This window comes from Mustela erminea, chromosome 8, assembly GCF_009829155.1.
Source record: "Mustela erminea isolate mMusErm1 chromosome 8, mMusErm1.Pri, whole genome shotgun sequence".
Taxonomy (NCBI): domain Eukaryota; kingdom Metazoa; phylum Chordata; class Mammalia; order Carnivora; family Mustelidae; genus Mustela; species Mustela erminea.
Window position 1 is genome coordinate 36,229,153 of NC_045621.1, and position 288,358 is coordinate 36,517,510.

General features: G+C 37.4%; 1 protein-coding gene across 5 annotated transcripts; it reads right to left on the reverse strand.

The window, feature by feature from the left end:
* Positions 1-18,884: 18,884 nt before the first annotated feature.
* Positions 18,885-189,947, reverse strand: SPHKAP (SPHK1 interactor, AKAP domain containing). Of its 5 annotated transcripts, XM_032355058.1 has the most exons (14): positions 189,367-189,947; positions 166,678-166,756; positions 154,162-154,267; positions 132,550-132,657; positions 65,970-66,029; positions 64,210-64,344; positions 55,410-55,665; positions 50,312-54,089; positions 33,135-33,320; positions 32,777-32,803; positions 31,208-31,294; positions 29,034-29,086; positions 28,759-28,943; positions 18,885-20,748 (listed from the first exon to the last, which is right to left on the reverse strand). In XM_032355058.1, the coding sequence occupies exons 1-14, from the start codon at positions 189,392-189,394 to the stop codon at positions 20,605-20,607; spliced, it is 5,232 nt and encodes a 1,743-aa protein (XP_032210949.1). In that variant the 5' UTR covers positions 189,395-189,947; the 3' UTR covers positions 18,885-20,604. The 5 variants fall into 5 exon arrangements, with proteins under 5 accessions (XP_032210949.1, XP_032210951.1, XP_032210950.1 ...); XM_032355060.1 differs by lacking the exon at positions 166,678-166,756; XM_032355059.1 differs by lacking the exon at positions 32,777-32,803.
* Positions 189,948-288,358: the final 98,411 nt, after the last annotated feature.

Below are 288,358 nucleotides of genomic sequence, written 5' to 3' on the forward strand. Positions count from 1 at the left end.
GACAGATGAATAACAGAAGAGATTCAAATACAGTCTGGTCTGACCAATGAGCCATCACAGAGCTCTAGAAAATTGTTCTTTTGTGCTTGGATCTTCTGATGAAAGTCTCCAGTTTGAAGCAATAAATTCATGGACTATTGTTTATGCTTCTGTCATAATTCTGCGTGACACTTTTGTATCAAGAACTAGCATTTATTCACAGGAAATATCCAACTTGTACACACATACACACACTTTGGGTAATTATAAAATTGCACATGATAAAAGAGAGAGAAAGCTATCATTGACCACAATAAAAGAGAAGAAAAGAAGGTAAAAAGAGCTAGTCTTTGTGTATTGTAGTTGTTGGCACACAAGACTGCTTCTCTGGGGATGCTGTGCTTAGCTTTGGTGTTCCCAGAATGTCTGAGTACAGTGATGCCCGGGTGTTTATTTAACAATGAAAGTGGCATTCAAATTAAATCTGTCAGGCAGCCAAGTCCATTGTCAAAAGTTAAACATTCTTACAGGGCCCTTGGAGGATATTTTATGTGGGATTGTGAAAATTAATGCTTCTATACTCCTTTTGTGGGAGCCTGGCAGTCTTCAGATTTTCTCTCTTGGTGTTCATACTGAGATCTGAACCAAGACATACATTAAAACCAATCACAAGTCTGTTTATTACCAGAAAAGGCCACTCAAATGGCAGACTTCAACTCTAACATATTTTTCTTTTCTGTAGGAATAATTGAGGAGAGTTGAAACATCTACAGGGCAGATCTTGTAAGGACCACCTGTTGTTTTCCATGAAAGAAAATACATTTGTAGGGGTGCCTGAGTGGCTCAGTTGTTTAAACACCTGACTCTTGATTTTGGCTCAGGTCATGATCTGTTTTGTAGAATCAAACCGCATGTAGGGCTCTGAGTTCACCAGTAAGTCTGCTTGAGATTCTTTCCCTCTGCCCCTCCCCCTGCTCATGCTGGGTCTCTTGCTCTTTCTCTCTCTCTCTAAATAAATAAATAAATAAACAAATAAATAAATATTTTAAAAAGAAGGATATATATATATTTGCAAACCAGGAATGACAAGGGGTTCATTGAGGGGCTGGAACATCCCCACCATGTTCAAAAGCTCTTTTAATGAAACACAACTGATCTGTAAAGCCAGTGTGTTTTTACTATATGATAAGTTTTTTCCTACTAAACTCTACTTCCTATATGAAAATTCTGAAGCAGTCAATGTTTGCATGCTTAACTGAGTATCTGTTATAAAATATGTTTTGTCCTAAGCCCAGCTGAGAATCTGTCATAAAATATATTTTTTCATAAGCTCACATGAGCAATTTCCAATATAAAAAAGTATTCTTTGAGTTCAGAGTTTTGTTAATGGAGAACATTTTGGGAGAGGTTAATTTGTAAGCGAACTTTTCAGTATTTAAATTAGTTTCTTTCTGACTTTAAACTTACCATATTGCTGTTGAATAATTATTTCTAGGAATGCTGAATGAGCATCAGCATGTGATACTGTTGAGATAAGTAAATGCACTATTGTTCTAGGAAAATCTGCTTTATGAATTATGTTTGCACAAGTGATTATTAATAAATATGTCTGAACTGGTCAGAGTAAGAATATAGGGAAAAATTATATTCATATTTTGGCATTTCTGTCTTCTCTCAATAATAAAACTTTTGATCAACTGTGCTTACCATATTTCTATGAGAAGACTCAAAGAATGACCTACTTTGAGGATATGGAAGATCCATCTTTTCCCTTGGTTATTAAATAAGAATAAAATTTATTAGCTAATTATCCTAAGTCTGTTTCCTTTAACTTTGGAGTGGTGTGATCAAATAAATCATTGCTCCCAGCCTGGTGCATTAGTGTTCGGAAAAAAGAGTGAGGAGAAGAGGACTTACATTTCTATGGTTTTGGATTCTTATGCAATAGCGATGTTGATTTTTTAGAGCATCTCTTGTCCAAATATTCCAGATCTTCTTTCATCAAAATCCTAAGTGGATAAAGTGGTGGCTGGGGATTTAGATGTATTTTTTAAGTTGTTGCTGAGGGAAGGAGAAAGGAAGGATATTTACATTTATCATTAGAGACTTAATATGTGTCAAGTAATTTATAATTGTTTTCACTTTTAAGCTTCACAAACTTCCTGGAATTTAAGATGCTAAGAAACTAACCCGAAGTGACCCCATGACAGAGCATGGATTTGAAGCCTAAGTCTTTTTAAGCAGCCTAAGTCTGCTTAATAATCTTGCACACTTTTCTATACACGGTACTACTTCCATGTACACAGAATTACCCTTTATTTGGTTATTTGATGTATATGGGTCTCTAGATACTAAAATGTGCTTATATATATATTATATATATATACATATATATATGTGTGTGTATATATATATATATATATATATATATATACAGATACATACATATCCTAGAAGTGTCTCATGACAGCTAAATTTACTTGAGGTATATTGTTCTGTACTGCCTTGAACATGTCCTTGAAATTGAGGGGGACTATCCATTCTACAAATCTGCCTACTTGGTATCGGTTACTGAGGAGAGGTCACATGTTTTTTTCTCAGAGCTTCCAAAGCTGCAAGTCCTGATGATGATAAATAGCCACCTACTTCTATCCTTATTTCTTGCATAGTTTCCCAAGAAAATGGTTCCTCAGCTTTCACCTGCAGACCCATCCTGCATGGACTTTGACAGCTGATCAAGGGATGTAGTGTGGGAGGCAGATATCACACTATCTTCTGTCATCATTCTCCGTCTAACTCATGAACCTCTTACTCCTTGCAAATCATCTCTGTTGAAATCAAAGTAGCAAAAAAAAAAAAAAAAAAAAAAATCAAAGTAACACTGGGAGTACCATCGTGTCAGGTACCTTCAAACATACCTCAGTCTCTCTGGTTGCTCAGTGTTGAATATATTATCAAGGAAATGTTTAAATGTGTTTGATTAGGAGTAGCATATTATTTAGATATTACACTTGGAATGTCTTCTATCATGAGTTTTCATCTTCCCAACTGCCACTCAATATTCCTATTCAGTTTTATACATGTGACTCAAAAGTTGAGCATATCACATGGGAGCTTGTTAAAATGCAGAATTCTGGTCCTTACCCTAGACCAACTGAATGAGAATCTGTATTCCTGTTGACAATCCCACCATTTAACAAGATACCAGCTCATGTGTATGCGTTGTAAAGTTTGAGAAGCTCTGATCTCTATTAGTTTACCATTTCCTGAATTTATGTTTTAGGTAATAGTGAGGTATGCAGTTTGGATCAAACTTTCAATGAAACAACCAAAAAAGCTGAGTAAAATACAAAATGAGCTTAAAGCAATCTAGACTGAAAGACTGCTAGCCGAAGCAAGCAAAAATCCTCCCTAGAAGAATGTTTCAATATCATTGGCCTACAATTATTTATACAAAGAGTTTTTCAAATAGAATATTGAGCATGTTATCAAAGACATCAGGTGCACAAAGAATCAAAATGACATGAGTGAGATTCAGCAGAACGATAGTCAATAACAATAGATCCAATGTGACTTCAGATTTTGGAATTACCAGAACACAAATGATAAGACAAATATACTTATTATGTATAAAGGATATTTGTTTTTTAAATAGAACTGTGAAATATATGTAGGGAACAGGAAATTATAAAAAGTGACATAACAGATTTTAAAAACCCCAGAACTTCTACAACTAAAAAACAGAAACTGAAATTTAAACACAATGAATGGGTTTAACAGAAGACTTAGCTGAAAAGAGAATCTTTAAACTGGAATATAGTTCAGAAGAAATTATCTAGCATAAATAGGCACCAAAAGAGTGGGTGAGAAACAGGAGACCCAGGGTAAAGGTCTAACATGTTTGATGAGATAAGGATATGGAGAATGAATGATTGAATGGTACAGAAACAGTAATGACTGAGAATTTTCCAGAACTTTTAAGAGAGCAATCACAGATTCAAGAAGTTTATTAAACCCTAAATATAACAAAAAGAATGCTATATTTAGACACACACAAGCTAAAACTCATCAAATAAAAATCTTAGGTTTATTCTTGAAGGAATAAAGACAAATTTTCGTATTATTATGCTGTATAAAAAATCACTCAGTGGCATTGCACATAGTAATTTTATTATGTTAAAAGAGTTCTGTAGGTTAAGAATTTAGATAATATACAGCAGGGTTGGTTTGTCTCTACTTCATGATGTGTGGTGCCTGGGCTGGATGACTTGAAACCCAGACTCACTGAGATGGCCAGCAGGAATATCTACATTTGTTCTCTCCAGCAAGGTAATTTCAGGCTAGTCTGATTTTTTTTTATATGGCAACTGGATTCCCTCATAGTGAGTGGTCAATAGCAGAAACTGAATGGCATTTAATTATCTAGCCTTAGAAATCACATAGTATCACTCCTACCAAGCACTATTGTAAGAAAATGATAGAACCCCACCCAGATTTAAGTGCAGGGAACACAGACACTGCTCAGTTGGAGGAGTATCAGATAACTTGTGTTCATTTAAAAAATATCACCCTCCAAAACTATAAAAAGCTGGATATAAACTAAGGCTGACTCTTCTTAGAGAAATGAATTATTGCAATAACTTAATCAAGGCTGTTTGATATTATTTTCATGGTGCAGTTTTGGGCATCAATTATAAGAGATTTTATAGGTCTCCCAGTTTCTAGAGGAGAGATGCCAGGCTTAAGCCCATTTCATTCCAAAGAAAGATGCCAAGAGAACTCTTTGAAGAGATATTTAATTAATTTCTTTTATGCTTAACTCCATTATTAATCAAAGTCTTTTAAAAGATGGTAAGAATTACCTTTCCAATATTTAGAAGAATAAATTTTAGTTTCAAGAAACCTCAATTATGTTATTGAAGAAACCATATGTAATATCACAAATACCTAGTGAAAAGTTAGAAAAATGAAAAAAAAAAATGTAAAAATAAGCCTGTTTTCCCTAACAGATCTATTTCATTAGTTCACAGTAGTCTATAAACTCTTGCTTCACTCTCTAGACTCAGTCATACATCCAACCCTAAATCAACCACTGTGGCCAAGGAAATAGAGAGTAATGAATGGTTTAGCATAGGTTGTGTGCAAACTTCTAAAGACTGGGAAGATATTAGTTTCCCTTTAAGCAAGCAGATACAAAGATGGAAATTGGGAATCATTGGGATGGGACAAAGAGATAATGGAAGAGACACTACCAAGTCCATCATAGATGAATATATATTCCAAGCAGAGAAAAGAGCTTCTGTAAAGTTCTTCAAGGTCATGGATTATTTGTAAGGAAATGACAAGAAACTGTTACGGGCTGGAGTAAATAGCATCTAAAGGCTCTGTCCACTAAACCAAATGGGACAGACTCTACTTATGTAACACTAAGAGGTGATTACATAATTGTTTCACTATCAACACTCATTTCAAAATGCAGAGACCTGTATTCTTATGGAGCTGAGATATAGGACTAGGAAGATATAGAGAATCAGGGAGTATAAATGCAGAAGTATTAAATAAAATTCTCCTTTAAAGAATCTTATACTCTCCAAGATCCTAGCAATGCTACTTCAAGCTGTGTTGACTACCCCCAGGCTCTATTCATGGGTCCATGAACTTGACACTTGAGAACTTCCCTTGAGAATTACAATAAAATAAGCTTTGACCAGATGAGAACCAGATTTATAAATACTCCAGCCTGTTTTAATTCTACCTCTGTGGGTTTATGTGTCATTTTTCAAGCAGGCATCAATTGGGGTGACCTTTCCAAAATACAGTCAAGGATTTGGGAGTCACATTGACACTATACCTCGGATAACAGCTTGCTGCCTACAAGGCATGTTCACAGATGTTTTCAAATCAAATACTTACAATAACCCTGAATAGAAGGCATATTGATCTCATTTTACAGATGGATAAACTGAGACTCAGAAAGGTTAATGATCTCCCCAGAAGATACTCAGATTCTCAGTGGCAAATGCACCACAAGGCTGTATTCCCTTATCTCAAATTCTGCATTCCTTTGGCTCCTCATCATGAATAAAGCAGACATTATCAGAAGTCTCTCACTTATTAAACTATGACTTAAATCACAGAGTCTACATTGTATTTTAAGCTACACTGTGAATCTGGAATGATAGCGATAGCTTGTCTAGAGTCAAAATACTAGAATAATATAAAACACAAGTAACCTACTTTCAGAACAAATGTGCATAAAACACGTTGCTTGAATAGACTCTATATCTTCTTTCAATGACTTCTATATTTTGGCTCCAACCACTTTTAAATCATAAGTCCTCCCATTTTCCATACTCTTTGTCCTATACTGCCTTTGTTTTAAGACTCACTTTCTTTTGCTTAGAATTATTTTTCCAACACCTCTTCCATTTCTTCTTTTCCAAATTTGATCTGGGCTTTAAGGCACAGGTCATGTAGAACCTCAAAGTCATTATTCTCCAGCAGACCCCTCAAGCTTTCTCACTGTAACCATATTCCTGTCCAGTCCTATCTTTCTGTCTCAGAATGTGTGTGTGGTATAAAAAGACAGAAGGGGGCACTGAGGTTCTTTGGAGTTGCCTTAGTTCTGGCTTATATAACAGAATACCATGACTAGGGACTTAAACAACAAGCCTTTTATTCCTACAGTTCTGGAGGCTGGAAAGCCCAATATATCAAGGCACCAGCAGATCTGGTGTCTGCTGAGAGCATTTTTCCTGGTGTGCCAATGGCAATCTTCTTGTTATATACTCACATGGTAGAGAACAGAGAGACAGAATCTTTCTCGAGTCAGTTCTTACAATGGTACTGAGGGATCCACACTCATGACCTAATTAGCTCACAAAGATCCTGCCTCCAAATACCATCACACTGGGGAATGCAGTGTCCCCCCCTTTGAAGGGGACCCAAATATTCAGTACATAATTCTGCACCTAGCTCCCCCTCAAACTAAGTCCTTCTCAAATAAAAAATATATTCATTCCATCTCAACAGCCACCAAATTCTTAACGCATTTCAGTATCAACTCTTAAGTCGGAAGTCCAATGTCTCAACTAAATATGATCTAAATCAGATATGGGTGAGACTTGAGGAAAGATTCATTTTGATGCGAAGTCTTCCACAGCTGTGAACCTGCAAAACCAGAGGAGCTGTGTGTTTCCAAAATACAGCATAAAATAGACATTCCCTTTCCAAAAAGGAGAGATAAAAAGGAAGGAAGAGGTGATGGTTTCCTGGCACATCCACGACTAAACAAGGTAAACTTCATGAGGGATTAAGGCTCAAGAACAGTCCTCTTTGGCTTGATGCTCTGCCTTCTGTATCCATTGGGTCATGTAACCTGGCCATATACATGGCCTTCCACTGAGAAAGGCTTTGTGATTGACTTCTTGCTCTGCTGTCATTCTCTTGAAATTCTTAACACTTTTTTGAACAAAGGGTGCTGCATTTGGATTGAGGCCAACAAATTGTGTAGCTGGTGCTGCTTTTTTGGTTTCAAGCTCCAACAGGTTGGTATAGAAAGGAGGGAAAAGGAAAGAAACACAGATCTCCCACTTATCTGGCCAGTTTTAAGACCCTCTCTTGGTTGTCATTATTTCTCTGGCTGAAACTGGCCTCTAGAAATGGGAAAATATAGCTTCAGATCTGTACTTCTTAAGCCATTTCAGCCATCATCCCAGCTGCATGACTAATGTGTCATCAGCCTCTGCCTTATTCCTTCTCCTGGGATGGAGAGTATTTTTTCCTTCTCTTCTTGAAATCAAAGGAGGGAATACCAAGATCATCCCTTAAGAAAGGGATTCTGGTTTGTTTACTTTTTTTGTTGGCTGTTCGTTTAGACAGCAGACTTGATTATTTTACTTTAAGCACATCTAAGCAGAGAAGAAAATTCCAGAGAGAAAGCATAGCTGAGGTGAAGGTGGGAAGAGGGAAGAGTTTGGTGCAGATAAGGCTGTCACTGTATGGCATGGTACGTTTGCCTTAATTTACTGGGATATTGTGGTAGGTAACTGCGCCTGAGCTATTTTGCTGGTAGTCTGTTTAAGAGGGTGGTCTGTTGCATAGCAAGAACCAGGAGTAAGAAGCTTGGATGGGGGAGGAGGAAAGAGAAAGGAAGGATAGCGATTGGGGGTGGGTCATTGAGCTGCAGGAAGAAGACACAGACCCTGAGTTGGAGTTGTGTCTCCCTCTTCAGAGAAATGAATATTTCCATGGGGCCTTCCAAAACACGCACAAACGTATCCCATGGGGAGAGCGGATGTTTGGGTTTCTGCTCCAAGGGGGGTGTTGCCAAGGGGGGTGGTATTAAAAAGAGAAGCAATAACGGTCAATTGAAAATTGTAGTTGTGCTTCCAGATAGAAAAAGAAGCATTTGCTCTGCTTCCCTTCCTGCTTCCCCGTGCCCAGCACTGAGAGAGAGAGAACCAGAAGAGAAAAAAGGACAAAAATAGCAGGCACTGTCCCTCTTCCCATTTCAAGCACGTTAGGCCACAGCCTGGCTGGTGCTCAGCAGAAGGGAACAAGGGCTTTACATCGCATGTAAGAACTAGCCTGTAAATTGGATTAGACTGACTGGAGATTTTAGTTATGAAAACAACCGGAAACTATGGGGTCTGCCCCAGATGCATAATTGATGGCAAAAAGAAATTTGACAAAACCCAGTTGGCCTAATAGTTAAATTTAACGATGCATCATGTTTTTGTTTGCCTCATGCAATTCAGATTGTTTATTAAAGCATTTACATTTTCAAATCGACTGCTAAAAGCAGCTGTGGAAATGCTTTCCTGTTTAATTTTTGTTGAGGGTTGTAGAGAGAGAGAAAGAGAGAGAACCTACTGTATAATTCTTTCCCTTCCTTTTGGGCACATCAGGTCCATGTCCACCCTTGAATTCATCATTATTCCAATAATGGAAGTCTGGGCTCTGTCCGATGGGCTTTGTCCAGCCTGCATTGGTCCCTGAGATGGAATCAACTTCTGCATCACACGGGTTAGGTGGAGGAAGGTGGGCTTCTAAATAAAATCAGTTAAGGAGGAGAGGGACACAGGTTGCTGCTGAGGAGGCCACCAAAACTCTATTGCATGGGGCCACACCATGTGATAATCATTTGCTTCCACCTTAGTAATGACCCATGTGGCTTTGGGTGGTGTTGGCCAATTTCATTTGGGCTTCTCCATGACAAGGATCTCCTTCATTCCCTTGTCAGTGGGAGTCACTCATGCCCAGACAGGAAAAGGACTGGTGACAACGTGTAATTGAAAACCAACAGCCCTGTGTGCTGTGGTCACTTCATCATCCCTACCCTTTCCCCACTACCTTCTAGACCCATCATGAGTCAATGTTGGCAATTTCTTACTTTGAAATGCCCTCTTTTCAGAGCCCGTGGGTGGCTTAGTCAGTTATGCATCTGCCTTCAGCTTGGGTCATGATCCCAGGGTCCTGGGATTGAGCACTGTGTCCAGCTCCCTCTGTGGTGGGGAGCCCACTTCTTCCTCTGCCCCTCTCCTTCTCCCTGTTTTGTTTTTTTTTTTTTTTTTGCTGCCTCTCTTTCACTCACTCTCTCCAATAAATAACTAAAATCTTTTTCTAAAAAAGAAAATACCCTCCTTTTAATCCTTTCTATTTTTTTTCTTTCTTCCTCCTAGAGTCAAGCTCTAAAAACAGAATTTAAAATCACCTCCCAGTGTGTCTGAGATGTTTATTCTTTCCATTCTGAACACTTGGTTGGCGTGTACTTCCTCTGTCTTCTATTGAATGATTCTGCCCTATAGCTGGCTGTTTAACTTTCATTTCAAGCAGAGAAATGGTGCAGTGCTCATTATTGGTTAAGAATGTTTAATGTATTATAACATTTTAAAAGGTTAGGTCTGATCCATTTGAAAAATGCTTCTAAAAGCATTATGAGAGAAGCAAAATACATTTTTTTTTCTTGGTGAAGAGAATTTTATTGTGATTTTAAAGCTTTGGAAAACATCTTATAACCTGGTGTTCATTCATATTGAAGGTAACTTAACATTTTGCATTTACATGAAGTATTTACTTGGAGTCAGCTATTGTGAATGATCTAGAAGTATCCCTGCATGGGGGTATTCTCAAACAGTTCTCTCAGCCTTATAAATAGTCATCAATTCCACTTCCTCAGCCTGATTTGCTGTCAAAGTAACAGAGTTTTGTTTATTGCTCACTCTCTATTTTGGGAGAGTGATGGTTGGTAGCTGAGAAAATATATGATTGAACTGATACAGAATGATTTGTGTTTTGTGATTCTGCTTCCTTTTCCCTCTATGTTGTTTATCCTTTGAACTCTCTCACTTCTCATGCCTCTAATTTATGCCAATTTAAAATGAATCCTGCTCTGCCTGTCTCTAGCTCTGTGACCTTAAGGAAGCTATTTACTCTTGTTGGGTTCCAGATTCTTCAGTAATGAAATCATAACAGTAATATCCATCTCCTAGGGCTGTTGTGGAAATTAAATGAGTTAATACATGTAGAAAACTTAAAATAGAGCAAGTGGTCAATAAATGTCATTGGTGGTGGTTGTTATTTTTCTTCTTATTCTTGATACCTTTATGAGGTCCTCTTACCTTTTTAAATCTCAATTTCCTTATCTACAAAATTAGGTCCATAATTTTTTTCCACTCAAATGATTTATAGGGACTTGATCAAGATGCACAGAAGGAGGAATCATTAGTAAAATGTTGGCTAATTAACAGTGGGGAGCTTCTTGACCAAGCTGTCCTCTATTTTCAGGATCATTAGAAGCTGGCCTTGCTTGGACTTATGTCAGATGCTCATTAGCAGATGTCACTATCTTTCAGCTCAAGGGCTTGCCAAAACCTTCATGCCGAGCTGAGAGGATTCATTTTCTTCCAGGAATAAATTCCTTTATTTTTGTATGTTATTTATTCATCAATCAGAGGAGTTCTGATGACGACAGGATTGCCCTTGACATTCAAAAAGATAGGACTCCATGACCCAGGCAAGAGTGTGCTCATGTGTCACCAACCCTGTGCTCAGGCAGGGCAAGAAAATGCCACATACAGGGACATTGAGGGTTGACGATAGTCCAGAAAATGCCCTAAGGGAACATTTTGGGATTTTAGTTGAGAGTGGAAAAATATATAGCCTGAGAGACATGGAAGTGAGAGGAAAAACTGCCAAAGAACTGGAGTACATTGGCTTCCTGCACAGTCTGCTCTTTGGAATAGTTAACTCTTCAACTCTATTCCCACCATTGCTCGCTGGAGGAACGTGTCAATGTTGCCATGGTAACAAGCCAGTGCCGCTCTCTCAGTTTTGGATGTGTAGACAGTAGCTGGCATTGCAGATGCCTTCTACCTTAGGACCCCAAATCACATGTTTATATTGACTAATAAGTGGTCGGGGCCATTTCAAGTGACAAATTTTTGACTTCCTCAAAAACTGTCAGATTTACCTAGAGAGGAACTTGGAACTACTGGGGTTAACCATGATCCAAATGAACACTGCCCTGCCCTCTTTCACCTCACCCTGCTTTCCCCCACCCCCAGTACTATTCACTACTGCTCTATGCTCAATTAAACTTATTTCCTATATTGTGCTTTTGTTATGGTTTATCGTCTGTATCCCTCACTAGAATGGAAATTCTAAAATGCCAAGCACATGGTCTGTTCTCTATCACATTTTCCTGGGTCATCTTAAACAGTGCTTGTCATGCCTGGCCTCATAAACATTCAGGAAATGAAAAGGCTAAATAAGAATGACTATCAGAATGCCAGGGATTCTACTGAACTCCTTTTCTTGACTTTCTTTTCTATAAATTGGTTACTGAACTGTCAAGAAATGCTTACCCGGACAGTCACACATTGTTAAGGGCATAAGAACCTATAGCTTCCTATTTCTTCAGAGGTCTCTATGGCAACTCTGATGTAATTGGTGCCTTTTTGAATGGCTTTTTTATGGTAAAAAGAAATAATATGAAATTTACTACTTAACCATTGTTGTTATTTTTAATAACAACATACACTTTTATTGTTGTTTATTATACTTACAATTAATAACTTACTACAAAAGTCATTTGCTGTCTCCACTATTTTTTAGCTAATTACATTATGCAAATTATTAGTAAAGCTATGTAAGTGCAATTTCTTTTCAAGTGTTCATGCCTAGACAAGGTATTTATGTAGAAACAATTATTCGGTTAATTATATATAATTCTTATTCTTCCTCATTAAGGTATATCTCTAGAGATTTCTTCTTTTCCATTATATTATTCTTAACCATTGTTATTGGTGCATTTCTTTCAGTGATCTCTGCCCTCTTCCCCAATTTTATTAAGTGATGGTTGACTAACAACAGTATAAGCTTAAGGTGTAAAACATGATGATTCAAATTACATATATTGTGAAATGATTATCACATAAGCTTAGTTATCATCCATCGTCTTAGATACAAAAAAGGGGGGGGATGTTTTTCCTTTTGATGCAAACTCTTGGCATCTACTTTCTCAACAACCTTCCTGGATATCCTACAGCAGCATTAGCTATGGTTGTCATGCTGGAGATTCCTTCTCTAGTACTTATTTATCTCATAACTGGAATTATGCACCTTTTGGCCCCCTTCCTCCAGTAACCCCCTCCTTTCAACCTCCCTATCTGGTAACCACAAATCTGATCTTTTTTTCCCCCTGTTATATTATTATTTTTTTAAAGGTCTATATGAGAGAAAAAGAGAGAACAGGGAAGGGGTAGAAGGAAAGGGGGAGAGAGAATCTCAAGCAGATTCCATACTGAGTGCAGAGCCCGACTTGGGTCTCAATCCCAGGACCCTGAGTCATGACCTGAGCTGAAATCAAGTTGGATGCTTAACCGACTGAGCAACCCAGACACCTATTAGCTTTTTTTTTTTTTTTTTAGGAGTCCAAATACAAGTGAGATCATACAGTATTTGTCTTTCCCTTATCTATTTCACTTAATACAAGGCCCTCAAGTTTCTACCATGTTGTTGCATATGGTAAGATTTCCTTCTTTTTGTGGCTGAATGATGTTCCTTTTCTGGGTACATTTTAAATTAAAAATAATACATTTAATCTGCTTGGACTGGCAGATGGTTTGAATGGTTATCTTTGTTTTCAGCAAATTTTGACAAAGGAAAAAATGCATGTGGTTTGATTGGGGGACGGACATCAGAACCTTATCCCCTGGCCATTGAAAAGGAACTAGAAGAAGGTCTTGTTGTTGCATGGAAACCTGTTTCGTGTTTATAAAGAATTGGGTCAGACTTGTACTAAAAAAAAAAAAAAAAGAAATAACCAGTGTTTACAAGTATGTGGAGAAAAAGAAAGCCTCATACACTCTTGGTGGGATGTAAATCAGTGCAGTCGCGATAGAAAATAGTCTGGAGAGTTCTCAGAAATTAAGGAGTCATGAAGGGGACCCAAGACTTCGAATGAAGCATAAAGCAGCAAATGTGGACATTTATCTTGTCATGCATTAGCCATGACATATGTTATATAAACTCAACTCCATACTTCTGCTAGAGTTAGAATTTTCTTACTTTAAAAGTATTACATAGTCCTTGAAGAGTGACAAGGGGGGGGGCACCTGGGTGGTTTAGTCATTAAGCGTCGCGTTTGGTTCAGGTCATGATCCCAGGGTCTTGGGATCAAGCCCCACATCGGGCTCCCTGTTCAGCGAGAAGCCTGCTTCTCTCTCTCCCACTCCCTCTGCCTGTTTTCCCTCTCTCACTGTGTCTCTCTCTGTCAAATAAATAAATAAAATCTTAAAATAAAAAGAAGAGTTACATAGGTTTCTTTCCTCCTTCTCTTTCTCTCCCCCCTCCCTTCATTCATTTGCCTCTCCTTCCTTCCTCCCTTCCTTCCTTTCCTCCTTTCTTCCTTCTTCTCCTTCCTTCCTTGACTAGGACATATTCCACACACAAAAATACCTTTAAAATAGTATTCTTTTGTATGGAGGGAGTGGTTGAGTTATGGACATTGGGGAGGGATGTGCTATGGTGAGTGCTGTGCAATGTGCAAGCTGGTGATTCACAGACCTGTACCCCTGGGGCAAATAATACATTATATGTTAATAAAAATAATTAATAAAAATAGTATTCTTTTTAGTTAGAATCTGACTGTTTTGACATGGTTTCCTCACAAATCCTTGAGCTCCCAGAGGGGGTTTTCTTTAAACAAATGGATACTGTACTACAATAGATCAGATTCTAGAGGAAGGATCTGGAAGGTGATAGCGTATGTGTTTTAGAGTTTTAGAGACTGTAGAGTCTAGAGCAGGATTCTGAAAATGGCATAGATAATCCTCCTGAAACCATACAGGTAATCCCAGAATTTTACATACGTGGAGTTTTCCTTAGATTTTCGAAATAGCCTATACCAATGCTCAGAATTGTAACTACATTTTCCTTTGTCTTTCTGAGTACTCTCACCTCTTTATCCAAAATTGCTGAAATCTGATTTCTCTGCATCTTGCCCCAAACATCGAGGAAACCAAGGGACAACCTGCTGCTTGATGTTTAATAAGAGGCCTGTTCAAATCTTTATTTTCTTGAGACACAGAATCCATAGAAGAACCCCTTTGCTCCTCCTGGGAATACCACCTTTTCCATTCTCTCTGTGAAACAGCAATGTGTAGAAGGTTGCAGCTGGAAGTGATTTTGTATATCATATTATCTGCATACCTTTTTTTTAAAAGATTTTATTTATTTGACAGAGAGAGATCACAAGTAGGCAGAGAGGCAGGCAGAGAGAGAGAGAGGAGGAAGCAGGCTCCCTGCCAAGCAGAGAGCCAGATGCAGGATTCGATCCCAGGACCCTGAGATCGTGACCTGAGCCGAAGACAGAGGCTTAACCCACTGAGCCACCCAGCCACCCCTATCTGCATACTTTTATCTGTTACATTAATAACAAATCAAAATGTTTCAGAATAAAGAAAATGTTTAGGGGCTGGGGGGCACACGTACCTGAGCCTGGAAATGACTGCTTTGTCTATAGATCCTTGTACTTACATTTTAAAAGATGATCCAGATGTTGAATGAAGGAAGAAGGAGACACTGATCTAATTGAAGAAGTCTTTACTAGAGATTTCTAAGGCTTTGGTAAAAGGCTGACATGAGGCCTACTGCCTTTATCACTATAAATCATATTGCTAACCTTAAGATAATTGGCTTGTTGCTTGAAAGAGTAGGTCAGAGGACCCTTCACACATGGCAAACACGGCCCTGAAGAATCCAGTACACTCCAAACTAGAAACTGTTCTGGTTTTAACCACTATCATTTGATTTCAACAAATGGCAATTCATTGTTTTCCTAAGAAGCAAAACTCTCCTACCTTATCTGTGTTGCATGCTGTTGTTTGTGATGTGGCAAAAGAGGGGTGTGTTTTGTGTTTATAAAGATTTGGGTCAGACTAATAGAAAACAACAACAACAACAACAAGAAATAACTGGTGTTGACAAGGATGTAGAGAAAAGGGAAACCTCACCCACTGTTGGTGGGAATGTAAATTGGCACAGTCACTATAGAAAAGTCTGGACAGTCCTCAAAAAATTAACAATAGCAATACCATATGATACAGGAATTCCACTCTTGGGCATTTATATAAAGAAAATGAAATCACTAATTCTAGAAGATAATGCACCTCTGTGTTTATTGCAGGAGCATTACTTCTAATAGCCAAGATATGGAAAAGCCATCTAAGTATTCATTGATAGACGAATGGGTAAAGAGATAATGGTGCATTGGTGGAAGAGATTGTGATAATGGAATATTACTCAGTCATTGAAAAGAACGTGATTGTGCCATTTGTGGCAGCATGGATGGACCAAGAGGGAACCATGCTGAGTGAATTAAGACAGCCTGAGAAGGACAAATACCATATGAGTTCACTTATATGTGTGGAACCAAAACCAAACAAAACAAAAAGCCCTAAGCAGAAACAGGTTCATAAATACAGAAAACAAACTGGTGGTTGCCAAAGAGAGGAATGGGCAGAATAGGTGAAGGGAATTATGAGGTACATACTGCAAGTTCTAAACTAACTAAATCATGAGGATGAGAACTACAGAATAGGGAGTAGTCAGAAATAGTGTAATAACACTGTAGAATGACCGATGGAAGCTGTACTCATTGTAGGGGGCTTTGAGTAATGGACAGAGTTGTCAAATCGCTATGTAGTGCACCCAAAACTAATACAACCTTGTATGTCAACTCCACTTCTATAAAAAGAATTAAAAAAAAAATGTCTTGGGCCAGGTGTTCAGCCCTGGGACCACACAATCTGCCAGAAAACCATCTCTGCACTTGGGTTCTGTGGTGCTTCAAGTATCGTGGTAGAATCTGGAGTCCCTGCCACATCCTGGCCAGAAACAGGCACAGCAGAGACTGAAGCAGTAAATGGGACAGAGTTCAACAAAGCAGTGAGAACCTTCCAAAGGCAAATAAATGACTGTTGATAAGAATTTAGCAAAAGGCCATCTCTGAAGGACAGATGGGGAGGAAACAGGAAGGAGATGTAAAAACTGAAAAGAAGTATATGAAACTGGATATGGGGCTTTAATGAGGGGGAGCATTTTAAGGGAACTATTACAGGAAATGAAAAGTTTAGATGGTTGAAGGATTTTTGCAGCAACAGCAGTGGACTGCATTTTGTTGGCTTTTCTCGAGCACAGTTATTGCTGATGGAAGGGAAACTCAGATGCTTTTTGCCCTGTCCACTGTATTCAAAGGTGTCTATATTCAACTGGCCTCAAAGTCCTGCTGATAATGTCCTGAATATAATTTAAATGTATCCCAATGCCATGAATACATTCTCAATTCGATCAAATGTTCTTATGCAACTAAAATAAAAGGTGGTTTTTAATAGAAAGTTTCACTTGCTTACATCCAAAAGCAATTTCATAAAAAAAAAAAAATCTCAAGAAGTTCATTAGAGCAGGTAGCAGTCTCTGGTAAGCTAAGAAGAAGATTTTGGTAGAATTGTGTTTCTGGAAGTAGTGTAAATATCGTTAGTTGGAAGCCGAAGTTACAGCCTACTAGCTTTCCCAGTGGGCGAGGCTTTGTGTGGGGACTAGGGTGGGAGCCATGGAGTCAATGGTGGCTCTGCCCTCAAGGAGCTTACAGTGGTCACTATTATCAATGCCCAGAGATGCAGGAATTCCACTTACTACCCTAGAAGCCAGGGGTGGGAAGGGTGTCAGGAAGCCTGGTTTGCTCAAACCCTGTAGGTCCCGAAAAGAGGCTCGTTTTCGGATCTTGCCTCTGGATGGTTCCTAAGAGCTAAGCTCTGAAACTTGGACACCTGGATGTCCCCCTTATTTGCCTCAGATAGGGACCCCCCAAATTCCCCTTCTTTGCCTCATAGATGATTAGCTGAATGGCTCACACCCACGGATCAACGGGAGCAAGGGGCTTGTTCACAAATTCAGTTCACCCCAATTCGGGTGCTTCTGTCCTTTCTCCAGGCCCCTGAATGTTGACCTGTCCTCAGCCTGCTCCAGCCTACAACCCTGTTTAAGCAGCCCCTCCTGGGGGGGTGCATGGGTGGCTCAGTTGGTTAAGCGACCAAATACTGGTTTCAGCTGAGGTCATGATTTCAGGGTCATGATTTCAGGGTTATGAGATCGAGCTCTCGTCAGATTCACACTCAGCACAAAGTCTGCTGAAGACTCTCTCTGCTTCTACCTCCACCCATCCCTCTCAATCTCTCTTTCTATCAAACCAATCAATAAAAAAAAAAAAAGGAAGAAGCCCCTCCTAAAAACAGATTGAGCTCAGGATGCAAGGGGCTATCCCCTACTGTTCCTCCCTGCAACCCCGCTGCTTCCACCAGCTCTGCTGGTCCATCCCACTGTCCAAACCTGGCTCTTTTTTGTTTATTCTCACAGTAAAATAAAACCCTCTTTGCTTGGCCCTGAGATGCTGGCAGGTCTCCCAGTGGGAGCACTCTGTGACCATTACCTCTGTGACCATTGCAACAACCCCTTTCTCCTTCTTATTATAATCCTGTCAAATAAAATCCCTCTTTGCCAATGTCCGGGGCTTATTTCATTCGACATTACCCTGTGGTTGACTGGACAATCCTTTACATGGCAGATTTATGCCTTCTTATTAGTGAATAATAAAAAGTGCTCAGAAGTCTCAGAGCTTTATTTGCACAAATTCTACCAATCTATTTCCTGAATTCAAAGAACACTGATCCATTTACCTCTAAGTCTGAAAATTTTACCTCTAGTCTACTGGAGTCTAGGTCAGTTTTTGTCCAAGCCCTGTTTGCCTTGTGCTTCTTTCTCCCATTCCCCAGACTTGCTGTAAAAGCCACAGCTCATGGGCCATGGGAAGGCGAGAGCAGAATGCCTGGTTGTCAGGTTCCTACTGGGATTCCCTAGACTAGAGACTACAGACTCCCCTTCCTTTAACCTAACACCTTCTGGAGCCTCAGACTCTGCTCCTTCCGTGCATGTATGCATACGAGCAGCCCCTAACTGGTGGTGAATCTGTCACCCACGGGATGTTTGGCAATGTTGGGAGACCCATCTTTTGTTGTGACGACAGGAGGAAGTGGTTACTGGCATCTACTGGATAAGGGCTAGGGGTGCCGCTAACATTGTAGAAGTCGCAGTACAACCCCCTGCAACAGAGAATTATTTAGTCCCAATGTCAATTGTGCCAAGGTTGAGAAATGCTAATTACATGAATATCACTGACGCCAACTAATTTAGTCAAAGAACATTGGCTTATTTGAAAGTTGAAAGTGTAACAGTAAACCTTGTCTAAAAGATAATCTTCCTTCATCCGATCGTACTGTGGCTCTTGTGTTCTATGAGGCACTTACGACTTTGGGAGAAAAAAAAAAAAGGATCGACAATGCGGGAACAAAAATTTATTGATTAGTTTGCAACATTAGGTACAACATGTTATAACTTTATCACACGGTTACAATCCAGTATTTGTGCTTTTTAGGATAGGTAAACATTCATTTGAGCACAATAAACGTCTACACACAGTATTCTGGGATTGTTTAAAAATAAATAGATCCTTTTCCATTTAGTAGCACAAAGAACTTTCAGCTTGAGATAATGGATATGTTTTAAAATTTGACATCTTGTTAATGTGACAAATTAAACACATATCCTAAATTTGGACTAGTAACATAATAAGTGTCTAGTGAGTACTGAGGAGGATTCCTCAGTATGTGGTGAAGAGGGAAGTAAGGCTTACAAGGAAGCTTTCTTGACAGTTCAAGATGTGGATGACACATAAGGCCAGCATTGACGGCATGGGGCCTTTTTCACATTTAAAATTACTTCACAATTTTAAAAAAATAGAATAAAAGCATGGTATTTCAGGGAATCTTAGTAAATACCTTCTTTGGTCAAGAAAATAAAAGCCAGGGTATCTCATTTAGTTGAAGGGAGAAGAGAAGTTAGATACTTTTTATTTTTCAGAAGAGTAAATCCCTGTTATTTAAACAAATTAAATATGATAAGGTTTTCTTCTTCCCTAATTAAATGTCAATATCTTTGAATCAGGAAGAGTGTATCATCCTAACGGGTTATGTCAAATCCTGTGTCTGTCATCAAAAATATCATCCAGGTAAGGTCTACCATACTAGAACCAACACATTTATAATAAAAGTACTGATCTTGCATGTCAAGATATGACACTTAAGACTATAATCCCCTCATATTTTATGAACCTCTAAGATAACTCAATATATTATTTAAGATAATCTCTTCATAATTTACAATAAAAATAAAATGAAAGTTTATATCTTATATAATTTAACACACAAGCAGATTTTATCTCAAAAGACTTTTTTTTTTTTTGGTAAGGAAGTTTTTTCTTATGGTGAGAATTCTGCGAACATGTTATGCAAGTAATACAGAGATGGAAACAAGACAACCTTCAGTCTTTCTCTCTCTCGACTGAAAACCAAGAGTTTTCTGGTTAGCTGGAAACACAGATATTGCTGGGGAGGTGCTGAGCATTTATCAGTGAGTTGCAGTGAAAAAATGAAATCACCTCAGTAGAGGATGTCAATAATACTCTTGCATTTCTGTTAATATCCACTGATACTGGTCTGATGGTGAAAATCCCTTGTGTCAAAACTCTGGAAATTTCTCACCCATATTTTAAGTGTTGATCTGGGCTGAGAGCCCCATTATCAGCTTGAAAAAGTAAAATAAAGGTTACATCATAGTTTACAAAATTATATTGACTAGTGACTTGACTTCCAGTTGAATCACATAGCTGGAGACATTACACACCATTTTATATTATTAAAAATATTTAAGAACAGCTTTCCTGGATTTTGGGCCTAGTTGTAAGCTTTTAGTTTAGGGCCCATTAAAATTTTTGTTTTTCCAGCCATTCTAATACAAGCTCTTTTGAACTCGTTCATAGGTTGTATTGATTTGTACAGACCTATTGCTTTTCCTCAGATTTATTCTATGTGCCATAGACTTGAATAGCAGATTTTTTATAGCTCTGCCAATGTGATGGATGTTTTGAGAAAGTTTAGAGCATTTAGAGCAAACCACTGTAATCTAAGCTGGAATAAAGGAAAGGGATACTCTAAGGGCATAGCTGTCTTATCCCAGTTCCAAGAGCCAGTCAAAGAGACTTGGGGTCCCTTCCTTCTGCTCTTCATGCACTTTGCAATACTGAACAACTGCGTGAAAGATATCTCCCACTTTCCAGGACTTCTGCTGAACCAGCCGCACGACATCTAAAAACTAAAATAAAGCACAGAATTAGGACTCAGGTATCACAAATGAGCTTCAAAGTCATCTCATTCAATCATTCTTCCAAAGCCAAAAGCTCTCAAGGCTTTATTTTTAATCTCTAGTGACAGGGAACTATTTTCCAGGACAGTCTATTTTCTTTTTAGACAATTCAGATTGTTAGAAAGTTCTTTCAAGTGAGCTGGAATTTTCTCCTTCAGAGCAGTTGTCATCCATTGATTGCCAGAGATTAGATAGAATTCTTCTTTCAAGAGTCTGTCTTTAGATATTTCAAGAGTTTCCTCAGGTCTGCTTTTCTCTGGGTTGGACTCTCTCTGACAGGACTGTACAGCATAGCTCCCAGGACTTTCTACCTGTCTCAAATGATCTCTCATTGGATGTATACGTTTAGGGTAAATAAATCAAATGATAAACTTTAGAGTGCAGTCACTTACTGGCTCCTTCCTCTATCTTGAAAAATCTCTTTCCCCGTCACATTTCAAGAGACATTGACTTTCCATTATAAAAGGAAAAGGAAAGATTGAAGAAACACCCTAGATTTGTCCCAGGTATTGGTACCAGCTTCAACTGGTACCACAATTTAGAGATAATGTTTTTGGCTGAAGGTGAATTGTGAGCTGAAGTGTTGGAAGATGGGAAATTACTGTAGATTGTTTGTTTCATGACACTGTGAGATGAAGCCCAAAGTGAAGACCTCTCCATACTTCTTAGGCAGACACTTTTAAAGAAAAGTGACAATTACTAAGGGCCAAAACCTGTAGGAAGTACATTTGTGCATATAATCTCATTTAATTCTGTCAACAACACTGTGAAGCAGGCATTGACAGATGAAAAATTGAGGTCTTGAGAGATGAAGTCATGGGCGTGAGCCCATGGGGTGATGTAAAAAAAGAAACAGATAGGAGGTCAATAGCAACTAGGTTATAGACAATAATTCCCCAGGGGAATTATAATGTCCCCTTAGGACAATACCTAAGCCCTATCTTACTATCTTGTGCCTGTACCTGACAGGTGTTCAATAAAATTGGCCAAATGAGAGAAGGAACAAATGATCAAATGTGACTCAAATACATTTAAAATGAGCAAGAAGACTATTTGAAATATGGGATGGCATCCAGAACCATTGAGGATTAACCTCATCTAAGTATTCATTCTTAAGTTTTAATTTACACATATGTAACTTAAATATGCATATCTTGAGGCTGTTTAGTCAGTCATTTTCTACTGATAGTCTGCTCCACAAAAGTGGTTGTAGGCTGAAGCTGAACAGAGCCTAGACTGGGAAAATGGCTGTGGGCAACAAACACAGTAAAAGCTGGTCATGGGGCATCTGTCTTATTGCATTGTGACTGACAGTGTCATGTATAGCCAGGACCTCTCTTCACTATTTACTAGAACAGCAATGGAATGTTAGCTTCATTCAGCTTCCTTGCTTTCAGTGATAGACTTTCAGACTATTAGTTGTGTGGGACTTTGCAACTTTTGCGTAGCTTCTTGTCTACCAGATTCTTGAAATTTTAGAGAGCTTAATGTTTTGTGTTAAGGCTTTGCAAAAAAGACAAATACCTGCAGATAGGGGAAATTTCCTAGCAACTATTAGTAATTTATGGAGATGCATAAAAATAACTTTGTGAGCTATTACTTATATCTTGTCATGTATGAATGATCTGAGGCAGGTTTTCTGTCAGACACATGATAAAAACATGAAGCATCAGAGAAAAAAGAGAGAAAGTCTAGGATGTCTTTGCATGATTTGACAAATCAGACTTTTCTAGCTCTTTTGGAAGTCTAGAAAGTAGGTGTTACCAGTGGACAAGGCTTGAACATCAAGTTTCTGAGGTCTCATTGTGAGAGTTTCATAGGTTGGTGACCTCTCTTCACGATTTCAGGGTCATAAATAACCTTAGGCCAGACCCATCCCTGGAGGTTGTCTCTTCTTCCTTAACATGTCTTACAAAGATGCAGTCAACATAAAATACACAGAAATATAAAATTAGCCTCAGTTCCTTTTTTTTTTTTTTTTTTCCTGTAAACTCTGGCTTTCTGGGCTATCATTTTGTTCCCAACTTTTATCTCTGAGTCATTTCTCTAAAAGACAATAAAAACTCTGGGGCAGATGTCAATATTTGCTAAGCGTTTCCCAGAGGCTCTCAGTCTAGACCTCTTTAGAAGCTCAATTACAAGCATCTTTCCATTTATTTAGGACTTGCTGAAAGAGGATCTCCCACTGTGGGGATGACCTCAGGATGATGTTGACTGACCAAAAGTTGTCAAAATGCCCCACCAGGTAGCCATCTTCCAGTAGTTTGTGAAATGGTAACAGGTTAGGATCTGTCTCATGATTTCTAAATTCAGTCTGATATCCCGATAAAGCAGCTTTTAAAAATGATCCAGCCCCACTAAATATAGTCTACTCCGAGGCTGTGATGACTTAATCTCAGACATTAAGACCTTGAAACATCTGTGGGTCTGATGAGCAAGAAGGTCTTACACTTTCTTTTCTTCCTTGACTACAACAAATTTCTAAATAAAAATTGAGGCTAAGGTTGTGAAGAAGCCAAGAAAGACACTCCCAGCTTGTTACTATAGGCTTCCAAACCATATTCAATTTAGCAGCTGGCCCTAGATCTTTCATTTTGCCTGACCATGTGTTTGCTCTGGTAATTTTAGAATCAGCTTCAGTATGTCAAGGATCTGAGGTTTCTTATTCCAACGCATTGAAAATTAAAAATCAAATATTTTCACTTCCTGCCATTTCATAGTCAATAATAATTAGGTTCCCTTTCTATAGATAATAATTGGCATTTCCTTGAGCAAATATTTTGTCTTAGGAAGCCAGAAGATTTACATCCTGTGATGGTACATCATTGACAGACTCATTTGAAGAGGAGTGTCACATGGTAGAGGATTTTTATATTCACAGACACATTTACTAAATTAGATAAATTGTTTACAAAAGTCCTATGTTAGAATCTATGGGAGTTGTTTGCAAGCTATGAGAGTTTTAAAAAACAGCTTGGATTTCTCAAAGTAACTATCTTCTTTTGCTCCAGGGCAGATCCATTTTATTAAGCACAAGTGAGTTGGTTTTATACTGCTCCTGCAATTATAGCCTGTAGAGCTGTGATTATCAGTGTTGGCTGTACCCTGGAACCACCAGAGACCTTTAGTAAATTCCAATGCCTGGGCTTCATACCAAGAGGAGATTCTGATTTAATTGGCCAGAGCATCTGGGCCTATAAATCTTCCCAGGTGATTCTGGTGCACACTGAATTTGAGAACCTTGACTAAAGGGTTCAATTCAAGACAATTTCTTATGTTTATAAATGAGGAGATTTACTATCTATTATGCACTTAATGTCAGTGTTCTCCACCAAATTCATGTATTGAAACTCCAAACCCCAATGTGATGGTATTGCAAGGTGGGGCCTTTGGGTGATAATTAAGTTTAGATGAGGTCATGAGGATGGGGCTCCTGTGATAAGATTTATGACCTTATAAGAAAAAGAAGAGATACCAGAGCTCTGTCTTTCTTTCTACCGTATGACGACAGAGGGAAGGAGAGGGCCCTCACCAGGAACGGAATCTGCTTGTACCTTGATCTTGTAATTCACAGCTTGCAGAACTGTGAGCAGTAAATGTCTTGTATGAGCAACTCAGTCTATGGTATTTTGTTAAGGTTGTCTAAGTTAAGACAGTGTATTTTTCCTTCCTTTTTTTTCTTATTGTCCTTCCACCACTTTTCATGTAGAATGGAATGAGAAATTAGCAGTGAGGTCACATCTCTTCGGATCCTTACTTTCTTGGAGACGTATGCATACAACTGTTTCCTCTCTTTCTTCTGCTCTTTGTATTGCCTCCTAGAAAAGGAAGTAATTCTCAAATGCATAAAGATGAGAAAGGCCTGATTTACAGTGAAGCCAGTCATCAGGCCATTCCAGCTCACAGAAGCTCATTAGATTTAGAAAGGGAGCTAAAGGGCAATGATACCTTGTATCCAAAAGACAGAATAATTGGCCAATTTATGTTACTTAAAAAAAAATATTTTCATGATTTTGTTCACTTGAAGTAGACCAAATTTTTTAAAAAAATTCTTAATTTAAATTCAATTTAGTTAACATACACGACATTATTAGTTTCAGGGGTAGAATTTAGTGTGATTCATCAGTTGCATCTACTGTCAGCCATTGTGAATGATATTTACAAACTGTTTTAGATCATCAGGCATTAGGATTCTCAGCAATTTTTGCCCTGGAATTTAGAATATTAAATACTATATACTTAAATACTAATACTAAATGTTACATATAATACTAAATACTAATACTAAATACTAAATACTTTAATTGTACATCAAATTCTGCCACTCTTTCAGGATATTTCTTATGGGAGGAGGTCTCAAACTTTAGTACTCATCAAAATGACTTCACTTGAGGGAAGTTGTTAAAAAATGTGTATTTCTGGGCCCCACTGGAAGTGATCAGGGCCAAGGAAGGGTCTAGGCATATGAATTGTAAACAATTGTCCCAGGTAATTCTGTGCATTTGGCTCATAGTGGAGGTGTGATAAATCCCATTTTCCATGTGTTTATCATCTCCCATTTCTAAAATAAGTTTCCATCACATTTCAAGATTTCTCCTTAGAATCTGAGTTTCTCCTAGTTTATATTCACCCTACTCTGGGTCCCTCCTGAAGTAGAATGAAACTCCATGGGTCGGAAGTTTGTCTCTTTTGTTTCCTATATTCCTGGGACCTAGAAGAGTGCCTGGTGTGTTGTACATGCTTGAGAAACACTTGATGAGTGTTCTGAGTGTATGACTTTCAAGTGAACATAACATTTTAATGAGTAAAAAAAAAACAAAAAAAAACACCACTAAAGAGAAAGCTTTAAAATGAAAGTCATTTTACCAGAAAAGAGTGACACTACATTAGGCACTAAAACTGTTTGGAATTTGCCTTTTGAGTTGAAATTCATTATAAGCTGACTTTAATTAAGTGCCCTTCAACTCCTAGGTCAGTGGTGGGAAAGATAAACTGCTTCACTATTTACTCATGATACCCTCTCCCCTTTAGATCATGCTTCTATTGTCAGAAGGCAGGTGGGTTGATGAGCATGGAACCCCTAGTGTGAAAATTAACAAAATTGATATATCTTAAAAATCCAGAATTCACACAAACGGGGACTCAGGGCATAGATCTGTGAGTGATGTTTAATACTTGAGTGGTGGTGGGAAAATGACATTTCCAAACTTAAAAGAGATGCTTCTTTAATCCTTTCCAAACTGAGAAGGAGCACGTGAAACATTGCTTTCTTTACATATGACACAGCCTCATGGGAGGCCACAATCTCTCTTCCACACTTGAATAACTACTTAATTAATTAAGAAAAGACAATCAGAAAGAGATTTCCAGATACAGCATTGATAAAAGTAAGGATGTCAGCATGTTGCTTATGGGTTTGCTTTATTTGACCAGTTTCGTCTCAGATAACAAATAATGCCCATTTATGGAGAAGACACCCTATGTAGAGAACTTTAACTGACTCTGAAAAATATTAGAATATTTAGTCCTTAATGTTACAGTACTTAGAAATATGCTCCTTGACCTGATGACACATTGAATGAGTAAAACATTACTTCGTGTTTTTCTTGATAACACCAGTGGAGCATTTATTCTCTCAGAAAAACTGCTATGAGCAAAAGGCAGGTATCCCTCTGAGAACTGAAAAGTAGTGAGGATAAATAAATATCAAGTCAGGGCCGAATTTACATAATCAAGTTAGTAATCAAGTTAGTGACACACCATTTGTCTTTTCACCTGATAAGGATTTATGAGACACATATTCATAGAGACTATACATAGTTTCTTTGAAATGGTGGATCCTATAAAAATCTACATCATTAAAAGACCATCCAAAAATGTACCAAATAATGCTCTGGAGATAAAATTGGAAACAAGCCTGTCTATCATTTTTCCAGGAATTTGAGGATGCACTTTGCCTGAGAATGTTCTTGTTCTCCTCCCCATGGCTGAGAGCCATCAGGATTGTGTATGATGAGAAGGAGGAGTCCAATGTAGAGTGTTCCTTCACTCCACTCTTTGCAGTGGGCAGGCTGGGTGGTGAGGTGAAAGGAGAATTTATCAGATAGTGAACCTCTCATTGCCTTGCCAACAAAGCTATGACAAGTGTAGGATAGTATCGAGTTTCAGGTGGTACAGAATGGTAGGAAGTCTTAGACACGAAGAGAAATATAAGTTACTGGTTGGAGAGAGAGGCTGGTGTGGGAGAGGGCAGTATACATTAGGTCTCCTTCTGAGTTTTTCCAGTAGCTAATGCCATTGGCTGGTGATGCAGAAATGGGGAAGCTGTTCTAATTTCTATGTGCATGAGCAACAGAGTAAAGGATTTTTCATTTCAGGCCAGTAGATTTTGACAATGAGAATTATAACAGAATTACATATTAAAAAAAATCCAGATCATAACTCCAAGACAATTTAATCTGAGAGAGACACTACTGAGAAGTTTCTAGTATCAGGCTCAGCCATCACTACCTGAGGACTCTCTCATGGGTGGCTAAGTCCTGACCTGCTAATTAAAAAAGGATGATAATATCCTATGACTATTGATGAGTGGGGGTTATTGATGAGTTACTGAGGAAGAAGTATAATGTATATGTGGGTGTACTTTGTGACAATAAGACATTACAAAATGCACTGTGGCAGTGATAGGTAGAATCCTAAAACAGCTCCCAAAATTTCTGCCCTAATCCTCGTTATCATGACTAGGATGAGAAAATTGTGCCCTTATTAAGTACATGGTAAAAGGGATTCTTTAATTAATAATGTGTTAATCAAAAGGGAGACTATTTGGTGAACCTAATCTCATTGCATAAACCTTTTAAAAACCGTTTTCTCTGATTGGTGGCAGAAGAAGTAAGAGAGATTGACTGCATGAGAACATGGAGGGGCCCATATGACAAGGAATGCTGGAAGTTTCTAGAAGGGGCACAGCAAAGAAATGGATCATCAGTCCTACAACCACAAGGTACTGAATTAAGACAACAACTTGAACAAGCTTGGAAGCTTGTTTTTCCCCACAGTTTTCAGACAAGTTCCCAGCCAGGCTGCCATCTTGATTTCTGCCTTGTGAATCCCTAAGCAGAGAGCAAATTAGATAGAGTTCACCCAGCTTCTGGCAACATAGCTAGTTGGTCTTGTTTTAACCTAGAAAATTCGTGGCAGTTTGTTACAAAGCAATAGAAAACTCACACAGCAACATTACTATTGATTTAAACATCTTTAGAAGGAGCACACTTTTAAATTATGGGAAGTTGAGCTTGAAGACATTGGCAGGTGGATTTGTGCTTAAATATTAATCATTAACTTTCTAGAACAGTTAGTGGCCAGTTTTAGAGATTGGGAGTTAGAGCGATAGTTGTTGTTAATTTAGAGGTTGGCAAGGGATCTATTCCCCGACTTTATGTTTCTGGTAAGTGGTGAGTGACAATGAGGAAGTCTGTCTAATGCAAACCTAGTTAGTAGGGGATTACACACGCCTCCCACTGACACTATGCCACAGTCTGTTTTAAATATCAGTATGGCCTTACTTTAGTTTCTCATATCTAGCAAGCCTTTCCCATCTATCTATTTAAATGAGTGGGATGAGGAGGTTGGTTGCAGAGCAAGGAAACATCAAAACAAAAACAAACACAGAAATAAAACACCAGACTCTGAGAAAGTTCCCATCTCCTCACTTCACTTTCTCATTGTCACCAATGAGCTGAGACCAAATGAGAGTCAAAGAAACAGTTATCATGGTTATATTGATACAGGTGGAAGGTTTCAAAGTTCTAGTCACAGTTTTTCTAGTTCTAGTTCAATTTTTAGGTGAAAAGGACAAACAGTTTAAATTTAAATGAATTGACTGGGAATTTCATAAGTAATAAAAGCACAACTTATTCACATCCCAACACATCCCAACACCCCGAAAGGATGGGGTACCTTTTCGATTCTGTTTTCCTGAGATTTCTTAAAGTAGATGGTGGGGATCCCAAGTTCAGATGCAGCTATCCACTGCAGCGTGGCTCGAAGTTCAGCATCAGGACACTCTGGCTCCAGGTCAAAGTTGATCACCAGCAGGCTCCCCTGGGGGCTGGCCGCTCCCACCGGCACTCTAGAGGCACCTTCTGAGCACAGACACAAGCCCAGACTTACTACGTTTTCCATGGGGAGATCACAGGCAAATTGTGTGTCAAAATTATGGGAATGTGGCTTACCCTCTATGTTTTCTGACTGTCCTTTAAGAGTCTCCTTTTCTTCTACTAATTCACTTTGGGAGAAAACAACAGTATATAGTTGGTATGTTTAGGAAGAGTAAGCTGCAAATGGACGATGAGGCAATGGATCTTATTGACCTAAAAACTTCTAAAGTTCATTCTAGATTTATCATTTTCATAGAGGGAAGTACCACTGGGGAAATATCAATGTGGGTATTACACAGAATCATTGGGTCTGCAATAAACAGAGGACCTTAAAAAGGGCCAGATAAACTATGTAGTTTTAGTTGGGATAATTGCTGTGGGAGATGAAGAACTGCATCTTTCTCTTCTCCTCAACTTCTCTTCCATAAACCTTCACTGGTTTGAACAATCAAGGAAATATCTTGTAGACAACTAGATCTTATTTGGGGACTTATCCTTCTTCTGTATTTTACTTGTCATTTGAAGGACCATATATTGTCATCCCGACACAATGATTTGCATTTAGTCTATTTTTCTAATATTTTTTCTAATGTGTAATAAGGGAATCTGGAATAAGGGGGAAAAAAATCTTGATCTGGAATAAGGGAAAAAAACATCCAATGAGCTGCAGAAACTAAATTGTACAACAAAATATCTCAATTAAAATTGGAATTTTTCTTTTTTAATCCGGAGGATGAGTAGGTTGGAGGTGATAAAGAACTATAGAGACATAACTGAAGTATTTCACTAGATACATTCATGTTCGATTTTTGAGGTGTTTTCATACAGTGAATACTTGTAAGGAAGCCTCGATGATGTAACGGCAGGACTCAGTAACTGCTTCCAAAAGGAGAGCATATGTCCCAACAGCTGAAAGGAGTTGACCATCTTGGGAAGCTTGTGGTTGTCCTATATTTTTGTACGGGCTGGAAATTAGGACACAGAGCTCTTAAAAATGTGTATTTTTATGAAAGAGTATTCTCTCTTATATTTTCTATTACTGCTAAGATTTACTGGCTGAAAATTCCATTGCATTCCTGATGTTGAGAGAGAGTTTAGCTGTTCTGCCATGCATACAGAATTATTTTTAGAAGAATTGTCAATTTCCCAAGAGTCCTTGCAAGTGATATAAGTGAAATGACATATGGTAGGAACAGTTTCTGCCATTGTTGAACTTCAGGACGCTGATATGTGTAGTGGCTGTTTTTGTTTTCCCTGAATGCATCTACCTGTATAGGGTCCTATGCTCTAACCCTGGAGAAAGATGGAAAAAGTAGCTAAGCAAATGTTTCCTGAAGGATAAAAATAAATGTACCCCCATTATTTTGTATGAAACAAAACAAACCCAAGGTCATATGTACATTCATCTCTACTTGTGAATAATGGCAGTAAGGAAAAACGAAGGACTGATTCCTTCACTCCCTGAGGAATACTCTCACAGGCAAGATACCTAATTACAAAAATGACTGAGGTAGAGAGAGTAACTGAGAAAGTAGATCAGGGAGCAGCTTTCGTCTTATCTTTCATTTTTATCTTTCTGAGATTTCAGAGAACTCCAAATAGTAATAAGCCAAGTCATAATGGTCAAAAATAGATTTCAATCCATTTACTTTTCCAGAATAATCACAAATTCTGGATGTAGCCCTGACTTCCTGTTGTCCTCTTTTCCTGAACTGTATTTTGTGTTATTTATTATGTTGCACTTCTCTAACTGCTATTTATTTCCCCTCGGTCTTTTGGAAGGACCAAGGTCTTGGGAAGCAGAGTCACTATGTGGCAATGACATATCTGCTTTGTGGCACCATTTGGTATTAGACACATTTAGTAGTGATTACCCCAGGTGTCTACAAGTAGAGGAAAACCATTCACATTATATTCTATTGAAAAATAGTCTTTGTTGGTTGACATGGTATGATTTCAAAGGATTTTTGCTTCTCTGTGTCTAATTAAGTAAAATGACATATAATTTCTGATTATATGGATCAACTTTTTCTGGGATGATTCTATCAGAGGGGTTAGATTTGAAATCCAGAAAACAGTGGTGCTAGCTAGGACTATTCTAAGCCCCAGTTTTTGCTCCAGTGACATGGACCCCCGGCAGCATAGACATGATGATTCAGTGGTTGGGTGCAATCTGAATGATCAAAATGTATTTCCAGATGAAATTAGAGTAGTGGTCTCACAATCACTGCATCTCAGTGGCTACTTACTTAATCATGGGAGAAGATGGCATGCTTTCCTGATAAATGTCCAGGTCCATAGTGCCAAGACTGCTAGTGGCACTACTGTTGCCATTGCTGACAAAGCAAAAGTTTACATATTAATGCCTGTCTCCACCACCTGACCACACGGCCAACATTGACGTTCCATCTTTCTTTCTAAGAAGTCCTTCTTTTGGTCCCCAGAAGAATATTGTTGGGGGACTCCTAAGTTAATATTTATTTCTGGAAAAATTAGGGGAAGACGTAACAAAAGACAGTTTTGGCTCCAGCCAATCATAATTGTCATCATCATCATAATCATCATCATCATCACTGTTTTTGAATTTTTGCACTGGTCTCAGACCTAGTGAGCCACACCTAGTGGGTGACAATCAGCATGACTTTTGTCTTCCTCATTCTAGTCACAGTGAGGATGTTTATCTGTCAGCAAGAGACTCTTTGGCATACCCATGGAGACTGACATTCTTCTGAGAATGCTGGCTGGGGAGATATCAGAATGCTCACTTGTCTGCTTTTTGACTTCTGACAGAAACCAGTAGACACATGTTCTCCTTTTTCCATTCAAGGGATTTTTCTGAGGGACATTCCATAGAATATGCACCTGGCTGATTATTTTCCTGTGGGACTGCAGAATTTACAAATATGAAGTTGTGCAATGTCAAAGTTTTATTATCTCCTTTATCGTAAAATCTATGAGAAGCAGCACCTGATACCTTGTGTATCATGGAGAAGGAGGGTTGCTGAATCATTTTCATAGGTTACACAATCAACATATGGTCTAGTTACTAGCTTGGAACTTAGTTGCTGAAACATAGTAGACTTGAGCCAATTTTTAGGCTCTGTCTGTACTTGCAGAATGGAACGCCTCCAATTTCAGTAAACCCATTGAGTTTCCTCATATTCCCACTATCTCCCAGTGATGTCTCTTCCAAGTCAGGTTTCCAAAGGGTGAGTGCTGGTGTGTTGTGTAGCGGGACAGTCTTCCCTGGGGACTACCATGAGTAACAAACTGGACTCCTTCAACTGCTTTGGGTTTCATGTGGGGCATTGAATATATTCACCGATTGAAATCTGATGATTCAAACATTGTGCTGAAGGCAATTAACTGTATAAACTTCTGCTAAGTCTAGAGATTTAAATTCTTTGTTTTTTATCTCTATATTGTAATATTTCCCACTAATTTGGGGGGATTTTAGACCAATTATGTAACACTGTGAATTTTTTCTAAGTCTAAGCACAATGAACTGCCAGAAATAAGACCATGAAGGAGCCATTACACCCAGATGCATTTGAATCTCATTTCCCCACTGGCCTTTCTGGAAAATCTGCAGATTTTGTCCACTATCAAATAAGGTAGAAATGTGGAGATTGTTTTCATTTCCACCTCACAGAGGGACAGTGTTTAGTTTATGTCTCTTGAGGGCTTGGGTCCTTCCAAATCTGATCTTTCATTAACTTCTCTCTTGCTTTCTCAGAGTCAACAATACACAGGGGCAGGGGAGAGAAAGGGGAGAAACAATTAGGCCAAACAACACAACACAATGTGGAAACACTTGCCTCATGTAAACCCAGCCTGGGTTGCATCTGAAATACAAATGAACCAGAGAGAAAGTATCAAACACACCAGGTGCAACAGCAGCTCTCATTTAAAATTTCCCAGTTGTTACTGAATGCACTAGCTGGGGCTTGCAGAGAGAAGAATACAGCTGACTCCTAACTTTGGCCAAGGTAATTAAACGCATAACTGGATATTAGGAAACCTCTCAGCATAAATCATGACAGGCAAGTACCCTGAATTAGCGGGAGCTCTCCTTCTTGCTCTATTAGGGACCCTTTGTAGAGACCCATTTATTAAGTATTTTTGAATCTGTGTTGAGACCTATTTCCCTGGGAAAGTCAAGTAAAGAGCAGGTACCTCATGGATCGCTCACTGAGCTGCAGGAAGCTACTGGTGTCATCTGGATTGTCCTCCTCATTGGCAAGCTGGGACCAGCTGTCCGTGCTCTCCCCACTGCTGCCGGAAAGGTTGGGGAACTCATCTGGGGCTCTGCCTTCTGCTGAGACTTCAGCCCCTGTTACCTCTCTGGCATCAAGACTGTCACTGTAGATGGCAAGATATCATTACCAAGAGTGGAGACATAAGACAGAACTTTTCATGGAGACCTTGCTGGCTGCTCTGTTGAGCATGAGTCTCTGCCACAGGGAGCATGATATCCTTGGAGATGGATGGCGTCTTTCTTCCAGGTTATTCCTTCTCCTGATCCCTAGGTCCCATTTTGCCTTTTCAAGATTGCTGTCCATTAGTTTCCCCAACCTTCATTTTATGTAATTCTACTGAATCCCACCATTCATTTCAAAAACACATTGAAGCACCCTTGGCTGCACACATAAGCATAAATATGTGGCAGTAGTGTTTTTAATGAAGAGACCCAGAGCCTCCTCTCCACAGATTATGAATCTTTGGTTTCGCAGGAGACCAAGAAACCTGCATTCTGAACAACCATCCCAGGTAGTTTTAATGCAAGTGGCATGTGGACCATGTTGGAAGAAAAACACTCACCAGGTTCTGGAGGTTTACAGAGTCAAATTGCTTGCAAATGCCTCTGAACACATTTTGCATTTGTAGCTACTGTTTTAAACCATCCTCTCCCTCTGAAACCTCTGATGTATATCAGCACCGCCTTTCTAGATGAGTGCTTTTTAAGGTTAAGTTGCTCTCCAAAACATTTAACCCTTGATCTGACAGGCTTTTCTCGTTGCAAGCCTTTGTTTTAGTCCCTAGCCTCCCAGGACTTTCTGGCTCTCTGGTCACACTTTGCGAAGAAACTGCTTGCCTCTCAGGGCTGTTATGTCCATCCTTGCCCTTTTCCAGTCTGTCCCTAACAATTTCATCTACTCTCCTGTCTATGGAAATAGCTTCTAAATCTGAACTCCAGCCAGGGCCTCTCTTCCTGCTTCTGCGGCTCTCTTTTCAGTTGGTCTTCTGAACATATTCAATCTGTCTCATTAACATTTTGAAATCAACATATCTTAAACGAATTCTGATTGCCCTCCCATCCTCTTCCTGTGTTTTTTATTTCCATTGACCTTTCTGTCTCTCTGCTCATGAAATTATCTTAATTTAGATCCTTCTAAATTGCTTGAACTTAGATTTGGAAGGAACCTCAGAGATTTCCTGTAGATCAGGATGCAGAAGCCTGGTGAGGTTATATGATTTGTCCAAGGTGCAACAAGAGTTAGTACCAGACATTAGACCTCAAGTTTTGAGACCTATGGCCATTGCATCATTACTCCTTGGCTGGACTATATTTTATTGGCCTTCTAACAGTTGAGCCCCAACTATTTCTCCTCTTTCATATGATCCAGAAATTCCTTTTTTTTTAGGAACTTATCTCCTCCAACCAAAAACACTAATTTGAAAGGACATACACATGCCGATTTATTTCAGCTCTATTAACAATAACCAAAATATGGAAAGAACCTAAATGTCCATCAGTAGATGAGTGGATAAAGAACATACAATAAAAAAGGGCACCTGGGTGGCTCAGTGGGTTAAACCTTTGCCTTCAGCTCAGGTTATGATCTCAGGATCCTGGGATCGAGCCCCACATTGGGCTCTCTGCTCAGCAGAGGGCCTGCTTCCCCCCTCTCTCTCTGCCTACCCCTCTGTCTACTTGTGATCTCTCTTTCTCTCAAATAAATTTAAAAAACTTAAAAAAATAAAATATTTAAAAAAAGAATATATAATAAATATATATAATGGAATACTACTTAGTCATAAAAAAAACTACAATCTTGCCATTTGCGACAGCATGGATGGAACTAGGCAGTATACTGTTAAGTGAAATAAGCCAAACAGAGAAAGACAAATACTACAACGGACGAATGGATAAGGAAAGTGTGGTCCATATACACTATGGAGTATTATGCCTCCATCAGAAAGGATGAATACCCAACTTTTGCAGCAACATGGATGGGACTGGAAGAGATTAAACTGAGTGAAATAAGTCAAGCAGAGAGAGTCAATTATCATATGGTTTCACTTATTTGTGGAGCATAACAAATAGCATGGAGGACATGGGGAGTTAGAGAGGAGAAGGGAGTTGGGGGAAATTGGAAGGGAGAGGTGAACCATGAGAGACTATGGACTCTGAAAAAAGATCTGAGGGGTTTGAAGTGGCGGGGGAGGGGTGGGAGGTTAGGGAACCAGGTGGTGGGTATTATAGAGGGCACGGATTGCATGGAGCACTGGGGGTGGTGAAAAAATATTGAATACTGTTATGCTGAAAATAAAAAAAAAATGATTTTAAATTTTATCTCTTCACCAGTGAGGGAGAGAAAGGAGAGAGAAAGAGAGAGACAGACTCAGGGAGAGAAAGGAGAGAGAAAGAGAGAGACAGACTGACAGAAAGTGAAAGAGAGTGAGAGAGGTCACTTATAAACAAATCCAAATGCTCCCTGAAGAGAGAAGGAAATGGTCTCTACTATACCACCCTAGATGATAAACAAATAGCTTCAGGAACATAAATCTGTATCTCTCTAAAAGTCTCTGTCTTTAGGGCTAGTATTCAATCGTCCTTTGATCCAGGTGCCAACAGTTTTTGTTCAGAAAGCCAGATCTACAGAAATATGAACATATTCATGCAACCTTTCTCCTCACACTGACAGTCATCAAAATTAATAGTATAGGAGAGAAGCACCTTAATAACGCAAGCAAAAAGTAAGAGTGTATCTCTGAAGCGACAACAAAAAATGTGACAGCCTGGTGTAGGGGATACTAGAATGCTTTTCTGGGCCATTGCACACTGTCTGCAGAGAATATTGGCTGTTGACAGTGCACACTGGGAATAACCAGCAGGCCTAAACTTGTCTGGCCAAGGTCATACCCTCTCTCAGTGAACATCCCATCAACCAGGTGATACAAAGACACAAAAGGCTAGTTCTTGTCTCACTTGGCACTAAACCTGACAGACCATTTCCTCTCCAGGGGTTCCTGTAGGATGTGCTGAAGCCTCAGTTGCAAACATATTTAGGGGAACCTTCTCTCCCTACAATCCTGCCTTTTCTACCTATTTACGGATGTATCTCTGGAAAGCACATCCTACCAGATCATCAACCTGAAACTCTCCCTCTTAAGGTCTGTTCCGAGGGGATGCAATCCAAGGCACTCAATCTCCTTCATTGAAAATAATATATTGGCTGCAGAAAATTCTATGTAATTCTCTTCAGTCTTAGGATTAGTACCATTATCCTTTCTCCAAAAATGGCTATACTTGAAAATTTTTTAAATGAGTTCTAATATAGAGAGTAGAGTTTCGAATGTATAAATTTTGGGGTTTGATGAAAATTTTCCTTTTTGATATGTGAACTGGTTACCTAGAAAATTTCACAAAAGCTTTGGGGCCTGGCTTCTAAGAATCCTTCCCACAGCATTCTGGATAGATACAGTATTAAGGTGTGGCTGTTTCTAGCATTCTGTGCGACTAACACTTGATGAAAAAAAAAAAAGTCCTTAATAAGCTTGATTTTCCTTTCTAAAATGTTGAGATATTTCCAAATTGAGTAGGGAGAAAGTGAGAGAGCGACTTCAACTGAAAAGACATTGGGTGAATTTAGTTTAATTCAAATGAAAGAAAAGTTTATTGAAAACACAAATAATCCCCCTGAAGAGGTAAATAAGCCAAGAACTGAGCACAAAGGAGAGGCTTCTACAACCATCTGTTTGCTTAGGTAGAAAGAAATTTCCCAGACTAATTCTTTACTAAACTAAAACCTTACATTATGAGAAAAACTAATCCCAGGGTATTTCTCACTAAAGCAGAAGTTAAATCTCAGTGATTGACATTGGATATTCAGGTTAAAAATGAGTCTGTCGGCATATTTTATTTTATCTAATTTCATGGTCTATTTACAGTAAATCTCATATTCTATGTCACATAACCGGGAATTCAAAATGAATAATGATGATCTAAAACACTGGTTTTCATTTTCTTTTGAGATAAATGGATAGCTTTGCTCATTTATTTATGAATAATGCACAGATGTGTTATGCAAATATATGTAGATGGTCTTTTTCCACTTCTGATTTCATAGTTCACATACAGAGCTTCAGAGGACTGTTTTCTCATATGATATTAAAATCAACTGTAGAATTTTTGAGTTAGCCAGGACCTCAGAAATGATCTAGCCTAACATTCCCCCAACTTAATTTACCAGCAAACCACTGTCATGATTTTTGCCATACCTGAATTCCCCCTGTATTTGGTAAATATTGTAAAAACTGGTTTAGGTAACCTAAATGTTTATTTTAATAAAGAAATTTTGAATCATCACTGTAAATGGAAAATAGAAATATCTTTCCATAGGTAGGAGGTAACAATAAAAAAATATAGAACTACAGTAAAAACCCTCTTTCCAATGGGTCATCTACTTGTTCAGTTATAAAAAGCTCATTGAAGAGGGAAATCATAACAAACATACACACACACATTTTTTTTTAAATTTAAATTTTAGTTAGTTAACTTACAGGGCAATATTGGTTTCTGGAGTAGAATTCAGTGATTCATCATTTACATACAACACCCAGTACTCATCACAACAACTGCCCTTCTTCATACCCATCACCTATCTAACCCATCCCTGCCCACTTCCCTCAATCAACCCTCACTTTGTTCTCTGTCTTAAAAGTCCCTCATAGTTTTTTCCTTTTTTTTTCCTTTCCCTCTCCTTCCCATATATCCACCTGTCTTCTTTCTTTCTTTCTTTCTTTTTTTAAGATTTTATTTATTTATTTGATAGAGATCACAAGTAAGAGAGGCAGGCAGAGAGAGAGGAAGGGAAGCAGGCTCCCTGCTGAGCAGAAAGCCTGATGCGGGACTTGATCCCAGGACCATGAGATCATGACCTGAGCCGAAGGCAGCGGTTTAACTCACTGAGCCACCCAGGCGCCCATCACCTGTCTTGTTTCTTAAATTCCACATATGAGCAAAATCGTATGGTATTTTTCTTTCTCTGACTTATTTAGTTCAGCATAATACCACCTCATTCCATCCATTTCAGTGCAAGTGACAAGATTTCATTCTTTCTGATGGTTGAGCAATATTCCATTGTCTATATATATATATATATTTTATATATATATATATATATATATATATATATATGCCACATCTTCTTTATCCATTCATCAGTTGATGGATATGAACTCTCTCCATAGTTTGGCTATTGTTGATAATGCTATTATAAACATCAAGGTGCGTGTACCCTTGGAATATGTATTTTTGTATCCTTTGGGTAAATACCTAGTGGTTCAGTTGCTGGATTGTAGGCTAGTTCTATTTTAATGTTTCGAAGAACCTCCATACATTCTTTAGAGTGGCTGTGCCAGCTTGCATTCCCACCAACAGTACAAGAGCGTTCCCCTTTCTCTGCATTCCAAAGAAAACTGTTGTTTCTTGTTTTGCTTATTTTAGCCATTCTGACAGGTGTGAGATAGTATCTCATCATGGTTTGGATTTCTATTTCCATGATGATGATTGATGTTGAGTATCTTTTCATGTGTGTTAGTCATCTGGGTATCTTCTTTGGAAAAGTGTCTATGTCTTCTGCTCATTTCTTAGCTGAATTATTTGTTTCTTGAGTGTTGGATTTGTTAAGTTCTTTATAGATTTTGGATACTAACCTTTTATCAGGTATGTTGTTTGTAAATATCTTCTCCCATTCCATAGGCTGCCTTTTAACTTTGTTGATTGTTTCCTTCACTGTGTAGAAGCTCTTTGATAAAGTCCCAATAGTTCATTTTTACTTTTTTTTTTCACATTGTCTCTGGAGACATATTTATAGGAGGTTGTTACTGCTGAGGTCCAAGAGGTTTCTGCCTGTGTTCTCTAGGATTTTGATGGTTTCTGTCTCACATTTAGGTCTTTCATTCATTTTAACTTGTTTTTGTTAAACATACACATTTTAAATATTTTATTTTAACTTTAAATGCATAAACATGTCTTTATTCACTAATATTTCAACTAAAAAAAACCTTTGTTTCTTTGATTTTTTCTCTATTCTTTTCTATTTCTGTTAATTGTTGATCTTTGCTCTTATTTTTATTACTTCTTTCCTTATATTACCTTGGATTTAATTTGACCATCTTTTCTTAGTTTCTTAAGGTGGAAGTTCAGATTGTTGATGTTAGACAATTCTTCTTTAAAAAAAAAAATCTCTGCAAATTTTGATATATTGTGTTTTTGTTTTCATTCACTTAAAAAAAAAAAGGAAGATTTTATTTATTTATTTATTTGAGAGAAAGAGTGATCCAGAGAAAGAGCATGAGCAGGAGGAGAGAGAAAGGGAGAAACAGGCTACCCACAGAACAGGGAGTCAGATGTGGGGTTCCATCCCAAGGACCCTGGGATCATGACCTACGTGAGAGGCAGATGCTTAACTGACTGAGCTACCCAGGCATCCCCATTTTCATTAACTTTAAAGTTTATCTTAATTTTCCTTATGATTTTTTATTTGACCAATGGGTACTTTAGAAGTGTGTTGCTAATTTCCAAATATTTGGGAAGATTTCCTAGATGTTTTGATTGTGTTTAATTTCACTGTGATCAGAGAAAATGCTCCATGATATTCTAGGTTATTTTTTCAATTTATTAAGACTTATTTTATGGTCTCATGGCCTACCCTGGTTAATGTTTCAAGTACACTTGAAAAAATGTATTTACTGCTACTGTTGGTGGAAGGTTTAATAAATGTTAATTAGGTCAACTTGACTGAAAACATTCAAATGTTAAATATCATTATCCAGTTTCTCTCTACTATTCTGCTAGTTACTGAGAGAAGGGTGCAAAACTTTCCAACTCTGATTGTGGATTTGTCTATTTTGCCTTCCAGTCTTCCAGCTCTGGCTCTATCAGATTTTGTTTCATGTAGTTTGAATTTTTGTTATTTAGGTGATTACATATTTACAATTACTGTTTTATTACTGAACCAGGTCCTCTATCATTATAAAATATCCCTCTTTAAATCTGATAAAATTCCATGTTTTGAAATCTACTCAGTCTGATATTAATATAGCTACTCCATATTTCTTTTTATCCTATCTTATTTCACATTGGATATTTCTTTTTCCATTCTTTTATTTTTTACCTGTATATGTCTTTATATTTGAAGCACATTTCTTATAGAGTGTTAGAGCAGAGGTGTGCTTTTATACTCAGTCTGACAATCTGTCTTTTAACTGAAATGTTTATTTTTTTTATTTTAATTTTTTTTCTAACTGAAGTGTTTAGATCATTAAGAATTAGTGCAGTTATCAATAGGATTGTGTTTAAATATCACCTTGGTAATTATTTACTATTAGTGTCATCTGTCCTTTGTTTCTATTCTCCTCTTTTCCTGCATTTCTCCAGATTAACTGAAGTATTTTTAGCATTCCACTTTATCTCCCCTATTAGTTTATTGCTATAGGTCTTTGTCTTATATTTTTAGTAGTCATTCCAGGGTTTATAGTATGCATCCAATTTCTTAGTCCACCTTAGATTACATAACCAAGTCACATAGAATGGAAGATTTTTACAACAGTGTACTTCCATTTCTCCTTCCCATCCTTTGCATCATAACCAACATATATTTTAGTTCTACACATATCATAAAACATCTTTTTCTTTTAAATAATTATATTTTAAAGAAAATTTAAACATAGAGAAAGTGTTTTGTATTTACCCACATACTTAGTATTTGTGGAAATCTCGGTTCCTTTAGGTAGTAGTATCATGTTCCTTCAGCCTAATGACTTCCATTAGCACTTCCTTTTGTGCAGATCTCCTAGTGACATGTTCTCTCAGAGGTTTTGTTTGTTTATGAAGTTACTGTGTTGCTCTTATTTAAAAAACTTTCAATAGGCTTTATTTGTTTATTTACTTTTTAGGCTACTTTAGGTTCTAAAACTGAGTGGAGAGAACAAAGAGTTCCTATGTGCCGCTGGCCTCACACATGCACAGCCTCCACTATCAACATCTTGCACTAAAGTGATGTATTTTTTACAATCAATGTAACACCCCAAATCCATAGCTTACAGTAGGGTTCACTTTGGTGCTGTGCATTTTATGGATTTGGACTAATTTATAATGACATGCATTCACCAGTTTAGTATCACACAGAATGGTTTTATTGTTCTAAAAACCTTCTGGGTTCCATCTGGTCACCCTTCCTTCCCTCCTAACCTCTGGCAACCACTGATCTTTTTACTACCTTTCCCCTGAAGATCATACACTCGGAATCATACAGTATGTAACATTTTGGATTGTTTTTTTTTCCCTTAATAATATGCATTTGAGTTTCCTCCATGTTTTTTCATGGCTTAATAGCTCGCTTATTTTAGGTGCTGAATAACTTTCTGTTGCCTGGATGTAGCAGTGTTTATTTCTTCATTAACCTACTAGAGGAAATCTTGGTTGTTTCCAAGTACGTCAATTATGAGTAAAGCTGCCATAAAATCCTGTGGGCTGATGTTTCATGTAGACATAGATTTTCCACTCATTTTGATAAATACCTAAGGGGATGACTTTTGGATCATATGATAAGTGCATGCTTATTTTTGTAAGAAGCTGCCAAACTGTCTTTCAAAGTGGTTTGCCATCCCTGCATTCCTACCAGCAATAAATATGAATTCCTATTGTTCCACATTTTTCTCAGCATTTTGTGTTGCCGATATAAATATTTTTTAATTATTTTGGCCATTCTAGTAGGTGTGTAGTGGCATCTCTTGGTTGTTTCAATTTGAAATTGCCTAAAAACATATGATATTGAGCATCTTTTCATATGCTTATTTGTCTTCTGTATATCTTCTTTGATGAGGTGTCTGTTGAAGTCTTTTGCCCACTTTTAAAGTCAGGTTGGTTGTTTTCTTATTATGGAGTTTTTTATAAGAGTTCTTTATATATTTTGGAAAATAGTCCTATATCAGATATGTTTTGGGGAGTATTTTATCCCAGTCTTCAGCTTGTCTTCTGGTCTGGTTAACAAATGTCTCTCAGGGAGCAACAGTTTTTAATTTTAATAAAGTCCAGTTTATCAATTATGTTTCTCATGAATCATGTCTTTGATATTTTATCTAAAAGGTCATTGCCAAACCCAAGCTCACCTGAATGCTCTCATATGTCATCTCCTAGGGTTTTATAGTTTTATCAAATTTTACACTTAGATATGGAATCCATTTTGAGTTAAGTTTTTGAAAACTGTTTTGTTTCTAGACTTATTTTTTGGCTTGTGAGTATCAAGCTGTTTCACCAGTATTTCTTGAAAAGACTATCCTTTTTCCATTGTATTGCCTTCGATTCTTTACCAAAAATCAATTAACTATATTTGTGTGGATCTAGTTCTGGGATTTCTATTCTGTTCCATTGATCCATTCGTCATTCTTTTGCCAATGTCACACTGTCTTGATTACTGTAGCTTTATAGTAACTCTTGAAGACAAACAGTGGCAGTCTGACTTTTTCTTCTTTAATATGGTCCTGGCTATTCTCCTTTAATACAGTCTTTCATAAACTTTGGGATGATTTTATTCATAGCCACAAAACCCACAAGCTGGAGTTTTGATGGGATTGCACTAAATTTATAAATCAAGTTAGGAAAAACTGACATCTTGACAATATTGAGTCTTATCCTTTGATAGCCTTTTTTTTTTTTTTTTTTTTTGTAAGTGAAGACTACTGAGTTGGCAGCTTTTTCCTTCTGCACAGGAAAGATGTCATTCTTCATCCTTTAACTATCATTTTTTTCTGATGAGAAACCTGAAATCTTCATTATGTTCCTCAATGTGTAAGTTGTAAGTTGTTTTTTCCTCTGAGCTGCTTTTAGGACTATTTCTTTGTCTTTGGTTTATAATAATTTGATTATGATGTGCCTTGATGTGGTTTTCTTTTTGTTTATCTTGCTTAGGATTCACTGTACTTCATGATTTGTGAGTTTATAATTTTCACCAAATTATATATTCATGTGTACCTTCAAATATTGGAGCACATTTGTAATACCTATTTAAAGTCTTTGCTAATTTCATCATCTTTCTACTTCCTGAATATATTTATATTGACTGATTATCCTATTGGTTATGAGTGACATTTTTCTGCTTTTTTTATTTCAATTTTTTAACACTTTTTAAAATTAGTTTTAGAAGTAGAATTTAGCGATTCATCAGTTGCATATAACACCCAGTGCTCATTATATCAGGTGCCCTCCTTAATGCCCATCACCCAGTTATCTCTTCCCCTCACCCTCGCTTTTAGCAACCCTCAGTTTGTTTCCTAGAGTTCAGGATCTTTTATGGTATATGTGAAACATTCTTAAATTGGATCTTATGTTGTAAATTTATGCTGGATTTTGCTGTATTTCTTTAAAGTGTGTTAGACTCCCTCTAGGTTAAACTAGAGTTTCAGTTCAGTTTGATCTTTTCAATGTTTATTTTCAAGTTTTTTAGAGCAAGTTTAGATTAGCTTTTATTTTTAAGGGTAATTTAGCCTTACATCTACAATGTGATGCTTTTAGGGTCTCTGAGAAATGTTACAAGTGTTTCATATGGATTCTCTACTCTGGTTGGAAATAAAATTCTCCAGGTCCCCTGTGAACCTGTGGAATTCTTCAGCTTACAGCTCTTTGGCTTCATGGGGTTTCACCTATATATGCACAGTTTAACATTCAGCAACTGAATGGTCTTCCATCTTTTTGTGTCTTTTTCAATTTCTTTCATGAGTGTTCTGTAGTTCCTCGAGTACAGATCCTTTACCTCTTTGGTTAGGTTTATTCCCAGGTATCTTATGGTTCTTGGTGCTATAGTAAATGGAATCGATTCTCTAATTTCCCTTATTAGTATTTTCATTATTAGTGTATAAGAAAGCCACTGATTTCTGTACATTGACTTTGTATCCTGCCACGTTGCTGAATTGTTGTATGAGTTCTAGTAGTTTGGGGGTGGAGTCTTTTGGGTTTTCCATATAAAGAATCATGTCATCTGCAAAGAGAGAGAGTGTGACTTTTTCATTACCAATTTGGAAACCTTTTATTTCTCTTTGTTGTCTGATTGCTGTTGCTAGGACTTCTAATACTATGTTGAACAAGAGTGGTGAGAGTGCGCATCCTTGTGTTCCTGATCTCAACGGGAAGGATGCAAGCTTTTTCCTATTGAGGATGATATTTGCTGTAGGTCTTCCATAGATAGATTTTATGAAGTTCAGGAATGTTCCCTCTATCCCTATACTTTGAAGTGTTTTAATCAGGAACAGATGCTGGATTTTGTCAAATGCTTTTTCTGCATCAATTGAGAGGACCATGTGGTTCTTCTCTCTTCTCTTAATAATTTGTTCTAAAGTTGGTGCAGCCTCTTTGGAGAACAGTGTGGAGATTCCTCAAGAAATTAAAAATAAAACTTCCCTATGGCCCTGCCATTGCACTCCTGGGTATTTACCCCAAAGATACAGATGTAGTGAAAAGAAGGGCCATCTGTACCCCAATGTTTATAGCAGCAATGGCCACGGTCGCCAAACTGTGGAAAGAACCAAGATGCCCTTCAACGGACAAATGGATAAGGAAGATGTGGTCCATATACACTATGGAGTATTATGCCTCTATCAGAAAGGACGAATACCCAACTTTTGTAGCAACATGGACGGGACTGGAAGAGATTATGCTGAGTGAAATAAATCAAGCAGAGAGAGTCAATTATCATATGGTTTCACGTATTTGTGGAGCATAACAAATAGCATGGAGGACATGGGGACTTAGAGAGGAGAAGGAGTTGGGGTAAATTGGAAGGGGAGGTGAACCATGAAAGACTATGGACTCTGAAAAAAGATCTGAGGGGTTTGAAGTGGCGGGGGAGGGGTGGGAGGTCGGGTACCAGGTGGTGGGTATTATAGAGGGCACGGATTGCATGGAGCACTGGGTGTGGTGCAAAAAATAATGAATACTGTTATGCTGAAAATAAAAAATAAATTAAAACAAAAAACATTCAGCAGCTGGCTCAGGTGGCTCTGTAGGCTCCTGGAGTTCTTTCTCTGTGTAGTACCCCTTAATCTCTGACTTCTTAACTGAAAGTGCCTGCTGAACTCTGCTTAGGTTGTTCACTTTGCACTGTTGCCTGAACAGAATGTAGGCAGAGTTTTTGGGCAATTATCAGGGTCACCATGTTTGTTTCCTTCTTTCAAAGGGCTTCTTGTTGTTCAAAGTCTGATAACAATTGTTTCATATATACTGCACATTTTTCTGGTTGTTTACAGAAGCAGAGTAAACTTAGCTTTAGTTATTCCATCATGAATGGAAACAAAGTTCCTTACACATTTATCTTTTTCTATAGTTCTCTCTGCAAGTATGCCATTAAAGCCTTATTTCAATGGTTTTATCTCTTAGTAATTATTTTTTATAATAGACATTTTAATTTCAGTGATTATATTTGCCATCTCTTGTAGTATTTAACTAATTTTTAAGCCTGCCTCATTCTATTTTAATTATAGTTTATTCTTCGTTCCTAGTTTATATATCTTATTTTAAAAAATATTTTAAAAATATTTATTTTATATTCTGTATCTAATAATTCCTATATCTGAAATCCTTATTAGGGCTAATCCTAGTATTTGGTATTTGTACTGAGTCTTGCTCACAGTGCTTTGATTCCTTGTGTATCTTGTGATTTGAGGTTCTGACCGCTTATTTGATGGGGCTTTATCTATTGAAAGCTTTTGAGACTTGGGCTTAAATATTCAGAGATTTATTGTTGTCTCTGCCAAGATCTCACAGTGTTGTTAACCTGAAATTGCTTTATTAATTTACCAACTTGGGGTTTTCTGGACCACACAGATGGTGTAAATTAAAACCTCACATATACATTAGGGAAGCCGTGGTATAAATCTTGGAGGACTTTTCCCCTTCTATCTAGAGCCCTAACCCCAAAAGATAACTGTTATTATCAACTCCTTTTCTGGTGATTGACCCTTTTTACTGTTTGTACTTTTTCTGAGGGCATAACACTTCAAGATATGGAGGTTGGTGTCATTCCTAAGTCTTCACCATTCATGGACCCACAGTCTTATTTCCTACTTTTCACTAGCTTTTAGAAAGTGAACTTGTAGGTTAGGGAGACTGGAAAGTCCTCAAGAGCAAGCGCAGAATTACTACTTTTGTTTACTACTTTCATTTCTATATCCTTCATTTTCTGCCTCCAAGATTTCATTATCATTATTTATTTAATACTGTTAAGGGCAGCTCTGTATTCAAAAGGGATATTTACAATATTTAATGTGGGATTTCTAGGTGATCTGTGGTGGGAGGATTTTTTAGGCTAGATAGAACACTAGTACTGTTTGAAACACAAATGTACATCTTTTACTTCAATTCTTTACATGGTTGGCACACTCTCTTGTCCCAGGTCTCATCCAAATGCCCACACTCTATCTTAAGTAACCGCATTCCCCAACCAGTTGTTCTCCATCACATTATTCCTTTTATTTCCCTCTCCTAACACACTGTAATAATCTCTTCCCAAAGGGTCTTCCCATAGCATATTGTCTTGTCTCCCACTGGGTGTGTAGGAGCTATGACAGCAGGTACTAAATCCCTATTCTCTACTGTTTATTTAGCCCCAAGGGCAGTGTGTATCACAGGATGGACGTGCAAATATTTGTTGGATGAATAATTGTTTTCTTGAAGCAATAGAAATCAAAACACAACATAAAATACACTTTCAAAAACCAGATTATGCCAATGAGGACAATATACGAATGCTCAGAATTCTCAGCTTGTTGTTTATAACTTGTGATATCAAATTGTCAAAAAGTTGTATAATTGCTCTTCAATAATCTCAGAGAAGGCAGCTGAGTTAAGAACATTATTGCCGGGGCGCCTGGGTGGCTCAGTGGGTTAAGCCGCTGCCTTCGGCTCAGGTCATGATCTCAGGGTCCTGGGATCGAGTCCCGTATCGGGCTCTCTGCTCAGCAGGGAGCCTGCTTCCTTCTCTCTTTCTCTCTGCCTGCCTCTCAGTGTACTTGTAATTTCTCTCTGTCAAATAAATAAATAAAATCTTTAAAAAAAAAAAAGAACATATTATTGCCTACCAATAGAACACTCTTTTTTCCAGAAATCAAGAATTGGGCTATCCTAAATCATTTACCTTCTTTATAATTGAGGGGTTATTCAGGTATCTGGACAAATGTGGCAGCTTCAAATACAAAAGCTATTTCCATTTGAACATGACTTCCATAATGAATTTTGAAAGTGTTATTCTTTTTTCAAATAAAAGAAAATTAAGAAAGTGATTTTATTTCAGTATGTTGGGTTTTTATGAAGTTTTTGGCAGAATTGTGAAAATGTCCTTCAAAGAGTAGCCTAGAAATATCTTCAGGACATCACATCTCCCTATGGCCAAACAGAATCAAGAGTGTCTGTGTAACTTCCTTCCATGTGTTAAGTAGTCAGGAACTATTTCACAGAGTACTGAGTTTTATATTTTGACATATCAAATCCCCAATAACAACCTTGAGCTTAGAAAACATGATCTAAATATAACTAATTCCCTCCTTGTAAATCTTAGTACTTTTGTTTTAATAAAAATTTCACACTGTTCATAACAGGTTTCTCTGGGGAAAAAACATTTCTTAAAACAAAGGCAATCATATACCCTAACTCTGAACAACAACAACGACAACCATAAAGTAAACATTTATTGAATACTTCTAATGGACGAGGCACTGAGTTAAGAGCTTTATCCCTATCGGTGAGTAAACTGACATAGGGAGATTAGGGAACTTCCTTAAAATTAGTTAGTGGCATTCAATAATTCCGTATACTGCTTCACAAAGAAAAATATATAATTCAATGTTATGTTTTCTTCACAAAGAAAAATATAATTCAATGTTATGTTTTGGAAACAGAGTCAACTCTTGCTGACAATTTCTAAGACTGATGATTCTATATTCTTTTTTCTTTGGTTGTTGGAAACCAAATCAGAAGTCTATATTATGAGTAGAAAGAATATGTGCTTGGGTCCTTATATGGAATATGAATCTAAATCAGTGGGAGGCTTTATTTATGCACATTTCCTCAATTTTTTGGAAGTCTCTAGGTTGTATACATTTTAATAATATATAGTGACATATATATATATATATATATATATATATATATAATATTAGTGACATTCCACTCAAAATTGTATAATGAATATTATTTCACTTCAGAGGCAATCAGTATTTGATTTGCGCCTGTAGCCATGAATCTTGTTGAACTACATGTCCAAAATGCTCCCTAACTTTCTTTGGCTAAATATCTTGGCTCGTTTATGATGACATTGAAGAAGATGCTATGTCAGACACCTGGAATCTAAAATAAAACTTTTCCGGGGTGCCTGGGTGGCTCAGTGGGTTAAAGCCTCTGCTTTCAGCTCAGGTCATGGCCCCGGGGTCCTGGGATCAAGCCCCACATCAGGCTTTCTGTTCAGCAGGGAGCCTGCTCCCCCCCCTCCCCCCGACGCCTGCCTCTCTGCCTACTTGTGATCTCTCTCTGTCAAATAAATAAATAAAATCTTTAAAATAAAACTTTTCCATTTTCATATATCTCACACTTGGTTATTTTGTTTCTTCAACTCTGATCACTTTAAAAAAGTTTGTTTCTGGAGTTTCTCTACTTCCTGGAGGTCACCACCTCACTACTAAAGTGAGGTATGGTACTTCTGTAAGACTTTGATAAATATTGTCTAAAGCTGGAGAATTACTGAACTTGTTTTGGTCAGCTTGGCCTATATTTCATTTTTTAAACTTTATGTTCTTTTGCTTGTAAGTTTTCTAGTCCCCTCCCCCTAGAATTCTTCCAAGATTTAAGTCAATTGGAAAGTTCTCAGTACCAAGTGGCTAAGAAAGAAATACTCACGTGCACCTAGACCACCACCACCATCCATACCTTATAATGATGCCCTATAGCAATAGGGAGCACCGATCTGCTTCCCTGGTAGGGTGGGAAAGTATTAAGGATTTTCTAGAGCAGTTGAAATTTGATAAAGACTGTTTCAACTTGTTTATTGCACCTAACTAATGGGTTCTTTGTACAATAGACATATGTCCCTGAAAAGACAACATAGGTTATTTCTCTAACTTATGTTTTCCAATGGTAGTAGCTTAATTTCTGGGTTTTTTTTTCTGTCTTATGTAGCTAGAGACAAAAAAAAGTATAAAACAAATAAGCATGGAGATGAAAAGTACAGCATAGAGATTATAGTCAGTAATACTATAACAATGTATGGTGACCGATGGTGACTACATTAGTGAGAACTGAGTAACATAGAGTAGAACTGTTCAATCACTGTGCTGTACACTTGAAACTAATATAATATGTCAACTAAACTTCAATAATAAATTTTTAAATGGTACAATGGTCTCATATTCAAGAATATTATGAATTTCTACAGAAAAGGGGAGATGTGGAAGGATGGACTCTTCCTTAAGCACCTGGAATGAAATAATTTCTTTGTCTCCGATTCAGAATACATCATCACCTACACTATGATTTTCTGGAAAGGAACTATTGAAATAGCAAAATTCTAATTTTACTTTGTAACACTACCATGATTGGACCAAGCGCGTAAAGGTCCAGCATTTGTGGGGCATGGTGTCCTTGCAAAGATTTTTAGAACAAAACAAAACAGAAAATCTTAACAGATGATAGAGAAAAATGATACCAAAGTATTTAATGTCACATTCCAATATTAAAATTTAAATTTAGGTTTTTTTCAAATAAGTTGATGTAATTTTCCTTTTTGCTTGAAAATTTTCGAGACTTAATTTTAAGAGGTAACATAGTATGAGATATTAATTTTCATGGGGAAAATAAAACTCTATTTCCTCCATTATAGAGATGAACACAATTTGTTTAAGAAATTTTAAAAAATTACTTCTAACTTTCTATTGTAAATGTATATTAACCCACGAAGGTCATTTATTGTCTCAGGATTTCAGTTCTGGCATCAGTGAAGTCCCTAGGATTTAGAATAAATACTAATTAAGAGGAAAACTCCAGTCCCAAACACCCTCTCTAGTCTAAGGGGTCATTCACTTACCTGGGGTTCTGGCAGGCACTCCCAGCAGTGTCTCTACCCTTCACCACATCTGGGACATTTTCATCTTTCAAATGCTCCTCTGCTTCTTGTAGGGGCCTGGTTTCAGAGGGGGAATGTTCAGGTTCTCCAACACACTCTTCTCTCTGATCCGTTTCGATGTGAATTAAAGGCACTTCTCTTGAGCAAAGTGACCTCCTGGTGCGGTTTACAGGCATAGTCCCATTACACGAAGAAGTTTCCTTTTTAAAAGAATCTAAACTGTTGTGGTTTGTAAGAGGAGCAGCTTTGCTCTGAGACAACACCGAGGGCTGTTTGCTTTCGGTAACGGAGCCTTTCCTTGGGTTATCAATGGGCTCCTGAAGAAAAAGACTTGGCCCACTTTGCACTCTGCTTGAAGCTGGTCTGTTTGCACATTTCTCCACTTGCATGGGAGAGCCACCAGAGGCAGGATCAACCTCAGCTGCCTCGGCATCATCCACTATAATTTTGTTCTTCTGCATGAGGGCTTTGATTGAGTTTGCCCACGTCTCGTGAATTAACATGTTGGTGATCTGGTCAGTTCCACCTCTCCAGTACAAGCAAGAGTCAGATTTGCAGAGACCCGAGGAGGAAGCGCTACTGACTGGATGTACACTTAGGAAATCTTGCTGGCTGTTTTGAGCGAAGCCATCTAAAGAGTTGGCTTTGATGGGTGCATTCACTGTCAGCCTGGCCCCCAGGGATCTGCTATCTGGCATGGACGACTGTCTGTAACACAATGGGGATCGCAGAGAAGGTGACAATAAACCAACGGTCCAATCCTGGCTGCTTCGTCTGGAGGAGGTGCTGTCCCTGCTTTCTCTTTCAATGTCCCTCAGCATGTACCTATAAAACTCCTCGGTTATGCTCTCGGTGCTGGACTGCTTAGAGGGACAGCTTGGCCTCACACTGAGATGGTCATTTTTACGACATGCCTGTTGCATGGCCGAGTTCAGGATGCTGCTGGCGTTCTTGCCCGCATAGTAATCCAGCAGTAACTCAAACCCTCTTCCTTCATTTTCCATCTGGTTCACCATGAACCTGGAAAACTCCTCAGTGATGCTTTCACAGCTGGACTGCTTGGAGACAGAGCTGGCCCTGCTAACTGGCTGACTTAGGGTACTCATTAAACCCAGGCTGTTTACATAAGCCTGGGCGTTCGAGTCTTCCTCTGGGATGCTTTCACAGCTGGAGGCCTTCGGCCGGTTCCACCTGTCTCCACTGAGTAACCGGTTCCGGGGATGGCTCTGGGCTTGCCAGCCGCCGTCCACCGTGGAGAACTCTGTTAGGTTCATGATCTTGGCTGCCACTTCGTTTGCAAAAATACTGACAGAATCCGGGACATCCTCAAGGTTCATCGACTCATCCATGACCCTGTTCATCAGCTTCTCCTTAAGCTCCGGGTGCTCATCGGTTTTCCTCTTGATCTCGCTGAGTCTTGGTGGTTTGTGCTTCCTCACTGCGGCCCCACCGGTCTGGCTTTCCTTCTTCCTCTTCAAGGACCGGCAGGATACGTTCGGGGAAACCGGAAACTCATTCCCTCTCTTCCACGCACAGAACCAGGGTTGTTTTCCATTTGAGTTGTCAAGGCAAATTGCTGCGATTTCAGTTGCCATGGAGACAATCATCTCTGCTAATTCTTCCGCGAAGTCCGTAATGCAGTATATATCTGCCTGTTTTGCCTGTAGCTCAGGTTGAGCAGGAAGCAGCGAGTCATTCCCTAACAATGACAGGTTCACTTGAACTTCATTGTTTAGAGGGGAGGCACGGTTATACTTCTCCTGGGCGTTTGCACTGGCGCCATCCTCTGCGTCCTGGGAACCTCTGCTGCCCTTGCGCACTGCCAGTGTGCACTCTCCCTCCGAAGTGGCTCCGTACTCATTCTCACTGTGCCTGCGCATTGGATGAGGGTCGTTTAGGTCTTCTCCTGCCGTTGCTTTTTGATCTATTTCTCTGGGGGGTGTTTTAGCAGTTGAAGAATGAGGCTCTCTGGGTCTACGGGGCCACTGAGATTGCAGCATGGGGTTCTGGAAGAGGCCTGGCTTCGCTGGGCCCTTGCTATTTTGCTTCGGACACACATCATCTACAAGATCATTGATCACAAGACTAGCGCAGCGTGGATTGCTGAGTGGATAGCTGCTGGAATACTCAATGGCTTTGGTCCATGCTAGACTGCCAGCCTGGTCAGGTGGCCGGCAGCCCAATTCCGTTTCCGTCCAGCTTAGGGTTTCATTAGCGAGGACAGCGGGGCCTTCCCCAAGTTGTACAAAATGACTCATCTTCTTGAACGTAAAGCATATCACTCGGAAGAGCAGCTGACTGGCACTTTCCATCAAGGTGTCGAGGGTTTCAGGTGAATGCCTGCTGTCGTTGCGATCAAGTATTTTGTTTTTCTGGTGAGCTTCATCAATGGAATGCTTCAGGATAACATTGGACAGGGTCTGTGCCAGATCATTCCTGAGGACATTTTCTGAGCTGACATTTTCAAAGACCTGAGGCCTTGAAGCAGTTTCTATGATTCTCTTGCTCATGGATTCCATGAGGTCTCCAATGCTGCTGCAGGGACTAGGCCTTGTTAAAACCAGAGCAGCCTCCTTGAGCAATGCCCAAGCAATGGCCTCATTTCCAAGCTCCAGGCTCCCCGCTGTCGCCAGACTGCAGAGCGGGGGGACAGCTGCACAGGCCTCAGCTGCACAGGAGAGGCCACTCGGAGCCTTCGCCTCTCCTGTTTCACCCAGGCCACACACAGCAACAGCACTCGCCACCTGAGTCATGCCACACAGAGCAGATGGAAAGGAGTATTCACTGATGGAAGGCTCCTTGAGTACTTGGGATATTTGAGTTTGCAGTGGTTCAGGGCCTCCCATTGGAGGCGCTGAAACCAAAGATTCTTGCTCCATTTTGAGCCTTTCTGTGGCCTGAGGGCTGGAAATGGTTCCAATCACAGTGGCCGCGCAAGCCAGTGCAACTTCTAGAGCACTCTGAGGGTGTCTGCTGGAGTTCTTTCCAGAGAGGACACCTGAGGTTTCAACGGAGACCTCCACCTCAGACCAAGAGGGGATGCCCGCCTCAGGGGCAGCATCACTGCCATCTGGACTCTGAACAATGACAATTTTGGGGAGCTTGTTCCATGACTGAGGGACCACCATACCTTTAGTGGAACAGCCACTGGGTAGCAGAGCATTTCCGACAGAAACACTGACTGCGGAATCTTGGGGCCATGTAGGCTGAGACTGGGACAACCGAATAAATGCATCTTGCAGCACGGATTCTGCTAAATTTGTAGCATACTCGCCAGTAGTGGCTTCTCCATCCTGTTTGGGAGGAAAGGAGTTTGTGCCATCTTCATGGTCCCCTGGATCCAAGCTGTTGTCATGCTTAGCGAGGGCACTATATATGGGAGGCCCACCGTTCTTAACCATCCTGGAGAAGTAAGCATCCCCAGGAATATATGGTGCCTGTGATTTTTCCACGTGACCTTTAACATTTTCTAAATAATAATAATTTGTGGCTGGCCTCTTATTCTGCACAGCTTCACCTTTCCATTCCAATGGCTCGGGTGATGCACTGAGGCTCTTCAAAGGGGTGTCTTCTACTTTTTTCACCGATCCTTCTGCCTTCGTCATTGGATGGTATTTGCCAATATATTTGTCTTCCAGAGCATAAAGCATCTTTTCCTTGTTGTTCCATTCCTCCTGAGTGGCTTCCTTTGGTCCTTTACTTTCCAAAACATTAGCTGAGACATTTATATTCTCATAACCTATTGAAGACAAAATGAGGGCCCGCCATTACTTTTTGGATAGCAAGATCTCATGAGATTACTTTTTAAAAATGCCTTATTAAAAAAAAAAAAAGTAACAATTACTTTTTAAAAATGCCTTATAGCACCAGGGGTGGTTCTCTCCCCCCCGCCCAAATAAACAGCATTTAGAAAGACAAATGAATCCGAAAATGTTTTTGAGTTTCATTATAGAACCACACTCAACAAAATGTCTTTCGATGTGGGCTATAAATGTCTGCACCAGAGTGGGAGAAGATGGCAGTGGGAGCTGAGTGCGGATCCTTACTTTCTTTCTTTAAAGATTTTTATTTATTTATTTGAGAGAGAGAGAGAGAGAGAGGGGAGAGGGAGAAAGAGCACGAGGGGGGTGAAGGAGGGGCAGAGGGAAAGGGACAAGCCGACTGATTCGGGGGCTTGATTCCAGGACCCTGAGATCATCACCTGAGCTGGAGGCAGATGCAAAACTGATTGAGCCACCTGGATGCCCTTGGCTCCATGGGGAAAGTAACCCAGACAGTTGCATCTCAGAGCTTCCCAGTGCACATGGAAGGAGGAGGGAGAATGTTTACAGCAACCTCCATAGTAAGCTTTGCTGCAAAAGCTTTGCTGCCAAAATTTGCTCTGAAGTTTGGGTGGGACTTGTCCCAGGGACTGAAAACAGCAGGGTCCCTTCTTCTGTGGCTAAGAGTGGGGGAAGAAGAACACATTGTTCACTGAGCTCTTTGAATCTGTCATTCAAAACTGAATAAAGGCTAAGGGCTAAGTACTCTCCTGCCTTATTTCCTTATGTCCTTACCGTAAATAACAGGTAAATGTTATAAATACATAGAGCTGAATATAGTAAGTGTTAAGCAGTGCTAAGAGGCACTATTACACTCCCAAATACTGGATAAAGAAACTGGGGCTCAGAAGGACTAGGTAACCAAACCAGGCTTCCCAGCCTCTAAGAGGCAGTGCAAGAATTAGGCCAGTTTAAGTTGGCATCAGCTAATGGTGGCTTTATGGAAGTCTCAGGGAAGATAACTTTCATCCCTGTGATAGTCTTAGTCTCTTGGCAGGCAGCAGGATGTCCTTCAGCATCCCCAAGGCATCTTTAGGGAAACGGAGCCATCCAACCATTGTGTCAAAGTGCTTGAGTCGGCAGCTCACTCATGGTCTGTTATCCTTCTGTCCTCCCTAAACTCTGTAAGTGAAGATTATGGTGTGTCAGCCAAACCGACATGGCCTGAAACTTTCCTGAAATCCCAGTCATTTTTAGAGGGTGACTAATGCGCGTTTGTTTCATGGGGCCGTTCTCACCGCTCCTATAGTCTTCCACCTCATTTTCCTCCTCCAAGTGCTCAGAGGCGGTGAGAAAGTCCTCCTCGATTGAAGACAGGGAGCAGTTGGTGTCATCCTCCACTTTTAAGATACTTGTTTCCAGATGGAGCTGCCGCTCCTGCACCAGTTCAAGACCGATCAAAAATTTGTTGATTTCAAAGATGATGCAGTTGGTACTGTTTGCCCTATTCCCTCTTGCACACTGGACCAAGCAGATATCTGGCAGCCAAGGGCACTGAAAGTAGAGAGGAATAAACATATTTATTGAAAGAGAGAATAAAAAACCATCACTTCTGACCTTTCTTCTTCTACCAGTCTTTCTTGTTACAAGGAATGGGGGACATTTAAAATACTTGGAATATCTTCTGGGCTTCGATGGATGCATTGCTTGAAAAAAAATTCGAGTGCTATTCAAAAATAAATAGCATAAATAAATAGGAAAATAAAGCACACAAGGTACCCAGGAGAAAGTCTGACTTTGGGGAAACTACACCAGTTGCATCACATATTTTTGTTGTCTCCTGCTAAAGCAAAAGTGGCACCGGGCAAAGTTAAACAGGTTAAGGAAGATTTTCTTCAAAGCTCTTAAATTAGAAAAAAGGACCAGAACGGAGCTGGATCACAACTCCATTGAAACAAAAGGGCCGTGGGCTTTTTAAGAGCTGTTATCATGTATGGGGAGATGGAAAGGAGAAGGGAGTTGAGGGAAATTGGAAGGGGAGGTGAACCATGAGAGACTATGGACTCTGAAAAACAACTTAAGGGTTTTGAAGGGGCGGGGGATGGGAGGTTGGGGGAGCCAGGTGGTGGGTATTATGGAGGGCACCGATTGCATGGAGCACTGGGTGTGGTACATAAACAATGAAATCTGTTACAATGTTTATGTGGTACATAAACAATGAAATCTGTTACACTGAAAAGAAATTAAAAAAAATAATGGATACAAGATGTTGATGTTACAGAACTTCAAGAAAACAGAATTTCTTAGAAATTACATAAAAATTTTTCTAGTTGCCTTCGTTAATACAAATCTTTCTTTATGTCAGAATGTTGGAACAAAAACCTCAAAAAGTTATCGAATCCCAACCTAGTAAAGTCCGTACTTTTGTAAAATGGTTTTGTGGTCTCTCTCTACCACTACATTGGAAACCTTAAAAAGCACAAGTGTTTGTTTTTGCCCTGACCTATTCTGTGACTTTCATTCTGTATATTAGATTTTTTTTTTAATGTCTTTGTTTCCTCAACTACACAATAAAAGTTAACCTGTCAAAAAAAAAAAAAAAAAAAAAAGAAAGAAAAAAGAAAGAGCTGGTGTCAGACAGCTGCAGGCCATCTGGACTTGCTGACTGGCTTATGTGCATGGGAGGAAGTGGTTTTGGAACTTGGAGTCAGGCTCCTGCTGACCTTAGGCTCCCATCCTTCCACAGAGAAAGGGACACTATCTTCTTTGATGATCTTACTTCAGAGATGGTTCTCAGGTCTTTGAAAAAGACACTCCTAGGGCACCTGGGTGGCTCTGTGGGTTGAGCCTCTGCTTTGGGCTCAGGTCATGATCCCAGGGTCCTGGGATCGAGCTCCCCATCAGGGGTCTCTGCTCAGCAGGGAGCATATTTCCCCACTTCTCTCTGCCTGCCTTTCTGCCTACTTGTGATCTCTGTCAAATAAATAAATAAAATCTTAAAAAAAAAAAAAAAACAAACCTTAAAAAAAAAAAAAAAAAGAAAGAAAGAAAAGAAAAAAGAAAAAGACACTCCTGGCTTATAAACCTGGGAAGAGGCTTTTCAAATGGTTTTCATCTTAAAGGGGCAGAGATTCCTAACCATGTTTTCTAGGGTAAATATTCTGAGAAAAAGGGGCTTCAGTGCTTCTAGTCTGGGAGAAGACAGCTGGAAGTCTAGTCGAGCTGAGGGGAATGTTAAGGCTGTCTTGGTCACCATGATCCTTTTCTGCTTTGGTGATGTTCAGTAAAGCCTGTGTCAGTATTTCAGTGTTTCTATTAACTACAGTTAGAATTTATAATGTGTGTTGCTCATCTGAAGAAGCAGACACAATGAGGTATAAAGAAATTCACTGGAAGAGCACTGATTATCTTGAAAAGGCCAGCATATGAAGAAAGCAGTGATGAGGAGGCTTAAATCATTGGGTGGTGTCCCTGTGAGACCTATTAATTTTCTTCTGTTCTAGGGCGACAGACTATATCCCCTTTTTTTTTTTAAGATTTTATTTATTTATTTGACGGACAGAGATCACAAGTAGGCAGAGAAGCAGGCAGAGAGCCTGATGCGGGGCTCAATTCTAGGACCCTGGGATTTTGACCTGAGCCGAAGGCAGAAGCTTTAACTCACTAAGCCACTCAGGCACCCCAACAGACCATATCCTTATTCTCCACTACACACATTTTGCTATCCATATCGTTGTTCATTAGAATAGCAAAAAATTTCAATTGCTCCTGCACAGAAGACTAGTAAATTACAAACATATCTGTGCATTGGGATTTTTATTTTTATGAAGGGAATAATAATATGCTGATTCACAGTAATTTTTAACAGAAAATTTTTTGAATGGAAATGGGAGTTAGTGGTGAGAAACCTAAATAAATTTATATTAAGGTGGAATTTGAAATGTTTGGAGGAAGTAGTTTATGTATAAATGTGTGTCTTATAAAAAGGAAGGGGTTCAAAGAAGGGGTTCATAACCTTACTTTTCAAAGTCTAGTTGTAGACTAGCAGCCTTGGCATCACTTGGCAGCTGGTTAGAAATCTATAATCCTGGGAGCCACCTCAGATCCAGTAAATCAGAATTTGCATTTTCAAGAAAAATCTTTTGGTGATTCCTGCATGTATTAATATTTGAGAACCACTGGTCTGTAGCTTTTATGAAATTCACAAAGGGTCTGAGATTCCCCCACAATGACAAGGAACTACTGCTGTAGAGTAACAGTAGCTGGCTTGATTAATTTTACTTCTACTGAATTCAGATATACTAAACTAACCTGAAATTTAAAAGATGCTTTTTGGGTGTCTATTAAATGCAAGGTGTGCTGGGAGATACAAACATAAATTGATGGGGGATGGGGACCGGAAGGTGGGGCACAAAATACTGTCAGTGGACAGGCATGAATACCAATAATTATAAAGTTGAACCAAATGAAATTACCATATTTATAGGTAAAATGGTTCCGTATTGACCATTTCATACCATTTAGGTTAAATATATATAACATAAAGTTTTATATATTGTGGCAGGAATCAAAAGAGGTATTAGTACATCAGCATGAACTGTTAAGTAATACCTCAAAATAAACTTAGAGAAAGGATTGTAGTGTATGTGCAATGTTCCATGGCTATTGCATTCATAGACAGAAAATTTATTTTCTTAACTCTCTTCTTGAAAGTAAATAAACATCCTAGGAGTCTTAGGTAAATGAGGGTCAAATGATATGCATCCTATAAAATAATGGCAGGTATAATTATATAATGTTTATTGTCATCTATTAGGTGCTTTGACAATCCTATTACCTTTAATATAAACATTATTTCTGTGAGGTTGGTGGTGCCATTACTCTTTTACAGAGGAGACATCAGGCACAAAAAGGCTAACTGATCCTTTCAGAAATATAAAGTGGAAGAGCCAGCATTGCAATCCAGGCCTGTTGGACTCCAATTCCTGTGTCCCTTCCAATTCACCCCGTGGCTTCCTGGTCTAATCAACGTGCAATTTAGAAAGGAGGGTGGTTTGCACCTGGACCTCCTTGAACTCATGCATGCCTGCAAGTATATCTTATTATTATACATAATATGCATCTCAGAAAAAATATGCATCTCAGAAAAGTAATTGATCTTATTTGCATTTTCCATTTAATATTTTACTTGACTATTGGCTGTTGTCATGATTTTTCTTAAGATATTTTAGAGACTTATCCTAAGGCTCTATAAAGGATGGTTGGAGGAAGGAAAATGTCATGCCAACTTCTCATTCAATGCTCACTGGTATATATTCATTAGTCGAGAGAGAGAGAGAGAGAGAGAGAGCGAGCATGGCAGGAGACGAACAGAGGGAGAGAAAAAGAGAGAATCCTAAGCAGGCTTCATACTCAGCACAGAGCTGGATGCAGGGCTTGATCTCACAACCCTGAGACATCATGACCTGAGCTGAAATCAAGTGTGGGACTCTTAACCAACTGAGTCACCCAGGCACCCCTCTATTCATTAGTCTTTTGCAACACATAAGTATGGATAGTTGTGCATGAGTTTATATAAATTTAATAATATTCATAATAAATAAGGTCAAAGAGAATGTCAGACTATGTAAGCTGCTCCCTAAAAGCAAGATGTCCAGCTTATTTACCACTGTATCCTCAACACCTAGAAAAGTGATGAACACTTATAATATACAATATATTCATTCATTCAACCAATATTTACTGTGTTTTTAATATTTACATATGAATGAATAAGGTATATTATAAATATTTTCTTACATTTTTTCAGTTGTACAATTTAATTGTCAAGTAATGTGGGAATATAAAAAAGCAATAGGGTCATTTGTGAACTGGAAAGATGAAGGCATGAATAAATAAAGAGAAAAGTATTCATAAATAAAGAAATTCCTCTGGAGTCACATTATCCTTGTGACAGTATTCTATTTCTCTTCCCCAAAGGAGCCTGGTCAGATTGTAAATGGATGATAATTCTTACTGTGCATAGTAGTCCACCCTGGTATCTTATTTTGATTGACTGACTGATTGACTGATTGATTTGGGATAGAAGGGGGGAAGAGCAGAGAGAGAGGGAGAGAAAGAATCTTAAGCTGGCTCCATGCCCAGCACAAAGGCCCATGTGACACTTAATCTCATGAAGGTGAGATCATGACCTGAGCTGAAATCGAGAGTCAGATGCTTCACAGACTGAGCCACACAGGTGGCTTTTATTTTGCTTTAAATAATGTTTTCTTTCTACTTCACCTTTCTTCAATTTTTTGGACATGGAAAGAAAACACTGCATTTGAATAGACCTCGAGGTGTCTTCTTATTATTTTATTAAATCACTATGTTTAGTCTCTGAGAATGGAGAAAAGGTATTTTTTTTAAATCTCTGTTTTATAGAATAGGAAATTATAGTTGAGAGAAGCAAGGTAACTTGCTATCCAGACTACCGAAAATCTTTGGGATTGCAATTTTCTGCCTCAAAGGTGCCAAGTGGCTTGTTGATTCCCTTCTTCACAGGGTCACTGGGAACAATAGCTATGCCCTGGGAACTGATTTAGACTCCCCCTACTTAACCCAGCTCAAGTTGCCTGTGCCAATATCTCCATGACTACTTGTGGATTAACAGGTAACTAATTCTCCTAGCAGGATAGCCAAACTGAGACTATCCCTAAACTGGCTGTGGTTGGCTAACATGGGATCCCATATTGATATGCTGCTCAACATTGCTGATCTATTAAAATGCATGGACTGTGATACCTAGAAAATGAGGTAGGTCTTTGGAAGACAGAGGAAGAGTGAAATGGTGTGCAGGAAGCGAGGGGGACTCGGATGAAGAAGAATAAAATGCGCCCATCAAAAAAAAAAAAAAAGGAAAGAAAAAAGAAATCTTGCCATTTGCAATAACATGGATGGGAACTAGAGGGTATTATGCTAAATGAAATAAGTCAATCAGAGAAAGACAATTATCATATGATCTCTCTGATATGAGGAATTTGAGAGGCAAGGCGGGGGATTGTGGGGGGTAGGGAGGGAAAAAGTAAAACAAAATGGGATCGGGAGGGAGACAAACCATAAGAGACTCTTAATCTCCGGAAACAAACTGAGGTTTGCTGGAGTGGGTAGGAGGGATGTGGTGGCTGGGTGATGGACATTGGGGAGGATATGTGTTATGGTGAGTGCTGTGAAATGTGTAAGACTGATGAATCACAGACCAGTACCCCTGAAGCAAATAATACATTATACATTTAAAAAAAAGAGAGAAAGAGAGTGTGTGTACAGCTCACAGGCAATTCTGGACAGCTCTTAGGAAAATTTTGCAAAATTAAGTATGTTTTTAATGGATGATATTAAATGAGTCCTGGGAATTTTGACTTTCCCTGACCCCAATTAACATCTGTGCTGCTTTTGTGACACAACATCATTCAACATTCTTCCAATTTACATCCTCTGTGTGGCACCATTTTCTGGTTTACTCACATCCTCAGTGGTTTACACGGAGTTAATTGACCTCAAACTCTGAGGTGATCATGTGAGCCAGCCTGGCCAGCTGGAACACTGCAATCCTCAGGCCATAGTGATTGGTTCAGAAATGGGCACATGACACATGAGAGTCAATAAAACACAGTTAGACCTTTGCTGTAAGCCACCTGGAGGAGACATTCACTGAACCCAAAGGGACAGTGCTACTTCCAGGAAAGAGACTGTCTGATAGTGGATAAAGAGAGAGAAAGCTGGAAGAGGTCCCAAGGGGATCCATGTCCTGAATACACTGTTCATGTCCCGGTAATAATCTACCCACTATACTGTTTAGTTACATGAGATGGTATAATTCTTTTATACATAATCTAGTTTTCTGTCATGTTTAATTACAAATCCTAATAGGCCTGGTGCAAAAATACTGCTCAAAATAAGATTCGAAAATTACTTTTGGTCATCATAGTTTTGCCCAATATAAAGAGAGGGCACTTAGAACCACTTCTGTTTCCTCTTTTCAGGTGACTAATTTTCTCACTAAGAAAATGTGTTATTAGATTGACCAGGAGAAATGTTCCAGTCTTTTTTTTTTTTTTTTTAAGATTTATTTATTTATTTTAGAGAGAGAAAGAGAGCATGAGCAGGACAGGATGGGCAGAGTGAGAGGGAGAGAAAATCCTAAGCAGACTCTGCACTGAGTATGGACAGACACTGGACTTATCTTATGACACCAAGATCACCACAAGGAGATCACGGCCTGAGCTGAAACCAAGAGTTGGAAGTGTAACTGACTGCACCACCCAGGTGCCCCTTTTCTATTATAATAAGTTGTGTGCAGATTTTTACAAAGCATCTGGACTAGATGCAAGAAATTGTGGGTGGATTTCTGAGTTTTTTGAAATTTTGAAGGACTAAAGACTAAGAGAATATTTTAAAATTTTACAGTAAAACTAAAACCTAAAAAAGAACAACTGAAGAGAAACAAACATTCATCATTTTAATCTGTAGCTATGTTATCTGTCCCTGTCAGCATGTCTTATTTGGGGATATCCACGATCTTTGATACAGTGTGCCTTTAGAAATCATGTTTGTTTCTGTAAGTTGACTAAATTTATAGTTGTAAAACCTTATCTTCAAATAAAGAATGCTATAATGATTTATCTAACAACAACGAACATCAGTGCACTGAATGAGAATAACAGTATCTGATTTCCTGCTTTATTTTTAGTAATGTTCATTTCTTCTAAGAGTTTTGCTTTTCAAGGAAAACTAACTCTTTAAGAACTCACTCAATCACCTGACTCTTTCTAGGAAACTCACTTAACAGCCATAAAGTTGCTATCCTATATTTTTTTGCCTGGCTCATTTGGTATATCCTAAGAAATAAATATAAGAAGAATGAAGAAATGCTAGGATTCTGGGAACTTATAGTATGAATTAGAATTTTGATATTGTTATGAAACAGAAGACAAGTCTGTTTTTTTTTAATTTTTTTAAATATATTTTTTATTTATTTTCAGCATAACAGTATTCATTATTTTTGCACCACACCCAGTGCTCCATGCAATCCGTGCCCTCTCTAATACCCACCACCTGGTACCCCAACCTCCCACCCCCCACCCCTTCAAAACCCTCAGATTGTTTTTCAGAGTCCATAGTCTTTCATGGTTTGAGTCTGTTTTTGATTCTCTAATTGATTTGAAGAAAACCAAGCTAACCAGTCAATGCCTACTCTGTTGGTTCTAGTTTAGAACCAACAGTCTAGTTTAGTGCAAGTTAGCATCATGTACTTGAGAAGATAATAAATGTTAGCAGTTGAGGTAAGGGAAGACATTCATTCTTCTGTCTGTCAAACTCTGAGTACATATTTAGAAGAAACACATATGAAGACTGTTCTTGCCTGCAAAGAGATTTTGGAGTCCTATGCTATGGGAGCATATGTGTAGGAGTATGACGTTCATACTGACTTGTGTCAAGAGCTGACCATAAATAATTTATTACTAATTAATATTTTATTAAGAGCTGTGGGAGGCCGCAATAAGGCTTGAGACGAGGACCAAAGCAGGCCCTGACTTGTGCCTCCTTTAAAGTCCAAATAACCTAACAAAAGGTTTAGGACGGGAAAAGTTGAGTAGCACTGAGAAAGGGTCTGTGCTATGTGTTGTGCGCTCACCTACGTGACTTCCCACATGCTTGCTAAATAAATGAGAACAATTTGGTTGGGGTCATAAGTTCATGGCTGGTCCTTGCTGCCCTAGTGTAGCCCATAAATTACTTTCAGGGTTGCTGTATCAATACAGAACAATTGTATTGGCATCAGCCGTTTGGCGTCACGAGGTCTGTTTATAGTTTCTTGTGAAACTTATTATGGGAACTCGTGGTTGTTTAACTAGACACAGGTGTATTGCTTCTCCTATTGTAATATCACTATATAGATGGTCTTAACGCTTTGAATAAATTTAGCACTGTGGGACATCCTCCTCAGTGCTCTTCCTGCCCTAATCTCTTTGCTTCTTGAGTTCTTTTCTTCATCCTCTTACCCTCACATTCCTGGTCGATTTGTTGCGCCGGCCACGACAAAGAGCTTACATCTCTTACCTGTGAAACTTCAAAATCTGCCTGGAGATTTCCAGATGTTAACCCACTTAGAAGGACGATTTCATTTTCTTTTGGCTGTTGGACGTTCATGGAGCTGATGAGTTTTGGAAGATCTGGCGAAACATTGACCAATTTCTGTAGTGGAGAAAATAAGTTAGTTTAGATTTCTTTTCACCTCAAAAACACTACTCCAAAACTATTTACTTGCAAAACTAATACATAACTTATGCAAACAATAGATTACTTAATCTACTAAGATTATTACTAGAAGAGACTGTGTGAAATTGAAGCATAAAAGTTTAGATTGGAATAGAAAATTACTTAAACATAAAGCTTTAAAAATTCTTTTAGTTCTAAATTTTCCAAAGTAGGTATTTAATAATTAATGTCATAAAACAGGTATATATTGTAGGGTTTTTTTAAAAATTTTTTTCTTTTAACTCTTGTAATAAGAGATTTGTTGATTAATAATCATCTGTTCTAACAGTCAATAATAATATCAATAACAAAATAATTTCCAATATTGATTTTACTCTGTGCACTAGGTGCTATGCTAAAGATTGTATTCATTTTACATCTTAGTACACTTAATCTCCACAACACCCCCACATGCATTAGATACCATTATTACTTTCTTTTTATACGTAAGTAGCCTGAGGTCCAGAGATTAGTTTACACAAGCTCATACAGCTAAATCAGTGCCAAGTTTCTACTCTTAACCATAGCAGAAGATTGTCTCAAATCCCTCATATAAATCTTCAAACACAGAGTCCTCAAGATTCCAACTTGCTCTAGTCTCTCTTGCTGTCTCTTTGACAGACTCTGTCTGTACCATAAGTCCATTAAATGAAATCGTATGTATAAATTTTTTTTCCCCAAAATTCCTCCAGGACTACACCAATGAATGACACTTGAAGCTCTGTGGAAATCTATAATGGATAATCTGTATGGGCAAGTGGGTTTGAGAAGCTTCAAACCCAGGTGCAGCATTGTTAAGAAAAAACATCACAGGGATAACTGAGTAATCACGGGCCTACTGTTCTGATTGTCAAGCTGCAAATGGTGTCTGTTACACCACTATATTATACCAAATAGTGAAGTCAAACCATCTTCAGCTTTGGGTATGGATGGATCACCATATAATGCAAATTAATTCTTTCTATTGACCCCCAATTGGCTCTAGCTCAGAGGTCTGAGGGGCCTTTTAAGTTCTTGTGTGTTATCAAGGGTTTACAACAGGATCTTCCCAAACTTGGATACGGTTGGAATATGTAGCTGCTGCAGAATGCAAGGAGTCCAAGTCCCAGTTGAATGTAGGACTGTAGTTAAGAGTGTAGAAACCAAAGCTGGAGACACAAATTTGATCAAAGCAGCAGGAAGGAGCAGACCTGAGAGCCTCAGAGAAGGGCTGGCTGATATCAAGAGGGTTTGGGAAACTTTGGAAACATCATCTCAGGCAGGGTGTTTGAAAACAGAGGTAGGGGCAGAGAAAGCCACTATCAGGCCCTGTAGGCAGGGGGAAGCATCTCTTTGGAGAGCAGCCCTGTTATCTTGGGGAAGCAAGTTTCACAAGTATAAGGAAGGCAACCTGCGTGGGAGGTGGCAGGGGAAGGGTCAGAAAATGGGTTTTGAAGAAACTATCCTATTAAAGACTCTCCAGCTGAATGAGTGCCATTTATAGATGAAGTCCTGTCGGCTCTCTAGTCGGTTCAGCCAGTCTTTGTCCCGTGCTCCCAGAGAGCTTGTGCTCCCAGTGTTACCTGCTGCAGGTGCTCTGTGCTGCAAGCATCCTTGTTCACATCCAGGTTCACGAAGCAAACCTGGGAAAAAGCCCAAAAACAACGAAGTAAGTGAAAAACCTGGTAGTTCTTTTCCAGAAAAAAAGCATGGAATCCATTTCGGGCAAATGATTTGAGAATGCTGCACATTTTGTATAGTTGGTCTGGCACAAAAACAGTCACTGTACCTTTTGGCTTCTGTGCAAACCTCTAACACCCTACGCACAATTCACCTGATCCCATCTTCCATTCATGGTCCAACAAACAAAACTGTCTCTATGTATTCAACTCAATGCAAGTCACAAGTCTTCACACTTACAAAGGGTTATCGAATCTCATGAAATGGAGAGAAGACCTACAATATTCTAAACTTCTGTTTTTAATTGCAATGAACATTTTAATTTATCTTTTTTTCTCCTTCCCCTAGTTTCTCCTTTCATTTTTAGTCCAGTACATGATAAAAAGCTTTCTCTTTGTTTCATAGTTTTCATTCGTTGAGTTAAACCTGTTGTATAGTTTGCCTCTTTTTAGCCATCCTAAATAAATGTCTGAATAAGTTGGACTGTGAAACCGGTAGCAACAATCTTAAAAAATAACACAGAACAAGAAGAGAATTGTTGTAGTTTAAATCTCACAGAGCAGCGAAAAAAATATGCTAAGGACATTTGCATGGAGATGGGGAGAAGACAACTTAAAACATAAAGAAGTGAGATATATTCTTTTTCTTTTCCCTTAAATAAATAAATCAATTTAATTGGAATCTTATTTATGTATTTATTTATTTATTGAGTGGGGTTGGCACACGATGTTACATCAGTTTCAGGTATACATAGTGGTTTAAGTTTTTTACTCTCAACAATTTAATTTGCCCATATAAAACTGATAGCATTAATTATCTGAATATTTAGTCAGATGTTTGGACTTACGTAGATGCTTGGAAGCATATGGGGCCTTCTGATTTCAGTTGTCTGAGTTATGGTTTCTCAGAATCTATCCTTTCTCTTTTTTACATAATTGAAAAAAAATAATTGAAAGATTTGGGGTAAGTCTTTAAGAACTACAATATTTGTACAGTGCTATAGTGTAAAGCTCATTACTGTCTTATTCCCCCCAATGGAAGGTTTTCTGGATTTCTGAACTCACAATATCCTTGCAGCATCTCTAGGGTACAGTATCTGCTTGTTAAGAATAACCTGATGGGCATTTGGGAGAAGAAGGGGCACAAACTGCCATCCACACTCTTAACTCCTCCATTGGGTTAACAGGATGACTAAACTGGAACCAGGCATGAGCTCCTTCAGGGACAGTACAAAGAGAGGCATGAATAGGAGATGGTGCTTGGAAGGAGTTCATGGTTTAGAGCAGTTTGTGAATATTCATATAATAACTGGAACTTTGCCCTTGGAAAACTGGTTCAATATCTGTTCATACTCAGGGGCTTTGAATAACATGCAGTTGGGACTGCTTTTACTGAACTGATTCGACAGTTTTCCGTTCATCTTAAAGAAAGGTGTATTACCTTGACCTGGCACTGCAAGACTTTTATCTTCTATCACAGTGGGAGAAAATAACACAGAGACCAAGGAAAGGCATCTGTAGTAACTACTTCCCTGCCCTCTGATACTATCTTTTGTTCTCTGAAAATGAACTTTCTCTTTTTTCATCCTGGGCTGCGATGTGAAATTCTGCCTAGGTTTGGAAGAAACCCTCCACACTTGCTAGCTGGGCCAAGACTAGACAACGTCAGACATAAACCAATAACTTACTTATACTTGACACATGTATCTTTCCATACCTTGGTTATAGAGGATGATCCAGTTTTTAAGGGCTATTAGGTTATGTGTAAAATACCTGAAGGGGCAAATCCAAATATAACAAATGATCCAGGGAAATTTTTTTAAGTATCTGCATTTATTTAATAATCTCTTAAACATAATTTATTTCCCGTTAGCCTTTACTAGATTGTTTATTCATGAAGGCAGGTCCTGATAGCTTAGTGTTTAGCAAAGCCTGGTACTTGGTAGGTGCTCAATAAATGTTGATAAATGCATATGCATACATGGAGTGGAAGCACTGTCTCGGTTATTGTGGACATCACCCCGTAATAATTATTTTCCTTATTTATGTTGTCAGTTCCGACGCTGCCAATAAAATGTTTCTTCCAATAAGGATATAAGGGAGTAGATAGAGAAGTTATAGAATTAACAGAGCTAATGTTACTCCATCAGTTGGTACTGTGTAAAGTTCTTAGATAGGCTTTTTAGTTCTGTGAATAAGGATTTATTAAAAAAACAGATAAAAGCGAAGTTGAGAACCGTAATTGGTGATAAATACACATAAAAAGGTATAAACACTTTTCTTGCAGTGGAGGTTCCTTTCTCTTCACATAAACTACATTTCATGTTGTATCCGCACGTGTCTTTGTTTAGACCATCTGCAGACACACAGAGCTGAGGCAGATGGAAACACATCTCATCGCTGCGAGAACACAGACACCTCTTTTCTTGCCTACTTAACAAAGCCAATTTTGTGGCTGTATGTACCTTTCAAATACAAACGCCTCTCTTTTGTCATTATTACAGTTTTAAAATAAAATGTTGGAGGAACAAGTATCACTGAGAAAATGATGCCACTTTATGATTTTTGCTTTCAAGCAATCTAATACATCACTCCTGACTGAGATGAAGAGTCAACACAGAGAAGTTACATCTTATTCCCAACTGGCTGGTATCTCCGACATACAGCCTCAGCCTCCCCACTCGAGGAGTTAGTTCTCTCCAGACCCTGAAGGACCTGTTTTGACACACATAGAACCATAATGCAAAATCTTCCAGACTTTAATATTTTAGTCACATAGAACACTCACCCTAACTAAGCCCGCAGAGGATTATTTTCCACTTCTGTTAGCGAAAGTTTCCTTACAACTGGCTGCAATAACACAGGGAGTAGCCTCACTTGTTGGGAGGGAAATTCTAACCCTCAGGTCTTTCTCAACTTTCATGGCACAGGGAGCATAGCATAAAATGATGATGTCTTCTTTACTCCAACTTTTTAAAAAAGTCTGCTGAATTTGGACCAGAATCTCCACAGTATAGAAAGAAACCCATGAGATCAAGACCTGAGCCAAAATCAAGAGTTGGAGGCTTAACTGACCAAGCCATCCAGGTGTCCCTTGCTGTTTCTTTTCTTTTTTTCTTTTTTCTTTTTTTTTAAATAATTTTATTTATTTATTGGACAGAGAGAGATCGCAAGTAGGCAGAGAGGCAGACAGAGAGAGAGGAAGGGGGGAAGCAGGCTCCACACCAACCAGAGAACCCAATGCAAGGTTTGATCCCAGGACCCTGAGATCACCACCTGAACCAAAGGCAGAGGCTTAACCCACTGAGCCACCCAGGTGCCCCTGCAAGGTTGGCTCGGCATCTGACTCTTGATTTCAGCTCAGGTCGTGATCTCAGAGTACTGAGGTCAAGTCTGCCTCAGTCTCCCTGCTCAGCATGGAGTCTGCTTGAGATTCTCTCCTTCTCCTTTTGCCGCTGCCCCCAAGTGCTCACTCTTTCTTTGTCTCAAACAAATAAATCTTAAAAAAGGGATATATTTTGGTGCAAGCCACTATAAGGAAAAGGTTAACCTTAAAATGGAGTAAGAAAAATAAGAAAAATAAGTAAGAAAAAGGAAGTAAAATAGTAATAAGTAAAAAATAAGTAAAAAAATAAATAATTAAGTTAAATAAGAAAAATAATTTAAAGTGGGTTGTAATTTGTAGCATCTTTTGTGAGTTAATTACACTTAAAAATGGTTTTAGATATTATGTATTTATTGTAGAAATCAGACAAAAGCCTTTTTAAGTCAGACAAAAAAGTGTCTGACAGAAGCAATACTCTATGTCATGTATAAAATGTAGGGCTGACATTTTGAATTGAAATCACAAAGAACCGATGATGATTGCCAAGGGCATAATGGGGCAAAACTCCCATTATGCTGGGCAGTTTTATTTTTTCATGGACTCTTTAGACAATTAATGAGATAGTCCAGAAATGCTGTTGCATTATGGGTCAAGGAGGGGCACATCTCGGTGCCAGAGGTTGTATGTCAGCAGGCTGTTAGCCCAGAGTGTGGGGCCTCTGACTTTTGCTGCGTACTTTCTCATCTCTCCTGAAATCAGCTAACACCCATGAAGATAATCATCCTATATGGAGATCCTGTTTAGGAAATGAAATAAATCCAGCAGAAAGAGTGTATTATCATATGGTTTCACTTACTTGTGGAGCATAAGGGAAAACATGGAGGGCATTAGGAGAAGGAAAGAAGAGTGAATTAGGGGAAATCGGAGGGGGTGACGAACCATGAGAGACTGTGGACTCTGAGAAACAAAATGAGGGTTTTGGAGGGGAGAGGGGTGGGGGGTTGGGTGAGCCTGGTGGTGGATACTAAGGAGGGCACGTATTGCATGGAGCGCTGGATGTGGTGCATAAACAATGAATCTTGGAACACGGAAAAAATAAAATTAAGTAAATAGAAAGAAAGAAGAAAGAAAGAGTAAAAGAAAGAAAGGAGAAACTGTTAACAAAAAGCATGATGTCGAATTGCCTTTCAAATTGGGGCATTTGAATGTTTACTATTACCAGATACATACTTAAGTTTTATCTTAGAAGAAAACCAATCCTTTCCTCCGGCAGCTTCTAACAATGCAGCCATCTGGCCATGCGGAGAGAATGAGATCTCTTCATTTGGTGGTATTAAAATGCTGATCCACAAATCTCCTGGAGAAAAAATTGCCTCTTTTCTTACCCCAATCCACAGGCTCCTACTAGGTTCAGGACCCTGGACCAAAATTATCTTTGAAAGGATATGACATTTTCCCTGATTAGTATTTTAGACTAATGACAACTAAAATGGCAGTTTATGCATCTGTGTTGCTATGCCATAGCGCTGTCAGGCATTCTTGGAACCCACTTGACGTTTGGAAGGATAACCGCGTTTGTGTTCAGTTATTACTGCTTTAACATGATTGCAGTAATCACACAAAATGAAATGCAAAGTTTTACCCACACTGGAGACTGTCAAATCTCTCTGCTTTTTAAACTGTCAATATTTTTAAAAATATCTTCAAATTGCTGTTTTGAGGGTAGCTGTTCGAGCAGTTTGTGATAAGAGACTCTGTAAAAGGTATCAAAATTTCTGAACAATGCCAGATATTTTAACTAAGCCATACATCTAGCCAATTTTATCGCTAACCTAAAAAAATAAAGGAGAAGTATGCTACTCAGGGAAATTATTTTCCCCTACTTTTGTTGTTCCTAAAGACATTTCTTTTGGAACAAAAAAGTATATTTATATATAAAATCTGATATACATTTACCAGTTAAAGAACACACTGTATTTATTTTAAATTGCCATTTTATAGATGTGTTTTCTGAGAGATAATTCACATGCCATGTGACTTACTCATTTAAAGTATACTTTAATGGTTTTTAATATATGCACAGGGTTGTGCAACCACTGCTACAATCAATGTTAGAATATTTCTTCACCCACAAAAGAAAATGTATTTATAAGCATTCTTCCATTTCTCTCCAAAAACCCTCACCCTAGCCCTAGGCACTCACTCATCTTTCTGTCTCTACACATTGGCCTCTTTTGGACATTTCAGATAATCAGAGTCGCTCAATATGTGTTTTTTGGTGACTGATGTAATTTTTTACAACACCTTGATTTGATAATTCTGCGCAGGATTCTATGCTCATCATGCTAAGTGCAGTCACCATCTGTCGTCACCCTCCAACTTATTGCAAAATTATTGACCATATCTCTTATGTTGTGATTTTCACCTCTGTGACTTACTTTATATCTAGAAGTTTGTACATTTTAATCCCCTTCACCTATTTCACCCATCCCCCCACTCACCTCCCCACTGGCCCTTGTTTGAACGTGCACACACACACACAAAATCTTTTTGACTATAATTTTGTCATCTTTCGTCTCCTTAGTGGTGAGAGTTTTCTCCTGTCATCTTCTCTCACTGAAAAGGATAGTATTATGGAAAAATGATGCCCAAGGATGGTAGGGGCAGAGATGAGTCAAATTTCCCTTGGAAGACAATTTATCTGGGAGTTCTACCTTGTTTTTTATCTTAAATTGAAGGGAAAAGGAATACATATGATAGACTTGGTTCCACTTTGCTTACTTTTTCTCTCACTGAAGTTATTTAGATTTCTAATACATAAAGAGCTGAGATATGTTTCTGAACTCTCAGGAGTCATGCTCTGGGATAGTGCAGACAAAGAAAAGTCAAATGTGGATCAAATATCAAGTAGCGGAATTATTTCAGATGTCATGGATGATGGCGAGGGGCCTTTTATTCATCAGCTGACCTTTGTTTCTTTTTGAATCAAGATGACTTTTCAACTCTTCATTTTGACTACAGCAAGTAAGCCAAATTTTGGGAAGCCACAGCAATCCACTAACAAGTATAATAGGGAAAATCTTTTTCTGGAGCATGTACTGAGCAGGGAGAAGTAGGCAGAGGATTCATGTCTTCCAATAGATGAGCTGGACCTCAGGAGGTGGTAGTCGAGATGATTTGTTTGCTGATCCTAAATCACTCATGACTAAAACTGAAATGCTTTCCCATTATGAAGTCAAAAATGATAATCCTATACATATCATCCTTCAAAATTCATTGTAGTCACACTTTTTTTTTTTTTTTTTTTAAAGTAAGCTCTTACCGCTCTCTTGGATTGTTTCAATCCAAACCTTTAACTCTGCTTAATCTGGGTAAGTATGCTCAAATGAAAGCATGACAGAGAAAACGGGCTATTCCTGAACCATAGAACCTGTGAATAACCCAAACCCTCAAAGAATGAATGATGAGGATAAAAGAACTAACAGCAAAGAAGTAGAGAAGCAAGAAAGCTATGTGGCCAAAACCACCTACTTTTCGAATATTTTAAAATAATCCTATTTTTCCATGGACAGAACACATCATTGTTCAGAGTGTTAAAGTTCTGTAAGTTTCACCCTAGAACAATGGAGTAAATTCCAGACACAATAAATGACTTACCCATATGGACTTCAGCTGGCTCTTGGGAGAATGTGCTCCCCTTACATGCCTGGAACATTCTCTCATCTTTGAGCTACGACAGTGTGCAAGAAGCAGGAAGCTGTGCTTTGCCTAGAGTCAAACTGAGCTTCAAAGCCTGGATCTGTGCTTGCTAGATCCTAGTCTAAAAGGCTATCATAAAATACTGTGCAGAATTTCTATGAAGACTAAGTGAAAGACAAAGTAAAGAATATCAGGGAAAGTTGGATGCCATTTTATTGATTTCTGGGTTATTGTCTAAAGAGTGAATTATTTGAAGTTATTGCTCTTTGTTCAGAGAAAAATGGCAATTTCATAAGGCCCAGTCTAAATAATTTGACATGGAATATATATGAAGTGCAGCTATTTCTGAGAATGTAAAGCAATTAAAATTTGGGTCCTTACATGTAACTACCCCCACATCTACCCAGATCTTACTTACTTGGTATAAATCTTAGCTCCCATTTAATTATGTAAACATTATTCATTGACTAAAAACATTAAGTTATGTTTTCTAAATTTTTATTATTTATGTTTTGGATATATATAAGTATAGAGTGACACCTTGCTTTTTAGGGCTATCAAATATTTAATTAAGAAATACCTTCCCTCTTGTTCCCAGAAGTAGTTATGATGTATTTCATCTAAATGTACTCCATGGGTATGGGCGTTGCCTGGTATCACACCCATAAAACCAGTGGATGATTCCAATAGACATGAAAGAGGGAGGCAAGTGCATATATAGAAGTAAAAAGTAATTTAAAGCAGAACTGTAGGCAAGTTAAAAACATCAACCACTGTCTTATCATTATCATATAAATTACTAAGTATGAATAGTGCTATTTGTGAGAACTTATAGACCTAAACAGAGCAGAGACTCTCATTATAAAGAAAGATCTTGAGTCAGAACGAGTAAATACTTTTATGTGTACAAATCAACCACTAGGATCCAATGCATGATTTCAATTTCTTAATATAGTATATAAAAGGATATATGGATTAGTTTTACTTTAAACATTTAAAAATATCAGCCAGGAATGCACTTTTTAAGCAGTCTGGAAAAGCTTATCAATTAAATTGACAAAAATCCTCCTCCACATATGATGAAGCAACTCATCTTTGACTATGGCATAAGAACCATCCCCCACACCAAAAAAAAGAACCAAATGCTACTGTAGATTTGATAAATTGACTGTAAATATTGCATGATTTTAAATTTTGTAGAAACTGTTTTTAAAGATTTTGTTTATTTATTTGACACAGAGAGAGAGAGTGCACAAGCAAGTGAACTGGCAGGCAGAGGGAGAGGGAGAAACAGACTCTCTGCTGAGCAGGGAGCTTGATGGGTGACTCAATCTCAGGATCCTGGGATCATGGGATCATGACCTGTGCCAAAAGCATACACTACAACTGAATGAGCCACCCAGGTGCCTCAAAATTTTTTAGAAATTTTGTGTATGGTACAAGAAAGTGGTCAAGTTTCATTCTTCTGCATATTGCTGTTCAGTTTTCCCAACATCGTTTTTGAAGAGAATGTCTTTTTTTTCCCCACTGGATATTCTTTTCTGTTTTGTCAAATATTAGTTGACCATATGGTTGTGGGTCCATATGGGTGTTTTCTATTCTATTCTGTTGATCTATGTGTCTGTTTTTATGCCATTACCATACCGTCTTGATGACTACAGCTTTGTAATAGAGCTTCAAGTCTGGAATTGTGAAACCTCCATCCTTTCTTTTCTTTTTCAGGATTGCTTTGGCTATTTGGGGTCTTTTGTGGTTCCAAACAAATTTTAAGATTGCTTGGGTTCTGGTTCTGCGAGAAGTGCTAGTGGTATTTTGATAGGGATTGAATTAAATGTGTAGATTGTTTTGGGTAGTATAGACATTTTCACAATGTTTGTTCTTCCAGTCCATCAACATGGAATGTTTTTCCATTTTTTTTGTGTTCTCTTTGGTTTCTTTCATAAGTGTTTTATACTTTCCAGAGTAAAGATCTTTTACTTCTTTGGTTAGGTTTATTCCTAGGTATCTTACTGGTTTTGGTGCAATTATAAATGGGATTGACTTCTTGATTTCTTTTTCTGGTGCTTCATTATTGGCGTATAGAAATGCAACAGATTTCTGTTTGTTGATTTTATATCCTATGACTTTGCTTATTTCATATAATAGTTCTAATAATTTTTTGGTTGAGTCTTTGGGGTTTTCTATATAGAATATCATATCTGTAAAGAGTGAAAGTTTGACTTATTTCTTGTCAATTTAGATGCATTTTATTTCTTTTTGTTTTCCTATTGCTGAGGTTAAGACTTCCAACACTATGTTAAATAACAATGGTGAGAGTGGATATCCCTGACCTCTTCCTGACCATAGAGGTAAAGCTCTCAGTTTTTCCCCAATTAGGATGATATTAGCTGTGGATCTTTCATATATGGCCTTTATGATGTTGAGATACATCTCATCTATTCCTACTTGTTGAGGATTTTTTTTTTTTTAAATCAAGAATGGATGCTTTATGGGCATCTGGATGATCAGTTGGTTGAGTCCCAATTCTTAGTTTCAATGCTCAGCAAGGAGTCTGTTTGAGCATTTTCTCTTCCTCCCCTTTTGCCCCTCCCTCTGCTCACATGCAGTTTCTCCCACTCTTCCAACTAAATAAATAATTTTGTTTTAAATTCTAAATATTTTATTTTTATTTTTTAACTTAATTTTATTTTTTCCATGTTCCAAGATTCATTGTTTATGCACCACACCCAGTGCTCCATGCAATATGTGCTCTCCTTAGTACCTACCACCAGGCTCACCTAACCCCCCACTCCCCTCCCCTCCAAAACCCTCAGTTTATAGATGCTGTATTTCATCAAATGCTTTTTTTTTTTTTGCATCAGTTGAGAGTATCATATGGTTCTTATCCTTTCTTCTATTAATGTGGTGTATCATGTTGATTGATTTGTCAATATTGAACCACTCTTGCAGCCCAGGAAACATTCCACTTGATCATGGTGAACAGTTCTTTTAATGTACTGTTAGATTTGGTTTGCTAGTATCTTTTTTTTTTTTAAGAATTTTTTAAAAGATTTTATTTATTTATTTGACAGACAGAGATCACAAGTAGGCAGAGAGGCAGGCAGAGAGAGACGGAGAAACAGGCTCCCCATTGAGCAGAGAGCCCGATGTGCGACTCGATCCCAGGAGCCTGGGATCATGACCTGAGCCTAAGGCAGAGGCTCTAACCCACTAAGCCACCCAGGCACCCAGTTTGCTAGTATCTTTTGAGAGTTTTGCATCCATGTTCATCAGAGATATTGGTTTATAATTTTCTTTTTTAGTGAGTCTCTGTTTTGGTTTTGGAATCAATAATGCTGGGAATGAGTCTAGGAGTTTTCCTTCCATTTCTATTTTTTGGAACAATTTGAGAAGAATTGGTATTAACTCTTCTTTAAATGTCTGGTAGAATTCTCCTGGGAATCCAGCTGGTTCTTTTTTGGGGAGATTTAAAAAAATATTTTATTGATTTATTTGACAAATGGAGAGAAAGACCAAAGCAGGGGGAGCAGCAGGCAGAGGGAGAGGAAGAAGCGGGCTCCCCACTGAGTAGGGAGCCTGATAATGAGAGGCTTGATCCCAGAATCTTGGGATCATCACCTGAGGCAAAAGTAGCCACTTAACTGAGCCACCAAGGAGCCCCTGTTGGGAGAGTTTTGATTACTGATTGAATTTATTTGCTGGTTATGAGTATGCTAAATTTTCTATTTCTTCCTGTTTTGGTTTTGGTTATTTGTATGTTTCTAGGAATTTATCATTTTCTTCCAGAGTGCCCAGTTTGCTGGCATAGAATTTTTCATAAAAATAAATTTTTTTTTCATAAAAATAAATTAAAAATGGATGAGAGACCTAAATATGAGACAGAAAACCATCAAAATCCTAGAGCTAAACACAGGCAGTAACCTCCTTGACACTGGCCATAGCAACTCTTACTTGATCCATCTCCAGAGGCAAGGGAAACAAAAGCAAAAATGAATCTACTGGGACCTCATAAAAACAAACAAACAAACAAAACTTCTGCACAATGAAGGAAACCATCAACAAAACTAAAAGGCAACCTACAAAATCAGAGAAGATATTTACAAATGACATATCTGATAAAAGGTTAGTATCCAAAGTGTATAAATAACTTATCAGGGGCACCTGTGCAGCATAGTTGGTTAAGCATCCAGCTCTTGGTTTTGGCTCAGGTCATGGTCTTAGGGTTGTGAGACTGAGCCCCATGTTCAGCTCTGTGCTCTGTATGGAACCTGCTTGAGATTCTCTGTCTCTCTCCCTACCCCTCCTGCTGGTGCTCTTGGTGCTCAACCATTCATAATCAGGGAACTACAAGTTAAAACCATGATGAGATACCACCTCACACCTGTCAAAATGGCTAAAATGAAAAACACAGGAAACAACAGATGTTCAAGGGTGCAGAGAAAGGGGAATGCTTTTGCACTGCTGGTGAGAATGCAAATGTGTACAGCCACTCTGGGAAATGTCGGTGCCTGAGCGGCTTGTAGCACATGCGCGGTGATGCTTTTGGGCTCCGCCACGCCCACTCGTTGCCTCGGCCACCACTGCCTCAAGCCGTTGCCGCCGCCAGGTGGCGACGATGCGGAGCTGCTCTGGCTGGGCCCGTGGGGGCCTCGGGCGCCGCATGACTTTTTCGTTGCCCGAAAGTAAACACGCCATTAAGATGGCGGCTGGATGCGAGCCAGTAGGCGGAACTTAAGATTTTGTATCTATGTGGCTGCGAGTGATTGGTTGTGCAACCTTGGTATATATAGACATGCGCGGGCGGGGGAGAGAGAGATCCCAACAGCTACCCAGAAATAAAGCTTGCTTCGCTGAGGTCTCCTGGTCGTTCTTGCTGGCGAGAGCGACAGGGAAACAGTATGGAGGTTCCTCAAAAGGTTAAAAATAAGGGCACCTGGATGGCTCAGCGGGTTAAACCTCTGCCTTCGGCTCAGGTCATGATCTCAGGGTCCTGGGATCGAGCCCTGCACTGGGCTCTCTGCTTAGTGGGGAGCCTGCTTCCTCCTCTCTCTCTCTCTCTGCCTGCCTCTCCACCTACTTGAGATTGAAATAAATAATATCTTTAAAAATAAAGGTTAAAAATAGAACCATTGTATGACCCAGCAACTGCACTACTGAGTATATACCCAAAGGATACAAAAATACAGATTTGAAGTTTACATCATCCTGATGTTTATAGCAGCATTATCAACAATAGTTAAGCTATGGAGAGAGCCCAAATGTCCCCCAACTGAAGAATGGATAAAGCAGATGTGGTATACATACACAATGGAATATTACTAAGTCCGTCAAAAGAATGAAATCTTGCCATTTGCAATGATGTCGATGGAGTTAGAGCATATTATGCTAAGTGAAGTAAGTCAGCAGAGAAAAATAAATACCATATGATTTCACTCATATGTGAAATATAAGAAACAAAACAGATAAACATAATGGAAAGAGGAAAAAAAAAAGAGAGAGAGAGAGAGAGAGGGCTGGGACACCTGGGTGGCTCAGTTGGTTAAGCAAATGCCTTTGGCTCAGGTCATGATCTGAGAGTCCCAGGATGGAGTCCAACATCAGAGGGATGGGGGCTGGGGGGTGGTCAATGCTCAGCAGGGAGTCTGCTTATCCCTCTGACCACTCCCTTCTCATGCTCTCTCTCTTTCTCTCTCTCTCTCAAATAAAGAAATAAAAATCTTTAAAGATATATAGAGAGAAACAAATCATAGGAGACTTAATAGAGAACAAACTGAGGGTTGATGGAGGTAGGTGGGCAGGGATGGGCTAAATAGGTGATGGGTTTTAGGAGGGTGCTTGTGATCAGCACTGGGTGTTGCATAAGAGCAAAGAATCACTAAATACTCCTGAAACCAATATTACACTATATGTTAGTGAACTAGATTTAAATAAAATTGGAAAGCAAAAAATTTGTAGAAATTTATGTTTTAACATTTCAATTAAGCTTTCGTTAAAGGTTATTTCTGATTTTTCACCTTTAAAATAATAAAATCAAATAAACTTCCAGTTATCACCTTTCTCCACTTCTTAAAGTCATATACATTTACACAAAAAAATGTGAAAGTGTAGATACGCATGTTTGTGGTCTGAGTAGCTCAATTATTTTAGAGTAGATGAAAAACAATTTAAGTGATTAAAATTACTAGGAATAAATGGTAGTGAATCTAATTTTAAAATGCAAATAACTGATCTAAACTAGACATTTAACTAGCACATCTCATATTTTTGACAGCCAAACCCATCAATAACTTCAAACTTTATCTCTCCAGTATGCCTGAGGTATACTTGAACAAACACTTTATGTATCCCCAATAATTCATGCTGTAGTCTACCAGTATAGATAAAAATGGTGGAAAGATAACATTCAAAAGCAACTTCTAAGCACACATAATGGGTGATGTAATGCAGGGAAGTGGAGCAACTCCCTAAAGAAGTTAGTCCTGCAGTCCAGCTGGTAAGGCAGGAAAGGAACTTTTGTTCCTTTGAACAGATCTAGACTGACTGTCTACATTGATGAATGGCACCAGAAAACAGTTGTTCCTTCCATGTCACTGGGCTCATTCTTTTTGGCCTGCTCTAGGTCTACATATGAAGCCATTAGCTCAAGGCCTGTGTCCCGATTACTGTCCCCATAGCTTGGATCCCGAGGGCCCTTAAGAGGCTCAACTTACAATATCCTAGTGGATTGGCAAGTCCTCAGAAGTAACTTGCTTTTCCATGGATTGCATGGAGCACTGGATATTATATGCAAACAGTGAATCATGGAACACTACATCAAAACCTAATGATGTGCTGTATGGTGACTAACAACATAATAAAAAAATCCACAGGAAAAAATTGTTGGAATTGAAAAAAAAACTTGCTTTTCAATTAAATGACTATTAAAACTTATGCCTTTGAAAATTGGAATTTAGAAGACTATAGTTTGCACACCATGAATTAATAATTAGATAGCTCAAATAATGAAAGAGAAACAGAAAATATGAGAACATCTATCATAGTAAAAAGATAAAGACTAGTCTTTCATATTTGTTTCCTTTGACAATGATTCTGAGTAATTACTAAAATATCCATGTTTCAAAGGACTTTCTGCATAATGAATACAGCGAGTGTGCGTGTGTGTGTGTGCGTGTGTGCGCATGCCTGTGTGTCTTCATAAAACTATATATATCCTGATTTAAGGCTTCTTTATCCAGTTTGCTTCCTTAAACTTTATTTGTTTTAGGTAATGACTTCTGGAGAAAGGGCTAATTCAAGTTAACTCAAGCTGGTAAGTAAAATGGCAAATAAACCTTCAATTCTGATTATGAGATCAAGTATTCAAAAGAGATAGGTGACTCAGGAACTTGGCAAACACTTCATACTCTAACCACTCCAAAAAACATGGACATGAATAAGGAAGGGAGCTGTTGTTTTGTTTTTCTTTTTTATGCTTCATGTTTCAATGTTTCTGACTTCAATCATGAAAATGCCCATTAATCTGATCTCATCATTTACAGAAAAAAAGGGAAAATTAAAAAATAAATATCATTACAGTTTCCCGTATGAGGTTGACAATTCCAGCTTTCAACTGAAGAATACTGTGAATTGCATATTTGTAGCTTTGGAAAGCCTCCAAAAGACCTCTTTTTGTGCAAAGAGAGACAGCACTGTCCAGACAGGGCCAGCTTGGGCCATGAGGCCATGAAAACCATTCCTTTGTAACGTCCAAATCTTATCACAGCATGTCTGTAGCCAGCTAATATTTACCACATGAAAGGGAAGCAGAGTAATACAAAAGAAACATTCTTGGGTTTCAAATAGCTCTGTCAAATTTTATTTCACTAGGAGTAAATAATAAGAGAACAATCAAAACAAATAACTTCTAAAATATAAGTGCAAGTACATATAAGAAAATGTGTTTGGGGGCACCTGGATGGCTCAGTGGGTTAAGCCACTGCCTTCAGCTCAGGTCACGATCTCAGGGTCATGTGGGCCCCAGCCCCACATCAGGTTCCACACTCAGCACAGAGTCTGTTCGGTATTCTCTCTCTCCCTCTCCCTCTGCCTCTTTCTGATCACTCTCTCTTTCAAAATAAATAAATAAATCTTTGAAAAAATAACCCGATTCAACTCTTTCATTTCATCTGAAAGGGAACTGAATCCCAGGTAAACAAAGCATGCAAAATTCCAAAGCTAGCCTGTCTGCCTTCCTTCCTTCCTTCCTCTCTCTCCCTCCCTCTCTCCCTTCCTGCATGTACTTTACCCATTCTATTCATTCATTTATTCATTTAAAGAAAACTTAGTGGGCAGCTCTTCTATGCTTGTTGGAATAAGTATAGATATACAATAGTAAGAGGGTTGAGATCCTTCACTTCCTTATGTTCCGGTAAGTAAATATTAAAGTGTTTATTTACCAGAAATCAGACCATTGTAAATGAAGACAGAGAGGAATGGATGGTACAACAGAGGTACAAGTTAAAATGATAATGAAATCTAGACAAGAAAAGAGGGTGGGCTTTGAGACATGGAGGTTTAGAGAGGCCAGATAAAGAGCTCTGAATAAATTAATCTAGGAAACAAAGTGGAAAGGTAGATACACTGGAAGAGAAAGCTGGAAAAATGGTAGATAAAGGTTCCACTGTCTTGATAGGATTCTGTGCTTTCTTTCCATTTTAAGCACTGGGAAACAACAGGAAGATAATTAAAGCTGTATCTTATTTTTGCCTCATTGTCAGCTGAGGATAGGTGTCCCTTAAATCTCCTTCAATTACCTTTAATGCCTCAATGCACTGGCAAAAAAGTGGAGCATCCTCTATAGATTTCTACAGGGTTGGCCAGTTTACTAGAGATCAAGTCCGGTGTGAACTCAGTCATTTCTTTGGTTTTCACAGAAAAAAAAAAATTATTCACACCAGCCCTTTGAGTTTAGTAGAATATGTAAATACCTTTTGGTGAAGATGGTGTGTGTGTGTGTGTGTGTGTGTGTGTGTGTGTGTGTGTGTGTGTGCAGGGAGTATTTACCCCTTTGCCATCACCCTGTACTTTTCATTCCTTTTCTTCCATCTCATCTCCTCATCTACTCCCTCCTTATTATTCCTGAACTTCAAATTCTTTATCATGTACTACTGTTTCCTTGCTGAAGTCTTGACACAGCAGAAGCCAGGAATGGGAGTGTAGGACTGTAGTTCAGATCTGGACTCAAATCACAGCTCTTGTCCACCTGAGCAATCTCTTAAAAGGCTCCATATCTTCATCCACGAGACAAGGAGACCACAGTACCCATCTTGTCAGATTTTTGGAAGGGTTTAAGACACAAGCTTCTAAAGCCTAGCACAGGAAATCTTCAATGAATATTTTTACTTTATGGTTATTATTACTTCTCCATATGCTTACCAATATATATTTAAACAATTTTAACTCTTTAAAATACATACACAGTTTAGTAGTCTTTTACTGAAAAATATCTGTCATATACCCTGCCCCCCCTTAAATTGTGACCATTTCCCAAACTCCTCCTTCAATTTCTTCAAGGATAGTGATATACTGATTTCAAATATTAGACACTGTATCCTTAAGTAGATGAGGTTTTAGCACTCTTAGACTGTTAATTCCCACTCCACTCTCTCTCCACTCTCTCTTCTCCATATTTTTATATCACAATTTTTGACAAATCAATATTTCAAGTTTGCCATATTGTAATCGAGTAATTATTGATCAGTAGGGGCCACGTTGTTTACTGTGATTTTCCTTTTTCAATAAAACTTACTCTTACTGGACTCAATTCTTGCCTTACATAGAAGATTGAATCACTGTTCCACAAATATTCATCTTTTACCAACTCCATAGAAAGAATCTATTTCTCTGCCCATTAACTTTGAATATGGCTGTGTGACTTGCTTTGGCCAATGAGATCTTAGCAGATGTAACTCAAGCCAGACTCAGCCAAGCCCAAATTGGGAACCCCATGACAACCTGGAGACCCAGGTGAAGTATATTTTTGGATACCACTGAAACATTGTGGTTGACTCTCATACAACAAAATCTAGTTCCTACAGCTATTTTTTCCTATTGGTTTACTCTTTTACAGTTAGTAATCTTCTGAAAAATTCTAATAGATTTACAAAATTGCTTTTCATATAATTAAAAACAATGGGACTTTTACTTACTTGTTTCCCCCTTTAACCTAGAGAGCTTTTATTGAGTCCCTTACCCTCTAGCCTCATACAGGTTCGTTGTCCTTCAGGTTTCATCCACAGCTGTCTTCCTAGGACTTTCCAGCCTCACCTATTTGGATCTTCTGCTTTCAGTATCCAATGTCTTATTTCCTGATTTACTCTCTTGTTTTGAATGTGCACACTTGTCAAGTAGATTTCTTAGGGTTCATGGAAGACAGCTTTAGGCATCGCTCCTTTTGAGAAAGCCTTATTTTAATCCTCACTTTTGATTGAGAGGTTGACTGGGTATAGAATTTTAGGTTGAAAATCCTTCCACTGAAAAATTTAAAGACATTACTCTGATTTCTTTCAGCTTCCAGCAATGCTGTCAAACAGTGATATGCTGTTCTGATTCTTTTCCTTGTGTTAATGGATAATTTTTCTTATTAAAAGCTTTTATAATCCTCTTTATCCCTGGCATTCTAAAATTTCATGATGTTAAGATTTACTGTGGATTTCCCCTACTTGTTTTGGCCTATTTTCTGAGTTTTATTAAGCAAAACACTCTTTCAAATCTGAAAAATTTTATTATGTTTTTGATCATTTTGTCTCCTCCATTTTCTGTTTTCATTCTACCATTTATATTAGTTAGATACTGGATTTCTTGAATTGGTCCTCAGATTTTCTTTTCTTTTCTTTTTTTTTTTTTTTTTTTACTATTTCCTCTTTGCTTTCATTTTCTTGTTATACTTTCTGAAAGATGCTCTTGAATTTATATGCCAATATGTCTATGGAACTTAAAAATTTTAGCACTCACAATTTTAAACTCCATTTCCTTTTATAATCGCTTAAAAGAATAAGTCCTATTCTTATTTTATGGAGGCATTGTCTTACTTATTTCTCTGATAGTAAACATTCTAGATATTTATTTGTGGAGGAATTACTTTTGTTGCCTGTATCTTTATTTCTTTTGAGTCCTTTTTGTTTTGTTTTTATCTTTTATGTTAGAGGCTTTTTTCAAGTTTTTGTCTTTAATTACATATTTATATTTAGGAATGATGAACTAAAAGTCAGATTGGAAGCCACTGAGTGTTTGTTAACTAATGGATTTCTTTATTGGTTGATTGAATGGAGGCTCAGCCATATCCTTGGAAGAATCCCTTGTTATCAGTATGTAAAGGTTCCCCTTCTTGCAATCAATCTGTTTATCCAAAGTGGAATTCTTCAACTTATTGCTTGGAGCATTGGAGTTAAAAGTCTGACTTCAGCATTTTGGGATCTTGGTGGTATAGGAGTTGGGAGGAGTGTCTTATCACTTAGCACTTGGACTTTCACTTATACCTAGTTTTTAATACTGTGATTTGCCCTTACCTTTCTCTGGAGACTGGCTTAGTGTCACTACAGGATAAACCTTCAAAGCCATTGGCTTATTGAAGAATCATTGGCTGAGTATTCTATGCTCCACCTAATGTGCTAAGAGTGAAATGAAAAAACTTCTGGCTGAAAAGGAAGGGATGATGGCCTCCTATGTCTGATTAGGGAGAGTTTAGATGTCCAGCTCTTCTTGACACAAAGTTTCAATGAATAACTGAAAGGCCCTGCTATATTTTTAAGGCCCTGCTATAGCAAATTCTTTCTAGATAGGTCTCCTGAAGCAAAGGGAATCAAAAGCAAAAATGAACTATTGGGACTTCATTAAGATAAAAAGCTTCTGCACAGTGAAAGAAACAATCAACAAAACTAAAAGGCAATCTACTGAATGGAAAAGAGATATTTGCAAATGATATATCTGATAAAGCATTGGTGTCCAAAATCTATAAAGAACTTAAAAAAACTCAACACCCCAAACCCAAATAACCCAGTTAAGAAATGGGCAGAAGACATGAATCAACATTTCTCCAAAGAAGACATACAGGTGCCCAACAGACACATGAAAAGATGTTTGACATCACGTATCATCAAGGAAATACAAATCAAAACTATAATGAAATATCACCTCACATCTGTCAGAATGGCTAAAATTAATAACACAGAAAACAATAGTTGTTGGTGAGGATGCAGAAAAAGGCAACACTTTTATATTGTTGGTGGGAATGCAAACTGGTGCAACTACTCTGGAAAACAGTATAGAGGTTTCTCAAAACATTAAAAATAGAACTACCCTATGATACAGCAATGGCACTACAAAGTATTTACCCAAAGGATAAAAAATACTGATCTGAAGGGCTACATGTACCCTAATGTTCACAGCAGTATTATCAACAATAGCCAAATTATGGAAACAGCCTAAATGTCCACTGACTGATTAATGGTTAAAGAAGATATGGTATACATACACAATAGAATATTAATCAGCCATCAAAAAGAAAGAAAACTTGCCATTTGCAAGATTTGCAATGATATGGATGGAGCTAGTGTGTATTAGTAAGCAAAATAAGTCAGTCAAAGAAAGACAAATACCATATGATTTCACTCGTTTGTGGAATTTAAGAAACAAAACAAATAAACACGGAAGGGAAAAACCAAGAGACAGACTCCTAAGTACAGAGAACAAACTGAGGGTTACTAGAGGGAAGGTGGGTAGGCGAATGTGTTCAATAAATATTAAGAAGGGCACTGTTGTGATGAACACTGGATGTTGCATGTAAGTGATGAATCACTAAATACTTCACCTGAAACTAAAAACAAAAAGTAACAGAAAACAACAACTGAATGGAAAAAAGGTAATAGTATGACTAAGAAAGTTCAAGCAGTTAATAGCACCATCTACCAGCTCCTGGGATTTCTTCCCCCTGACCGGGTAAGATTCATTGCTATGGCATTTGTTCTCTTACACCTGGAGGATAGAGAGGATTAATAGTGGTGACAGCAGAATCTCAGCCAACTCAGAGGCTGATAAGAGCTGGGGAGCCTTTCCTCAGGGAGAGCTATGTGCACTCTGATGACAGCTGATGGCATTCAGGGATGGAGATGAGTCTGCTGTCTTAAATCCATTACTCTCTTGAAAGCTGTGCTTTATGGCAAACCTCTGTCTCTTGAAAATGCCAACAGTAATATTTAAGGACTTAAGCACAGTTCTTAGAGACCCCAAGATTCCAAATTGCTACACTAGTTCCTTTTGGCACATTGTTGCCAGGATCTTCAACAGCCTAGAGTCCCCAGATGTGAGAAACAGGCAATGTGAGTTTGATGGGATACTTCTGATACTGTCCACAGGATGGATTTTTGTTTTTTGCACACCTGAGCTCCACATTCAGTCTTGAAGGATTGGATGGGATGAGGGTCAGGCATGGGAGTGCATTTTTTTCCTCTCCTTACTCAGACTTCTTAAAAGCTACCTCCTCAAAATGATCTTATACAATCATCCTGCTACCATCTCTTATGGCACCAAGCACTTCTTCATGGCAGTTATCACACTCTGCATAGGTTTTGCTGAATTATTTCCTTTTATTCCCCCAGTTAGAAGGTAGATTCATGTAAAGTAGGAATGCTGTCTATCAGTGTGTACCCAACATCTATCAAAGTGCCTGGCACCACAAATGTTCAGTAAATAGCGCTAAATTAATGAATGACCAGGTCATAGATGAAGATAGAGAGTTCTTGAATTGGCTATATCAAATGCTCTATTTTGGCCCAAATCTGTATTGTTTTGAACTACTGCTTCCTGCCAGATTTGATTGGAAGCAATGTTGTAATTAATTTTAGCATGGTCGGGCAGGACCTGCTTTCCCTAGGCACTAAGCTAGCAATTCTCGTTCCTTCAGACTTGGGAGCATCTTAAAGTATTTTTTTTTTATTTTAAATATGAACAAGGAGCTAAAGTAAAGAATAAAAAAAATAATATCTTTGCTCTTTAGGAAGTATTACATATGGGCATGAGACAGAGGGCATCTTATTTCCAGTGAGTAAATGCAGTAAATGAAAGTCTGCTCATGAAGTATTGACAAGTGTGCTTGTAAGCCAATTATCTGATGTAGCTTCTGATGTAGGAATGGGCAGAATCCCCTTCACCCTTTTTGAGGCTGGTATGGAAGGGGATTTTTTCCTTTGATTGGCTGCATATGTGTGTATTCAAGGGTATTTTAAGGTGGATTGCTGTAGCAGTATTTATGAGAACAACAGCTGTGCAATCACCACTATAAGGGAGAGCCCAGGGCCTCCAGAGGACACTGAACTGGTAAAGGAGCAGAAGAAGCCTTCCTGAGGAGGTGGAGTTTGAAAGGAGTTTTGGGAGTGTTAGAGGTGACATGGGGGCATGGATGGAAAATGGGTGGGAAATCAGCAAGGTAGAGAAGGGCTCTGGGTAGGGGATAAACAGGGCATTTAGGAAACTGATAGGAAGGTGGTTGGAAGGTAGGGAATTAACAGATGGATGGTGGATAATGAAGCCAGAAGGATGAGAATGCTTCAGATTATAGCAGACTTTGGAGGGGGGTTTATGGATGTTCTCTTTATCTTGACTGCAGTGGAAAACCAGGGAAGAGAAAGACCCCTAGGTGAGGGGAAGATGACAGCATCGTGTGTCTTAGTAGCTTGGGCAGCCATAACAAAGCCATGTACTGGGTGGATCATAACAGAAATTTCTTTCTTATAGCTCTGGAGGTTGGAGGTCTGAGCTAAGTGGGCCAGTGTGGTTGGGTTCCAGCAGCAGACTGCCCAGTTCTCACTGTGCTCTTGTGTGGTGGAGAGCAGAGTAGAGAAGCAAGCTGCCTGGTGACTCATAAGAGTGCTGATCCCATTCATGAGGGCCCACATCTAATTCTAATTACCCACCAGTGAGGCTACTTCCTAATACCATCACTCCGCGTGGTAGGGTTTTAACATGTGCATTCTGCAGAGACACAAATATGTAATCCATAGCTTCATGCGTCTATCTTGGAAAGACCCTATGTGGACAGTTTCTTTTCCCTGAAGTCTGCCGTTCCCGAGTTCTAAATCAGATTAACATTAGTCTCAGATCCTTGTTAACGTACAGAGCTGAAGAGATAGGCTTACATTTTTTCATTCCTGCTGCAGCTGCCTGATTCAGGACCTCGTTCTCTGTGACTGGAAGCAAAAGCCTTCAAGTGACATCCCCAACTCCAACTATCTCCATTCTAGCGCAATCTGTATCCTGCTTCTCCCCAGCCTAAAAAGCTTCCATTTTCCTTTAACGTCAGGAGAACCCTAGCAAGACAGGTGAGTCACTCCATGTGCTAACGGCTTATACATACATTATATCATTCTACATGCATTATGTTACACTTTGTACACTTTAATCCTCCTGTGCATTCTACCATTATGCACGCCTTATACTGCATAATGTCATTTAATCCTCACCGCCCCCAGGTAAGGTAGGCATTCCCACCTTGATGCACTTCACTTGTAATTCTGTTCCTTAAATTCCAGCCAAATGGGACTGGTGAAATTGCCTGAACATGCCCAGGACTTGTTTTCTTCCACACCTCTGCTCACACTTTTAGTACTGGGGGGAGGGGCCTTGTGCTCCCCACCCCACCTCTGTGCATCCATTCAGACCTCAACTAATACACTGTCTTCTTCAATGCCTTCATTTGCAGGTTTTCTGAAGTCCTGTGTTCCCCTAAACATTTGTTCTTAACTGCTGGTACATAGCATTGTACTAGTTATGTTAATAGCTAAAAGGGTCTTTTTTTTAGTAGTTCATGAACTCCTTATTACAAATGTTTACTTATTCACTTTCATTTTAAAAATTGTATATAGTAAAATTTAAATACAATAAAGTCCAGTTTTGGGGGTGTACAGTCCTACAGGGTTTTATACATGCAGAGATTCTGCTAAGCCCCACAGGAAACAGAACAATTTCAACACCATAAAGAATTACCTTTTGCTGCTCCCTTTATAGGCAGAAACTCTCCCCCCTGTAATCCCTGTAATTACCCACCTGTTATCTGCCCCTATAGTTTTGCCTTCTCCTAAATGTCATATATGTGGAATTTGTATAGTGTGTAACTGTTTCAGACTGAATTCTTCCACTTGGCAAAATGCCTCTGAGGTTTTTCCATGTTGTTTGCATCTGTTGTTTGCTCCTTCTCCTCGGTATGCAGGGTTCTATTGTTTGTATGTCCATTAACCTGTTGTTGGGTTTTTTTTTTTTTTGAAGATTTTATTTATTTAGAGAGAGAGAAAGAGAAATATGTGAATAGGGGGAGGGGCAGAGGCAGACGGGGAGAATCTCAAGCAGACTCCCCATGGAGCAAGGAGCATCTCAAGACCCTGAGATCACGACCTGAGCTGAAACCAAGGGTCAGATGCTGAACCAAGCCACCCTGGGGACTCTCCATTCACCTGCTTACTGAGTCACCACTGACGGGTTTCATTCCACTCGGGCACTATGAAGCTGCCGAAGTGTCTTCCAGAGTGGCTGTAACATTTTTCATTCTCTGATTATTCACTTTGTAATGGTTTCATGTGCCTGTGAAAAATGGTCTCCACAACATTTTCCAAATGGATTTCTGCAAGTGGTAAGGCTGAACTGCAGTTGTGGTCTTGCAGAAGAAAGGGGAAACTGCATGTGTTGGGTAAATATTCCAGCCAGTGGCTACAAAGACTGTTATAACATGGGAAAGAGAGAGACAGAGAAACAGAAAAGAAATTTCTCTTCCTGAAAAATAGAATCTGAAAGGTCGATTTCAAGATGTGATTTCAGAATTTGGTACCTTATTCTCCAATTCTAGTTTTCAAGTGATGTGAAACTTAAAATACAGCAAAAAGCATCTGTTCAGATGCTAATATATGGACTTGGTGATGAATTTTATCTTATCAGTATAGACTAATAGGTAGCACACTCCATAGTTAAGGCTCCCTACTAAGTGTTATGCAGGATAAGCAAATAAAGAACTAAGGATTCCTTCCTTCAGTGAGTGTGGTTTACTTATTTTAGTGCTATCTATGCTGATTATTATAGTAAGAGCGATAATAGTCTTCAAAATTTATTGAGGTCAATGTTAAGTGCTTATACATAATTTAGCTCACCTCATAACAACCATATAAATGTGGCACTAATTCTACACTTATTTATAGATGAAAATATTCAGGGGCAGAGAATTAATTTCCCATGGTCACACAGTTAATAGGTAGTAAAAAAAAAAAAATTTGAAGACAGCTGTGATGTTACAGTTTGTTGTTTGAACCACTAAATCACCATGCCTGACCTATGAGAGAAGAGTCTGAAGAGTAAATGAACAGATTTAACAGTATCAAAAAGATGTGTCTAAAATCTCCATTAAGTTCAAGTGATTTAAAGAAAATGAGCACACTCATTTGTGTGGAAATCACTGAATACATTTTTTAAGATCCTATTCAACACAGAATTCATGGTCTCTATCTGGTAAAATTCTATAACAGGGAATTATTTAACATGAATTAAAGTTTAAAAAAAAAGGCAGCAGAAAATCTCACCACATTTATTTTCACTCCACCAGGGATGACAATTCATTGCTGGTCTTCTAAAATTGTGACTCAGTGACAAAATTTACTTTAATATTTAAAAGAAATCCCCCTGTGGAGGCCCAAAACCAAGGATGGCTGCATAGAAAGTTGTCAGGAACATTTTACCTGCTTCTCCCATACCCCAAGTTGGCTTATTGAAAGGGAAAAAACCCCCCAAAAACAAAAAACATGATCATCTCAACAGACACACAAAAAGTTATTTGACAAAGTTTTACATCCATTCATGATTAAAACTCTCCACAGAAGAGGTAGAAGAGAAAGATATCTCAACACAATAAAGAGCATACACAAAAGCCCAGAGTTAATACCATAATCAATGGGGAAAACCTGAAATATTTCCTTTTATAATCCAGTACAAGGCAACAATGCCCACCCTCAACACTTATATTTAACATAGTACTAGAAGTCCTTATTAGCACAATGAGATAAGAAAATAAAATAAAAGGCATTCAAATTGTAGAAAGAAGTAAAATGATCTGTTTTCAACTGACATAGTCATATATGGAGAACTTCCTAAAGGTTCAACAGCAAAACTGTCAGAACTAGTAAGTGAATTCAATAAACTTGTAGGATACAAAATCAATACACAAAATCAGTTATGTTTCTCTATACAAATAACAAAATATTTTAAAAAGAATTTTTAAAAATCCCATTTGCTGTAGTAGGAGAAATAACAAAATACACATAACCAATCATGTGAAAAACTTGTACACTAAAAGCTATAAAACACTGATGAAGAAAATTAAAGATACAGATAAATAGAAAGATATCTTATTTTCAAGGATTTAAGGTTTAGGAATTAATAATATTAAAGTGTTTATACTACCCTAAGTGATCTACAGATTCAATGTAATCTCTATCAAATTCCCAGTGGCATTCTTCACATAAATAGAAAAAAAATCTTAAATTCACATGGAACCACAAAAGACCCTGAGTAGCAAAAGCAATACTAGAAGAGCAAAGCCGGTGGCTTCCCATTTCCTGATTTCAAAATATATTACAAAGCTAAAGGAATCAAAACATATGGCACTGCCATCAAAACAGACATATAGACCAATGGAAGAAAACAGAGAGCACGAAATAAGTCCATGCATCTAAAGTTAACTGACATTTGATGACGGTGCCAAGAAGACACAACGGGGAAAGGATAGTGTCTTTGATAGTGTTCGGAAAACTGTATATCCACATGCAGAAGAATATAACCGGACTGTTACCTCAGACTATAGATGAAAATCAACTAAAAAACCTAAATAGATCTAGATTTGTATAGACATACAAATGGCCAAAGCAATACAGGTTTTTGCTGAACTTCATTGATTATCAGAGAAACACAAATCAAAGTAACAATGAAATATTACCTCATACATGCTAGAACTGCTCTTATCAAAAAGAAAAAAGATGACTATTGGTAAGGATATAGAAAAGGGAGCCTTATTACACTGTTGGTGGGAATGTAAATTGGCATAGCCATTATGAAGGCAATATGGAGTGTTCTCAAAAGCTAAAAAGAGAGCTCCCTTATGATACAGTGATCCCAATTCTGGATACATATCTAAAGGAAATAAAAATCTCAAAGAATATCTGCACTTCTATGTTCACAGCATCATCATGATTATTCACAATTGCAAACTACAAAAACAACCTAAATGTCCATTTATGGGTGAATTGTAAAGAAATGTGGCATTTCAGCCATAAAAAGGAAGGGGATCTTGCCATTTGCAATAATGTGGATGAAATTTTAGGACATCGTGATAAGCAAAATAAGAGATACAAAGACAAATACTGCATAATCTCAGTTATATGAAGTATCTAAAATAGTCAAACTCATAGAACCAGATTATAGAATGGTGGTTTATAGGGACTGTGGGGAGAAGGACCTGGAGGAGATATTAAGTTATAAGACTTCAGTTATGAAGGTTGAAAAAGTTCTGCAGATCTACTGTACAATAATGTGAATATAGTTAACAGTATTCTATTATATACTTGAAATTTGCTAAGAAGGTACACGTTAAATGTTCTCACCACAGATGGGTGCATGCACGCACATACACACAAACTGATTGTATTGTTAAAACCAGAACTAATGCCCATTAGTATTGGATTAGAAAAAAAATATTTCTGGACTAAAAATATTTTTTTAACTATAAAATATTGTAAAAATGAAATTGAAATCACTTATAATTCTATGTAAAAAATTAGATTTGAAATTACTGTCCATCAACAGAAGACTGGTTCAATAAAATCATGTTATTTTCAAATGGAATGCTATGCAATGTTAGCATTGCAAAGAAATGAGGTAGTTCAGTAGGTACCAATATTGAAGGGACTCCATGTTATAGTAAGTGTAGAAAGCAAGAAACAAGACATTGTATACAAAATGCTGTGATTTGTGTAGAGAAAAATAAATAAAGGCATGCATATATATATATATATACACATATATATGCATATATATATATGGGAGGAAAAAAGAGATCTCTTTACATTGTGTGTGGGCATAGCAAGAAGTCTGCAAATCAGGGAGAGAGTTCTCACCAGAACCGAAACCCTGTTGGAACTTAATGTTCAACTTTCTAGCCTCCCGAACTGTGGAAAACTAAATTTCTGTTGTTTAAGCCATAAACATGTACAAATAAAATAAAAAGAATAATCTTGAATATTTTTTGCCTAATTACATCAAACTAAACAGGGATCATTATTTAGACACGGGTAAATGAAAGTGAACCAAAAAACAAAAACAAAAAAATGGGAGTGTTATTTTGGCAGGCAGAAATCTGCACATACTAGGCAAGAAATAAGCAGATCTGAGACAAATTTATTTCAGATAAAGTAAACCAAATGAGAAGAAAAGAATAAAATAGTATTAACATAAGTATCCATTCTTTGGATTTGGCATGCAGAACTTTTCTTTCTTGAATTACCTTAAAAACACATCTTTCTTTAGAAAATTCCTCCCAAATCATTTGGTAGCTGTACTTCCATTGGGTAGGAAATGTTCTGATGTCGTGTGTAGATTTACATATGTCTTTCTCACATCTTGTCAGATTGTGTCATGTTAAAATTTCCAAGTTATGATTAAAATATAGAGTTTTAATTTAATCACACAATTCACTGCTCACTGCCTCCATGGCTTTTGTAACCAGTAATGAGATATTCAGGTATACAGCCTAAAAAATTAAATAGCTAACCAGCTTTTAGCTGAGGTGCCTAAGCAACTTTTTAGCCACTCAGATGAGTAGAGTACAAAACCTTGTCTTGAATGTGATCTTTGTGGACTTATTTTCAGTTAGCAATGGCAACTTGCTTTCTCTACCTGGGCCAATCAGTTGTAGAAGATGTGAGCCAGTATTATGTTCAGATTCTTTCTCCCCTCCTCCACCATTTTTCACAGGAATAACACCAAAAATATATATAATCTATTTTTCTCCATATTCTGGCTTTACAAATGAGTCTTCACCACAGAGGAGTTAGAGTTTCATGAGAGGGGAAAGATTAATGAAAGCAGGAGGAAGCTGCTGCAGATAAATTATTAAAATTAATGAGTTTGCATTCAAAGATGACTACTGAGTGAGAATGAAGACAGTAACTAACATTTATTGAGTCAAACACCATTCAAAACACTTTATGTCATTATTTTACTTACTCTTCATAGCAATCTTGTGCAGCAATTACTCTAATTATTGCCAGGAAACCAAGACACAGGAAAGGTAACCACAGTGTATAAAACTCTATGCTAAATGTCATCAAGAGAAAAAAAAATAATAAGTAAAATAAAATAAAAGTCACCAAGGGACATAAAAATATCAACCCAAAGACCCAAGGTCTAGAAGGGATGGTAGAGGTTGTAATAACATGTACTGGTTGTGTTAGTGAGTGTTAGGCACTGTGCTATGCATTACTTAATTTGTCCTCTGGACACCCGAAGATGTGGTTATTGTGATTTCTGTTTTCTAGCTGAAGAATTGGGACTTAAATAGGTTAAGTAAATCCTGCAAAGTCAGGCAAATGCCGTGTATAAGAGTGAAGATTAAATACCAGTATGCTTGTCTATTTTGATGGATCCAGTGTGTCCTCATTGAAATAAGGACCCCATACTTTGGAACCAAGGTCAATCACATTTGAAGGAATCTGCTGTGGTTTGGTTCAGAGCCCATTTCTAATCTGGACTCCAAATCTTTTCGTTTATAGCTTACTGGTTATAATAAAAGCTGGACACTAGGGACTTTAGTGTGGAACCAGAGCCTTTGTCATGATTTCAGAGTACAAGGAGAGCTTGGAAGTTGTCTTACCAAAAAGAAATGTTAGTCCACATGTATCAAGATGATCACAGGCATTCTGGGGCTTCCAAGTTAAGTGGGTTAAAAAATAGGACCTAAAACTGTTTTTCAGGTTTGCTATCGAATTCAGAATTTTAATAATGTTTGAAAGATAGTTATCCCTGGTACAATTTCCAATATTTATATGTTTCTTCTAATCTACATTCAATGGAGATGGACCTGGACATGTCCAATCTATTTCTATAGGGATGTTTCACATTCCAGGATATTCCTTGGAATGTTTCTTCCTGCAGGATGCATTTTTGGGGGCATGGAGTGGGATGAAGGGAAATGCTAATATTTGCCATAGCTTAAGATGGTATAGATCTATCAGTGATGGACTGCTTTGAACTAATGATTTTGTTTATTTTTATTTTTTTATTGTGGTGAGAACACTTACCATGAGATCCACATTCTTAAGAAAATTTTAAGTGCACAATACAGCACTGTTAATTACAGGCACTATGTTCTTCAGCAGATCTCTAGAACTTACTTATCTTGCAGAACCAGAACTTCAGACCTTGTTATCAGGGGCTGGAGAAACCTTAACTAATGGTTTTCATTGCAAAATGACTTATTCTAAACACTACTCTGTGTGATATTTACTTCCAGGGCTTTAATATATTTGTTGCTGAAGCCATGAAGGTTGTTGAGGATTTTTCTCCTCAAGAGGTATCTAATGTCAGGTTCAGTTAGTGGTTGGATAAATCCACAAAGTACGTGAAGTAGGTGCCAAGATGGGTGGCCCAGGATCGAAGAGGTGTCCCCAGGGAAAAGGGTGAGAGAACTCAGATACTCTGAGTTGGGTGACTGAGAAAGTACCAGGAGAAGAAGAGGCATTACCAAAAGCAGCCCATGAGAGGGCAATGTCCTGGCGTCATCTCTAGGAGCAGAGCACATGTTGAAGTTGGTGACAAAAGTTCCATGAATCACACTGGATTTGGGGCCAACCTTGGACAATTCTTGAAGATTTTGTATGTAATGATGAATCACTAAATCCTACACCTGAAACTAATAATACACAATATGGTAACTAAATTAAATTTAAATAAAAATTAAAAAATAAATAATTGGATGATTTCACACATAAAAATCTGGATTTCTTTATAAAAGAAATTACCTGAATTTTCTTTATAAAAGCTCTGAGATAATAAGCCTTCATTTCCATATGGCAACAAATCTTCAGACCCTTTCAAGTGGCTTACTCCCCTGTTCTCCAGTCTTTACCTAGGAAGTGGTGATGGACTTCTAGTGTATGGTGAATACTGAGGTCTAATGGCAAGTGTCATCTGTCATTGTGTTTTGCATAGTATTTTTTTTTTAACAGTAGAAAAATAGGTCTCTGAACCCATCTCTTCGTGATCTGTAAAAAGGGACTGAAATTTTAAAAGCATTTGTTTTGGATTCGAGTGAAATATGTGATGCTTTTGCAGAATTAGTTATGCATTAGGGAAAATAACTTGTCTGAACAATTGCTTTTTACAGATGGCATATTTATTAAATAATGTCTACTGAGTGCTGCAGGAATCATGTGCTCTGAACAGAAACAAGCTTTTACAAATAAAATTCTAGTTGGAAATAATGTTGTTTGGCATGTTGAAGCTACTGCTGAAATTTTACCGTATAATTTACATGGAAAATTATTTGCGCCATCTGTCAAAAGCACAGATTGATTTCCATCTATTTATCCATCCATCTATCCACAATCTATCATTGTTCTATGTAGTACCATCCCGTTAATTTTATTTGTGCCTGGTGTTGATGATAATTCTGCTTTAACTCATAACTTTTGGATATGGCGCTCCTGATGGCATAATGTCAGGAAATGCCTTACCTTGTTTCTTGAGAGAGGTCAAATAGTTTATTGTCAACTCATTAAAATTAATAAGAGGTAGTAAAGCTGCTCTGGTTGGTGTTAAAGTCAGATTCATTATGCGACTCACATATACAGTGGCAACATTTTTCAAGAATGTATAATTTTAGTGCGTGTGGTTCATTATAACTGGTTTTGCCTGTTTAGGTTAAAAAGTTAAAACTAGACAATGTTATGGACATGCCAATAACTACACGAACGTAACATGCTCCTATGAACGCAATATTCCTGAGTCAAGGTAAAACTGCAGGATGCATGGACATGAAATACTGCACAGTGCTGGTGCTTTCAGTATCACAAAATGCTGAAAAGGATTTCAACTATTGAAAAACATCAACTTATTCATTGCATTAAAGATCTGGCCACTTCAGTTACCAGTTCAACTCATCTAACCGCTGAACAGCTATCAAAATGCATGCCTTCATGGGTCCAATAACCCTAAAATTATGCATTTGGAGATGCCATCTGGGAAGAAATAACCTACTCCACTTTTGTATGCTAAATTCAGCTTTCCAAATAAGACTGAACCATATTACCCACACTGTAGCTTTGAAGGTTGAGGTTTAAGAAGCTTTCTCTGGTCTCTGGTTAAACTACAAGTAAAATTAATTAACATTGCTTAATTTTTCTCTCAACATTTTTCTCTCTTAATATTTTTCTTTCGATATTAAAATTGTGAAGAAAGAGCTACCAGTGGAGATTACTGAAATAGAGAACCATAACTAATCTAAAAATGATAATATCAGGATACAATAATTCTCTCTCTCCCACATAAACTACCTTAAATATAAGAAGCATGAATCTATTCAGCCTTGGTAGTACCTGCATTTAAGACTAGTTGCTTTCTATTACCGAAAGTAACAAAAGGAAGTATCACACTCAACCAGAGGACTCATGGCTGAACTTTGTGTTACACATTGCAGATTAAAATATAAAACCTGCCTTTGACATCTTATGTAGAAGAAAAGCTTTCAGATTTTTAGTTTCAGATCGAGTTCTAATGAGTTACCATATAAAACTACAATAATAGGATGTTTCTATTTTTACAATATATAGTTAAAATTATTTTCAGTGTCAATCATGTTTGTATTACTTAAGGTATTTTTGCCTCTGTTTAGTAAAAGTGAATGACAGATGATCTTATTTCTGGCAGATGCTGGCTTTATTCCTGTGCGTCACTCATTACGTTACTGGCCTTACCCCTTGAGCATTTGGGTCTGTGTTCCCTGATACAGATATTAATTAAGAATGAGATCATGAAGGGAAAGAGAATGTCGGAGAAGAAGAAAGGAGGAAACAGAACTCTTCAGATTCTGACATGCGGGAAGAGTAAGAGAACTGACAAAGGACATGGATAGCCAGAGAAGTACATGGAATCCCCGAAAATATGGTGCTGTGAAACTTGAGAGAAGATAGCACTCACGGAGGCAATACACCAGTATCCCTGAGCATCCTTGTACATTCCTGCTGGGTATGCCAAAAACACAAGGCCCTGACTAATCTTTAGCAGGGTCATTTCCTATCCCTGAGTTTGCAAAAAGGATAAGGACGAGGTGTTTTTTCTCAAGATGGCTTTGGCTATTCAGGATCTTTGTGGTTCTGCCCTTCCTGATTTCCAGCTATACTCTAAGGCATAGTGATAAAAGCAGTATGGCACTGGCACAAGAATAGACACATAAACCAATAGAACAGAACAGAACAGAGAGCCCAAAATTAAATCCTGGTATTTTAGCCAACTATTATTCGACGAGAGTCAAGAATACCCAATAAGGTTAGGACAGTCTCTTCAACAAATGGCTCTGGGAAAACTGGAGAAGCACATGCAGAACACGGAAATCGACCTCTATCTCATATCACTCATAAAAATTAACACTAATGCATCAAAGACTTGACACACAATACTTTGTACCATAAAAAAATTCTAGAAAAAAATACAGGGAAGAAACTCAATACTGGTCTTAGCAATGATTTTTGTGGACACAAACAACAAGAGCAAAAGTCAACAAATGGGACTATGTCAAACTCAAAAGCTTTTTCATGGTAAGGCAATGTTTCCCCTCCTTACCGACAAAAGAATAGGCTCATTTATGGCTCACTATAAAAGCAGTGGTTTTTCCAAGCTCATCATCTTTGGTTTTGCTGCAAATGCACACGGTGCATAACCTATACCTGGGATCCACTAGTGTTGGCCCTGTGGTTCTTGGAAGGCAAGAGAATATGATAGAAGCATAATGACTCTGACCACTGGTGGGTTTGAGGAGTAAAGTCCTTTTGCTCTGACCCAGCAGTGTCATGTCTTTTCTCCGCATTGGCCTAAGAGTAATAGGCTAGATTATTAGCTTGAACCCACGGCAAAATCTCCGCTCCTTCACAGTCCTTGACAGACACTTAATTCAGCGAAGGAAGCATCAGCGTTGATTAGAGGTCAAGAGAGATAAGGATGGGAGAAGGCTCTCAATGGTCCTCCATACTCTTGGTAAGAGTAGTTTCCATGGAGTTCTGAGGGCTGAAAAGACAAGCCTAATTGCTGTCAAAAGTCTGTTTATAGGGGCACCTGGGTGGCTCAGTGGGTTAAAGCCTCTGCCTTCGGCTCAGGTCATGATTCCAGGGTCCTGGGATCAAGCCCCGCATCGGGCTCTCTGCTCAGCAGGGAGCCTACTTCCTCCTCTCTCTCTGCCTGCTTGTGATCTCTGTCTGTCAAATTAAAAAAAAATTTTAAAAAAAGTTTGTTTATAAATGAAAGTACAGAGGAGAGTAACAGCTGAAGAAGCAATGGCGTCAAAGGAAAATTCTGTTCAGTTATTTCATTCTGTCTCCCTCCCTCCCTGTTTTTGCCCCAGGCTTTGGTTTCCCACTCAACTTAAGACTGCTTCCTTTGATTGCACAAGTGTGTGCCATTCTAAATCTAGGGAGTGCCATTTACTTTCTAGTCAAGGTAGAATTGCAGGGTTATTGTATCAGTTTTCTGAAGGGAGGTAGTATCTTGATTTGAAGAAGCTGTGCTCTTTGTGACCGAGAGAACAGAAGGCAAGCTGAGGACAAAGCAGAAGCTGACACCTCACAATGCTCCCCTGCCCCCTTGGGATATATAAGACATTCCTCAGGCACTCCTGGCTGCCCTAAATCTAAGGAAGGGAAAAACAATTAGTTAACTTGTAGAGATCACAATCCTGCAGGACCTGAGCCTCCCGAAGTTTACAAACAAATGCCTTAGCAATCTACAAGAACAAAGCATTTCTGCCAATAACCTAGTTTCCAGAAGGAAATGTAGATACAATTAAATGTCATTATAGTCTGCAGTCCATTGACAGATATTTGAAGCAGGTAGAGTGTAATGTTCCTCCAGGAAGCTCCCAACTATCTTCATGTTGATGCCTTGCTAGAGGGAAAACAAACTTACCTTGATGATGGAAAGGCCTCCAGGATCCTGTGAATCTTTTTTAACATGAAGACCTCCATATTTCCTTACCTTCCCCAGCCCCATAGTATATAATCAGCCACCCCTCACAACCTCAGGACAGCAACTCTTTCTGCCCAATGGTCCTGTCCCTGTGCTTTAATAAACTACCATTTTGCACCAAAGATGTCTCAAGAATTCTTTCTTGGTCCTTGGCTCTGGACTCCACCCCACCAAACCTCTCCTATATTCCAAAAACCACATCATTTGGACGTATAGCAAAGCTGCTTCAGGAGACACTCAGACAAATCTGCCACTGAGCAAACCAACCTCAGGCTGTAGAAATGGCTTCCCTGCCTGCATTCAACGAAGCCTTTATCATGAGTCAACTAAGTGTCAGGATACCTGGGTGTCCAAGACACAGTTCCAGCCCTCAAGTTTCCAGAAACATTTCAGGGAGAAATAGACACTGACCACTGAGGCATGAACAACGAATAGCCGTCAGCCACCAATGTGGGGAGCAGGGAGGTTGGAGGAGCGAGAATCGTTTGTGCAGAGTTGAGTTGGAATGATTCACACTGGAGGTGTTAATGAAGAGTGGAGTGAAGCTTCAGATGGCGTGGATCCCATGGGGCCCCTGTGGTTCAGGCTGGAAGGTCATCATTCACAGTGGAACTTAAATACGCCTTCAGAGGGCAAGAGCATAACTGAAACCGTAGAAGTTCCAGAAAGAAGGAAAGAGGTATGTTTCACTTTTTCTAATGATTAGATAATCAAATAAGAGCCAGAGAAGCTCCAAGTGGCTCTTGTTTATTTTTCCTCATGTTTTCCCTTGGATTTGCCTCTATTTCATTTCCCAGTAAAATGTGATCTACACTACAGCTGAAATATGTCTGTGTTCAGAAACTTCAAAGGTTGGCGATGCCAGGGTCCACGTCTGACCTCGTCAGCCACAGCTACACCCTTCCTGCACCTCCCCTTCTTGTCTCTCTCTTCGGGTCTCATAGTGACACAAAGTAATTCATTTTCTATAAAATGGTAATTTGTGCCTCTTTGAAGTTTATCCTCTTTTCAAAAGGTTATCCAATTACCTTCTGTCTCCTTTCAAGTTAGAGTCAAGCTGTTTGAATCCGAAGATGCAAAGCTCCCCTTCACCTTCCGGAGAGAAGAGAGAGCAAAAGAGTTGGCAGGGCCCTGCAGCCCTGCTGTGTGGGGGCAGTGGAGCCAGAGCCCAGGGCTGGGATGAGCACACAGTTTCAGGTTGCAAATTGCTCAGATGGTGACAAATCACACTCATTTCAGTGTCCACAAGAGAGGGAACACATTGCTCAGCTAGTCGAGCTGTTTGCTGCAACAGGAGCATTCGCTCTTCTATAATAAATTCTCATAGCACAAACTTACTGGAGCAGAAAATCTCTTAAAATTCACCCATTGTTTTTAGCACCCCTTTAAACAAAGCCAGTAGACCGAAGCGGTTAATACTTCAAGGGCTGTAAATGTGTTTTTGATGTACTATCCTATTAGGCTTCCTTTCACTTCTTTATTCATCTGTCCTGCTTCATTGTGTTTACTCCTTATTGCAAAACATATTCAGGATCGTCCTTTACCTGACGTGAAAATTCAGCACCATGGACATGACTTGAAAAGCACAAACCACTGAATGAATATGTGCTGAAAGACCAAACAATCTTGGCTTTTTTCATTGAGGATACTGGCTCTTTTGCCTCTCTCTTTCAGTCTAACATAAAAGAATTGAATGGCAGGAGTATTTGCCTTTTTTATTTGACACTATTGACGCCAAGTAATTTAAATCAAGAGACTCACTGATACCGTTGGAAATACTAGTGGGTGCTTCCAATCAGAGTCAAAAATGATTTTTTCTTAAAATCATACAATGAAATAAAATTGATAAAGATCAATATCGAGCTTGCAATTTACAAAGCATTAAACTACGAACTACACATGTGGAGCTAGAAATCTGGGAAAGCTGAGGTTTCATATGCTCTAGCACAATAACTTGACTCTGTGATTGACAGGCCCTCTTGAGGGCTGAGTCAGCCAGATATCAGACAGACAGACAGATGGTTAGAGAGACACACTGTGATTTGGTCAGGTTTTCAAGGTTCTCTAGTTCAGAGCTGTGAGTGAGTTTGATTCCAATCAGGGTCCTAGGACTTCAAATAAGCATTTCGACATTTCTATTTTCTTTTTATATACTGGGGGACAGGTGAGACCTCATTTGAAAAAGACTTTTGCGCTTAAAAAAACAAGAGACCACTGGGGCGCCTGGGTGGCTCAGTGGGTTAAAGCCTCTGCCTTTAGTTCAGGTCATGATCCCAGGGTCCTAGGATTGAGCTCCCCATTGTGCTCTCTGCTCAGCAGGGAGCCTGCTTCCTCCTCTCTCTGCCTGCCTCTCTGCCCACTTGTGATCTCTGTCTGTCAAATAAATAAATAAAATCTTAAACAAAACAAAACAAAACAGGAGACCATGATGCTAGGGATATTCAGGGGATTCATATGAATTTCTTACAAATACACATGTATAGTCAACAATTTTGGCTTCAGTTGTTAAATATATAAGGAGATAGAAATTTGCATTTGTCTTTGGGACCAAACACACTTTGAAAATGTTAACTAAAGGAGGTTAAAGTAGATCAGCACTGGTTCTTCAGTTATCCTTAAAACATCTTTGTTATTATTTAGTTTCAAGCATTTACTTTCACTTCAGGTATTTTGTGTTTTTATTCCTTTGGATTTTAATATTACGGAGTTTCATTTTTGATGAAAATTAATCACCAAACAGCTATGAAGTGGTGATTCTGGTCTTAAAACATGGAACTCAAATAGTCCTTTCCTTCAACGATGCATTAGGATTTTCCTTAAATGTAAGTATCAAACCTAGTGACCATATTATCTGTAAAAAATTTAAAACATTTTTAGAACAAATTAAATAAAGCTAGGTAAGTCCTGTCTACAAGGCACTCTGGAGATGGGGAAAGGTTGATATTCTCTCAGCTCCCCTTCAGGGTGATATATTAGCAGCCAAGGTACGAATGAAGGGAGGTGGGATCACAGGGGAGGCAAGGGTTATTTCAGGTCAGAGAAGGTGATGGGAAAAAGCTAAACCTGAAAAGTAGTTTCCAGCAGAGATGTGATTATGTTTTTAAATTGTAGCATGAAAAGTAGGAGAACATTATTTAGATGGAAAAAAAATAGGGAAGAGAATTCTAGGCAGGGGCAGAAGCATGACCAAAGGCAAATAAGTGAAACAAAAAATAAGTAAAGACAAAATGGATCTCCAGTGAAGTAATAAATGTTAACAGTGTAAGGTATGTCCTTCCATATCTCTCTCCAACCCATCTATATCTATCTAGATATATAACTCTATCAACATATACACGCATGTACACATAAGTGCAAGGATTTTATTTGTGAGAATAGAATTTTACTATGTGTGTTACAACATGCCTTTCACATGGACACCCATATATCTCTATATATTTGTTCTAATTTTGCATACACGGACTGTAGTTTTCAACAAATGGGATTATAATATAATACATGATGGGCTTTTCATCCACAGGATGTGAGAATATATTTCAGAGGATTACTGAGGGATAGTGCGATTTCTTTTATTCTTTTCCTTTTTATTTAATTTGCCCTACTCCTTTATTTGTTATTTCCATGTGAAATCTCTATTCCTTCCACACCCAGATCTATGGTAAAGAATCTGGTATACGTATTCATGTGTGTACATGTGTTTATGTGTGTACATACATATATGGGGGATGTGGACATTGTTTTATAAAAATGAGATCATATTATATATCTTGCTTTATATTTGACTTCTCCCGTTCATTGGTGTATTTTGGTAATCCCTCCAAGTGCAGCGACACAGTTCCAGGGCCTTCTTTATACTAACTGCATTCTGTCCTCTGGGCCAACAGAGTGTAATTCATCCAACCGTTGCTCTCTTATTAAAGGGAGTCGCTTTGCTTCCAGGTTTGTTGGTTTATTTCTGTTGTTGTCACTATGAAGAATGCCATATATAGATTCTCATTTTCAGTAACTTTAACAGATTCATACCAAAAGTGGGATTTCTGTGTTGAAGGGCACACATGTCATTTAAATTTTAACAAATGTTTCAGTTTCTTATCTAAACACGTTGGAATAATTTAGATGTCCTCAGAAGTACGGGAGAACATTTTTTTCCTGCATCCATGTCAGTAATATAGGTGTTATCTTATTACTAAGAAGCCTAAAATTGGAACGTGTTTTCTTGATGAAGCTCATGGATCACCTCTGTTCTTCTTCTTTTTTTTTCCCCCTTTTCTTTTCGTTCTCTTTTTTTAATGGAAGAATTCAGTCCCCATGCCCTTACTTTGCTATTTCAATTTTCATTAATCTTTCCAGCTACTTGGTGAACCATTTCAGTCTGCAGACTCAAGTCTTTTTTTTTTTTTAAGTTCAAGTAATCATTTTCTTTTAAATTATTTAGCATTTTCCTTTCATTTCCTTAACATTCCTTTTTCTTCTTCAGAAGCTTGTCTTTCTCCTGTTCACTTTCCTACATCTATCTTGCTATTGAATGTTTTTGTTTTCCAAAATTAGCGGTTTGGGATATTTCTTCTGCTTTTCCTCCCGGCCTTGAAATTTGAATCTCTATAGCAATTGTCTTCCATTCAACCTATCTCTTGAAATCTTCAGTTTTAAAAAAATGGTTTTCAATGTTAAGAATTCATTTCTGTCTTATGAGTAGGTTTCCTTAAGTGCTCTGTACTGTCCAAGCCTCGTCAGTCTAGGAAACCCAGAGTCTCCCTTTCAAGAGAAGTAGCTGGATGGAAGAGAGAGCTGGGTGCAAAAATGATGTGGGACCCATGAAACCACCTCGTTCTGGGAATATTCTGATCTGTATTCACCATTAGATTGGCAGCTCCTTGCGTTGTACTTGGTATATAGAAAGTGCTCCATTGACATTTATTAAATTTATAAATAATTTAATGTTTCATTACTATAATGAACGGAATTCTTGTTTATAAGCAACTGAAGTGGATTTTGGCAGACGCAAACGGAACAGAAATCCACTGCATGGATATTGAGTAATTCACAGAACCAGAGGGAAGCAGTTCAAACGAGTCAAGCTTGGAAAACATACAGAAGCCGCAAGAAACTAAGCGGCTAGATCCACTCCAGATCAGACCACTGGAAGATTGATTAGGTGCTACTGCCACTGTTACAGGAGTCAGCTGTGACTTGCACTGTTGCCACTTAATATGGAGTGCCACCAGCAGGGCACGAGTTCTGAACTGTCCCCACTTCCTGTCCCAGTTGGGAACAAGAGCAGATTATTGGCCAAGCTTAAGTCACACACCCATGTGCTAGCTGGAGAGTGAGTACCTATCTGTCTTTTTCAGTTTCTAAAAGAATTAAAACATTAATAAATTCCCTAAATATAAGAAGGGATTTCATATGCTAAGCAGCCAAAGAAACTTCAACAGCAGTGTGATGGTTAATTTTATGGTCAACTCAACTGGGCCATGATAGCAAGTTAAACATTATTTCTGGATGTGTCTGTGAGGGTGTTTCCAGAAGAGATTAGCAACTTCCAATTATATAATACAGTGCTGTATTATTATATAATACTGTTTTATTATATAATATGATATTATTATATAATACAGTATTGTTATATAAAACAGTATTTTTGCCCTTTTACAGTATTGTTAACTATATTCACCATGCTGTACATTAGATCCTGAGAAAATAAAGTTTGTATTATTTGACTACCTTAATATATTTCCTATACCTACTCACCTCTGACAACTACCAATGTATTCTGTTTCTATATTTTGTTGTTGATCCTACCTATAAATGAGATCATACAGTTTTTGTCTTTCTCTGACATTTTTCACTTAGTATAAAGCCTTCAAGTTTCATCTATGTTATTGCAAATGAAAAAATTTACTTTTTTTGGCTGAAAAATAGTCTATCGTGTGTGTGTGTGTATACACGTGTATATTCATATATGTGGTATATATATGCCACATGTGTGTATATATATACATATGTATATATGCATGTTATATATTGTATATATTACATATAATATATATATATTTTTCTTTATCCATTCATCTGTAAATGGATGTGCAGATTGTTTCCATGTCTTGACTATTATATATAATGCTGCAGTGAACGTGAGATGCAGGTATCTCTTCAAGGCACTGATTTCATTTCCTTTGAATATACACGCAGAGTGGGATTATTGGGGCATATGGTAGTTCTGTGTTTAAGTTTTTGAGGAACCTCATACTGTTTTATATAGTGACTGACAATTCACATTCCTACCAACAGAATACATAGATTCCCTTTTCTCCCACCCTCACCAACACTTGCAATATTTTGTGTTTTCAATTATAGACATTCTGACAGGTGTATGTTAAGTTCTCATCACTGTTTTGATTTCCCCTGATGAGGAATGATAGTGAGCACCCTTTCATATATTTGATATCTATTTGTATGTATTCTTTTGATAAATATCTCTTTAGGTCCTTTGCCCATTTTTCTAACCAGATTATTTGCTTTTCTTGCTATTGAGTTGTATGAGTTCCTGATATATTTTGGTTATTAACCTCTTAACAGATGTGATTTGAAAATATTTCCTCCTAGTTTTTAGGTTGCCTTTTCATTTTGTTGATCATTTATTTTGCTGTGAGAAGCTTTTTAGTTTGATGTAGTCCCATTTATTCATTTTTGCTTTTTTTGCTTGTGCTTTAGGTATCATATCAAAAAAATCATTTCCAAGATCAATGTCCAGAAGGCTTTTCTGTTTTCTTCTATGAGTTTTATATTTGAGGTCTTATGTTTAAGTTTTTAATCCACTTCAAATTAATTTTTGTGAAGATAAGACAGGGGTGCAATTTCATCCTTTTGGATGTGGATATGCTGTTTTCCAACACCATTTACTGAAGAGGCTTTGTTTTCCCCATCATATATTCTTGGCTCCTTAGTCAACTATTGGTTTACCACTTATGTGTGGGTTTATTTCTGGGCTATCTATCCTGTTGCATTTGTCTTGGTTTTTGTTTTTGTGCCAATACCATACTCTTGATTACTACAGTTTTTTTAAATATAGTTTAAAAACAGGATGTGTGATACCTCTAGCTTTATTCTTCATTTTCATATTTGCATTGGTTATTAGGGGCTTTTTGTGGTTCTCCTTGCATTTTAGGATAGTTCTTTCTATTTCTATGAAAATGCCTTTGGAATTTTGATAGGAATTGCACTGAATCCAGAGATGGCATTGGGCAGTATGGCTATTTTAACAATATCAATTCTTCTAATCAATGAACATATCTTTCCATTTATTTGTGTCTTCTTCAATTTCTTTCATCAATGCCTTATAGTTTTCAGTATAGACCTTTCACCTCCTTGATTAAATTTATTGCAATGTATTGTGTTATTTTTGATGCTACTGTGAATGGGATTGTTTCCTTTATTTCTTTTTCTGATAGTTCATTGCTAGTATAGAAAAATGCAACTGCTTTTTGTATGTTGTTTTTGAATTCCACAAATTTACTGGTTTTGTTTATTAGTTCTAACAATTTTTGGTAAAGACTTTAAGGTTTTCTATATATAATATCATGTCATCTGCAAACAGACACATTTACTTTTTTTTTTTTCTAATTTGAAATTCTTTTACATCTTTTTCTCATCTGATTACTCTGGCTAGGACTTGCAGTACTATGTTGAGTAGGAGTGGTGTAAGTAGGCACCCTTGACTTATTCTTGATCTTAGAGGAAAAGTTTTCAAACTTTCAGCATTGAGTATGATGTTAGCTGGGAGCTTGCAGTTATATGGCTTTAATTACATACAAATACATTCCTTCAATGCCCAATTTCTTGAGAGTTTTTATCATGAAAGAATGTTGAATTTTTTCAAATGCATTTTCTACATCTATTTAGTTAATCATATGATATTTATCTTTCATTCTTTTTTTTTTTCTCCTCCTTTACACATTTTAATTTAGTAAAATACCAAAGCCTCTTTCTTTCATGTTTTTATGGGATTTCAGGACATGACAGAATAATGAAAGACATTTCAAAAAATGATATTAGATATTGTCTCTAGTATTTGAATGCCATGTGTGTCCCCCAAGGTTTATCTTTCATTCTATTAATGTTATCTATCACAATCATTAGTTTGGTTGTGTTGGACCATCTTGGATCTCAGGGATGAATCCCACTTGATCATGATGTATGAACTTTTCGGTGTGCTGCTCAATTTTGTTTTCTGGTATTTTTTGGACAACTTTTGCATCCATATTCATCAAGGAATTTGTCTGTAATTTTCTTTTCATATAGCATCTTTATTTGGCTTTTGTATCAGTTGAATCCTAGCCTCAGAAATTGAATTTGAGAGTGTTCCCTCCTTTTCAATTTTTTGGTAAAGTTTGAGAGGGGTTGACATCAAGTCTTTAAATGCTTAGAACTCACCAGGGAAACCATTTGTTCCTGGGCTGTTCTGTGTAGGAAGATTTTTTGGTAAAAGGCGAAAGATTTCGTGTTGGAAGATTTTTGATTTCTGATTCAATCTCCTTACTCATTACTGATCTGTTCACATTTTCTATTTTTTCATAATTCATTCTTGGTAGGTGATATGTTTCTAGGAATTTATCCATTTCTTCAAGTTTATCCAATTTGTTGGTATAAAATTACTCATAGTAGTGTCTTCTGATCCTTCATATTTCTGTGATTTCAATTGTAATGTCTTTTCTTTCACTTCTAATTTTATTTATTTGGCTCCTTTCTTGTTTTTTCCTCTGGTTACCTCTACCTAAATATTTGTAAATTTTTTTATCTTTATTTCAAATAATCAACCCTCAGTTTTGTTTATCTTTTTTCTTGCTTTCCTATTTTCCTTATCATTTATTTCTGCTCTAATCTTTATTATTTCTTCTTTCTTTAACTTCGGGCTTAGTTTGTTCTTTTTCTAGTTGCTTGAGAGGTAAAGTTAGGCTGCTTAATTGAAATCTTTCTTTGCTCCCGATACAATTATTTATAATTATAAACTTTCCTTTCAGAATTTTTTTTTTTTTTGCTGTATACCACAAGTTTTGTTTTTCCATTTTTGTTTGTCCCAAATACTTTTTTTATTTCTCTCTTGATTTCTTCTTTGATCCATTAGTTGTTCAGATTTATGTTATTTAATTTACTTGTATTTGTGATTTTTACAGCTTTCCTGTTTTAACTGATTTCTAGTTTCATACCATTGTACTCAGGAAAGATAATTCATATAATTGCTATCTTCTTGAACTTGCTACAACTTGTTTTGTGGCCTAACATATGTATCTATCCTAGAAAGTGTTGCATGTGCACTTGAGAAATATGTGTTCTGCTGCTGTTGGATGGGATGTTCTGTATATGTTTGTTAGACCCATTTGGTCTATGGTGTTTTACAAATCGGTTGTTTCCTTTTATTTTTTTTTCCCACTTGAAAATAATTTTTATTGAGATTCTACCAGCTGCACAATTTGTTGTGGGCATTAAACTCCTTTTTCCTTTTTTGCTTTTGTTTTTGTTTTTGTTTTTTTTGCAATCCATTCTTTCTTAAGTGGTCCTATGAACACTTTCTTTTCCTCCATGGCCTGGAATTGGCCATGCCAAGCTTGGAGGTGGTATCAAAGAACTTAAGGTCAATCTTCTCCAGGGCCTGCTGAGAACTTGCAGAGAGCAAGCATTCACTTCTTGGTTCCCAGCACACAGCCTTACAGCATGACAGTCATTGGTCACTTCATCATGGTGGACGAAGCCACCCAAAGGGTTAATATTCTTGTCAGAGAGATGTAATCAGTGGAAGCATTGTTCTTGATCAGTTTGCCATCCTTGAGGAGATAGCCCTGCACAATCTTGAAGATCTTGTTGCTCTCAGTGTGGTGATGTAGCACTTCAAATCTGTTTTCTTACTGATCCTCTGTCTGGATGATCTATCCATTGTTGAGGGTCAAGTATTAAATTCCCACCTATTACTGTATTGTTGTTTATTTCTACTTTTAGTTCAACAGGTATTAGCTTTATATATTTAGGTTCTTTAATGTTGGGTGCATAAATATTTAGACTTGTTGTATCTCCTTGATGAATTAATTTCTTTATCATTTATATAATGACCTTCTTTGACTCTTGTGACTAATTTTAACTTAAATTCTCTCTTAAAAAATATTTAAGTATAGCTACCCCTTTTTCCCTTTGTTTACCATTTACTTGGAATATATTTTTCCATCCCTTCACTCTTAGTCTTTTGTGTGTCCTTAAGGCTGAAGTGAGTCACTTATAGGCAGCATAATATGAGAATTCAAGAAAGTGGAAACTACGGCATATTACTTCTATCTATACTAGATTAAACATACTAAAAAGTTAGTTTTGCATGACATGATACTGTAATTTCCAGAGGTAGTTACACCAATATATATCACTTTACATCCTCTTTTTTACAACAGAACACAAACATTCCTCCAGTCAATGGTGAGGTCATTTCTTCCTTTTTTACCTTTTTTCTTTTTTTAATCTTTTATTATTTTTTAGCCCATGTGTACAGTAGAAGTGACCCTGGTGATACATGAAGAAAGGCCAAAAAAGATATTACAGCTTCCATCTGGCTCCTGGGATGTATGATGGGAACCCTGAGCCACCATGTAACAAGTCTGGCTACTCTGAAAACCTCATCCTGGAAAAGTCACTTGGAGAAACAGAGAGATAAAACAAAACAAAACAAAACAAAAACACTGAAATAAAGAAATATGTACAGCAAGGCCCAACTATTTGAGATCACAGTTGTTTGAATCTTCCAGCCCAGATGTTAGACATGTGAATAAGTGAACTTTTGGATGATTCTAGTCTGCAGGCTTCTGGCCAACTTATTTGATGTCTAGTGGAACCAGACTTCTAGTCTTCCTGCTGAGTCCTGGCTCAGACAGTATAGGGTAGAAACAGTGCCCTGTATGAATTCTTGACCCACAGGATTTATGAGCATATTGAAAATTTGTTTAATGGTACTAAGTTTTGGGACGGTTGGCTATGCATCCATATTAACTGGAACAGATAACTGGAGAATCATGGACTGTTAGAGATGTAAAAGAATTTTGAGAAAATCTAGTAAAAGTTTATTTTATATGTAATAAAACTAGCTCAGAGGGGCAGAAAAATTAACTTATCATCTAACACCTTATTTGTGGCAAACAATCGTCTTTCCTTCCTTGTGATGAAAAGAGTCCTGGTCTGGTAGGGAATGCCCTACTTGAGTTAGTGAATTGGGATAAGGTTTTCTCTTTAAATGATTGTTCATATAGCTCCAGATACTCAGGGTGATAAAGCAAGACCAATGGCACTGAGGTTCCCAAAAGTTACTGTGTGCCTTCAAATATACTAGGCAACCAGTCTACAAAAATTGTTTACTGTATGCATATGTGTGAATATATAGGTGCTACATAGGGGTTAAGGGGATGTGGGAATTTTTCCAACTCTGATTCATTTGACTCAGAAGTATGACTACCAAGGGAGCATGCCTAGAATTATTAGATGGGTGGTCTTGAAAAAAAATGCATTATTAATGTACTGTTTAATATGCCAAAATAACTAAAACATGGTCACATAAACAAAAGCCTGACCCTTCTGAAATCTTCACATGTGAGTGTGTTGCCCATATTTTCAGCTGTACCACAGTTCTCTCCAAACTGAAGCAGCACATCAGCAATCACATACTTTCTGGTGCACTGTGAACTCTTTAACAACTAGCCATCTGGTCACTCCACTTTATCTCCTAAGGGACAAAACTACTGCCCTCAGGACATTGTGGACTGAAGATTTACATGTTTCAGCCCCTCTGTAAATAACTTTGCTCAAAGTTACTTTAGCAGCTATTTCTGTTATCATTTAATATCTTTTTTTTTTTTTAGAGCTTATAATCAAAGACATTGAATCAGAAATTACCAGAGCTATGATGCTGTGAGGAAGACCAAAGAATCATTCCCAATGACTTATGGTTATGTAGGATAGGACCACTCTGTGAAATATGAGACAAAATTTTTTAAAAAAGCCATTTCAATGTTCAGTTTGCAAAAATTCCCATACAGGAAAACAAAGATAAGCTTCTGGAAATTAACCTCAAGGTCGAAGTTTCTATCATGTGTCCTTATGACCTTAAGCCAAGCAAGGTAGGTTGCATTTTTTGATAATTTGAAAAAAGGTGTAAGCAATTCAAAAGTTACTATAAATATATACCATAATTAAAAAGTGTTTTCTAAAGATAAAACTATTCTGTAATGGGATTTAACTGATATAATCTAACCATTATGTGTACTTTATATTAAACCCATGGAAAAATTAATTTTGAATTATTGAAGTCATCAGAAGTATTCCCTTGATTGTATATGACTCTTTTTTTCAGCCTACCTGCTTTCTTTTTCTTCCTTACTTTTCTTTCTTCTTTCCTTCTTTCTTTCCTTCCTTCTCCTTACATCTCTCTCTCTCAGTCTCTTTCAACATGCGTTCCTGCCATTCAATTTTCTGTTCAGCATGAGATAACCAATGTTATCACAGAAAAAATGAGGTCATCTTATTTCAAAGCCAAGAAAATTTTGGGTCCAAAAGTAGAGACTGTGTCCAGTCACCATTGTAGTTTCAGGGAGTAGCACAAGGCCTATTGAGGAAGGAAGACCATAATTATGGTAGTAAATTAAAATTACAGAATATTATAAAAAAATGGATTTCAAAAATGAAAGGATTTTTATAATAGCTATGTTTTTCTCTTGTGTCATGCATGTAATAACTTTTTAGCACATTGTTTTCTGGTATACACAGATGTGTCTGTTTTTCAAAATTAATAATGACTTAGTTTGAGCTCAGGTGTATAGCCCTGTTAACTTCCTGAAATGTGAGGCCCATAAAGGAAGAAACATATCCTCTGATCCAAACCCCCTTTGAATTATCAAGGACTTACTTTCCTTTTCTAAAGAGCTGACCAGTGTTTGATTCTCTCTCTGAATTGCAAATCACACATCAAAGATTTTTCAGTGACTGCAAGCATGGCTTTTGCAATTTTTGGTAGGTTGTGATTAACAAGCTACAGTAAAATGGGATGGCAAATTAAGGCTTACAGGACTAAAAATACTGTTAGTAATTACAGCTTTGAGAAAAACAAAGTCAAGGTTTATGCAGGAAGCAATATTGTTCTCCCCAAAGATGCCCAATTACTCTTCACTAAAAAAATAAAAAACAAAAAACCTCAGTGTATCTCTGTGTAATTCTCAGATGTAAGTCAGGGAAAATGCTATGGAACGTGTAATTTCTTAGGACACTTTGAGTAGTTAAGTTAGAAGAAGCTAAGGAAGGGAGGCAAAAAAAGGAGAAGCTAGAGGTAAAACAAAAAGACGTTACTAACATGAAACAAGAATAAAAAAATCTGTTGGGGGGCGCCTGGGTGGCTCAGTGGGTTAAAGCCTCTGCCACGGCTCAGGTCATGATCCCAGGGTCTTGGGATCGAGTCCCATGGGGCTCTCTGCTCAGCAGGGAGCCTGTTTCCTCCTCTCTCTGCCTGCCTCTCTGCCTGCAAGTGATTTGTCAAATAAATAAAATATTTTAAAAAAATCTGTGGGAAATTATTAGGAAAAGTCATGTTGATAAAGATTCCAAATCATATCATGGCTTTATGCAATGAGAAGCAAGAGATTAGGCAATTAAAGTCTTGATGGTGGAAAATAAATTCCTTCAAACACTTGATGCAAAAAAGACCTGGGAGTTTCTTTAAATAGAACAGACATAGTCTACTTTTTATCCATACTAAACAATAAGGCAGAGAAATAGTATTTATCTTTCAAAGAGTTAGTTCTTTGTTCTAGCATACAGGTTGGCAAACTTTTTCTATAATGGGACACATAGTAAATATTTAAGGTGTGCAGGCCATAAGGTTTTTGTTTGCATTTAGTCAACCCTACTGTGGTGGTGAACAGCCATAGACTATACCTAAGTGCATGGGTGTGATTGTGACCCCATAAAACCTTATTTACAAAACAGGAAGTGAACCAGACTGTATTTTGCCAACTACTGCTCTAGAAAATCAAACTTTTGAAATCGTAAGAGTTTACTTTCCCAATTAATCCTTTAGTTGGCAAAAGACATGGCCAGGAAGAGGCTGGTGGGCAAATGTAATTAGAAAATCTGGTTTGAGGCACCAACTCCATCACTTCATGATCCTGGACTAGCATTAAACTTTTTAAAACCCATATGCATCTCTTCCATAACAATACCTATTCTGGATACTTCATAAAGTGTCTGTAAAAACTCAGGGAAATAGTATTACTAGTGGAAAAACTCTTTAAACTAAAGTATTATAAATTTCTCATTACTAACCAGGGATAAGTGAGCAGAAAAATTGTTAGATAGGAACCTAAGATAGTAGGAATAAAGCAGATGCAAATTTATGGAATCACTAAATATTCACTTTCAGAAGCCCTCCGTTTTTGTATAAAATGCAACAGACAGATTGTTCAGTTGCCATGAAATTAGAGGGCTAGAAATGGCTTAAAACAGTATGGAGACTATGCAGAAAGTGCTGGAAGAAAACACTCTTGATTTGATTGCCTGTGTCTTATTCCTGGCTCTACCTTTTACCGGCTGTGTGACTCAGATATACCACCCACGTCAGCCTCGCCTGGAGAAAATAATACTCCCTACTCTGTAGAAATGTTATACGAATTAATGAATCCACGTAATGTTCTTAGCAGAGCTGCCTGGCAGACCAGAAGTATTTGATAAACATCAGTCCTTTATTTTTTTATTATTTTTTTATTATTTTTTTAAAGATTTTATTTATTTATTTGACAGACAGAGATCACAAGTAGGCAGAGAGGCAGGCAAAGAGAGAGAGAGAGAGAGAGGGAAGCAGGCTCCCTGCGGAGCAGAGAGCCCGATGCGGGGCTCGATCCCAGGACCCTGAGATCATGACCCGAGCTGAAGGCAGCAGCCCAAACCACTGAGCCACGCAGGCGCCCCAACATCAGTCCTTTTTTTATTGAAAAGTTTCACCAAGTCATGTAAGTCTAGAATGGAAGAGCCTGTAGAGGTCATTTACCAGATGCCTGAATCACCTTTATGTGTTCATCCCATCTCTGAACACTTATGAAAAAGCTCCTTACTTTGCCCAGAACTCAGTAGAGGTAGCAAATTTAATTCTATCATTATTATAGGAAATTTATTTCTTCACAGGAAAAAGAAAGCAGTGTTTAGATCTACTGCCTTTTTTCATTTCTCCTACACACGTCTAAGCCCTATAACAATACACAGGGTCTTTCCACCTTAATATATGGTTGCCGCCAGATGTAGACTATAGAATGCAACACTGGCTAGGAAACCTTCCTTCACCTGCCTCTCAAAGGACTGGCTGACAAAACCCTGCTCATTTCATCTTGTAAGGGCAGGGTGTGTTATTAATTGACCTTGATAATTAGTATTACTTTTTAAAAAAAATTTAGTTATTTTTTGAGTGGATGGTGGGGGGAGAGAGAAAGAGAGCAAGTGAGCACACATGAGTAGGAGGAAGGGGTAGAGGGAGAGGAAGAAGCAGACTCACCCTGAGCACTGAGTGGGACACGAGGTTTGATCCCAGGACCCTGAGATCATGACCTGAGCCAAAAGCAGACGCTTAACTGACTGAGTCATCCACACACCCCCAATATAATTTTTTAAAAACTTTAAACAAAACATGATATTCATAACAGAGTAGCCCTACAAATAGGAAGGTAAATAAATGACTACACAGATTTAAGTAGCTTAACACCTGCATGAATTTTTCCCATCATTATCAATACACTAAGAAAACATCAAGTCCATTCATTTCACATTTTTTATATATTCCTACATAAATATTATTTAATGTATGTAAGCCAAGTTTTTGGTTGGTCTTATTTTCAAACGAATGAGCTGACATAAATTTTCATGCACCATAGGAATCCATTACTTCTGTACCATCTTAAATGTGAAGCTTTGTTTTAGGCAATCTCTAAAATGTTCACCCTTGATTAATTTTGAAAAGTGCTTTCAAAACTATAACCCAAGTAGACTTTGCTTAAACAAATTAATTCCTCCTTCAGTTTCCAGGCACATGAACAGGGCTTGAGTCCAATTCTGTGCTTTTCTTCTTTCAAATCACTTCTCTTTAGACCAAAGGGATCACTCCCTGGAAGACGAGTCAGAAGGAGTTATGATGGACAGAGGAAAAAGAGTATCTTCGCCGACAAGCTTACTAAAGGAAGAAAAATAGTCAATAAAATGGAGTTGTCATAAGAATAGCTTGAAGTCTGTGGCTTTGATTGATGAATTCCTTTTGCAGTTACTAAGGTAAACCAAAAATAAATCCCTATATCTTTTGCCTCTTAGGTCATTCAGACAGAATGTGTTTTCAGAGATGAAGCATCATAGCAACAGCAAATCTGCTAAGTTAACAGAATACCATCATGGTGAAGTCAGTGTAAAATAAAAAAAGTAAGATAAAATAAAGGCAGAAACATTATGCTGCTCTCACTAATTGAGCAACATATCCCTTTCTTCCAATACTTCCTTGTCAAGAACAATGAATAAGCATTTGAAAGAGTCTTAAAACTGAAAGAAACTTTTTTGAGCTCACATCCACCAGGTGACTTGGGAATTTGGCGTGATAAATGAAGTCTAAGCCTTAATTTTTTGATCAGCCTTTTAGCCTGCATCTACCTCATATTATTATCAATGTTCTTAGATCAAAAAAAATGCAGTGACAGAGAATTACCTTTGCTATAGATAAATCTATCCATGAATTTCTGGTCGGAAAAAAAAAATTCTAGTGTCTTTCAAGAATACATGACTAAAGTCTTGTGGGTTGGTAAAACAATTATATAGGAACAAATGGTGGCATAAATAGACAACTGGGCTTTCTGTGCAATTAGTACTACAGAGAATGACTCAGTTTTAGCTATTTGACATTTATCATCATTTGCCAGATCTCATTTAATGTTTAATCACCTTCCCGCCAACAACTAGATGGCAAATCAAGTCATGTAATATCTAGGGGAACATTTTAACAATGTTTATTTTGTAGGTTCACTTTGAAATTATATTCCTTAAAATTAAAAAAAAAATCAATGCTATTTAACAAGTTTTTAATGGCTGCTTTGGACATCAAGTGACCCCTGTTAAATGTTTTCAGAATAAAATAAACAAAAGTGTCTTCTGAAGTTGGACTCCATGTATTACAGGAAACTCCCATTCTCACCGCCCACCCTGCCCACCCCAGGGAAAATCTTCCTCTCTCTTGACTAACACTCACTTGTTAACTTTACACAAAAATAAAATGCTCTCAGATGGCACCTCCACCTGTGGCAGACTTGTATACAGTTGTTGCATCACTAAGCTGTACATCTGAAGCTAACATCACATTGTGTGTTGACTATGCTTCACTAACGAAATAATAAAATACAAATAAATAAATTTTTAAAAATGAGATGCTCTTCTTCAGGGACAATATCAACTCTACCTTCAATAAGTCTGATTGTGAAAGGATATTAAGCTACCTTTAACTGGAGACCGGAAGCTCCTGACTCTAGAGTTAAGAGACCCTGCTTGGGTTACCAGCCTTCATGGTATAGAGTAACATGGGCTAGAAAAGAAGCCACAGTGAGTTTCAGGTCAGGGATGACAGCATGGGGAACTCCAGGGACCAACTCCCCAGTGAAACAGATGCCAAAACCCATAAAAGCAAACATCTTAATTCTCAAGAAATTGTCCTCAGGACATACAGAAAATAAATATTTTTTAAGAAGATCTAACACTCAGAACAGGGAAAGTCTGTAGCATTTAACCCATTTAAACCACAGCTCACTTTCTTCTTTCCTTACCTCCCCTTCACCCAGTTCAAACTGACAGGGCCATTTAGGTTCCCCTTCCCCTCCCAAACAAGGGTTACTGTCTCTTACCGAGAGTCAGAGATGGCCAGCATTTCTCAACCCGCCTAACTCTGAATTGAAGAGGTTAAATTCTTGGGGAGTAAAGCCAAGAAGTCAGGGGCTTCTTTCCTCCATCTGGGCCCCACTCAGGGGCTACCCCAGAGCTGGCAGACTGATAACACTGAGGCCATGACCACCCTTACTCAGCCTGCTTGTAGAACCGAGGTTCAAGGGGCACCCTGGACTGAGAGCTCTGGAGGCTACTGCCCCACCCAGTACTTAGAATATCGATTCAGAGAGTTTGTACCCTGGAGGAAATGTAGTCTGTGACAAAGGAGAGCTCAGAAGCTCTCCCCAAAGGAACAGAGATTATCTGAAATGGAATCTGTGGAACTTCAAGATAAGGGCACTCTCAAAAACAGGAGCTCCTCTTAATTAAAATCAACAAGCCAAACTGCAGGCCAGTCAGTTTACCAGAGGGAACCAGGAAAAAACATAGCTAAGAAGATCCCTCATAGGGTCAGAGTAAAACTCAAACCTGGTCTCAAAAATTATGCCTGCCTAAATTTAATTGGATCAGATGGCTGAGCAATGTAAGCTCTAGAGCATTGTTAAAAGCAACAGAGCAGTCAGCTGGTAAAATAGTAAAGTCAAACAGGCAGGGGTATAATATCAAATGAAGCAGGCAACTTAAAAGAAAGATCAGAAGAAGACAAAGAGTAACTTGCTAAGACCAATGTCATCCTAGGTGACTGTGCCTAGGTCCAAGGCTGTGCATCTCTGAGGAGTGACACCAAAGGTTTCACACTATAGTGGGGAAATAAATTTCACTAAAGCAACCTGGCCTAATCAAAAACAAATTTTAAAAAATCAAATAACAACAAAACAAGCCCAGGAGAGAGAGGGAATCAGTGTTCAGAGTTGCTATATTATCTAAAACGTCCAATTTTCTGAGCTTCTTAAGATGCAGAGATTCTTTGCTAGTATTTCCATACCCCTCAAAGGGTCTGGTAGAGTAGTCTGCACCTAGTAAGACCCAATAAATGCCAGATGGATGAATAAGCATAGACTTGAGATGAGATCTTAATGAAATTTATACCTATGAATGATGATAAAACCAGCTATGTCAGATATGATCGACAGTAATTTATATTCAAACATGTGACAATCTTAAATTTAATAAAAACAACCAAAAAAGCTAAGTATCTTAGAACTTCTCAATAATACTAATTTAAGGTCTCAGCTTGGATTACTAATGCAAATCTTTTCTGCCAATCCTATCATGAAGAAATTATACTTTTTATGACATTTTGATACAATAATTATATTTTACAGAGAAGGGGACCTACCATAATATTGAAAAACTAAACTCACTGCACTGAGAGCTGTTGGATTTGGGGTTTGGACTTGGCCTTTCTACTAATTCACTCCATAGCCCTGAGTAATCCCTTCTCCTCATTGCAATCTTCTCTTCTCTCCTGAAAAGTGGGAGGGATGGGCAATATATCTTCTTAGGTTTATTCCAACCATTGGGTTCTACGACATCGCAAATGGAAGCTTAGCTACTTAGTTTGACATAATAGGAAAACACCAGTGCATTCTGTTTGCTTAGCATGTGGTATAAATATGTGTTCCAGTTAATATTATATTTTGGTGCTACCAGGAGGCTCTGGCAAATAAATACTGTGTTTTCAATGTCAAAGTTTGCCAATGTCAAAGTGTTTCTTCACTGGCCTGTGATTTAGTGTAGCACTTTAAAAAATCAGGAGAGTGATGGTGAATCAGCTTCTTTGGAATTCATATTCAGTCCAATTGCAAACTAGAGCCATGGTCTTGAATTAGACACTGAACTGATTCACCAGCCCCTGGAGGTATTCTGTGATGCTGAGGGTGGTAGTGGGGACTGGGGATATAATTTATTCCTACCACCAGAACCTTAAAATAAATTTAGGAATTTGTTGCTGCAAAAGATTTCAGGAGAAAAAGATACCAGGGTGTTTTTTGCCCCCCCCCCACCACTGTATTTGCTTTTGCTTTTTGCATGTTTAAATCTTTAGAAGAAATATGTGGGGCATTAGGCAATAAACTAGTGACAGTGAGAATGGAAATGCACAGCCAGACTTGAAAAATCAAAACAGATTTTGGTAACCAATTAGAAATGAAAAGTAAAGGAGAAACACAAGATGAGTGTGATTCTAAGGAGCATAGCATAGGAAATGTGTAGGTTATAAAACCATCAATGGAAATTGAAAATTTGGAGGACAGTACATATTTTTAGATACTTAATTCTAGTTATACTGAATTTGGGTTATTTCTGAGATGTTCGGCTGGGTGTATCCAGCAAGTAGCTAGAAATAATTCTATAGTACACAGATAGCGTCACTGGCATATAGATTTGGCTAAAGTCATGAGGTATGGTTGAATGTGAAAGCAGTGAAAGCAGTCATGAAGAAGGGACCAGGCTTTTGCACAGACCTTTGGAAAACGCCACCACAAAGTGCCAGGTGGTAGAGAGCAAAAGTTCAGAAATAAAACAAAGAAGTAATGACCCCAGAGGCAGGAAAACAATTAGAAGAAAAATGTTCCTGAAGCCATGGAGAAAAGAGCTAGTTTTCAGAATCTGGGTGGTGGTATGAGTTCAGTGTGTTCTGCTAAGTAATATAAATAGTGAAAATACATCAGTGGATTTGGTGACATTGATAAGAGCAATTTCAACAGAATGGTGAGACAGCCAGGTAGTAGAGAGGTAGCAGAGATAGTACACTTTTTATTAGTTTTTAAGTTTGGTGATCATGGAATATATGATGGGATGGCTTCACAGGCAGAGAGGGACTAAGAAATTGTCTTTTGCTTATCTTAATATGTGCTTTTTAAGGAGGATTTGGAGTAACATAAGTATATGTAAGAATGGAAAAGTATATATAAGTAATAACAGCACAGCAGTGAATAGTATTTTTATTAAGAACGATGACCACTTTTTCTTTTAAGACAAAGCGATTTTGAAGGAATGCATTATTAAAGTAATTGACAAGCTAGCTGTTGGTTCCTACAAAGTAAGGAATGCAGGAAATTACAGTGAGTTTCCCAGGAATTAATCTGAAAGAAGAATGCAATATTTTTTCCCAAGTTGTCATTAATAAGCAATGCTTAAAAGTTGAAATGACTGTTTTGTATGAACATAGTTGGACTAAAAAAATCTGTAAGAATTTTTGAGGCAAGAGGCTAGCTCTAGGGTAGTCTAGCACAGGGAAATAGCATGGGCAAAGGGAAACTGATATTTGAAGAATGGCAAGTATTTCAATGAACTTGGGGAAAGACAGTAGTTGAGAGAGAGGGCTAATCAAAAGACAAATTTGGGCAGAGCAGATGGTGAAGGGTCTCATAGTGGATGCTTGGGCCCAAATATACCTATTGGATTAATTTTTTTCTTTTGGACCACTCTTTTTTGGTTGGGTCTTTGTGAAGTGAATTGTTTATGTACTAGAACAACACTTTAAAAAGAAATATATTCTACATAATATTATAAAAAATATATAATATATAGTATATATTATATGTATATGCATACATAAATATATGTACCTATATGCACACATATGAATAAAGGAAATAAGTTGACATAATTGATGTCCACTGTCCTTTATTTTCCGGATTAGTCAAGACTTTATTTTCCAAATCATCTTTTAGAGAGAGTACTCATCTTTCAGAGAGTACAGAAGATGGTGTTGTCTATTCATGGAGAGTGGTAAAAACCTGGACAAGCTAATTTAAGTAATGAGAAAGAGGGTTGTAATAATGTACTTGGTCCTACACTAACAATTTTTGAGCTGGAGAGCACTTGAGGGATTGTTTAGTGAAGGAAGTCCTGAATTCAAAGGCAAATAGAAACTGGCAGGTAATAAGAATGACAAAACAAGTGTTTACCTGATGAAATGGCAGCTGTCAGAAATGAGTCTTATCAACTCATTCTATCCAATAGATGTGCTCTATTTTGTTCATACAACATTGAAAGAAAATTTTATAACTGTTCAATTTTTAGAAATCAGATTTCATGTAGATAACAAAATTTCTGAGTTCTCTTAAAAATGAGACCTTCAACCCAGGGTCCATATTCTCATTTGGAATTGAAATGAGCTGATATGCTCATTCTGTTTGGTTTGTGGTAGAAAGGGTGGAAAGAAATAATCTGGGTACCAAGAGTTGATCCATTAGGCATCAGAATTGGGGTGCTATTCTTTCTTTTTGCTTTCCAGTTATCTGTTATGTAACTGCATTGTATTTGATAAAAGAAGGAAGATATGTTGTAAATAAATGTACTACACCTCAATCTAAAAATTGGTTGCCTGGGATGTTCCAGTGATACTGGAATCTATGTATGGTAGAGGCAGCAGCCATAAATTAATGGACCTTGACCCAGGTCGGTATTTTGAGTTGGTTTTGATTGTCCCATGAATTTTCCTTTTCAGTCCTCCCTCTCAGTGCATATGGCCGATGATGGGGGTGGGGGTTAGAGGTGAGCGAGGATCATTTGGGAGTAGTGGAGGTTTTGCTTTCCCTCCGTGGCTCTGCAGGCATGAGGGCAGCTCAAGTTGAAGCCTATGAATAGCAGATACTTTAGGAGAGACTAGGGGTTGAAGTTGGAGAAACTTTAGAGCAGCAATTGCAACCGGGTTAGATTTTGCCCTTCATCCACCACCCCCGCCAGGAGAGATTGGCAACATCTGGAGGCATTTTTGGTTGTTACAACTGGAGACTAGATGCTACTAGTATCTACTGGATGGAGGCCAGGGATGCTGTTAAATACACTCATATGCACAAAAAACCTCCCCCTACAACAAAGAATCATCCAGCCTAATCCAACAATAGGGTCAAAGTTGATTGATCCTGCTTAAGAAGAAATCACCCCTGTGTGCCTAATAAAACTACCAGAGCCACTATTGACTTAGGTTGACTGCTGAATTATTGTTTTAAACTAAATCTAAGGCACAACTTAGCAAGGGGCAAACCTTCCTTAGTCTCTTCTGGCCCTTTCAGATGTTTCTGGAAAGAACACTGAATGCCTTGGGGTTATCTGACCCAATTTCATCATGACAGATTTTATGGACTAGCCATTGTGCTTGGTACTGTCTGAAATGTAAGGAAAGGGCTGTCTCTGGTCTTAATAAGAGAGTAATATTCAAATACGGAAGGGCAGAAATTCTTCTCTTAGCACTTTCATATTTCCTAATAAACCTGGAGGTTGAGCTTATATGGTTACAAAAGAGAGAAATAGTATTCCAGAGACTCTGACTTAAAAAGCAGACATCCTACCATAGTTATTAGTGAGGCCCACTTTTTTAAAATTTCTTCTTCTTGGGGCACCTGGGTGGCTCAGTCATTAAGCGTCTGCCTTCAGCTCAGGTCATGATCCCAGGGTCCTGTGATCCAGTCCCACATGGGGCTCCCTGCTCAGCAGGAGGCCTGCTTCTCCCTCTCCCACTCCCCTTGCTTGTGTTCCCTCTCTCAGTGTGCCTCTGTCAAATTAATAAATAAAATCTTTTCTTAAAAAAATTTTTTTTAACTTGATATTCTAAGTGGTAAAAAAAAAAAAAATGCTATTACTTCTAACTAGTTTTCTTGGGATTCTGGAAGAACTGATTAAGAAAGACATGTTGATCCAAACAAACAATTCTACTAAAAAGAAATAGAAATTATATAGTCAATATCCTTAAAGCTGAAAGGTATTTAATGAGGAACATTGTTTATTGTTTTCAGTTTTTCTTGATTGATAGGCTTTCCATTCAGAGGAAAATTGCTATAATAGCAGGAATTGTATGAAATTTGAAACTCAAAGCTATTCTAAGCTATTTTAATAATGCATTCTTCTGTCAAAATGAATTTTAAAGAAACAGTTAAGAAATGGCATGAATACCAAGGTTTAAAAGTACACTCAGGTTTATTCATCGTACTATACTTAAAGCACAAAAATATCAGGATACATAAAATGCTCCATTTTGTATTTGAAACTCAGGTTTACATGCTTAAATAATAATCTCTTGCTTTTGGGGGGGGACCCTGGGACATGGGGATCACCATTTGAGCACTTATCAGAATACCTCATGCTCAGTTGAAAACCCTTTTTTCTACCTACATACCCTCTCTGGTTTGACGGATCTTCTCTACTCTCCGAGGGTCCCTGTGAAGACCCTCAACTCTTATCTCTCAATCTGATCTTGCCGACAACACTAAGTTGTACACCCAACTACCAACTTGACATTTCCACGTGGATGACTGAAAGACATTCAGCACCATCCTCCTTCTCCCACCCCAACTTGCTTCACCATTACAGTCAATGAACCTCCATCCATCTAGGAGCTCAAGCCTAAACCATAGTACTTATTCTTGACTTCCCTCTTTCCTTCATCCAACTGATTATCTTGTCTTGTTTAATATATATTATGTACAATTTTGGAGTCCATTCTTTTTTTTTTTTTAAAGATTTTATTCATTCATTTGACAGAGAGAGAGATCACAAGTAGGCAGAGAGGCAGGCAGAGAGAGAGGAGGAAACAGGCTCCCTGCTGAGCAGAAAGCCTGATGTGGGGCTCGATCCCAGGACCCTGAGATCATGACCTGAGCTGAAGGCAGAGGCTTAACCCACTGAATCACCCAGGCGAACCTTGGAGTCCTTTTTTATACATAATTATATCATGAGACTTTCTTTCCATGTGCTGAACTACTTTTATTTACAAACCTTTGTAAAGAATGTATTAATCTTCACGGTATAAATGTCCAACATTTATTTAACCGTTCCTATATTTTGCATCATGCAAAATTTTTCTATTTTTTGCCATCATATGTTGTTGAGTTCATTGAATACCTAGGCATGTTTACTATGTGCAGGCATCGTTCTAAAACTTTAGACATGTTAATGCATCTAATCCTTAGCAATCCACAAGATAAATACTATAACATCTCCCTTTGACAAATGAGAAATCTGAGACACAGAGAGACTAAACAGCTTGCTTGAGAGTATACAGCTAGAAAGGGGAGGTGGGATTCAAATCAAAGCAGCCTGACTCCAGAGTCCATGTTCTAAATCAGTCTGGTGTGTTGTACTGGGTTCATTACCTTGCAAGTTGACTGTATTTTAAATCAGTCCCTATGTAACTCTGGTCATTTCTTTAGAATCTATTTCCAGAAGTGGACCAGTAGTCATAAATATTTAAAATTTTTTGGGTAGTACACATTACAAAGATTTTCTTCAGAAATATTTTACTAACTTTGTCAATTTCCACTCCGTATGTTGGGTTGAGAGGGCCCTCTTAACTGTGCTTACATCAACACTGGATATAATAATTTTACAATCTTAACCAGCTTATTGGAAACAAGTTCTATAATAGTTATAGTTGATTATCCTTGGTTATTAGAGCAGTAAATTATTTTTTCAAATCTAAATTAACAATTGTGTTATTCTGTAAAATTTTAAAAGATTTTATGTATTTGGGGCACCTGGGTGGCTCAGTGGGTTAGGCCTCTGCCTTCGGCTCGGGTCATGATCTCAGGGTTCTGGGATCGAGTCCCACATCAGGCTCTCTGCTCATGGAGAGCCTGCTTCTCCTCTCTCTCTCTCTCTGCCTGCTTCTCTGCCTACTTGTGATCTCTCTCTGTCAAATAAATACATAAAATCTTAAAAAAAAAAAAGATTTTATGTATTTATTTGAGAGAGTGAGCACAAGCTGGGGAGAAGTGCTGAAGAAGAGGGAGAAGCAGACTCCCCGCTGAGCAGGGAACCAGTGTGGGGCTGGATGACAAGACCCTGGGATCACGACCTGAGCAAAAGGCAGATGCTTAATCCAATGAGCCACCCAGGCGCCCTTTCAGTGAATTTCTTATGTTTGGCTTTTTGCCGACTTTGATATCGGATATTTCACTTTTACATAGTGAATTCTGGCCCTTCTTTATCATTCTTTATGCATTGAGTCTAACACCTTGAGACTATCCACACACACACACACACACACACACACACTCACACATTTGTTACTTTGTTTTTCATTTTGTTTCTATTGTTTACTGAAGTGTAAGCATTTAAAAATTGGTTTCTGGAGCTGCATTGAGCTTAAATAGTCATACAAATAACCACCTAGATTTCCCTTTTAATCCCTTTTCATATTATGAGTTATTGGAAGTCTTATTCCACCTGTTTAACTAATATTTAAATATACACTGTAATTCCTTGAGCCACTAAATAAAATCGAGGATCTTAATTTTTATTGTGCAGCATTTTACCTACAACATAGCGACAGAATACAAACTCAATTTTCGATTCAAATAAACTTGTAAAAACTCCCTCCTAGTTTGGATCCATGGCCTTGATAAATATACAGACTAGGTCTAATGTCTACACCCATATTACTACTGTACTATTTGGTCACACATTGTAGGTGCAGACCTCAAGTTGTATCAGAAGCTCTACCTCAGGGGCACCTGGGTGGCTCAGTGGGTGAAAGCCTCTGCCTTTGGCTTGGGTCATGATACCAGGGTCCTGGGATCGAGCCCCGCATCGGGCTCTCTGCTCGGTAGGAAGCCTGCTTCCTCCTCTCTCTCTCCCTGCCTGCCTCTATGTTTACTTGTGATCTCTATCTGTCAAGTAAACAAATAAATAAATATTTAAAACAAAAAAACAAACAAAACTCTACCTCAGTTCAATTTATCATGTTTCTAGGTGTCAGTTTCCCATGTGTGACCTTACAGATTTAGAGACATCTGGTTGCTTTGGTGGTGGGGTTCTTTCATCTATCACCCCTCTGTGTCATGCTTTACCATAAAGTGTTCTTTCTAATTCATGGACTTCTAGAGTCTTGGTCAAGTTTAGTGGAACTTTTTTCACTGAGAATCAACACTTTCTCTGGGACTCGTGGATTTCCCAGAAAGCCTCAGGAACTACTGCCCAGGGCCAGGTGAGGTCACACAGACCAGTTGTGGGCATCTGCTCAACGGTACCCCAAGCTGCCTTGCTTTCTGTTTCATCTAGGGCTGGATTAAGAAGCAAGTCTCCAAAAAATTCTTCTGGATCAACCATGGGTAGGGGAGGTGGGTACAAAAACCCCTGGAAATCAGCATAGACAAAATGTAACTTACCAGAACTTCTGCTCAAGAGCAGTCCTGGATGAAGTTGGCAGGAATAATCTACCAGGGCTGAGGGTCGAGAGCTCCCTCTCAGGTGGGCAAGTGACCCCTGACAGTCCCTACACTGCCTCCTGAGAGTGGGGTCCCTTAAATACAGGGTATTTGTTCTGTTCAGGCTGCCTGACTTCCACTGTCAGCATTTGGTTTTTCATTTTTATGGGGGCAGCATTAACTTCTCCTTGAAAATTGTTGAATAAATATTTAAAGAACATTATTGTGCAGTTGGTACCAAATTATGAGCCTGAACAAGGGTTTCTGCAGCTCTGGGTTCAATCCTGGTTTTAAATATTTCTATTCCACAAAGAAATATGCAGGGGTAAAGGGACATCGTGTCTGCAGATGCTTCTCAAAAGTTTTAGGAAAAAAAAATCCTGTATGGACACTTACACATAGATGCATACACACACACAAAAGGAAGGATAAGTAAAGGCAGTAAAATGTTAGTATGCGGGTAATCTGGGAATTCTAGAAATTTCTGCAATTTTTCTATAAGTCTAAAATTAAAGAATTTAAAAAATAACTTCCAAACCTGATCTTTTTAAGGAAAAAAACATTAAAGTTCCTAGAACTTTAATTGGTAAACTTGGTAAACACCTGGACAAGATAATGTAAAATGTCCCTTTATTGTTCTATTATATTTTTCCTGAATCACGGAAGTCTAGATTTTTCTATAGATCAGCATACCAAGTAGAGTGTTTGTCTCTTCCATAACTTAACTTTTTAAAAATTTCATAATAGACTTGGTATAGAAATATTTTGAGAAATAATATAGAATAAAGAACAGTCATCCAAGATGCCATTTTGTCATTTTTGCCACTGGGTTGCATTGACATCAGAGGCTCACTAAACAGCTGTCAAATATCTTCATAGTTTTGCAATATCATGTGTGGGATGTTGAAGCCTGCCTGAGAATTTAATTTGTTTATTTAAGAATTGAAGGCAAATGTAACACATTTTCAAATACTGTGATTCGTCAATTAAGATGCACACTGGAAGGTATAATATATTTGCAGGATGATAGCCAAGTCTTAAAATGACCAGTAAGGAAAGATACTGACAGTAGCTATAAATAGAAATAATGTGAATTGTCAAGGTAATTTTAATGAAGCATTAAAGAAAAGAGATTTCTAAAAAATAAAAAAAAAATTAAATGTGACTAAATAGCAAAGGGTAATAGCAAATTAAAAAGTAAATTAGTTTTAAATTAAAAAAAAAAAGTCAAGAGACTTGAAAAGTCCAATTCGTACTCCTTGTGTTAAGGACCTCTATTAAGATAATGTCTCAGCTGTTGGGTTTGGAAATTGGCTTCCAATTCCATTAACCTCCTCCACATTTCCTTTGTTTAAATAATCAGGTTAGGGTCACTTGGATGGCTCAGTCGGCTAAGCATCCAACTCCTGATTTTGGCTCAGATCATGATCTTGAGGTTGTGAAATGGAATCCAGCGTTGGGCTCCACACTCAGCTTGGGGTTGTTTTGTCTCTCTCCCTCCCCCTTTTCCCCTTCCCTTGCTTTTTTTCTCTCTCTCTCTCAAATAAAAACATAAAATCTTTTTAAAAATCAGGTTAAAAAGAAGACTCTGAAGGTTAAGGTTGCTGTATTTTTTTTTTTTTTCGGGAAGACAAATCAGAAAGAAAATGAAATTATATAGTTTGAGAGGAGAATTCTATTTAGGAAAACATAAGCAGGGGGTGCCTCGGTGGCTCAGTGCGTTAAAGCCTCTGCCTTCGGCTTAGGTCATGATCCCAGAGTCCTGGGATCGAGCCCCGAATCGGGCTCTCTGCTCAGGAGGGAACCTGCTTCCCTCTCTCTCTCTGCCTGCCTCTCTGCCTACTTGTGATCTCTGTCTGTCGAATAAATAAATAAAATCTTAAAAAAAAAAAAGGAAAACAAGCAAATTGTTTTTAATTGATACCTAGTGAAAAACTTTCAAGGATGACCTCTAGGGGGTTGCTTGAGCCAGACTTCCTGGCAAGCTGTTCCTGTTTGGTGTATCTGACTGCTTCAAACTACTCTTCATTAAGGCTCTTCATTTTAGCTGTGAAATGAATGCAGTTCTCTATTGAAATAGTAACTAAAGAAAAAAGAAAAAAGAAAAAAAAAACAAAAAACTCATAACAGTCTTACTGACCCATGTGCACCACACTCTGAAGGTTTTCCAAGTCTGAGTTTGTCCCTCAATAAAAATTTTAAGTGGAAGTCTTGAATTCAGAAAATGTTGGTATGCTGAGGTTCTGAGTTCTAAGAAACTGCAAGTCCAGACACTTGGACTTCAGTATGTTGGATCCTAAGCCAATAGAAGTTGGATCTGAAAAAGTTGGCTGCTAATTTTGATCAGGAAGAAATCAGTTAAAGAAGCAATGATTAACATAGAGCTATGAACAGAGTATGAACTGATAAAATATGAGCCAACATTGCTACAGGTTTCTCAGATTCTGTTCTGGTTATTTGAAAAGAGATTTGACTTTGGGATGATTTTATTAAACTGAATTTTAAAATGAAACTTGAATGAAGACATGATTTTAAAATACAGTAATTTTCCCCTTAAATTATACCTTTCATTTCCATCCTGCCATGGAGAACTTGTTTTTGAAAGGCAATAAAGAACATTAATTAATAAAACCCTAACCCCCCCGCCCAAATCCTGACCATTTTGGTCACTCCTATATATTGTTTTGATTAAAAGGTCCTGGTCCTTATTAGATATCTCCATGGTTCACCTCTGTTTTCTCTCTAGAATTGCTTCCCTTCAGCTCTGGACTCTGTTTCCTCTTTTCATCCTAGAAATCTGTGCCAAGTCAGAAAGAAAGAAAGAAAGAAAGAAAGAAAGAAAGAAAGAAAGAAAGAAAGAAAGAAAGAAAGAAAGAAAGGATTCACACTTTAAGAAAAAGGAACTAAAGGATACTTTCAAGAGATTGGGACAATTTAGGACTGCAAAATAGGGATTTCAAAATTTCTTTTAGCTTTAGAGTCATGGGTAATTTTTATAAACATGTGGGAAAACAAAATTTCCAGTATACCTTTTATTAGTGTTTGGATTTTTCCCCTTTTGGAAAGAATAGAAAGAACTGTAAAGACAAGATGAATCAGCTCAATTTCACTATTGTCATCTGACAATATATATATTGTCATATATATATATATATATATATGTCAATATAATATAAAGGGACAAAGATTTAAGGAAGGAAGTCATGTGGTTTTAAGCCCAAATTTGAATCCACTGGGACTGGTGGGGAGTGGGAGAAGAATTCTCTTCACTTAGGGAGACCCAATGGTAATCTTTAATCTGGCTATAAATTTAGCATTTCTAATTGCAGATCTTTAGTCCAGATTCCAAAAATGTAAAGATTCAAGAAGACCTCTTCACCTTCCACTGCACAATTTTTAGGGCCCCAAATTTCATGCCTTCTCCAAATGGGAGCCTTCATTTTTTAAGGGTTTTATTTAGTTATTTAATTGGGGGGGGCAGGGGAAGAGAATCTCAAGCAGACTCCCAGCTGAGTGTGGAGCTCAACTCAGGGCCCTATCTCACAACTCTGAGATCACCACCTGAGCAGGAATCAAGAGTCTGATGCTTAACGGACTGAGCCACCCAAAGTGCCCCTCCGAGTGGGACACTTCTTAATACAGGAGCTGCTCAGATGACAGTTTTTTCCAGAATGTAGCTGAAGAGATTCTACCCTCCATTTCTCTTCCTTTTACAATGGACAGCTGTGTGATTAGAAACCTGTATCCACAGATGCCTGCATTTTCTAACTGACCTCAGAAGTGAATTTGTAAAGGAGGTTATCCCTGTTAAATTACCTGCCCCCTAATCCCTTTGGTTTTCCCCAAAGATTTCTGGACAGCAACCAGCTATCTGGATAAAGGATTAAACATTCTAGAAGTAGTGGGATTAAAATCATTTGCATAAAGAGAGATTGAAATAAGTCTGTTGAATTGACTCTGCTTTCCTTGCACGATGAGACTCTGCAGTGTGAAATGTTTTACATCCTCTGTCTGCCAGTACTGGTTCTGCCTATTTTATATAAAAAGCTTCTTCATCCCATTTTCAGCTTCCTTCTTTTTTTGTTTTATTTTTTTTTTCTTTTAACAGAAATGCTGGCATTCAACTTACCTCCAAGAATAGCTCAGAGCTGAAGTTCTCAGTTTAGTCATGAGAATTACATTTCTTTCCACTTTGGAAATGCTCTACCCCAGTCTCTGTAATTATGACCCCATAAGGGCTAGGTTATTTCAATTAGAATGAAATATGTGACTTTGTAGAACATACAGGAAGGAGCATCTTTCTTTTCTTTTCTTTTCTTTTTTCAATTTATTTATTTTCAGAAAAACAATATTCATTATTTTTTCACCACACCCAGTGCTCCATGCAATCCGTGCCCTCTGTAATACCCACCACCTGGTACCCCAACCTCCCACCCCCCCACCACTTCAAACCCCTCAACAGGAAAAATAAATCATATTATTGATTTCTCCTATCAAGAATATGTACCCACATATTAAGATAATAATTTTGTTTATAAGAACATTTCTTTCTTATAAACATTTATTTATAAGAACATGCCTTGAAAAGGAAGGTTTTGTATGTAAAGCTCAGCTCCTGTATATTAAAATTCATGGCTTCATAGTTCTTGTGTTGAAAAGGTTTTCAGATGATGACTATAACTTATAAGAATGGTAGAAAATTTCTATACAATTTTCATGTTGGAAAATAACCTACTAGCAGCAATTATAAAATATATTGAAAAGAATCCAAGAGAGCACTTGAATGGTCTCTTATTTCTCATCATCCAGTTCTATTTCTGAATCTCTTTCTCAGTCAGTTTTGAAAATATAAACATCGTTTTTCCTTTTCAGAGAACTGATCAGGTTAATTTACCCGTTGAAATGAGCAAAATGAGAGTAGAGACAAGAGCCCAGAATGACATTTTGTTAATGGTCCATATAAACCTGTTATGCATTTTCAAAACGATACTTTCCTAACCTTGTATTTAATGAATTATGAAACTTCCATCTTTAGCATGAGCACACGCGCCGGACTCCCTGCTTTCTCAAATTATACCCTGAGAGAGTTGTGTTTACTTACAGAAGCACAGTTTTCAGACTTGTCTTCCACAAAACCGATCTGGCAGGGAGTCCTCTGATTCTGTAGCCAGTAGTCTGTAGACTCGAGCAGGCTGTTGCTGCAAAGAACCTGGAGGGAATCGAGAAAATCTTCTTAGTGTTACATGGCCAGATTTTCTAGTTTAACAAGCAGCTGTTTTCTGAAGGATCTGTAGGTGTTTTCTTCACATCAGAGCATCTGGATACTGGAAAAAAACTTACATGACAAAAGCACCTCTAGAATGTGTAAAATATTCAGCCAGTTGTTGGTTTGAGAGGAATACGTTGATGTTAATACTAATGTTCCTTCTGTCATCAAATCCAGTATCTGGGAACTTCAATGATATTCAACCTGTGGAAACTTCAAAAGATTATTTTGGGGTATGGTTCAGTTGACAATGGGGATCAAAGTTCATTTTAGTGGCAGTGTTGGTGCATTCTGGGGACATTTTCAATCTTAAAAAATTTAGTGTTTTTCCTTTTGGTGCAGTATTGCTACTGAAATGATATGCTTTCAGCTTCAGCTTTGCTAACATGTCTGTGAAACAGGGTTCAATTCTTTGTTTTTTTAATAGGGTTCAACTCGTACAGAATACCTAATGTACTTTGTTAAGTTCAAAAATTATTGATAAGTAAAGTGTATCAGGACAGTCATTTTCCATGTTGAAACAGCACAGTAAAGCAAAACAAATTTGAATTTATGAATCAAACAAACCCAAATATGATTAACAAATAACTGGTTTCTGGGCTTGGATTTTAAAGCAAGGAAGAAAAATTTTATTTCTGTGACAAGACATTTTGAAGTTGCAATCTCATGAATAACCAAACAATTCAAATTCTAATGTGTCTTAACACTACCCAAACAGTGTATAAGATTTTTCCCAACTTATGCGAGATTTCCAACGCTCCCCTGGTGCCCTCTACTTTATTAGGGTACACGTCTGCTAATATTTGACTCACTACCTTCACTTGAGCAATAGAATAGATTTAATCAGTTTGGTTATTGCCACAAAAATAGAATGACACTTCAATTACATTCCATCTGTATAACAAAGGATTGTTATGCTGTATAAATAAAAACGTGTGAATCTTTGTCTGTGTGAGTTAACCAAATATAATTCTCGTATATTTTCCATAACACTTCTTTTTTATTTTTGCTGAGAAATATTACTACCTTTAAATCTTTTCTCACTCAATGTTTATTATTACTAGAGATGACAGATTCCATTGTCTTTTTCTAGAAGAATACAAAGAGGCATGCAGTGGACAAGCAGGTAATTTTGAATGATGAACTTAGGCTATGACTGTGAACTAAAGCTGACAACAAGAGCTTCTCAGTTCTCTTGCACATTTTACCTAAACTGTGGTTCTCAAAGTGCAGGCTGGGCCTCCAGGGGTCTCTGAGATCTTCCAAGGAGGCCAGCCATCAAACTATATTTATAATAACAGGAAGACTTTATTTGTCTATTTCACCATGATTGTCTCTTAAGGTTCCCGTGGAGTTCTCCAGGACCCATGACAGTGTAAGGGCACAACTGACCGCATGCAGAAGCCAAGAGCAGAGTCTGGCTGTCTTATGTCAAGGGAGATATTAAGGAGATTTGCTAAATTCTAAAATGAAATCACTCCTCTTCTCACTAAAAGTTTTTTTTTTTTTTTAAGATTATTTATTTATTTATTTGACAGAGAGAGATGACAAGCCGGCAGAGAGCCAGGCAGAGAGGCAGGCAGAGAGAGAGGGGGAGGCAGGCTCCCTGCTGGGCAGAGAGCCCGAAGTGGGGCTGGATCCCAGGACCCTGAGACCATGACCTGAGCTGAAGGCAGCGGCTTAACCCACTGAGCCACCCAGGCACCCCTAAAAGTTTTTTTTTTAAATAACACTTTTATTTTACATAAAAAACATGCATATTAATTCCTGCCTTGTTGATTTTAGCCATTTTTTTAAAATAAAGACAACGTAGTGTGGCTATATACTATGGAATATTACACAGCCCTAAAAAGACTGAAATCTTGCCATTTGCAATGACATGAATGGAACTAGAGAGTATAATACTAAGCGAAATAAGTCATATGATTTCACTCATATGTAGAATTTAAGAAATAAAACAAATGAACAAAGAGGGGAAAGAGAGAGAGGGAGAAATCAAGACACAGATTCTTATCTATAGAGAGTCAAGTGATGCTGGTCATAGGAGTGGGCGTGGGGGGAATGGGTGAAAGAGGTGATGGAGAGGAAGGAGTGCATCTGTCCTGATGAACACCAGGTGTTAAACAGAAGTGTTGAATTACTATATTTACACCTAAAACTCATATTACTTTGTATGCTACCTGGCATTTAAATAAAGACTTAAAAATATGCATGTTAACATGTAATGTGTTTATTATTGTTTTCAAAGTATTTTCAAAATAAAAATTATTATTATTTTAATGTGAATAATTTTAAAAAACCTTTCTTAGCTTTAATTGATAATTTGAAAAATGTCAGAAAGTACAACCCCTATAAACAAAAGCTTCACAAGGTCCTCAATAATTTTCTTAGAGTGTAAGGGAATTTCAATCCCTTCTCCCTCAAAACTGAAAACTATTGATCTAGACTCACTTTATTTAAAGTAGAAAAACGCACTTGGTCCAACCCACTCCTCACTGCTAATCACTTTCTCTTCCAGCATGGAATAGAGTTGAGCATGGGTATGAGGGATCCAAGTTGAAATCCTAGCTTAGTAATTAATGGTAGAATAATCTTGGGCAGCTAACTTCAATTCTGATTTCAGCTTGCAGACCTCCAGATGGAGAAAATAATACTCACCTGGTTGGATCATTGAATATTCAGGGCGATGACAAGTGTCTTACACTGTGGCATGCAGATAGCAGGTTATCCTCTTAATACGTGCTTTTCACTATTGCTATTTGAAATGAACTACAAAGGAAAATAGAAAATTGAATGCTTTCACTTGAAATTAGTGGATTTGAAAGCATTTCAGATCTGTGAAGACAAATTGTCCTTAGCAAATATTCTAATCTAAGGTTTGATTTTGGTTCTGCATTTTATAGTATTAATAGTTACAGCTATGATTTTTTCTTGTATGTTTAGAGTGTGCTGGAAAATGTGTTAAACTTGTCTTTTTTTTCTTTTTTACTTTTTAATTTAATCCTTATTGCAATGCTACAAGGTAGGAATTATTTTAAAGATAAGGATCTTCACAGAAATTGTTATTTTGAAGGTGAAATCTTGAGACTCAGAGAGATTTGAGTTTTTTACCCAAGTTGTTCAGAAACTGGCTTTGGATTTGGTTTTAAAAGTACCAAGGTCTTTAGGTGAAATAATTTAATTATGCAGTCCTCCATAACCCATAAAAAATGATTCTAATTTGGGGTATGTTTCCCAAACATTATGCACACCTCATATTTATTATTATAACAATACTTTCTCATGGACTTCCTTTTTTTTTTTTTTTTTTTTTTTTTTTTTTCCCAAAGAGATAGAGAGCATGAGCAGGAAGTGTAGAGGGAGAGGGAGAGAGAGAATCTTAAGCAGGCTCCATGCCTAGTGTGGAACCGAAAGTGGGGTTCGATCTAATAATCCTGCAATGGTGATCTGAGCTGAAATCATGAGTCAGACACGAACTGAGTCACGCAGGTGCCCCATGGTTCTCCATTTTAAGGCTATTTTTCATGAGTGACATTCTAAGGTAACATTTTTCTTTAAGGAGAAGAAACATTTTGTGATGTAAATTATGATATTTAAATTAATCCACTTGGCCTGTATTGGAATTTCTCAAAACAAAACAAAACAAAACATGGCTTTACATCTATTTGTGTTAACACTGAAAGAAACCCATATTGTCATGCTTCTGCTCTTTGCCTTTCTGTGATCTTTAAAATTTACAACACCCATGGTTTCAGAATAGAGCTTTCATTCACTCTGAACTATAAGAATGTTAGAGACTTAAAAGGGAGACATCAAATGAACATACCAGTTAATAATACTTCACTGTGCAGTATAATAAACACTTCAACTATAATCACTTCTTAGTCATTGCAAAGCTCACTCCTCAAAAAGTAGGCACTGGACATCTTCTGATTTCTATATATTCAAAGAACATGGAATTATGGTTGCAACAAAATATGTCAACAAATGAAAGCAACTGTCATTTATCAGAGCATATGAACTATTTTGGTCCAAGGTCAGCCTCAGGAAGAGGACAGAGTTCAGACACAAGTCACTCAGGTCTTTCAGTAAGTGGGAACTGGGTTGGCATGTTTTCCTAGTGAAACACTGAGAGGCAGAGATGGAGACACCCAAAGGCCTCAGCTTGACACCTCCCACTATGAGATGCCCACAGCTGTGATACATACTGCCTCATGACGAGGCTGATGTGACCAGAGCTGGCTAACTTGCTGGATTTCTCCTGCATTTAACTTCTTCAACAGAGAAATGAGGGCAGAACAATGAATCTGTCAAGTCTTTTACTTTAAGGGTATTTTTGCACCTATTTTTAAAGTAAATAATAACCGAAAATATGCAAAGAACTTGTTCTGTCCTAGCTAGCCGTGAGGAAAATAAACAGCTTTTTGGATCTGCTTACTCAGTGGAAAATGCTAGAAAGACTTCCTGTTTGATTATTCCATATCCCTGGGATACCGAGTGTCTTTTCTATGGTACATCTTTGGTTCAGAGGAAAGAGAAATGTCCGAGAAAAGAAGATGCATTTAAAAATGAAACCTAAATCTTTCAATGCCTTAGAAGAAATATTTTGAAGGAGCTTTGTTTGATGAAAGTCTTCACTCACTATGTAACCTTAAAAATTGAATTTTATTCATCATAATTAAAGAAATAGTTCACTTGATTATGTTAATAATGAAAATAAAGTTGCCCTATACATTTCATTAATAGAGATAATACCTATATTCTTTAACTATTGACTAAATAATACTACATTAACTGAGAATGTTCTGGACTAAGGCCCTAATATATATAGTACCTAAATTAAACCTCTGGACATACAAGGTAGAATTTAAGGCCCATATATGTAATGTGCTTAAAGAAGAGAACCTATAGCAGGTTCTCAATAAACATTAGCTATCATAACAATGATTATTCTCTTCTCCTGGGCTTAGAGGAGTCAATAGTTTACCTAGTTAGTGGTGAACTAGGATTTGAGACAGGCTCTCCAAATCCAAAGCCCCCATTTGCTGGTGCTCCTTTGCAAGTTGGTAAAATACGTAATTTCTTGTCCTTGTGTTTTAAGGAATCCCAGTCTATGTGTTTATTCATCTCTCTCTCTCAGGGCTCTTTCTGGGTGATAAGGAGGTTTGAGTCCCAGTTCCAAGCCTACTGTTTGGTTAAGTCACTCACTAGCTTCCAGCCTCAGTTTTTGTAAGCAATTAATGCATGTGATCTGAAGGCATGTAACTTCTACACTAAGCAGCATGTAACGCTCCCCCTCCTCCTCCGGCTTGCCTCCCCCTGCCTCCTCCGCTCCCAGATATATGAAAGGCCAAATAAGCAAAGAGAATAAAAATTCAGCCTCAATAAACCACTTAGCATCATAGGTTAGGCAATTTTAACCTGTGAAGAGCTTTTAGACAAACAATTAGAGACGCAGGAATGCTAGAAGGAAGAATACATACTTGAAAATCTAATGATTTTGAAGCCTTATGAATATGACCTCCCTGCTGAGAGAGTCACTTTCTGAGGGGGAAAAGAGAAAAACTCACCAGGTTCTCTATAGCTCATTTATTTATCCGCTATTTTTAGTTGCAGGTTTATATATTTCAGATGAAGAGCTATTAATAAATATTCTGTGTGTTCACAAACTTGAAGTAATAACGACACATATTCTCGTAAAAATGAACGGGTATTCTAAATAATAAAGAAAGATCTGTCTGCTCCGTTTTTCAGTAATTTCTCTTTCTTATAGAGAGATCCAGCTCATATAAATTTATTTTGATATGAAATGGGGAAAGAGAAATAAACTCTTAGGAACCTGGACACATTGAAGCAGTGCCTTAAATCCTGAACTCTACACCTGAAACTAATGGTGTACTATATGTTGGCTAATTGAATTTAAATATATATATAAATACATATAGACAGATCCTAATTCAGCTCCCACCTGCTAATCATTTCATGGACATTTATCAAGCTCCAATGTTTAAGATATAGCCCTATACCCAATTTAGCTATTTTCCAAGCTTTGTCTCTAATTATTTTCCTGCACATATCCTGCTAGAGTCCACCAGTTTACTAAAAAGCACAGTGTTTATGATGCATGGGGTTTTCCTCATATCTTTTCATCTGCCCCCTGATTTTTTTCCATCAATGTTCTTCCCCAACCATCAAGAGCTAATTGAACCAAGGCTCCTCTCCCCATACCAAGTGTTTCCCTCTTCTGGTGAAATCTCTATAATGAAAACGATATTTCTACCAGAATTTTAGAATGTGCATGTGTGCCTTTTCCTTCCAATTCTGATGTGGGTGCATGAGTATCTTACTCAGTTTGTGTTCCACACTTATCTCTTGATATATAGCTGATACTAAGAAACTGCTTGTTGTTTGGCACCAGAACATTTTGTATTTGACGTAATGTATATTTGTAATTTTCTTTTCCAGTGATTGTGTTTCAGAAAGAAAACCTGTGAGTGATTTATTCAATACAAAGAAAATTTGAGAGTTAAATCTAGGCACACAATGATATTTTATGTTTCTGCAAGGCTTTTATTTCTCTTAAGGTTTTTATGCCAAGGTAACAAAGAATTTTAAATTAGAGCATGATCTGCATTTTTGTAGTGCTCTGCTATCAAAACATTATCAAATTTCATTTTCTGATAATTGTAAGTGTAAAGACGTAAAGCAGCCCCAAAGCTTTTAAGAGAGGAAATTTCCATGCGCTAAAAGGTTTTTCCACTGGCTGGTGTGCATACTGGGCCTTGTGTGTGCTCCAGAGATTTTTCTGCCTACCTGTTTCTGGTGAATCATTCACAGGCTCAGGAATCATCCTCACATGAATTTTCTCATCAGTATTCTGTAAAGATTCAAGGGGACCTATGGCAAATTTCTGCAACTCTTTCCCTGTGTAACTTTCTTTTCTTTGGTACTCTGCCTTATGAATTCTAGCTACCATGGCCTCCACTAGTTCTTAAATTTGTCTCCTTAACTGAGTATGACTGGTAGGCTTCATTTTGAGTTTCTCTTTCCTATGGGAACCAGGAAAGTGTCCTCAACCCTATGTACAAACATAAGGTTGCCTTATTTGTTTCAATCGCTCAGTGATTACTGTTTTCTGTAGCCTCTTTACAAATGCTTGAAACTTACTTCATATTGAACTTCTGATTTAAATGAAGCAGAATACAGAAAGTTTATTGATGTGATATCATATTGCACTTGGCAACTAATCCTCTAAAAAATGCAAGGAAAACCTGCTTGTCCCTTGTTTGTGTATTAGCAAGAAAAATACCATCCCACTTGTCCAGTGTGTATTTGAACAAAGAATATTCACAATTGGGTGAAAAGCCTTTTGGAATGCCACTACCTTTTAAGTAAAAGACCATATTTCTTCCCATACTTCAACCAAAACAGCATATCAACAGATTGAATACAAAGACAGAAAAAATAATTTAGATTTCTATCAAGCCAGACATTTTTTAAAATGGAAAAATGTAAAATGCTTCCACTCATCACTATTCTGGGAGAAAATATATTTTTTAATCTTTCAGTATTGTCAATATAATGGGCTTATTTTTTAGTGTTCATAGGAGTTCATAAAAAATATTTTCATTTCTAATATGTTAGATATTAATACTTATAAGCCAAATAAAATTTCTTTAGTTTTTCCAAGTAGAGAAATTAAATATTACTATAATGAAGATTTTGAGAATTCATCATCTATTTCATTTCCTTAGATTTAATCATTGTAATTTTTACTCATTTGAAGCAAACAAATGACAATTTTTTGTATGCTATTTTTTGTTCTTAATGTAAATGTATTAAACATTATGTTAAACTAAAAAAAAAAAAAAAGAGAGGAAATTTCCGAATGTATGCATTGTGATTAATGATGGAATGCTGCTTAAAATTTACTGAAAAATACCATCAGAAAAATGGATTCATTTTTTTTCAAAAGCAGAGATTCATCTGCTCCTCCAAACACGGAGACTCAGAGAAGTTAAGGGTGCTGGAATTTTAAGACATCAATGTGAACAGGGGCTTGGGTGACCATTCCAGGGTAAGGAACCCTGGTCATCTGCTCATTCAACAGCTTCAAACAAACACTATTTTTAAAAGAAGTTGTAATACAAAAAACGTTTTGGAAACCACGGTTCAAAGAAATCATTCTTACAAATGTGACACATGATTTTCATGGAAGAAAGAAAAAGCAAGAGCTATAAAATAAAGGGAGCAAGAGAAGCCCATTGTAAGAGCCATGGCATCATTCCGAGAAGAATCTCCAGGCCCCACTGGAGTTCTAGACTCTAAGAAACGTAATTAAATGTTTCTTAGAGAAGAAGGCTATAGTGTGAGCAGGTCCGTCAGATTTGCATAGTAAGTGGGAGAGATGGCAAAGAGCTGATTAAGACGAAGGCAACTGCTCATAGATGCTGTCAACTCTGTGCTCTGTGGTTTAATTAATGGCATGTCTCCTGGAGGTAACCTTTCATGGAGATATCATGATCCCACATAATTCACCCCCTTTTGGTGTAAAGTTCTCTGAAGTTTTTTTTAATTAATATTTAAGATTTTATTTATTTTTTTGACAGAGAGAGGGAGAGAGAGGGAACACAAGCAGGGGGAGTGGGAGAGGGAGAAGTAGACTCCCCAATGAGCAGGAAGCCAGTGTGGGGCTTGATCCCAGGACCTTGGGATCACGACCTGAGTGGAAGGTAGATGCTTAACCAGCTGAGCTACCCAGCTGCCCTGTAAAGTTCTATGAGTTTTTAAAAAGCACACATCATTGTGTCACCACCATCCTAGACTAGATGAAGAACGTTTCAGCTCCACCATCTCCCCAAATTCCTTCCTGCTCCTTATAGTCAAATGCTTCCTAAATCCCAGTCTCTGGCAGCCATTGATTTGATTTCTATCCCCTAAAATGTTGCCTTTTTTAGAATGTCATGTAGGTGGAATCATGTAGCATGTACCTTTTTGTGACTTGTTTCTTTCACTTGGCCTAATGTGTTTGACAGTCATCAACATTGTTGTGTGTTTAGCATTTTTTTCTTCCTTTTATTGTGGGGTGGTGTTTCACTGTATGGATGTAGACAGATTTTTTTTATAAAACCCGTTTACCAGGTGAAGACCATTTGGGCTATTTTTATTTTTTGGTAAATATCAATAAAGCTGCTATAAACATATGCCTAGTGATTTTTGTCAGAAATTAAGGTTTTGTCTTGCCTTGGGTAAGTACCTAAGAATGAAGTTAATAGGTAATATGATAACTTTTTAAGTCAGTCAGAGAAAGACAAATACCACCTGATTTCACTCGTGCGTGGAATTTAAGAAGCAAAACAGATGAACGCAGGGAAAGGGAAGGAAAAATAAAATAAGATGAAAACAGAGATTGAGGTAAAACCATAGGAAACTCTTAACTACAGGAAACAAATAAGGTTGCTGGAGGGCAGGTCAGTGGGGGTCTGGTGTAATTGGGTGATGGGCATTAAGGAGGGCATTTGATGTAATGACCACTGGTGTTATCTGAAACTGATGAATCACTAAATTCTACCTCGGAAACTAATAATATAGTATATGCTAACTAAACTGAATTTAAATAAATAATTAAAAAAAAAAAAAAACCAGACAGACTGGTTTCTAACCTGGATTTACCACTTTCCATTCCACCAGCAAGGTATGAGAGCCCCAATTGCTCCACATCCTCAACAGTATCTGATGTTGTCATTTTCTGCTTTCAGTCCATTTTAGATGTTCTACCAGGTTCATAGTGCTATTCCATCTCGGCTTATTTTCCTTTTAATTTGTAAAGATATGATTTTTCTTCCTTTTTAAGTTTCTTCTAAAATTAAAATCTTAATTTAGATTCTATCTTGGTGCAAACCATATTCATAAAACCATAATGCATAAATTACACTACCTACTTTTAAGTTTTTTAAAAAAATATTTTATTTATTGATTTGAGAGAAAGCAAGCAGGGAAAGGGGTTAGAACGGGAGGAAGAAGCAGATTCCCCGCTAAGCAGGGAGTCTGAAGCAGGGTTGGATCCCAGGACCCTGAGATCATGAACTGAGCAGAAGGCAGATGCTTAATCAGCTAAGCCACCCAGATGTCCCTAGACTATATTTGATGCTAACTTTGGATGCCATCTCTAAGAGAAAGGTAATGTCACCCACCGTAAGTTTTCATTCATTCACTTGTTCACTTCACAACTACTTGTGGAGCACATACTGGCTTTGAGGGGTTTTAAGTCTTGTTTTGTTGTTTTGCTATTTAAATTTTTTTTATAAAATGCTTATATACAATGGGGAAGCCAATTAAGAGTGTGTAGACCTGGAAGTCCAGGAAGTGATGTCATAATAAGATATTATATCTGTTAAACTCTTCTAAAGTATATACATAGATATTCAACATTTATGTCTCTCTCTGTTTGCTATGTACATGAAGTGTAGAGTACAATTATCCAAGATGCAGCATTATGTTAGTATTTGTCTCTCTGTGTCTGATTTATTCACGTAGCCTGATACTGTCAAGGTCCATCCATGTGGTTGTGAAAGGCAAGATTTCATTCCTTTCTATAGGTAAGGAGTATCTCATTGTGTATATATGCTACCTCTTCTTTACCCGTCATCCACGGATGCACACTTCAGTTGATTTCGTATCTTGGTTGTTGTAGATAATGCTGCCAAGGACATGGAGGAGAGGCACTCCTGCTGGATCTACTAGGTGCTGCTTAATTACCTGGGCAATCAGGGGTGAACAAAGCAAGAATAAAGACAAAACAGACACCGTGTTGTTCTCATGCTGTTGGGGGAAGGCAGACCATAGTCAAATAAATTTTACAGAAAGAGAGAGAAATTGAGGAAGGGAATGAAAAGCAATGTGAAGACGAATAAAGCCAGAGAAACGGATCACGAAGTAAGGGATGCTGTGTGGAAAAGTATTTCCTGGCAGGCCTTGGTGAGGGAGACGCTGAGCAGAGAGCTGAATGAAATGAGGCACACGGCCGTCTGGGGGAAAAGCAGCCCAGGCAGAGAACATCAGCAAAAACAAAGGCTCAAAGCAGGAGTGTGCTGCTTGTATTGGACAAACAGCAGACACACAATCATGGTTACGCAGAGTAAGCAAGGGAGAAGTGATGAGAAAGAACCTTTCAGCTTTCACTGAAAAGAAATCCAGTGCTGAGGTTGGCCACGTGCTCTTTACTGTCTCGACACACTCTAAGATTCTATAAAATTATTTCATTATAATTTTGGAATGCTTACTCACTGGCTTAAATACCATTTAACTGCTAGCTTAAATTTTTATAATAGCTTAAAGCCCCCCCCAACACACCACACACAAACACACACACACCACACACACACGAGGTCAGAAGATCTGTACAGATCTATACAGAGGTCTGTATAATTTTACACATGTAATTTCATATTAATTTAAGCTATGCTTTAGCAAACTTTCTGAGAATTCTGAAATCTTTTGTTTCCACCATGGAAAATAATTGTCTTTCCATTTTTTTATGGGGAAACTATAATGCTTACTTAAAGCACATGGAGAATCTAAGAAGAGATCATATACAAAATGAAAATCAAATTGTGTGAAAGAAGAAAAAAAGAAACTAGCATAGAAAACTCAGCGGTTTAGTCTTAGTTTCTCTCAAGGTTTCATTAAATGTTATGATAACATTTTCCTTTTAATGATGATTCTAGTGGCTAGCTGCCTGAGTTCTTGTCTGCTTAGTGTCCTCTGACAAATAGGAGAAACTGTTATCCAAGGCATGTTTGATTATTCCTTGGACATAGTCTGTAATACAGTTATCTGCTGGTTGAATGTGAAGCGTTCTTGCCTCTTAACACTGACAACTGCTGCCATTTTGGAAATCGTGTAACTGATGACGTGAAAGAAGATTCCAAAGTGAACTAAGCATTGCTAAGAGCTTCCTTTCAAAATAAGGTGGTGAGGGCATGGAGGAAGTAGGGCCTATGCCTTCTCTTGTTTCGATTCTAGGAACACCACAAACTTCTGACTTTTTGTCTATAGTGACTGGACCACCTCCTGAAATACATCTTTCTGCTTTGGACTGAAATAATGAAACATCTATTGGCTAAGTGGCCAATTCTACATTAGTCACTTTAACTTCGTCAGCACCAATCACGATTCCTTCAAAATGAGTTACGTGGCCTGGTGGCTTTTGCCTTTATAAGCCTGTGCTCCCCACGCGCAATTCCGAGCACACTCAACTTCAGTCCACTGTGCGTCTAAGACCCCAAATACAGGCTTTTGACTGGTCAGCAGTCTCTAATTCTTGGTCAACAAATATTTTTAAAACATTGGAAAATAAGGGAGGACCTGGAATAAAACAATTCTCCATTATTGAGGAAGGGAATGCCTAGAAAGCACCAGATCATAGTTGGTTGGGAAGGTTGAAAAAGGAAATGATAAGCACAAGATCTGCACCTCCTTCTCTGTCTTTACTGTGCAGGAGGTAGGAGGCAATACCCTGAGATAGGAAAGAAGACAACATTGTCCTACCTCATCATAAACATATCTCTAGATAAACTGTATTTTTATAGCAAGAGAGTCATTACCCTATTGTTTCTAGCAATAGGTACCTGGTCTAACTAAACTTGCCTTTGATAAATACACAAGGAACCAACTGATTTATGGACTGTCCATCTCTGACAAATGTCACAAATGGATGGACCTGTCTGAGTCTAAAATGGAGATTTTTTTCATGAACAAAAAGGGGTCTCTTCTTCAAAATGCATGTCCTCATGTATGTAATTTAGAGACTATGTGTGTTGACCTGGGCCAGAGTGCATCCTAATGTAGCAAGAAGTGAACTAGATAGAGCCTCAGGGACAGTTATGGATATCTCCCTGCTTTTCTTGGGCTACACAATTACTTGTTTCCTGGAAACCACATTGTATCTCTGTGGAGTCACAGAATGCTCTAAGAGCATGGAGGACAATTCAGAAATATCAAGCCATACTTGTTTACTTCTGCCACATCACACAGATGTCAGCTGGCTGAAGAATGCTTTGAAAGTTGATCAGAGCTTTTTCTGCATAAAAGTGATAACTGAGTTTGAGTCTCAAGTACAAAATGCAAGAGTTACAGAAACAGATAGGCTCAGGAAATGCAAATATAGTCTAATTTATGAATGGTCAGCAATGTTTTAAACAGAATAAAGTTAGATGTATAAATAGAGGAAAGCTGATTGCTATTTAATTGCTACTTAGAAGCAGTATAATGCAGTAATGTTGATACGATCAGAAAGGGGAATGTGATTTTTAATGTTAGGAGAAGCAAAATTTAAGAAAAACACGCCTGTCAGAAACTATGACATGCATCAGGGCATATCATTGATTTTGGATTGTTTTGTATAGGCTTCCAAAGCATAGGTAATGCAAAATTTACCAATTGTCAAAGGGACAGTGGAATTAATGGTCATGTATTATTTGAGGATAGATGCATGCCTTTAGCCTTTGGCAATTATAAGAAAGGGGCAATTCTCATTTCTTCACTCTTCTCTTGCTTGGAAGAAGCTACTGGAAAAGTCAACCTTCTAAGATGTAAGCAGATGGACACATAAGTTGCTAAGGAAGACATCTATTTCTTGGATGCTCTCCATCCGGGAGAGTATGAGCCCTCACAAGGGTCTTTCATGTTGGGTCTCATTTTTGAAACGCAGAGATAAGTCTCCTAAATATGAACACAGAAATGAGGGGGCTCATTCTCAGGGATTCATGAGCCAAAGGTTCAAATTTATCCAGGTCATATCCTTCTTTCCTTCTCTGACACTTGCGGAAGTGACAATTGGGCATTTCAATCAGAATAGCAAACCTGACAGGATACAGGAAAAGCAGAAGCTATTAGGGCTGGTGAGGAATGCACCATTTACTCCAGACTCCAAAATCAAGAGGGCTGCTTGTCTGGGAGACTGGAAGGAGGGAAACCCTTAAGGTCAGTGGTAGGGAGCAGGGATGGCAGGTGTTTTATAAACACCCCAAAATAGAAAGGAGGAGACTTTTGAATGCTATATGAGTTTTTTTTTTTTTTAAACTTTAGACCCCTTTAACCAGGGATATCTAATACATACTATAAAGGTTTGGAGAAACTGCAAGAATTCAGGAAAAAAAAAGATCACTTGCCTAGTTCCCATCATGCAGCATCATCCTCAACTCCGCAAAATGTTCTAAGCTATTTTGGGTTTTCAGAGTCCTACTTTTTGGTTAAAAAAAAAAGCAAAAGAAAAAGAGAAAAGAAAAGAAGAGAGAAGAAAAGAAAGGAAAAGGGAAAAGAAAAGAAAAGAAAGAAAGGAAAAGAAAGAAAAGAAAAGAAAAGAAAAGAAAAGAAAAGAAAAGAAAAAAGAAAAGAAAAAAGAAAAGAAAAGAAAAAGGCACTGCAAGCTCCTTCCAGGAGTTCTTCACACATAGCAAAAAGGATGCTCAAGGAACCAAGCTGTAGAGGACAGAAGACTAGCCTATTGGGATCTCAAGCCCAGCAGAGCAATTGCTGGAGGCAGAGAGAGGTGAACAGACGTCTTCCAAAGTAGGAATGAGAAGCTAAATCACATTCAAACTACAACATAAGCCATAATTGATAGTTTTACACAGAATCTCCCACAGAAGATTACTGAATTGGCATTTTCTGAAGAAGGAACTCGCGTGTATAGTACATGAAGCCCCACCCCTCCATCTCAGTGTGAATTGGGCTGCTTTCATGCCAAGAGATGTGCAAGATTCGGGCCTGTTTTTGCTGAAGACAGAGGAAATCCGTCCCGCCACAGCCCTCCTTAGCTGCGTTCCGGTCTCAGTACAACTGTGACTTCCCAGATGTCAGTGTGGTCAATGCCTTAGGTGGTCAGGGAATCTTGTGGTTGGCTGAATCTAAATGCAAGGACTTCTTTTGCTACTTAGTCCGCTCGCTCGTCTTCCCAGTGACCTCAGTGGTACCACCACTCATCGATATTCTGGCTGAAATAGACAGAGCTCATGGTCCTGTTTAACTCTCACTGCCAGGGAGTCCTGATCTTGACTTCCGCACATGTCTCCTCCCACTGTATGGTCACAGGTTCAGCCTCTCCCCTCCCCACTCTCCTACCCAACCCAAGTGTGCCCCTCCTGGCATTCCAGATTCCAGTCTCCCTTTGCTCTAAGGAATTCTTTTTACAACTTTATAAATGAGCTTTCTTCAAATATCACTTTTAGGAAAACAATTCTACATATATTTTCATGTTTTTTTTGTCTTTATTTATTTATTTATTATTTATTTATTTTCTGCATAACAATATTCATTATTTTTGCACCACACCCAGTGCTCCATGCAATCCATATATTTTCTTTAAGAGCCCCCTATTTCTTCAATGTCTCTGATTACTCCTGCAGAATGATGATAAAACAGGACACCTAGCCATTTGACAAAACTTAACTAGCCCATTGTGGTATAAGGAGCTGGATCTGAAGACCACAGCCAGGTTGCTTGATCAGAAGAGAGTTGTTATAAAACTGTGAGCACTGTATACTCCAGGATGAAAAGCCTGGTATCCTCCTTCTATAGAAAGTGAATATGCCCAATTATGCTGATTCTTAAAATTTTATTTATATATTTACATTTTTTTAAAAGTCCTTCCTTCCGGTAAGGAATCAGCTTCTAGAAGCACAGAATATTACAGCTATTTTCTATCATGTGTTTCCTAGAAGTATTAATGGGGCGTTTGGCCCAGAGCAATACAATTCTGACTAATAAAAACGTCTTTGGAGATAGAGATCAGATCCCGAGAAAGCCTCCCAATTTATATGTCTGTGCCGACACGCATTAATTGAATTGGTTTTGTTAATTACATGCCATCAAGACGATCTGAGCTTAGATGAAAGTGTATTTTCCAGAGTAAGACGGAGCATCCAGGGACATCCATTCCGACAGTCCTTCAGAGGTTTCTGTGCCACTGTTGACAACAAATTTAACTCAGTTTAAAGGAGGCCTGTCATGGCAAAGAATGTTCTTGAAACTTCAAAGAGAATATCAGGTATCTTATGAAGATCAAACCCCACCTCTGGGAAACTCAAGTCTTTTCCCTCTGCTGCCTTTGGTAGGTCGGGGTTTAATGTGGATTTAATTTTGAAATTAATTAACATGTCATAAAAAGAGAAGAATATTTGGGGGTTGATTTTTCCCCAACAATTCTTTCATCACATGAATCCTATTCAGAGACTTGATTCCATGATACCCTAAAGAGCAAATCTTTAGTCCCATGAAGTGAAGCAAGGACTGAAAATGTTCACTTACTATGAAAATGTGACATCGAGTGTGATGCTTTCAAAGCAGAAGAAAATCTAACAGAGATTCAACATAATGAGAGGACAGTGCATGCTACCTCAGATTAGCTTTTAAATTCTAGATAAATAAATACTGCTCTGTGTAAAGATCATTTATTTGGAATCAGCTAATATTTACTGAGCATCAGCTGTGTGTACTGAGAATTTACACAAAGCAGGGCACCTGGGTGGCTCGGTCCATTAAGCATCTAACTCTTGGTTTGGGCTCGGTTATGATCTCATATCATGGGTCAAAAGATTGAGCCCTGAATTAGGCTCCGTGCTCAGTGGGGAGTCTACTTGAAGATTCTCCCTCCCTCTCCCTCTGCATCTCCCCCCCTCCCTCCCTCTCCCTCTGCATCTCCCCCAAATCACACACACATGTTCTCTCTCTCTCAAAGAAATAAATCGTTTTCTTTAAAGAACTTACCCAAACCTTTTTTTTTTTTTTAAGATTTTATTTATTTGATAGAGATCACAAGTAGACAGATAGGCAGACAGATGGGGGGGAAGCAGGCCCCCCACTGAGCAGGGAGCCCGATGTGGGGCTCAATCCCAGGACCCTGGAATCATGACCTGAGCCAAAGGCAGAGGCTTTAACCCACTGAGCCACCCAGGCGCCCCCGCCCCGCAAATTCTTTTGTATAAAAACATCACACCAACCCTAAGACATCTGAGTCAGAGAAGTTATGTCACTAGCCTAAGATCACACAGTAAAAGAGAAATCTGCAATCTTACTCAGATCCTTAGATTCTAGTCCTTTTTTTTTTTTTTTTTTTTTTTTTAATATGGCATCCTACTGCCTCCTAGAGATGAGGTTTTGATTTATAATAAGGAGAATACAAAGGCTTTTTTCATTTTGTGTCTAACAGATATAAAACCATAACATTTATTATCATTTAACTCATTTAATGAAAAATCCCTATGATTCAGTTTAACAATAGTGATCGTATTGGTCTTATAGGAAGGACTAGTCCTATGAGAAGTAACATCGGACAAGATCTATGTGAGATAAGATTCAAGAGGTAGCACACAGGGCTCTAGCATTCACTCTCCACCAGCTACTCTTTCTCTCCCATTTTTTTTCTGTAAAATTTTGAAATCCCATCCTTTTAAACACATGATTTTTGGACCATCACATTGCACACATTAAGACTTTCTTTGAGTTTGGAGATCGGTAAATTACTGTGACCTAGAGGAGATCTCACATTCCAACTTGGATGGATTGATGGTGTCTTGAAGCTTGGAGCTTCAAGACTTGGAGAATTCTGAATTCAAGTCCGGGTTCAATAGGATTAATTACCAATGGAAGTTAAGGGAGGGGGCAACAGAACTAGTTCAGCAGTAGCAGAATTAAGTAAAAACAGGTTTCATTTTGTCACAACTTTATTAACCTACACAATCACTACTACCTCAGTGAGAATTTATCTGGTAACTTTCCTAGCATTTAGAGGAAGGGAAGAAGACTGAGAAAGGATCGTTCTGAAGCTTGAGCTCATTCTATAGAATCCTATGACTTATTGTGCCATTTCTGACAGCAAAAGGGGGTCTATTAACAAAATGCAAGGACAATATATGTAAACTACGGCTAGGTGGTATAGTCATCTTAGCTCTGGGGAAAGGCAGTCCCTTAAGGAGTTCCTTCTTCAAATAAGTCCACCCAAATCTTTTTCCTGATGGCATGGCTTTTTCACAGCTGTGGCTCCCAGCAACTGTATTTCCCCAACAGCAAAGAGGAACTGAAGCAATTGCACATGGATGGGATTCCTGAAACCCTTGGAGATTCAATGTGACACACAGGAGAGAAACTCAGTCAATTTGCAATTTTTCAGAGGCTGATTATCCAACTAGTGCATTATCTTTCAGAACCTTGTTTTATTTCATCCACCAGTTAATTTAGCAACATGTCAGTTCTGATAAGAAGGTTTGATGGGGAAGAAGATGAGGCTATTACATAAAATCAGTTTGGGGAATTACCAATAGATTTCAATTATCCATGGTACTCTTACTGAAGGTTGATTGACTGTGAACTGTGGTGATTCAGCTGGACAGCCTTGCTATTTCTAAGATAGAGCTCTCCTTGTCTTTTGTCTCTTCGAGTACACACTATATGTGTATTTATAGATTCTCACTTGCCCAGGCCCATTATCTGTGATTAACAAGATTTGTTTTTTCAAATTGATCAATGATCACTTAAATCAGTTTGTAGTAATATATAATAATAAAATAAAAGCATGAACTCATTCGATATTCAGTGTCTTCTTATTGAGGGCCTCCGTTCCAGATATAAAAAAAGTAAACAATAGTGAACTACTCTTTTGAAGGGTAGGAAAACAATCAGAGCCACGTGGAAGATAACATGTGGCACAGAAGACTACTAAACTTTCTTTAAATGCAATTACTATGTAAGTTTAAGAGAACATGTAAAAGGAAAGGCATGTACTTCTGAACATTAGAAAAATACTCCAGGACACAAAGGTGTTAACTTCTGCATTAATTTGTAGCAACCCTTCCTAAAATAGGTTGGATAATCAATCTAATTCACTCATTCAAATCTCAATCATACTTGGAGCCCAAATTAAGATCCAATTCTCTTTCTGAAGACTGTTGTTGTCTGTTTCAGGTCCAGAGTTTCTCTCTGTTCTTCACTATAAATGCTCACAATACTCATTTTCCCATAATTGAGACTATCTTCAGATATTACTATCTAGTTATCTCACATATGAATTACTGTTTGACTTTTCACATGAGAAACCAGCATTATCTCCCAAACTAGCCTATAAATATACATGCATTCTTGTATCTCTCCCCAAGATCTAACAGAATTTTGAATGTATTTGTACCAGGCCATATGAGTTTGACTATAATTGATTGTTTTTAATCTGTAAAAAGAAAACTTCATATGGTTTAACCTGCTAACACTTCTAGAAACGGTTGTGGTAAGAGTACGATTATATTTAAAACTTTAAATTCATATACATACACACACACACACACACCCCTACATAGATATATACATACAGGTATTATATGTATATATACACATTATGTATACATTATGTATATATATACATATAATACCTGTATGTATATACACACATGTATATATGTACATATATATACATGTGTGTATATACATATATGTATATGTATATACATATATACACATGTGTATATATACATATATACATATATACATATATATAATAAATGATTGCATGTATATATATACATATATATAAAATAAATGATTGCATTTGGGTTTTTATTTTTTGAGTAGACATTAGCCCCGAAGATCTCTATTCAGTAGCTTCCAGACATGATTTTTAAGAAGTGAATATGATTACTTTTTTTCTCCAGGAAAAAAAAATGTAGTCGAGGTAACAGAGCATAAAATGCTAAATCTCTCAGCATGGCAGTATGTATATTGAATTATTTTCTGGCACCATGTACTTATCAACAAATTATGCTATAGAATAATGTTACACATAGGTAGTCTTCATTTTGAGTGCTTATGGTAAGCCAGGCGCCATTCTAAGCATTTCACATCTATCAGCTCACAGAATCCTCACCCTTTACCTCCTTTTTTCAGATGAGCAAATTGAGGCATGACGAGGTAAGATAATTTGCTCAAGATAACACAACTAGTAATGATTGAACTGGATGTCAAATTCAAGCAGTCTGGTTTCAATCCTTAATTTAAATACCACATGGACTCTAATCAATAGAAATGGAGTTATTTAAAAATTAAAATAAATGAAAAATCATTTAGCTTTGGGAAATGTGTAGATCTGATGAAGACTATCATTTGGAGCTACAGAGCTGATAGAACATACCCCAAGGCTTGAAGACCTGCAGTTTTAGCTCTCTTATATAAGTAACTCAAAATCACTTTGAATTATACTACCTCAGTTTTCTGCATTAAAAATGGACATTTATAGTGCTGACTCTACTATAAGAATTTTATTAGAGGAGAATGGATAATAGATCATACAACACATGAACATTAGAACCTTGAACTGATTAGACCAGTTTATTTTTATATCTGGCTATGAACATACGCATGCAAATACTTTTGTAAAATTATGTTTAATGCTACTTTTCTATAAACAGCATATCTTCTCTAACACAGATATGTGTGTTTCATTTTCTTTGGTACTTGAAAATTATATAAAAATCACATAAGCAGAGGATAAATAAGACTGCTTAACTGGGTATAGTAATCAATCAATTAATATACTTATGCATACATGATGTTACAATATGTATACATAATTACATACACACACATACATATATACACACACTATATAATATGTTTGGTAAGAGAATTTGTCTTGATATACCCCTATATTATAGGGGTATATACCCCTATAATCATGAGTATTTTTAATCATTTAACCTTTTTAAAATAATTAATGAAATAATGCAGTGTGATTTCATCTAATGTTAGATGAGATTAAACACATCTTCCTCTGGAATTCTGCAGCAAATAGTAACAAAAGCTACCGGTGGGAAAGCAGACGTTTTAAGTTTCTGGGCCTTAGGTTGGATTGACTGGAAAAACAAAGTAGATGAATTTATAATGTTCAAATGACAACTTTCAGCAAGTATGTTAAAGCAAGACTTGTCTATTAGTTCTAAAGTCTATATTCTAGGAAATATAACTCTGTGTCTCATAATAAAATAAGCCAAGCACACCCTTCTCTTTAAGAAAGTATCAGAAGAAGAATAGCCAAGAGTGTTTCTTAGGTACAGACCTAGGTGTCTCCTATAAGGGAAGCCACTCAAAGCCTGGGAAGATTTTTCTGAAAGGAGATGCATGAAAGGAAATGAGAAGCTGTTACCCATGGCCAAGTTTGTGAAGGGCAGAGGTGGAAGCTTTGGTGGACCCACAGCAGAGGCTTATAGCTTTCAAGTCCTACCTATCTGAATTTCTCGAGCTTTCTGATCATTCTCATGAATTACATTTTTAGTGGCATCAGAGGTTAACCTGCCAAGCAAACTGTGGGTTACTCCAGTGTTTGATGTTGTTGTTGTTTTCTGCTTTAGGAGAAGTACTTGGAGAGTCAAACTACACTAGCGGTCAAGTTCAACAGGGCAAGGTTACCTTCTTACAGGCTGTGATGGAGCTCCCCAGGCCACCTCTCAAGAACCCGCTGGCAATGCCCTCCTGTGCCGCTGACACCTCGTACATCAGTGGTGACTCCAAGTTGCTGTTGGCGCCCAAAACACAAAAGAGAACACATTCTGGTGAGACAACTCCATATTCAGAAGAGAAGAAACATGATGTGCTTTAGCAAAAGCCAGTTTTTCAGAGTGCACAGAAACTGCAAATCCTGCTGACACTGTTTCTGTTGGCTTTGCTCCTGTAATTGGTGGAACCAATGTGAGCTATTCTCTTGGGAACAGGACACTGTAATCCAGTGACTTCTCGTGGCTTACGTGCACAGGTGCATCTTTCTGACTTCCAGCACTGCTAGTTTTTCTTAAGCAAGCAGTTTTAAAAGCCAAATAATGCTTTTTGAATGCCCCATTGACATAATTTTAATCAGGAGGCAGGGCACTACCATGAAAAGAATGTGGACTTTACAAAAAGGCACATCATCTCTTTAGATCTCTCTGGCTGGAAGCATTATTTTAACTTCTCTGTCTCTAAAACTTTAGATTTACATCCCTTCTCCCTATGTCTAGTTGAAATCATTGCCAATCCTATTTTTCATGATATGGCTGGGAGATTTTGAATTTGGTTAAATTTTAATACAAAAAGTCCTCTGGATTTAATGGATTCCTAAATATCTCTCTTCTGAAAACATGAATACTAAGAATTTTGGAAAAAAAAGGTATGGGTATCTGAAGTCTACACATTTTATTTTTGTTGTTCTTGACCACATAGAATATGAACAACTCCTCAAAATACATTTTTTGGAATATGATATAATATAATAATTCTTTACATAATTATCAAGCCAACATTTAACAATTTTCTCTTAAAAGAAACAGCAAATAGATTAGTTAATGCATTTCTAATATATAACCCTCATGTTTTAAGTTCTAAATTAGTCCATTTTCATTCCATTGGAATTAAACACAAGTCAGAAATACATAAATGTAGTCTATTAGTTTTTACATTATTAATTATTATGAATGGTTTTTCTAAATGACTAAGGATGGTATATATAACAGATCACAGCTTTGGCTAAAAATTACACAGATTAATTCACGCAAAATCTGTTTTACTTTAAATTTTCTTTATTATTTTCTGAGTAATTGCTACCTTGAGGACTAAAGTGAGCTAATTTAAGTGAAAGGAGTGCACTTATGTTAATCCTTGCTTAACTAGGAAAAGGCCATGAAAGGAAAAAGGAAAGGAGGCTTGTACTTGGCTCCAGATTCCTAGGCCTCTGCTTCCTGCTTTCTGGGTCTGTCCCTTCATTTTTAAATGAACGTTGGGAGTTAAGTCTGTGGTCCTTTCTGGCACAAGAAATCACTTGCAAAACATCATGGAGAGCCCATGGCCTTATTTTTATGGGTGTCTCACAATGTGGGGCTGGTCACTTTGAACTGACACTTAAATGTGACTATCCCTCACACCCAAATCCAGATTTCCTGTGAATGCTTTCCTGCCCTGAAGACAGCTCAGCTTTTACCCAAATACCAAACATTTATCATTGGTAAGTGTGGAAGGTAAGCCAATAGACCAAGCTAACTTGGGTCTGCAATAACTTGGCTCATGAGTCAAGAAAATAATATTTTCCAGGGTTGGGACATCTCACATTTCTCTTTACAGGGCTCACAACCTTAAGAGTGAGAAGGAAGTAACTGAGAAGTGAGGTTGAGACAGATCTGATATAAAACAGTGTAGGAAAAGAGCGTCACCAATCTCTGATTGCTCTAGAGGGGAATGACATCTACCCTGGGGAGAGTTACCTAGGTCCAAAGCAAGGGTTAATGGGAACACAAAAAAAAGTAAAAGATCACCCATGGAAATTCCTTGTTTCCCCATAAAGCACGTTGTATATGACTGCAAGTAGACAAGGTGCTATGGTAATCTTCTGCATAAAAAAGTTTAAGGACTGCTGTGTTAGTCTAGTGGAAGGACGAAATGACAAGTCTACCCACATATGCCTTGATATGAGAGCCCGACTGCCTTTGAGATGACTCTGAGATCCCAGCTGGAAATGAAGGTGAGGAAGGACCTTGAAAGTGTTGCTTGCCTCTAAGTTTCACTCCTTAGTCCTAATGCTAATTTTGTATAGCACTAATACAGAAAGTGATTTTAAATATATATCTGCATCTATGTGTGTATTTATGAATTAATTTATTTTATCTATTGTTATAAAAATTAAACAGGGTAGTAGTCTCATATAGGAGTAAAATCAGTGCATTATCTGATAAAGCTGACACAGTACCACTACACCAATATTCAAAGCGAAAGCAACTTCTAGTTCCCAGAAACACATTAAAATCAATTTGGTGATGCCTAATATACATAGAGAGGATTCTCTTTTAGACCCTGTGACATGGGTGTGAGTTCCCAGTAAGTAACTCGATAATGCAGCCCAATCTGTTCCCATGCCTTTGGGAGGGAGATGGAATTTTTAGAGTATCTGCAAAGATGCTCTCCTTGGTCTCTGGAGAAGCAGAACATTGACTGCTACAGGATGAGACAAAGACAGCAAGACGAGACTCATGCATTTATTAAAATGAGTACAAATTGGCATTAAAAGAATTGCTGTCAAGATACAGTACAGCTTTATAAGTTGCTCCTAATGAGGAAGGCTGCAAGTTCTTCCCCAGGACATTTTCTTTGATTTTGACAAATGTTGACAATATTTCTTAAGCACATCCTTTCCAGCCGGTTTCATGGTGAAACTGCTAAATGTGTTTCAATGAGGAGGTAGATCAAGGTGGAAAAGAAGGTACAAAAGTAGAGTTTGAGGTAGTGACTTTAACAATACTATGGGATGAGAAGTAGGTTCCCTTACAGAAAATATCTTATGTGAATGAGGTGCTGAGTTATCACCACAGGGCAATCATCAAGGATTCATGCAGTGCGAATAAGTAGGTCACCATCAGTAGTGACAATGGCTTAGGGAATAGTCAGTGACTTCTCCAGAGAGAGAAGTGTCCTGTTATGGGAAATCAAGTTGTCTGTATGCTGCTGCTCAAAGTTTGGTCTGTGAACCAACAGCCTTGCTATCTCTTAGGAGCTGGTTATATACCCAGGAATTCAGGTCTCTCCCTAGAATTACTGAACCAGAATCTGCAGGTTAACATTCAACCTGGGGGATTCACATGTCTGTTCAACTTTGAGAATCATTCATCTGACATGTTAAATTAAATACACATTCCCATTGGTCCTTAAATCTTTGGCACGTGGTGTTTCTTCTTTGAAGAACACCCATCCCAGGCCCCCTCCTTCCTTCTGAATAATTCCTTCTGAATAATGCCTCTACCTTTTCCATTTACAAATCACCTCTTGCACCTCCCTCCTCCCCGAGAAGGCCATTATTTCTCTCCAACGTTTTACCAGTGCCTCAGGCAAACACAAACACACTCACACTCTTACCACTCTTCCTATTCCCAACCTTACCCTAACCCAAGAAATAGGACAGGCACTCTTCTTGTGTGCTCCAACAGCACCCTGTACCATGTCCTGTTACAGCACTTGTCAAATGGCATATAATTTTTTAATATTTGTTTATCTCCCCTTTAGGCTGCCAATACTGAAAGAACAGAGACCTGTTAGGAGGATGGAGAACAGCACCAGGCAGGGTGGATGCAGAATTAGTACTTATTCATGTTGTTTGTTCTTATCTTTCTGAGCATCCTGGTGGACATTAACAGATCAGGCAGAAAAGTGTGTTTGAATTCAATGCTCAATTTTCTGCAGTGGTTGGTGACAGATGGTGAGATAAGCCACATCTGAGGAGATCATTTAAAGAGTTTCCCAGGATAGTTCTAATGAAAAGGGATCCTGCTGCTTTTATCCCTCAAATTTCAAGTAAACAGAGTGTAAAGTTAAAATAAATTTAGCAGATTCTTAAAGGTAAGATTTGTTCTTATTTCCTGCCCACTTACAGAATGTTTGCAGTAAAATGTAGCAATTTCCATTCCTTTGATTATCTCTCTCCTATTAAGGATATTTACTCGTGAGCTTTACACTAAATCCTTTCGTCTCCATACTGGAAGAAAAATAAAGGCTTGCATCTATCAGAAGAGATCTTTGAAAAGGAATTGAGATGGTCTCATGAAACTCAATTTAATGGCATACCAACTAAGAATTTAGAAGACTTTAAAACACAATTTCACGTGGTTCAGGGTGAAAGTGTGCTCAAGTGGATGTCCTTATTTTACTCTCACCCAAACAGATTAACTTTTTACTCGAAGCTCAGAGGTTTAGGTCAATCTTTCAAAAACCGATTTGTTTTTAAAATCACGTGATGTTTGTTTCTCTTGCTTTCATCTTCTTTTTAAAAAAAAAAAATCATTTTTCCTTTTTCTTTAAGTTCAATTAGCCAAGATATAGTACATCATTAGTTTTGGGGGGTTCAATAATGGACATTAAGGAAGTCACATTATGTGATGAGCACTGGGTGATACATGCAACTAACAAATCAGTGACGATTACCTTCACCTTCTGACCAGTCTGTTAACAAAGGCTCTCTCCTTGACCAGACTTTAGTCAGGCTCCCCCAACCGTCCTTTCAATTAGATCTTGACCTTGAACTGCAGCCCTCTCCTTGACCCACTGAGCCTAGTTTTCAGCAAGGAATCCTGCTAAGTTAGTCACGCAAGAATCTCTCCACTCCTGACATCTGTCCTCATGACTCACCCTTGATAGCTACATCTTTGGTTGACCTTTAGCAAGAATACTTATTAGGCCATTCTGGCAAGAATCTCCCTACTCTCAGTATTTCCAGTTAGTACACTGACCCCCTCACTCTGCCTATTGGCTGTAAGTCCCCATTTGTCCCTGTTGTATGTGGAGCTGGGCTCAATATTCTATACTGATGTCTTTCTCCCCTACTGCAGTAACTCAAATAAACTCTGCCTTGCATTTTTAGCAAGTGCTTGGTGCAAAAGCTTTTGTTGACAATGTGTGCTCTTATATTCTTCTGCGAGTTCTCTGGTTTTATCTCCTAGGTATGAAGTCCCTTCTTTCTTTCCTTCTTTCTTTCATTTCCTTCCTTCCTTCCTTCCTTCCTTCCTTCCTTCCTTCCTTCCTTCCTTCCTTTCTTTCTTTTTCTTCTATACTCATATTTTTCTTTTCTATGTTGGAGATTTCAGAGCATGATTTTCTTATCATGCCACCCATACAAATTAAATATGTCCCCAGTTCATTAGCGGCAGACCTAAATGGTCCTCATTAATTTTCTAAGACTTCAGTAAGCTTTTCAGAGGGAAGAACTATCCAAATTTTGAAAATACTTGGAAATACTGTTGAATGTCCTGTTTCAATATTTAAAGGCAACTTAGTGGGCACCTTGGTGGCTTCAGTGGGTTATAGCCTCTGCCTTCAGCTCAGGTCATGATCCCAGGGTCCTGGGATCTAACCCCACATTGGGTTCTCTGCTCAGCAGGGAGCCTGCTTCCCTTCCTCCCTCTCTGCCTGCCTCTCTGCCTACTTGTGATCTCTGTCAAATAAATAAATAAATAAATAAAATCTTAAAAAAAAAAAGGCAACTTAATAACTATAGAATGGTGAATTTCATATTTTCCCATCTCCTGGACCAGTGAAATAATAACAGCAGTAAGATTCTGAAGCAACCATCCTTGTATTCCCAATAAGAACTGTAAAAATAAATCCCTACGTCTGCTTTCACCATAATGCTTCAAATAAAGGACGTTTAACAATATAACAAAAAACTATGATAGATTATTTAACAATGAAGAATATTTCTTTGTAAGAAAAGATAGTTGATACATTTCACTATCATTTTTGCCTTTAAATCAGTGAAACTGTAGTTGAAGACCTAAGTCTGGGTACTAGCAAATGATAATAAGCAGAATATAAACAGGTCATTCATTATTAATAATAAAACAAGTAGCTTCTTCTTAGCAAAAATAGTGGCTTCAAATTAGATATACTCTAACTTAATTTTGATTATTAAAAAAATAAATAAATAAAATAAACAGGGATGCCTGGGTGGCTCAGTTGATTAAGTGTCTGCTTTTGACTCAGGTCATGATCCCAGAGTCCTGAGATCAAGCCCAGTGTTGGGAATGCCTGCTCAATAGGGAGTCTGCTTTTCCCCTGCTGTGCTCACTCTCCCTCTCTCTCTCTCTTTCTCTCTCCCACAGGCAAACCTGTGCACACATTCTCTCTCTCAAATAAATAAATAAAATCTTTTAAATAAAAATAAACAAAAAAGACACATGACTATAGCATAGTTAATACATTTGGGATACAATTTGTACACTAATGGCTAGTGATTTCTCTATTTTAATACTAGTTAGGCTGAAGTCTTTTATCCTGAGAAATTAAATAGAAAATTACTCAATAGAGACTTTTTATTCTGACAACTCTAAAATCTGTCAGATATATCCAGTGAAACCTAAATCTCATCATATGTAGATACAGTGCAAAATAAGTAGATTACAGTAGAAAAGACAAACAACTTTTTTCTATAAGAAATGGCAGGGGCACCTGGGTGGCTCAATGGGTTAAGCCTCTGCCTTCAGCTCCAGTCATGATCTCAGGGTCCTGGGATCGAGCCCTGCATTGGGTTCTCTGCTCAGTGGGGAGCCTGCTTCCCCACACCCCCGCCTTTCTCTCTGCCTACTTGTGATCTCTCTCTGTCAAATAAATAAATAAAATCTTAAAAAAAAATACTGTTGAATACAGTGTTACTGAAGATTATATCTATATATATCATGTAATATATATATAGCTAATAGAGAAATAGAAATATAGCTACAGATATAGATGGGTAATACATATATAAAACAGAAAATTAATATATGTGTGTCAGATGTTATGCTTTGCAAGTCCACATATTATCTCTAAGAAGAGGCGACAGCAAGTAATGTCCTCATGAATCTAATCATTAATATGGGGTTTATTAGCTTTGGACCTTAAAAAGCTGTTTCACAATCTCAAGCTCCACCAAGACCTCAAGAAATCATTTTAAAAGTATATATTTTTGTTCAGAAAAGAGAATCAAGCAAAACTGTATGATGGCTTACTTAGCTTCTTTTTCCCTTTTTGGTAATGAGGGTTATAAGGAAATTTTGCAAGACAAATATCATGCAAATTGTGTTTGCAAAAAGACTATTTTAATGTAAGGCAAAAAGTACACATCACACACATCACCATTGCTAATTTAGTGTTGGATGAATATGTATTTATCCATGAAGATTAGTAGATACTTCCTACTGAAGTATTTATCCCTAAGTGCTATTTCTGGGAAAAAAAAAGTGTTAAGTGCCTATTGTTTCCATCATCAAAACACTTTATGTATGTCACTGTAATCTACTATATCTAGACTTTTCAGATACATTCAGAATGTATGTTACAGGAACCACCTCAGCACCCAAGGATTTCTGTTCTTCCACCAAACCACCTGGCCAAGTGTTTTTATAAAATCTTCTCTATTTTACCTTCCCTATATTACCTTTAACAACAATTATTATCATTTAATGTATAGTGGGTGCTTAGAACTCTAAGAAATATTTTGCTAAGAAATATTTTATCCCCTTTATAGATGAGAAGTAAAGAATTAGAGGTTAACATAGTAGATCCAAGGTTATATTACTTGTAAATAACTGACCTAAGATTTCACCTGCTTCTCTTAGCACTCTACCATGTTCTTCTGCACTAAGATCTCTCATATTCCATCTAATCCTTTGCTTCTATGATCAGGACATACAAATGAGTTCTAGTGCAGCCACAGCCCAATGCTTTGGCATTTGAGAAACCCAAATTCATGTTTCTACTCTACCACTTACTCCCTGGATGGAGCTGGAGGGGCTCCTGGATGGCTGGCAGCTGAGTGTCTGACTCTTGATTTCAGCTCAGATCATGACCCCAGGATTGTGACCTTGAGCCTTGCATCAGGCTCCTCTCTGGGCATGGAGCCTATTTAAGAGTTTCTCTGGCCCTCCCACATACCTCCTCCCTCTCTGAATAAAAGAAAAGGACATGTTACTGAAACCTCTCTAAGCCTTGGTTTCCTCATCTGTAAAATGCAGATTATAATAGAAGCTTTGTCACAGAACTGTTCTGGTGGTTAAATAGGGTTATTCTTGTAAACCAGTAATGTGATGTTGGCATAGGGTTATATTAAATTGAGAAATGAGGGGTGCCTGGGTGGCTCAGTGGGCTAAAGCCTCTGCCTTCAGCTCAGGTCATGATCCCAGGGTCCTGGGATCGAGCCCTACTCTCTGCTCTGCTCTCAGCAGGGAGCCTGCTTCCCTTCCTCTCTCTTTCTGCCTGCCTCTCTGCCTACTTGTGATCTCTGTCTCTGTCAAATAACTAATAAAATCTTAAAAAAATAAATCGAGAAATGATATTGCATTAACCCCTATAAACTAATTTATTCATAATAATTTCCCTATTGGAGTTCTGGCACTTCCAAAAAAAGATTTATTTATTATTTTAGTGGGCTCAACAGGGAGGGGCAGAGGGAGAGGGAAAGAGTCTGAAGCAGACTCCCTGCTCAACATGGAACCCAATGCAGGGCTCAATCTCACGACCCTGAGATCACAAGCTGAGCTGAAACTAAGAGTTGGAGACCCAACCAACTGTGCCATCCAGGCACCCCTCAGTAAATTTTTTATATTAAATTAAACATATACAACCCTTTTGAATAAATGTATAAATACTTCTTACAGTGACATTTCTCTTTCCTGTTCTCAGACGTGGGTTTTGAAAATATATAAAGATTTTCGGACTTACGCTGGCTCTCGACTATCATCACAAGATTATAAAATGAAGAAATAATTAAGACTTTTTTAAAATCCAAGAAAACACAGAATTCATTGAATTCTGTACAAAGATGTGACCCATTCAGACATAGTTTTTATATTTATCAACTTTCATATTTATCAGCATGGGAAAATATCCAGAAAATCGAAGCAAATTCACAAAGCTCACAAAAGACTCATCTGATATTATTGAAAATTTGATTGAAAGTGTTTCTAGGGAAAAGTAGCTGTATTGCCAAAATGCCACTTTAGTTGAAAAAAAAATTAATAAGATTACCATAATAAATACATAGGAGTAATTTTTTAAGGCATTTTATATTTTCCCTCTGTGTTTCTGCCTACCCTCATCATTTGCTTGGGATAAATAAAGTCTTAAGATATAGATATAGATATATATATATAGAGATATAGATATAGATAGATAGATCTTAGTCTTAAGATATAGATATAGATATAGATATAGGTATATTTATTTGAGAGAATGAGAGACTTTATTTATTTGAGAGAATGAGAGAGAGCAAGAGAGAGAGCATGAGCAGGGGGAGGGCAGATGGAGAGGGAGAAGCAAACTTTCTGCTGAGCAAGGAGCCCAATGCATAGCTCAATCCCAGGACCCTGGGATCATGACCTGAGCCAAAGGTGGATGCTTAACCCACTGTGCCACCCAGGCTACCCCGGACATTTATATTTAAATTCAATTATATGAAGGGGTGTCTGGGTGGTGCAGTCACTTAAGTATATGCTTTCAGCTCAGGTCATGATCTTGGGGTCCTGGGATGGAGCCCTGCAGTGAGCCACAGGTCAGGCTCCCCGCTCAGTGGGGAGTCTGTTTCTCCCTCTCCCTCTTCCCTCAACCCCTCCCCCTGTGTGCTCTCTCTTAAATAAATAATATCTTTGAAAAAAAAAAAAAAACCAATGTGTGATGTAATGCATGTTGCTTCTGGGAATATGTAAATTGAAATGACTGCTAAGGAAAACAATCTGCACGTGCTTTTCAAGTTTCTTTTTTTTTTTTAATTCGTGCACACCTGTCACCCAGAAATGCCCTTTACGGGAATCTGTTCTAGGGCACGGAGAGCAAGATGAAGTATGTCCTGAGATATTCAACTCAGTATTACTAATAGAAAAAGCTGAAAACAAACAATATGTTCACCAACAGATACACTGCTGAATTTAGTGTGCAGACATTACGATAATGTCTCTTCTTCCCCCGCGGCCACCCCCCAAGAAAAAGGTACAGGAAAATGTGGCTCTGTTAAATGAACACATGTGAACACAAAATATTATTCTAGGTCATTTCTGTGCTCAAAACTTTGCAGTATTACTGCAGTTTATTTCCAAGAAAGCCGTAAGTCATTGCCGTGGGCTGTAAGGCCCTAGTGCCTGATGTCCCTGTCACCTCTGAGACCTCATGTCCTTCATGCTCTCCTGGTCTCCCTCTACTGACTTTGCTGTCCGAGTGCCTTCCCTAGCTTGGAATGCTCTTTGCCCAGAGACCTGCATGCTTCCTTTCCTCATCTCTCTCAGGTCTTTCTCCGAGGCCTCTTTTGGATGTGGCTTCCCCTAACTATCCTGTTTACAACTGCCACCAGACCTCCCTGTCCCTGGCTTCTTTCCTATCCTGTTCTGCTCTTCCTAGTATCAGTATCATCCTCTAACATTTCACAGAACAGAAGGTATTTCTCTACTGTTTATTATTTGTTATGAATCTCCACACACCCCACAGGCAATACACTGCACAAATGCAGGGTTCTTTGTTGGTCTTTGTTTGGTTCTTTGTTGGTCCACGACATCTGTGGAAATCACAATTCAGGAAACAAATCTTCACCCATCAAATTAATATGTATCAATTTCCATTATAAGGTGCATCTGTACTTTTATATCAAGTGAACAGGAGTTCTACAGTCTAGTTCAGGTTCAATTAAAATTGCTAATTTTGTTATTTAGCTCTTGAGGTGAGAAAGAACATCTAATTCACTACTGAACCTCAGAATGTGCTTAGCACAACACCTACAATTAATCAGTGCTCAGTAAATATGGTAGGGCCAATAAACGGCACCACTTAAAATCTTAGCAATTTGTCTTTGTCAGATAAAAGTAAAGACAGGCTCTCAGTTCTCACTTCATGCTCTCTGATGGTCTACAGTCCTGAAATACAAATGTTAATGAAACTATCAGATAGCTAGAAATAATCCATATAAACCATAAGAGCAATATCATGGCTTTTGTCAAGATCAAACTTATGTAAATTATAATTGCAGTATTTGAAACCACCACAATAAATGAAGAGATGTGACAACACCCACACGTTAAACAAATAAGCCAGATGAGAAGATAAGCAATTAATATAAATATGCCCAAACTGAAAAACATCTTATGCCATGTGATACAGTGAAAATATGACTGTGTGGTGGAAGTCAGAAGACCTAAGTTTGGGTCCCAAATGTCACTCTTACTAATTTGAGCTTAGGAAAGTTCCTTCATCTCCCTGAGCCTCAGTTTCCTTATCTGTCAAATGAGAACAATACTGGTTACTCTTCTTTTCTTTTCTTTTCTATTCTTTTCTTTTCTTTCTTTTTTTTTTTTTTTAAGATTTTATTTATTTATTTGACAGGGAAAGAGAGAGAGAGACAGTGAGAGAGGAAACAACACAAGCAGGAGGAGCAGGAGAGGGAGAAGCAGGCTCCCAGCAGGGAGCCCGATGCGGGGCTTGATCCCAGGACCCTGGGATCATGACCCAAGCTGAAGGCAAGACGCTTAAAAACTGATCCACCCAGGTGCCCCAATACTGGTTACTTTTCATGATTTGCTGCTGTTGAAGGGAGAAAATCTCAGCCAATAGTAGCAGATCCACTTGACTGACATTCACTCTACCCCTGTCATTATGACAGGACCTTTTACCTTTGTCGCTTCATAGCCTCACAGCATCAGGATAGTGGGAGGGGCTGTTAGCCTATTATCTCCATAAGACTAAGATTCATAGGTTTAGAATTTTCTCAGAGTTACACAGTTAATTACGTGGCACAATTTGGGATGCAAACCTAGATGAATCTTGGCCTATGCTCTCTCTCAGGTGCCCAGCTGTCTTCACATAGTACGACTTGCTTTGGTCGCACGCTAACTTCCTTAAGAACTGTTCTTCTTTCCGATGCTCCCATTTTATGGGGACCTTTGGGCCTACAGAAGAAAACTGCAGACAAGAGGTGAGGGTACGCCCGAGGGGATGTCTCTGGCTGTTGCACCAGCTTGGATAACCAGTCCTAAAAGGAGATGGGCGCTTCAGCCAAACACATTGCCAGCTCCAGGCCTCCATGAAAATGGAATAGAAAACCAATCTCCTTTTGTGATTTCAAGGATGAGGAAAGCTCCAGCCTAATCAAAAATTTCTGCCACCTAGCAAATGTGGATGCTAGAGTCACTGCAAATGCCTTGGAGTCATTTAAATGGAAAGAGAGAGCAGGACTCCAAAAGGATGGGACACAGAAAGGGTAAAATTTGATGGTAAGAAAGAGACAACATGCACTGCAGTTTGGAGTTTGGCAGAAATAGTGTTGCAAACCAGAAAGGCTGCAATCAGGGTTAAACTCTGCAAGCTGGGAGCCCAGGGGACCCATGGGATGCTGGAATGAAAGAGGAGGCCATGGTTATGACTTGGCTGCATACATGCCCTGGACCCCACACCCCCACAACCAACCTGGATTCCTGGGAGTGTCTCCTGGTGTACAAAGCAGCAGAGAGGCTGGTAGGTGAGTTTGGTTCAACTACCCACATAGCTGATGGAGAGGACCACACCCACAATAAAGAAGTTACAAACACCAGCAGATTTGGAGAAGAGGCAGGAGAGGAACAGGATGGGGAAAAAAAAAAGAAATAGAAGTTTTAGTGTCATTCAAGGAGAAAGGTACACTCAAGAAGGCTGTCCTTAAAAAGAACAAAAGTAGCTAGATGATGAGGTGGTTAATAATTCAAAACAAAACGAAAAATCCTCAGAAAAGGGTTCAAAGATTGCACACATATTTTCAGATAGCCTCTGTTTTGAGTAATGTGCTGGATGTGTGATTGGCCTTCATGTCTTTGATGCATCAAAAAGTAACCCACATCTTGTAGATAAGAATTTCAGAGCCTCTTAACTTAGTTTTTGGGTATCTGTAGGTCAGGAGCATTTTGTGCTTCTTAAGTTAAATATTTTAATATTAAGCTTAATAGTAAGAGAAAAGTAGGGCAACTGATTTTTATGGAAATTGAATGCCTTGTAATCAAGTTTCTATACAATGCTTACCTGTAGGTATGCTCTAGTCCTTTTTTTTTTTTTTTTCCAAATCAAGTTAGTATGTTAATACCTCAAATCTCAAAAGCTAGAAAGTCACTATAACTATGAAAAAACAATAATATATCTATATCTTATACATCAGATTTATAAGAGCATCAGATTTATAACAGATGTATAAGGAGACAGTGAAATTATCTTTGCAACTCCATGGCTGGTAGTTAGCAGTAAATGAAAAGAATTGAAGAAATTTATTGTGTGGATAAAGATGCCAGAGAAGACTAAGGCAGTAAGATATCAGAGCTATAAAAACAGGAGATACCTGATGTGGGGGCATGGGTAGCACCATGTGTGGTCATATAAGACCTCCAATCTACACCATTCACTAAAGGTTATAGTTTCCTCTGAAAGGTTTTTGTCTGCTTTCTTTAGACTTAGTCCTAAAAAAAAAAAAAAAAATCCAATTTATTGATAACATAAAAATTTCCTTTTTAAATTTCACTTTTTGCTTGTAGGCCATATGAAAAAAAAATCTCTCATTTTTATACACACGCAATGAATCATCCAAAAAGGAATTTAAGGAAACAATTCCATTTTAGGAAACACTAACATCGACAAAATGCTTAGGAATAGAGGTAATCAAGATGCATGTCTTATACACTGGAAAGTACGAAACATTGCTGAGAGAAAGTAACGGAAACCTACATCAGTCTGAGGACTCCCCACGGTGATGAAAGACATACTATTGGTAAGATGGCAACAGTACACAATGCAATGTGGAGATTCAATGTGTTCCCAAGAAATTTCACAAAGGCCTTTCAGAAGAAACACACAAGCTAATCCTAACAGTCATATGGAATTTTCAGGGACCACAAGACACAAGTATGTGTGTACTTTGATTTATGTTCAACAAGCATGCTAAACTAATTTATTAATTCTAATAATTAATCTTCAGCTATTTTGGGTTTTCTGTGCACGAAAGCAAATAAACTGCAAATGCTGAGAATTTTGGTTTCTTCTTTGTCACAATTTTTTCTTTTGATCTCTCATTATTGTTTTTCTGTATTGGCTAGGGTCTTCAGTGAAATGTTGAATAGAGTAATGCAAAATCCCTTAAAGTTACACCACTAGGTATTATGCTTCCTGTAGTTCTTTATTAAGGAAGCTCTTGTCTTTTTTATATTTTCCTAGTCTTTTTATCCTATCAATCATAAAAGAATGTTGCATTTTATCAAAAGTCTTTTTACAATAATTGATATAACCATATCACTCTCTTCCTTTAGATTGTTAATTTGATGAATTATAATTGATTGGTAATATTAAATCCAGAGATCAACTCAATTTGATTACAAATGTATTATCCTTTTTATATGTTGTGGGACCTAGCTTGCTAGAAATTTGGTTGGAAACTCTTTTTCTCTCTGTGATCATGAATGAGATTGACTATATTTCCTTTCTTCCCTTGTCAGATTGGTATCAAGGTTATGCCAGTTTCATAAAAGAGATTTAGGGTATTTCTCTTCTATTTGCTGGAAGAGCTCAGGTGGTACAGGAATTAACTAGTCTAGTGAGGCTGTCTGGGAATGGAGCTCTCTTGTTGGCAGGGTTTTAACTAAAATCAATATTTCTAATGTTTATCATGGTTCCTATTTCTTCTTCAGTTACTTTGGTAGGTTCTGTTTTTATTTAAAATTGCCATTTTAATCCTAGTTGTATGTGTGTGTGTGTGTGTGTGTGTGTGTGTGTGTGTGTATTGACATGATGTTTTATACTATTACTATAATTTTGTCTATAGTATCTGTAGTTTTTTTTGTTGTTGTTCATTTGTTTTTTTGTCATTCCTAAAATCGTTGTTTTGTGCTTCACCTATCCCCTTTTTAAATTAAATGGGTCGGGGATTTTTGCCTTTTCAAAGAAACATCTTTTGATTTAGAATCTATGTTTATTTTCGATCATATAATTTCAGATCTCATTATTATTTACTTTCTTTGAGGTCATTTTGTTGTTCCTTTTTAAAATCTCAAGAGATCAATATTTACTATCATCTTTAGGCTTTCCCTTTTTTTTTAATGTATGTCTTTAAGGACATGAATTTTTCTCTTATGATGGCTTTACCTGCATTGAAATGTGGTATATTTATTAACCTTCAATTCAAAGACTTTCTAATTTTCATTATAATTTTGTTGATTTTATTTCCATTTATATGGAAAATTTCAATCTATCTTTTCATTACTGACTTGTAATAGAATTGCATTTTACTCAGATACCATGATGTGGCTAACACTGATCTTCGGTATGACAAATTGCTTTGTAATCCAGGTATGTGGCCAATTCCTGTAAATGTTATATGTCATCTGCAGGTTTGGGTTATCATAGTCTAGCTATGTACATTAAGTTAAGTTGATTATGATAGATCTTCTAAGTACATACTGATATTTTTTGGATAAATTATTTTGTATTTCTGCCTATTTTTTATTTTAATTTTAAGGATACTTTGTTATATGAATACACATTTAAAATGCAGGTATGCCTTACTGATTATTCAACCCTTTTCATCATGCAGTGACATAGTCAACTTCCAGCAATCCTCTTTAGTTTTAAAGGTTATTTTGTCTGATAAAGTAACATCAATTTTCTTGGGTTAGCTACTTAATTGTGTATTTTTTTCCATTTTTTTAGTATTTTATGTTTTAAATATGTCTTACTTTCTTTGATTTTGTAAAATCCAAATGATAATCTTTGCATTTTCTCTGGAGCATCTAGTCCATTTACTTTTAATGTAATTACTGATATGTACAAAATCCTTCATAATTTTACTTAGTAATGCTCCCAGTTTTTGACTGTGAGAAAATATCTTTATTTATTCTTGCAGGATATTTTCACAAAGCGTAGATTTCTAAACTGGCAACTCTTCCCCTCATATTGTGAAGAAATCACCTCATTATCTTTGGTTCCCATTGTTGCTTTTTTTGATACAAGCTCTCAATCTAATCGTTAGCTTTTAAAGGTAATGTATCTTTTTTTCTAGCTACTTTTAACATTTTGTTTTTCTTTGATGGCCTGGTGATATTTAGCTAATAAAATCTTATGATTATATCAACCTATAAATTCTATTAGTAAATTTTAAATGTACTAAAATTCAGTCATTTTCAGCAAGAGGACTGGTGAATAACTTTGTTATATTCCTGGAATTAGAACTCATAGGTATTTCAGATTTATCTGATGATGTGGGGAAGGACACAGAGAGAGGAAAATAGAACCAACAGGTTTTAAGGATGAGAAAAATGCAGGTTAAAAGCAATTAACCCATTTCTTGAAAAGCTTTTCATGAAGAATGAGAAGCAGTGGGATGGAGAAGGGAGTAGATAATTAAGTGACCTAAAGTTATAGTCACTCAGACATTTCATGCAAGAGCAGGATACTATAGCAAAAGCAGAAACAATGATGGCAATAATGTTTATTATATATCACCCCTTAGAAGTTAAATAAAGCCATCTTCATCTTTTATAAAGATTAATATACAGCTGATGTGATTTACATTTTTCAGGATGGAACTGATTTCAAATCATTTACAGAACTGTACTTCAAAAACACATATTTGGCAGGTTAAGTGCTGAAAAGTTTGGAAAGTTTGAAAAATATGGTCTTCATATATAGATAAATATAGCACATAATCTTTTTCTAGGAAAGCAGGCATACTTTAAAGCAAGTTTACCTCTACACAATATATCAAAATGCCAAGGCACAGAAAACACAATAACTGAATTTACTGATAATCATTGAATATTATATTTTTGTGTTATAAATTCTTTATAACAATATGTTGTCATTGTGTGTATAGATTTCACTTTGTAGAAAAAGCTTAAGTAAGTGACTCACATACGGAATTCAGATAGGATGCATGCTATCTCCTTACCAGATCTAAATTGCTTTCTCTGCAACGCATTTTTTACCCTAATGGAAGTTGAGTAGCACAATCCAATATGTTAGAGTGACAGGTAGAATGATCAATTTTTCTATCATTGTACTCTGGTTTAATTTTTTTAAAAAAGCAATTTAAAAATGATCAGGTTTTAGAATGAGATGCAGACATCAAGGAAAGAATCCAAACATCTACTCTTTTCTCAGGAGTTCATGCAACTAAAAAAATAAGAAATTGGAATAATTGATATTACTGGTAAACTATATCTTTGCACAAATTTAGATAAATTATTTTTAAGCCAACTATCCATTTATAAGGTTACCCACCTAAAAAAGCATTTTTTAGTGGTATAGCAACATTTTCCTTTTTTTGTGTAAATCATATTCCTGATTCCAAGTGACTCTATCAGATACCATGAGGCATCATTGAACAGTCCCAATAGTATTTTTTCATCTAGATTAATCTCAATTATTGAAGTTTAAAGGATATGTTTTTCTTATTTCATCTTTAAAGCTAACTTTGCCCAATCCTTCTGCTTTTGGGAGGTGAAATCGAGGCCTAGAGCTAAGATCAGCATCTCTGTTGGAAAGTCAGCAATGAATACTCTCGTCACTTATTCTGCGGTACCTATCTCTGAGACAAAATTTGACATTTGCTTTCTAAAGCTAGAAATGAGAACAGAGCAATCAGAACACAAATGATTAAATAGTTAGAATCTACATGCAACTCTTATTAATGAAAACCTCAAGTATTATGTCACATACAAATTACAGCAACCTAAAAGGTCACCCAGTAAAAAGACCATAAAATGCATACAAATATGCATTTCAGATTGTATAATTCCATAGATTCCCAAATAGCCAAGATTCAAGACACCTTGACTTGTTCTTGGAAATCACATTTCATCCTTTCTAGGGGACACGGAGCACGGAATTTTACTGAGGCTGAGCAGATGAACGTGTTTCATCATTATTAAGACAATATAACCATTGTCACAGCAGGTTGAGGCTGTTGCCTCATTAGATGCCACTGAGAAAAGTGAACCAAGAGCAGTCAGCAAATCCAACTAGGGAGATTATGTAAAGAGATTTCCAGGCTGTTTGGCACCTTGAAACACTCACTCTCTTATTTCCAAAGTGTTCAAAGTACAATAAACATGTTTCTGAGACAAATCCTGTGATTTAATATTTAATGGCAAGTTATAGTTGCAAACAGGCAATCAAATAGCTATGTGGCACAGGCAAAGAGGGAAAACAAAGGCTCAAAGTTTAGGAGCTGCCATTAATTATAGCTCAGGGAGAGAAAGCAACAGACCATCCAGCTTATTAGACTGGTTCTCAGCAAAGTGAAATGAATGTGTCCTAGACAGGGGATCATCCTGCTTAGAAAGGTCTTCCCTTTTGAAAGATTTAAGCTAAAATATGCCAACCAAGAAAAGAAGAGTTTTTCTTTCCTCTTCAACACTGGTTTCAAGATAAGACTACTATCTTTTATGTATACCTTCACAGTGTCTACGTTTTGATTTCTCAGAGAATCTAATGTGCATGTCTCAAATGTAGTTACATCCTGACTGTGACAGACCTACAAACAGCAACCACAAGGAAACCTTACTTATATCAGTGTTCTTGATGTATGCTTAGGATTGCCTAAAGGGCTCAGTTCTTTCCCCCTGTAGATGAATGAAGTTTACATCTCCAAAAAAAATGACAAGAGTTAGGGCTAATGTCAATAAATAGTCAGTTATATATCTCAATCATTTTGACCCACCAATTCAGATTTACCTCTGAGCCTCTCTTTCTTAGGCAAGATGTTCGAGAAACACACAAGCATTTAATTTTTCCTGAAATGCTCAAACAAAAAGACATTCCTTTTTAACAATGTGTTAAGTTCTAATAGCCACTTTATAAGCAGAAAGGGCAGAATGGAACATAAGCCTTTCTAAGCAATTATAAAACTAAATAGAAATCTGCAGGCACCTTTTCTTTTTTTTTAAATTTCCTTCAATAAATAGGTACTGAGCACCAAGCATTGTATGAAGTGGTCAAGACACTACAAGAATAAAACCAAAATCCCTGCCTTCATGGCATTTATGTTGCACTGGTGGAGAGAAACAAACCAACATATAAAAGTAGAACATGTAAAAGATTAAGGAAAATAATACTTGAATATTACTCTGATGAAGTTGAATATTTTCACATAGGTTGTTTGGTTTTCTTTGCACACAAGCAATGAGAATTAGGTCAAGAAATATTAACACACAAGTTCAAGTTAAATAATTTGGCCAAAATCACACAGCACATCAAAGAACATCTTACACCCAGGTCTTCCAATTCCATGCCTTGGGATTTTTTTCCACTACAAAGCACTGTCTACATAGTACCCAAAGTAAATTAAATGCTCCCAAAGAGTTGTGTATTGAATACCATGGAGATGAGATATCCAAATGATCTGAAAGAATAAATATACATCTGAATATTTCAGGGTTCTCCACTCACAGGCTCAGAGGGAGCAGGACTCTATAAGAATAGAATGAAGCAGCCAGATAATTAGCAAGGGAACACCTGTTATTTCCGTTTCTTATTCGTTTTTTATAGAAATTACTTTCAGAAGGATTCGGAGTCTATTTGCCTCCTTACAGATATTTCTATAGCTTTGGCCTATTAATACAGGAGTAAAGAGACATCATTTTGGTGGAAAATCAATGGAAGAAAGAGAGAAGCATATGTTCTTAAAGGCAGGGATAGCTCACAGAGACCCTGGAATTTGGAAGAGTTGGACTGCTTTACAATTGCTAGGAAAGCCTTCTTTGGAGAGTCTTGAAAATGAACACCTCGGCTGCAATTTGGATTATTTGGATGGCCACAGAAGCTCAGTAGTTGTTCTGTTTAAGTTGAATAATTATGATTCTTGAAAGTAAAGTTACCAAGAAAAACAAGGAACCAAAGTTTCAATAATGTTGCTATTCATTAAGCTGTATTCCCCTGCTTCAGAATGCACAAGACTGATGTGGAAATGCCAGGGGCAAAACAGCATGCCACGTTCAGTGAAGCTAATTATGACTGATATGTTTGCAGAAAGTCAGGAATAATACAGCAGAATGGACACCACACTCACAGGTTCATTTCATCCATGACTTTGCACTAAAACCAAGCAACAGGGAAAAGGCAGCAATTATCTAGTGAATTTAACCAGTGCTGATGTTTAGGGTCGATCACGCATTAGAACAACTTCCTAATTATTGTACCAATTGTCCACCAACTGCCTTGTGGAAACAGTGGAATCAGGATTCTAGTCTAGATTGTGGGAACCCCAGGTCTGAGCTCTCCCACCACTGTCTTGCTAACCAACTTGGACATAGTCCAGGTTTCTAAACATGATGTCAAAGCAAAAATTATACCAAAGTTAACCAGGTCAGGAAGACTTTATATAGGGCAAAAGGAGAGAATGTAGTCTAAATTCAACTCCCTGCAAACAAAGAGGAGGACAGTTTTTAAGAGCAGAGGTGGTTGTGGTGTTAGTTGGAATTAGCAAAGGAAAAGTAAACTTTCTCATATCTTCATGGTAGGAGACAGTTTTATAACTTAGAGCAAAGGTGCCTATAGAAGTGAGGCTCTTTCCTTCCTATAGAAACGGGGAGATCTGGGTGCTATCTCCAGCTGCCAGGTAAGGGTTTTAATATAAAACCTTCATCCCTGTGAGGAAGAGAGAAATGATCCAAAATACAGATTAAAGAGGAGTAATTCCAGCTTAGTTCAGTGTTCTGAATGAATCTGAGAGGCGATGTTGTCAGTGGCATCTGTGGGCTGAGAAGCAGGAGTTGTTCAATGTTGTGGGATGTACATCTTCTCAACAACAAGGACATTCAAATGATCTTAGAACTATATGAACCCTCTCAATCAAATGCTTTGATACATTTATTTGGTTAATAGTAGACTTTTGTATACCGGTCAAGGATACTTTGATGGGACAATGAATATTTTTGACGTGTACTTTTTCAACATATTCTAAACCTTTGCATATTTGTAAGGTAATAAATGTTTGGATCCAGGGTCCTAGACTCAGTTCCTCTTCCCTTACATGGACTTTCCTGGTCTCCCCTTGGAGATATTAACATCTATGTTCTCTGCACTCATAGGTAAACTTGGTTCAAGAATTATCAGGTAAAATGTATATTTAATTTATTCACCTTCCTTGATGCCTTCTCATACATTTAATCTAAATTACTACCTATGCATTAAAAATGACTAATAATTATGAGATATTTTAGAAACACTAAGACTTCTGTAATCTTAACTACAGTGAAGATTCCAGAAGAATGAGTTTTTGAAATATTAAATTGTACCTGCATGACTTCATTAGATAATTTGCTCATCTGCCGACAATGTTTGTACAAATAGAAAAGGTTTTCAGCAGTGCCATTCCCTGGAGAAAATCTGGTAAACTTAAAGTCATTGGACCTTATCCCCCCCAAAGAGCAGGTGTCCTAGTTATTCATGAGCCAGTCCCTGAAGCTTCAAAATCGTGTAAGAAAGCAAACCAACAGAGAGATAACAATCAGTCTCCAGAGAAGATCCTTCTCACTTGAGTGTTTTTCTCTGTGCATTGCATCAACACCTTCAATGTCTGTTTTCTGTTGATGAGTTCAAAGACTGTGACTTTTTATCTAAATCAAATGCTAATCAATTGAAATAAATCTTGCAAAGGATGCAGGGATCAGAAAGGAGAAGAAAATGATATCGGAGAACTCTTTATCACATGTCAAACCATCTGCAAATGAGCAACTGGTAGAGTGAGATCAGTTAACATTGGAAGAAGAGAAAATCAATGAGTGGGATAACGTGACAAATATTTTCACAAGAGACTGACTTGAGAATCAAAGAATTAAAGGGAGAACTGGCAAAATGGATGAGGCTGCTGCATATAGTACTAACACTGTTTATGATATTGTGGTCAAAGTGCCATGTTAACAGACAATTTTGAAGGGAAAATTACGATCATCCAACCCAATCAACACCTAATCCATTGTTGTCTTATCATACAACTCTTGTTATTTTTTAAATATTGATAAAATGAACTAATTTTTATAAATTTTATGATTTTTCAGATAAATTTCTAGTCAAATACATTAATTGTCTTCATTATTTAATGACATTTACTCTTCTTTATAGTGAATTTACTTCATTTGCCCTTTTTCGGGTTCCTGTCATCCTCACATGATGAAGATGGCATTCAAGTCACTAGGTTTCATTTTCTCCTCTCAAGTAAAGCAAGTAAGTCCTCCCAACTATTTTTTCCCCCTCTCCCAAACAACCATACCAGTCACATACAATCTTCAAGGTTAAAACTTGGATTAGATCTCTACATTTTCTCCCTCCCTCTTTATATATGCCCTTATCCATTCTATGGAAAATATCTCAGACCCAGTGGAAAAACTGAGAAAAGTGCCATTGTTAATATTTTGTATCATGATATGTTTTCTTTATGAAGAATGACTATGATCCACAAGGACTGGTGTGATTAAGTCTGGGATGACAGTTTCACTGGATAACATGTTCTCTGGATACTGAATCACCTTTTTGGATACTTCTTTAATAGTGATTCATATGATGAAACTATAGCTCATTTCCTAACAAGGCTGCAATGAAATCACCACCTTTTTGTCACCTTTGCAAGAAAAAAAGACTAATGGTTTAAAAGAATGCCAGGTCAGCTCACTGACCTGTTGATAATCAGAGAGATGAAGTGTATGTATCTTTTTAATTGCTATTTTGAAGCACTGTTAATTCATTCAGAAAAAAAAAAAAAGTAGAAATTAAAAATCTTCAGGTTATACTGAGTGCATGAGCCAGTAATGAGCACATCAGGTGGGGCCAAGATTTCATAATGCAAAACTGACTTCAACTGGTCCTTTATTTTTTACTTGAATTTGTTGTTGTTGTTTAAATAAATGAGATACATTCTTTATGTGTCTGTATAAATTAAGTGGAAGTACTGGCTACTCAAACTATAAATGAATGAATAAATCTACTCATAGGCATAATCTATCAAGAGTTACTTATTGCATTCTTATGTTATTATTATGTTAAAAATTATAAATTTTTAGGACAAAAAACAATTAAGTGTATTGCTTAACTTATGTTAATACTAAAGTATACAGACAGAAAATTATCAATTCTCCTAGTATCTATGGAAGCAAAATTAAATATTTTAAAATTCCTCTCCTTTTATTTAATACATTTTAATACTTGAAGTATGCTGCAATGTAAAATTTACAAACTAAAAAGGGCACTTTTGGGCACAAATATTTGACACAAATTGATATCCATTACATACACACATACTTTTAAAAATTTATGTATAATATGATAAATAATTAAAAATATATCTCACAAAACTTTAGCGCTCTATTTTATTATATGTTTGTTCCAAAAGAGTTGGCTTTACTTTAACGTTAATAATCTAATAATCTTTGGGAACCTGGGTGGCTTAGTCAGTTAAGAAGCTGGCTTCAGCTTACGTCATGATCCCAGGGTCCTGGGATCGAGCCCTGCATCAGGCTTCCTGCTCAGTGGAGAGCCTGCTTCTCCGTCTCCCTCGGCCTGCCACTCTGCCTAGTGCTCTCTATCTCTCCATCAAATAAACAAATAAAATCTTTTTTAAAAAATCTGATAATCATTTTAAAGAAACTGCTTCTAACTTTTTTAGATACAATCAAGCTATCATTAAAGAAAGTCTAAAAGTCTAATTAAATATGAATAGACCATTATTTATATGAGTTCCAATTTGCCACAGATCAATTTAATTCCTCCAATACAAAGGAAAATTTTTACATTGTTTATAAAGAAAATGATTGATTATGTGAGTCATTTAATAATGGATATTCCATCTTGTTGCACTCGGAATTTGTAACAGCTAACAGAAAATATATATACAGTAAAATGGTAAAACATAAGTTAAAACTCAAGGCTAAGGAAAATAGAAATTATAACAAAAGATCATGGGGCACCTGGAAGGCTCAAATGGCTCTGTGTCTGCCTTTGGCTCAGGTCATGATCCCAGGTCCTGGGATGGAGCCCTGCATGGGGTTCCCTGCTTAGGGGGAAACCTGCCTCTCCCTCTACTGCTCCCCCTGCTTGTGCTTTCTCTCTCCCTCTAAAATAAATAAATAAAATATTTACAAAAGAGAAATTATAGCAAAAGATCAGTATCATGGTTAAAAACAGCACAGATATTCAGGTAATAAACTCCTACATGGTTGTTATAAGTGAACTTTGAATTTGTTTCTGTGCTTTCTGGCAGCTGAAGTGGAGACATGGGCTGTTCTATAGATATTCTATTTCTTGAGGAAAAGTAGAGGAGATATTTAGATGTGGGTGATAGACAAATTCTGCTGCACCAGAAAATGCCAAGAGCTTCTGTGTTTTGGAGCTTATTGTTAGGATTATTTTAAATAAATCCCATGCAATGGGAAGTATAAGAATCAGGAGGTCAGGGTTTTATTACTCACCCCGTCTCTCAATATTTGTATGATTTGAGTAATTCATTTAACTTTTTGTGATTTCAATTTCTTTATCTGTAAAGGAAGGGCGTTGAACAAGGTAACATTTACAGAAGTTCTTTGTAGTTCTAATATCTCATGTTTGCTAGGTTCCCACCTCTCCAGTACAGAAAGAAAACACTTGATCTTTCAAAAAACATATTTTAAAGATTTATTTATTTATTTATTTGACAGAGAGCGATCACAAGTAGACAGAGAGGCAGGCAGAGAGAGAGAGGAAGGGAAGCAGGCTCCCCGCCGAGCAGAGAGCCCGATGTGGGGTAAATTTCTTACTAAGGAAGAAATTGTTTTAAGAAGTTGCTTTTAAACAGTTGGTTAAAGAAGTTAGGGGTCATCTGTCAATCTCAATCAAATAAAAGAACTGATCAGCTTGGTTAGCCAGAGAGCAGTCTCTTAGGAAATGAGGAGAAACTAGAGTTAACATGTGCTCAGTATCTACCTCCCAGTATGCTTGCCTCCATCTGCAATGCCACCTGCCCCCAGTATGACATGTAAGGAGGAGAGAAACTCTGTCTTACCCTATCTCAGAATCTTGAAGGTGTCAGAAGTGAGTGTCCGATCAATAATTGTCACTAGTCTTCCTTTTCTTCTGTTGACATGCTACCAGAATCACTGTGCAGAATTAGAAGCATCTAATGTGGAGTTTGAGGTCTAATGTGATTGCCTTATCTTGAAAAGGGTGTGCAGTTAAAATAACCTTTAAGGGGCACCTGGGTGGCTCAGTGGGTTAAAGCCTCTGCTTTCGGCTCAGGTCATGATCCCAGGGTCCTGGGATCGAGCCCCGCATCAGGCTCTCTGCTCAGCAGGGAGCCTATTTCCTCCTCTCTCTCTGCCTGCCTCTCTGCCTACTTGTGATCTCTGTCTGTCAAATGAATAAATAAAAAATCTAAAAAATCTAAAAATAAATAAATAAAATAAAATAAAATAAAATAACCTTTAAAAATTCCTTAAGAAATTTATAAATTATGGCATGTTGACTTTTGCAAAAAAGTCTTATAACATTATTTGTGTGTGTATGTACTATGTGGAAATATATAATATGTAATAAAAATACAAATAAATATACGCTTACCATGTTTTTAATAATGAGAAAGAGCCGGAGAATGAAATATTTTTAAAAAAGGAAAATAAACGTATAGCATTGAATTTGCATGGGTTAAATGTGCTTATGGTATGCCATTATAGCATAAATAGCAGCAGCTCTGGAGGACTGTAAAATGGGCAAGGTGTGAATTGACATCAGGATGAGTATGATTTCCCATTCACACTCCATGTCCTCAGGAGGAGAGACCTGCAGGCCACAGTATTCATTATTATCTGGATCTGGTGCATAGGGCCTGCTTCCTGACTGCTTCAACTAGTCGAGGTGAGTTCCATCTCTCCCTTTCTCCAATCCCATCCTCATATCACTGGATGTTAGTGATGAGGATCTTTCGAAGTCCAAAGCAAAGAAAGAATTCTGTTAGATCAGGCAAAATATGCTAGGTTTTACTGCAGTTTCAAACAACTCCAAAATCCCGGAGAATTAAAATCTCAAATGTCTATGTCCTGCTCATGTTATGTATCTATCATGGATTGGCTGAGAGCTCTGCTTCAAGCTGTGGTCACTCTAAAACTCAGGCTGGTGGAGCATGCACTATGTGAAATCTGTTATTCACTATGGCAGAAAGCAGGAGAAATGAAGCAATCATAAATGCCCTCTTTAATACTTCCATTTGGAAAAGACACATGTCCCTTCTACATACTTAAAATTGGCCCAAGCAAGTTATATAGCCCAAGCTATATGGCCATAGCTTGCACCAAAGACATAAGCAACTGGAATCCTACCCCATGCTTAGGAACACAGCTAGAAATATTTGCTGAAGACCATTAATGACCATTGCAACAAACAGATGCACCAAAGAGTGAATTCTGTAAGGCCACCAGTTCTACTCTGAACTGCTTTCATGGTCATTTTTTTTTAAAGATTTTATTTTATTTTTTAAATTTTTCTGAAAGACAGAGTACAAGCAGGGGGAGGGGCAGAGGGAGAGAGAGAATCCCAGACAGACTTCCTGCTAAGCATGGAGCTAACATGGGGCTCTATCTCACACCCTGAGATCATGACCTGAGCCAAAACCAAGAGTCTAATCCTTAATCAACTGAGCCACCCAAGTGCCCCCTGGTCTTATGTTCTTAAATAAACTTCAGGAACTGGGTCATTATGTCAGTTCAGCTACAATGAATGACTCATATATAGCAGTGGAGAAGCAAATCATCCTGTCACTTTTCCCTTTTATTTAAGAAAAAAAGGAGAGAGAGAAAAAGAGAAAGGGAGAGAGAGAGAGAGAGGGTACTCTTAGTATAATCTCAAGTGCCATTTCAGAGCTAGCATGATGAATTTTTTAGTTAAATTAACGCCTGTGGTGACCCTCAAAGATTCCATTTTCAAATCCCCAGAACCTGTGCATATGTTGTTATATGGCAAAGTAGAATCAAGTTTCAAGATGGAATTAAGGTTATTAATCAGCTGACCTTGATGCAGGGAGATTATCCTGAATCATCTGGAAGGATCTAATGTAATTTTTACAATTTTATAATTTTTACAAGTGCAAAAGGGAGGCAGAACAAGAGGTCAGAAACCAGAAAGATGTGATGTGAGAACACAAGCCACCATTGCTGCCTTTGAAGATGGAGGAAAGGTGTCATCAAGAAAATGTTATAAGCAGCCTTTGAAAGTTGGAAAAGGCAAGAAAACAAATTCCTCCATAAAGTCTCCAGAAAAAAATACAGACTTGGTAAGACACTGATTTTATTCCAGTGAGACCCATAGCAGACTTCCAATGTAGAGAACTGTAAGATAATAAATTTATGTTGATCTAAGCCAATAATTTTACAATTTGTTAAAGCAAAATAGAAAAACTAATATAATACCTTTATTTTTTTAAACTAGCTTGTACTTCTAAAACCATGGCTACTCTAAGAGGTTCTGTTAACTATTTCAATAATTTGGCCATGCAATATGTATTTTAAATTAAAGGAATAAAAAGAAGCACACTGGTCTGCATATTATTTCTTTAGAGAGAAATTCTCTCAAACCATAGGTCTAATATGCCATCTCTTCTATTTCCTACAGAGTTTGGCTTGATATGCAGGTAGATTTTTCAGCGCCTGGATTCTTACACCTCTTTGGGAACAGATACAAACTTTTTTTCATTCATGTGCTTGACTCTACTGGCAGTCATGTGCTGGGTTTCCACTGCTTTCTTGTTGTTGTGTCAAAATCTCTTGCAACATCCACCTGTCTTCACAGTTGCTTTTGATTTAGGGATCATAGTTGAATCAAAAAACATTTAACAAAAGAAATGCATGTTGAAATTATATACTATGGTCATGGAGAGCAAGAATAATTTCTTATTCACCATTATATATATATATGCCTCAGTAACTTTCTTAGAAGTTCAAAAATACCTGAAATACATGAAGCCATGTGGCATGAATAAGTGTCTTGGAGGCCTCCAGAGTAGGAAGGTGCATGTATTAGGAAACAGAAAAGGACAATGATGTAGTTTGGCAACCTTCAAACACTGGAATTTAAAAAGCAGTGTTCAATTTCTGATTCTGTCTCTCACTAGTTGTATCATCTTGGACAAGTCATTTAACTTTTCTAAGCCTAAATTTCTTCATCTTAAAAATGGGAAAAAATAATTGCACTGACTTCCAGTTTCCACTGCAGGAAATTCTATTACCCTATACATAATAACAGACTTTTAATAAAAGTTATAAGACATGTTAAAAGCCAATGAGGAAAATAAAAAAAAAAAACAAAACAACAACAACAACAAAACACTTTCAAGGGACAAAGCAACTAACAGAACCAGACTTGACTCTGTCACCAATGTTCAAACTATCTGACAAAGAATTCACAATGATTATTAGTTTAATGACTCTGATGGAAAAAGTACACTGTATGCAAGCTGACATGGGCAATTTCTGTAGAGACATAAAACTATAAGAAAAATCAAATGGGCATGTTAGAAATGCAAACCACTTAATGGAATGAAGAACACCTCTAACAAATTCTTCAGTAGAATCAAGTTAGCTCAGGAAAGAATCAATGAACTTGAGGTTGGCCAATACAAATTACTTAAACTGAAACAAAAGGAGAAAAAATAGAATAAAAAACCAACTAACTAAACAAAAATGGAAGTGAGTATTTAAGAACTGTATTCTGATATATGCACAATTGGAATTCTTGAAGAAAAAGAGAGAATAAGAACAGGGTAGGGAATAAGAGATCATGGATTATTTTTTTTCAGAGTTAATAACAGACACTAAACCACAGATCCTAAGAAGCTCAGACAATACCATGTGGGATAAATACAACACACACACACACCTTGGCAAATTACATTTAAATTGTTCTAAATAAAAGATTAAAAAGAACATTTTGAAGGCAGGCAGGGAAAAAGGTCATGTAACATAGAGAGGAGCAAAAATAAAAATGAGAACAGTTTCTTAGCACAAACCATAAAAACCAAAGGACAATGGAGTGATAGCTTTAAAACAATTAAAGAAAAAGTATCTTGCAAACACAGACAGCTATAGTCCAAACAATATGATTCAAAAAGTAAAGGGAAAATAGCCTTTCTCAGGCAAACAAAAATAGAAAATTCACTGCCAGCAGACATTTCTTATAGGAGAAGTTAAAGGAAGTTTTATTTACAGAAGCTTGGCTTTACACAGATAAAGTGTCAGAAATGGAATACATGAGGGTAAAATGAAATTTATTATTTTCTTATTTCCAATTACTCTAAGAAACAGCTTACTTGTAAAGCAAACATAGTAGCAATAAATAGTGTTTACAGCATACACAAAAACAAAATATATGACAATAGCATGAAGAGAATTTGGATATATACCTGTAGGAGATTTACACTGGGTATGAAGTGGTATATTTTAATTTGAAGGTAAATAATGAAAGCTAGCAATGATATACACAAATTCTTTTTTTAAATACTTATTTATTTAATTTACAGAGAGATAGAGAAAGCATGGAGGAGAGGGATAGAGGAGAGAGAGTGCAAGCAGACTCCATGCGTAGGGCTTGATCCCATGACCCTGAGATCAAGACCCAAGTAGAAATCAAGAGTCGGACATTTAACCAATTAATCCACCCAGACACCCCTATAAATTCTAAACCATAAGGTTATCACAAATTTTTAAAAAAAGAAGTATAAACAAATAAATTAATAAAGATAAAAGGAATCATTAAAAAATTATCAACCCAGTGGAAGGCAGAAAAGAGGAGAAAAGAAACAAATAACAGATAACACAAACAGAAAATAATTAGTCAGTTGGTGAATTTTAATCCAGACTTTCTAGAATCATAATAAATGTAAATGGTCTAAACATACCAATTAAAAGAAAGAGATTATCAGATGGGATTTTTAAAAAGTAAAATACAAAAGCCTATCTATAAGAAACAACTTTCAACATGAAGACTAAGGTTAGGAGAAAAAAGAAGGAAAAAGTTAAGCCAAGAGGAAGCTGCAGTAGCTATTCCAAGGTCATCTAAAGTGTGTTTCATGTCTGAGTTATGTGGGCTATTCCCCAACACTGATTTCAAAAATCTATCATGAAACAGTTGAATTTGGAGGAGTTTATCAAGTATGATAAGCAGAAACAGCTAAAAGTTCACTGCTCCTTATACTTCACACACACTAACTCAAGTCTTCCAGTTTGCCCCAATGTGGGCAAACTTCTAAGTAGTAAAACCGAGATACTGTACTGTGTTCTTTACAACAAATAAAATTTTATTATACTTTCTGTGAACATTATGCTCCTCTCCCTATGGCAGGATAATTAAAAACAAGCTGGGCTTTCTATTGGATGCTTCTGTTCTTTCAAATGCCTTAATTTCATGTGTCTCTTTCAGAAGAATGAGATGTTCATCCGTATCATGCACAACCAAAGGACACTGCTACAATAAAGCCTATAGCAGTACAAGTTAGAAGTAAAAGGGACCTAGAAGAGCAGAATATTCGGGGTATATTCTAAGAGATGACAGAGGAATTGAGCAACATGCTGAGACACTCACAGCCATCACTTTCAGAACAGGACTAAACCCCAGGTCTCCTGCCATCAAATACATCACTGTTTCTTCTTTTTCACTTTACAAGTCTCTGTAGCTGTTGACTCTCATGCACAGAATAAAACCCCATTAAAATGACGAGTACCAGACAAAGCCAACCCCTTGTGAATGAGACAAGCTTTTACAGTTCATTTTTAAAAATTGAGTATTTGGTAGCAGATACATATTCTACCACAGGAACCACATGGAGAGAGAGACCAGAATGTCTTCAGAGTCTCTGTCTCTTCTCCAGATACCTGTTACCCTGAGGCAATGTGGATCTCAGAGTCCTTGGCAGCAGAACTAATTTCCACTTTCTTTCTTTGTAGGAAACAGCACCTCTTGGGCCACATTTCTTTGTGAATTCTGAGTTGGAGAATGTGGTCAAGTCAGAGCTGCTCTTTGAAGAGAGCATGACTTTCAGGATAGAGAATGGTTGTGGCTTATACTTAAGACGTTATCTGTTATTTGTCCCTTCTCCTCTATTTGTTAAGAGTGATAGATTCATCTTTTCTGAGAGTTTCAGATAAAAAGAATACAGAAGTGTAACACTCTTAAATATTTCCTTTTGTATGAAATTCGTACACAGAAGTGTAACACTCTTGAATATTTCCTTTCGTATGAATCTGAAAACAGATAACCTTTCAATAAAAACTTGTTGACAGAAGACCATAGTCTAGTTTACAGTATTGGGTTGTTTGCTCCACTAAAAGAAAGGAAATCCAGTTTTTTTTTTCTTTTTCCCTAGAACTAGCATTCTTAGAGGAAAAGCATTGAGATTTTGGTGAAATGTTGTTAGGTTAATCTTAGGTTTGTTAAAATAAATTCACAGGAAATCTATATCAAAATACCTTGTTTTCTCAAAAGTTCATCTTTGATAATTTTCTCAAAGTGTCATATAAAAACTAAATTACTAAAATAGAATCCAATAGGCAAAACAAAACAAAAAAGTATAAAAATGCAAGTGATTTAGGAAATGAGACAGCCCCTTTCTTAAATTTCAAATTAAACCTTAGATATTTGACAAAGTTGACAAATTATTTCTGTTTACAAAAATAGTATTTTCAGTATTAGTTGATTTTAAAAGATGATCTTGCTTTTAGGCTGCCCCCAGGTGTTCTAAAGATATTAGTGTTCGTCCAAACTGTACACCAAAATCTCTTTTGGAAGGAAGTGTGGATTTTTTAGTCAGTACAAGAAAGAAAGCCTCACCTGAAGCCAGAAGAACTCTGTGGATGACCCAGCTCTGCTACTGTTGTGTGACCTTCTAAATCTAATTATTTTCCTCATTTAATTTCCTTTTGCTTCAAATTTTTCAAGTAAGAAATAGAGATAATTATATCCATCATATTAACTCACCAGGATGTGCTGATCAAACAATTTAATAAACTAATACTTCATAAAATATAAACCTTATTTTATACATACCAGTTACTTATATAATTGGGACTTACAGGGGTAGCTATTGTATTGTAGCACCATGAACTACAGAAACAAAACACGCTGGGTGAGAGTCTTTAGATATTCTTTTATTTTCAAAATGGCTACTTGTGTGACCTTAGCAAATCAAATAAACTTCTTGTAAAATAGATAACTAAAAAAATTTCCCCCTTTTTTATGTTTTCTTCTTGAACTTGAGTACTAGTCGGGACACACTTGGATTCTGGATCTATAATGCAACTAAGATGGGAACATTTTGTCTTTCCATAGCTCAGACCCATGTCTGGAAACACCTTCCAGTTTTGACAGAAAGAACTCTCTACTATAATCCACATAGCTTATTGTGTATTTAAAAATGAAAATATTAACAACTAATTGGAGCTTTCACAGAAGTAATGTAATACAACAGCTTAAAACACAAATAATTCCTTTTTTTAAAAAATGCTTCAAGTATCTAAACTGTATGAATCAAAAACAATTTTGAGATCAATCACTGCAGAACACTGCTTGAATAAAATTTCATCTATATCTTTGGTTCACTGAAAATGTTAAGAAACTGTAAAAGACAACACATGAAAAATTCTATAATTAACTCAATGTATTACTAAATCATTTTGTTTTTCCTACCCAAGTGTTAAACAGAATGTCTTCAACTGCTTTATAATTCTTAAGAGAAAATGATTTATAATCACTGATTTAATTATATTAGATACTGAAAATATTCAGATTTAACACAAATATTGATGGACAACCACTTGATTTTTCTTGATCATTGCCAGTTTCTTGAAAAAAACCTGTAAAACTTCCCAGTCATCAATTCCTTAAGTTCAAAGTTCTTTGGACAAGTGGTATGACTAATATAATAGTTTCACACACTGTTTGGTAATTCTAGTTTATCTTTTGCTTATCAATGCTTCTGGTTTCCAATAAAATATCATGTTTCTTGTATTCATTGAAATAGAGGATCAAATTAGCTATTCTATAAGCTTTAACCGAATATGTCTTATATAAGAAAAGATGTTAATAAAATAGCTGAATTACTACACTGATTTGTGGAAATATGATGTGTTCTGGTAAACAAACAATACTATTCAAATTTCAATGCAATTTGTTGTATCTGCTATTAAACCTATATTAATATTTTAATAAAATACTACAAGACACAGCAATATCATAGCAGTTGGTCAACTCTTTATAAAATCATTTTTACTGAAATGCAATACAAATAATTTTAAGGAATTACTGGCATAATGAATTTTAATATTTTAGAAATTTTTTAATATTTTAGAAAATGTCCCAGTTTTTGAATAGGAATATAGTCCTTACTCAGGCACTGCACCGCAGGCATCTGCAAACCTGTGTGTAAGGCAAGCAAGATCTTTCTTATCTTAGAGGGATGTCTCTATGGGAATGCTGGAATCACAGTTTACCATTTCAATTCCAAAGATCTTAGGCAGTAGAATAGGGGGTGTAGAAAGTAAAGCCCCAGTGGGCTTTCTTTCAAAGTGTCCCACACTTTTACCTAAAAATCAGTGACAGTATTTTTTTTAATTTTAAACCAAAACACACACACACACACACACACACACACACACAATCAAAACAAAACAAAAAGCTTCCTGCAATTCTTATTATCCTTATCAGGCATTAGGGCTAAATGGAAAAACTTCATGGTAGTTTGACCATGTTTGGCCCAGGGTTAGAGATTTTGCACTGGAGAGCAGCTTCAGGCCAGGCATAGAAACCACCAGGGGCCTTTTCAGAACCCTTTGCTGCCCCCACAGAGAAGGGATGCTTAAAGAGGAAATCGCCTGTGGAGCTGGAAAAGCTCTAATTCATTACAGAATATAAATACTTCAAGTCTCTAGATGGCAGCCTTCAACGCGCTTGAAAAGCAGTTTCGTCCTCCTCTGCCACCTCCACTCCACTCTCACCCCCATCTTGGCTACTTGGCAATATAGTATCAGCTACATGTGTGCCCTAGCCTGCGGATGTTGCGTTTTGCTGCTCTCCAAGAAAGCGAGCTGAAAAATGTTTATTCCTGTGCCTCATGATCTCGGCGGGAAGCTGCCTAGATGGGAGCTTGAGGAAAGGGGGAAGGAAGGGATGACAGCATGAGCAACAGGAAGCCCCTCGCCCAGCAGAGGTGGGGCTGTGAGGGCAGGAGCCAGACCCCCGCACCCAGCGGTCTTCAACATTTCCCGCTCTCTGGGTGGATCCTCTGACCTGCACAAAGAACACAAAAGCCACCTGCCCAGCTGAGGGAACACAACCGGTGCTACAACCTCAATTTACCCCTAAACGTTTTGTGGGGGGTTGAAATGTAAAAATCTCAGTTTCTCAAATTCACAAAGGACTGAGTGTGAAGGAGCGCGGAACGAGGGCAAAGCGGGGAGAAGGAGACGCAACCCGGGGAAACGCGCTGCTCTCACCTGGCTTGAGTCGAAGGTGGCGTCCCTGAATTACCCCGTGTGGACCCCAGGCTGGGACGGAGGCAGGGGACGCGCTCGGCCAGCGCAGAGTTGTCTAGGATATGGGAACGGGTGGGACTGGAGCGGCCCAGGTCCTGCTGTCCCAGGTCTCAAATGGGGCTCAGCCTAGATGTCGTCGGGGATTAGGGGCAATTTCACCACCCCACTCCCCGGCCCTTCTCCCCAACCACTTGCCACCCGGGCAACGGCGGACACTCGCTCAGATCCAGATGGATAAGGATGGGGGTACTTTGCCCGAGTCTTGCTCCCTCCTATTCTCATCCCTACCTTGAAGCGGAGCTCCCCTCAAGGCGCGAAACCCGTGCAGGCTGCGTCCACGGAAAGTGCGGTTCCCGGCTCCCGCCGCGGAGAGCAGACCCCGGGCCCGGCCCCAGAAGCTGGCCGGAGCTGGACCCCAACCCCGAGCCGCCCCGACGCGCAGGCCGCACCCAGCTCCGCGCCCTGTGGGGCAGTGGACGGGGGTCACCAGTCCCCAGGGTGGCCAGACCCTACCAAGCGTAGACCCTAACGCCCCGCAAGCTCGAGAGCCACCCGAGGCGCACGGCGGAGTTTGAGGGCCCCTGGGTGGGGCAACGGCGAGAGCAGGTCTTACCTGGGTACGGAGAGAAGGGAGTTGCCATCCATTGTCGATGGGCGCGCAGAGAAGAGGCGGAAAGCGCGGGCGAAGGACGGAAGTCTGTGGCGCGAGGATCTGGTTCCCGGAGCGCACGGACGGGCGCGCGCGGGGACAGAGGCGCGCAGGCTGGGACCGCTGTACAGACACGCTCCGCCCCGGCCGGGAAGCGCTGCGCGCCGCGACCGCTGGAAGATCCCCTGCGGGTCGCCCCGCAGATCTGGCTGGAGCGCGGGGCCAAAGCTGCAGTCCTTTGCCTTGCTCCCGTCCTGCCCTTCTCCACTGAAGCCCCAGGCAAGGTTGCTGCAGGCTCCCTCTGAGCTTTTCCTGCTCAGAAAAAGATGACTCCGACAGAATTTCTCTCTCCCCGCCCCGCCGTAACGTGTCCTTCCCTCTACCTCTAGGGTATAACAGGTCTCAGCCCAGAAGTTGTTCACCCACTTTCCCACATTCACGCTTTACTGGCAATGTCCATATTCCCCACTGGTCGCGCACCAGTCCTCTGGCTGCTTCTCTAGATCTGGGGAGTTTTATGTTACCTTCCGCAATGTTAGTGGCTGGTAACTCCTGGCAATGCAATGCTGTCCTTGATCCCCCAACTATTTTCCTTTTACGTAGACTCTTTCCTGTTTTGGGTTCTCACAATTCATCTAACTCATTTTGCTTAATTTTGACTCACTTATGCCTTGCTTGTTAGAAGCTTGTGTGCACAGATCTCAAAAGCCATGACAGTGGCCATCCATCAGAGACCAGCACCCAGGCCCTGGGAGGAAGGTCTGTAACAAAATTCCTCAGTGCCTGCTTCAGTATCTCCTCGAGCAAAAATGACATTTGTTTTAAGAAGAAAGACATTCGTGGTAGCAAATGACTCTTAAGAGGGTACTACTGACTCTGATCCTTTTTCATTACATGAAACATATATGTAATATATTTATATAAAAGAAAACCATAGAACTCCCACAAATGGGAAGGTGGAGTATTTGTATTTTGCCCTATTCCTCCTGGGCAACTAAAAACTGGAGATTACAAAACAACTATGAGAAAACAAGAAGGTACACAGAGAAGGCAGACAAGCTAGGGACCTTGGGATACAGGGATTGACATTACAGTGACTTCCTGGGTTTTCTTTTTGCCACACATATCCCAGCCTTGGGGCTGAAGAAGCTGGCAAACTGGAAATGTCAATGGGTACAGACAGGAAGAACCTCCTCTTTCTAGCTATAGGACCAGAAAAAAGATAATCTAACAAGACAGAAAATTTATAGACAGTAATGGCTATGCTATGTCAGAACACCAAAGAAAAATTCCCGTAGTCCCACCTTACCTAAACCATCAAAAGACAAGTGGGAAACCCAGATTCTACTATGTCTAGGCTCTAAAGAAGCACCCTCCCCCACAGCCTAGCTGGTGTCCTTGAAGACTAAGTAGGGAGCCAGCCATTTGTAGCCTTGGTGTCAATGAAGCCTGTATTTTCCTGTAGCACAGCAGTAATGAGGCCACTTCCATTCTGCACTGGGGGAGTGTAAGAGGAGGCAGAGTAGAGAGTCAGAAGTTTCACCTTCCCAGAACAAATGCTGAGGAAAACAACTCTCAACAAAATATCCATTATCCAGTGAAAATATTCTTTGGAAATTAAAATGAATCAGAGCATTCTCAGATGAATGAAAAATAAGATAATCAGTCACCAATAGACTTACCCTGAAAGCAGGGCTGAAGAGGGTTCTCTAAATGCCAAGGACATTATAAGGAAGGGATCTTAGAACATCAGGAAGAAAGAACACAATAAACAGTAATATGGTAAATACACAAGAATTTTTTCTCTTCTTGAATTTTCCAAATTATATTTGACAGTTAAAACAAAAATTATAAACATTGTCAGATGTGCCTCTTTAAGAAATATAAAGGATTATTTAGAGAGAGAGATTATTTTAGAGAGAGATAATAAGAAGATGTGCAAGTGGCAGGGAGGGGCAGAGAGAGAGAGAGAGAGAGAGAGAATCTCCAGTAGACTCCCCACTTGAGCATGGAGCCTGACATGGAGTTTGATTCAACAACTGTGAGATCCTGACCTAAGCCATAATTAAGAATCAGATGCTTGACCCACTGGGCCACCCAGGACCCTTGTCAGATGTGTCTCTAAACGTAGAGAAAACATTTTAGACAATTATATTATAAAGGAAAGAAGATAAAGGGACATATGAGATCTTAGATTTCTACATTTTACTCAAACTGGTAAATTGACAACACCAGGAGACTATTATAAGTTATGCATACATCATACAATAGATAGAGAAATCATTAAGAAAAGCTATGTAAATAGATATGCTCAAAACATTCTGGATGAATAAAATTAAAATAATAAGAATGCTAAGCAACCACAGTAAGGCACACAAAAGAAAACAGAAGAAAAAAAGAAAAAAAAAACAATAAAAAACATAAAATGTCAATTTTAATTCCTAATATATTGATGATTACATTAAATATAAAAGGTCTAAACACAAAAAATAAAAGACAAAAAAATGGCAGACTAGATTAAAAACTCACCCAATTATATCATGTCTATAAGGAATTCAAATATGACTACATAAGAAGGTTAAGAGTAAAAATGTAGAAAGAGATATACCATGCAAATATTATTCAAGGGAAAGCATTAGTGACCCTATTAACATTAGATACAGTAGACATTAGAACAAAGAAAATTGCCAGAGAAAGAGAGGGAGATTATATAGGGATAAAAAAGTTTAACCCACAAGAAGGCATAGCAACCCTAAATATGTACACGCCAAACAACAGACCTGTAAAACATGTGAAGCAACAAACTAGTAGAACAGAATGGAGAAACAGGCAAATCCTCAATTACAGTTGCAGACTTCAACCACTCTTTCTTAACAATTGATAAGCTAGACAGAAAATCACCAAGGATATAGAAGGACTTAATGGCATCATAAACCAATAGGATCTAATGGAACTTACAGAACATTGCACCTAAAAATGGTAGAATACATATATTTTTTTAAGAATCTATGGAACCGATGCCAAAATAGACTATAACCTGGAGCACAAAGCAAACATCAACAAATTTAAAAGAATTGAAATCATATCCAATGTGTTCCCCATCTGCAATAGAAGAGAAATCAAGAACATAAAAATAAAAGAAAGATACTCCAAACCTAAAAACTAAATAACACAATTATAAATAATCCATGGGTCAAAGAAGAAGTCTCAAAAAAAATTTAAAACACAATGAATTCGATGAAGTTGAAAATATAACATTATCACAATATGTGGGACATAACTAGCCAGATGAGGAAATTTATCACATTAAATGTACATACTAGAAAGTGAAAAACTCCCAGATCAATAATCTAAGGTCCCACCTTAAGCACTTAGCAAAAAGAAGAACAGAATAAACCTTGATAAAAAACCAAAAAACAAGGGTGGAAATAATAAAGACAGAAGCAGAAATTAATGAAATTCTAACAGAAAAACAAAAATTGAGTGAAACAATTATGCCTCTAAAAAGGTCAGTGAAATTGACTAACTTTTATCAAGATGAACAAAAAGCCAAGAAGGTACAAATCACGAAATTAGTCATTAAATAGGGGGTGTCACCACAGATCCTGCAGTTATCAAAAGGTAAGTAAGAGAATACTATGAACAACTCTGGACACATAAATTTGACACCTCAGATGAAAAGGACCAATTCCTTGAAAAATACAAAATATTTCTTATGTCTTGAATTGTGATCTCAAAAAAAAAAAAAAGTGTTGAATTCCTAATCCTCACTACTTCAGAATGTGAATACATTGGGAAACAGAGCCATTGTAGATTTAAGCAAGTTAAGATGAGGTCACTGGGGTGGGCCCTAATCCAATATGACAGATGTCCTTATAAAAATGGGAAATTTGGACACACACACACAGAGTGAGGATGATATGAAGAGACACAGGGAGAAAGCTGCGTGATGAGGGAAGCAGAGATTGGAATTACATTTCCGTAAGCAAAGGACCGTAAGGCACTATCAGAAACTAGAAAGACCAAGAAAGGATCCTTCTCTGACAAGTTTCAGAGGGACTCTTCCAACATCTCAATTTTGGAGGTCTAGCATCTGGAACTCTATGACAATAAATTTCTGTTCAAAGCCACTCAGTTAGTGGCATTTTGTTATAGAAGCCCTAAGAAACTTAGACACCATATGAAGTGACCGAATGAAACAAATCATTTGAAGAGCTCTATAACTATTAAGGACATTTGCAATAGAAGAAAACCCTTCCTAAAACATTCTCCAGACCCAGATGGTTTCACTGGAGAATTCTGGAGAATTCTGTGATTACTTAGAGAAAAAATTAATACCAGTTCAATGCAGTCTCTTCCAAAAAATAGAAGAGAAGTGAATATTTATGTATTTATTTATTTATTCATTTATTTGTTTTAAGTATGCTCCCACCCAGCATGGAGCCCAACATAGTGTTTGAACTCTCAACCCTGAGATCAACACCTGAGCTGAAATCAAGAGTGGAGCTGAGACCAAGAGTTGAGGTAACATAACCAGACACTCCTCCAACTTATTTATTGAGGTCCATATTCTTTGATAGCAAACCTAGAGAAATGAAAAGAAAACTATGAGGGCACCTGGAAGGCTCAATGGGTTAAAGCCTCTGCCTTTGGCTCAGGTCATGATCCCAGGGTCCAAAGATCAAGCCCCACATCAGGCTCTCCGCTCAGTGGGGAGCCTGCTTCCTCCTCTCTCTGCCTGCCTCTCTGCCTACTTGTGATCTCCCTGTCGAATAAATAAATAAAATCTTAAAAGAGAAAAAGACTATGTACGCATTATTCATGAATATAGATTCAAAAATCCTTACCAAAATAATACACCCATGACCAACTGGGGTTTATTTTAGGGATCCAAGGGTAGTTCAGTATTTGAAACCAATGTAAACTGCCATGTTAACCAATTAAAAAAAAAAAAAAGATCAGCTCAATGAGTGCAGAAAAAGTATCAAATAAAATTGAACAACCATTTATGATAAAGAAAACTCAGAAAAATAGGGACTTCCTCAACTTGATTAAAAACATCTACCAAAACCCTACAGCTAACATTGTACTTATATATATAGTGAAAGACTAAATCACTTCTCTTAGGGCTAGAAACAAGGTAAGCTTTTCAAAGGCAGACTGAGAGCCCCTCAAATTCATTCATTCCCCAGTCCCCAAAATGCCTGCAACTATGTTAGCTTACATTGGGCAAAGCAACCTGAGAGGTGTGATGAGCTCTATTCCACTATACATGCTGGAAGTTCTGGCCAGTGTAATAGGCATAAAAAGGACATAAAAGCATAGACAACGGAAAGGAAGAAATAAAAGTGCTCCTGCCTTCAGAATATGTAATTGGCTCTGCAGAGCCAAGAGCTTAAAAATTTCTGGATTGCAAAATACAAGGTCAACATGCAGAAATCTATTTCTATATACTGGTAATGAGAACATAAACATCAAAATTAAAAATGCAATGCCATTTAAATTTACACAAGAAATGGAACACTTAGCTATGAATCTAATAAAACATATACAGCTCTTATAGCTGAAAATTCAAAATATTGAAAAGAGAAATCAAAGAAACTATAAATAAATTAAGACACATACTGTGCTCTTGAATTAGAAGTTTCAACATGGTAAAAATGTCAGTTCTCCCCAAATTTGTATTCAGGTTTAGCACTGTTCTTGTAAAAATCTCAGTTAGTTTTTTGTGGGGTTTTTTTGTTTGTTTTTGTCTTTTTTTTTTTATATACAGTCAAATATAGACAAGATTATTGTAAAATCTTACAAAGAAAGGCAAAGGAACTGGGATGGCTTAAATTGTTTTTAGTAAAAATAAATCTACTTGAATTCAAGACTTAACATGTTGTTACTCTAATTAAAGCTGTGTTTGTATGGGGGAAAGAAAGGATAGATCAATGGAACAGAATAGAGAAACCAGAAATACACCCACATAAGTATGTGCAACTGATTTTTAACAAATTTGCAAAAGAATTTAATGGAGGAAAGACAGCCTTTTCAACAAATAGTGCTGGAAAAATTGGACATTCCTATGTTAAAAAAGAATGGACCTTAACTAGGTCTTACACCATATACAAAAATTAACCTATAATGAATCCCAGACTGACATGTAAAATATAAAACAATAACACTTTTAGTGCAAAACATAGGACTAAATATTTGGGATCTATGGTTAGGCAGAAGTTAGACTTGGCAAAGCGCAATCGATAAAGAGAAAATTTGAAAAATCACATTGAATTTAAAATCTTTTGCTCTGAGAAAACCCTGGTAAGAGAATGCAGACAAGCTCCACATTGGGAGAAAATATTTGCAAGACAGGTATCTGACAAAAGATTAGTACCTAGAATATATTTTTAAAACCTCCTAAAAGTCAACTATAAACAAACAAACTAATAAGCAGAGATACTGGTTGGTTAGGCTTCTGCTTTAAGCTTAGGTCCCGATCTCAGGGTCCTAGGATCAGGCACTGCATCAGGCTCTGCACTCAGTGAAATACTTGAAATACTTGAAATAACAAACTTATAGAAAAACAAAGCAGTTGCCAGAGAGGGTCTGGGAGCAGGAAGGAAGTGGGTGTACATATAAAATGACAACGTGAGAGATCCTTGTGGTTATGGAAATATTGTGGATCTTGCCTGTACATATGTCAGTATCTTAGTTGTGATATTGCATGCTAGATTTTGCAACATGTTATCATTTGGGTAAATTGGTGTTGGAGGAAGTCATGGAGAGCTTCTGTCTGTTGGTTGACCTGCCAACTGGACCCAGGCAATCGGAAGCTCCCATTCCCTCCATATCCTTTAGATGTACATGGCACTTTGTCTTCCTTGTGCTAGAAGGTGCCCTGGAGACCTAGCCTTGAGATTATGTGTTGTTGAGGCCAACTGGACAGATATGTGCCTGGACCCCATTAAGACCTCAATATAAACTTTTAGGATTCTGGAGACCAGTTTGGAAAGTTACTCACTTTGCAGCCATGCAAGATAAGCTTTGTAAGTAAGCTCCTTTGCTTATTAAACCTACCATCTACCAATTTGGAATGGTCTGCTACTTGTCTCAGTGTCTCTTTTTTCTGTGTATTTGGGGGTTGGTTTCTGACTTCACCCAAGAAGCTCTAGAAGGTGTGAAGGTGTGAACAAACAATCTGACAAAGAGTATATAGGCTAACTCTCTTTTCTTTCTTACAACAGCATGTGAAATGATAATGACACAAAAATGAAAAAAAAGTTTAGTTTATAAAAGAAAAAGAAAAAATTGTTTTAGTATTATCATCTGGTATATTCCATAGGGTAATTAGTATAGAACCTATAGACAAATTTAGAAATTTTTCTCAAGATTATACTGTCTCCACTAAAGAAAGAAAATGATTGCCTTCTAAGTGTCCATAATCAATGGCAATTAGGGATAAGTAGAGACAAAAAAAAAAAAAAAAAGGGGGGGGGGAGGAAAGGAGGAAGAGAGGGGAAGTGAGAGAGAGGGAAGGAGAGACTGATACAAAGCCATCTTAGCCATAGTGGAATAGAGATGCACTATCATGACTTTGCCACTAAGGAAACATTCTGGGATACTTTTTAAAGGCTTTTAATACTTTACAGTAGGTCTTGAATAAAATGATTTTGGACTATTTTGTTAGAGCAGGTCTCTGAAAGATCAGTTTCACTGTATCTAGAACCAAAGATCACAAGACTCATCAGGCAGGCAAAGTGAGGGCTCAAGTGTGCATTCGCCATCACCACACCTTACACTGATTTTACTTGCATTCCACTCTACTCTGTTTTTCTGATCTAGGGCTTCTGTGATCAGTTTTTACTGCAGCTATAACAAATTACTACACACTTAGCAGCCTAAAATAACAAAAAAGATATTATCTTACAGTACTAGCAGTTAGAAATTAGTTACTGTCTCATTAGGCTAAAATTGAAGTGTCTGCAGGCTTCATTCTGTCCTGGAGGTTCTGGGAGAGAATCTATTTCCTGGCCATCCAGGTTGTTGGTACAATTCAGTTCTTTACTGTTATGGGGCCAATGTGCCCCTTTCTCTTCTGGCTGCAAACCCAAGGCTATTCTCAATTCTAGAGGCTACCATATTTCATGGATCATGGCTCTCTCCCTCTATCTTAAAGCCAGTGCTAGTGAGTCACATCCTTCTTATATGTTATGTCTCTGACATACACTTCTGGTCACTTTCAAGGACTCACACCATTAGACTGGGCCACCTGGATAATCCAGGATAATTTCCTCAACTCAGTCTTCAAGCTCATCACATCTGTCAGGTTGCTTTGCCCAATATAAGCTAACATAGCCACAGGCATTTTGGGGACTGGGGCACGAATGAATTTGAGGGGCTGCCAGTCTGCCGACCACAATCAGTTGTTCTGCTGGGCCAAAGCGGGAAGCAGGAAAATGCACCTCAAATGCAGTGACATGCCATTATCTTTGTTTCTTAAACACAATCTACTATTACAAGAATCCCCAGGTTGTCTCTGGTCCCACACTTTCTATTACAGACTTGTACCTGTTAACTTCCTTTCACTCCTCTCCTCTGGCTCTTCACACTCTCATCATTTGATAAATACCAATGAGCAGGTCCTGTGACCCAGGTACAATTGTAGGTGATAGGCATCATCAGGCTAAACCAGCACAGCAAGACTCCTGTTTGCTCCCATGGAGTTTCTATTCTGAGAGAGGAAGCAGACAAAATGAGATTTTTAGATGACAAGGCACAATATACATTATGTACAACAAGGTAACTTTGGATTGAAGGGTTGGGGAACATATTTCTTAAAAGGGAACATTTAAGTTTATACCAGACCAGGAAGAGCTAAACATGCAGAGATCTAGGGGAAAGATCTCAGCCAACAGGCAGAAGAAACAGTTACTGAAATTGCTCCTGAATCTAGGAGCACAATTTCTGCATTGTGCTGGCTTTCCCTCTACCCTATGCAGGATTTGGCCCGCTAAAGCTTGTACTTCGCAATTCATTCTCAGGTTGGGTACAAAGGCAAAGCCAAATCCAAGAAGTAAGCAACATAATATTTCCCTCTCCCCTTCCTTCCCCTATCCTATGAGTTTCTTCATGTCCTCATAACTATCTGTACTGACTGTACCCACCACTGAAAACATTGAGGTTTTCTTCCAAGATACGTGACAGGCATGATAATATATTTCTCCATTTAAAAATAAGGAAAAAAATTAAAGTATCAAGGAAGAAATGGCTGTTGCAGAGAAGTGGTTCAGTCTGTAATTTATACGTCACACATTAGGGTATAGTACTTGTTAAGAAAGAAGGAAAATATCTGTGTACATTCAAAGTCCTAAAATTTTCTTGATTACTGAGGCTCAGAGTCTTTTTTAAAAAATATGTTTCGTTTTTTTTTTTTTTATTTGACAGAGAAAGAGAGAGCACAAGAAGGAGGAGCAGCAGGCAGAGGGAGAGGGAGAAGCAGGCTCTCTGCTAGGCAAGGAACCCCATGCAGGACTCTATTCCAAGACCCTGGGATCATGACCAGATGCTTAACTGACTGGGCCACCCAGGCACCCCCTGAGACTCAGAGACTTAATTTACAAAACATAGGAGAACATTCTTGTGTTTTGCAATTGCAATGATTATAGTACACTGCAAAACAACTAAGCCATGATGTTTCAAAAAAATTAACAGAGGTTGTTTCTAACTTTTTATGTATCATGTTAACATAAACAGTGGAGAAATTTAGATTTAAAAGAAAAAGCAGATGGAGAATATGGCATCATGGAACTCTCCAAAACATTAGTTTGACTAAAATTTTCCTTTTCAATTTCTTAGCTTTGCCAGGCTTCTCAACACTGGTGCCTGTGGCACTGATCTCCAAAATGTCGGCTTCTACCAATTATGGAGGCAGGAAGAGGGAGGTGTCATTAGGCATATGGTTCTGGATGGTGGCCATCAGAATTTGAGCTCCTGAGGGTGTGGGTGCAGTGCCAGGTACTGTACTTTTAATCTGGTCTTAAAACAGAGTCAGAAATCATTTGGTTTGGTTCAGATTTCTGGAACAAGTCTGAGAAGCTAGAATGTAAGGACTCAGAAGTTTCATATCCAAGATTCAATGGTAGTCATAGAACTTTAAGAATATTGTGTAGGACCTGCATGATTCCTGAATGCTTGACAATGACCAAGATCTGCCTCAGTTGGCATTAAGGGAAGACCCACTTAGCTTGCAAGATATAAGTAAAGAAGAGGAGAAGTGGGATTTAAAGTTTGTTCAGCTGCTTAAGGAGTCTGGAAATCAAGGGTCAATAATGAACTCAGGAATAGCAATGAAATGGGAAGAAGTACCCAGAGGACCCATCTATGGCAACTCTTTTTGGTAGCCTCTTAGTATCCCTCCCTTATGTCTGCAACAGCATTGGTGATATTGATAAACTCAACAAGACAACTCTCAATCCACTTTCCACTTTGTCAGTAAATACCTGAACACATTAACTTACACCTGTAGAAGATTGGTCTTGAACATGGTTAAACCATGATCTTTGAGTTAGTGTGCTTTCCTCCTGTCTGTATATCAAAACTTAAGCCCCATGAGGATGCACTAAATTAGAATCTTTGGACATGGTGCCCAGCCATCAGCATTTTATAGAAGTTTCTGGGGGTGATTCTAATGTCTGAAGTCTGTATGAATCTTTACTGAAATTCAATAATACTTCTCTACTGATGTTGAAAATAGATGAAGTGAATTGTGGGAGAGTGCATGGTGTTGTAGGAAAAGCACAGAAAAAGAAAGAAATTAGAAGCCAGGAGATCTTCCCCCTCCATGTCTAAAATGCTGAAGGACACGAGGAAAGTGCCCTTTCACCCAGGTACACCCATAACATTTGTGGGACCTGTGGCAAGAATACAAACAGAAGTTCACTAACCCTGTGTTCTGATGGTAAGTTGTTTAAGAAGCTGTTAAATAGAACAGGCTGTATTGCCCTATTTGATTGAAGTATCTTCACAATGCCTAGGAGGCCAGATTCTTGTATTCCTAGAAGTTCTGTGAGAGAACTTTCATCAGGTGAAGGGGAGTTGGCCCTGTATGGCAGACTCTGGCCCCTTCCTCTGCCTGCTTCCCTTTCTGAAGAACCTATAGTCTTCACAACCCTAGGATGAAGTATGTTTAGGAGGTGGGCTGGTTTGCCAGAAGGTATCATTCAGTGTCTGTCCCACCTTCACCCTTAGAGTTTCCTTACATATGTTGGATTTGTCTCGAGGCTTTGGCTATTGTCCAAGCAGCATTCCACTGTTACCTGTTACTCTGCACTTGCTGTTCTGCTGGTATATGGTGGGGAGTGGTCTATCGTGTTCTTTTAGCTCTTGCTAAACCTCAGACTAAAGCACACGTTGTGTCCCTGGACCTCTTGCATGTGACTTTCTCCTTGCTGCCTCCCCCAGCTGTAGTTCTGTACAGGCCAAGGTATTCCTGCTCCTTCCCCAGGGTAGAAACTTTTTCTGCTCACTTCCCCAGCTGCAATGGGCTTCAACAGTCTCCTAAAGGTGATACTGGGTTTGGCTTCCTCCTTATTCCCTGTCCCAGCATTAAGGTTTTTGTTCCTTAGAGTAAATGGGGAGAGAGGTGGACCCATTTAATGTTCCTTCTGTAGTAGCTGCTGTTCTCACCCAGGCCTGTTCCACAAGGAAGCAGGACCCTCATAAAACATTTTTGTGGGATCCATGGAGAAAAATCCTATAAGACACAAGAACTCTCAATTGACCTACAGTGCCAGGGGTTGTACACTCTGTTGTCAAGTCCCACGTGACCTCCATCAATGCCTAACTATTCTAGCTGTTTTTTTGCTACATGTGTCTTGTAGGTAAACAGCTGTTTCTCCCTGTCTTTTTCCTGGGTACCTCTGTCTACCTGGATTTCAGGCCAGTTCATTCCTGAGGGACCTCAGATCTCTGATAGCTTCAAAGAAAGCCATAAACTCACTTTCTGTGTGTTTTTGTTGCTGTCCTTAGAATGGGAATGAGAATCTCTTCAGCTTACTATATCCAAGTAAGAAAACTGCTGTTTCTTTCTAAGCAAAAAATATGAAACCAGTTTAAAAAAAAACTAGATTGATTTCTATAAAAATAGCAACAGTTATTCCTAGATACAGGGACTGTAGAAAATCTATTTTCTTCTATGTGTTGATCTGTGCATTCTAAACTTTGTCTTGAGTGATATTACTTTGTTAATCAGAAGGGACCAATAAACATTATTTTAATGCAAAAATTTAAAAAAATGGTAAGTGGAAGACTATGAATCTATTTTATAGGATGTTCGAATTCTGCTCCTCAGACATACAGACTAATTAACCATTCAGTTTAATTTTAAAACTGAGGAACTGTCTGATCACTACCCCAAGACTAGTGGTTGCCACTTGTGGAAACATGACCTGTGTATGGCTCAGTTTCTTCCTGCTTCAGTTGCATTAAGCAGGAAGCCCCTGGGAGGCAGCAAATTAAGAAGAAGCTTAGTCAACAAACACAGCAAACCAAGATGACACAGAATAAGAAGTGTCTAGCAATTCTTCTTTCTTATCAATGCTTTTGTTTCCCCTTCCCATATCCCACATCTGACATTAGTTGTGTTTTAGACTCAATGCCTTTTGAAGGTCAGAAGTGTGATAAGATTCTCATGAGGCTAAAAACATGGTGTCAGAAGGCTTGTCTTTCTGGAGGATCCGGGGGAGAATCTGAATCCATTCCCCATTTCTTCCCACGATATACCACTCCCTACCATATACCACTGGAAGCTGCCAGTTTTCCTTTATCTGTGGCTGGATGACTCCTGTTTATACGTTCGCTGTCACATCACCCTCTCCTTCCTTTGACTTTCTTCCCTCTCTCTCATGAGAATCCAGTGATTACACTTTGAGCCCACCTAGATAATCTAGAATAATATTTCCATCTCAAGATCATATCCTTAGCTAACTCACACCCATAAAGTCCCTTTTAACACATATAGTAACTTATTCATAGATTCTGGGGATTAGAACAAGAAAATCGTTAGAGCTATTATTCAGCCTGCCATAGGAGGTTATTTCTGTAGAATTTATTATAATTTAAAAAATATAACAAACTTAAAAAAAATAAAAATAAAAAAATATAACAAACTTTAAAAATATAACTATAGAATTTATTGTAATTTAAAAAATAGAACTAAAATATATATTTGCATATTCCAGATATTTCTAAAAGTTCTGGAAAACGGAAATATGGCATCTGACAATAGCCTATACATTTCCTGGGAGACTTCATAAGCTATTGTATTAATGTACCAGAAGGGCTATATATCCTCTACGCACAAGTGTTTCCCATAGAAACAGCAATGGTGCTGCAGATGTTGTGGATTTTTGACATCTTTTTAGTTCAACTCATTCTTTCTGGAGCAAAATCCCCAAGCAGACTGGAGGTGGTTTAATTAATATCTGTGTGCCAAAGAGGCTGCCATCACCAGGATTCAGTGAAAACAATTTGCTATCTTATTGTTCTTCACATCTACAGTCCAAGAAATGAAAGCTGAAGCCATGTGCAAAGAAACAGGAATTTTTAGAATTACTGTAGATACCAAGCAATTCAGCAGCTGCTCTGGTGGTGCATTGGTAAGTAATTGGACAGGGAGCTGTAGCAAAGAATGATCACTTTATTGCTGGGGATGATCTTTTTAATTTAAATGTTAATTTCAGTAATAAAAGTGCTTACTGATATCAATATTAAAATAATCCAGAATCCAATCCATTTTTGATAAATATTTTATATTCATTACAGCATTTCATAGCTGAAGTTATTGTCTTATTCTGTCATTCAATATGAGTTTATCAGTGCCTAATATGCGCAAATACATCGCAATTGGTACTGTGGATATATCAGTGAACAAGGAAGTCATGATTCATTTCCCTATGGAGCTCATGTCCTAGTTCGAAAGGCAGACAAACAAATAAACCAAAACAAACTATGATCAAATAAATGTCTGTATATACATAAAAATATAAATGTCTGTATATAAATAAATATATTGGTTAAAGTCTCATTATTAAAACTGTTGCCATATTCTCCGAGTTTAAAAAAAAAATTGAGTTGCTAGGATTATTAAAGGCATTAAAATTCAACAGTTAAATTTTTTTTATCCAATAAGCATGAAATTAAATCTTGTTGTGTGTTCATTCTTCCGAGATACCTGTCTTAACTTTGAGCTCCATTTTTGATGCTTCCATTTTAAAGAGAGGCCAGCTGTCACTAAAGATTCCCAAACCACAAACAACCAACCTTCTACCTCTCAGAGAATGATACCACAGTTACCCGGTTACCCACAAGCTCAAGATAACATTTTAGTGGTCATCCTTGAGCCCCGTGCTCTCTCTTTAATTCTTTATACTCATAGATAGGGGGTTGTCAGTAAGGCAGGAGGTTCAAGAGTGGGGAGAGATGCCAAATTGCTCAAAGTGTTAATGCTGTTCTCTTCATTTTCTAAAGCTCTGTGGTGAGTGTGCTAGGGACATCTACCATGGCTACAAGGGCTGTAGAGAAAGCCCTGTGTGTTTCTTGTTTAAGGACTTGCAACAGAATGAGTAAGCAGGAAACTGAACTAGGACCAGAGACTTCAAAGAGGTATTGCAATGCATGTGTTTAAAAAGGATTTTAAAGAAGAGAAGTGGAGTTAGAAGCAACTTGGGCAGAAACAACTGAATGAGATGCACTTGGATATAGTGGGGGTACTCAGTGTGTAATTCAGAGGGGCATCAAAGGCAAGTGGCTGAAGACACAGACCTCCAGTGATGGGAGACTACATTCTAGTCTAGAATTTTCCACTTATTGTCTTATTTCCCTCATCATCAAATGAGCATTAAAACACTGCTTATCCTAAAGAATTGCTCTGTAGATATTGGATAAAATTATCAGGGGTGATAATGTATGCAAAGTACTTTGTATGCTGTTGGGTGGAAGTGGAATTACTGTGATGTTAGTAAATCTTAGGCTTCAGGAAGCCTTACACTGATGGGCCTTTAGGCATCCTTGCAGAGGTCTTAATAAGGTGTCCGTGTCATATTTTAGACAAAATTCATAATAATAAAATATTTTAAATGCAATTTTTGAAGTCCTCTATTTCTTTGCAATCTGATTACCTTCATTTTATATTTCCCTTTGCTTCAGAGTGTTCTGAATGAGGCTGTAGGGAAGAACTTTGAGAAAAGAATAAAAGAAAACAAGCTATCTCAGAAATACGATGCTCAAAGGGAAAAAGATTCCAAGAAAAATTTAATAAGACATATTGAGGAAAGATAGGAAAAGAGCCAAGAGAATGAAAATCAGATAAAAAGAGGAACAAAAAAAGTCAGAGAAGAAGTAGTTATGAAGGAAGCCAGGAAAAGATATTCCAACATACATGAAATTGGAGTCCTTGAAGAAGAAAAGTAAGCAAGCATATAAAAAATCCATCAGAACTAATATCCAAAATTATACTCCAGTAAAACATTTTTTGGAAATAGGTTATTGAAAGAATCCATTTGAGAAAATTGGCTTAGCAATAAATTCTAAGACTTTTAGCAAAACTGTTATTCTTCAAGGATTATTTTTTTAATCCCAGAATCTTCAGACAAAAAAATAAAATAAAATCAAGCTATAAAAGTCAGAAAATTAAGCTGGCATTTGACTTCATAAGAAATGAATGTAGAGCAAGGGGACAATAAAGCAGAATTTTCAAGAAACACAAAGAGATCATGAGGCAAAAATGTTCTTCCCTGCCAAGCTATATTTTAAATATGGAGGCCGCAGAAGAGCAGTTTTAAATATGCAATAACTCATGGACTATGAAACACAGTGACCTTTCCTGAGCATTCCATATGATGAATTTCATCTTATACTAAGAGATAAACAGAGAAACTTGAGCGAAAGATTGATGGCAGACATTTAATGCATTTAGTTGTACAATTATGACTAAAATAAGAATGACAACAGGAATGGGGAAAAGGCAAATAAACATTATTTGTTCTGAAGAAATGGAATGAATGCAAGTAAAAAGTAGGAGTAGAAGTTAAGTGAAGGGGATGTAAAATAAGATCATTGAGTATTTGACCATTAACAGGTGGGGGGTCAAAGCATACTAGGACAAATCAGAGAGTGATAGATTATGTACAAAAAAAAGAAGAAAGAAAGTATGAAAGGTTTAAATACAAATATTTCCACTAGAAGAGAAAGGAGGAAAGATGAAAGGAAAGGAGAGGAGACAGAAGAGGTGAGGAGAGGAGAGGGAGGGAAGGGGAGGGGACAAAGGAGGGGAGGGGAGGGAGGGGAAAGAAAGAAAGAAAGAGGAGAGGAAGGGAGAGAGAGAGAGAGAGCGGGGTGGGGGGAGAAAGGAAGGAAGGAAGAGAAAGAGAGGAAGAAAGGAAGAAAGAAACTTTCCTAAACCACACTTCCTAGACATTTGAAACCCCACTTCCTAGAAGCATTGGAACACCTTTTGTTGAAAGATGAGACAACAAGAGAAAGAAACTTAGTAAATACTAACATACAGACTAATGGTATCATAAAATAATATGATAGAAGGGGGAAAGGGTTTCTGCTCCTGATGAGGAAAGTTGTAAGAGAATGCTGCTATTGGTCTCAAAATGAAAACGAGCTTGAATAATTTATGTAATCATATGTTTTCCAAAGAACTGAGGACATAAAAATTAATGAACCAGACTTCAGAAACTAACATGATCTTAAAAACACACAAGAAAGAGGAGCCCTTGTAAGACAGAAATTGTGATAAAAAGGGGATAAGAAAAAAAATCAACTTAATATGTTACACATTCTTAACAGGTGCATGGGAGTTGGTAGGACAGTTTGACTTTTCATGACCGATCTGAAAATGGCCACTTTGATATGGATAATAGACTTTCCTGAAATGTCTCTTCCTAGTCATGGATAACAGGATGCCTTGCAACTCTCATTGCTTGTGAATCCTTTGTCTCGTAGAGAGTGCAGTGTTCTTTCTTCTTTATAATGCTCATGGAACCCTTTTCTCAAATCAGCTAGTTACATGGCTTCAGCTGTAACAAGCTTATTCTTTTTCTTTTCTTTTCTGAATCATTGTTTCCTACTGCCAACCTCTTGACATGGGTTTTAATTTCCCTGTGGCTGCTTCATAGGAGTTCCGTGAAGTCTCAATGAGATGCTGCATGAAATTTCCCACAGTGCCTGACATATATTAAAAGTCTTAACAAATGCTAAATACAACAATGATTATTATTAGAGATCATCTTTTTCCGAAGAGGAGCAGAGAAGAGCATTCTTTAAACCCCTCCAGGACCTCGTTACAGCCTACACTTCAAGTGTCTGTGATGGGTGCCTTTGCTGGCAGTGGGCTTCCTGACTGCCGTTGATTTCCTCCCAAACCCCAGGAAGCAAGTTCCTGTTTGTAAATTCTCTTCCCTTCAAAGCTCCTGATTGAGGAGGATCAATTGATTTGAATTAGGATGAAATAACTTTGTATCGATAAATAGCAGCAGAAAGGTCTGGATTGCTTGAGAAATGAGCTGTACCTGTTTTTCCGCTCAAAGAAAAGGTTTTAATGGTTTAACTACTCTACGTTATCATATCATTGTCATAAACTCCTTCCCATCTACCTAGGGCATTTTGTAAAACAAAGCAAAATGAAACAAAACAGAAAACTCTTCGGTTCTGGACTCCAGAGGGCACGATTAACATATCTGATTTTACACATAGTTTTCTCTCCTTTTCCTCCCCCCCCCCCCCCAGAAAGCTACATGCAAAGTCTGGAGATCTTATGGTAAATATGAACTTTACTGTATTTTATAATGTGTCTTAGTCGCATTAGGAAAGGTAATTAAAGAAAGCTGTGTGGTCTCAGGTGACCTTCTATGTTCTTCCCAGTTTAATCATGTGTAAAATGAGGGAATGAGAGTATGTGACTTTGAAGTTTGCTCACATGCAATGTTCTTTAATGGGGTGATCCTTCAAGATTCACCACATCTGGATGGCTGTTTGGTGATCTGTGTACCACATAGATATAAGACTTTAAAAGGCAAACTTTTTTGAAGGTGTATATGGGTGTGCGTGGGTTCATGTGATTTTGTGAGGGGCAGCATGAAGTCTACATGGTGTTGCTCCCACTGGTGAAGAATCTTGCCTGGTCTCACCAGTACCAGCACCTGCATGTGACATAGGATGACAAGTAGAAGGCTTTCTTAATGTGACTTCTTAAGAATGACTCAACCCAAATTCTGGAATGAGACTCTGTGCCACTATAGTGCTATGTGATATTATTCTCACACAGCCTTTTATTTCCTCCTTAATTAGTACCTGGTGGGTCCTTAGCTTGTGTGCCTTACAACGTAGTCTGGGCATTCTCTGGATTCTATGGAAATGCCAAAGTATTTATACCTTTATAGCAGGAAGATTATTTCCAACCTGGAAAGGTGAAAATGATCTTACGATCCCCTGGAAGTGGCAGGGACTTTAATATTTAACCATTTCATGCCCCTATACTTGAGGCTGCACTTGCTTCTGGGTATGGGTTTCCCAAACAGAAGACAGGGTGATGTGAACACTTAGAAGCTATTGTTTAGTATGTCAGATAGTTCTACCCACCTTAGGATCACTGTGACCAGGATACAGGACTATTCAAGAGCTCATTGGGCAAAATAAGGCCATTAGGGTGTATTCTAATCCAATCTGATGTCCTTATAAGAAAAGGGGATTGGGGTACACAGAAAGATGCCAGGGGTGTGCATGAACAGATATAAATAATCTGTATGATGGGGGCACCTGAGTGGCTCAGTTGGTTAATTGTCCAAGTCTTGATTTCGGCTCAGGTCATGATCTCAGGGTCCTGTGATTGAGCCCAAGTCCAGCTCTATGGTCAGCATGGAGCCAGCTTGTCCCTCTCCCTCTGCTCCTCCCCTCACTCCCTTCCCCCCGCCCCTTAAATAAATAAATAAAATCTTTAAAAAATAATCTGTTTGATGGTTAATTTTTGTGTCAACTTTGCTGGACCATTGTAGATATTGTGGTCTAGCATTCTGGATATTTCCTGTGAGGGTATTTTCAGATGAGATTAACATTTAAATCAGTGGATTCCAAATAAAGCAGATTGCCTTCCATAATGTAGGTAGACCTCATCAAATCAATGGAAGACCTAAATAGAAAAAGATTGACTTCTTCCTAGCAAGAGGCCTCCAAACTAGACCTGCAACATTGGCTCTTTGTGGGTCTCCACAAACCTGCTGGTCCACCCTGTGGATTTTGGACTTGCTAGCCTCCACAATCATATAAGCAAATTCCTTGGAATAAATCTCTTCTATATATATGGACATCCTACTGGTTCTGTTTCTCTGGAGAACCCTGTCTAATACAATGTGGACACAGGCAGGCGTGCAGAATGGGGTCCTTCAGTGTACCTCTTTCCCACTGCCCTTCCCAGACTAAAGAGAAAAAAGCCAGGAAAGCAGTTGCATCACAATACAATGTGTTAGACTTCAAACCAGGTTGCAGACAAAGAGTTAGGTAGGAAAAATAACAATGAATTCTACTAGAAAGAGACAATAAAGCATGCCTGAAGAAGTGGCATTCAAGTGATTAAACTGGGGAAGGATGGACAGTAGGAGCATTCTTGTCAGAGAAAACAACCTCTGTAAAGGCAAGCAATTGTGCAAGGACCTGGAGTGTTCAAGGATGTCAGACATGTTGGAATTGGGAAAATGAAAGAAACAAACAAGAGGATAGGAGTGCAGGAAACCAGTTCTCTACAAAGTGGAGGTGAGGCAGTGGAGATGATTATACTATCCCCTGCCAGGCTAAGAAGAAAGAAATGAACCAAGGAGACAATGGAGAGCAAACTGCTCTTCTGGAAGACAGCCCCGAAACAAACAGGACAATCTCTTTGAAAATAGGGAACATGTCACAGCAGCAATGGCCACAGTTGCCAACCTGTGGAAAGAACCAAGATGCCCTTCAAAGGACGAATGGATAAGGAAGATGTGGTCCAAATTATACTATGGAGTATTATGCCTCCATCAGAAAGGATGAATACATAACTTTTGTATCAACATGGACCGGACTGGAGGAGATTATGCTGAGTGAAATAAGACAAGCAGAGAGTCAATTATATGGTTTCACTTATTTGTGGAGCATAAGGAATAACATGGAGGACATGGGGAGCTGGAGAGGAGAAGGGAGTTGGGTGAAATTGGAAGGGGAGACAAACCATGCGAGACTGTGGACTCTGGGAAACACACTGAGGGTTTTGGAGGGGACAGGGTGGAGGGTTGGGTGAACCTGGTGGTGGGTATTATGGAGGGCACATATAGCATGGAGCACTGGGTGTGGTGCATAAACAATGAATGCCGGAAGACTGAAAAGAAATTAAAAAAAAAAAGGCTATAAAAATTAAACAAATACTTTGCTGGTACTAAAAAAAAAAAAGAAGAAGAAGAAGAAGAAAATACTGAATACTGTCTTGAAAACAATTTCTTGATAATTCTCAATGTCAGGTGGACCAATATTCTAATTTCTCCTTGAGAGAAATTATTGTAATCTGAGAAGAAATATATGCAGTAATGTATATAAAATGACATCATGTTTTATAATAGTGTTATGTATTTTATATGCAAACAATAAATTCCAGGAGATGGAAGAATTCTATTGATGCATGTCCTCAAACATAACACAGGTTGGAACTATGGGGGAGGGGAAATGGTTGATGATGTAGAGAGGGGATGACACTTCATCCACAGTGACCTGAATTACAAATCATGGCCTGATATTTGGGATCTAGGAATCAAGGATTAGAAGACGAGCCTATCATTTAAAATATCGAGGAAGTACTGGAAAAACTGTAAAATAATTTGAAGTATTTGCCTTGGGTATCAAGAGGTATGGGTTTTGGGGCCATCATTTTACCCTATGGATTGTTGATGCCATGTCCATGCATTACTGGAATAAAGTATTAAAGTGATATGAAAAAAAATAAAATAGGGAACATGTTCCAGTTTAACTTCAAAGAAAAAGAGGTGGGGTCTCAATGAATGGTTTCAAATGAAGGTGATTGCTTCAGTAAAAACTCAAAGGTTTTTCTTCTCTAGGATTTTGACTTTCTTTGAAACTATTGGTGAGAACACTAGATAGAGTAGGAAGATAAGGTGCCATTGGAAAATGTGAGTTGCTTGCACTATAGCATGAAGATTGGTTTAGCAAAAGTAATCTTTCTGCTATTAATAGCTTAAGGAGTCTAAATTGATCCATGAGTGGAATGGGAAATTACTGTGTAAAATTTATATCTCTTGCCAAAACAACTGATTTAAAAATTTCTTGAACTCAATCCAATTCCTTAGGATACAGATAACACATTAGGACTCCTTTTAGGAGGAATACAAAGTAAATAGAATGTAAAACAGACCACAACCAGTAATAGAAATAGCAAATACTTGAAGGTGCTTGTCAGCTGTGAGTTAGAATGTTCTAGAGTGGAGTCAAACTCCAAATATGCTTTTATGAAGATGGAGTAGATGGACATAAAAGGGAGAATGAGAATACCAAACTTTTTTTTTTTTTCTGGAAAACTGGTAACAGGAGTGTTTTCTGAAACAAGCAAAGTAAATGATAGATTTCAGAATAATGGGACCTCTGTATACATTCTTTAGTTGTTAGAGAATATATAGCACATGCTAATGAAAATGGGGAAAGTAGCTTTAACACAGGAATCCAAATGATAAATAAGCATCTTGAAACAAGTTTTCAAAAGAAAGTGGATTAGTATTAAATCAGTATTGGTATGTATATAAATACAAAGAGAAGTACAATATATTATGGGGAAAAAATAAACCTGAGTCCATCTCAGAACCTTGTAACAAAAAAATAGTTAGGTTTACATTTCCTGGTCCTGAATCTTGGAGTTAAAGAATTGGGACTTTATGTTTCTGCCACATTTCCAATTAGATGGACATCTTGATAACAAGATTTGTTTCATTTCTTCAGCTCCTGGAAGTCCTACAATCAGAATTTATTTTTCACATCAAACCTTTGAGAAAATAGAGGACAGAAAAGAATGTGAGGACATATAACAGAAAAAAAGGGGGCAATTTTAGCTTTTCTCTGCAATGGAAAACACGCAGGGTCCTATCTTTTAGTTTTTGTTGATATTAAAACAGTGATGGTGTTGGTGGCGTTGAGAAGTTCATGGTGCACAGTTTGCCTGCTGACACCAAACACCACAAGAGGAACTGCCCATCAGAACCCTCAGTTCTGCTCAGCATGTGGGCACACCAGATACCTTACACATTTCAGTGCTGCGAGCTGGACCTAAAAAAGACCAAATTGAATTTAAAATCAATTATGACTCATTGATGCAGAAAACAGATTTGCTTTAGTCCATTTTCTTTCAACATCTTCAGAATGGAACTTGGATTAGAGCTCTTCTTGGAATTCCCCCAAATGTCGCTCCAGCCACCTGAGATTTGGAAAGTGCTACTAAATACACAAGGTACCTTCATGAGTAACAATTGTTCGTGCTATTCAGAAGTCTTTGACATTGGAGTTATTGACAAAATACACCATAACGGCTCTTGAGTCATACCACTCTGGACTAATAAACAAAGCATCATCTCTTGTGAGTTTCCACTCTTTCTTCTTTTCCATCAACATTTTTATTTATTTCTTTTGAATAAAACAATCTAAAAAACTGTTGTGATTGAAATATATGAATCATTTAATTTACACAAATATTACCTAAAATGTAAATTTATTACTCAATGATGCAAATGGGAGAGTTGAGGAACTAAGAAATGGTAACTAATGTGAACTAACAAATGTAAACACAATTATTTTTCAGGAGTGCTGATTGAAAATTGATTTTATGCTCATCACTGCTGGTCAACTATTCCTTCACAAGGAATTTCTGTATTTTTTTATGATCTTTAAAGGAATCAAATAAAATATGGAATATGCTTTAGAAAGTATAGGGCAATAAAATAGAAATGATCTATAACCTCAACAATCAGAATCGGTATTGAAAGATAAATATCTCTTCTGGACTGAAAGAGCGAAAATTGGATTTTCACTGGATTAAAATTGGATTAAAGAAGAAAACATAGCACCCAAAGAATCAGGCTCCAGGACAGACTTAGGTAGAGCCAACAGCAAGGTTCACAGGAAACATGGCTCCTCGTGGTTCATGCAGCAGCCATGAAACATCATGATGGCCCCCTCTTTGAGTCTTGTGATTACTACTATTGTCTTACCCTAGACCGGCTTTGTTTTCCTATAATTACCCTAACACCATTACTAAATTGCTCTCACCTGTCAGCATACAATTTTTATTTAGTCCACTTTCAATCTTGTCTCAGAAATAGCAACCATCAAAAGGTAGAAAATTCCAGTTCTAAGATAAATAAATCCTGGGGATGTAATGGGCATGAGGAAGTCACAGCACAGTGACTCAAGTTAACAATTTTATAATCTACATTTCTAAGTTGTTAAGATAGTAAACCTTAAGAATCCTCATCACACACACGCAAAATTAACTATGTGCGGTGATGGGTGTTAATTAGACTTGTAGTGGCAATTATTCTCAGTGTATATACATATCAAATCATTATATTGTATACCTAAAACAAATACAATTATATGTCAATTGTATTGCAAAACAAACCACATTAGAAAAAAAAAATTTAAACCTTGACATGATATATTTGAAATTGTTGTCTTATTTGAGATGAGACATTATGTAATTACTGCTCTAGCTCTGTCTTGAACAAAGCTAAGTCTCACCCAATGGCTTTCCTGCCTTTCTTTCATCAGATAAGATACAAAGGACTGAAAGTTAACCAGGAATGTGAGGCAGATTCTTAACGTCAACATTAGCATTGTTTCTAGACACAAGGAAATCATTTCTGACCTTTTAAAAATGCAGCAAGGTGAAACCTTATCATTAAGATTTCAAATAATAGTGCAACATGCAAGAAATGTATATTTTATAAATGAAAAAGTATGTAATTGTTCTTTTATAACCAAAGTAGTTAAAGACGGGAATAATGAGGAGGAATAACAGAATGAGAAGGAGACAGACTATGGAATTACTCAAACTAGATGCTATGGACTGAATGTGTCTCCTTTCCCCCAAATTCATATGTTGGAGCCCTAATCCCCAATGTGATCGTATTTGGAGGTGGGGCCTCTGGAAGGTAATTAGCTCATAGAGCCCTCATGAATGGGATTGGTGTCCTTGTAAGAAGTGATACCAAGTGCTCTCTCTTTCTCTCATTCTCTCTCCTGTCCTGGGACAACTAGTGAGAAGGAGACTGTCTGCAAACCCGGAAGAGGGTCCTCATCAGGAATTGAATCTGCCATTGTCTTGATCTTGGACCCACCACCTTCCAAAGCTGTGAGAAATGCACTTTTGTTATTTAACCCACTCAGCTGATCCTGTGTTACAACAGCCCAGACTAACTCAGACCCTAGGTTTGAGTCATAGATATGCAACCCATTAGCTGTGTGATTTGGGGGGAGTTCATTAATTTCTCTCACCCTCAGTTCCTTTCTAGGTCATATCTGCCTCTCCAGGTGGTTAGTAAAGTGGAGAACAAATGTATGCAAAACAGCTGACATCAGTGCCAGCTAACTATTAGGGAATAGATAAATGATGGATGTTTTTTCTACTGTCACAACCATTAGGTTAACAATCATTTGTGCCCATTTATATGCAGCTCTGTGTGCACTCATACTCAATTATTGGTTCTCCACCAGATCAGTGACTTAGCATGCATGACACCCATTTATATCTTCTCTCTGGCATTTGAGTGTGTAGTTCTCATTTTTAAAAAAACATTTTATCTATTTATTTTTTTTCTTTGAGAGAGAGAGAGAGTGAGTGCAAACATGAGTGGGGGAAGGAAAGAAGGATAAGGAGAAGGAGAAGCAGCCTCCCTGTGGTGTAGGAAGCTGGATGCAGGACTCGTCCCAGGACCCCAGGATCATGACCTGAGTGGAAGGCAGATGCTTAACCGACTGAGCCACCTAAGTGCCCCTATCTCATTTTTATAAAGAACTAAACTTTTTGAGAATCCACTTACATTAAAAAGTAGAGAGAGGGGCACCTGGGTGGCTCAGTGGGTTAAGCCTCTGCCTTTGGCTTAGGTCATGATCTCGGGGTCCTGGGATCGAGCCCTGCGTTGGGCTCTCTGCTTTGTGGGAGCCTGCTTCCCCCTGCCTCTCTGCCTATTTGTGATCGATCGATCTCTCTCTCTCTCTCTCTGTCAAATAAATAAATAAGATCTTTAAAAAAAAAAAAAGAAGCGGAGAGATATGAAATACAGCACCTTGTTGTACAGCTTTTTGGATTTCACCTAAACAGTGATATAAAATACGTGCAATAAATCAAAATGTCAGAAGGTTCATGGATTTCTATTTTTAGACTGGTTTTAGAACCTGGGAACCTGTACTATTTGCATAATTATGTCCCTTCAACTAAGAATTCACGCAATGACAAGAGCATGATCAATGAATATTTATTAGCTAGACACTTTTATACGTTAATTATACATCACTTAGCTTAGATAGTCTCCATACTTTATACCCTATTGACAGTTAACTTTTCAGATATTGTAAACAAATGTCTCAAAGTAAGTTTGGCTTTAGTCATAGATAAATAGACATAATTTTCTGTATGTGAAGGAGAATCTGTGTTCCTCTCAGCATGGAAAAGTCTTTATTCACTCAGTAACTGGTGCCTACAAAAGATTTGCTCATTTTGTTTAGAATTTTGGAGTCCTTTGTGAAGGGAATCTCTGTGAAAGGGTAGCTGTATAACATGTTAGCAGGTCTTTGTACGTACTCTCAATCTGATATCTGAGAGAAAACTTTCATTGGAGAAAAGTAGAATTCCTGTGAAGAGACTGGGTATCAGAGAAGTTGTTCTACAACTAGTGGGAGAAAAATTTTACTTTATCAGTAAAGTGGCGATCTGGAACAAAATCTTCACTCTTTCATGATTTACCTGTGAGACTCTATTTCAAGAGGTATTTTGTGTCCCTGGGCTTGCTTGTACAACATGCTTCCTTATGTATTGCTTGATATATGAAAACAGTGACCATGTATGTGTACTGTTGCAACTGGCTTGCAGACACCGGCATCTGTTAATTCTCATCAGTTAGAAATTTTATCAATATTAGCATCCTGGTAGGTAAGATCTATGTAGTTCTTACTACGTTCCAGGCATTGTGATATCTGTGATGTAGCTATTTTCTTAATAAAACTACCTCCCAAAAACTCAGTGAGGAAGATATCCATCATTCACATTTTTACAGATGTGGAGTCAGACAGAGAATATTTACATGACCTGCTATTATTCAGGGATATTAAGTGGGTAAACTAACCTACTTATGTATGAACGCAAAACATATTTTTAAAAACCACCTTGATATATTGTTTTTTCCCCTTTGATAACTTCCTTTAATTTCATCTCTGATCTTTTAGCCTAAAGATATTACTCAGAAGTGATATGTGGGAAATAGTCTTTGGAAGTCTGTCATTAATATGCTATCTTGCTGGGAAATCCACTTCATTCTTTTCATGGTATAATACCATCAAATTTACTGTATTCTTATTTGTGTGGGTATTTGCTTTTTAAGTGAACTATAAATTACTTGAGACAAAGACCAAGTATTATTCATATGTATCCCACTTTCATCTAGATAGCAGACTTGAACATAGACGGTGCTACAGAAATTCATTTCTATTTATTCATACATATTCATGTAAATTCTAATGGTGGAGTTCTGTGAGCCAGAAATTTCACCTAAACTGGGGATATTATAAACGCACAAAATTTTAAGCTACATAGTGTAGCTTGTTAACTCTCATCTCCCTTCACAAAAAGATCTGTAAAGAGTTTGCATGAGACTTGCAAATAGTAGATATAAAACAATAGATTATTTTAAAGTTTTTTTTAATTAACCCCAGAATGTGACAATGAGTTAGTTTCAGCAGAAATAACCAACCTTTTACAAAATGCATTAACATTTTATTTTAATAAGACTCAGAGTGATCAATTGTTCTTATGTGTTTCCTTAAAAAATAAAGAACAAATTACTTGGTAACTTTGTTAAGGACAGTTAGTCTTTGAAAGAAACAGTTTATGAGTGATAAACTATTGCAAAGACTGTCATAAATATACAATTTTGACTTAAGATTTGTCAGAAATTCTAAAATTTATAATACAAGAGTTTTCTCTTTATATGTTCACACATTCTTAGACATGTAATAAATTTATAGACAGTAGATATAATTTGAATCATAGAACTGGAAAAATATCAGTTAATATCATCTCTTTATTTCAGATGGGAAACTGATGTCTATAGAGTTTAAATACTGGCCCAAGGTCACATGGATAATTGTTGACATGACAAACCACAATTTCTGACTTCTAATTCCTTGATCATACCATACTAAATAGAAAATATTATTAAACTGTTTTACTTGTAGTTTTGCTTTACTTTTCTTGTAATAGATTTTAACCACATACTCCATTAGGTTAATACTAGGTTTTTCCTTCACTGTGAATATTTCTTGAAAATGTACTGCTCAAAATCCTCTGGATTGGCTTTTTCTTTGTGAACTCACCAAAACTTTTCTGTCATCATTATTTTTTGTAATAATTAATTGCAATGTTTTCCATTTTAATAATGCTTTTGGTTTTATAAAGTGTTTCCATATGTTATAACACTTGAGGCAAGCAGCAATCCTTCTGGGGAAGTACATTACTTTTCAATGAATGACCAAACTGATTTTATTACTTTCCCATTAAAATCAGTCAGATGCTTCAGAAACATTCCTAACTCTGTGGAAGGTGGGGCATGGTTGGTCCACCCTTTCCTGCTAACTTTATCATCTGGCATTCACTGCTAGCTACCTATATTGGCCATCTTCCTGCCCAGTGAATACATCATGGTCTTCTCTGAGTCAGGGCCATTGCATATAGCACTCCCTTTGCATACAACACCATCCTCATAAAAATAAGATCGTCTTCTCCTTGCTCAGTTACATAGTACCTTTTTTGGATTGCAATCCAACATCACTGCCCATGGAAGTTTTCCCTGACCCCAAATGTGGTTCCGCTTCCCTCTTATATATACAGCCCCATATACCTTCCCTCAATGACATTAATTGCAGGGTAACTTTATACTCATTTTGTGATCATTTGCTCAGTCTTCTTCTGTTTGCATAAAACTTTAGGCTCCCGGATGGCAGTGAGTATGTATTCCATATCTATTGTTAGGTAAATACCATCCTAAAGCTTAGTTGCTTTGAAGACCTATTTGTTCTTATTTTCTGTAGTTTGGAGAATTGATGGGCTGTACTGGGAAACTGACACCTGGGTCCTTTTCATCATTAAAGTTAAATGTCAAGTGAGACTGGACTCATTTTTAAGATGTCATATAATAGGGTGCTGGGGCTGGAACTGTGAGAGACTGACCAAGCCTGAACTGCCTGCCCACCGCCCTCCACCCCCATTTCTTCTCCACATGGCTAGCTTTGGGCTTCTTCACGGAGGGCAGTTTCAGGATAGTTGGAATTCTTACACGGTGAGCTCAGGATTCCACACAAGCAAGTGTTCCAAGAGATAGGAAGTGGAAACCTGTGGTCCCTCAAAGCCGTCCTGGAAACTGGCATCAGATCAAGTCCATTGTATTTGATTGGTCAAATAGTCCCTTACCTAAAATAAAAGGAGCGGAAATCAACTCTTGCTTACAATAAGAAAAAGGATTGAATATATGGAGAGGGAAGAAATTGGCCATCTTGGGGGCCAGCAACTACAATCTATTTAGAGAAACTGGTTTTATTGTAACTACCTAACATTGTACCTGGCCTGGAGTAGACACTCAATGACTATGTGTTTAATAGATACAGGGAAAAAGGAATGAATGAGAAAACTGAATATCAAAGTGGTTAGGTGAAATACCTACTTTCTGGCACCTGGTAAACAGTGGACATAAGAAAATAGGTCACCTTGTATGTAATGATGTTTCTGTGCCACTGGACTGTACAGCCTAGTAGTCAGTGACAGGATGAGAGAGAGTACAGGCATTTTTGTGAGGCTGAAGATGAGGCTGGGGTTACTATTAGAATATTCAGCACAAGAAGAATCAACTAGAAGGGACTGTGGAGACAATAAGAGTCTCAAGGAACAGTCAACACAACGCTGATTCCTCAACTCTCCCCCTCCAAAATTATCACAATAGACATCCCTCAAATTCCTTTAAATGGTTTCCCCTTCAAAGGAAATTAATGAGATATTATCCTTTAAGCAGTTAAAGTCTTCAGATGGGAATTTGAGTGAGAGTATTATTCTCGGCCACTCAAGGTAGAAGGTTGTGTTGCCCACTCTGAAATTCACATAGTCCACTGTAAAGAAATATGGACTCCATAGAAAAGAAGAGTATAATACACTGTTCTTATATGAGATTTGTGAGCCTATGCAGATTTTCCCAATTTATTCAAATCAGGAGGTGTGAGAAGCCTTTGCCCAAACTCTATCCTTCAAAGATTTCCAACCTAATTTGTAAACGCATTTCATTTTGTGACACTTTCAGCTTCATGAACATTTAACCAAACTAAATTTACTCCCAAGAGATAACCACATGCCCAATACACATTTTTTTCTGCCACTTGTCTCTTGTTGGAGGAGGGGGATGAAAAGGAGACTTCAAGTGAAAAGTGCTTGTAAATCATCACACTTGACACTTTAAAATGTCCTCTGAGTGATCATGCTAGAATGTTTTTACAAAATACCTGAGTTAATCTCCATGAATAGCAGTATACTTGGGAATAGAAGTCTAGAGAATTCATTCAACTCAGGCTTTTATGTTTTAAGCCCAATGTCCTTGATGGGGACCCAAAAGGCCTGTGTCAGTTCTAGCATATTTGTAAACCACTTTCATTCCCTAATTTACAATGCAGGTTTGCTTCAGAGAACAACCTATAAATCCGAGATTTAGTTTTTTTTTCTGACAAAGAAATGATACCAGAGCCTCAAAACTGCCTTCTATGACTAAAGGACAAGAAGAAAAAGGAAAATAATTTCCATGAGACAGGTTGGTTATAGACCAAATGACATAGTCTCATCTTGCATACAATTTCAGATTTTCAATAGCTGTTTGAGATATTCCTAACATTTGTGCTGACACAAATAGGTTGTCTCGGGAACACAACCTGCTGACCAATATAAAAAAAACTTCCAGCACAGATGGTAGTCTGTTGAGATAACAGTGATAAAACTTTTCACCCTGCAGTCAATTGTTAGAAGACCAGCATGCAAACATTTGTACTCCACATAAAAGTTTTGTTCATATCACAGCTAACCATGGACATTTGCTGCTAGATCTTCTTGGTAATAAGGGCATTCCTCAGTTTATGTAGAAAAAAATCAGAAGAAATGAATAAATGTTCCCACTGGTTTTGGGAATTTTTTTTTAAGTTTTTTTGTTTGTTTGTTTGTTTGTTTGACTCACAGAGAGAGAGAGAGCACAAGTAGGCAGATAGGCAGGCAGAGGGGAGGGAGAAGCAGGCTCTCTGCCGAGCAGGGAGCCCAATGCGGGGCTCTATCCCAGGACCCTGGGATCATGACTGAAGCCGAAGGCAGCCGCTTAACTAACTGAGCCACCCAGGTGCCCCGGAACATTGTTTTATTGATATAATGCAATCTATCATAAAACACAGTTTTATGTACTTTTAAAGGCAGATACATCTAAGGGTTCCTCCAAATTGATAGGTAACTTGATCTTTAGTGAGAAAAACGAATCAGCTTTACAAATATTGAAAAGATATAGAAACCTCATCACATGCTTTAAGAAATAATTTTAGCCCTGGAGTCCCCACTGGGCATAATGGGTTAGGTTTACTAATTGGCTGCACCAAATGTAGGACATAATGAGTGACTGCTCTGGGTATAGCAATATTTAGAGTGATTATAGCACTTTTTCAAGTTTAGGAAATACACTAAATAAAGGAGCTTATGGTCTCCCGGAATTTGTTACTGTATGCCAGAACACACTTCTGTGGATTCTAAACCCTCATAAGTTTCGAAACCTATAGTTTCTAAGTAGAAACCTATCTGGTGGCTTCAAGGAAGCCATTCTCTGAATCTAATGTCCTCACAGGAGAACAGGGATTACTTCACCTACCTCCAGCAAGCCCTCAGCTCTTCCTTAGCAAGAGATCCCAACATTTGGACACATTAGGTACAAGAGAAATGTTTCTTCTGTCCCAGAAGGACTTCCTTCTTTCCCAGAAAAAGAAAAAGATGCTTTTTTAAAAAAAGATTTTCTTTATTTATTTGATAGAGAAAGAAAGAGAGCACAAGCAGGGGGAGTGGTATGTGGAAGAAGAAACAGGCTCCCCACTGAGCAGGAAGCCTGATGTGGGACTCAATCCCAGAACCCCAAGATCATCACATGAGCCAAAGACAGATGCTTAACCAGATGAGCCACCCAGGCACCCAGATGCTTTGTTTTTTAATGGAAATGAAAGATAATTTTTTTTCTTGAGGTTCTTTTTGTAAAAAAAAAACCTATTGACAATATTTATATGAGATTTGAAGACCCTGGCGAATCAAAAAGATTTTAAATCGATAGTTTACTAATACTTTCTCAATTAGGTGCTTATTCATGTCCATGTTTCTCAGTATTATTTAAAGATACAAAGAAAATACACAGATTCAGAGATACAGAGAAAATAAGTGTATGTGTATGTATGGAGAAAGAGAGAAAGAGAGAGATTGATCTCTAGTATTGAACAAGTGAATGGTCATTCTGGTCTTTATAATCAATTTTCATTTTGGGTAACTCAATCCTCTTTCCTCTTATATTATTACATTTCTCCTCTCAAGATTATGTTCCTACCAAAGAACCAAGAAGATCCAGTTCCTTTCCATGCTAATGAATTTTTGTTGTTGTTTAAGTGACATTCCTTCGGAGGACTAATTATCTTATTAATTATGTGAATATGTGTTATTTTTTTTTCACATTGGATCTTTATTTGATGAATATGTGTATTTCCTTTTGGGCCTGCTATAACCTCTGGTAATAGCTGATACTCACTTACAATAATTTATTCAATCAACAAATATTTATTAAGCACCTCGTGAATGCTCACTGAGTTATGATAGCTGTTGGAGGCTACAATGTGGATAAGATCCAGCCTACAACAAGGAAGGACTTTGAGACTAAGTAGAGCATTAAATGGGTTACAAACTTAAACTTCAACATTTATAAGTCACTTAATAAAGTTGTTTCATAACATACTATTTTTTGTTATATTCACAACCACTTTGTGATCTTAGTAAAACAAATAAGATTCCCATTTTATGAATGGGGAAAGAAAAAGTCAGAAAGTAACTTCAATGGTGATACCAAAACTGGAGTCAAACTTTAGTTTTGCTTTTTAAAAAATTCTTAATATTAAACCTTTTTAATTACCAGAAGAGATAATTTTATCACTCTAGATTACATCAGGAATATGGTGCATTTTTCAGGCATAGTTTTTCAAGCAACTCTTTTCCACTCTAAAGGTGAAATAATATCTTCATAAAAAGTCATAAAATAGCACTGTATTACAAAAATGTTCCATAAAATCTGTTATTTTTATAGTTAATAGGTTTGACATTACCTTTATTGAGTTTCTAATACACAAATAAGAATGCACTCCTTTCAAGGGTAAAATTCAATGAGTTTTGACAAATATATACAGCTCTCCAGCCACCTCTCAAATCAAGATCATAAAACATTTTCAACTTTGAGTTTTTTTACTATACCACCCAGGACCAGAGCTCAATCCCTGAAGGTAGGTTCTGGGAGTCACATGGAGACATGGATGTTGGGGTGTAGTTGATCCAGCCCAGCCAGGCTGATACAATTCTTCTCTGGCATTTCCCTTTCAAATGGCCCACTGACTAGCCCCTTGCTTCAAAGCAAGTGGCAAAGCAAGACCATCTGGTGGAAGGTCATGGTGCCATTTTCCTCCTAAATGCCTCCAGGAAGCAATATCCCTTTTTTATGCTTTCTGGGCCCATATTCTTGCACTTGTTTCCTCAGCCTTTCCCCCTGACACCACTTCTTCATTCCGCCATACATTATATCATTCCTTTCAACTGAATAGCTCTGGTTGCCTTCCTTCCTTAAAGGAAGATCGGTTCTCTCATTTCTATCTCTTCCTGTTGGGAGACACATGTAACAGACAATTTTAGAAAGAGAAACCACAGGCAATTGTGATGATGTTCCTGCCCGCTGTAAAAGAAAGCATACCTGTCCGTAGGAGTTTTACAAGCAAACTGCTGACCTACCCTGAGGAAACTGTTCTACAAATTATTCCTCTGTGAAAATGGGAATTACAGTCTTTTACATGAGATGTCAAACGAAAGTAATGTGTGGGGCATTTTAGATGACTCACAGAGAAAAATTTTCCCCGTAAACCAAAGGAAGTCAACCAGGAACAAATAGCCTTTCTATAACAGTCACGTTTGTCACTTAAGAAAGCAACATCAAAGTTCTGTGTATCCTTCCTAGCGTGTGAAAATAAGATAGTTCTCCTTTCAAAAACATGCCATGCTGATGGTTAATGAAAAGCAAATGAGGACAACACTGACTATCATGTGCATTGAAAGCGCACAAAGTGGTTGTTCTTTGCTCGGAGGTGAGATGTGGGAATCTCACCCATGAAGCAAGAAAGCAAAGGCCTTTTTTGCTCCTTTACAGAATATATGAAGCCCACCAAGGGATCATTTCCAAAGATGTGTCAAGCTGTGGACTAAGCTTCTGAAAGGAGAATTAGGAAACTAAAAATAGCAGAGGCGAAGGGCTTTGTTTAGGAAGAGATCATGATGTGTCCTGTAAATACCTCTGAGGCAGCAGAATGGAAGGTCTCTGTGAAAATTATCCTTTGGACTTGAAAAACTAGAGCCTTTTCTTCCAATTATCTAAAGTGCCCCTGGAACTTTAATTTTTAAATATAGTGTAGGAGAACCATATATAAATATGCACATAGGAATAAATAAATATATAACATAAACTTACGCAAATATATAAAGACATATGTATATATATACATATACATATATATATGTATAGAGAGAGGTATCTAAGAACCCATATTATTATTGAAGGATAAAGAACATTATGTTATTGAAAGTGAGCACTAAAACTTAATTTTATTGTCCTCGGTGTGTTCTATCTTTCTAATTTCAAAAATGAAGTGTCTAGAGATAATTTGAGTGAAAAATCTCAGGAATTCCATATATGGTAACATGAATGATCAACCCATCTACACAGACAATGTTGGTTTATCTTTGTCATCCTTCAGCCTGTGTGCTCCCTCCCTGATGGGTAGTATTTTGTATATAGTAAATCCTCAACAAATTATATAATTAAATGTGTTCTCCCATATTAGCTTGCTCTCCCATTTTTACACATTTTATGTGTAAATGTATTACACATTTTAATTTTTTTAGAAATGTTTATTTAAATTCAATTTAGTTAACACAAACTGTATTATTAGTTTCAGACGTAGTTTAGTGATTCATCAGTTGCATATAACACCCAGTGCTCAAAGAATGGGAGACGAGGCTTGCACTCCACATAAAAACTCCTGCCATAGGAAATCACCTCTGCCCATTGGGACTGCCATGTGGAAACGTGCTGTGTGTGGAATTTAGGGCACATCCTTGGGTTGGGGTATGCATGAACAGCAAGACACATAACTGATGCTCCAGAGAATTCTGTTAAGTAGGAGAGGAGTGGGTAACTTTTAGGCAGTCCTTGTTCCCGCTGATTGGAATGGCAAAAATTGGTGGGTTTTCCTTGGGTTTGATGAACACAATAAAACACAGCTGGTTCCTTCCCCAAGAGTGGTCTGCCAGCATAAGGAGATGCCACTCTGCAAGTCTGTAGGATGTATTTCCAAATACAAGCCAAGATGGGATAGTGGTAAAATCACATCAGCCACATCAGGGAATTTTCCAGAGTAGAGCTCCCAGAGGGTCTCCTCAAGGAAACCAAGTTCTGGAGCCCATAAAACACCATTGTTTTCCAGAGGACATCAAACATCAAGCAGGGACTCCAACTGCAGTACAGGTATCCAGACAGTGATGTTTGGCCCTTTTCTTTAACCCTCTTTCTCACCCCTTGGAGGAACTAGAAATAGAAGTATGGAAGAAGAAATAGCAAGGAGGAATAATTCTTGAGAGGAAAGACACACTCTTATCTGTGATGTAACTGGCATACTAACACTTGGGCCAGATCATATTTTTTAAAACCATTCTTTATACGAAAAGATTATTTTCAGTAATCATCTTGAAAAAATTATTATGGCAAGAAAAGAAATACAGATGGTGGAAATTTTCTTTAATTGAACTTCATATATATATGTATGTGTGTGTGTGTGTGTGTGTGTGTGTGTGTATATACACACACTCATGTCAGTAAAAGATTAAAAGAAATTAAAAATGAAAATAAAGTTACATATTAATTTATTAAATCTATTAAATATTTAAATATTTAAATTAAATTTTATTAAATGTTATACTTATTAAATATTTAATAATATTTAATTTAATTGATTTAATTTAATAATATTAAATAAAGTTAATATTTTAAAAATAACATAAATGTTAAGGTAAAAGGAGGAAAATGTAATGGAGTGATACTTTAAAATTGTATTGTTATGCTTTTAAAAGAAAAAACCTATACCAATATATTAATCTACCACAACCATGAATAATATAATCTCAGTTTTCTCCAAATATTTCAGTGACTGTTAAATTTGTTCTTTGCATTGATATGCTCATATCTGATTGATGAAAAATTTTATTCATTTTAATTATGAAATGTTTCTTTCACATGTGGCAACAGATCTAAATATAGTTAACCAAAGTCTTAAACATAAGGTTAAGTTTGGCAGAAATTCATAAAAATATCATTTCATAATAAATTCCAGAAATTGCAACACTATTTAGATCTTTATTTCTTGAGTCGATTCTAGAGGCAATGAAATAGCTCTACAGTTGAAATATTTCCACTAAAATATCTTCACCAGAAAATTTAACACAGACTTCTGTTATATTTGGAAGAAGTTTTGAAATTTATTTCTTCTGCAAAAGTCAAAGTAAATGGCTAACTAGCTTTACTTGATTCATTTATTTTAAAAAGTGTGGCTCTTGGTGAAAATGATCAAAACATTCAAATACCGTCTTTTTATTGTCTCTGGCATTACAAGGTCGTTGTTTTCTGTCATTTCTCATAGTATTCCTTAAATTTTTATTTTTTTCACTATATAAAGTCTACTTCCTTACATTTTATTTTTGCATAGTCAATGACTTTCTCTACAATGAGCAGTTTTAAAGCCCAGTGTATCATTCATTGTACATTGTTCAAGTTTGATTCTGATTGTTTTGCAAATTTGTGTCTCATTAGCTTCATCTAAAACTTCATATCAGAAAAAAAAAAACTCAGAAAGGATAAACTGTATACAGTATCACAGCTTGCTCACCATTTTACAGTTTGTTACATCCTGTGTACATCCAAGAGTATGTAGGGGCTGGTAACATGAACTGTGCCTTATCAAGTTCGAATGATTCGGAGATTTTGCTAACTTACTCTTGAAATTAATGTGTGACTAATGCAGTGTGTTTAGGGTCAACTCCATTACTGGAAGTTCCCAAAATTAGCCTCGGTGTAGAATACCACATTTATTAAAGGGAAAGTGAGATAAATGTGCTCATTTGAAACTTAGATGGTATTCTTAAAATTCAACAATAACCTTGGAAATTGTTTACAAGTTGAATTATATAAAAGTTTTTTTGGGGGAGGACTATTTTGCTGACATTGTTTAAATTCGCCTATGGATGGTGATAGTCCTTTAATTCATTTCATTACTGCCCTCATCTCAGGCAGGTGCTCCCATCTCCTAGCTCAGAATATTGCACTGCCTCTGCCCTCTACCAGGCTGAACTGAATGTGCAAAGAAAGTTTTGATTTAGATGAATGCACCTTTTTGTATCTGAAAAGTGGCATAATCAAAAAAGGAAGACAACTATAACCTGAAGTGACCAGAAACCAGGGATCCACTGGAGATGTCATCAAGAGATGGAAAACAAAGACACGACAGACAGAGCAGGACTGCACCCAATGAATGGAAAAATGACTCCTTTTCACATAAATGATCATTATTCAACACAATGGCTACAAAAGCTGCAAAGTATTTTCCAATTTCATATCAATTACTCTCCCCCCACAAAGCATAAAATAAATGCCTAAATTAAAATACACCAATGATGTTTTGTCACAGGTTAGTCTTCCCTTTTTTAGTGCAATGCTGTAAATCATCATGCAGTTGTCTAGTAATAGGATAATAGGAGAACTTAAGAAGGGGTAGAGATCTTTAGGGTCAGGATTAAAAGTAAAAGGGAAAATATTGCTTAAATATGTGTTATGAACTGAGTATGCATTTTCAAGTAATAGACCATGCTATTTGTGTGTGCCTGGGAGAAAGAAAGGGAACAAGCTTGATCCACCAATGACTGACTTCTGGACAAACATTATGTGTTTGTCATAGTCATCAAAAAAGGAATCTCGAAATATGGTCTATATGGCCGCTTTGTAAATGTGCTTGTGCTCTTCCTCTCCATTTGCTCTCCCCTCATCCTGAGATCTCTCAAGACCAGGGCCCCAAGGGGACTGACATCTATATACTGCTGTATCCAGATCTCTGGACCTTGCTTCATGTTATGTTCAGCTAATAGGAGATGCTGCCGGGAGAGGTCTGTGCCTGCTGTGGGAGCTGTCTCTCTTTGACTACACTGCCAGTCAGACGGTCCCACACTTCCAAGGCTCCTACTCTTGTCAGAGTTTCCTCCTCTTCCCCCTCCCAGGGGGAGAGCTTGCTAGGCCAGAGAAACTTAACATCCCTGATGGGAGCCATGAGGCCTGGTGGAGGGCATTGCCCCACTAGGTTAAGGTTTGAACTAATGCAGGCCTAGTCCTGCCGAGGGCAGGATAGCCCGCAGATAAGCAGGGTCTGATAGTCTCTTGCCCTTTCCTCTGATCCCCTTAATCTCTTTCAAATAAAGAGCCCTTTGCTAATCTGCTGAAACATCTTTCAAGCTTATGGGCCTGAGCAACTTCAAGGAGATAAATATTCTGTACCTAGGACAATGGAGAACTTTAGATGTGTACCACAATAGATGGTTTCCTCCCTAGGCTGATGTTTGTCCAAGGCTTTCATAAGCTGAGCCATTAAAATACGTCCTGCCTCCTGCAAAGGTGATGACTTCTTGTTCCTACTTTTTTCCAATATACTTAGTTTCTTCAGAAAGCTTCTCATTTTCCATTAATCTATCTCTTGCTTTCCTATAGTTCTTTACTATCTAATTTATCCCTAAAGCTTCTCGTTTTCCATTAGCCTATACCCTGTTTTCCTGCAGACCCCAGAGTAAGTTACCAAAAGGCACATATTTGTGCTACCCATGGCTTTCTGAGGGACATGATTACTCAAGAAGCAAGACCCTATCCCCCAATCCAGGCGCCAGTCTGTACCCATTATAGCTTAACTAGAATAATATGTGCTGAACAAAGAGAAATTATTTGATAAGTGCTTGAGTCCTTTAATATCCTTTGCACGAATGTAACCCCCTACCTCAAGTAAATTGCCTATATAAGAAGCTCTAAAATTAGAATAAAGATGGAGATGCCTGACTACTGACCAGAACTCGCTGTGTGGCTCTGTCATTCCTCTCGCCAACACCATCCCTCCTTCAGGGACACCTGGACATGCCAAGGCTGGCCCTGGCACATCTCCTGTTGGTTTCCTTGACCTTGCCCATAATTCTGTTAGTATCCCATTTATCAAGTTTGAGCCACAGTCTCTGCTGAAAATGCCTTCTGTCTCCTGCTGGCACTCTGTCTTTTTGTCTTTGTCTTTTTGTTTGTTTGTTTGTTTTCAGCAATCTCTTTATAAGACCCCTGCTCTGCCTGTCTGCCCCTCTGATGCCAACTCTGCTACGTTGGGCTGGATCCTTAGACACGATAAATTCTTTGAATATCAGTTTTCTTCTCTGTCCAATGGAAAATATATCTAATAACAAGGATTGAATGAGATAATGTATGTAAATATGTGCATTTGCATGGCTGGTACATCACAGATACTGAACAAAAGGCTGTCTGGTCATATTACTACAGAGAATCTGGAAGAGCCATCCTCAGCAGCCCACATTGCCCTCAGTTTGGAATGGCTCCTCCATTCCACCCCTACAGGGACCATAAGGTTGATTTCTTGTTCTTCTTTGGAATGAGGTGCACAGAATTGGGTAATCCTATATTCCATGGTCATGAAACCCTCTCTTTTTTTGGTCACTACATGGCCCCCTTTTATTTACGTAGTCAGCATCCTTAAGCCCACCATTCAAATAGAAGCAGAGTTCTTGATGTAATTTACATGTAACCCTCTAGTTCATCCTGCCTCCACCCATCTGAAACAAACATCACCGTGGGTGTCATTGTCATCATCACTTTGGTTCCATTTTTGTCTAATCTGATTGCATCTATACACACTCCTTAAGAAAGTAAGCATATCTATTTTACCTGTTAATTTATGAAAATGGTATGTGGTATGAAATCTTTTGATCTTTTGGGATTCATTTATTTTTTACTCACTTTTATTTTTCCCAGATTCCTCCATGTTGTTGCATATTGTTATATTTCATTAATTGTGACCATTCTGTAGTATCCCATTTTAAGAATAGTTTATTCACTCATCCTCTTTCGGTGCACACTTTTGTTGTCTGCAGATTTTTGCCAACATGAACAGTGTTATTATCAATATTCTCTTATTGACTCCTGTTGTTCTTGTGCAAGAGTTTCTTTTGGGATATTCCTAAAAGTGAAATGCTGGGCCTCAGATATATGAATGTGAAACTTCAGGAGATAATGGTGCCATGTTTTCCAAAGTGCTGGCACCAATTAGCACTTCTAGAAGCAATGCAGAGTAGAGTCTGTGTTTCAAAATCCTATTCAAACTTTGTGTTTTTTCAGACTTAAAATTTGTCAATTGGATGGCATGGACTTGTACCTGGTAAAATGACTACACGTCATTGCAATTATATTGTCTTTTTTCCACTAATGTTGTTAAAAATCCATTCATTTGTTTCTTGGCATAATGGGATGATTTTTTTTTCTGAAATTGATTATTTATTTTATTTTACATTTTTTATTTTTAAAAAAAATTAAAATTCAATTTAGTTAATACATAGTGTATTATTATTTTCAGGGGTAAAATTTAGTGATTCATCATTTGCATATAACACCCAGTGCTCATTCTATCACGTGCCCTCCTTAATGCCCATCACACAGTTAACCTATTCTCTCACCCACCACCCTTCCAGTAAACCTCAGTTTTCTAGAGTTCAGCGTCTCTAATGGTTTGTCTCCTTCTCTGTTTTTATCTTATTTTATTTTACCTTCTCTTCCTGTATGTTCAACATTTTCTTTCTTAAATTCCACATATGAGTGAAATCATTTAGTATTTGTCTGTCTCTGACCGACTTATTTCGCTTAGTATAATACCCTCTAGTTCCACCATGCCCTTGCAAATAGCAAGATTTCATTATTTTTGAAGGCTCAATAATATTCCATTATATATGTGAATATATATGTGTATACATATACACACACATTATACATTCCATTTTATATATAAATATAAACACACACACACACACACACACACACACACCCCACATCTTCTATATCCATTCATCTGTCAATGGACATTGGGGCTCTTTCCATAGTTTGGCTATTGTGGACATTGCTGTTATAATATTGGGGTGCAGGGGCATTTCAATAACTATTTTATATCCTTTGAAAAAATACCTAGTAGTATAATTGCTGGGTCATAGGGTACCTCTATTTTCAACTTCTTGAGGAACCTCCATACTATTCCATACCATTCCAGAGTGGTTGCACCAGCCATTCCCACCAACACTGTAAGAGGGTTCCCCTTTCTCCACATTGTCGTCAACATCTGTTTCCTGAGTTGTTAGTTTTAGCCATTCTGACTGGTGTGAGGTGGAATCTCATCAATGTATTAATTCATATTTCCCTGATGTCAAGTGATATTGAGCATTTTTTCATGTGTCTGTTAACAATTTGTATGTCATATTTGGAAAAATATTTGTTCATATCTTCTGCCCATTTCTTAACTGGATTTTCTTTTTTATTGGATGTTGAGTTTGGTAAGTTCTTTATAGATTTTGGATACTAGCCCTGTCTGGTATGTCTTTGTGAATGTATTTTCCCATTTCACAGCCTCCCTTTTAGTTTTGTTGATGGTTTTCTTTGTTGTGCAGAAGCTTTTTATTCTGATGAAGTCCTGATGGTTCATTTTTGCTTTTTTTCTCTTGCCTCTGGAGACTTGTCTAGCAAAAGGTTGCTGTGGCCAAGGTCAAAGAGGTTGCTGCGTGTATTCTCCTTTAAGATTTTGATGGATTCCTGTTTCATATTTAGGTGTTTCATCCATTTTGAATTTATTTTTGTGTATGGTGTAAGAAAGTGGTCCAGTTTCATTCTTCTCTACGTGTCTGTCCAATTTTGCCAATGGCATTTGTTGAAAAGACTGTTTTTCAAAGTATCTTTCCTTTCTATTGGGTCATCTATGCTTTTTAAATTGAGTATTGGAGTTCTTAGAGTTATTTCTTTCTCAGTTGAGTGTACAAGTTTATAAACTGTGTTTTTATTTTCTTTAAAGCATTTTCAATGAACAGAAGCTAATTTTAACACAAACAATTGCTCTTTTCCATTTAGTCAATGTTATTTTGTGTCTTGCTTAAAAAATCTTTCTCTACTTAAGATACAACACATATTCATCTATATTTCTACTAAGGGGCTTATGATTTTGTTCTTGACATTCAAGCAATAATCAACCTTTTAAAAACAAATATTGGGGGTATCCAAATAAATATTTTTTATACAATAAAATAGTTTGTAAAATGTATTTGGGATGTCCAAGTACAATAATTTTACAGACATGTTGATGACTTGAAGAAGATGGAGTAGAATGTCAAAACTGGAAGTGATGCAGTGCCTGGGTGGCTCAGTCAGTTGAGCATCTAACTCTAACTAAGTTGAGCATCTAACTCTTGATTTCAGCTCAGGTCATGATCTCAAGGTCATAGGATTGATCCCCACTTTGGGCTTCCTGCTCCCTGGAGTCTGCTTGGGATTCTCTCTCTTTCTGTACCCCTCCCCACTTTGTGTGCATGTGAGATATATATATATATATATATATATATATCTTAAAAAAAAAACTGGGAGTATCACTGTTCCTACCCATGAATGATGATAAACATTTGTCCAAATATTTGACATACATTTAAAATTTTGACCTTTCACCGAAATGTAGTCAGATACTTCTGGATTTTACTACAAACAATTTTTATTTACTACATCCATTAAATTGTTCTCAGTCTGGCTCTTCTTTTACTCAACTAATGCTTATTGAGTGCCAGTTCTGTGTCATCATGATTCTATTAAATGCCTATTTAGTCTTGCCTCATAGTTAATGAATACACCTGCATTTGGAATAATCAAATATTTTGTATAAAAAAAGAAATATATTTTCTTTCCTAGGTTTTCAAATTTAAAATGCAAAATGATTTTTTTTTATGCTGAAGCTAAACAACTTTGAATATATTTGGGGGAAAATTAGAAGATAATTATCTATCCTCCAATGTATTTTCCTTACTACCTGTTCCCTCTCACTTTTGCTATTTATTTCTTTCTAGAAGCTATATTCTTATGTTCTTTTCAAATTGTAAGTTTAATTCTTTAAGTGCTTTGATACTTTTTCATTTTGTTGAAGGTGATTATTTTAAACCTGCTACTGAGACTTGATGAATCAACAATTATATTACATACAAAAGTACATTGAGAACATCTATTTATAGGAAATTTGTTTACCAAGATGAACCATTCTTTTTTATGAGAATTCACTGTATCTATCTACTAGACTGGATCAGGAGATCATTTTGAAATAGAGTTAAATGAAAAAATAGATATAATTATATCTCATGATATATTTAGCATGTTTGAAGTTAAATAGATGAATTGATTTTCATGTCAGAAGTGGTAGGGATCAGATCATATTTTAGGCCATGTGCCAAAAATCTGAATACACACACACACACGCCCACAACACACACAATACACACAACACACACACACACACACACACACACACACACACACACACACACATTCTTCCACAAACTTAATGGGAGATTTTAAAAAGCCTTCTCTCAGTGGCAACAGAATTAAGGGTCAAAAAGTTAGGAAGTTAAAGCTGGTTTGAACTAGTTGGAAAATCTGACTTAGTAAATATATGTAAACAGAATAGTGTCATGAGCAAAGGTGAAATTCACACCTTTTTTTTTTCATTCATCCACAAAATCTACCTAGTTCAAATCTAGTTCAAAATCTACCACATTTAATATAAGTTTACATAAATTACATGGGAATGAAATCATATGTATGATACCATATGTTCTCTTACTCCAGAGAATTCTCACCTCTGCATTTCCTTGCTCTCCTATGTTACAATATTATAGTTGTGATTATCCATCTGATGTTCTTTCGGAAAAGCAAAAAAGCAAACTCTATAAATCACTTTCCATTTTTTGAGTGTCAATTTAGTTAATAATATTATCTGTAGATCCTCTTAGCTGGACACATGCAAACTGCAATAACTTCAAATGCCAAGTGCATGGAGGAAATAAGCAGGCACCTTGTGAAACTGTTTCTGTGTGATTCCTTTCTCCTCCCACAGTGGATCTTGCTTATCACAGGAGACTGAGGGATGGCACAGTGGTAGCCTATAGATTAAATATTAGAGGAGACTAGTTTATTTCTTATTTTCTTAAAGAATGGACAGAGAAGAAAATTTATTTTTTCCTGAGGGCCCCAAAAGAAAAATATTAAGAATTTCTCATTTTGTTTTTCTCATATCTTATTGCAAATTTAAAATTTTCACACACCCTGCTCTTGTTTGAATGTTTCTTTCCATGTTGTATTGGTTTGTGGTAGCACAAACTGCTGATACTTTGTCTCATATCCCTGTGGCTGCCTGCAACACCATTCCTGGTATGCAACAGCTGCTCACGGCAGGGCCCACCTGTCTCCTGTTTGTCTTCCTGAGACCTTTCTTGTTCTACTGAAAGTAAGAAGAGTTAACACCTCACCAGCACAAACTTCAATCAAAGGGGAATGGTCATCAGTGAATAAACACACCCACTTTCTTCTTCTGGATGTCAGTTCTCAGGTATACTCCACTAGGTTTCTGAAGAGTTCTAAGTGGGATGAAGCCTTAATCACATTAACAGGAAACTGGTTATTAATTTATTCTTTACAGCTTTTCTCCCTTAGTCTCCCTTCATTTCTAGTTTCCTCGTTTGTGTTTCCTGGCACAATCCATACCCAAGGCCTTGTCTTAGATTCTTTTTTGAGGGTAGTCAGAATAAGGACAGGTAGCTACACTTTTCATTATCCAGTACACATTTTCCTTTTCAAATTTTACTTTTCAAAGTACACTTGATAAAACGTCCACTTTCTAAAAGGAAGCCCCTCATGTTCTACCTTACTTTTTCTGAAAGAACTGTCAGCCTCTATTTTAAGGGTGTAGGCATGTGGCCTGGGCCTGGTTAAGAATGGTATCCTATCCCCCTTCACTCAGTGATTGAACCAAGCAGTCTAGCCATATACATTTGATAGATGCTTGCTGACAGACAGCCTCTCTCTTCTTTTTGGGTTGAAGTCTCTGAAGATGCAGATCACGACTTCCAAAAAACAAAACAAAACAAAAATCCCACAAAAGTTTGCCTGAAGCACAAAGGAATAATGCAACAGGAAAAGAGAAGGTAACCCAAAGGGCAATTCATAGATAAAAAGGAAAGAAGAGTAAGAGGAAAGTTCAGAATGTAATGTTTGGACTTCTGGGTCTTGTTGGGTCTCAGGTACCGTCTCTGGGTTTCCCAGTTATCTGAGCATTTCACCACTACACTTTTCTGCCAAACCAGTTTAAGATGAATTTCTGTTACTAAAGACTCAGAGTTCTAATGATCATATATGCTCTTTCTTTTATAGTGGACACAGGTGAAAATATAAAAGTACAGTGTTCCATTCTATGGTATGAGTGATGTTTAATTTTGTTTGAAGTATTCTGCTTTTCCATGGTGATGATACTTCTACCATGCAAGCAAGAAATGAATAATAATTCTTCTCAAACTTGTCAATGCCTGGTTATTGTACTACAACTCAGCACAGAAGAAAACATAATAAAAGCATTTTAAAAATTTTTGTTGAAGATGAATGGATAAGGAAGATGTGAGAGATATATATATATATATATGCACACACACATACACACACACACCATATATATAATATCTGTTAGATATGTATGTATATATTTTATATATATATAAATAGAATACTATGCAGCCATCAAAAAACGGAAATCTTGCCATTTGCAATGACATCGATGAAACTAGAGTCTATCATTAAGTCAATCAGAGAATGACAATTATCAATGACAATTATCATTGATCTCACTGATATGAGGAACTTGAAAAATAAGACAGAGGATCATATGGGAAGGGAGGGAAAAATGAAAAATGAAACCAGAGATGGAGACACACCATAAGAGACTCTTAATCTCAGGAAACAAATTGAGGGTTGCTGGAGGGGAGGGGGTGAGAGGGATGGGGTGGCTGGGTGATGGATGTTGGGGAGGGTATGGGCTATAGTTAATACTGTGAATTGTGTAACACCTATGAATCACAGACTTGTACCCCCAGGGCAAATAATAAATTATATGTTAATAAAGAATGGATGTTGAATTCTAGTAAAAGATTAAAAACTGAAAAAAAAAATTAAGTGTTTGTTGAATGAATGAGAGAGGGAGCTTAAGTGCAGAGCCTATGGGGAAGAGCAAACTTGGCATGTTTGGACAACTAAAAGGAGGCCAATATGGCAAATGTTTGACAAGCCAATGTGGTACCAGAAGACGCTGGGGAGGTAAGCAGGTGGCCAGGTCAGGGCTACTAGATGGCACAATCCCTAAAAGGACCTTCACATCATGGTTTATATATAAAGGGCACCTCTGGAGCACAACTCAAATGTGAGTAGTGCCCTTCCTTCCTCCAGATCAGGCTGTGTAGTGCAGCAGCCTTGGGACAGGTTATGAAGAGGCAGGAAAAGCTCTAGGTTGCCTCCATACCCAAGGAAATGAGGGAGAAAGAGTTTTGTTGTGAGAGAAATCTCATAGATAGCTAAGCTACTACAGGCAAAGTTTTTACGCTTACCATTGTTTGTGGTTGATCTGTTCTGGATGCACACATTATTAGCAATCGTTATCAATAGGAAATTCCAACACATGGACTTATTTTAACACATGCAAAAACATTTATGCATGCAATCCAGTTCTCAGGACTACGAAAATGCAAAGAATCTAGATTCAGTGGATTCTCAATACTAAATAAAACCATCCTCACATCCACTTCTACAACCTAATAGGCAGTCTCCCTGTAATGTTTTGAATTATTTTCTTGTATTTTTTTTTGTTGAGATTATTTATTCACACTTTACTTTCAATTCTTTTTGATGTATTACATGTCACCTCCCTTGCAAGAATTGCCAAAAAATCATAATAAAGCCCACATGTGTTTCCTGAATGGTATGTAACTTTCTAATAAATACGCAGAGTAAAATATGCAATCCTAATTTTGCTGTATCCCGATATTATCTGCCTAATACGTGTCTGCCATAAAAGAACTTCTAAGCAATCATGTATGAGATCAGCATATATGACAAGAAGAGTGGAAGCTTGCTTTTCTGCTTGCTTTTTAAAGAGTTGCGTGGGTGACTTAATGAGAAAATACATTTCTCTTTCTTTCATGTGACCAATGGTCTCCCAAAGGACATTGTCCATTCCCTGACTCAGCATGAAGTTAATTCTTTGGTTCATTTGCTGCAGGAGCCAGATATTCCTAGGCTTAAATGATGTCTCTGCCATGTTGAACCTCTATAACCTCTATAATATTTAATGTTTCTTAATCTCAGTGTTCTCAACTTTAAATGAGAATTATAATGAATTTATCATAGTGTTTTTACTAGATATGAAAATATAAGTATCTAATGAAGTGTCTGTTGCAGATGTTATTACCATTTTTATTACTGAATTTAGTGGTATATTATTCATTTATAACTAAATTACAAATATATTCAATTTATTATCTAGATCTTGACCCCTCTTGGATATAAATGTATCTCAGCATGCCAAATCCTGTCCTCTTGAGCACCTCCCCCCTTCCAACTTGATATGTTTCTCCAAATTGAGGGTTTTTATTCTCCTTTAAAGAATGAACAAGTCTTAGCCATATTGATACCTACTTACTATCTTTTCTTTCTTGTTCTGAAACATAGAGCACGTTGATCCTGTCATTTTATCCTCCATGTTGGTTAATCTTGCATTCATTTTTTGTTCTCTCTTTCTGTGTTTCATTCTGGTAATTCCATCAGCCATATTATATGGTTCATTAATTTTCTCTTCTACTCCAACCCACACATCGAATTTTAATTAGTCAGTGGTAGGTGTATCATGAAGCTATTTAGGGATGGGCAAGGCAGTGACCCTCAACCCTGGCTGCACATAGAATTGCTTGGGGAGCTTTAAAAATCCTGATGTTGAGCTTTCATCTCAGATAATTTAATTAGAATATCTGGGAATGAGGAACTAGACAACAGTAGGTTTTAAACTTCTGCAGATGATTTCAATGAGAAGCCAGTTGTGAGGATTTCTGGCAAGAGGAAAGAGAGAGGCCTCAGCTTCACATCAATTTGGAGGTGAGCCATGTATGGGACCTGACTGTTGACAGCAGAATGAAAGAACAAAATCCAACTTAGTTGAGCTCTTACACTTTTTAAAAGACAATAACCCACTTTGAATGTGCTTATTGTGCTTTTCAGCTTCTAAAAGAGAACTAATTTTCAAGAAGCATTTATTTATAGTTAAAATCCAAAATGAGAATTCTAAATTGGTAGCAATTTATTATGATTTTTTGTCCTATTAAATTAATAGATGATGCCTTTCTCTATCAGAGTAAGTTTGGTGTATGTGATGGGAAAGTTTAAGTACAATGAAAACGATAGTATTAAATGTTGTGTTTGATTATCTTCTGTATGTTTGGCACTTTATATGTTTTTATCTAATTTTTAAAAGAAGTTGGTTATTATTATTTTCCTGCTTTGCAGATGAGGAAACAAACATAGGAAGGTTCAGCAAACTGCCCAAGTTTGCACAGCTCGTGAATGACAGAGCTCTGATTCCAAACCCAACCTTTCTAACTTCCTTATCCCTCTGCCCTTAGTAGTTAGTTATTGCTTATTGGTATATACAGCCATTATTCAAGTTGATTGCATTGCCTGGAGAATACCTGCTTCCAGTCCTCTGACATCTGTTGGGCAGGCATGGCCTGTTGTCTTTGGGTGACTATATGTACAGGTGTCTCCCTCCTGTAGCAATTTTCCAGTGATTAGCCAGAATTACTCTCTAACCCTAAAGACTATAATTTTTGGTTCTCTAACTCAATCCATGACATGGAGACCTTATAGAGAGAAAGTGCTTAATATGTATTTATGGAACAAATAAATGAAATGAACAGGGAGTGAGCAGAGTTGGAAATGAGTCCTACAGAGGCTTATGTTGGGTAAGCATATGTTAAGTAGACAACCATTCTAAATTTTGGAACAAATACCATGGGTCTTGAAATAAGGTTTGAACCACATTTTTATACACATAAACTCTTTGAACATAGGTTGTTTATCTTTCTGAGCTTGGGTTACCTTATCTATAAAGTGGGATGACTTCTAAGTGTTGGTTTATGGGTAAGAAACTCACCACCTGTAAGGTTTCCAGCTTTCAATAATTTAATATTAATTTTAGGAATTTATATTAAAAAGAAACTGTTGTTCCGTATTATGGTTACTGTTGATTGTTAAAAATTTTGTGCTTTTTTTTGAGACTAATAATACTTTTTGTTGTTTTATTTGCCTAACAAAATATATGCCTAGATGTTCACTAAGTGATTTAAAATAAGTATTATTTTTGGCAGAAGGAAAACCATGATCCCCGACCTGGTAGATAAGGGACAATCCCTGATGATTTTCTGAGCAATAACAGAGGAAGAAGAAATTGACCTCAACTATGAGAGAAATACAAGGAGGTTGGATCAACCAGTGTCTTCAACACATATATACTTAGACTCTTGTTCCCTTTCTCTCCCTGAAATCCAAGTTTTTAATACTGATCTTGAATCAGAAATGATTAATAGGTTAAATAAATTTGTTCAAAAAAGACTGACATTTCAACTGCATTCTAAACACATTCCTGTTTAAGACCATAGAAAATTTTAATTTTAACTCTGGAGGAACTCCATCTCCCCACATTCTATTATTTCAGTGACAGATGTTTCTGGCCAACCCAGTGAGTCACCACATGTTTTCTATTTGTCTTTCATCACAATGTACATATCCTCAAGTAATCCTTCATAATGCCAGCCTTGCACCAGCACACTTTGACAAAACTCACTGCCATTTAAAACCATATGGCCTCCAATTAGAAAGTCAACCAAATCACTAGGAAAATGCTATGATTTTAAGTTGGTTTTCTGAGAAAGAAAGACTTTTTTCCCTGAATGTTTTGGTATTTTTATATTATTATGCCTTACAATGGCATGAGACTGGTCAGATATATCCCCTTTATAGGATGGTTTCTTGTCTTGTAACATTTGACTGCGATTCCCTGAGTGACAAATAAGGACCAAATACTAACTCTATTTTCTGTTTAGGAATAGGAATTTAATATGCAGTTTTCTTAAATGAGAGGCTTTTTTTTCTTCCTTGTAAGCATAAGTATATAATCAATATGCTTGAATAACAACTTTCATCTCTGTGTGGGATTCTCATCCCACTCCCTTGGCTCTTTCTTACATGTAACTAATATTTTGATTTTATGTTTTTTAGTTCCCTGTTTTAAAAAACAATTTTAGGACATATGTAATATTGCTTAACAATATAATAACCGGGTTTTGTGAAATTCATATGTTGTCTTTCAGGCCTAGTATTTTAAACTCAATTTGATATTTCTAAAATTCATCTCAGTCATTTGGAAATGAGACTCATTTTTTTTTCACTGCTGTATAATACAACATGGTGATTATACAAAAATTGACTTGTCTCTTTTTCCAGTAGATGGACTTTTATCTCCCCTAAACATTTGGATATTCTTGTACCCTTCTCACGGTGTACAATATGCAGGGGTTTCTTTAAGATAGGAATTTACTGGGTTATGGATACGTCTCTCTTTACATTTCCACAAAATGGAAAGCAAGCTGTTTGCCAAAGTGTTTGTACCAGTTACAATGTCCACAAGAAAATATGTTGCTCTTGTTGCTCCATATCCATAGCAACATTTGATGTTTGTCAGTTTCCTAAATATTTGTCAGGCTAATGGATGTGAGATAGCATCCCACTGTGATCTTTACTTGCATTTCTTAGATCACTAATGAGATTGAACATCTTTTCATATGTCAGCCATATGTATTTATTCCTCTACATAAGATATGTTTCATGTCCTTTATGTATTTCTCTATGGTGCATCCTATTATCTACTTTTCATGTATTGAAAAATTACTCATTTCTTAATGATTTTTAATGCTATTTTTATCTTATATTGTGATTCCTTTCCTGGACTCTGTGAGTCCCTGCACCAAAATTAACTCTATCAATTATAATGGCTTTATACGTTTTTATGTCTGGTAGAGAAAGCTGTATTTTGTTATTTTTATTTTTTAGGATTGCTTTGAGTATATTTTGCCCTTTGTTTTTCCAAATACATTTTCAAATATTGAAATATTTCAAAATATTTCAAAAATTTCAAAACTTTGTCAAGTTTTGCCTAAAATGCACTTGAGTTTTTATTGAAATTATATTGCTTAGACAAATTGGGGAGAATTGAAAAATCGTTCTACCCATCTAATAAAATATCTATTTGTTGAAGTCTCTTAAATATATTTAAATAAAATTATATGACTTTCTTGATATAAGTGATGCCTATTTGATGAATTCTTTGATTCATTTCATTTCATTTATTTTTGTTATAAATGGGATCTTTTTAAAAATTCCTTTTTGTTGGGGTGCCTGGGTGGCTCAGTCTGTTAGCGTCCAACTTGATTTCAGCTCAGGTCACAATCTCGGGTTTGTAGGCAGACATTGGCATCAGGCTTGCCCTGGGGATGAAGCCTGCTTAAGATTCTTTTTCTCCCTCTCCCTCTGCCCCACCCTACCTGCTCTCTCTCCCTCTCTAAAAATAAATAGAATAAAATAAAATAAAATTTATGTTTATTGCTGGAATTTAGAAATGTAATTAATTTTTACATATTTATCTTATATTTCGCCACCTTTTAAAATAAAATTTATTATTTTAAGAACTTGTAGATTTTAGGAGGTTTATGTAGGTAATTATATCATCTGCAAATTAAAGTTTAATTAGTTTCCAATCATTCTTTTCCAATGTTTATGTCATTAGTTTCAGGATTTAATTTATCATCATGGGTGTGTAGTTATCCCATACGTATATTTGTGTTTTTCATCAGTTTAGAATATTTGCATTTTTTACTCTTTTCAAATATTACTTCTCTTTTCAAATATTCCCTTTTCTTTTCTTATGAAACTGCTCTTGGATATATGTACCTAATTCTCAGTCTATCCTCCATATCTTTTAAGATTTATTCACATTTGCCATTTTCTTGATTCTGTATGTGATACATTCTCTGTCATTTCTTTTTTATTTTTTTTTACATTATTTCAATTAATTCTCCAAAGAATCCTATGAAGTCACTATCTTCGTTTTACAGAGAGGGAACTGAGAGGCTCAATACTTATTTAATAGTCCATTCTTTTACCCATTGATTTAAAATGCCACCTCTATCATAATGAGAATCACCATATACACACGACTCTGTTTTTAGCTCTAAATTCTGCTCCACTGATGTAGTCAACTATTTCTGCCTCAATACCAAAACCTTTAATTATGGTTTTATTTGTTATATATTTTCCTATTTGCCATTATTACATTTTGTTAAACAGTCTTTTTTTTTTAATAGATTTGACCCACACAAAGCCTATAGTTTAATTTTATTTAGTTTGTTGTCTAGGGAATACATGATATTATATACAAAAACACAAGAGGGTAAAGAATAATTAAATAAGTGTTCCTCCTATAGTCAATGATTTAATTCTCCCTTGAGAGGCAACTGATATTATCAGTTTCTTATCTGCCCTTCTAAGTAGTCCATAATCATAAACTTTAAAACAAATTCATCAAGTTCTACCAAAAAAAATTACATTAAAATTTTGATTAAGATTGAATTGAATTTATGGATTAATTTGAGGGAAAATCTATACAATAACAAACTTCATTCAGAAATGTCTTTCCATTTCTTTTGGTCTTCTTTTAGTTTTTCAATAAACTTTTATAATTTTCTTTATATCTTTTATGTTTTTGAAATTTATGTCTAAGTACTTTAGAATTTTTGTGTGTGTCAGTGATGAATGGGGTCCTGGGTGTTGTTGGTGTTGTTTTTTAATCTCACTTAGTAGTCTAATACGTATGGATAATTTCTCATTTGACTTCCTTGCATTTTCTGTCTAGACAATGATATTGTTAATACATAACTGTATTTGAATTGGAGTTCAATTCAATTTCAATTGAACCTTTTCTTTCAAACTTTATATTCCTTTTTATATCAAATTTATTGATTTAGCAACTCTTTAGTCCCTGGAATAGCAAGAGTTCGAAGATTATACCATCTGACACCTATCTTTGTGGGAATACTTACTTTTACACCACTAAGTATCACATTTGCTGTGTGTTCTCAGTAGCTAAGTTTTCTTTTCCTAAGCTTTCTATTCCATCAACTAAAAGTTTTTTTTTTCTTTTTCCTTTTGCCCCCCTTCACCTATTTGTCCCACCACCACAGCCTGCTTCTAGCAATCTTCAATCTGTTCCCTCTATGTGCTTATTTTGTTGAGGGAGTGGGGTGTTAGGTCCCACATATAAGAGAAATCATCCAGAATTTGTCTTTCTGTATAATTTCTGATACATCTTCTAGTTCTATATTTTCTAATTCACTAAATGTTTCAACTATTTCTAAGCTGATATTTAGGCTATCTATTGAAATTTTTAATTCAAAATTTAATTTTTTGTTTCACTAGATTTTATTTTTATTATTTTTTAAGATTTTATTTATTTATTTGGCAGACAGAGATCATGAATAGACAGAGAGGCAGGTAGAGAGAGATTGGAGGAAGCAGACTCCCCACTGAGCAGAAAGACCGATGTGGGGCTCGATCCCAGGACCCTGGGATCATGACCTGAGCCGAAGGCAGAGGCCTCAACCCACTGAGCCACCCAGGCGCCCCTAGATTCTATTTTTAAATAACTCCTCTTATTATATTCTTGATGATCTCCTTTGCATGCTTATCTTTGAATCATTTATTTCCATAATATATGCACCCATAGCTGAACTTGGCAATTCCAATATCTGTGATCCTTGAAGAAATAAGAACATCATATTATATTTCTGTTAGCTCTCATGTATAGTAGTTTGTCTTCCTTGGTACTTGATGTTTATGGACTTATGCTTTGGACTTCATTTGTGGAAGATCTGTAAGCTTTAATTGTGATAACTCATCTCTAAAAAGTGCTTTCTGTGCTCTGTAAATACAAGGAACATACTCAATCTGGGTCTCTTTCTAGTTTCCCCTCTACTGTGACACGGTATGGGATTCTAAGACTCAAATTCCTTATAAACTATCTCTTAAGGCTATTCCATAATTAAGTACTGTTGGCATTTCCCTAAGGATAACTCTGCTTCCCTGATTGTTCACTGTTCAGTCCCAACTCCTTGATCTGACTCCAGATCATATTAGGAAAAAAAATTGGTACGTTGAAGTGAGGAGGAGTTTTTGAGAATTTTCTTACCTCTTTTGAAACTATGCAGATCCTGTGTCTTCTGCCACGAGACTGTATTTCTACTCAGCTATCATGTTGAACACAAAAGATCTACATGAGAATTATTTGACTAAGTTTTGACTGTGAGATTCTTTTCACATTTTATTGAATACAGACATGTTTAAAAATTATATTATAGAATAATAATAATTAATATTTATTGAATACTTTCTATATGCAGACACTATCCTACACATTTTACATTATATATTTTTTTAAGATTTTATTAATTTATTTGACAGAGAGAGAAATCACAAGTAGGCAGAGAGGCAGGCAGAGAGAGAGAGGGGAAGCAGGCTCCCCGCTGAGCAGAGAGCCCCACGCAGGGCTCGATCCCAGAACTCTGGGATCATGACCTGAGCTGAAGGCAGAGGCCCAACCCACTGAGCCACCCAGGTGCCCCTACATTATATTTAATTTCTCCAAAAACTTATAAAAGAAGTGCAATCATGGGGTGCCTGGGTGGCTCAGTGGGTTAAAGCCTCTGCCTTCAGCTCAGGTCATGATCTCAGGGTCCTGGGATCAAGCCCCACATCAGGTTCTCTGCTCAGCAGGGAGCCTGCTTCTTCCTCTTTCTCTGTCTGCCTCTCTTCCTACTTGTGATCTCTGTCAAATAAAGAAATAAAAATCTTAAAAAAAAAAGTGCAATCATTATAATCCCCACTTAAGCAAAATGTGAAATTTATGTTCAGTATCTTGTCCAAAGCAACATCTCTAGTTTCAACATGGGGAAATCTGACCCCAGAGCCAGCTTTCCTTAAACATTTTAATACATTGCCTCTCTAAAAGACACGTCAAAGTAGTAAAATACCAGGGGGTTCACCACAGAAAGAGGCAAGAGTCTAGAGCTCATATGCAACCTCAAACTCCAGAAAGTGTTATTGGCTTCTCAGAAGGGCTCACACTTACTGCTGTATCCATAGCAGCTTCAAGTGGTGGATGTGCTTCTGCAGTCCTTCAGGATTTCAGCCAGTAGATAAAGGCCAATCTTCATTTCCTCCTGGTAATCACAGTCTCTTTCAAGAGTTCACTTAGAGACCCTCTCAACAGCTCTGTGAGGTTCATGAAACAACGTGGTGTGTACAACAATTTATCAAACAGTAAAAACACAGGTGGATACAGCAGGGAGATTTTTCCTTTTGTTCCCTGTACCGTTACTTCAGAAAATCAAGAATATGGATGGATTTATGTATTACCAGTAACATACCAGCACATTAGTTTAATAGAACTGCTATAACAAAGTACTACAAACTAGATGGCTTAAACAACAGAAATTTCCTCTCTCAGTTTTGGAAGCTAGAAGTCTAAGATCAACGTGTTGGAAAGTTGGTGACTTTAGGGTCTGCGGGAGAGAATCTGTTTCATGACTCTCCCAGGTTCTGGTGGTTTGCTATGAATAACTGGCAAGACTTGGCTTACAGAACAGTACCCAATGTCTTCCTTCATCTTTACACGGCATTCTCCTGTGTACATGTCTCTGTCCACATTTCTCCTTTTTAAAAGGATACCAGTCATACTGGAGTAAGTCCAACCCTACTCCAGCATGACTTATCAAATGAATTCATTTTATCTGCAATGATCCTATTTCCATATAAGGTCACATTCTGACATGCAGGAGTTAGGACTTCAATATGTAAATTTTTAGGGGACACAATTTAACCTGTAACAGCGTATACCCTTCCATTCTTAAGTGTTTCTCCCCTACCTCAGACATCATCAACATCATCATCATCATCACTACAAGTTACATTTTTAAAACATGAATATGTATACTACGCACCTAAGTATGTTACATATATTGACTAATGAATTCTCAATACCTTTAGCACCTTTGAGGTGCTATTGTTAAGTTTATTTGACAAACAAGAAAACTAAGTCACAAAATGGTTAAGAAATTTGATTGAGGTCTTAGAGCAAAAAAGGTCCACGCTTGCCAATGGCTCCAGCTAATTGCTCTTAATTATTACCCAGTAACACTGTGATATTGTGGTTTATAATAAGGAATACATAGTTGGTCTTTGTTCCATTTCCCTCAGAGAGCTCCTAAAACCCTTGCAATTTCTAAAGTGGGGGAGGTGCTTATTGTTATGTTAATGAGGTGACTTTGTAACACACCTTTGGTTACTAGAAGAATCAACATTTTGATAGAGGGTAGAAATTTTTAGTCCCATGCCCTGACTTCCAGGGAGGGGAGAGGGCTATAGATTGAATCAACCACTATTGGCCAATGATTTAAGCAATCACGTCTATGTAATGAAACCTCCATTAAAAAACAAACAAACACCTTTCAGAAAGTGGTTGTTTTTCTGTTTCCAGAATTGCTGCTCTTCTTCTCTTCGATCTGCCGATGGATTTTCAGGTGTTTGCAATCTTTAGATAAGCTATCTAGCTGATCTCCGGCTAGCTGAAGTAGTCTCAGCCTGCTACTTCTCCGCCATCTTGACTCGAGTTAATCCCTGCTTCTACTCATTTCCCCTCAGAAAGAGCTTCTAATCCAGAACTGATCTCTGCTTTCCGTACACGTGCTTCAGACTCCTTCTGTGAGAGCCCAGACTTTGTAAGACTCCTCCCTCATGGCAACCAGCATTCTGTGACTCCTGAGGAATGTCCTCCCTGACTGTATTGAGTCAATCAATCTGATTTTGATTCTGGAGTCCCAGGATCAAGGACTACATCAGGCTCCCAGCTTCATGGGGAGTCCGCTTCTCCCTCTGACCTTCTCCCCTCTCATGCTCTCTCTCTCACTCTCTCTCTCTTGCAAATAAATAAATAAAAATCTTTTAAAAATAAAAACAAACAAACAAACAAACAAACAAAAAACAAAACAAAACAAAAAAAAACAAGCACAGATGATAACCAGGATTTGTGACTCCTGTCTGAAGTGGGGGGCAGTCTTGTAGGACTGAGCCCTTAACCTTTGGGACCTGATGCTATTTTCAATTAGATAGTGTCAGAATTGAGTTAAATTATAAACTATCTAGCTGGTGTCCAGAGAATCGCTTGGATGTGTGTGGAAACCTCCTTAACTCATGGTGGAATTTGGTCCCAGAACCTTAACTGCATTTATGCATTTCTCCCTTCATGCAAAATTCTCAGCTGTAGAAAACAGTTGTGGTTGTGGCTGGCACACCTCTTACTATATTTAAGTGTGGGTCTGGGTAATAATCTTTTCTATGTGCCACTAATATTTTGCTCTCTTATTTGAATATAAGAATTTTTAAAATATATGATTTGAATATTATGTATGAAAATTATTTAACTTTTAGATGCCTTTTGATTTTTTTAAATTTTGATTTAGTGATAGAATATTTTCCTTCAAAAATGTATATATATTTTTTTCTTTTTCCTTTCATATTTTTATCCTGGATTAGGATTTTACTTTATAGTTCACTTACAATTCTACTCATGTAAGGAATGCTTGAATAAAAATTAGGACTCAGTTCTCTACTTTGCCATAAACCATGCAGTTTGCTAAAATAAAAATGGTTTAAATAAATGTATTTCAACCAGAAGTCTATAAAAACACTTTAAGCTATAGATACTGTTGTGTTTTAAAATACAGTGAAAAGACTGTGAAACAAAGCTTTTTGGCTTTTTAACAAGTGCAAGTAAATTAAAACTAGAGCTTCTAAAAAAAAAAAAACAACAAACTGCTTATTTTAGGTGGAAATACTTTGGCCTGAGGCAGAACTGTCCTTCTGAGCTCGAGCTCTAATATGTTATGTATTTCAGTGTTTCTGCTTTCCTCATGACTTTCATTTAATATATTTTTCTATTATTTACTCCTAAGACCTCAAAACATATTGAAGATATTTATCACAGAATTGAAAACATTTTGCAGGTCTTAATCTTGAAATTTAAACACAAATTCAATTACCCTGTAAGAAGAGATTTAAAACTAAAATATATCAATTTACCTTATTAGAGTGATTTGCCCAACCATTATTTATATAAAAATATGTTCTATGGAAATACTGTAAATAAAATTTAATTTTTTTCTATTACATCTATAACTTCAAGTGAAACACTAAATGTATAAATAGCTATAAGACCCAGCTTCTATTTCATATTTAATTGTTAATATATATATATTCATACCAACGTTTTCTAAATTAGAGAACTTATAAATGATGCTTAGATTTATCCTCAGCATAAATATTAGAGTCAACTAGTGTTATTATAATTTTGGTTTTTGTAATTTATTTTTGTTTCCTGCATGATTTAAAGGACAGATGCATTAAAAATTATTATTATATGCTTTGGACACACAAAGCATAAAGGTAGAATTTTATGACATCAGTTACAGAAGGAGTAACTGACAGAGCTGTGAAGGAGCAGAGTTTGTGTATGTGGTTGAAATCAAGCTGTGGTAAATTCAAATAGGATTGTAATCCCTGATGTGACCACAAAGAAAATAGCGAGAGAATATACTTAAAAGGAAAATGTGAACGGAACTTAAAAATTTCACTATAAAAACATCAGATAACTTCTAAGAAGAAAGTAATGCAGGAAATGAGGGACAAGAGAGATATAAGGTATACTGAAAACAAATAGCAAAATGGCAGAAATACATACTTTCCAAAGCTAGCTTCAAAAAGGACAAACCAAGAGAACTCAAACTTCTTGTTTTTAAAATTTACTACAAACCTACTAAAATCAAATCAGTGTGGTAATGACATAAAGATATACCAATAGAAGAGTGGAATACGATAGAGAGTGCAGAAATAAACTTCTGCATACATGGTCAAATGATTTTTGACAAGGGTGCCAAGAGTATTTTGTCAACAAATAGCCACATGCAAAAGAATGAAACCCAACAAAATAGCTAACAATCCAATTTTAAAATATGCAAAGAATTTTAATAGACAGGTCTACAAAGAAGATATACAAAATGGCCCTATGAGCCCATGAGAAGAGGCTCAACTTCACTAATTGTTAATGAAATACAAATCAAAGCCACAATGAGATGCCACTTCACTTCCATTAGAATGGCTATTGATAGGTTGCTGCCTGTGTTCTCCTCAAGGATTTTGATGGATTCCTTTCTCACATTGAGGTCCTTCATCCATTTTGAGTCTATTTTTGTGTGTGGTGTAAGGAAATGGTCCAATTTCATTTTTCTGCATGTGGCTGTCCAATTTTCCCAGCACCATTTATTGAAGAGGCTGTCTTTTTTCCATTGGATATTCTTTCCTGCTTTGTCGAAGATTAGTTGACTGTAGAGTTGAGAGTCTATTTCTGGGCTCTCTATTCTGTTCCATTGATCTGTGTGTCTGTTTTTGTGCCAGTACCATGCTGTCTTGATGATGACAGCTTTGTAATAGAGCTTGAAGTCCGGAATTGTGATGCCACCAATGTTGGCTTTCTTTTTCAATATCCCTTTGGCTATTCGAGGTCTTTTCTGGTTCCATATAAATTTTAGAATTATTTGTTCCATTTCTTTGAAAAAGATGGATGGTACTTTGATAGGAATTGCATTAAATGTGTAGATTGCTTTAGGTAGCATAGACATTTTCACAATATTTATTCTTCCAATCCAGGAGCATGGAACATTTTTCCATTTCTTTGTGTCTTCCTCAATTTCTTTCATGAGTATTTTATAGTTTTCTGAGTATAGATTCTGTGCCTCTTTGGTTAGGTTTATTCCTAGGTATCTTATGGTTTTGGGTGCAATTGTAAATGGGATTGACTCCTTAATTTCTCTTTCTTCTGTCTTGCTGTTGGTGTAGAGAAATGCAACTGATTTCTGTGCATTGATGATCCAAAGGGGCACATGCACCCGAATGTTTATAGCAGCAATGTCCACAATAGCCAAACTATGGAAAGAACCTAGATGTCCATCAACAGATGAATGGATCAAGAAGATGTGGTATATATTCACAATGGAATACTATGCAGCCATCAAAAGAAATGAAATCTTGCCATTTGCGACAACATGGATGGAACTAGAGCGTATCATGCTTAGTGAAATAAGTCAAGCAGAGAAAGACAACTATCATATGATCTCCCTGATATGAGGAAGTGGTGATGCAACATGGGGGCTTAAGTGGGTAGGAGAAGAATCAATGAAACAAGATGGGATTGGGAGGGAGACAAACCATAAGTGACTCTTAATCTCACAAAACAAACTGAGGGTTGCTGGGGGGAGGGGGTTTGGGAGAAGGGGGTGGGATTATGGACATTGGGGAGGGTATGTGCTTTGGTGAGTGCTGTGAAGTGTGTAAACCTGGTGATTCACAGACCTGTACCCCTGGGGATAAATATATATGTTTATAAAAAATAAAAAATTAAAAAAAAAGAATGGCTATTGATAAAAACAAGCAAACAAACAAACAAACCACCAGAAAATAGCTAATATTGGTGAGGATGTGGAATAACTGGAACTTTACGCCTAGCTGGTGGGGGTGTCAAATGGTACAGCTGCTATGGAAAACAGTATGGAGCTTCCTCAAAAATTTAAACGTAGAATTGCGTTTAAGGATCCAGAAGTTCCACTTCTGGATATACACTCAAAAGAATGGAAAGCAAGAACATAAACATTTTTTGAACACCCGTTTCATAGCAATGTTATTCATAATGGTCAAAAAGTGGAAGCAACCCAGGTGTTGCTTGCATGGATGAATGGACTGATGGAAGAACGAATAAACAGAATGTGATATAGACATACGGTGGAATATTCAGCCTTAAAAAAGAATAGAATTCTGCAACATGGTCCAACATGGATGAATCTTGACACTACTATGCTAAGTGAAATAAACCAGACAAAAAAAGACAAATGGTGTATGATTTCACTTTTGATACCTAGAGTGGTCAAATTCATACAGACAGAAAATAGAATAATGGTTTCTAGTTGCTGAGAAGAGAAGGGAGTGGGGTTATTGTCTAATGGGTTTCAGTCTGGGATGATAAGAATGTACTGGATGTGCAGTCATGAATGATGACTGCACAACAAAGTGAATGTACTTTATGCCAACGAATTGTACATTGAAATTCATTACATGATAAATTAATGCTATGCATATTTTACCACAATAAAAAATTATTAGCTTAAACATTTATCAAAAATGGTAAATGCTTGTTAAAATTTTTGAGTAAGACAGAGGTGCATGAAGTAAAAAGATAAAGCATTTTCCCCTCACTGTACTCTTCCAAAAATTCTTCTCTTAGAAATAACATTTAAAGCAACTTTATGATATTAGCCCAGATTTCTTACATAAAGAATATGGGCAATGTGTAGGAAGTGCTAGTAAAAATTAACAAAAATATGGGGCTTATCAAGAGGAAGATGAAAGTACCCAAGACAAAAGAGCAATTAGTTATATGAGATCATAAGTGTTGATCCAAATATAAGGCTCAGGGAGAGCCTGAGTTCTTTCTAGATGGTTAAATAATATCTGAAGCACAGATGGGCCTTTTTGGCTCCTCATACATGTAAAATGTGATGTGTGTTTATAAGATTATCCCTTATGGCATGGCAAAGTATTTCTCTATTTTATATAGAACTTATTTTTACACTCAGTAGTTCTTTAATGTTGAAATCCTAACCTCAGAAATCTACCCTGTGAAAATGCTTAGTTGAATCAGTTTTTGTCCTAGGCTTGTTTATTCACATCTGAAGGTCACCAGGATAAAACAATGAGATCAAAAGCCAGTACACTTCTTAATTGTTTAAAATTCTCACCCTAGAATCAAACTTCCAACTTTTTTTTATTCTCCAACTTTTTAATATTCTTACCCCCCTCTGTTATCCTAACTTAAAATTCCTTCCCTTTCCCTTTATGATGAGTAACCTGAGACAGAACTTTCCTCTGTGGAGTCTTTCCCATCTACTGCAGGCCATGTGCAAACTCTTTATCATAGTGTTTGGGCTTATGGCCATTGAAATATCCCTTTCCTTGCACCTTTCTTTATTGCTTAGACACTTCATGCAGATAAAATTTTTGCCTCTATATATTGTTTACAAACATATAACAGGACATTATTGCCCCCCTAGATACATAGTAAATCAACAAGTCCATATCAATAGCATATGGCACCAATAGACACTTTTCAATAATGTTACCTGCTACATTCATATCTGCCTACTGTATTTCAAAAGTTATTCTATGTAATGTATTCAAATCTTTCTTTTTTTGCATATGTTCTGGGGTCTCTTCAACATGATATGTCAATTTTCTTAATCTCCACCGATAAAAGTGTATTCAACAGGCTAATTTTCCAGCCCTCTATTTGGATTGACATTAACCCATGTCAAGATTCTATTTCCTAGGATGTAATATTTTTAGAAAATGTAAAACATTTTAAACCTTCCCATTTTTATGCATTCAGGTGTTTGGAGAAAAATATAATACTATGTAACATTTAAATTTCGTAAGCAAATTCCTATTATTTTGAATGATCTGGACTGGCCAATATTTTGACTTAAAGAGTTGATTTGTTTTGCACAAAGAAAGAGGTTTTTTTTTTTTATAGTTTATTCCCTTATATGTTTGACATGATGAAGCGCATCACAAAATTGATTTTAAAACTATGACAACTGGAATTGATGCAATTTATATTCCTACTCTGATTGATGGGCTAGTACTAACTCTTGCCTACATTAGTATGGGAGATCAAAGTGTAAACCTTGTCTATATCAGTATATGATATCAGCACTAATCCTTACCTAACTGTGTAAATAACTTGATAACACTTGACCACAACTGGAACCCATGGAGTTGTGTGGTCGAGGCTGACGTTTGCCTACCAAAGCAGCAGCAGCAGTGTCACGTAGGAAGTCATTAGAAATAGGTTCTCGGGTTCCACGTGAGACTTAACTAAAGCAGAAATAGGTGGTTGGCCCTCCAGATCTGTGTTCTAATTAGTACTCTAGATTAACCACTGACCTATCCAATAGTTACTGCTAACTAATTCCTGCTTCATTTAGTATCAACTTGCTGAAGTCTTTCCTGCCATCATTGGGATCAAGTTATGATTGGTCTGAGCCAGGCTTGTGACTTCTATTTATTTTCACCAGGATTGCTATAAGTGATGGCATGCCAATTACTTCTGGCCAATAATGCATTATAAGAGAAGCCAGCTGTTCTTTTGTGGGAAACATTCCGCTTTCTGATAAAAGAGAGAGCCAGCCTGTGAAGAAAAATCTATTTTACTACCAACACATCACCTAACCCCTGGTTTCTGTGTGAATACAGTTAGTTGTGTGATGTCTGTGATAGCAGCTGCCAAATTGCAGCTAAAAGGGGAAGGCTAAGAGAAATGCAGAAATGTCACTTCAGTAGTCTGATACTGCAGAGCTCCTGAGCAGACCTGGAAGTTGCCTATCCCAAAGCTCTTGGTAGGTAAATTGTAATAAATACCCTTGTCGTTTCAGTCATATGTAGTCAAAGGTGACCTTATTATCAGTCAACACATCTTAAGTGATAAGAATTGTGTATACTGAAATTTTGGCAAACAGCATACCCACTGAAATGGTTTATAAAGGAATTGCCAGCTAAACTTAGTTTCAGGCATCTTATGGCTCATAAATAATTATGAAGAAAGTACCAAATTTGGAGATTATCCAATGCCCACATTTCTGTGCCTCAGATTAAGTGATTTGTAGGAACTATGGCTGAGCAATGGACTTGTAACGGCATTAGGAGCATGGAGGAGAGAAGCAGGTCCATTTGGTGACTGGATATAATGCGTGATTCTCTTCTAGGGTGGAGAAGATGGCCAAATTCTAGGGAGCAAGGGAACAAGGGAATTTGAGAGGAGTTTGGGGAGGAAAATGGTAGATGTTTATGAAGAATTAGGATCTTAAACACAGTGCATAGTGATGACAGATTTTTAAGCAGCAAAGTAACATATGTGCTATGAGAAAAGAGATGTTGTTTCTGGAGTGTTTGAAAAAGGCAACTTTTACTATTTTATTTCATACTAATTAGTATTTTATATAATTAGATGACTCTTTTGGGGGGTCTCCAAGACTACCCATGTGTTCCGTGATTTGCTAGAAAAAAGTCAGAAGTCAGCAAGGAGGTAAAAATTACATCAACACAGTACAAAGACACAGCTGGTTCTGTAAGAGAAAGAATACAGGAGTTGTCTGGTTAAATACACATTCACCTTCCCATGTTCTCTCTTTCCTATAAGCAGTCACACAGAGCACATTCTCCCTCTAGCCTCTAGTAGCAAAAATGCAGCAGTGTGTGTGTGTGTGTGTGTGTGTGTGTGTGTGTGTGTGATGTTTCTGCCCAGAGAAGCCCAGTTGAGGCAGGTCACATATACTATATTCTCTGCTAGCAACTAGCAAAATTCCAGACTTCCAGGAAATGTTAATGATAAATCATGTTGTATGTACAAGCATAAGAAAACAACCCTATCAGTTAGGGAAAGTTCCAGAAGCTAGCCAAGAGTTAGCTGACAGCCAACCTTGAAAGCAGACTCTTTGAAAGATAGCAGCCCAGGCTTGCTGTTTTTTTTTTTTTTTTTTTTTTTTTTTTGTAGATTTCCATGTAAATAATAGTAGATTACCATGTAAACAGTAAAACTATCCAGGGTGATTCTTACATGTTACATATTTAGTTTATCAAAATATTTCAAGTTTATTTTGTAATGATTTCAGGTTGATTTGTATGTGATTTTATATTATATTATACATTATATTATATAATGTATTATATTGAATATATTACATATATTATATTACATATATTATATTATATTATATTATATTATATTATATTATATTATATTATATTATATTATATTTGTATTATACAAGTCATTGAACCATGACTTGTATAATAAATAAGACAAAACATTGACAAAACTTTAGTATCTCTATCAGACATTGGAGAAGCGCTAAAAAGCTAGAATAATATATTAACTTTAGGGAGTGATATTAATTTTGCTAATTCTTAAACATTATTTTACCTGGCATCAGTGTAAAGAGGTGATGGTCATGACATTTGGCCAAGACATTGTGTTTAAGAGGCTAAGGAAAAGTAAACATTAATAGAAAAGGGACATGAAATTGTCAAACCTTGAGGTAAAGTATTTCAGAAGATGGAGGTAGTAGGGCCCCTGAGTGGCTCAATCAGCTGAGCAGCTGTCAATAGCTTGGGTCATGATCTCAGGGTCCTAGGATCGCTTTGGGCTCCTTGCCTTGTGTGGAGCCTGCTTCTACCTTTCGCTCTGTTCCTCCCTGCTTGTACTCTCTCTCTGTCAAATACGTAAATAAAATCTTAAAAAAAAAAAAAAAAAGGCGATGGAGGTAGTGCTATGATGAAAGCCAGTAATGTACATTTGTATTTTGTTTTTTTTTTTTAAAGCAAAGCTGGTTAATACCATAAAGTGGTGGTGTAAGGACTTCTCATGTTTAAGTTGGAAAGGCGATTACTGCTTCCTTTATGTTTGTTTGTTTTTTTAAAGGGGGGGGGTTGCTCGATTTGCAAAAATAATGAAAGCACCTAACAAGCAGAGGATACATTTTACCTGGTGCTTACAAAATTAAATTAGTATAATCACTTTCCAAATAGTACATCCTTATATTGTGTCTAGCCAAGGCCTAAAGTTTTTGGACCATGGATACTTAAAAGAAAAATTATTTTTTTCCCTATTCGGTGGAAGAAAAACTATTTCTTCTAGGTATCAAGTATGAGAATTATGGTATAAATAATAAACTCTGATTTCTGGTTTGAGTTTTAAATTGGGCACTGTAGGGGCATGAATTAAACCCATAACATTTCTTAATGTATCTTTATGCACTAAATATCAGAAAGCATCTAGAATAGCTCCAAATTCTCCAGTTAAAATATTCAACCTCAGCTCTAATTGTGATCCTGGATATATAACACAAGTTAAGGAGACACCATCATTCACTGGGTACTTATTCATGAAGCAAACAATAGTCAAGCACAGTTTTGCAATCATTCATGTTTATCTGCAGCATATTCAGTATCATTATCAGGAGGGGAAAAAAGCCATTATTTCAGTTTATCTTTTGAAATCTAGTTCACAACTACAGATTTTCATATAAGATAAAAGTAGCAGTCACGAAGTTCTTCTCTCCATTGTCATTACAGAATGCTGCACAAAGAAGGAGACAACAGCTCTACAATTAACTAAGAGTGAATGAGTGTCTACAATACCAAGGGCTGTTGTAGTTGCTTTTCTATAGTGACATACCTCGTCCTTACCATGACTCTAGGAAACAATATACACCCTTATTTTACTGTTGTGAAAAGTTAGAACTAGACTGGTTGAAATAAAAAAGCCAAAGTTAAATGGTTTTAAATGGAAGAGCTGAGACTGAGTTATAATCTTGATCCATAGTCCAAGCTTTTGTTAACTACAGTGGCTGAGTGCAGAGACCTGCCATTTGTATGAATGAAACAGAATTTGTGTTAAAAAAAAAAAACATGAATATGAAGATTAAAAATTAATCTTTGGAATAAGACAGGGAAAAGGACATTTTTAAATCTCACTCTTCGAAAATGTGTCATTTTGGGAGTCTTAAAGTATTCTAAACTATCTTTCCACTCATTATCACATTTTCTCTCCTTTTCTACAGCATTATCCAGTTCATACATGAGACAACTCATAGTCCAGCACTGTTTTACTATCATTTCATACTTACCCGGAGCACTTTCAAAAAATGTGATGGACTTGGGGCGCCTGGGTGGCTCAGTGGGTTAAAGCTTCTTGCCTTCGGCTCAGGTCATGATCCCAGGGTTCTGGGATCAAGCCCCACATTGGGCTCTCTGCTTGGTGGGGAGCCTGCTTCCCTTCCTCCCTCTCTGCCTGCCTTTCTGCCTATTTGTAAATAGGCAAATAAATAAGTAAAATCTTAAAAGAAAATGTGATGGACATTAAAGAATCATGTTCTTGTTTTACTTCATTCAAAACTATGTTAAGAACTATGGATTCCCTTCCTGCTGCCACATTTTATTTATTTATTTTTTTAAGTGAACTTCATGCCCAGCATGGAGCCCAATGTGGGGCTTGAACTCATGACTCTGAGAGACCAAGAACCTGAAATGAGATCAAGAGTCAGATGCTTAATCCACTGAGCCACCCAAGGGCCCCTCTTAAGTTTCATTTTCAATTGAATTAATATCCTTGGCACCAAAATGCACAGTGGTCTCTCTGACATTAAAATGCCCTTAGTAACTGTGGCCAACAGTGAGAACGTGAGAAAATGAATTCAGCTTCCTAGGACAACAGACTTGAGCATGCCCAATTATACCTCCATCCTACTTAAACATAGGCAATGACTTTGAGACTAGAGATAGATTTAGAAATCAGCATATTGTGATTAGAAATGATTGATAAAGTCTGATGTAGATGATTAATGTGTACTTTAAGAAATGTTGCCTTAGGGCAAGGAGCTATCAAATGTTAGACAGGGTTTTTTTTTTTTTCTTTTCTTTTTGTTTTGTTTTAAGTCATCTCTACACCCAGCATAGGGCTCGAATTCACAACCCCAAGATCAAGAGTCTAGTGCTCTAACAAGAGCTAGTTGGGCACCCCTTGTTTTGTTTTGTTTTGTTTACATAGATTTAAAAAACTGAGAATCCCACTGAATCATTGATGTATGAAGAGGGCTAACACGTTGAGAAAGAATTATGGGAGTCCTGAATTGCATAAAATCACTTCTTCAGGTACTAAGATTCATTTAATTTGCTAGGGTTGTATTCCTCCAGCCCAATACAGAGACCATCTGGATATGGAAGAGATGGAGCCATTAGGTGAGGGTAATGATTTAGGGACTTATGAAAATCTTTGTGGAAGAAAGTGAAGTTGCTAATAACTGAAGGGAAAACATTTACTAGGCAGCTTTAATGTACAGCCAGTGAAATGCACTATGGGAGAATATGGGGTCAGTTTGGCAGAGGAAATCACTTTATTCTACATGATTCCAAAGAAATTTAGTTTAAAGTCTATCCTCAAATGCATGAATAGTATTGAGCTTGGCTTATAGGGTTTATCTTCTATTATTTATTTTATGGGTACTCAAAATATGTATTCATATTTTCAGTTAACAATATCATATCTAATTTCAAAAGAACTTTCCTTTTAAAAGAAAAATATTCTCTATAGAAATGTAAGATGGACTCCCCAACAGCCTTTAAAGGTAGAAGTTTTATGGGCTATTTAAAAATATATATCATTTTGAAACCTAGTTAATAGAACCCTTTGGATAAAGACTAGCTTTTTTTCATGGCTAATCTTTGAAATAAAAATGTGATAATGCTGCTTTCACAAGTTCAGTTGCATTTTTTTTTAATCTCATCTGAAATCTTTCAGCCTTCCCTATACTTTGAAACACTGATCGACAAGCCATTCATGGTGTGTTAAGAATGTTACCAACTTTGTTAAGTTGCTGACAGAGAATACATGTGTCAAAGTCTGATGCCAGACTATAAAAATATCATCTTCAGTAAAATTTTCTTCAAGACCCTCCATCCTCATGTTTGTATCTTGCTGTTATCCAAGTTAAAAAAAAAAAAAAAAAAAGACCCACAAAGCAAATATCACAGTATCACAATACTCAATGAAAGTATGACCAGCCTCTCTTGTAGGTGTTACTTACATGATGTTTTGTCTTAGGATAATTAGAGTGTTAATCTTTAGGGATTAAAACTTGTATTTTATTTTTTTTATTAATAACTTTTGAAGCTCCTAACCTGAAGTACTCTTCTTTATTTCTAGTGTTTTTAACAGCTATATTGAGGTATAATTAAAATGTTATAAATTGTACACATTAAAATTGTACAGTTTGGGGCACCTGAGAGGCTCAGTCAGTTGAGCTTCTAACTTCTGATTTTGGCTTGGGTCATGATCTCAGGGTCCTGGGATAGAGGCCCACATTGGGCTCTGTGCTGGGCATGGAGCTGGCTTCAGATTCTCTCTATTCCTCTCCACCTGCCCCTTCTCCCCTCCACCCTTTACCACCACTAGCATACACACACTCTCTCTAAAAAATTTTAAAAATTGTGCAGTTTGATTAAATTTAATTTAATATTTTCACACAGAGGAAATAATTATTACAGTCAAGTCAATGTACATAGTCATCACCCTAAATTTCTTGTATCTTTTTGTAATCCCTCCATCCCTAATCTTCCCCGCCCACTGCCATCATCCACAAACCATCATTGAGGTACTTCCAGTCTGTAGAAATTAATCTGGATTTTAGAACACTATATAAATGATATTATACAATATTTACTTTTTTTTAACTAGCTTCTTTTACACAGCATAATTAACTTGAAATGCTTTTGTGTTAATGTAAGGACTAATAGTGGATTTTTTGTGTGTGAGTAGTGTTCCAGTGTGTAGATACATATCACTCTGTGCTTATCCATTCTTCTATTGATGCATATTTGGGTTGCTTCACACAAAGCTGCTATGAATATTTGTGTGCAACATTTTGTGTGGAGACACGTTTTCATTTCTAATGCATGAATATCTAGAAGTAAAATGGTTGGGTCATATGATAGATAAATGTTCAAATTTATAAGAAACTGCCAAACTGTTTTCCAAAGTAGTTGTACCATCTTACATTTTCAGTAGGTGTAAATGAGCATTCCCACTCTTAAGCTCCTACATATTCTTACCAGTGCTTTGTGTAGTCAGTCTTTGATTTTAGCCAGCTGCTGAGGGTTAAATGCTGCCTCCCTGTGATTTAAATTTGCCATTTTCTCAATGACTGAGAATTTTGAACATCATTTCATGTGGGTTTTTTTGTTTGTTTGTTTGTTTTTGCCACCCAATGATCTTCTTTGATGTAATGTTTATTCAGGGACTTGACGATGTATTTTTATTAGTTTCTTTACTTTTCTAGTATTAATTTGTAGTTATTACATTTTCTAGGTATAAGGGATTATTAAGACAGTTAAGTACATGTAAATTTGGTAATTTAGATGAAATGAAACCATTCCTCAAAAAATACAAACTATCACAACTCATTAAAAATGAAATAATTTGAATATCTCTATAAATATTAAGGAAAGTGGTTTAAAAATAAAAATATACTTCAAAAAAAAAATAAACCTCAAAACCTTGATGGTTTCATTGGAGAATTCTATTTAATTTTTAAAGGAGAATTAACACCAGCTCTACACAGTCTCTTTCAGAAAATAGAAAGGGAGTGGATATTTATTTTATGAAGTCAGTATTACCCCCCCAAAATGAAATGCCTTACAAAAAGACAACCATAACATACCTCATGGATAAAAGAAAAATCTAAGCAAGTAAAACTGAGAAATATATAAAATAGAATAAAACAGCATGGCAAACTAAAGTTTGTTCAGATAATGCAAGCCTGGTTCAGTGTTTGGAAGCCAATCAGTTGAAGAAGCCATTTTAATGCTCGAATGAACAAAAACTATGTGATATATCAATTGATGTAAGAAAAGTATTCCACACAATTGTACCTGTTCATGATAAAGACTCTCAGAAAAATAGGAATAGAGAGGAATTTCCTCAACTGATAAAAAGCCTATAAATAACCTATGGATAAGATTGTAGTTAAAGATGAAAAACTCATATTTTTCCTCTAAGATTGGAAAAAAAATTATGGTGTCTGCTTTCACCACTCTTATTCATCATGAGGCTGGGAGTTCTAGCCAGGGAAATAAAGCAAGAAAAGAAATTGGGGGAGAAGGCATATAGATCAGAAAGGAAGAAATAAAATCTTCTCTATTTCAAGATGTCATGATTTTCTATATAGAAAATCTGAAGGAATTGTCAAAAAAAATCTTAGAACTCCTTTTTTAGAACTATTAAATTCAGAAAATTTACAGGATTTTATTTCTATATTTTAACAATGAACTAAGATTAAAATTAAAATACCACTTACAATCACACAAAAATGAAATACATAGGTGTACACCTAATAAAACATGTACAGGATTTGAATCTTCAAAAATATAAAATCATGATGAAAGAAATCAAAGATCTAAATAAAAGAAGAGATGTACCATGTTCATAGATTGGAAGACTCAACATGGGAAAGATTTTCTCTCCAAATTGATATACAATTCCTATCAATACTCCAAAAGTTGATAAGGTTGTGAAGGAACTGAATCACTCATCTATTGCTAGTAGAAATGTAATATGGCACTGCCTCTTTAGGAAGCAGTTTGGAGGTTTTTAAAATAACTAAACATACAACAGGCAGTTTGGTCATCTGACGCCGTAATTGCACTGCCAGGCATCTAACTCAGAAAAATGAAGACTTATAGTCACACGAAATTCTTACATGAATGTTTGTAGCAGTTTAATCCATAACAACCCCAAACTGGAAACAACGGAGATGCTCCTCAGTGATGAGTGGTTGAGTTGTTCTAACAATCATACCATGGAACAGTACTCAGCAATGAAAAGGAATGAACTAATGATATAAACAACAGCCTGGATAATCTTGAGAGATTTAAGTTTGGTGAGAAAAGCCAATTCTAAAAGGTTAAAACTATATAATTCTGTTGATATAACATTCTTGAAATATGGGATTAAAGATATGAAGAACAGATGTTACTAGGGCTAAAAGAGGATGTTTTGGGAGGTAAAAGGGTGTGACTATAACAGGAGCCTATAACATGCTGTTATAACCCTGTGGTGATAGACTTGACTACATTAATCTCAAATGTCCTGGTTATGATATTTTACTATAGTTCTGCAATATGTTACCATTGGGGTAAATAGGATAAAGTTTCTCTATGGGATCTCACTGTGTTATTTTCTATAACTGTATATAAACTTAAAATTAACTCAAAATAAAAATATTCAAAAATATTCTAGATCTCTATTTACTATATTTCATAATTTATCTACTTTTTTAACATATAACATACAATTATTATAGCTTTTTTGTCAAGATTTTATTTATTTATTTATTTATTTGTTCATTTATTTAAGAGAGAGGGAGGGAGAACATGAACAGGGGGATGGGCAGAGGGAGGAGAGGGACAATCAGACTCGCCACTCAGTGGGGAGCCCGACTCCAGCTTGATTCCAGGACCCTGAGGTCATGACCTCAGCTGAAGTCAGAGCTTAACAGACTAAACCACCCAAGTGCCCCTAATTATTATAACGTTTAATGTCCTTTTCTAATTCTCACACCCATCATTTTTGGATCATTTTTGATTGACTTTTCTCCTCTTACTCTGTGTGCTTAGAATTTTTTATTGGATTGTGGACATTGTTAAATTTACCTTATTCTTTGCTGGATAATTTTGTACTACTATAAATATTTTTCTGCTCTTCATTAACTCTTCTGCAATTAAGCTACATGCAAATAACTTAATATTTTGCTTTAAAGGATTTGTCAGGTGGGATTAGAACTGTCTTTATCCAGGAGCTAATTTTACCTCAATGTTTGGTCATTACTTTACTGAGCACTTTAGCTCATGCACTGAGAATTGTGAAGTTGTCCCACTAAGGCTGATGGGGATGCTAACTGCTCCAGCAGATGTGATCTCTGGACCTTGTTTCATCTAATCCTTATGAGTGGCTCTTTGTCTGCCCACAGGAGGTTTCACTCACAGGCATGGACTTAATCATACTCAACTGAAAACTGAAGGGAAAACTGAAGACCCTGGGACCTCTCTGTGCAGTTCTCTCCTTTTCAGGTACTCTCACTGGCAGATTCTTAGCACCTTCATCTCCTTTGACTGCTTATTCCACCTGTTCAACTCAGGGAAACCACTATGCTGAGATCCCATCACCCTTCAACCCCATGCTATGACTTGACAGTAATTTGGAGCAGTTATAGAACATCTCTGTTTCCCCTCAGTGACCCCTGTCCTACTTTGCCCCATACCAATATTTTAAACCATTGCTTTATATATTTTGTCCAGCTTTTTGGTTGAATTAGGCAGGAGGATAAATCTATTCACTGCTACTACATCTTGATCTGAAGTGGAAGTTATTCTCCAGTCTCATCTTTTTTTTTTTTTTTTAAGATTTTATTTATTTATTTGACTGAGAGAGAACAGGACAAGTGGCAGAGGGACAGGGAGAAGCAGGACCCTGCTGAGCGGGGTTCCTGAAGTGGGGCTTAATCCCAGGACCTAGGATCATGATCTGCACTGAAGGTAGTCACTTAATGGCCTGAGCCACCCAGGCGCCCACTCCAGTCTATTTTTTAACCTAAAAATGTGTACCAGAGTAGGGAAGACTCATTAGTAAGAATCTTCAATATCATATCAAATATTGCCATTGGCTTTTCCTTTTTAAATCTTTTTTTAAATGGTGGATCTAGGAAAATCTTTTTTGGTCTTAATGCTTCTCTGGAATAAAGGATTAAAGATGCATAAAAAGTGGTAGTGATGGTAAGGCATGAATCTAGGACAGAGAGATAGGAGAGAAATTACAAGATTTTAGGAGGATATTTAATATGTAACAAAATAATTGTAGGAAAGCTTTTATAGATATTATTAAAAGATAACAATATGGATACTAAGAGAAGAGAAAATTTTTTAAATTTACGTATAAGAACAAGGTACAATTTTAATAAAAACTCATCAGTGAAACATGAAAAAAAAACCCAAAGTATTAGCCTTACAGGGTCAGACTATGACAATGCCATGAGGACGAAACATTACATCTTCTCTGCTATTCTGCTTCCTAAGTCTTTATTCCCAGATGTGTTTAGAGAACCTCCAGGTTGTACTTTTATTTTTCCTGATGTCCTCTTCTTAATCATATCCTACCTTATCTATGTTGTATTCATGAAATCCAGTTGAAGAATAAGAATAAGCACAGTTTTGTTTTTGTTTTTGTTTTTCCTGAGCATTTATGTACTAAAGTGCTGTGTGGAACCTTAAGAGATAAAATTTAGACATTTTCCATGGAATATCTTGTAGGAATATTCTAGAAAAGAGATTATAGGAACAACAGTGATAGGAGATAATCTAATTTTATAACTGCAAATGAGGATTTTTTTTTCCTTATTCTGATGTCCTATATTAGATAGTTTCTATACAATTCATTTGGTAGATATCATATGCTCCTGAGAAGTACTATATTTCAGAACTAGTAAGAACTTTTCAAAACATTGTCTCACTTCCTTTAAAGAGGAGCAAGCTGGGCTGAAGTATAGTTGGGTTACGTGTCTAATTTCATACCATGACTGGTTCCCCTTGCGGGTCAGCTCTGATTCACCAGTGGAGACTGCCTGGAACACTGTATTGAGATGAACTATAGAGTTCATCTTCATACAGTGAGAAGTAGTGCCATGGTCTATGAGGAATATGCTCCATGGCCAGGTAAACCTGAGTGGCAATCCACAAGTCCTCTTCTTGGCCAGCACTGGAGTATGACAGTCACAACATGGGGCTCTCACTCCTTAGAGATCAGGACTGTTGGATCTTTTATATATAACACTGTACCTGACAGAGAATGTCAAAAGACACTATTGCTTAAATGGAGTCTTCATAACTATGCTGTATTTTTTTCCATAGTACTTAACCACATTATCACATAGCATAGCATGTACCCGTTATGTGTATTTTTTGTATCCTTATACTAACATGTAAATTTCACAAAAGCAGGAACATCTTCTTTCTTGCTTTCTTCACTGATACAATCAGTCCTTAGAAAAGTCCCTTGGCTCATAGCAAGAACCCAATGTGCATTTAGTCTATTAGAGCATTAATTAATTTAATTGGTGTTTTTTTTCCCACTACCTTATATATTGGCTCTTATTCAGGAAATCAAACTGTAGGGAGAGGAGAGAAAGTCCTATTTAACCATAAAACAAAACCTGTATCAATTATTCCTTACCTTCCACACACCTGCACACAGCTCTTGAACAGTGACATCCATAGTCCTCGTCGTACTTTGCTAAACAGGTTTTTGAATTTTTCAAATGCCCCCCTAATAAGACAGCCATCACCTAAAGATGATGTTCCTCTAGATTTTTCTCATGAGGGTACCATTCCACTTTTACCCTAAATACAAAACTCAAAGACAGAAATGTCATTAATTGACTGTGCCACCTACCTTCTTGACCACCTTGTTTGCTTCTGTTTAAGAAGAAATAATCTAGGCAGAGAAATTCTAATGTTAACCTTCACCTGCTTATTTCAGATCCCTCGTAGAGCTTCATGGTGGCCAGGTTAGGAATACAGGCATCTTGGAAAGAAATGGCTCAAAGACGCCAGAATGAAGGAAAACTTTAGGTAAGTGACATCTCCTTCGAAGGGTAGTCACTGCCTGAGCAGCAAATAGAAGTCTATAAAGTGAATCTTAAAGCCTATAAATAAGTGCATCTCAACTCTTTAATCTCTCCAGGCAAGTTGGTCCTGCTACTTTACAAGATAAATTTCCCTGGTGTTTAATATGCCAAATTCATTTCTGATTGACTTCTGAACTATCAGATATTGAAACTTTAAGGCTTGATCCCTTGACCTTGGTACTTCAGAGGCACAAAGTTTAAGACAGCTTTATAGTGCTTTGCAGAATTCTATTTATAAAGGATTTTTATACCAATGTAAGCATTTCTACCCATAAGGCAATGTGTGCCATTGGCCAGAGTGACAGAGTGTTGAGAGGTAGGAGGAGTTTCAGTTCACAATCACTGTCATCAGTCATGCACCTTCCCCCCAGCCAATGCCAGCACCATTACCACTGCTGGCCCTGCAACCAGCAGAGAACTTTGTGATGCTGGTACCCCTCACTTTAGTTGGATCTGATCCTGGTGTTTGCCAAAATGTGCCATCTGTGTTAAGCTCCGCGAAGGTCTTGTTAAAATAAAGATTGTGGCAAATAGCACCCAAGTCTCAAGCTCTTCCTAGCCTATTGAGGTGTTGAAAATTTGGTCCAGGGGTCCACTGCACCAAAATTACCAGAGGCCCTTGTGGAACACATTGCACAGCTCCAGAAGTATTGAGGCAGGAACTGAGGAGGAATTTTTCATGTGACCTGTATCAAAACCCTATGAAATAACTGGAAAAAGAAGAATTTGCCTTAACAGTGAGTGACAGGATTCAGACGCTCTTTTTTTCCCTATTTCTTTCATCCACACAAACATGAAAAGCCCTGCCATGCTTTCTAACACTTGTCTGATCTCACTTCTGGTACAAAGAACTAATTTCCTCTGTGAATCTGTTTACACCGATGAGCTGCCCAGAAGTTTCTGTAGAAAGATTCCGTAAAAAAAAATAATGTTAAAATTGTCTTGTTTTTCTCACTTAAGAATCCTTTGAGATCTCAAGCTATTTGTAAATATGTAAATTCAACGGCTTATGATACATTCTCCTCACTCTTTTTGTGCGTGTGTGTTCATGTTGAAAAATAAATCTCAGTATTTTATACTTATAAATAATTCATATTGAGTGAAATGCAGAAAGGAAGGGGTGTGCTGCTATTTCCATAAGAAATAACCCCCTAAGCTTCTGACTTGGAAGTCTCACAATGTCAGCATCTGGATATTTATGCCTCTAACTACAACAGGGAAGATTACCTGCTTATGTAATAAATCTGTCAAATTCAGAATGAAGGAAAGTCTATGTTTTTCAATTAGATTTGGCTGTTGAACTTCAGATATGTCTCTGGCTAAAGAAAGAGAGATTGCCGCAGTTAGTAACTACCACCTGTTTTTGGAAGGTGAAATCATGGTGCTGAAACACAGGACAGCTGCCTTTATCCACTTTTTTGAGATCATTTTAGCCTCGGTTCAACACAGAAAAAAAGACTCTTCTATAGAAGGAAAATAAGTATTATCAACAGGTCTGAGAGAAATTGTGAGCCAAATAGGGCAATAATGGACTGTGGGGTTGGTTGTCAGCGGCTCTTTTCAGAAGCTATTTCTCCCGTCTGGGAAACCATTACTTCCTTGCCAGGCCCTCAGCACTAACTGCTTCCTTAACTGCCCTGTCTTTCAAAAAAGGGGTAAAGGAGAGAAGTAGATGGACTATCTATTCATATCCTTAGTCCAGTTCCAGTTCAACAGTTGGAGTTTTTTCTTCTCCAAAGATCACTTGGGTATACTCAAGTTCAATTATGAAAGCAACGAAAAGAAAAAGCAGAAAGATTCCATAGCCATGCAGCAGGAAGTTAGGGTAGGAAGCAAATTTTGGTTGGGAGACTCTTCCTAAAGATCATCCTTTGGAGGTTTTTTTTGTTTTGTTTTGTTTTGTTTCTTAAAGCATTTTATTTATTTATTTGACAGAGATCACAGGTAGGCAGAGAGGCAGGCAGAGAGAGAGGAGGAAGCAGGCTCCCCCTTGAGCAGAGAGCCCCATGGGATCATGACCCTGGGATCATGACCTGAGCCGAAGGCAGAGGCTTTAACCACTGAGGTTTTTAACTGTATTTATGCCTCTTGTGTTCAAAGTGTGTGGATTTGAAGAATACAGCCTAACTGTCCAGGAAGAGATGGTTTATGCAAGGTTATTCACATGGTAGTGATTCTCTCACTAACTCCATTCTGTCTTATTTCAGAAGCCAGCATTATGAGGTGTTGTAACAGATTCCCTATAAAGATCCCATTAGAGTTGTAAAATGCAAATTCCAAGATGAAGGCTTTGTTTTTCCTTGGAAAAAGCGTGCTTATTCTTTATTAAAATGGGATGATGGCCTAATGATTTCTGAGCTTGGTATTTAACGTGCAGTTTTCTTGCCCTTTCTCTTGGCAAGTGCGACATTGCTGACAGGAACAGTGGCATGCACCATCACTGCTGGCTGGTTGAAAGCAAGGTTGTCAGAACTCCTGGCCCCCCCTTTCCCATTGGCAGGCTTGTACTTTAATCATACAGATTTAAATACAGGGTAAGCAAGAGAATGAAGATAATTGTCAAGATGGGTGGACAGTTGCCCCTCCTTCAATGGGCCTAGCATCTCCATACTTGGCCGGCATGCCTTGCCTAGGGCTGTCAGCCTCAAATTCAGAAGAAATGGACACTAGTTTTCTTCATTTTTTTTTTCACTTCAGTATTATAATGAGTTATGTAATTATTATATAACGAGGAGCTGGGTATTCTGTAGGGCATTGTTAATCCTGTTCGTGTATTTCTTCCTCGACATCAGGTGGATACGGCTGATTTCACAGTATACATGTTTAAATCTGCATAAATTAAATGTTATGAGAACACAGTTTTCAACTCACTATCAGGTAACTCCATATTTCTTAGCTTTATGTATTTATGTAACAGTTTAAAGACAAAGGTATTCTTTTTTAACCAGAGAGATTACTAAAGTGATTATAATCATCAACTATAGGTTAATTATGAATAAAAGATTTCCTTGAAGCATATTAATTATCCTAAGAATGCTTGCACTTGAAGGTGTAAGGCTTTATTTAACAAAAAAATTTTTTTGAGTTTGTATAGTAATAGCCTGGTTGAATAGTCTTAAACACATCACTTCTGTGTGTTCTCTTGTCTCTAAAAGGTTAGGATAGATAATCTCTAAAATCCCTTTCAAATCTCATTCTCTTTTTATATTAATAATTACAAACCAGGATCTCTGTATTTTTTCAACAAATATTTATCAACACTATTTGTGCCTCACTTTATATAATAAGTAGTAAAGTGTAAACATGTAATATTTAGCTTTGACAACAATTCTTTGAAGTGAGTATTTTATCCCAATATTATCCACGAGGGAATTGTCAACATTCCACAGCTCATAATTGGCCAAAGTGGGACTAAAACCTAGCTGTGTACTTGTGTGTGTGTAAAACTTTGAGACCACTTACTTGTATGTATCTTTTAATCAAGTGGCTATTATGATCCTAATGGCATCTTGGACTTTGTGAGAGATATAAGGAAATAAAATACAAAGTCCCTTTTCTCAGGGAACTTGTATGCTAGTTAAAGAGACAAGATATGCAGAATAGTAAATAACATTAAAATTGATAATGCAGGCAGTTCCAAAAGACTGAGAACAAACATCAAATGGTAGGGAGAGACAATAAATGACATGGGTTCCTGGGGGTGGATCAAGTCAAACTTCAGAAATATTGTACCTGGACTTCTAGAAGGAAGGAGCAAGAGCGGGTCTGAGTTTTCTCACTAGCAGGGATTATACCTTTGCTTTTCTGCAGTACTTTCCCAGCCTGGAGGGAAAGTAGTGATTCTACAATAAGAAAGGCTGCTGTTGATTGACCGTGTTTTCTTTCTTTCTTTCTTTCTTTCTTTCTTTCTTTCTTTCTTTCTTTCTTTCTTTCTTTCTTTCTTCTTTCTTTCTTTCTTTTTTAAAAAATTATTTATTTGAGAGGGAGAGAGAGGGCGAGGCGCAGAGGGAGAGACTCTTCAAGCAGATTCAAGACTGAGTGTGAAGCCCCATGCTGGGCTTGATCTTAGGACCCCAAGATCATGACCTGAGATGAAATCAAGAGGCAGCTGCTTAACTGACTGAGCCACTCAGGTGCCCAAATGTGTCATTTCTTTTAAAGAAGAGAATGCATACCTTTCCTCAGTACTCTGAAAATGCCATAAAAGACTTCATGTTGAATGTTCTATTAAGGTGCTGGCCCAGCACTGCCGTGGATAAAGGTGGTTGCCTCAGTTGTGTGCAAAAATGAGGGGTTCAGAGGTGAGAAACCAGACAGTTGCCCCATAAAATCCACAGAAAATCCACAGCTTTTCATATATGTTTATATGTTTTTGGCATCTAAATCAAGTATATAGTAATGCTTACTTCAGAGGGCTGGCATTAATTCAGATGCTTCTTCATTATTAAGGCATTGTTCAAATTATTGTTTAAATTATTAAAATAAGCATGTGTTGCTTTTCTAATTCCGATGAGTGACATTTAAAAAATGTTTCAGTGCATCCTTCTGAATCTACTGACCTTTACATTTCTGAATGAACATGAATATGGATCAAAGGAGTTCAGCATTCATCTTATTTTAGAAAATTCTAGGTGGTATCAAAATAATGAGAAGAAAAATAGAAGATACTTATGGCTGGTTGGCTTAGCTTGTTAGAGAATAGAGTTATTGCTGGCCAGGGCATCAGCTTAATTCCTTAGTGGCCAATCCATTAGGAACAGTTCCATGGCCTCAAGCTGCCTGCCCAGGCAAGTCACAAGCAGCCTCTTGACAACAGCATTTTGTTCTTAATTGGAATCAAGTGGCAAAGTGTGGATAATTCAGTGACATTCAAACCAACTGTGAAGGGAGGAGCTCCCCACACTTTAGGGATGAGAATGAGTTACTGCTTTACACATGAAGAGAAACCATGTCTTCCTATACCACGATTTGTCTTTGAAATATTTCTCAATGCACTTTCATTAATTATTTTGCCAACCCTAGAGAAGTCCTTGACCAACTTCATCTTCACAGAATGCATCTCATAGGTAGGTGGATTTCCAGGCTCTTGTTGCTCATTTCATCCCCAAACACAATCAGAAGTCCTGCTTTGGCTGCTGTTAAATGGCATTTTTTAAAACAGTTTATTTATTTACTTGAGAGAGAGAGTGGGTGTGAGAGAACATGAGCGGGGTGAGGGGCAGAGGCAGAGAGAGAAGCAGACCCACTGAGCCCAACGTGAGACTTGATCCTGGAACTCCTGGATCAAAACCTGAGCAGAAGGCAGACTCAACTGACTGAGCCACCAGGTGTCCCTTAAATGGTATTTTTACTGAATTATGGAAATCACTGGGAAACGTATTCGATCATAGAATAGAAAATTCTCTTTTGTAAAGATGTAATTTTCCATAGATTGGCCTAGAAATCTAAGCCATCCCAATTAAAATGACTATAGAGGTTTATTTGCTTTGTGGGATTTCAGGAAATGACATTGAAGGTAGAATTTTTTGTAAAAAGAATCATTTAATAATGTCCAAAATTGCTCTGAAAATATGCAGTCACAGGCACAGGGCCCTGGTTTGATTAGATAGTAAAGTATATTAAAATTTTACATTAATGAAGATACTTGGAAAGAAGAAACAGAAACAAATCAGTGGAACAAAGAGAGACTTCTAACCATTATATGTCTATATGAAAATTTCACATATAAAGACCGATATTAAAATAATTGGTGAAACAAGAATTTAGTCAATTATTAACACTCATATATGTAACTAGCCATTTATAAAAATAAGAAAAAAATTCTTATTGCATTTGATTCATTAAAAGAAATCACAGGTGATCAAAACTCAAATATTAAAAAACACATCTGATATTCATTGGAAGAAATCAGTGGGAATGTTTCTTCTAAGATGTTTTTTTGGGGCACCTGGGTGGTACAATCCTTTAATTGTCTGACTTTTGGTTTTGGCTCAGGTTATGATCCCAGGATTGGGGGATTGAGCCCCATGTTGGGCTCTGTGCTCAGTGTGGAGTCTGCTTGAGATTATCTCTCTCCTTCTCCCTCTGGCGCTCCCCAATTTGCACTCTTTCTCTTGCAAATAAATAAATAAATAAATAAGTTCTAAAAAACTATTTCTTTTTTTAAATTTATTTTTTATTTTCAGCATAACAGTATTCATTATTTTTGCACCACACCCAGTGCTCCATGCAATCCATGCCCTCTATAATACCCACTACCTGATACCCCAACCTCCCACCCCTCACCCCTTCAAAACCCTCAGATTGTTTTTCAGAGTCCATAGTCTCTCATGGTTCACCTTCCCTTCCAATTTCCCCCAACTCCCTTCTCCTATTTCCCCATGTCCTCCATGCTATTTGTTATGCTCCACAAATAAGTGAAACCATATGATAATTGACTCTCTCTGCTTGACTTATTTTGCTCAGCATAATCTCTTCCAGTCCCGTCCATGTTGCTACAAAAGTTGGGTATTCGTCCTTTCTGATGGAGGCATAATACTCCATAGTGTATATGGACCACATTTTCCTTATCCATTTGTCTGTTGAAGGGCATCTTGGTTCTTTCCACAGTTTGGCAACCGTGGACATTGCTGCTATAAACATTGGAGTACAGATGGCCCTTCTCTTCACTATGTCTGTATCTTTGGGGTAAATACCCAAGAGTGCAATGGTAGGGTCATAGGGAAGTTCTATTTTTAATTTCTTGAGGAATCTCCACACTGTTCTCCAAAGAGGCTGCACCAACTTGCATTCGCACCAACAGTGTAAGAGTGTTTCCCTTTCTCCACATCCCCTCCAACACATGTTATTTACTGTCTTGCTAATTTTGGCCATTCTAACTGGTGTAAGGTGATATCTCAATGTAGTTTTAATTTGAATCTCCCTGATGCCTAGTGATGATGAACATTTTTTCATGTGTCTGATAGCCATTTGTATGTCTTCATTGGAGAAGTGTCTGTCCATATCTTCTGCCCATTTTTTGATATGATTGCCTCTTTTGTGTGTGTTGAGTTTGAGGAGTTCATTATAGATCCTGGATATCAACCTTTTGTCTGTACTGTCATTTGCAAATATCTTCTCCCATTCTGTGGGTTGCCTCTTTGTTTTCTTGACTGTTTCCTTTGCTGTGCAGAAGCTTTTGATTTTGATGAAGTCCCAAAAGTTCATCTTCGCTTTTGATTCCTTTGCCTTTGGAGACATATGTTGAAAGAAGTTGCTGTGGCTGATATCAAAGAGATTACTGCCTATGTTCTCCTCTAGGATTCTGATGGATTCCTGTCTCACATTGAGGTCTTTTACCCATTTTGAGTTTATCTTTGTGTACGGTTTAAGAGAATGGTCGAGTTTCATTCTTCTACATATAGCTGCCCAGTTTTCCCAGCACCATTTATTGAAGATACTGTCTTTTTTCCACTGTATATTTTTTCCTGTTTTGTCGAAGATTATTTGATCATAGAGTTGAGGGTCCATATCTAGGCTCTCTACTCTGTTCCACTGGTCTATGTGTCTGTTTTTATGCCAGTACCATGCTGGCAACTTTGTAGTAAAGCTTGAAATCAGGTAACGTGATACCCCCATTTTATTTTTGTTTTTCAACATTTCCTTAGTGATTTGCGGTCTCTTCTGATTCCATACAAATTTTAGGATTATTTGCTCCAGCTCTTTGAAGAATACCAGTGGAATTTTGATCGGAATAGCATTAAAATAATGAATATTGTTATGCTGAAATTAAAAAATAAATTAAAAAAAGATATGGAGGAAGTTAAATGTATATTAAGTGAAAGAAGCCAATCTGAAAAGACTATAAACCATATGATTCCAACTATATGATATTTCAGAAAAGACAAAGCTGTAGAAACAGTAAAAAGATGAATAGTTACCAGAGGTTAATGGGCGGGGAGGTGTGCATAGTCAGAGCTCAGATAATCCTTAGGGCAATCAAACCACCCTGTATGATATTATAATTGTACATATGTATCATAAGGAAATTGCCCAAACCCATGAAATGTATATCAAGAGTAAACCTAAAGTAAATTATTTGAGTGATAAAAAACAAACAAACAATTTCTTGAAATAAATCCAATGCACATTATAAATAAATCAAATTTATTTCTAAAAATACTTCTTTTTTTTTTTAAAGATTTTTATTTATTTATTTGACAGGCAGAGATCACAAGTAGGCAGAGAGGCAGGCAGAGAGAAAGGGAGAAGCAGGCTCCCTGCTGAGATGAGAACCTAATGTGGGGCTTGATCCCAGGACCCCAAGACCACAGCCTGAGCCAAAGGCAGAGGCTTAACCCATTGAGCCACCCAGGAGCCCCTAAAAATATTTCTTAAATACAAAACACTACTCTAGGGTTTATTCATTTATTTGTAATTCAATAGATTGAGAACTGTACAGATATCTTGGTGTTTTCTCCACCACCTACTTGTTGTGATCAGTGTTTCTCAGGTGAGAAACTCAAACCTACCTATTCCAGTTATTCTTAATTTTGTTGATCCTAATAATGTTTTTCACCATAGATCTTCAAATAATAAAAGCTAACACTTTATTTAGTTTTAAAATAAGTAAATAAATACCAAGGGGTTAAAAACCTGAGTGCTGAGTGGAGCAGTTTTACTTTGGAGGCTGGAGAGAGAGTTTAGACCCTGGGGATGAAGTTCCAGGCAGGAGAAATGACGTGGGTGTTTCAAGGTCAGAAGGCCATGAAAATCTTGTATTAAGAAAGCAGAGCTGCTGGAGGCTGCAGATTAACTGGCCACAATAGAGCCTGTGGTCAGAAAGGCTGGAGATTCTCTGTTGTGGTCATGGGGAGCCACCTGAGGTTACAGGGACTAGAAGCTTCTGCTGTGTTTATGTCAAGTCCCGGGAAAGGTTGTGCGCCCAAACAGGTCTGCACTGGTGGCAACAGGCTAGGTTTGTCAGAACTTATCATGTGCCAGGCACAGCTTTGAGAGCTTTACATGTATATTAACTGTCATCAAACCAATGGGATAATTCTGCTTATTAACCCTTATTTTTACAGGAGGAAAAAAGTGATGCACAGAAAGGTTCAGAAATTTGCCCAAGTTCCCAGTGCTGGTGGTGGAGAACTTCTTGGATTGACACAGTCTGGATTCAGACTCTGGGTTCATATTTACTGTGCTGCCTATAAACCAAAACAATAAATGAGGTCTTAAGATGCATATGGCTACTCTTTATTCTATAGAGAGGAAGAGAATGAGAAAAGTACTTTTTTGTTTGTTTGTTTGTTTGTATTGTTTTGTTTTGTTTTAAGGAAAGAAAGCAAGTTTCTTGACACTTGAGTGGGAAATTTTTCTCTCCTTCCCCTTCCCTTTCTCATTCCACTCATCTGCTTCCTTGTTTCCTAGATGGGTTGTCTGGGGAAAACCACAAGAGGGTGGTGTCTTTAAATGATAACATTTTAGTACCATAGAGGTAGAACTCTCTAGCTATAGTTTAATTATTATTGCTTCAGAGATCTTTGTGAACAATTTGGTCCAGATCATAGCAAAATGAATGAAGAAAGCATGTGCAGTTGCCTGTTAGTGGACAGAGTCGTTTTGATTATACAGACAGAGCAGAGACCTGGTGACAGATGGAAGTGCTCCAAGCAACAATTGCTGTACACATTCCTCTATCCGTAGCTCCATCTGTCAGCACAAGTGTGTTACTATTTTGGGACTCAATTTATCCACTTGGAGAATAATTTTCAGGCTTGTTCTTAAGGTTAAAATGAAATCTGTAACTCACCAAGGCTTCTCCTGCTTGCCCCTGAATTCCTTCTCTTTTTCACTAGCGGTAAGAATTATTGGGGTGAGAAGATAATTTTACATGTTTGGGGGGTTGGTTATGCTTGCAGAGGATGATAGAACACAAACATTTGACACTAATACAAAGTAAAAAGCAATTAAAAAGGATGCTTTACTGCAGGGAATATATTGGTTTGAAAATATAGTCTGAGAAGAATCCATGAATAGGAAAGCTCAGACTCAAACAGAAGTGTCCATTTCCTCCACATCTATAACATAGCTGTGAACCTAACTCCTGAATTTAAAAGGAATATTCAAGAAGTGAATTCCTAGCCCAGTGAGATTTTTTTTTCCCCTCACAGTTTAAAGCCCTAAGGTTAGATTGGCTATGGTCTTACTTCAGTGAAAAGAGATGGGGGGGGGGGGAGTTTTACCTGTGCCCTGTTAGAGGGAAATATATAACCACACAATGAAGTCTCAGTCTAAGATTCCGTAGAAAAGGGAGTTCAAAGGACATTATATAATGTTCTCCAGTCATGGTAATAGCTAAGAAAAAGGTTGACTCACTTTTGCCAAAAAACAAACAGGTATGCTTCCTCTTTTGAATTAACAAAATCAAAGGTTGAAATAAATACAAAAAAATAAATGTATTTGGACCTTAGGATGATCCCATAATGATGCTCACAGTCCAAGATGTCTATCACATCTTGGACACTGGTATCAGGACTCCCATAACAGTTACTGTAAAGCCTATCCACTTCTAACTTTCAGCAATGGAACTCCTCAGGGATGTCCTATTTCCTGTCTTCTAAGAATACCTTGCAGGGGATGATATCCCCACTTTTTCTTGTGCTTTTCCACCAAAATTGCTTCATTTTTTCTCAGCCTCAGCATCCAATATGTCCCCCCATGAAGTTCTACCAGATTCTTCCATTCTAGAAGTTTCTGTTCCTTCACCTTCATCTAAACCACATGAAGTCCAGGGGTCAATCAGGGGCTCCTACTATACTGATTTTTGTCGGCTGAGCAAGAAGACACAGAGATGGGGTGAAGAATGTAGGGATGGGGCTATGCCTGGAAAAGATAATGGAGGAAGAATGCAAAGTGTTGCAGGAAAAACCCTCAGATTGTGATGTAGATCTGACATCTCTGAAAAGAAAGAGGGAGAATCAAAAGGGGACAAGGAAATCTGGGCTGTGGTGCAGATCTGGCACTGTCAGCCAGCAGAAAATGGAATCAGGAAAAAGAATGTTTGATAGAAGAACTTTGCATTGGGCAGAAATGGCCAGGCTCTGGGATCCTCCCTGTGCTCATTATCTGGAGGTCATCCAAGAGAAGCCTCACCTTTGCTCAAAATGTTATTTCTGCTATGGCTGAAGAGAAGATGGAACTAGAGGTTGCCAGTTAAGAGTCCATCTTGCAAGTTCTTTCTTAAAGGGAGATCCTAGAGGTATATCCTCATGTTGCCACACTTAGAACCTGCTGATAGTTATGTTACACTATCATTTATGTCTCTTATGACTGTTTGACCTACAAGGTGTGGCAGGCTGAATGATGCTCTCCCCACCAGCCTGCAAAGTTCATGTCCTGCTGTCCTGCTCTCCAGAACATACATATATATATATATATATATGATTAAACTAAAGACCTTGCAGATGTGAACAAATTCAGGATATTGAGATAAGGCGATTATCCTGGTTTATCCAGATATCTCCATCATAATCACAAGGGTCCTACAAGTGCACGGCAGTGGAGTTAGAGGCACATTAAAAGATGTCAAGGCAAAAGCAGAAATTAGTGTTGACAGAAGCAGATCATGAGCCAAGGAATGAAGAGAGCCTCTAGACACTGGAAAAGGTGAGAAAATGGATTCTCTTCTAGAGATGCCAGAAGGAACGCAGTCCTGCTAATTGCTTTTGATTTTCATTTTGAACCTGCTTAGATCCCACGTTCAGGGACCTTCAGTTGCTGTGTTCACTGCTTAGCATATTAGCTCTGTTGACTTTAGGACTTCTGACCTACAGAACTGTAAGATAGTAAATTTGTGTATTTTTAAGCCACTGGATTTGTTGTAATTCAGCATAACATTAAAAGGAAACTATTACAACAGATATTTAGTGATGAGGGATAAGAAGGCTAGCTGAAAACAGGCAGAAGCTGATACTACCCCCCACACACACTCCCCAGCCAATGGGATATAGGTGATGTTCCTCAGGCACTTCTGGCTGCCCTAAAGGAAAAACAAATAGTTCATTTATAGAGATTACAATCTTGCTGGACATGAATCTCCCTCAGTTTACAAAAGTCTTAGCAATTTACAAGAACAAAGTGTTTCTATCAATGGCCTAGCTTCCAGAAGGGAATGTAAATACAATTAAATGTCCTTATAATCTGTAGCCCATTGACAGATATTGAAGCAAGCCAAAGTGTAATGTTCCTCCAAGAAGCCTCCAACTATTCCTCCAATCCCATAGTACATAATCAGCTCACATAGTATGTAACCCTTCACAATCACATGCAGCAGCTGTTTCTGCCCACAGGTCCAGTTACCATGCTTTAATAAACCATCTTTTGCACCAAAGATATCTCAAGAATTCTTTCTTGGTCATTGTCTCTGGACTTCAACCCACTAAACCTCATCTATATTCCAAAACCACATCTTTTATGACTTGTGTCTTTGTGCAGTATGACCCCTTTATAATGGCTCAAGGGGAAGACAAACAGCTTCCAAACTGCTTAGAGATCATGATTATACAGATTGTATTGGCTCAGACAATGGCCCACTAAGCAACCAGCTCTGCCTCACTATCTGGGTTATAAAGCCTGGTTAATTAAACCAAGTTCATCAAAAAATTTTACAAGAGTTTGGAGTTTTAGTCCCAGAACCCATTAGTGGAACTATGTGGATCTCAGAGAGGGTGAAAAAGAGGTCCTCTGCCTAGTGGAGGTTGTCAATTACATTAAGAAATGAAATCCCCTGAAGGTGAGCAGAATTTGCCACCCCAAAATTTGCCCCTTTGGCATAAGGACTATTTAGGCTTATTTTGAAGAAACAGCAGACACAGGAGGAGCTCTGAAAACTTGACTAGAAGTTATCTTTTCGTAAGAGAAATTTACATTTGTGAAGGAAATCTCCATTTGTAAGGGTGTCTTCCTCTCTGTACTAGGAAGAGGAAGATTATAAGGTTTTACAGGCAAGATAAACACAACACCAGGCGAGGTAGGTGCAAGGCAAGATTTATTATAGGCGCCCTCGGGTGAGGTTCCGCGACTCCACGGAGGAGAGTTGGGGAAGTAGCCTGGGAGGGGGTTGAGTGGGTCTTTTATCTGTGTTAAGACTGGGCATAGGTTCACAGCCATATAAGGTAAGGTATTCGGGGATTGGAGGATAGGGGCGAGTCCTGATATTCCTGTTTCTTGCATAAGTAGGTATTGGGTTACTTATGGTGATGTGTCCTCGGCATACATCCTTCAGGTGAGACAGTCATGGGTTAAGGAAGAGGGTGGCCTGGAAGATGAAAGCCCAGTACCCATTTTTATTGTTCCTCTTGCATTCCCAGAGCTGCCGACCTAACAAAGATGACTAAATCTCTGGGAACTATCATCAATGGGGAAGGGAGAGACTTAAATCTGTACAATCATATACTCATTTATGGTGTTTTTCCTAGAAACCTCCCATAACTGGTTCCCAATCCCAACATCTTTGGTCTTTAGCTGGAGATAGTATTGGAAGTGGTGGCTTGAGCCATTTTGTGTAGTTTTTCTTGGTATCTCTCATTTGTACAGGAAGTATATAAGTCATTAGACTTGTTTTTCTTCTGTTAATCTGTCTTTTATTACTAGGGTGTCTCAGTCAAGAGCCTGAAGGGTAGAGGGAAGATTACTTTTTCTCCCCTATAAAAAAAAAAAAAAAAAAAAAAAAATCCCAGAATCCAGGGTCACTATAAGTAGGTGCTGTCAGATTCCTACTAAATGCTCCCATTCCCTGAAGCAACCACATTCCTCCCTTAGTCAGTGTCCAGCTACAAATTCTGAAGGTAGCCCTTGCAAGCTAGTCAAATGCAAACATCATTCTTTGTTGTGGTTATTGTTGTTATTGTATACAACTTGGATTAATAAGGTTGCTAGTAGACCCCTCAGGCTTAACCCAGTCCCAGGAGATGTGCTGGAAGGAGCTCAGCCTGTATATAACTGGACTGCAGAATGGCTGGTGTTGGCAGGCTCTATGAGAAGGATTTCAGCCACAATATCACTGGGTGTGGACGCTGTACCAGAGCTCACCTCCCTCTACATTAAATGATGCAAATGAGAATGATGCTTAAATAAATTGCTCCCTCCTTATATTATGCCTCAAATTATATCCCAGGCAGAATGGCCCTCCCGATGTAACCAAATCAGACTCATCTGGCTGGCAGGTTTGTGTGCTAATGATCTTACTATAATTTTAATGAAGCAATTTCAAGATTGTAAAACTGCCATCCACGAAAATGTCCTTACAATGAACTCATCAATGTTCCCAGAATTTGTATACATTATGGATGGTGTCCCCATAAAACTCAATTACAGATCATTACCATTAAAGCTCCTATGTGTAATTCTAACATAAAGCCAGGTCTGTAGCATATGTGCTCAGAATCTAACACCATCCATCCACTCCTGTCTTTCATGGGTGTCCATTTTGGAAGGCTACATTGCCCCCTGACCCTAGACTGGCCTCCACTACCCCCAAGTACACCAGTGCCTCAGATGTTGTCACCCCATCCCAAAAAAACAATGAAGGAGACAATGAACCCCAACCTTATTAGATATTCCAATTCCTCCTCCCCCTGCCTCAGGTTCTCTGCCCACCAGAAGAGAAATGACTAAGGTGACTATCAACCTGGGGGAAAATTTGCAAAAAGGTCTCCAATTATTTTATCCTTTGTACCCTATTAGAATAATGTACTATTTTTCTGAAATCCTAACCACTTGCCCCTCAAACCTTGCCTCAATCAAAATGCTTGCAAAACCTTAAGTTCTCTCTGAACTGACGGATTGCACTACGTCTTTTTTTTTTTTTTTTTTTTTTTACGGTAAAAAAACTTATATTTAGATTTAACCAGCTAGACTCAGCTTAGATGATTCCAATTTTGTTGGCAACATCCAAAGCATCATAGTCAGAAGCCAGTCGAACACATGCCTTCTCTCCATCAGGCCTGATCAACATGTTGACCTTGGCCACATCAAAGTCATAGAGCTTCTTCACAACCCATTTGATCTGGTGCTTGTTGGACTTAACTGGATCCACACAAACACAAGTGTGTTGTTGTCTTCTATTTTCTTCATGGCTGACTCAGTAGTCAGGGGGAACTTGATGATGGCATAGTGATTAAGGGTGTTTCTCCTGTGGGTTCTCTTTCAGGGATATTTGGGCTTCCTTTGGAGCTGCAGAGTCTTGGGTCATTGGAACATAGATGACGTGTGGGTCTTCTTCTTTTTGTGACCATGGATGCCTTTCAGAAGCCTTTGCTTTGGCTTAGGCTTTGGGAGGGGCAGGGGCTTCCTTCTTAGCCTTAGGCACCATCTTCATAAAAGCCAATAGTACAAAGTCTTATTTCCCCTTTCTGGGAAGCCAAAAAAATGTATTATAAACCACACTAGCCACAATAAGATACTTCCTCAAAAGATCCCAACACAACTTCCTTAGACCCCATGGTCAAGGACATTTTGCTGCTGTGCTCAGTGCTCAATGTACAAGATTATAGCTTTTGCTTTTCACCTGGTGCTTTCACAACAGACTTTATTCCCCTAGGTGGTGGTTTTACTTGGAGGGCATTACTTGTTCCATTGGAACCTCAGTTGGAAGTCCAGAATGTTCACCAAGGTCTCCCCATCTAGCTATATCCAAATTTCAGTATCTCCCTATCCTGCTGAGATCTCTGAAATCTATTTTCATCTCTCCAGTTTCCCAGGGGTTGTTCCCTGCTAAGCCTTCTGAAGCCTTTTCCTGTGCATGTGTAGGTGGGAGTCATCCAAAGAACTGAAGTAAATATTTTTTGGGAAATATTCCAGGCTCCTTTTCTACAGGTCTCTCCTCTGTAGTAACCTGCCCCCAAATGCCTTGAAAGACTTCTATGCTCAGTCTATATTCTATTCTGTGTCCTAATTCCTTGCACCATAGTTTTGAAAAACATCTTGAGCGAAAAAGCCAGAATGAATGTGGATCACCTGTTGCATGTCTCTTCTCTCAAGGACCTTAGTGTTGATCACAGTCCAGTGCCTTCAAACACTCAAATGGTATCACAAATATATATAACTGATGCTTGAACAGCACAGATATGAATTGCATGGGTGTACCTATGTGCAATTTTTTCAATAAATATCATATAATACTATAACTATATTTTCTCTTATGATTTTCTTAATAATGTTTTATCTTCTCTAACTTCTTTATTATAAGAATACAGTATGTGGTACATATAACATACAAAATATGTGTTAATAGACTGGGTTACCAGTAGGACTTCCAATCAAAAGTAAGTTATTGGTAGTTACATTTTTGGGGGGACAAAGCTGTATGTGCAGGGTTCAACACCCCTAAACCTGTGTTGTTCATGGGCCATGTGTATAGTCAGGTGTATTAGTTGTTTGTTGCAGCATGGCAGGTCAGATATCAACTATTCTATCAGGGCCAGAAAGGAAACCCTTCTACTGCTGGCTTTATCATTCTCATTTGTTTTCCTTTGCATAAGTTTATGTGTCTATATTCATGAAATTATAAGGTTATAAATTTTAATTAATAAAATTATAAACAGAATTATATATTTTATTATATATTATATATAACACATGCACATATATAATTTATATATTACATATTATTATATATTATATAAAATATGATTATAAAATTATAAAGTTATAAAGTTGTTAGCATTCTTAAGTTTTTAAAAGCTGGGCAAGCAAGGGTCTATTTCTTGGTCTATGGTCTAAGAACTCAATTTTCAATGTGTTGATAACATCTTGACTATAGCTAAATTTCTGTGTAATTTTTTCCTATGAGTTGATCTTAAAAAGAATCTCTTTTTAAATCATCTTGTAGGATTTATTTTGAATCTGAATGTAGGATTATTAATATGCTGCTATTGAAATTCACTTTATTAATTTTGTACCAGGTTTTCTTAGGAGAGGATTTTCTTAAAGCTTAGTCTGCCTGCCATGTGCTGAAAGAGATTTTGCTAATACTTATATAAATACAACCATTGATTCTTATTTCAAACCAAAATATAGTCTGCCAGACCACTATAGGATTGGTTTCATTAGTAATAAGAACTAAAATTTGGCTCTCCTCAAAGGGCTATGGAACCCTCATTAGCACTAAGACATGCCAGTCACAATTTTAGCAAGTGTTATTTCTGTCTGAGTGTAAGGTCAGATACTTGATTGATAATGCTAAGGAATGACAGCAGAACAGGGGTGAGGCAATTAGTGACTGAAACCATTAAGGTAATTTAATGACACAGATGAAATTAACTTTGAATTATTAGAAGATATTAAAATGATTCAGATGTAATGACTCTTTTAGCAACGTAATTCTGTCCTTCATTAGAAGCAACAATGTGTACAGTTTGATGTGATGAATGTCATTGTATTAAAAATTTATTAAATTAATAAATATTTATATAAGGTCTAATATCTACAAAGTACTTGTGAGTCCTGCCTTAAGAAGTATTGCAGTGTTGGAAATAAAGAGAATATAGGATGTGTTATAAGTATATTAGCTTTAGTTAGAGAAATGCAATGATGTTATACTCTCCATTTTAAAATAAACTCTTTAGAAATAGACGTCTATTTATAGAAACATAAAAATGGTTTTCACAAGGAAACTGCTTAAAAAGGCACATAAGGAATAGATAAAATGGTGTTCTGTGTATGAGTGAACTACTTCTTCACTAAAGATGATGGAAAACATAATTTTTGAAAAAAGCATTATAATGTGTCTGGGAGGAAAAAATTTTCTAGACTATCCAAGATTCTTTTGGCTGTTCTAAGAATTAAATTGAGATGAGATATATTAGATTAACTGGAGTAAATAACATATAATATGTGTATATAGGGAATCCATATAAATATGAGAGATTCTAAGAACAGGCAAAATGAGGTATGTTATCTTGAACTATGGAGAAGAGAATAGTGGTCTGGGACTTCAAAGAGAGTGAAAACAATTCATAGGAAGATGCAAAAGAGTAAAAATTTGGTAAACAAATGTTTTGCCTGGACATCCAAAAATAATTGGACATAGAGAGTAATTTTTTTTATAAACAGCCTTTGCTAAGTTCCTCCCTGTTTATGACACTTAGTTTATGATACACTATCATAATCTGATAGCACCTTTCCTGAAACAGATCCTCCATCTAAATTATTTTAGGCAGTTATGTGGAAGGGTCAAAAGTTCTTCCTGAGCCTTCTGTTTCTTAAAAGTAATTAGCCTAAGATAATCCACATGCCAAAGAGACACATTTTGGAGCGGTGAATTTTTCCTATCCTACAAATAAAAGTTGTAAATAAGAAAAATCGTATCATTTATTGCTTGCCAGGATATGTTGAAGTAATATACACATTTTTCAAAAGAGGGAATTGTCTCAGAGCATACAGAGATTCAAAACCAATTCTAAATGACTGCACAGCCTGCTTTCCTAACCACAATGTGCTGCTTTGGTAATGATCTATGTGTTTTCTCTAAGATAATAGCACTTTTGCATCCTCTACTCATTGAGGGATTTATTCAGCTTATGTAGCCTTTTGCCTTTCATAGTCATTTTAGGCCCTAGCTTGTTTCAGAGGACATTTCACAGGAAAAAGATCTAAATATGGAGCTTCTACTGAAATAAACTGATTTTAAAGGAAACTATAGCTCTTTAAATTCTTAGATGACAACATTTTCAATTATCTACCAATTAATTTGATGATTCTTGTGAAATATGTCAAAATCCATACCAGAAAAGTGTTTGTCTGTGCAGATTGCAAATGTCATGAAATTTGCTTCTTGCATGAAATTAGTTCATGAAATTTAAGTAAGTACTATTTGTCACAGATTTTGTTGAATTAAATGATTGTTGCTGATTGTATTCACATGGTCTCCAGTGATGTAAACTTACTGTTTCCTATTAAGAGATGGAGTTTAATTCTCTACCTCCTGTGATATCTGGGCAGACCCTAAAACTCCTTTGAGCAAAAAAATTGAATAAAGTGAACAATGCAGTTTTTTCAAAGCCTTTAAGAAGACTGACAGCTTCAGCTCCCTGCCTCTTGGAACACCCCCTCTTGGAACATATCTGCCCCACTGTAAGAAACACAAGTTCATAAAGAGACAGTGTGTAGGATCTCTGGACAACAACTCCAGTTGAGCTCACAGACCTCCAGCAAAAGCAGACAGCCATGTGAGTGTACCCTCTTGGACCTTCAGCCTAGTTTACTTTTCAGATGACCACAGCTTCATCTGTTATGTGATTGCAACTGTGTGAAATGAAAGACAGACACAAATGAGAACCACCCTGCTGGGCCCAGTCAATCCTCATAAACATGACATATAATAATAAATTATCATTTTTTAAACCATTTTATTTATTTATATGAGAGAGAGAGAAATAGAGCACAAGGAGGAGAAGAGGGAGAAGCAGGCTCCCCGCTGAGCAAGGAGTCTGGTGTGGAGTTCAATCCCAGGACCCTGGGACCATGACCTGAGCTGAAGGCAGACACCTAACCAACTGAGCCACCCAGGTGCCCCAATAAAATTCCATTTTAATCCAACAAAGTTTTAAGATGGTTTATTATGCAACAATGCATAACCAGAATATCCATAAAGACTAATAAAGGTATTTTTCCCCTAAAGCCCCAGGGTATATTTGAATGGTTTTACTTTCAAGTCCTTTTATAAGGCTACTTATATAAGAAGCCTAATTTTAAAGTAGTATCATGAAGTGAGTTACTATTCTTATCTTTAGTAGATAGGAAAATAGCTGTAGAAAAGCAGTATCAGTTAACCAGTCTTGAGCACATAGTACTTAATTATATGCTATATTTACTTAAGGATTTAAGTAACCACCAGATTTCTTAGTCTCTATGACCTCAAAATAGATTTCCAGGCATCAGTATTTGAGAAAAGACATTATACCTACAGGTAGTGACAGTTTTCTGTGTCTGTTTGTCCTATATTATTTAGAGTTATTTTTACTCCTGTTTAAATTGCTATGTGATTTCATCCTCTGATAGACATTATCTAATATATTCCAGATACCATCACTCCTAGAGAACCATGTAAGGAATTTATGTTTCCTACCCTTTCAATTCTAGGTCTTCAATTCTTTGAAAGTCTAGTATTCTTTGTTCTCAGAGTTGGAATTATTTCATCAAGGAACATAGCAAGAGTTTCCTCAAATTAGAAACTATGGATGCCACCTAGTTTATTTGAGCTGTTTCCCAAGAGATCAAAGGACACAAGAGTCACTATTTTTCACCTAGGGCATCTACCTGAACATCTCTTGTTCTTGCCTAACAAATTTTAATGGTAAAATTATATAGGGTACTGATTATGAGCAGGGGCTCATTCCTTTTAGTCGTTGAAGATTTGAATTTTCTCACCTAGAAAACCACCTCGGGCAGCAGAAGGGCTAGCTAAAGTTGAGGGGGACCTAAAAAGGACAGAAGAGAGAGTGATTGGTACCAGCCAAAGCACCAGTATCACTAACATACTTGCAAGTTTCTCCAGGAAAATCAGTCAACCTAAATCCTTAAGAAGGTGAAGGAAAAAAGTAGATCCAAGTGATACGAGTGTGATTCTCACAGACGCTACTCTGTTTTATCTAGATTCTTCTTCCAAGTCTAAGGAGCTCATTTCCTCAGCTGCTGGAAGCATTGCATGCTGATGGCTCACAGCTGAGTCCATCCATAGAAATTGTCTACGGCTTAAAGGAACTACCTCATTCAAAGTTACACTTTCTCGCTGAGGACAGTCCATACATGATGGCTGGTCGGTGCATGTGGCCTACTCCTCTGACTAAATTCAATACATCTCTGTATAGCATCTCAGCCACAAGCTTCTCTTGGTATCATCCAAAGGCTTTGCTACAACTGCATTGAAGTATAGCTTCTACTTGTGAGAAATCCAGCTTCCTGCCCCTCACATGTGCTATTCCTGAGAACACTCATCTGTAAGATTCTTTCACTCAAAGAAACTGGTTACCAAAATCTGAAATAATCATATGTTGTAAGAGCAATCTTGTTTATTTACATGCTTCAAATTAGGGTTGATACTGCAATACCCGTGAGCAAAATATTGAAATCAGTCCCCACACTGAAGTGAGGCCTAAGCACTTTGGATTAATTCATATTCATTGCTTGTTTTATCAAACAAAATTGTATTTAGACTACTTAAAGTAAGACCGATGTTACTCCCTAACACCTTATGTCCATAAAAAATTCAAGAGTTTCATTTATTTTTTTAAAGATTTTATTTATTTATTTCTTTGACAGACCGAGATCACAAGTAGGCAGATAGGCAGGCAGAGAGAGAGAGAGGAGGAAACAGGCTCCCTGCTGAGCAGAGAGCCCGATGTGGGGCTTGATCCCAGGACCCTGAGACTATGACCTGAGCAGAAGGCAAAGGCTTTAACCCACCGAGCCACCCAGGCATCCCAAGAGTTTCATTTTCTTCATATTTTTCTTCTCTCACTGCATTGTATAATTTAACTAGATTAAGTGGGGCTCTGAGCAGTAAAACAAGCTGGTTAACTTCATTCAATCTGTAATGTGATCAAGTTTCATGACTGGTTAGCTCAGTAGACAACACCCAATGAGTCTGTAACATAAGGTTTAATTTCTCTGGGAACTTAGAGTAACTTCCAGATCTCTTCTTCAGAGATGACACAGTCATTCCCCGCTCCCCCACCACACTCTTTCCCCGCCAGCCTCTGGAAATATTAACACCTGATACAACACCATCCTTTACTGGGAATTTCCCTCAACCATAAGGAGCTGCTTCAATCAGGGCTATGGGTTCTTTCAGGAACCTTGCTGATAGTTTCAGTTGTTGCTGATAGTTACTGGCCAGTGCAAAGATACAAAGGTCCAGCCACATTTTCTTAACTTGGGATGATACTATCCCAGCCTCAGAGCTCCCCATAGAATTGACTAGATCCTTGGTTGCAACAGAAGTTCAAGTCAGCTTTACAGTCTTCCCAGTCTTACCTTTTTTACTTCCTTGCAACATCCAAGAGCACCCCTCCCCCAATAATCCATTTATGCATAGTTCTTTTCTCAGGGTCTGTTTCTAGGAAACCCAGCTTAAGGCAGGCAACAGGACCTGATGATTATTATTCTGTCACATGGCCACAAACTACATCTGTAAAAGCTTGGCTAGTTTGCTTATGAAAGCTGAGAGAGATGCACATTTGTCTTCTGCCATGGCATCTTCCTCTAAAGTCAGGCAGGCTATTCAGCATATTTCTCAGAGCAAGAGAAAAGAACATAACTTCTACTTGCACCATAACATAATACAAGGGACATTAACAATGAGACATTACCTGACATTATTATTACCACACGGCATTTGTTTGCCAGCAAAGAAATGTGGAAAAGTAATCTTAAACTGTTGGTGCAGCAAATGCAAATGCGGATTCCAACACCTACTGAAAGTTTCCAACATAGAAACTGCAGAAAATAAACTGCTATTTTAGTTTTTCATCCATATGTTGGGCAAACTCAGGAAAAAGTTGTGAAGTAGTAAGTTTAATGTGTAGTAGAGATAAAAGACTAAGAAGTTGGAAAAAGGCTAAACTCAACAATCTTTGCCAACATTCTAGGACTCCATCTTCTAATGACATATTTATTATTTGCTTTGTTCTTGTTAGTGCCCTTATGAAGTTATTCCTACTTTATTTTTAAAGATTTATTTATTTATTTGTTTGTTTGTGAGAGAAAGAGAGAGAGCGAGAGACAGTGCTAGTGAGAGAGAGCACAAGCGGAGAGGAGAGAGAGAAGCAGGCTCCCTGCTCAGCAGGGAGCCCAACGTGGAGCTCCATCCTAGACCCCGGGATCATGATCTGAGTTGAAAGGACATGCTTAACTGACTGAGCCAGCCAGGTGCCCCATTTCTGCTTTTAAAATGTTTGCTTCCCAGGTGAACAGGTTACACAAAAGAGTTATCTCCTCTGGAACGTGATTTGTAAGCATGCTCAGAGCAAGAGAGCACTGCTTTGTGGTTTTTGAGGTTTGCCAGATGAAGTGAGGAGCGACATCCACATTGTGGCACTGATGAATTCCACATTATACAGAATCTTGTCGGTTTGTCTTCAGTAGACATTTGTTCATGATTCTGACCTCTGTGCCCTGGAACCAGAAAACTGACTCTCATCCCTACCAAACCAAGGAATAAGCTAAGATTCGAGATCTGGTTTCTTACTGGAAGCACAGTTCGAAAAACCAGAAATGTGTTAACTATTTCACAGAGGTTATGTCACTTGATGCTTACAACACTTCTTCTGAGAGGTGTTAGGTGTATATTTATAGTTAAGGAGTTTGAGATTATGGGATGTATCTCAATGAAGGTATTCTAGTAAATGTGAAACCAGAATTTGAACCCATATTTGCTAGACTCCAGAGGTTATTTTATTATCCACACCCATAGAATGTGTTTCTTCCCTTCGTACAGAATTTAATTGTTTTATGAACAAGAAGACTCCTTGAATTTTTAGAGTAGGA

What these genes read in the sequence shown, in the direction of transcription:
- SPHKAP (XM_032355058.1), bottom strand. Translation starts at nt 189,394, where the DNA reads ATGGCAACTCCCTTCTCTCCGTACCCAG. An exon ending in AGACACTCCCAGGAATCCAG is followed by an intron (nt 154,268 to 166,677) that starts GTTGGTTGTGGG and finishes GGGCGCCAACAG; the next exon opens with CAACTTGGAGTCACCACTGA. An exon ending in CTCAGTGAGCGATCCATGAG is followed by an intron (nt 32,804 to 33,134) that starts GTACCTGCTCTT and finishes TTTGTATTTCAG; the next exon opens with ATGCAACCCAGGCTGGGTTT.